The 288,358-nt window shown below is 41.2% G+C and overlaps 8 protein-coding genes and 1 pseudogene across 18 annotated transcripts in view; 1 reads left to right on the forward strand and 8 right to left on the reverse strand.

Annotated features, from left to right (window-relative positions):
• The window catches only part of MEP1B (meprin A subunit beta), an 18,329-nt gene extending 6,322 nt beyond the window's left edge, over positions 1-12,007 (reverse strand). Inside the window, exons 1-10 of the mRNA XM_077352517.1 lie at positions 11,870-12,007; positions 11,585-11,603; positions 11,231-11,281; positions 11,085-11,128; positions 9,840-9,912; positions 9,201-9,318; positions 4,810-4,988; positions 3,860-4,078; positions 1,929-2,081; positions 657-872 (exon numbers count right to left, since the gene is read on the reverse strand). Of these exons, the coding sequence (XP_077208632.1) occupies positions 657-872; positions 1,929-2,081; positions 3,860-4,078; positions 4,810-4,988; positions 9,201-9,318; positions 9,840-9,912; positions 11,085-11,128; positions 11,231-11,281; positions 11,585-11,603; positions 11,870-11,932 (1,135 nt within the window). The 5' untranslated portion in view covers positions 11,933-12,007. The remainder of the gene's footprint in view (positions 1-656; positions 873-1,928; positions 2,082-3,859; positions 4,079-4,809; positions 4,989-9,200; positions 9,319-9,839; positions 9,913-11,084; positions 11,129-11,230; positions 11,282-11,584; positions 11,604-11,869) is intronic.
• Positions 12,008-20,771: 8,764 nt separating this feature from the next.
• RNF138 (ring finger protein 138) lies at positions 20,772-39,162 on the reverse strand. 4 transcript variants are annotated; one of them, XM_077352533.1, is made up of 8 exons: positions 39,003-39,162; positions 37,046-37,181; positions 34,834-34,999; positions 32,619-32,734; positions 30,294-30,365; positions 26,946-27,051; positions 23,407-23,514; positions 20,772-21,817 (listed from the first exon to the last, which is right to left on the reverse strand). In XM_077352533.1, the coding sequence occupies exons 2-8, from the start codon at positions 37,150-37,152 to the stop codon at positions 21,749-21,751; spliced, it is 744 nt and encodes a 247-aa protein (XP_077208648.1). In that variant the 5' UTR covers positions 37,153-37,181; positions 39,003-39,162; the 3' UTR covers positions 20,772-21,748. The 4 variants fall into 4 exon arrangements, with proteins under 4 accessions (XP_077208648.1, XP_077208647.1, XP_077208646.1 ...); XM_077352532.1 differs by lacking the exon at positions 39,003-39,162 and adding an exon at positions 38,525-38,696; XM_077352531.1 differs by lacking the exon at positions 39,003-39,162 and adding an exon at positions 38,225-38,395.
• A 3,655-nt stretch (positions 39,163-42,817) lies between these two features.
• RNF125 (ring finger protein 125) lies at positions 42,818-56,646 on the reverse strand. The gene is made up of 6 exons (XM_077352535.1): positions 56,269-56,646; positions 47,151-47,304; positions 45,610-45,704; positions 44,661-44,751; positions 43,840-43,950; positions 42,818-42,991 (listed from the first exon to the last, which is right to left on the reverse strand). Exons 1-6 carry the CDS (start codon positions 56,421-56,423, stop codon positions 42,878-42,880), a joined length of 720 nt encoding a protein of 239 aa, XP_077208650.1. The 5' UTR covers positions 56,424-56,646; the 3' UTR covers positions 42,818-42,877.
• Positions 56,647-63,847: 7,201 nt separating this feature from the next.
• TRAPPC8 (trafficking protein particle complex subunit 8) lies at positions 63,848-125,202 on the forward strand. 8 transcript variants are annotated; one of them, XM_077352528.1, is made up of 32 exons: positions 63,849-64,242; positions 68,243-68,437; positions 73,703-73,786; positions 78,326-78,415; positions 79,083-79,257; positions 80,844-80,997; positions 82,956-83,046; positions 85,330-85,586; positions 88,566-88,681; positions 93,041-93,191; positions 93,549-93,649; positions 94,748-94,853; positions 95,684-95,704; positions 96,509-96,640; positions 99,124-99,348; positions 100,371-100,479; positions 102,223-102,417; positions 102,588-102,718; positions 105,077-105,151; positions 106,719-106,845; positions 108,959-109,116; positions 110,002-110,441; positions 111,442-111,589; positions 113,412-113,508; positions 115,129-115,197; positions 115,285-115,325; positions 116,315-116,500; positions 117,586-117,687; positions 120,632-120,679; positions 121,426-121,571; positions 122,879-122,968; positions 124,199-125,202. In XM_077352528.1, the coding sequence occupies exons 1-32, from the start codon at positions 64,086-64,088 to the stop codon at positions 124,431-124,433; spliced, it is 4,452 nt and encodes a 1,483-aa protein (XP_077208643.1). In that variant the 5' UTR covers positions 63,849-64,085; the 3' UTR covers positions 124,434-125,202. The 8 variants fall into 8 exon arrangements, with proteins under 8 accessions (XP_077208639.1, XP_077208643.1, XP_077208638.1 ...); XM_077352524.1 differs by having other exon boundaries at positions 63,848-64,242; positions 85,333-85,586; positions 115,129-115,325; XM_077352523.1 differs by having other exon boundaries at positions 115,129-115,325.
• Positions 125,203-130,538: 5,336 nt separating this feature from the next.
• LOC143844237 (cation channel sperm-associated auxiliary subunit delta pseudogene) lies at positions 130,539-133,195 on the reverse strand (annotated as a pseudogene).
• Positions 133,196-138,336: 5,141 nt separating this feature from the next.
• On the reverse strand, positions 138,337-141,729 carry LOC143844822 (cation channel sperm-associated auxiliary subunit delta-like). The gene has a single exon (XM_077352518.1). The coding sequence runs from the start codon at positions 141,047-141,049 to the stop codon at positions 138,668-138,670; it is 2,382 nt and encodes a 793-aa protein (XP_077208633.1). The 5' UTR covers positions 141,050-141,729; the 3' UTR covers positions 138,337-138,667.
• Positions 141,730-145,534: 3,805 nt separating this feature from the next.
• Positions 145,535-150,329, reverse strand: TTR (transthyretin). Its single transcript, XM_077352519.1, has 4 exons — positions 150,078-150,329; positions 148,786-148,925; positions 146,264-146,399; positions 145,535-145,800 (listed from the first exon to the last, which is right to left on the reverse strand). The coding sequence occupies exons 1-4, from the start codon at positions 150,144-150,146 to the stop codon at positions 145,693-145,695; spliced, it is 453 nt and encodes a 150-aa protein (XP_077208634.1). The 5' UTR covers positions 150,147-150,329; the 3' UTR covers positions 145,535-145,692.
• A 19,453-nt stretch (positions 150,330-169,782) lies between these two features.
• LOC143844825 (desmoglein-2-like) lies at positions 169,783-202,687 on the reverse strand. The gene is made up of 15 exons (XM_077352522.1): positions 202,393-202,687; positions 191,440-191,475; positions 190,685-190,813; positions 187,729-187,890; positions 187,414-187,558; positions 185,237-185,403; positions 183,142-183,276; positions 182,833-183,018; positions 180,924-181,186; positions 180,006-180,148; positions 178,968-179,195; positions 176,827-177,057; positions 175,154-175,281; positions 173,833-174,201; positions 169,783-172,576 (listed from the first exon to the last, which is right to left on the reverse strand). The coding sequence occupies exons 1-15, from the start codon at positions 202,435-202,437 to the stop codon at positions 171,641-171,643; spliced, it is 3,303 nt and encodes a 1,100-aa protein (XP_077208637.1). The 5' UTR covers positions 202,438-202,687; the 3' UTR covers positions 169,783-171,640.
• Positions 202,688-217,516: 14,829 nt separating this feature from the next.
• Positions 217,517-262,474, reverse strand: LOC143844824 (desmoglein-4-like). The gene is made up of 16 exons (XM_077352521.1): positions 262,221-262,474; positions 243,935-243,970; positions 243,227-243,355; positions 241,083-241,238; positions 240,782-240,929; positions 239,434-239,597; positions 238,478-238,612; positions 237,938-238,123; positions 236,241-236,503; positions 234,925-235,067; positions 234,037-234,258; positions 232,745-233,443; positions 230,120-230,271; positions 227,893-227,956; positions 224,750-224,958; positions 217,517-221,624 (listed from the first exon to the last, which is right to left on the reverse strand). Exons 1-16 carry the CDS (start codon positions 262,266-262,268, stop codon positions 220,635-220,637), a joined length of 3,744 nt encoding a protein of 1,247 aa, XP_077208636.1. The 5' UTR covers positions 262,269-262,474; the 3' UTR covers positions 217,517-220,634.
• Positions 262,475-288,358: the final 25,884 nt, after the last annotated feature.

Below are 288,358 nucleotides of genomic sequence, written 5' to 3' on the forward strand. Positions count from 1 at the left end.
TACCTTGCTGATTAACTCAGGCCTGCTACTGATCAACAGCAACTACCACACAAAAACCAGTGTGGTGGAGTGGTTAGTATTTCAGAATAGGGCTGTGAGATCCAGGTCTGAACCACCACTTTGCTATGGAAGCTCGCTGGGTAAAGAGCCATGGAAAATATAGTGCAGAATCATGGTTGAAGAATATCTAGTCTTGTATAGCACTTTTGGTTAAACAAAGAAATATTATTGGTTTATGTCTTCTTTTGTAAGAAGACATTTTGGTCCATCCATAAAATTAATACTGCAGGCTTGCACAGTGTCAGTTTGCCTGCGGCCATGCTGGAAAGGGAGAGGAGATTTAACCCCCCAACCACAACTCAGTTTTAATATTTGAAACCAGATCTTCTGTGTTCTTATTGGTCTTTTAAAAAGACAGATACTTGCCTTTAAAGGACACAAGTTTATCTCTAGATACCATATGGATCAGGGTAGCCCATTTTAAGTAGTAAAGCTGAGTAGTGGCTGAAGAGTTAAAATCTCCCCGTCCATCTGTGTACACAAATGCACACACACACACACTCCACGCCAACAGGCATGATCTTTGCCTCATCTGTCTGGGCCCCCAGGAATTACTAGGTCTAGAACACACACACAGAGTAACTTGCTTTTCATACCTTGAATTGTTTTCACGGGTCTTAAAGTACCATTGGGGTTTGCTTCACTGTACTCCTTAACTAAGACATTCAGCTGATCACTTTCACTCCCACTGTTGTAATAATAGAACTGCAGGCACTGGAATCCTCTTTTCGGATACAGAAATCGGCTCTCCAAAATGGCTCGATCTCCTGAGACTCCACCACTAGTGTTAAAATGCACCAAGAAGCCAGTTTCTAATGAAGGCACAGAAAGAGGGAGAGAAATACCTCCCAATTAGAATTTAATACACAGGACATTAATTTCATGAATGAAAAGATGCTCAGTTTCTGGAATGAGATAGTCACCATTGCTTCCTATTTCCTTTATCTTTGTTGTTTCTACTCCAAAGCATTGTTTGTAATCATGTGATGGTGAAACCTAGAGAAATTGATGCATTTTATGCCTAGATCACCTGATATAGGAAATAAATTTCTATGATCAAGATATGATTTTGGGATCCAGCTCAAAGGCTTTCCATCCAGCAAGACCAAGACAGAAATGAGGAATAGCAGGACCTTACTAAGGGCAGTCCAATATCTCTGGAATAAGCTCCTCTAAGAAGGCCCTCCTGGGACAGATTGGTGGGAACAGCACTGCAAAAGGGTCTCAGTCCTAATCTACCTTGGCCTCCCTACAAAAGAGGGAAGGAGAGCCTGCTTAGCCAGCCCCAAGCCAGGAGTGCCCAGCTAAACTGAAGTGAGGTGAGAACAAGTGGGCATGTCCCTTCCCTTGCCCCCAGATATGGGGACTACCTCTCAAAGTACGGTGGTCCCAGTAGGTGGAGTGGGTAGCCTTAATGGCTAATCTGTCCTTGTGCTTCTTGTTAATCATAATGTGTACAAAATATTTTAACTGTGACACTTTTGGAGCTTAAGCAATAGTTTTAGATAAATTCTAGCTGCTTTGTTGGGACTAAGTTGTGCCAGTTAGTGGTTAATTAATCAGCAATATCTATTTTGTAACAACGAACACAAAATAAGATGCTGGTACTGTTAACAGATATTTGTGTATTCTGTAAAATGAGTCGAAGTGATAGAATTTGCATAAACTTTTAAGAATTCAGGTTACATCAGAAGGGGTCAGTGTCTTAATAATTCTGACCTCTAAAGATTTTTAAAATTCTCCTATTTCATAGGTTTTAAAATGCAGTAGACATTTATCAGCAAGTTAGTTTAATAAGATCAAAGATCACACTAATGTACTTAAAAGAGTTACTTCTTTAAAAGATAACAAGTATTGCCTCATATTACCCTGACAGTTTCCAGCATAGGTATGATCAGTTATTGGTCCCCCAGGAACTCCAGTTAGACGCTGCCAGTCAGCATTATCTTCTGAACTCTGAATCATGCCACACACGTTTTCAAATTCAAAAGTGCACGTTTCCATAAAGCTTAAGGAGGTGGCTACAAAATTAAACAAACAAAACATTTATACATGGTAGATTCCATGTTTGCAAAACTGAGTAAATGCACTCAACTGGATCAGAATATAATGGAGTTTAATGTAATAGTTTTTAGGGTTGATACCAACATAGCCATTGCGTCATGAATTAATAGCATCAGCGGATTTATAAATCGGTTAGATCATGGACATTGACTTCAGTTTAAAATCAACAAAGTTCAAGCTCTTTGTCTTGTTTTGTGAATTAGGATGTACCTATTATCTATTTGTAGTGGAATCAAAAAGCACCGTTCAAGATTAGACTTTACAGATTAGGAGAAAACAACCCTAATATAGTTTGGAATCGACTACCACCATAAAGGTGTCCCCATGCAATTTGTTTTCCTTTGCATAACTTTACTTGAGGATGAGTTCTGTGAAACACAGAAGCTCCCATAATGCATTGTAAATCACAGTTAGCAATACTAGAAGTATGTTGTGGTTTCTGCTTAAGACTGAGGATGATTGGTTTGTTCTGTGTAGTTTCACAGTTATGCAATACAACAACAAAGTGATACCAGTGTGTGACTGGATAGAAATAATCAGGAAGATCAATACTGACTCACAAAATGAAATTACTTAGTATAAAATAGCTCTGTAAATAACTCCATTAAAGTTACTAACTCAGTAAAACACTTCACTAGCCTACAACAAGTGGATAAAAAAACCCTTTAGCCTAGAAGCAATTCTTTTCTCCTCATTGATTAAAGGGAACAGGCATAAATAAATATTCTTAAATGAAGACATTAATAAAAGGAGTAAAAATAGTTCACATGTATAATCTATGGTACCTTCAAGGTCATTTTCTCTTTCCTCTCCATAAAGGCCAAGGCCAAAAATAACATCTTGGTACTTATAATCAAGAGTTAGGTTTGAGTCCAGTAGCACCACAGAGACTAACCAGATTTTTTGGGAATAAGCTGTCTTGTCTCTGATGGAGCTTGACTCTGGATGATGCTACTGGACTCAAATATAGCTCTTTTTTGCAGACCTACACAGCTGCTCTCCTGGAACTATCTTCATATGATCAAGCTGACTTAAAAAATAAACAGTGGCTATATTTAGACAAGGTCTGAGAGCCTTGAGTGACAGGGATGTGATGGGCAGCACAGAAAATGGGTTTCTAAGTGCTGAAGCACCAGCAACAGGGAGGGGAGAGTTAGAACTCCTCACTAGGCAGAGAAGAGCCCGGGCTACAGGCTGCTCTGAGCCCTGTGATTGGCTAGCCACAGCTGAGAGGGAGGTACAAGCATATAGGTAAACTGCAGTTAGCTTCCTCCTGCTAGCCAGGAACCTTAATCAGGTTTTATATTCTAGTGAGTAGGTTACTCTGTGCATTCATATGTTATGAACAGCCAGAGCAGAACCATAGTATGTAAAACAAAGGAGGTAGCTGCAGGCACAAAAATGAGCCCAGTCATTTGTAGATGGGTGTCATGAAATAAAATTCAATCCGCACTGGATTTCTTTAAAAGTATCAGACACACAATGAAGACAGATTCCAAAAGGAATATTCTTAAGCAGTCATGGTCCCCGGAAGTGTGCTTATACACATCCCAAGCAAACTGTCCGAGTAGCAATCTAAAAGCCAGTCTGTGAAGCTCAAAAACTTTTATAGCACTTTTCAGGCAAAGTGAAACACTATTACTGTGCCAGCATATGAAGAGTAGTGGGGAAATCAAAACCAAGAAAGAAAATAATAAGTTGCAGGAAATCAATATGAAAGAGCCTTAATACTTACTGCAGTTATACAGACGACTCAGTTTCTGGATATCATATTCACTGAAATCCATCCGTTGTCCAATCACATCAATGAAGGCTGGTATGTTAGTGACTATTGTTGGTTCTGTGCCATTCATGAAGGCAGTTTTACTATAGTGCATCACAGAGGTGTAGTCATAAGGGACATTAAGGAAGTCTGATATTTCGTCACTGTATTTATTGAAGTTCCCTTCTTTGCCTAACCAGGAGAAGAAAATAATGTTCCATACTATGCTTTCAACTGTTATGAGTGAGCACAGTCCAGCCAAACAGTTCTGAGAGTCTTTGACTTCAACATTTTCCTAAATGTCTTTCACAGAAGTTTGGCAGGATTCCATATTTGAATAAATGAATTTCAAAGGATGCCATAGATGAATTTACTACTGCCTGATCCCCTGATGATGTGTCAGAAGATGACTAAAATGTTATTAAATGATCTTTTGTTTTATGTTAATTGACAGAGGATAATCCGGCCAGTATGAATCCTATGGTTTTATTATTTTCAAAGAAAATTTCAGCATTTTTTAATTTATCACTTCTAAGTAAACAGGACTTAATGTTTCAATGTTGGCTGGATCATACTCCATTTTACTGAAATGAATATATGTATATATGAAATGTATATAGTACAATGTTTTTATTGATCTGGCAATTCCCTAAATCTTTAAAGATACTTTTCACAGAGTAAACCTTTTTTAACAGTGAAAAGGAACAAAATTTAGTCATAACTAAGGCCAATTGATGTCGATAGGATTTAAATAAGCCCCATGCAGCTGTTTCCAATATGATTTTGTGCGGCTAATCTTTGTTGTGTTTATCATACATGCATTTTTGTATATATTATCAACCTAGAATGCTTCAAACCAGATTGTATGAGAGAAACTTTGTAGATGAATGCAACAAAGGATTAGATGAAGGGAAATGAATTACCTGCCTGAATTCTGTCTCGCATTATTGTGACATAATCATCCCTGTCGGATCGTGATTGCTCATGCCAGAATCCCAGTGCATGAAGGAACTCATGCTCGACAGTCCCCATCCTATCACAGTTGGTTCCTATGGAGAGTTCTTGCTTCCCAGTTCGGCGGTTTCCTATAAAGGACCAGCAACTAATAAGACACGTAAAAGAGATACAAAATATGTGGTGGTTATATGATTAGTCATCAAAAAGAAGGCCCTCCCAAGAAGAAACATTTTTCATGTCACCCTGGTAAAACAAGGAAGAGCTTGCTATATCAGTTACTGTAGTTCCAGTTAAAGTGGTCATGCATTTGCACCTGGACGGAAGATATCAAATGCATCATCTAAGACACTGACTGTTTCCGCACTATTGATACTGTTCAGATTTGCATTTTTAAAGGATAGACTTTTTTGTCAGCTTCCGCACTAACATCTGCTTCTTCAGGCACAGTCCCAAATTGCACCCTCACTTGTCCCACAGCAAAAGAATCCCCAGAAAACTGAATTTCATATTTTCAAGCGGGGTCTAATGGGGTCTAATTTGGGGTTGCCCAATGGAGAAATGAATGCAATTGTTTTTTTTTTTGCCACACCTGCCATTTAAGTAATTTGAGAACACCCTTTTCCTCATCATTAACCTCCCTCACCCCTCCCTTCCTGCCCCTCTTCTTTTGATAGATCTGCATTTTTTAAAAAAAAGGGATGAACACATTATGAAGTTGTTTATAAGTTTTATAAAAAAGCAGTCTTGCAGTTTTACACAACAGCATTATAATATTATAACATTATGTTATAATAGTTAAAAAAATTCAGGACACTTTGAGAGGAAGAGGAGAGGGGATCAAGGGCACGGAATGATGGGATAAAGGCAGTGGTCCCCGTGAAGGCCTCGGCGCTGGGCCGCGGCTCCCTCTTCCCGCCCCCCCACAGCGAGAAGCTCGCCAGGCCCAGCAAGCTTCTTGCTTTGGGAGGGGGCGGGAAGAGAAGCCTGCCGGGCCGCAAGCTAATCAGCCGCTTCGGCGGCCGATTTCCTTGCGGCCTGGAAGGGTGAGGAGCGGGAGCCGCGGCCGCCGGCATGCCGGCGGCACAAACGCGCATGCGCAGACTTGCCGCGCATGTGCATTTGCGTCTGGCGGGGGGCGCAAACACGCACGCATGGCAAGTCCGCGCATGCGCGTTTGCGCCGGGGCTGCTGCCCACGTGCGGGGCCCCAGGTCGCCCTCTCCCCGCACCCCGGCGCAGCGGTCCGCAGCCTGGCAAAGGTTGCGGACCACTGGATTAAGGGACACAACAGTAACAAAGGTGCAAGCAGGCATCTTTTTGCAAAGAACATTTTTTTTAAAGGACAAAGGAGCAAAGCATGATGGAAGGTTGCCTCCATCGGACGCAGTGCGGAAAGCATGTTGCGAATTTCAGACTGAGAAATAAGGGGAGGAAAACTCACCTGTGGAAATACTAGGGTGTTTTCGCACAAGGACCAATGTTGCCAATTGGTCCCACAAAGCAGAAACGCTATTTTTAAAAGTGCAATCTTGGCGTTATGCATACCTGCTATTTTAGTGGAATCCAGTAGCGTTTCATTCGTTTCCCACAGGTTTCCGGTCTTGCAAAAATTGCTAGACAGGAAGCGATTTTTTCTGTGCTTTGTCCCGCCCCTGGCTGTTAATCAAACGTACAGCCAATGGGTGGTTGTTATCATGCCCTGGGAAAGCCCCTTTCCCTTTAAGAACAGGTTTAAAAACACACACACACACGTTGCAACAAATATGCCTTGATTCGTTGCAACGGAGAGACCCATCTAGCTGGCAGCTAGCGTGCGAGCTGTTGATTCATCATTACCATGCTCCCCCGAGTGAAAAGAAAAATCCCCCCCACCTGAACGAGCGCGATTTTTGGCCAAAAATAAAGGGAACTTGCAAACAGGGCTGTGTTGTGCTTGGTGACTTAGGGGAGGTTTAAAGCACTTCTGTGGAGGGACTGTAGCCGGAGAAGCCTCACTGGGTGAATGAAGGCTCACTGGTTCATTGCTTTCTGCTCACTCCGAGAAAAAAAATGGCGATTGCTTCGCCGGAAGTTCGGAGGAGAGAGCCAAGGGGAGGGACTTTGTTGGAACTGCAACAATGGGAATGCATAGGTCTTTTTCGCTACTGTTGCAGATTGTTTGCAAGAGTGTAGTGCTTTTTGAAGAGTGAATCCACTTTTCCCGATTTCCCTTTAAGCACTACAACAAATCGCTTTTTGCAGGACTGTTTCAGGAGTGTGGCAGATTGTGTGTGTCGTTTTGCGGAACTGCAAATTAGTAGCGTTTACAATTTGCAGGTCTTCTGCTACATTAAAGTCATGTGGAATGGCCCCTACAGTTGACTTACAGCATCCAAAGGAAATCCAAAGCACAGCTAAAACAAGGAAATTATTGTGGAAATTAGCTGCAAAGCCCATTTTGGAAAAATGGGCTTTGAAAGGGGAGAAGGGGTAAGGGGAGGAGAAGGAGAACCTCCCCCGCTGCCTACCTGATCCTGGCATCCATTGAAAGGAGCAGCGGAGAGGGCCCCTCCCTGCAGGTGGCGCTAGCAGAGAGCTGTCCAGGGGCAGCTGAGAGGCCCCGCTCCCACCTGGCGAGCTAGTGGAGAGCTGCCCCTAGGGCCAGGAAGGGCTTTCATCGCATTGCTGATGCAGAGAGAGTCCTTCCCGGGGCCAGGGGCAGCGGAGAGGTCCCATCCCCGCTGGCTGAGCTGGCGGACAGCTGCCCCTGGGTCCAGGAAGGCCTTCTGCCACATCGCAGGTGTAGCAAAAGGTCTTCTCAGCCCCAGGGGCAGTGCGGGTGGGCGCTGTCCAGGGTGGCCAATCACCTGATTAGCCCTATTCCACCTCGGACAGCTGGACTGGCTCCACTCCAGGGCCAGTTTCGCTTCTATTTATAAGCAACCATGGATAAGGATGGTCAGGAATTCTTATGCAAGAGATCCCCAGGTTTCTGGCAGCCTGATCAAAATTTAGTTCTGATCGTCTGATGTGTTCCTGCTCGTAATTGGCCTGCTATGTGAACCAGCCAGTACTGGAGAAAATTCAGTGAGCCAGGGAAAGGGGAAAATAGTATTTGGACCATAAATATTGCCTAAAGCTCCACCTACTACTCTTTCAACTCTCAGTGTTATTTCCAGAATGCTTATGACAGATTCATAAACTTTTATCTCAGCGGATTCAGTTCTCAGAATCTGAGAGGTTCTGAACTTTATAATCGTCCCAGCCTGGGTCATTTAAACCAGACAACTGTTTAAATTGGAAAAGAAAGTCATCTAAAATATTCAAAATGTCTGAAGGACAGACCAAACACTTGCAAAATCTCATATTGATTTTTCAGATAGTGTAAAGACATTGTTAACAGTGACTGCAAAACAATTTCATTTCATGCAACCATTTCATGCAACATTTCATGCAACCATTCCTGCAGGAAGCTATAAAATTTATCAGCAGCTATAAAAATAGGAATATATTGCAATATTCAGAGGTTAGGCACTGTTTATAGATTGTTTACAGCAATAGGTACCTTCATGTAAAAGCCAAGACAAAATCCAACAGACTAGATGAATGGGGGGGGGGGGGTTGGTTATATGATTATTACAGTTGTAAGAGAAAAAACAAGCATTATCCTGAGAATAATTCCTAGCAGAGTTCGGCTGTTCTCACTCATACAAGATTTGCTACTGAAATTAGAAATGTTTTCACTGACATACAGCCCAATTTTAAAATTTGCTGAACTAGTAAATAAATGTTAAAATGGTATGTACAAAAGAGTGTATCAGCACAATGCCAAATAACCTTATCTCTCACCGGCATTCAGGCCAAGGCCCTGGAACAGTGGCCGGAGGGGCAAAGATCTCTGTTGAGGGCTTGCAGTTAATGGAGGCATATAATCAGGATCAGAATTTAGTCACACATAAGAATAACTGAATTCTGAACAACATGCAGCTTGGATACAACAGAGTAGTTCTGTGGATAGAAGGGTTTCTGTCCATAGAAGTGCTCTCTTGGATCCAACTCACTGTCTCCTGTAGATAACACCATATTTACAGGTCCCAAGCTTATAATTTCACATACTCAGCTGACACAGATCCTAATTTACAGTGCCACTATAAACAGTTACACCTTTCTACATCCACTGAACTCAAAGGGCGTTGAATTGTGTCTACTAATGTGCCTCTTCGAACTGTACGATCCTGACTGAAACCCATATACAGAGGAAGATATGCTGCTCTTGGAGAGACTTCGGTACAGGGTTTGCTTTGTGTATATCACCCTGGCATATAAATTAGCTCCAATGGTTGCATCAGCAAAACATAATAAATTATGATTCTTCTTACCCACTGCCTCTGAACACTGAGAGATAATTTGCTTCGCCTTCCCAGGGTTTGAAATCAATACAGGTTTTTAGGCGGTATTGTTCAAAGGCTTTAAGAATAAGTCCTTTGGCATTCATTTCTGGGGAAAAAATAAGAAGTCAGTTACTGACGTATATGTCTGTTAACTCAGGTAACATTCTCACCATAAATGGAGAATACTGCTGGTAGCACTGAGTATAAATCTGATACATTGATGCAGAAATTATATTAGCCTATTGAATATGTTAGGTGTTCTATATAAAATTGATTATTATACCTAGCTTAGTAATTAGTCATTTTTTTATTGTTTGCACCTTATTTATTTACTTAACTTATAGTGTTCTTTTCTTACAGAGACTCATGGTAGAAAAGTATTACAAATATTCACACTAAAAATATATTTAAATTAAACATTTCCACCTTTTATTGATTTTGTCTATGTTTTTGTCTGTTTTGCACAATAGAGATATTTTCATCAGTAATATTTTTAATCCTATATAGTCTCATGAACTTTGTCCTCATGTTTATTCCATCCTGGCAAATAACTTCAGAAACGAACATTAAATGTTCATAGGGAAGACTGCTTTTCAAAGAGCAATATTAATGAATGCACTGTAATACCCAGGCTGTCCTCCAGGACATATGGAATGGTGTGGGGCCATCGATACTCATCACCAATAATGGAGCTTCGTTTCTAGAAAGGAAGGTAAATACAAAGAAATCAGGGGAGTAAAGCACAAAAGTTGATATGTCCTCTGCCTTTGCATATAACTCCAGTGACTCTACTACAGGGCATGTCTGTTTCTCATTGCTTATGGCACACTGTCATGTGACTGACTGGAGATAATCCATTAGTGTTTCAACTGGACTGTGCAAGGTCATGTATTGTGATACAATATCACCTATTTTAATTTATTTTATTTATTTATTATATTTGTATACCGTCCTCCCCGAAGGTTCAGGGAGGTTCACATGAAACAAAACAGAAACAGTACAGATAACTTAGATTAACAGTGATGAATGAAATGAAACAACAAGCAACATGGAACCATAGAAAAATTAAACATTTAAGTAATTCATACTGATAGCCCAGTGGATTGGGCGGAACTACAGTGGGAGAACATAGGAGAAGATTGGTGTATTTCGTGTGAGCAGCAGGTTCATTAGCAATGAATGCCAGAACACACCCAAGCAAATATACTGCTAAAATTAATTTTCCACTGAGATCCAATGAAAATATAGTATGTCATAAGCATGATATCCATTTCTTTCAGGAGATACCAGCTTCTTTGGAAAGTACTGACCAATACCATTTTAAACACAATGGCCTGACTGCAGCCCAGGAAACTATTAGCAATGACTCCAGGTATAGAGAGAAAGCATGCAAATGGAGTAGTTCACAAGCTAGATTATAAGCCAATAAAGCTTTGGTCTGCTTATAAGGAAAAGCACTGTGAATAGTGTGCCAGCATACCAACTAAACAGTAATTTAATGGCTGATTCTATGGCATGCTTCTGTATCTTTACCTGTCTCACTCCCTCTTTTATTCTCTCAGATATTCTCTGCACATTCCTCTCTAGTTGTTTTAAACTATTGCTTCATATAGGAATCGTTTATAGCTAACAAAGGGAGTTAATAGCTCTTTATTATGGCAGAATTCTTGTATTTTTAGAAACTCTGTTGATGGTGAAATTTCTGACCCCAAATAGAAATGTGAGCAAATCATATTAATTCTGTAATAAAGGAAAGGATCTTTATCCTCCTCATTAAACCCTTAAAATATCTCAGATTAGAGGGTAAATGTATGGAACTTGTCATTTCCAGATTGGCCACAATTTATACTGACGCTTGCCTCTGGAACTCACCCCATCAAGTTTGATATCACCTTCGAACAGGTCTAGTCCTAAAGCTAAAAAAAGAGAAAACCCAGTACAGTTCAGTGCATTTTCATTATCTCCCATTATCACAATAAGCAAAAGGATGAAAAAAATTAAAATTCAGACTTAAAAACCTTCATTGATATCGAAGATATCTTGATCCATTCCATTGTCTTCACTTATTTCTGGAAAAATGGCAGAGAAACAATATATTCAGCATAGAACTGTATACAATTGTATATTTTATTTGGTTGTGGGTCAATTTATGTAGGAAAAGTTGATACAACTGCATTCAATAATCATACTACACATTTATGAATTATAACAATCCTGCTGGAATTCTGAACTCAACAGCACATTTCCAATTAAACAATTTTAGGATTGAAGTGTCAATTTAACAGTAATTTTCAATCTATATTTGTCCCTACTGGGTTCACAGACTGATCCTGTGGTCTATATTTTAAACAAATTAACAAATTACAACTTACCCAATGGTTCATGAACAGGCTGGAATAAAATAAAGACATTCAGTAAACTGCACAATGCTCTTTTAATAATTTGCATCTAGATTTATTTTTTAAATGTTCATACATAGGATTTTTCTTTGCTGTTTAGCTGATAGCTTTATTTATGTAGTTCTAGTCTATGTTCTGTTTATAGTCAAGGAGGAAAGCACAGGGTGTCATTATTCAGAAGAAGCTCTTTTTAAAATATATATATCAATCCCTGTCCTAATGTCTAAGCACAAAAAGAATATTTTCTTTCTTGCTTACCAGACTGAAAACAATCTGTAGAAGAACCCAGCTTAGGATCACAGAAACTGGCCACCAATCCATTGCACTGTACAATCTTTGTATCGACAATGCACTATGAATGGACTATAGACTCTTAAACGTTTGTCATTTTATGAATTTAATTTGCTATTATAAACTAGAACCTTTGCTCTTATATTGCAGACATGAGATATGAATCTTGATTATGCTAAATCAGCTCTTATGGCCCATTAATTGTGATAATGCTCTGATTTGAATTAGTTCAGGCTAGACCAATCTTATTGACTCTTGGAAGTGAAATAGGGTTGACTCTGATTAGTGTTTGGATGGGAGACCCCCAACGATGCCCAAAGTTGCTATGCAATGGCAGGCAATGTTGGCCCAAGTCAGCTGCAACAAGATGGCAAAATTGGCAAAATGAAACAACCCTTCTGATAGATGGGAGGTTTTCTACTTGCATGTTTCTTAACATGAACAGGATGCAGTGAAAAATCAAATATTGCACTTTAGTGAAAGTACGATTTATGCAGCCCTGGGCATGTAATCTGATTTGTTTAGCAATATTCAATGGTTTAGCACCTCAGCCTAGAACAGTCTTCAGCCTGAGGGTTAGGAGTTCAGGTGCATTGCAGTCACACTTACATGAGTTGCCATATTTGTTCTGTGTTTTTGAGTAGGCCCTTTTGCTAGCATGCATGTGTAAACAGCAAGGGTGCCACTGCTCCTGCCTCCCTTTGCACATGAAGAGGAGCACTAGGTCAGCTGTCACTCAGTAGGGGAAAGTTTTCCTCAATGGCACTGATTCTTGTCTTGTTTCTTACTATACACCTCTTAGTACTGATCTCGTGTTTTCATTCCTAGCTATCTCAATATACTGCCTAATGTTCTAGCCTTGACACCAGTGAAGTAATAACTCTAGGAGGTCCTGGCTCTAAAAGGGTTAAAAACACTGACCTAGAAATCACAGCAAATTGTTTTCATCCTTTAATCATCTCTACATAGCACTTAGGTCGTTTCAGTCATTTTGATTAGACCCAATGCAAAAAGTGGTTCTTGTTTACCTAATTTGTGATTTGGGAGCTATTGTGTGGCACCTCACAGGGGTCTATTGTTAGAAGTCAGACCCCCTCCTCCCACAGAAGGACAGTTTATAACATAGAGGCAGAAACACCTCCCTAAACATGACCCCAATATCTTAGTGCAGAGCACTGCTTGGACCATAATGGACCAAGATGGATGCCAGAAGTCTGGGAAAACAATTTCAAGGCATGAGTTAGAGTGGTTGGCTGGCTACTACCCCCCTCCTTGCCTGAGAGAGATGCATGACTTTAGAACAATGGTCACCCAGGATATATTGATTCACTCAGCATAATCCCATCAACACCCAAACATCACTTCCCCTCACCCATTACCCCTTGATTAAGCAGCAATCAATCAACATTTAAGTCTCAGTTGCCCTTCCTATCAAGTATTTGTGGAGCCATCAAGTCTCTCATACCTCTTTGTCTCCCTATGGTAAAGCTATTACATCATTGTTTTCTGACAAGCACGTCATCCCTGGTATAGGATATGTTTTGCCCTATAACTGTGGAATCCTGCTGCTCAGCATTGTGTGATCCCTCCTCACCCCCCAACTTGCCTGCGGGTCTACTCTTTCGCTTCCTAAAACACTGGCTGTTTTGATCTTCAGCAGCTACTTCTGCACACCTTTTCAAGATTATATGGTTGAACTTACCTATGTTCATCGCTTGTAGTCAAGCTTGGCGAAGCTGGAAGAATGTCTGGCCAGCTACCTTCCTGACCTGGGCCTCCATGGTTAGGAGGCATCAATGATCACACCCAAATTCCTGGCCTGAGGGCACGGTCATAAGTTGCGTCCCTGCCAGGATGGATGTGCCCTTCCTGGCCTGACCCCCTAACCCCTAGCCACAGGACCTCCATCTTGGAGGGGTTGAGTTTCAGGCGACTCTGCTCAAGCCATTCAGTCACTGCTTCCAAACATCTGGCAAATGGATCGGGGGGGGGGGGGAGTCCAGGCAGCCATCCATAAGGAGATAGAGCTGGAGGCCATCTGCATATTGATGACATCCCAGCCCGAAACTCTGCACCAGCTGGGCCAGAGGGTGCATAGAGATGTTAAATAGCATGGGGGAGAGGAGTGCATCCTGGGGGACCCCACATGGGAGTTGGTAGGAGTGCAACAACTCTTCCCCCATGGCAACCCTCTGGGTCCGGTTATGGAGAAAGGAGCATATCCAGCTAAGAGCTGTGCCCTGTATCCCCGTCCCAGCGAGGCAGTGGACCAGCAGTTCATATAACCTGGTCATCTTCTATGCAGGCACATATGGGACTGCTTCAGAGCAGGCCTGTCATGGAGAGTTTTCTAAAAGTTGAGTGCTTCTCTCCCTTTTGGCCCAGCAGAACTTCAAACTCTGTTCCCGCCCAAATGGTCAGGGGTGGAGAGAGCACTCTTCTCTCAGTCCTCTTTCTGCCAGGGTGAAGATTGAGAAAGAGATGTACAGTTTACAGTGGGGAAGGAGGGAGGCATGAATGCTTGTACAGAAGACACTCAGGGAACATCAGCTACAGGTAATTGCAACCCTGTTGTTCATTTTTTTAATCCTCTGGGTAGTTTCACATGAGGGATAACAATCTCACTTACCATGAGATTGGATGTGGACCAGTTAATGAAACAGAATCCATAACACAACTTTTCCAACAGCTGTTTCTCTCCTGGAATTTACATTAATGAAGTCGTGCTTGATCATTGTCAATGGAGAGGACCAAGGTGCTGCTCTGCAGATCTCCCTGAGGTAGAGGTTGCATGGAAAGGCTACTGAAGAAGCTTGAGCCCTTCAGGAGAAATGGGCATTCTAAACCTGCTCTAGTGTATGACATCTATATTGCAGTCATCACCCATCTAGATAGTGTTTGCAATGATACTGCTTTCCCTTTGTTTGGGTCTTTAAAGCAGACATTGGTGAGAATTGTGAGAATTGGTTCTTGCATAAGTTGTATGTAAAACATTTGCCATCACTCTCCCCTGGACTTTGCGCCTTGTGCTTGCTTCCCACTTCTTGCTGGCTCTAAAATTGCAATGAGCAACTGTGGTCCTCTCCCCAGCAGCAGGGAATGTTAGACGTGACTGGTGACTTCTGGCAAGGGTAGCACTGGCAAGGATGGGCCAAGCAGGAAGACAGATTGAGTGAGACATGTGGCTCAGCAGCAGTGAAGGAAGAATCAGGGAGGGAGGGAGGAAAGAAGGTTGGGAGGTGGGAAGCAAACCATGGGGAAAGAAATGAAGGACTAAGGAAAGAGGCAGGGAGGGCAGAGGGTTCCAGGAACGGCCTACAGGAGACAGAGGCCATTTGCGAGGTAGGGTGGAGTCACTAGGCCAAGAGAACAAGCCAGCTGCCACTGCTCCCCCAGCCCATCATTGCTCCCACTACCCACCATCATGGCTGGTCAAGCCATCCACCACTGCTGCTCCCCTGACCCCCTGCCATCACTCTAGTGGATTCTCCCAGCTGGTTCTAAGGAAAGCAGCAGGAGGGCAGCAGACTGGGCCGTGCTCGCTCTCTTGTTAGCCTTTCTGTTCCCTCACCCAGCCTCAGAATGAGACCTCTCTAGGCCACTCCTGAAGACCTCTGCCTTCCCTACTTCATCCCTCACTAACCCTAAGCCTCCTGTTCCCCCGACCAACTTCCCTTCCCTTCAGAATGTCACCATTCCTCCTCCCCACCTTCCCTGAACATACCAGTTCACTTCCACACTGAACTTCCATTGTATTTCCCCCCTAGGATGCTATATAAGATGTTTTCATATTAAAAAGTTATTATTTCTCTTTAGTGTTGATGTTCTCCTGACATCTCTGTATGTAGTGTTGGTTCTCATGGAGGCTGAAGACTAGGGAAGAACACTGGTAGGACTGTGTCCTGGGACAAGTTAAACTGGGAACCACTTTGGGAGCAAAGTCAAGACTGGTTCTCAAAATGACCTTATCCTTCTGGCATCTAGTAAACATTGGGTTGAACCTGGGTGCTGTAATCTCCCTCACCCTTTATGCTGAAGTTATTGCCACTAAGAATGCCTTCTTACAAGACAAGAAAGAAAAGGTCACATTAAGCCGAGGGCTCAAATGGTTTATATATTAACTGGGATGAGATGATACAAGAGACAAACTCCATCGGGAACTAGGAGATTTACAGGTAGGTATAGCCTGATAGTCAACATGGTGTAATGGTTAAAGAACAGCAGACACTAATCTAGAGAATTGGATTTGATTCCCCACTCCTCCACATGCAGCCAGCTGGGGTGACCATGGGCTAGTCTCAGTTCTCTTAGAGCTGTTCTTGTAGAGCAGTTCTCTTAGAGCACTCTCAGCCCCACCTACCTCACAGGGTGTCTGTTGTGAGGCTGGGAAGATATTTGTAAGCCTCTTTGGGACTCCATCTGGTAGTGAAATGCAAAATGTAAAAAACAAGCTCTTCTTCATTAAACTCTTAAGGAATCACTTGCATAGAGTGTTTGAGAACATGTTTAGCATCCACTCCAATGTGAAAGGCTGATACAACCATTAAGTGAACTTAGATTAAAGAAGTAGATATACCTGAATCTATCAGAGACAGGTGGCATGCAAATATTTCTGAAAAGTGGCAGAACTCTAGTCTGATCCTTTTATCTAATGCCCACTCCGATGATTTCCTCTTTGGGGACGAGTGACATGAAATACAAGCTATTACTCAGAGTATACACTATAGAAATTTTATGTAAGAAAATCTGTAGAGTTAGACAATATTTCCTATGTATAATGTAGCCATGGGGTTTTAGCATCAATTCTACTAGTTTCTTGTTAAATGATCCAGCACAGAACATGACCACCAGCACTGTCTAGTGGTTAGACTGCTGTTCTAAGTTCTGGGAGGCCCAGGTTTTGAATTCCCACTTGGCTAGCTGACCTTGAGCCAATCCCACACTGTCATTCTAATGTACCTCACAGGATTGTTGTGACAATAAAACAGATGATAGAAGATGATGTTGAACATCTTTGAGTCTCAACTAGGGAGGAAAGATGGGATATAAGTGGCTTAAATTAACCTGAATTCATGAAACAGACCAGGTGTATTTTGTGATGGCATTTCTATCACAAAATAAGGGAGCTAACAATTTTAAAAAGCAGCACACTATTTTTAATCATTTATTGCAACCAAGATGATCAGCTACTGTCCAGATGTTTCCAGAGGTACCAATAAACATATAGATCAATGCAGTAAATAGTCCTCTAATTAAGAAATAGCTAAAAAAAGTTACAGTTGCCTAACAGTCATCATGACTCTAATTTATAATTTACTAGATTTATTGTACCTTTACCTTATGTCCCAAAGCATGAGTTCTTTGTTCTATCCTACAGCTCTGAAATACGTTCAGCAGTAATATTGACCTACTTAAGCCCTCCTACATCATCTGTACTCGTAAAAATGAAGAAAATGGCTGCTTTGCGGGATGAACTCTATGGTGGTCTAGTCTGCTGGGGTCCCTGCCCTGCTCCCACTCCACTCTCTTCCAGGTGTTTCTAGTGATATATGAGGGGAGGTGGTGCAAGAAGTCATTTGGGCAGTGTATTTTGCGGGGGGACAGGCATGGGGGGAGATGCAGGCACACACCCTATTAGTAGTGTGTGCACTCTTTGTTGCTGTCTTTCCCAGAGTCAGAAAGACCCAGAATCACTAAGGTCAGGACCCCCAAGGCTGCCTATGAAGTCATGCATTCACAATTTCAATAAAATTTTCAATGTATTTCATAAACAGTGTTTTAGGGAGTTTGGTTTTTAAAAATGTGCTGCACATTAAAAAGTCCCCTCCTGAGCCCCCATCCTCAGCTGACATGCTCATCTAAAAGAAAACTTACCAGACACTTTCACCAGAATAAAATTGTTCCAAAGTTATCTTTAAAATGTATTTTCAAAGACATCTCTTTAAAAGACACTGTTGCCCTCTAGTGGTAAAAAGGCATTAAAACTACTACATCTAGTTCATGAGAGTCATGGGAAGAGGTCACTATAACCGAATTGGCTGGAATCAACTTTCAGAGGTAAGGTTTTCCAGTGCGCTGGTCTATGATACCACTTGCAGAGGAATATTAACCCAAAACACTCACATGGAAACATAAACGTTCTCTTTGGCTGAATCTTAGCAACATGCTTATTATTAATTTATTTATTAAATAGAATCATAGAATTGGAAGGGACCTTATGGGTCATCTAGTCCAACCCCCTGCACTATGCAGGACACTCACAACCCTATTGCTCATCTACTGTAACCTGCCACCCCTTTGCCTTCACAGAATCAGCCTTTCTGTCAGATGGCTATCTAGCCTCTGCTTAAAAATTTCCAAAGATGGAGAACCCACCTCCTCCCGAAGAAGCCTGTTCCACTGAGATACTTAGATTTCTATATCGCCGTTCCCAATTGGGCTCACAGCGGTTTACAATAAAATAAAGATAAAACACAATACCCCCCCATAATTCCCCTAATTACATACTATTACTGCTAAAAGGCGGCAGGCAAAAAACCACTAACTGCTCAACTTCTTGTCCAGCCAGGGAGCCAATGTCCTTGTTGACTTACTAGAGGGAGTGAGGAGCCAGATCAATCAGTGTGCAATAACAAAATAACCAGATAGACATGGGGGGATCCCAGCTCAAATAAAATATTGGGACCCAGCCCTGGCCTCAACTATATGCCTGGTGGAAGAGCTCCGTCTTACAGGCCCTGTGGAAAGTTAATAACTCCGGCAGGCCCCTTAGGTCTTCTGGGAGCTCATTCCACCAGGTTGGGGCCAGGACCGAAAAGGCCCTAACCGGGGTGGAGGCCAGGCAAGCGTCCCGAGGGCCCAGGACTACCAGTAGGTTCATACCCGCAAAGAGCCCTGCGGGGGGCATAAACAACCAGGCGGTCCCACATGTAGACAGGATCCAGACCGCGCATAGCCTTGAAGATCAATACCAAAACCTTGAACTTGACCCAGAAACAAACTGGTAACCCACGCAGATGACAAAGCACCGGCTGAATATGGGCCTTCCATGATGTCCTAGTGAAGACCCTGGCAGCTGCATTCTGTACCAGTTGTAACTTCCGGATCAAAGACAAGGGCAAGCCCATGTAAAGCGAGTTACAGTAGTCTAGTCTGGAAGTGACCGTTGCATGGATCACTATGGCCAAGTGGTCTGAGGACAGGTAGGGCACTAACCACTAAGTCACAGTACTAAGTGGTGAGTAAATTCTACCTCTGGCATTTACCACTTTCTAGGGCCCAGTCTTCTGACTTTAAGGGAAATCTGAAGTTTATTTATTTATTTGTTCCAGGCCCATGTACAAACTTTTATTTTCCTATCCAGTAAGTACACAAATTTAAAATCTTTGTTTAAAAGTAATCTGACTAAATCTCATAAAATATGAATCAAAGATGTAAAATGTGAATCTAACCATACTGACATAAGTAAAAGCTAGTAAAAATAAATAAGTATATATGGTATTCCTATTCTATCTTAATTAAATGTAAGAATGAAACCAAATTAAAAGTTTGCACAGAAAAGGTCCCCCCCCAAAAAAATGAAATTTGAGAAATTCATGTCGCAAGGCACTGATATGTGTGGAATGAAAAAAAAAACATGCTGAATTGCCTATTTCATGATGTTCCTCTGAGCATACAAATGCTACTAAAGGATAAATATAGATGCTTAAGAGGAACTTCCAATTATAGTATCAGTGTTCTGTTCCCTTGGTTTTATGCTGGCAGACAAATGACTATTCATAAAGAGTTACTTCATAACTGATGGGTGCTAGAGGAATAAACTTCTCAAGGACACTGTGCATCAGAACAATGGAATTGAAAAATGCTTCTTTGATTTGTTACAGGCAGTCATAAGCAGCTTCAATGAGCCATTACTAATGCCAGCAAACTAATGAAGCAAAGCCTATAAAAACACATTCTACATACCATACATGATTTAAATTCCACAACGCAGGGGATAAAGGAAATCACAAAAGTCAACAAACCACTCAGTTCCTTAGTATTGTCTTTATTGAATAACCATATTTGATTTTAAAGTGACCCACCCCAGAATGGGTTTTCTGGTGAGCCTTGTTACCTTACTGAAGAAGCTGAATTTTGTGAGCATGGGTAACTCTTGCCATACAGCTGGGATTCCGGAATCCAATCACACAACAGAAGCTGCTTGGGGTCTCTGGTTAGGAGATAGGGGGACTGCCTCAATGGCTTCCATTCGCTCCCCCCAGTCTGCAACACTGCTTGCCCGTAAGCCAAACACTTGCTCCGTAAGGCTAGTATGCATACTTCACATTTTTGTGACCCAGATGAAGAACTTTGCACTCAGCCATATTGAGTTGCATCTTCTTCTCTTAAAATATTCTTTTAAAATATTTTCCTCTCATGCCGTTTGCCTACTGAAAACACCATCCTGGAGCCATTTTTAAAATTCCAAAGAGCATCCCCAGAAGTTGCATTTGGAAAAGGTAAAAAAAGTCTTTAAAAATATTTTGGAAGTTAAATGTAGCATTAAGCTCAGGTATAAAATATGCAGATTTGTTATGAGGCCTGAAATAAAATCTAAATCCATGATCCTCTCTATCAGAACCCACCAATTAAATGATAGGGTTATTTTGTATACCCCCCCTCTCCCATATGATAGAGCTGGATCAATTTAGTAGTTAATGCTTCTGCTTTTAATGTTTCAAAACGTAGTTTAATTCAATTTAAATTATTGTTTTTGTATTTGCATTTTATATATGTAATTTTATTCTTCTTGTCATCTGACCTGAGTTTTTGGAGAGAGGGCAGGAAATAAATATAAATAGAACGGTAATAATAAAAAACAACAATGTTAATGAACAGAGCACTTTTAGTTGAAGTTGTAATTAATCAACACCACATACACATCCCTAACTTTCTTACCTAAAACAAGGACGTAATATCCTGTCTAGGATAACACAGAGAAGAAAAGTAATTCACTTTACTATTTAACACAGTAGACTGGATGAAGTGGTCCCCAGAAATAAAATATCTTAAATATTCATTTATTTACATTTTTATGCTGCCTCTTACATTTTTACAGTTGGGGTGTGTGAAATATGCTGCTACTTTTGTTACATACTTGTCAATCCAAACCAACCTTAACATCTAAAATTTATTTAAACAATATTGGATCTAATATAGTAATGACATTATAATGATTTTTATCTTTCAAACAGCTGATATTTCTTCAGTTCCAGCTTACATACTGTAAGTAGAGATTTCTAATTATTAGAAAGCCTACCTGCTCTTCTAAAATCAGAATAAATTCTTATTGAACTAAAGCATTAATATGGACAACACAGGCATTAAGAAATGAAGTAGAATAAAAGCAATTATATTCCAAAAAATACAAATTACTTTCCCCCATTCCTGCCCAATGCAATTGTACGAAGAAGGTACAAAGCAGACACTTTCTCTCATTCTCTGCATTTGAATACCAATTTCATCTCACTCCAATATAACTAAAAATATTACCTAGAGTATACTACATTAAAGCTTTAAAAGATAAAGAAAAAAACCTTCTAAACAGGTTGATTATCAAAGGCTCTCCCACAATATTTGCCCTATTTCTACCATTACACAAAGGGGAAAAATTCCATTCTAAAATATAACATTACAATGCCCTTGTTGTGTTTGCTAAAATACAAATCATTTTTAAATGCATTCAAGTTGCAAAAAAATAATAGCCACTGTCCAGTGAGATACAGAGTTCCCTTTTATTCACACTGAGACGAATGAAGCAGCCCCCCCTCCAAAAGACAGCAGTGATGCGAGCAACTTGGAACTTCAAAGGTTCACCTGACAAGATTCTTCAACAGCATTTTGGAACAGAGTGTCCTCGTCCAGCTGAAGAGTCTAAACATAACAAAATATTTTCTTAGAAATAATATTATCCAAATTAAATCACTGGCTTAATGTATTTTTAGCAATGTTAAATAAATGAACTCTATTGTAATAATTTACATTCAAAGACTTGGCTCTTCTGTAAATCAATTTTCATGCCAAGCAAATTCTCTTCTATGTCAATTTCTTTTGAAATCTTTCCCTTGGGCCCCAATCTTTGACGTATTCCTCAGTACTCATTTGCTTCCTTGTATTCTAACCCAGTGGTTCCCAACCTATATGTCAGGACCCACAAGTGGATCATGAAGATTCTGAAAATGGGTTTCAGGTCAGCCCACCTTAATGGAACCTCCTGCCATTTTCATCTTTCTCTTTCCTCTTTTGTCAACTTCTCACATCCGACAATGAGTGTGTGTGTGGGGAGAACCTAACTGGCAACTAGTAGCTTCACAGCAATAGCTGAAAGAAAGAGAAAGGTTGGAGAATAGGTGGGAGATGAATAGCATGCCATGAAAAACAGCAGAGGATTGATGCACATGGGTTCTGTTTTAGTGCTGTTCCTTCAGCAGCCCAATCTCTTGCCCACCCCACTTCAGTATCTCACTGGCATTCACCTGCTGTGGGAGATGTACTACACTGAGGCCCTTGGCCCAACCTTTTCAACAGCATCTGCCATCTTTGCCTATCTCCTCAATCCAGCACCCCTCCTTGTGTACTGCCTCAGACTCTAGCCCAGCTGGCAGAGGAGGAGGAGATGAACTTCCATTTGCTTGGGGTTCATAGTGAGGTCAGCTGCATACTTTGTGTGATGCTTGTTAGTTTCTTAAAAACATTTAGTTGGGCATTACAGAAAATGGAATGCAGGAATAGATGTGTGACAGTTACATAGTTTGCCTAGGGCACCAAAAAACCTTGGACCAACCCTGAATGGGTCACTGTACAAAATAAATTTGGACTTGTGGGTCATCACAGCAAAAGTTGGGAGGTACTATTTCAGCACCTTTTCAATTAGATGCCGCTTCCTTACTTCTGTTGCTGCCTGCTATAAAACATTATGATGTAAGCATCCTCCTAAAAAGTGGAAGTGGGGATGTGTTTGCCTACTGGGTGGGATGTTATACATAAGCAACTGGCAGAATGAAGGAAATGCAGGATTCAAACAGACCCTGGACACAAGCTCCAACCATGCAAAGATTTCAAGAGTAGAACGTTTTAAGTATATTATTTATTTATTATTTATTTATTTATTTAGATTTATATACCGCCCTCCCCGAAGGCTCAGGGCGGTTTACATTAAAACTAATCAACGATACATGAAACAGTAAGTATATGCATGTTTAGAATGGAAGGTGATGTGATGTGAAAGAGGGATTGGTGTTTGCTGCAGCATTATTGTAAAAACCTGTTACTAGAGGACATTGGGATCAAAGAAATGCATGTGGGGGAACAATAACTCTTCAGCTGTTGCTTACTGCTTTTAACTGTGGGAAGAACTACTCTATCTCCGAAATTAACCTGGGAGAAAGAGAGGTCAAGTTCAGTTTTGCAAAGAAAAAATTACAATAATTTAATTCAAAAGGCAAACACAGAATGTTGCTTACTGTAAAATCCTCATAGTCAACTTGATGCCTTTGATTTAAATGACTAACAAAATCTCTTGTGACCTCAGTAGGATCTCCCCATGGTAGAGACACACAAATAGGACAGATCTAAAATAAGAGAAAATCAGATTCAACAGATGCAAGCGACATGAAATCCTGATCAGACCCTTATTCAGTATTATCGAGTAATAGAGATGATTTCTTATACAAGTTACAAAACAATTCAATAGTGTGTCAGTGTTAAAGTTTCTCAGAAAACAAGTTTTGTTTTTAGGGGAATTTATTGGGGTTTTAAATGTTGTAACCTGCCAAGAGCCTTTTGGGAGTGGTGGGCTAAAAATCAAATAAATAAATTTAAAAACAAAAAGTCTGAGTGGCTAATGGAAGACATTTACAAAGAAACACACACACACACCACATCAAACTTTCCCTACACAAGCTTAAATTCTCACTAATGCTTCTGAAAGCACAAGTTCTTGCACCCAGCATATATGTTATATATATATTTTATATTTATATGATGATTGTATTGCCTCCTCACTTCCAGGATGGCCTAAAATGCTCCCCCAAATCCAGTTCTTGAGAATCCCTTGTCTCCAAACTAATAAGATTTCAGGATTATTTTGGCTGCCACAAGAAGGGGGGAGGTAGAATTGCACTCTGTTGGGTACAAGGATTTGTGCTACTGAAAACACTAATGTGGATCCAAGCTATGCTTTATAAACATTGCATTTATTATTTCAGTTTTTAATACTAGCTGTTTCACTGCCCTATGTGAACAGTCTTTTAGACAAAAAGTAAAAACAAAAGGAGTTTTTCTCCATGAACTTTCCAGCAGAATAGGATATCACTTGTATAACAAAGGGCACCTCTTGGTCAAGGCTCCAGAGAACAGGGTTGAACAGGGTTCTCTGGAGCCAAATGCTCCAGTGAACAGGGTTGCATTTACCTGTAACTGCCGTTTGTCAAGTCCACATGCAAGCCTGCCATGGAGAGTTTTTGGAAGCTCAAAAATGCCTACTAGCACTCCATCCCCTCTCCTATGCTGATTTCCCACCCTTCACAGTGTGATAAAGTGAGGACTAAGTACACTTCCCTCAGTTCCTTTTTGCTGCCACCAGAGTGAGGTAAGTTGTTGAAATTGTCTAAGAACTCACAACAAGGGAGGAGGGAGGGCTGTGTGACTGCACAGATAATCCTTCAGTGAACAATTACAGGCAAGTGCCCCCTTCTTTCATCATTATAGTACCTATGCAGTCCTACTTGGGAGAGCAGCAAGCTGAAGCAGTCTGAGGAAGGCAGGTGTGAGCTCTCAGCTGATCTACAAACCCTTATATATAACCTATCACTAAATGAAGCTGCTGGAGAGTAGCAAATGTTACACCAATTTTTAAAAAGGGGTCCAGAGGAAAACCAAGAAATTACAGGCCAGATGACTAACATCTGTCCTAGACAATTTACTAGAAACTGTAATCAAGGAGAACTGTCCATTTATTCCTATTCTTTGCTTCCTGTCATTTAAGCAATTTTCAATCAGTAAGAACACCCATCCTCTTATTTCATCACTGCTAAATTTACTCAGGGGTCTTTGGTAAGGCACTTTGCCAAAAACCTTTTGAAAGTCCAAGTTTCTAGCTTTACTGAGTCACCGTTGTTTACATCCTTTTTCATTTTCTCAAAGAACTCCAAAAGACTGGTGAGGCAGGACTTCCCTTCCCTCTATGTGCATAATAATTCTCACAATAGAGGAAAGTAAACAGTGGGATCCCATGAGGAGCCAGCATTATTTAAAATGATCTGCAACTAGGAATGAATAGTATAGTGGCCAAGTTTGCAGATGACGCAACATTATTCAAGATGGTAAATGCCCACTGTGAAGAGCTCCATAAATTGGGTGAATGGACAACAATGAGGTAAATGAATTTCAATGTTGGTAAGTGTAAGGCAATGCATATTGTGGCACATGAACAATGAGAGGGTTTTTTTGTCAAAACCTCCAAGCTCTTAGGAGTGGAACCAGCCTTTCCAGCTGCTCCCTTCAACAGTACTTGTCATTTTTTTTCCTGTCCCATTTGACTGTGCAATTAAAGGGGAGATGGAATTTATGCCATTTATTATTAGAAAATCTTACTCTTTATTTAAGTACTTGCTTCGAGTTTTGAAAATTTCAAAGCTGATGCTGCCTTCAGCTGTGGGTGGCTGCTTCAATTCTACAATTGTCACTTCTATACATTCAGATGATATAAAGTAGTGATCCCCAACCTGTGGGCTACGGACCACATGTGGTCCTTCGACTAATTGGAGGTGGGCCCTGAAGGATGCCTTCTCCCCCCCCCCCTGGCCCTTTACTTCATCCCCCCCCAGCCCTTTACAACACACTTCAGGTGTCATTGTCTCCCATTACTCCCAGATGAGACTATCTCGTTGCAGAGAAACAAGCTCAGGGTTCCCATTGATTTGTCATTGTCATGAGTTAAAATTTCCATGAAAATAAAATGTTCCTTATATTCATTGTTGTGGCGTGTCTGTCTTATTTTGAAGGGATGTTTAAACATTACCATAGCGATCAGAGAGCATTAGGGCAGTGGTTGAGAGTAGAGGAGTAAACTACCCCCACATACAGACTGGGCCTCAGTAAAAGGCGTTGAGTGGTCCCCGGCGTTGAGTGGTCCCCGGTGATAAAAAGGTTGGGGACCACTGATATAAATGATGAGAATAACTGAGCCAAAATCACCCATCACCAGATAATTGAAATGTCATTATTTGCTCTGTTATCAAAAACACATTATTTGCCCTGTTATCAAAAACAGGATACAGGAGTTAGTGACACCATCCTGAAGAGGTCTGTTAAACAGAGACTGCTTGGGACAACACAGAAGCTTGGGAAAAGAGCCCTCCTTGCTACTTCTCCCAATACTTAAGGGGGTGTAACTAACTATGCCTGAGGGTATTCACCCCTATTCTGTCAGCAGCACAGCAACACCCCCTACAAATGTCCTTCTGATCAAGCAGGGAAAATTAAGATTTTAAGATTTGGGCTGATCCTGCGTTGAGCAGGGGGTTGGACTAGATGGCCTGTTTGGCCCCTTCCAACTCTATGACTCTATGATTCTATACATGGTGACCTCGTTCTCATTGTAGGTATGAGGACATTTGGACCATCCAATGAGGTATATTAGGCTCTATTTCTATATTTAAATATCGATGTATGGCCTTTTGCTGTCCATCTTTCAACAAAGTTAAATTGATTACCATATGAGCCACTACTTCTGTTTGCAGTAACAGCTTCAGAGCTTGGAAATTGAATGAACAAAGTCCTGCCTTCCAGGAAGAGGCTCTTAGCCCTGCCTTCCCAACCCCAGAAGAGAGACCTAACCCAATTAAGAATGTGATATGACAACAGAACTTCATCAGGAAAGAGCTTTTTTCCCCTCTCAACGTATTTGAATGAAGACAGTTTTAAAAAGCAGGCTCATGTAGTAGAAAGATGCTATAATAAAACATTTATACATACTGAAGTTGTACAAACATATACTCACTACTGCATCTATTTGATAAAGGTGGCTGTTGTTGCAATGATCCAATAAGCGCTGTCTTGTGAGATTACTTTCTTGACACAAAGGGCATTTGAATGTGGAGTGTCCACTGGCAGGGGGGATATTAAAAAAAGAATCACATGGATGAAAAATGAGGCACTGAACTTATGTCGTATTGAAAACAAACTTTACTGAAGAGTTGTTTACAAATCCACTGACAGAAATTGAAAAAAAAAAGGTTGCCACCTTCCATGCTCTATGAACAGTTCTAGACTTGGAACCAGTAATGAACAAACAGAAGCATAAATAGACTTTGCTCAGTTTCCCTTGCACAAGAGCTCTTTCATCACTTATTCTACTGCGTTCATCCCTATATATTATGGTGCCCGGAAATTTGCTTTAGAAGATCTTGCTGAAGTGGAAAAGCAAGAGAGGATACTATACAAGTGACTCAGTACAAAGGCATAATCACAGCCTTTTCCTTGCATTTCTGCTTACTGAGAGCCCTAGCACAAGCACAAGTTTTATACAAACCTGTAGCCTCTGATACATTGTGCACATGGGCATCATGAGTTTGGTGCATTTACATGTCCGTTGTTAGATGTTTTCACCCATTTACTCTTAATCTGGTCTTTCTGTATTTTGACACAAAACTAATTCCATTATTCACTATTTGCAGAGCTTTCTTGAGTACACTTTGTTATAGATGAGGAAAGATCATTTTCTTTTAGGGTGGGCTGACATTTATAGAGATGAACAGGTTTTGATAGAAACACCAGGCTGGGGAAAACACATGACTCCCAGACCAAGGTCTTTTTGAATCCTGTAGGGAAAAATAATCACTCTGATATGCACAGCAACTTTCCATTGGATGCCATTTTCATGCAGGCCCCAGCAGTCAAGAAACTGGTGAAATGAGTGAGTTTTCAGGAGGTGAGGATGTCTACCAAAGTTTTCAGGAGGTGGGGATGGCTACTTGGAAATTCTCCAGGGAGTCGGAAAGCTGTGAGGGGATCCCACAGGGAAGTCTGGGTTTCTTTGGACAAAACAAATGCCCCCACAGTCTCTGGCCAGTGTTGCTTTGCTGGCTGGTTGCACAAGCCAGGAGCACTACCTAACAGACGCAGGGAGGGGGAGTTACATTCTTTACATTCTTCCATTTAAAAGATGGTGAGCTAGTACAGTCTGCCTTTAACATTTATGTGGGGAAAGCAGTTGCTCAAATATATCATGCATCTGAAGTCTGAGGATTAGGTATCTAAGGTTTGAGGATTGGCTAGCCTGATCTCATCAGATCTCAGAAGCTAAGTCAGCCCTGGCTAGTAGATGAATGGGAGACCTCCAAGGAATACCAAGGTCATGACTAGGACGCAAGCAAAGGCAGACCACCTCTGAAGATCTCTTGCCTGGAAAACCCTACAGGTCTACCAACAATGTTGCTACATCAGAGTCCCTGAAAAAACATCTCTTTTAAAAGGCACAAATCCTGGAATTGCTGCAGCTATTTGAGGACTGAGATATGTCTCTCCTCTATTGAATTTAGATTTAGTACTAGTGCAGTTTACATTGTATTTTGGATTCTAGATTACCAAAGAAATGCTGGTACGAGTGACTGGAGGGGCGGGACTAAACCCAGATTTGCGAAGATAAAATGAATCAATAACCAGTATCTTCTCAAGAGGCATTGACTTATGGATTTCAATGAAGTCTTTATACACAGTATTATACATTTTTAATCCTTGGAGAGAGAGAAATAATATTAACTGGTATTCTTATTGGTATGCCATTAAGAAAAGATCATTCTAGTTTCAGTCATTGACAGAATCTTCTATAAATGTAAGGAAAACATTCATACAACTGAGACTCAAACAGATCCCTACAGCACATCTGTAGGTCAGGTGTCTGCACATCTGTATTAAAGACAGACTGTGTATAGATCAAAATGGTTGTTGAAGATAAAGCCCTTTACTTACTCTCTTACCCGGTGTATGATTCCCTAAGAAGGATCCTTTTGCCTTTTTATCTTTCTCAGTGTATTGGTTGGTCATCACAGGATATAATTGTTAACTGCTGTCTGATAAAGTTAGAAGTATGTCTTATAAGGTTGCAGTATTTGAAACTGCATCACAGAGAATTCAAGTAAGATGAGGGAAAACAGATCTAAAAAGATGTTTTTATTTTAATATATCTATGACTAATGTTTATTATTGAATTTTATTTTACTTTATTAATGGATTTAACTTGCTTGGATGTGTACTTGTTTATACTGTCCTACCTGCAAAAGGAAATAATTGAAGTTAAGGAAGTAAATCAAAGTCCAGTAGCAGGGAACCTAAGCTTTAAGCAAACAAAATGTTGGACTGTGTTCTGTACTGTCATGGTGGCCTTAATCACTGTTTCCTTGCTTTTGGAGCATGACTGGATTGGGTTCCTGGAAATGAAAGTCTTTGAGTTACATCAATTCTCTGTACTGAGGAAATGGATTTTTAAATACCTTTTCTTGCCTTTCCAGAAAAAAAAGCAAAACACACACAACAGTACTGCTGTGAAACATATACACCAATCCATTGAAAATGTTTTTGGAATATGTGACACTTCTAAGCTAGGCTTAGAAGCATTTTGGATACTAAAATCAATGTTTTTTGTTTCTGAAATATAAAGTAATACGAGAAAGAATTGCACAGAGATGAAGCCAGTCACCCAGAGAGCAGGATGAGGGAGGAATGAAAGAAAGGACTCTGTTCACAAGAGATTTCTTACCTATATAGAGGAAAAAAATCCTCAGTGCTGAATTATTTATTTAATTTCTTAGATTTTTATACTGCCCTACCACATGGTTCATAGAGCCTCTTGTGGCGCAGGGTGGTAAGGTGGCAGAAATGCTGTCTGAAGCTATCTGCCCATGAGGCTGGGAGTTCAATCTCAGCAGCCGGCTCAGCCTTCCATCCTTCCGAGTTCGGTAAAATGAGAACCCACATTGCTGGGGGGTAAACAGTAATGACTGGGGAAGGCACTGGCAAACCACCGTGTATTGAGTCTGCCATGAAAACGAAAGAGGGCGTCACCCCAAGGGTCAGACATGACCCGGTGCTTGCACAGGGGATACCTTTGCCTTTACCTTTACCTTTTTACCACATGGTTCAGGATCTGAATGAAGAAGGATCTGCCCATTCACAACTGTGTATGTACATATCAAAGGTTCTGAACATACATCAGAGCCACGGGACCATTTATATTTTCAAATCTGTTTTACTGCAGTTAAATACTTTTCACACTCCATTATTCCTCCTCCACCTAATCACAGCACCAATATCTCAATCCAAATAATTATAACTTCAAAGATGACTTTACCTTGTATCTTCTTCAGGAACTTGTAGATTGGAATTTTCTCCAATTCCCGAAATAGAAGACTCACTTCTAAAACTTCACATAAAAGTTACATATTTATTTATACAGAAAGTGCTACACTCTTAAGATATGCTACTAAAACTAAGTCCCAGTGAATCTTGTGGGATGCACTTTCAAATACATAGTTAGGATAGGGAGTTATATGAATCTGTTAAACAAAAACAGTTCAAAAGCCCTGCATTAAAACATTTCAGTAAGAACTACAAACTGTTTGCAATTCTTGTGTTACAGGGAATTAGGGCACCAGTTGATTCTGGCAGATTGTTTCCAAAATGTCCTGGGCCTGTGATTGAAGAAAGGAAAAGAACTGTAAAAGTGGCCACGCCTGGATACAGCTGGCAGCAACTGCTGCAATCTCAGAAGCCTTCTTTCAAACGCTATAACTTCAAGAGTCTATAGCATTGCACCATCCCATTCACATTTTCATTTCTCCGTGTGCAACCATAGGATGAGGCTGCTTAAATGGATGGGGAGGTATTTATATAAAGTCACAAAAATATGAAATACCTGAAACACGTGACAAGCAAAACAAAAATACTTTTATATCGTATAAAATATTAATTATCTTAGATGACTCCCAGACTGCTATATCTGCTTTTAGACATCTCTCTGCTTCTGGACAGAGAGACTGTTGTGAAGGGAATGCCCTAAGTTTGGGTGTGTGACCCATACTTTGCCAGGGGTGAGAGCCTTTCCAAACTCAAACAAGAGTACTTCCTCTTGAAGCCATTTACTCACTTCTAGGCATGTTAAGTTATTAATAAGCTTGCAGAACTGTGCCACTGTGGAGCAGTTAAACCAAAGCTGGCAGATAGAAAAAGGAAAGATCAACTGATATAATTTTAATTTCAAAACCAAAGATGAGCACAACTTATCTCCTAAGACCCTGAATCTGCTGAGCCTAATCTTAGAGCATGCTGTAGTGTAAAGGGTAGAGTGTTTTACTCAGACCAAGGAAATCTGGGTTCAAATCCCTACTCAACTTCATAGCTTGTTGATGTCCTTAGACTAAGCTTTATTTACCTCTCAGCCTAACTTATCTTCCAGAGTGACTGCAATGAGAAGTAGGAGAGGAATGCTATCCTGAGCTCTTTGGAGAAGGACAAGATAAAAATAAAAGTGTAAGATTCCATCTCCTTTACAATGTTATTTCTGACCATTCAAGTCTCTGTAGAAAAAGCCTAATATCTTTGGAGGTAGGATTTTTTTGGAAGAGGTGACTACAGATTTGAAATCACCAGTTACAAATTTAGTTTTGGAGCCAACCCTTTCAGGTGTTGTGTACATTACTGAAAGCAAATGGGAAGGAATTATCTGTAAGGAGACAGATCTTCTGTAACATTGACCACTTAAGTAGACATGTATTAGTCTGATAAGAACTGCATGGTAAGTGAAGATACAATGGCTGGTACAACTCCAAAATACTGCTATTATTTACCAGAACTTAACTGGCCAGTACAATTATCCTCCATGAAAAATTCAAAGTCTTTATTTTCTAGCTATCTGGGGTAAACTGTAATAAAAAAGAATTATCCATCACAATTTCAAAGCAAAGACAGAAACTGAGACAGTAACTGGCCCAAAACATATACTGAGATCCAGACAAAGTGGCAAATACATCTGTGTTGTTCAGATTTGAGTCTAATTATATGTATGTCCATGCCAAATAAATTTACTCAAAAGTAAGCTAAGAGCTGTAAACCTTCACATATATACTTTGAAGTAAATCTCATAGAACTCTGTGGGACTTCTGAGTAAAGATAAATAGGATATAAGCATTTTAAAACTAAGTTCATATAGTCATTTAACATTTTTATAATCACAACTGAGTTCCATAGTTTAGACAGGTAGACTAAGAACTTGCTCTCTATAGCGAGATCACAATTGGGAGATCCTCAGGTTTGCAGAATATTGTGAATAAAAATGAAGACAGGTTTAAATCCACCCCCACCCCACCCTAGAAAGGAAAGCTGCCTGCATTTGTACAATTGATGTAAGGGAACCTCCTCTTTGGAGTGGCTGTGGGGTAGGCAGAGGAGGAGCAGGAGTTGGGAGCAGAAGCTGCTGCATGTGTCAGGCAGGTGACCTAACCATAACATTACATGAGCCAAACAGCCATTGGTGGCAGTTCAGCAGACATGCAGGCAGGCTAGAGAGTAGATGGTCCAGCAAGTAAATGGGGGGAAGGGGATTCCACTTATATATATAAGTCTGGGATTTTTAAAAAAATGACACAGATTGATGAAGATACTTGCAAATATAACTTACCTGTTTCCTGATGAATCTTGTGATATCTCTAAGTTTGGAATTGAAGAAGGAACACCATATTCATCTTGATATTTCTTACACGATTTATAATGCTGTCTCATACGAGAGAATCTAATCTGTAAGTAAAGTTATTTCTTAATGAAAATTTAATAGGCAAATAGGAGAGGCCACAATTCTGTATCTGAAGTTAAAAGACTTCAGGTAGCAGCTGTTAAAGACTTTTCTGTGCTTAAGACCCTGAAGAGCTCCATGATTGTTTATCATTTTTTTGCTACCAGTTCTAACAATTTGGTATGTTAAATAAATACAATAAATAGATAAACCAATAATGTGACAGTATAAAAGTTCATATTTTAGTCTGGAATGAAACTCTTCCATGAACAAAAGAAAATAGACACGACTTGTATCATGCCAATACCCAACTCATCAGAAACTGCCAAACACAAATCAACTAGACCCAAAGTAACCTAGCAAGAAACCAGGGCACAAGAAGCCTAGAAAATAAACAACCCAAGGGAGACCAAAGCAAGCAGAAACATAACACCAGACATGGATGGCCCTCAACCATCAGGCATAATTAAGGGTAAAGTAGCAATAGGGAACCCAAGAGATCCTAATAATATGGGGAAGAGACAAAGACAGCGGTGGGAGGATGCTGGACAAAAAAGGGACTTGAGATAAGATCATGTTCAGACCCCTTCTAACTTCTGCCCCATCACTCGGGCCACTAGGGTGGAAGCAAAGGTGAACAACCCACCTCCCACACTGATGCTGTGTAATGCCAGGTTGATTAACAACAAAACTTCCACTTTGCAAGTCTGTTTTTCAGAGCAGGGAGTAGACCTGGCATGTGTGATGGAAACCTGGACCAGGTGAAACACAGTCACCCGTAGTGCTTCTGGGGAAGCTGGTTGAAAGGGCTGCCATGAACCAAATATCAGCATTCCTGAAGGAAACTTCAGCCCTTGACCCATCCCAGTTGGGCTTCTGACCTGGTCATGGGGTAGAGGCAGTGCTAGTCGCCCTGATGGATGATCAGAATCGCACCTGCAGAGTAAAGAACCCTGTGGGGGGCATAAGGAAATAAGCGGTCCCTCAGATAGGCAGGGCCCAAGCTGCGGACGCCCTTAAAGGTTAATACCAAAACCTTAAATCTGATCTGAGCCACAACTGGCAACCAATGCAGCTGCTTCAGATCAGGCTGAATATGGGCCCTCCAAGATGTACCAGTGAGGACCCTAGCAGCTGCATTCTGTACCAGCTGTAATTTCTGGGTCAAAGACAAGGTTAGGCCCGCATAGAGCGAGTTACAGAAATCTAATCTGGAGGTGATCATTGCATGGATCACTGTAACCAGACAGTCCAAGGACAGGTAGGGTGCTAATAGCCTCACCTAGCAAAGATGGTAAAATGCCACATGGGCTACAACCGTGACCTGGGACTCCATTAAAAGGAAGGTATCCAGAATCACACCCAAATTTCTGGTTGAGGGCCTTTGTTAAAGTTGTTGTTCAATCAAACCTGTTGTAATATTCTATTAATTTTAGAATCACTGCTGGATTTGCTGTTGATGTGTTAGGATTGTGACATTTGTCTATGAAGTTTTGTGTAATACCCAACAACGTTACATGTAAACTGCCCTCAGCCGTATGGGAGGGCGGTATAGAAATCCAAAAAAATAAATAAGTAAACAAACAAACAAACATACATACATTATGCCACTATGCCACCTCCTGGCTAGGAAGTAGCACACAACTTGCTTTCATGGTTCTTAATCGTTTTTGCTAAAAGTGCAGACTGAATGAATAAAAATATGGTGTTTTATGGCTTGACCTTTGCCCAACACAAAGGAGGACAGATAAAATTAAAGTATTTAAGATCAGGTTGCTGTCTATATAATGCTTGGTCACTTATACTGTAGACAAAATGTGTAATGGAAAAATAGATCTGAAAAAATGACAGCTGAACCATTTCAGGCCCAAACTAATAGTTTCAATTTGCACAAATTCTCCCAAAAGACATGCATTCAAAAAAACACACCGTACGAAGGTATTATCTTGATACTTATACATAAAACAGTTTTTGATAGGTAGAGACAGTTTGCTGTCTCCCAAGATCTTCATAAGGTAAAAACACTGATTGCATAGTGACACAATACCATCGGTCTGCTGAGAAAGATTATTTTTGTGTACTTAAAACTATTCAGCCACTCCACCTGTTTGTCACAGCATCTACAGCTCCCCACCAATTTCTTCATATTGTTTTCAACATCTAAGGCTCTGTTGGGACGTGCTTTTTCTTTTCTGGTGACAATTCCTCGACATAATGGGCAGTGCGTTCCACCTTCTTTCATAGCCATTAAGAAACATTTCCTGCAAAACCTGAACCAAAATATAAATCAGTATACCAAAAAAGTTCAATACTTTATCAACAAATAGCTATTCTATTCCTGGAATAATAGTGCATTTCAGGTATGCCATCCTATCACCGTATAATCATGTACATCTAAAATGACTCACGATACAATAATCACTTGACAAATAATTGACCAGTTTCTCGGTAAACAATTCTCACTTTCTTACACTAAATGTCAAATACAATTAGGGCCAGTAAAGCTGCTATAACTTAAATGTTGCACAACATAAATATAGTATCTTAAAAAATATCCAGAATTTATTACATTAATTTACCAGAACCGGAGCCTCTTAAAATAAATATACATACTGTGTGTATATATACATAGAAAGAGCTGGAAGGGACCTCAGGGGGCATCTAATCCAAACTCCTGCACAAAAAACAGAAATTCACAACTACCTTCCATCTCCATTCTCCTAGTAACCTTGCTTTAAACCTTCCTGGAGGATTGTGAGTGACATCAGGGGCAATACTGTGATTTTTAGGCAAAACTCTATAGCAAGAAGCTAATTGTACCATAGTTTTACTCCAAAACCAAGTATCACCCTCAACATCCCTACGCTACTTCTGAGAGACACAGAAACATTGCATTTCTTTCAGGCTTCTTTGCTCCCTACAGCTGGTAAGTTCCCCCCATCCCCTGCCAGCTGGTTTGTTAGACCTGGCAATCCTAGACAAAAGTCATCCCATAAGGCCTGGTAACTTCAAAGACATGAGATAGAAGATGCATTCTATCCCCTTAGCACCTGAGACCATGGGTGGAAGAAAAGGGTTTCTTCATTTGAATTCAATGCAGCTGCAGAATGTCTGGTTCATTGACAGGTAATCTCCTTAGCAATAGATCTGAGGAGTTAAATCACATTATTTGCCATACATATGATTGGCTAATTAGAATCAGGCCAATACCCATCTGGAACATAATGTTTTACATTCTAGTTTGTTGCTGATAATAAGGAGAGATGCAAGCCAGGGTTACAGGTCAAAAGCATTGGGCTAGTAGGATACCAGCTAGGATAGCAGTCCCCAACTTTTTTAGGGTTGCGGACTGCCTTCGGGGATGGGCAAGGGCTGGTGGCCAGAGTGCCGCGCATGCGCATTAGCGCCTCCTGGTGGTGAAACATGCATGCACGGAGCTGCCGCAAATGTGCGGAGCTGCCGTGCATGCACATTTTTACCACCAAAGGGCGCTAACGCACATGCGCGTCAGCTCTGTAGATGCACGTTTGTGTCTGCCGGCGTGCCGGCGGCCGCGCCTGCCTCTTCCCCCTCCCCTTCACAGCAAAAAGCTAGCTGCACCATGAACGAAGTGGCTGCTTTGGCGGCTGCTTCTCTCGTGGCCTGGTGAGCTTCTAGCTGCAAGGGAGTGGGGAGAGGCAGGCGTGGCGGCCTGTCACTGAGGCTTTTGCGACCCGGTAGCGGGCCGCTGGCCGGGGGTTGATGACCCCCGAGTTAGGAGACCGGAGAAGGAGTTGGTTCTTATATGCTGCTTTTTTCTATCCAGAGGAATCTCTAAGTGGCTTAGAGTGGCCTTCCCTTTCCTCTCCCCACAACAGATACCCTGTGAAGTAGGTGAGGCTGAGAGCGCCCTGATATTACTGCTCGGTATGGTATGATATGGTTAGAACAGCTTTATCAGTGCTGTGGTGAGCCCAAGGTCACCCAGCTGGCTGCATGGTGGGGGGGGGGGAACGCAGAATCAACCCCGGCTCACCAGATTAGAAGTCAGCGCTCCTAACCACTACACCAAACTTGCAGCTTCAGACCAACACAGCTACCCAAATTAATCTATCTTGTATCAGTATTGTTCACATATACGAATGAACATGCCCTCATAGGTTTTCAATTAGGTTTTCATGAACAGCTTCATTTTGCAAACTTCACATGATTTTCATATCACTGGAAATAAAACAAAAAAAATCCTCCTGCAAATCCTTATTAAAGATGAGAAGAAGAGAGTGCAACATTTTCAAAAGAGGAAAGACTGAGAAGTGGGTGATGAGGTAGACACCTACACATGCTGACAAATGGAAATTCTCACTGGAGTTTTAAACACATCTTGGCAGACAGGGCAGTAATAATCGTCTTCATTGAAACAAATTGTGGCAGGTTCCTCATTCATGGCAGCAAATAACAGTCTTTCTGAAAGAACTGTGGGAGAAAAATACATGATAAGATAAGTGCTAGAGATAAAAGCACATGGCTAGTGCTTCCATTAGTCATTGTTGAAATGTTTCCCTTTTTGCCTTTCTTTTTTATTATCACTTAGGCCTCAGGAGCTCCAAGAAATATTTTTGCATCATTATGATATGGAAGAGATTTTAAAAGTATGAATATGAATTTGGGACACACTGGTCTTATTCTTTGGAAAACTGCAGTTTCCTCACGATTTTACTTATGGAGAATGATAATTCTAGGAATAAAATTAAAATAGCTGGAAGTAGCAGAGTAAATTTAATTAATACATTATTTCAAAATGGGGTGCTGACTGTCTTTCCCCATGTGTTCCCACATCCCATGTGCACAGGACTTGTTTCTCTGTTGACACTAACTCTGGAAAACCCTCTGCACGAAAATAATGAGTAATTTTAGCATAAGATTTATGGGACACACCAATGCTATGAAGATAAGTTAACAGGACTACCCCTTTGCAATTACCTGGCCATAAGAAACAAACCTGTCCCCTTCTTAATCTATTATTTTGAAGTTTTTTGCTCTTTAACCTCGTAGGCAAGGCATTTTTCAGGTGGATTTCCTGTTACCTGAATTTGCATTTCATGTATTTCAATTTTCACATATTTCAGATTTTTATCACTTTGTTTTTTTCTAAACTGAAACGGGCCTACAGGAATAAATACAATCCCATTGGAATATTCGCAGGACAGCAGTGTCGTGACCAGTGCTGGGGAAGGCAGAGAAAGCACACCTCAGCTTTTAAACCCGTTGAAGTCAATGGTCTGGTGTAACATCGCCTTCTGAGGGGCACTGAGGGAGTGTGTATATGCACACCCAAGCTCACACCGTGAATAAAACACTGCTGGTCTTGAAGGTGCCACCTGAAATCTACCTTCCAAAGGCAGATTCAATCTCCCCGCCCCATTCGCCCAGCGGCTTCGCGTGAGGGCGCCCCGCCCAGACAGGCTCTGAGAAGGCTCTGCCTTTTACCTGGAGGTGCCGCTAGGGGGCATAGCTACCTGTGGAAAGAAAGGGGGGGTCGCCGGCAAGTGGGCCGAGATCTTCCGAGCTCTCCCTGGTGGGGCTGGGCAAGCCCCCACCATCCTCCATGCGGCTCTCGGGCCGCCGCCACGGCGGCTTCCCTCGGGCGGTGCGGGCAGGTCGCCGGGGCAACAGCACTTCGCCTCGGCGGGAATTGTTAGTGAACAAGAGCGACGCCCCCTCCCCGAAGCCGCCTCTGGCCGGCCCTCCCTCCCTCTTTCTCTCTCTCTCGCTGCGATAAGGCGCTGCGGGCTGGACCCCGCGAATCCAGTACTTACTTCTGGGTAGGGCCAGGGTTGTTGGACGCCGCTTTTGTTTTGCGGGAAACTTTCACCACCCCCCTGCCAGCATTTCGTGGGCGGAATGGCCCCTGCCCTGTGCCCTGTGCCCTGCAGTCAGTTGCCCCCCGGAGCGAAGGAGAAGGAGCGAGAGACAATGGTTCCGACGCCGGGCACTCCCGAATTAGGCACGGAGCTTACACGGAAGCCCCGCGGCGCTCAGAGCCTGTAGGGCGCTTTCCCTCTTCACGCCTTGTTTTCACGGGCCTGCCTGGTAGCCAATGAAGGCGTCTGTTCGCCACTCCTGAAGGCTGTTGTTTTTAAGTCTTAGTATATTTAAAGCAGCCCCACGGGACTGGGAGTTTTGAGGACGCGACACCCACACTCGGGGGGCGGGAATCCCGTTCATGTCCTTGTCCTTTTTGTCCCTCAGCTCACATAATTCACATGAGCAAGTCGCTTTCCTCCCAGCGTTTACCTCGGGGTTTTGTTCTTGGGCAGCTCTACATCAGTGTCAAAGGCGAGGCTGTGCTTAGCAGGAGCGAGACCGGTGTTCTGAAAAACCAGGTATGCTGCTGGGAACCAAGTCCTCCCCCCCTCCCCCTTGTAGTTTCTGAATGTGGCGTGGAGCATTGTGACTGCCCTCTAATGGCTGCTTGCATGACACAACCACCTGTAAACTCGCAAAACGAGGCGGCACAAACCGTGGAGGAAGCTGGGAGGCTCTTAAAGCGATGCATTCTTGAGCGGAGCTCGACTGCTCAATCGAGCTTCAAAGAATACACACGCTTCCTTCAGGGCACTGATAGCGATATTTGCTTCCGACAAAGCACAGGAGATAAAACAGTCTGAAGAAAAGTGATTACAATTCTAAGTTTTGTGGTTAGTTAGGTTAGAGTTTAGAAAAGCAGCAGCAGTCTCTTAGACGCTGTGACAGACTGTTTCCGTCGAGGGGACCCCGAAAGCTTTCTATGATTTGGGGGGGGGGAGAGCTAGGTTTATTTTAAACTATAAACCTTCCCCTTCTAAAGTATCTAGGCTTTTGGGTCACTGCTGTGAGTTAACTTTTGATGCACAAGTAGAATAGAGAGGTCAGTTGGGAAATTCCTGCAGATTTGGGAGTGGTGCCTGTGGGAAGGCAGTTTGGGGAAGGAGCTCAGTGCAGATGTAATACCATACAATCTTCTCCACATTTTCAATTTTTTTCTAAAACGAACCTAATTCTGGAACAACAGAAAGCCCACCAGGAGGCTAGCAGTCTACCCACAATCCTCTGTGACACAGTAGCCACAATGGGATATATATTTAGCTGTCTGTTCACCTGCATATGCTAACGAAACTCAAACTCTACAAATCAAACTTTTTTTTGCTACCTGAAATGTTCCTCCCTCATCTAAGAATGAAAAGGTTATGGAAGCACCACATCCTAGCATTCCATTGATGGAACTGGCTTGTTTGGTGCAAGAATTAGCCTGTATGAAACTTCCAAGAACCATGTACTGAATTCTAGTTTGCAGACTTTTCTAGTTATGTCTTAGGTCCACATACTGACATAATCTGGAAGGTTTGGAAGTATTGTGAATATTTGCCTTTTCATACCATACATTTTAGAAGACAGACTTTAAAATGTCTTGATGTTGACTTGCGTCAGAAACCTATTGATTCAAATATCTTACCGTATTTGCTGGCGTATAAGACGACTGGGCGTATAAGACGACCCCCCCCCCCCCAACATTTCCACTCAAAATATAGTTTGTTACATTACATTACAGCACTATGGGCCACTATGAGCAGCTATGTCTATCCCAACTGAAGTGCACCCGGCGTATAGGACGACCCCCCCACTTGGAGGCATGTTTTTCAGGGGGAAAAAGTAGTCTTATACGCCAGCAAATACTGTACCTATGTTGGGGGAAGAAAAACACAGATTGCTTACCTGTAACCGTTGTATTTCGAATGGCCATCTGTTCTTTCACAGTGATAGATTTCTCAAAACTATAGAATTTTGCTATGAGCTGACTCATAAGCACTCCCACAGATGCTCAAAAGCTTTTCCACCAGGGCAATGACTATTTCATCAGCTTTCATTATAGGAGGTCTGCTCCTGGAACTATGCAGGAGCACTTATCTTTGTTAGGCATTATATGATCTATGAACTAGAACCAATACATAATTGGTGGCAAGGCAGAGCTACTCCCTCCCAGGGACATAGCATCCTATTGCAGAGAAGGTAGCTGGGTCATGTGAATGCAGACTGTGTGTGTGTGTGTGTGGGGGGAATTAGTTAAAAGCAAGCAATTTTTAAAAAAAACCTTTTCTTTCCATTCATCACACTGATGAATATAGATTAGCAAGCTGATGTACCTGGAGGCGGAAAGCTTTTTTGTTATTGTTTTAGAGTGAAGAACAGCAAGTCCGAAAGTAAATAACTGGGCTGAAGTAGCCACACAGCATAAGTCAGGAAGCAGAATTCCTTTATTACAGACCAATAAAGTGGTCACTGCTCCTGTGGAATGAGCTTAGAGCCTCCGCAGAGATTCATGCCAATCCAGCAGTGCATGACTTAGGCAAATTGTAAGTGGGTGGGCAGAAGGGATTGTGGTTCAGTTTGGCTCTTGTGGCCTTTCTTGCATGGCCAGGGAAATGTTGATCACCACTTTGTGGTTAGAAGGCAAATTTCCTCCAGGCCAGACTGGTCAGGGATTCGGGGGGGGGGGGGGCACAATCATCTGGGCATGGAACTGGGGTCACTGTGGATTGGCAGGTAATTGTGAATTTCCTGCATTCTTCAGGGGGTTGGACTAGATGACCCTGGAGATCCCTTCCAAGTCCACAATTCTATGAAAAATGGCCTCTATTACCACTAGGATAACATTTAAAAGGCACCGACAACATCTCAATTATGTGCAACTGCCATAACCAATTCGTACCCTCAGATGTGAATGAGTCAGCCAGTCATGCTCAAGCATCTTATAAAATGATATGTATTTTCAAGCTTTTACCATTTCAGGCATCTGTATAAAAATGTGAACTTATTCTTACAAAATATATTTACAGTCAATAGTATTTTGAAAAACAGTAAAAAATAATCCATATAAGTCTACTGCCCTATGATGATGTAGCACTATGGTAAGTTTTAGAGTATATCAGTATTTGAGATACGCAGATTCAAATCCCATTTATCCATGAAGCTCTTTAGGCGGCATTAGGCCAGTTACTCTCACATGCTTAATCTTTGAAACAGGTTTGTAAAGACAAAAGGAGGAAAGAGAACAATATCTGCCCTTTTAAAGTTCTAATAGAAAATGTTCTAAGTAACATTTAGTTAATATTGAACAAGGTGAGAAGATACTGTCAGCATCATGCTTGCTGATATGGCTATAATTTTAACTGCTTAAATGGTTTTTCCTTACTGACAATATAGACCAGATTTTCCAAATGCTACCAGCATAAAATACGAAACAGTAAATTATTTTACTGATGTCACCAAGTCTATACAATTATTGTGTTCCCTCCCACCCAAATTCTGGTCAGGGAGATCATATTTAAAAAAGTAAACAGTTGCTTGTTCTCTGTCTGGTATTGTAAATGTAGGGCTTGTTTAGTAGCTTTTACTTCCAAAGAAAACCATTAGAGTTATTTTTCAGAATGGTTTCAGGGAATTTCTTTCAAAATATTCATCAGGCAAAACAAAATTCACTTTTAATTTTGACTAGCTTGGACTAAGATAAATCTTTCCGCTGATGAATGTGGCAGCTGTTGTGGAGCATTTCAGAATAGATTAGTTTTATAATGACAAATAGAGGATATTTGTAAACTGTTGGTAACTAAAACATCAAATGTCAAAATAGGCAGTATACTTGTACCTGCCTTTTTACAGAATTGATGTAACATTGGTATCATTAGTTACTGCGGTAACCAATCCTCAATAAGAGTTTGTTCATTTTAGCCTTTGCTTAGACATCAGGTCAGAGTGCTGAAATTCCAACTAAAATCTTTTGCTTTTTAATAACAAATATTATCCAGGAATGAAATGACTTCATGGCTGGATACACCTGGATAATCTTGATTCAGTGATATCTCAATAGTTGTAGAGAATTTTTGTCACTTGCTTTCTCTCTGGAAACAGGTACATCACTGTGGGAAGCACTCTTGGAGGTGTGTAACCTCACCATGTCAAGATCCTATCAGGAATACCTCTAACATGGTTATGAATAAGAAAAAATGAATTATGCCGTGCCTAAATATAATCTGCTATTACAGAAACTGAAGTACACTTCTAAAGGACAGTAGTATTGAACCACCAGGATTTTAATTCACAATGTAATCCATTTGGCACATCTTCCAATCCTTTCACTGGGCTTCTGCTGTATTTGGATTGTCCACGTATTCATACTCGTCTTCATACTCCGAAAAGGATTCGTCTACAACTCTTTCAATGAGGGCTTCTTCTACTATATCTATATGCTGAAACACAAAGAAAATAAGTCAGACTAGTAAAAATAATCAAAATTCTGTTAAAGATGTAAAAAGTAGTCCTATAGTAACAGTAGTCCTTATTACTTAGTAGTACACAATGCTCCACGAACATCAGTCTCCAATTTTTAAGGTTGATCCTTAACAACCGGAAGAGGAACATCAATTGGAGACATCACTAATTGCTGGTATCTTAATTTGTTTTAAATTATTTACTTTGAATGAATTGTATTTATTATATGTTGTGCACTGCCCTGAGACAGCAATAATTAAGGTTTATTAACCTTAATAATAATTTATATACCGCCTGGGGAGGGTGTATATCATCATAATCATCATCAATAATAGGTCTTCCTCCATGGTTTTTATAGAGAAAAGCAAGTCATATCAGGGCCTGTTTATAAAAAGAAGCAGGATGCTATAGACATGCTTTCTCCTACACTCTAGAACTCTAATATCTCTTGAATGAGTGCAAGAAAGACCTGATATAGTGATGATGGACGAGGAAAAAGCACTATTCCCTGGGACTTCGTACTGCACTGTACTTTTTTGAATTGTACTGCAACTTGTGCAAAGCAGCTATGCATAGGCACAGTAATCACAGGAGTTACAGAAAGTTGGCAGTTATAGTTAAAAAAAGATGAAAAACTTCGGCAAAATTGTACATGACAAACTTTTTGCTTCTCCAGCCTCCTGTTTAAATTGGGTCTTAGTTGGAGTAATGAGCAATCTTTTTCAGGTTCTTAATTTGCTGAGAGATTTGTATTATTGCAGGAGATACAGAGATAAAAAAGAGTCTTAGCAGCAGCTTAAGAAAAGCAAAGGTACAATTTACTCACAATATAGTCTTCTTCATTATAAAAGGTGTGTCTGAGCTCAAGGTGCCTTATAAAACTACTGATGTAGTAACTTTGGCCACCATCTGGTGGTAAACGACAAACTGGACAGTACTGTAAGCAGGAAGAAAACATGCTAAATAAATGTTTACTATTAAGATAGAAAAAATGATTAGAGTTAAAGAGAAATGTGAAATATTTGGGGCAATTCTAACTAAAATACATTTATCATGTTATCTATACTGTTTTTTTCTCTCCACTTCCATGTAAACCACCCTGAGCCTCAGGGGAGGGCAGTATATAAATATAATAAATGAATAATACATTATTTGAGTGACTTGATACATTTGCTACCAGTACAATGTCCCCAACCTTTTTATCACTGGGGACCGGTCAATGCTTGACAATTTTACTGAGGCCCGAGGAGTAGTCTTTTGCCGTGGGATGTCGCTGCCGCGGCCTGAGCCCCTGCTCCACTTGCTTTCCGGCTGGCGCCCCTGTATTCCTGCCGCCCGCTGGGGGGCACTGCCAGCAGCAGCTGCGCAGTGCCACGCAGAGGGCGAGCCCTGGCCATGGAGGCCGCTGGAGAACACCAAAGGTGAGCCGGTGGCAGAGTGGCAGGGCAGTCCCCGAGGCAGCAGCCGGGGAGGAGGATGAGGAGGCCCAGTACCAACTGATCCACAGACCAGTACCAGTCCCCGGACAGGGTTAGGGTCCACTGACTTATACCATTTTACAGCTTAATCTGCAAAACAAATTGCTTATTGTGAGTGATGTAAACAACAAAATGCATGCATGCATAGACCTTTGATTAAGATAATTACCACTGATCTCCTTTCATATCTGTGATGAGTGAGATAATGGTCCAGGAGTTCATTTTCATCCAATTCATGCTGACAGGAAGGACAATGATATCTAAAAGCAAGAGATTTTATTACATTTTTTGCTTTGTCTGATGTTTACTACTCACTTCATTGGACAGTTAGAACGTACAGTGAGTCAGTCTACTACTAATTATAATTACTTTCTGCACCCATTCTCACTACAGAGTGTAGTGACAGAAGTATGAGTGTAGAGGCACAGAAAGGGATAGCGGGAGTGGAGGCTGTTGTGCCCATTGTCTTCCTCTTACCCATACTAGTCTAGCAGGTATAATACAAATGTTAACTGCAACACTTTTGGTTTCATAATGACGTGTTCCAATGGTTTCTTCAAACACAGTACGAAGCATACAACATAGCAATAATGTTTTTAACCTATATTTCAAAAGACATCCTTATACGGTCTTCCTTCCCTGCAACTCCAAATCGCCACCATTAGGTTATGTTCCTGTAACAAGCTATACACACAGATATATTTGATGACTATTCAGAGGGTTGAATTGCTGGCCCTGCTTCTAAATGGGACAGGACAGCAGCACATTATAGCAGTAATCCTGCCCTTAACCGACCCTCTCTTTCTGGGTTTAATTAAAGGTAATTTTCTTACTCTTAACATCTTAGGCCAAGAGAAGATGTTTTTAAAAATTATATTCTTCTCGCTGTAGTTCTTTCTTGCCCTTGAGACATGCCTATGGACCAAAGTCTGCACATCTGACCAAACTGTTGTAAAACTTTTCTGAGCTGGTGTTCTGTGCCTGACTTTAACATAGTGAGTCTATACCTTGGTTATAAATTATGTCCGTATGCACCCCAAGTCATTGGGACAGAGCAAAATAAAAAATGTACATACACACATTAGGCTGAGAGTAGATTTTACTGAGGCATACTTTACCTTTTTAAGGGGACTTGAACCTCTTGTAATGGTCCATATTTCTCTATATATTGGATACATGTCCTGAGATGGGCTCTCATTTCACTGAGACACACCTAGGTAATGTTAAGTATCTTGTTAGCCTTTTGTTGAGAGTTCTATACAAAATACATGTTATATACAAAAGTCCTGTTCATTAAACCTGTGAATGGTTTCAGGTCAGGGTACGAAGGATACTGTCCAGCCCACCAGTGAAGATTGTCTTCTGAAGTTCTGTTCTCCGTGACCCATCGTTCAAAGGCAAGGCTGAACATATTTCTTGCTAGTCATGCTTCATTTTAGGCAGCTCAATGTGTGTTTTATACTGTTATACCTTGGCTTGTTTTAACTGCATATGCTTTTTAAGTTGCTTGTTTTAATGGCTTTGTTTTTAATGGTTATGTTTTATCATCTTAGTTGCAAGCCATCTCAAGCAAATCTCTGCAGAAGTGGCATATAAACAAAGCAACAATGCACTGATTCTAAAACATCATTCCAAATTGTCTATTAGAGGGCAGGGTTCCCCGCCCCATTCAAATTGATCCCCTTGCTTGCTACGCCCCCAAAATGGGCTGCCCCATGGTGGTCTAATGGGCCATCCTAGAGCAGAAGGGATATGGCCCAACAGCAGCCAAAAGCTGTTACCTTTCCTACAACTTAGTTGACCAAAGAAAGTTTGATTGAAATGTGCAGTTACGTCAATCATAGTTCAACAGCTAGCTGGCCAGCTTGAATGCACAGACAGGACCTAATGAGAGACCAAACCAACCAGACAGAGCCTACCAGGAAGCTAATTGACCAAGAGGGATCAAGGGAGCAGGGTCTCAGAGGAAAGGAGAAGAAATCTCTAAGGGCTGATTGGCCCAAGCAGAGTAGGGAGTAAAGTATGTAAAGACTCAAGACAAGGATGTGGTTGCAGCTGTTGCTATTGCAGAGCTGGTCCAGAAGGGGGGCCAGAAAAGGGGTAGGGTTGGCAATAATCACGATGGCACCTCTTAGGTGAGAACAAACCCCTTTTGCCCATGTCTGGGGCACCTGGAGGCCCAGTTTCAGCTCTTCCTTCCAGCAAGCTCCTCACTTCCCTGCTCCAGCACACCTCTCCTTCTCAGCCATGCCTTGCCACATTTCTATGGCTGCCCTTTCTGGGGCAGTCTAGCACAGTCCAAGCCTCTCACAAAAATGAAGTCACATTTACTAATACCCCAGTCCCTGCAAGTGTGCCTATTATTTTACCTTAAATTGTATTCCATGGGAAATGTGAAATGTAAAACTTTAATACTTACTGATTAAAGGAAAATTACAGTTGCTAGTCTTCATAAATAAATGACACAAATACAATATATGATCAGTCCCCATACCTGAGGTGTAGTGTACTTGGACTTCACTTATTGACTCATAGGTAATAGGTAATGCTGAATGTGTTTAATGGGGGTTACTTCTAAGAAAGCATGCATAGGATTGGTACTAACTTTCAGAATGCTCCAGCCTCCAAAAAACAGTAAATAATATCTGTGGTTACTTGCCTCTGTATCACATTCTGTACAGTTTTGGTACATATTTTCCATCTTCTTAATAATATCGGTTGCTGGAATTCCTTCAGAATGAAGATAAGCCCGGCAATAAGGACATGTCCATCTATTATTCCTTAAACTTGTAGCAATACAGGGGCGACAGAATCTGATAAAGGAATGAAAATAAATAGCATGATTTCTCCATATAACTACACTTCAAATAAAGTAATTTGAAATTTGACACAGTTATGGTCACTAGTATGACCTGAAATGATAGGTTCCTAGGACAGCTCTCATCTGTTAATTCTTTTGTTTTGCTTGGGCAAGCAAACTATAGGACCACTGATAACTGAGGTTACAGAACACAGTGTGTTTTCTTATGGGCTATCTATGCATTAGCAAAAGTTACTCATTACCATCCTGGTACCTACCTACTTTTTGGCAGGAAGTGCCAAAGCAGGATTACCGCTGAACATGAAGATGACAAAAGGAAGGACCACTGAGGAATTACACAACTTTAAGGAGATGAAGAAATTGAAATTGTAAAAAATGTTCTATTGCTTGGTTCACTAATCAACCAAAAGTGAAACTGCAGCCAAGAAATCAGAAGGAGATTGAGACAGGGAAGGGCAGGAAAGACCTCAAATGTAAGGATGTGTTGCTGGTGACCAAGATCTACGGAATACTACACAATTCCCATTACTATGTATGGGTGTGAAAGTTGGATGGTGAAGAAAGTTAAGAGCATGAATGGGGGTTCATTTGAAATGCAGTGTTGGAGGAGAGTTTTATGGATATTGTGGAATGCCAAAAAAGACAAATAAGTGGAACTTATTAAATCAAGTCTGAACTCTCCCTAGAAGCTAAAATGATTAAATTGAGGCTCTTCCTTTGGTGACATTATGAGAAGGCAAGACATACTGGAAAGGACAGAAATGCTAGGGAAAAATGAAGGCAGCAGGAAAGATGGAAGACCCAACAGTAGATGGATTGACTCAATCAAGGCAGCCACAGGCCGCAGTTTGCAAGACCTATTGAGCAAGGCTATTAAGTATTCACAGGGTTGCTATAAGTCACAAATGACTTAACAGCAGTTAACATCACCCATCCACTTATTCCATATGAACCGTATTCAGGCATTGCAAGTATACATACCTCACTTTTATATCCTATGTATATATTTTCCATGTATTTATGTATTGAAATGGTTTAGCTCACCATTCAAAAGAATCTTCAGAGTGGCTGGTATGCATGTGTTAATCTTTTATGTATTCACCAGCAAACATGGGGTTGGATTGTTCCAGGTTTCCTAAAAACAGATCCTTGTACCCCCAGAAAAGTGGATGCTGCAGTGGCGTCGTGCACAATCAGGGATTAGACCCGTTGCCCTGCCACCATCACCCCGGACTACCCACCCTGTGCATAATCGGTCTTTGAGATATCAAGTGTTGCAAACTGAACACAAAGTATGACCCTAGCAAAGTTAAGCCCTTTCATTTCTCCTACAGTGCGGGAAGTCATTAAACTGGCTAGGTCATGCCTCTTCTTGCTCCAGGCAGGGCTATGCATATTGGTTCAGAGTGAGGTTGACCCTCCATTCTTCACTCCAGTTTTGAAAGAAAATGCAAAATTAGCTGTACCTCGAGTACTAATCCCCAACCAGTCATAAAGAATTCGTGCAAATGAAGCCCAACGACTGAAAGTAGGAACTTATTTCTGAAATTATGCAGCATTTGACAAGATGACAAGGTCTTGTGGCTATCATCACATTGTGATGCTTCTAGCACCAGCAACATATGAACTAGTATGCCAGATGCCCTTATGCTTAACAAAGCGCAAACTGCCAGAGACAGTGTCCACATGGCCCTGGAGATAATGCTAGGAGTATGATGAAAGCTTTTGTTGATGTTCTGTCTAAGCCAGCTGCAATGAAAGCTGAAGCAATAAACCCACACTCATTTTGAAACTAAATTTTTTTTTCATGGTCATTCCCACCCACTTGCAAATTAAACATTTAACAGTGCTGCTCGGAAATTGCCTTCTCTGTCAAACAATGCAGTTTCTGAAGAGCTGATCTGAAAGCTCTTTAGTATCAGTGAACAAAGGACCTCTTAGCAGTTTTCGATATACTGTTCTTACAAGTAATATTTTAATGAAGGATGGAACTAGTTATACTAACCTACATATATTATCCTACATTCCATGAAAGAATAAAATCAGAACATAGTAGCGATGTCACAATGGCATATTTATAAGTAGATAAATACAGAAGTTTCAAGTTTGAAAACCAGTAGCATCAGTCAGTTTGTATTATCTTAAAAACTGCGTATAAGGAGGAATAGGCTAGTTACATCTAGTTTTTATTTATCTTCTAAGGAATAAAGAGACAGGAAAATTGGCTATGTACACAATTGAAACAAACATTCTAGTTGTTCTATTCTCGTATATGTCTTTTAAGGAAAAATTATACAGTCTCCAGGTTTAAGTTAACATGTGTGAGAGCCTGTGTCTTTAAATCTCAAAGAATAGGCCAAGAAAGCCCTTTGTCCCTCTAGCTGTCAACAAAGGAAGTATACAGTGTAAAGAAGGACCCGAAAACAAATGAAATAAACATAGGCGAGACACAATCCAGAGAAATTTAAGCAAGCTTAAAGTCACCTTTGGATTTCTATGCATACACACAGGCACACAATTTTAGTTGCATTGATTTCAACAGCTCTTATACCTGTACTAAACAGAAATGTATACCTACAGCAATTGTTGTTGTTAGGTGCGAAGTCGTGTCCGACCCATCACGACCCCATGGACAATGATCCTCCAGGCCTTCCTGTCCTCTACCCTTCCCCGGAGTCCATTTAAGTTTGCACCTACTGCTTCAGTTACTCCATCCAGCTACCTCATTCTCTGTCGTCCCCTTCTTCTTTTGCCCTCGATCGCTCCCAGCATTAGGCTCTTCTCCAGGGAGTCCTTCCTTCTCATGAGGTGGCCAAAGTATTTGAGTTTCATCTTCAGGATCTGGCCTTCTAAAGGAGCAGTCCGGGCTGATCTCCTCTAGGACTGACTGGTTTGTTCGCCTTGCAGTCCAAGGGACTCGCAAGAGTCTTCTCCAGCAACAGAGATCAAAAGCCTTAATTCTTTGACGCTCGGCCTTCCTTATGGTCCAACTTTCGCAGCCATACATTGCAACTGGGAAGACCATAGCCTTGACTAAACACACTTTTGTTGGCAGGGTGATGTCCCTGCTTTTTAGGATGCTGTCTAGATTTGCCATAGCTTTCCTCCCCAGGAGCAAGCCTCTTTTAATTTCTTTGCTGCAATCCCCATCTGCAGTGATCTTGGAGCCCAGGAAAATAAAATCTGTCACTATCTCCATTTCTTCCCCATCTATTTGCCAGGAATTGAGAGGGCCGGATGCCATGATCTTTGTTTTCTTGATGTTGAGTTTCAAGCCAACTTTTGCACTCTCCTCCTTCACCCGCATCAACAGGCTCTTTAGTTCCTCTTCACTTTCTGCCATTAGAGTGGTATCATCTGCATATCTGAGGTTGTTGATATTTCTCCCTGCAGTCTTGATCCCAATTTGTGACTCCTCTAATCCTGCATTTCTCATGATGTGCTCTGCATACAAGTTAAATAGGCAAGGCGACAGTATACAGCCTTGCCGAACTCCTTTCTCAATTTTGAACCAATCAGTAATTCCATGTTCAGTTCTCACTGTTGCTTCTTGACCTGCATATAAGTTTCTCAAGAGACCTACAGCAATAGGTTATTACTAATCAGTAATCTACAAAACAAGAGTAAGCTTAAATTCAAAACCTGCATTTAACCAAATTAATCTTTGTCTATTTACACCGGTCTATTAAAGACAAGATAAGATTTTTAAAAATTCGATTTAACTGCATAGTCCAGGATGAGTTCTGACAATCTGGCAGATTTCACATGGTATAGTAAAGCACCTGAGCTTACACACTTGTGAGTAAACGCTGTTAAGTTTAACAGGTTAACTGTTAAGTAGACAGATTCAAGTGGGTAGCCATGTTGATTTGAAGCAGCAGAACAAATTTAGAGTCCAGTAGCACTTGTAAGACATTTTTATTCAAAGTATGAGCTGTTAACCGTTTTCATTATGCTGTGTCTTAATTTAGTCTCACACTCTACCTATAAATTTGAACTGGTTACTTTCATTCAGTGACATTTTATCTGAGGAAGTGTACATGCACACAAAAGTTCATGACTTGAATAAAAATGTGTTGGTCTTAAAGGTGCCACTGGACTCTAAATTTGTTCTATTAAGTAGACATAAACACTGTCATACTATGATTCTCAAAAGCACAGGAAATTAACATGACCATAAGTGATAGTTTATGGCTGCAATTTTATGCACATCAGAAACTAGTCCAGCATCCTATTTTACTCAGTGGCAAACAAGTTTGTTTGAAGATTGAACAAACAAGGTATAAAGGCCAACGCCACTCAGCCATCAGAGAGATCGTATCAGAGCTGGTTTATCCATGTAGCACATTACAGGCCCTGCACTTCCAGGGACTCCACAAGGTGCCCCACCCCCTAGATCAGGGCCATAACATCTATCCTCCCTCTCCAGGGAGGCGTGGGGGCCGGCATGCCACTGGGCGCCCCCCCCCCCCGCAGCGTGGTGCTCGCAGTGCCGGGAGCGATTAAGCCTAGGGAAAAAGGGAGGTCTGGGGACCTGGGGGGGGGGGAGAGGGAGAGCAGCGCTCACCACGCTGGCAGACGCAAACGTGCAGGTGTAGAGCTGCCATGCCCGCGCCTCTCCCTCGCACTGCAGCGCTCGCTGGCAGGCACGTTTGCACCCACTGGTGAGCACCACTCTCCCTCTTCCCTGCACTCCACCTAAGGTCAGGTGTATCTGAAAATCCTTGTCCTCCTGTCTGTCCCTTGCCTTATCAGTCAGTCATCTTCCCTTTGTCTCACCAGATGATAGGCCCAGCTACCTTTAGAATGCAGCAACCAACCCCTAATTATCAGGATACATGGTTCTTTCCAAGGATAGCAGAGTCTTTCCAATGATGGATGGGGAAAAGGAGGGGGCAAGAAAAAGGGATTTTAAAATGGAAAACCTTAATTACTAGACTACCCTGAATCCTTGTGGCACTGGGCTGTGTGTGTGTGCTGGGGAGGGGGGGGAGCCTCTTCCCATCCTGGTTGCAACCATTGGGTTCAGATCCCTTTGCAAGAACAGACAAAACAAGCAGGAGAGACCCTGATTTCACACTTGCCACTGCCCAGAAGACAGGAGGAGGCCTCCAGCCCTTGCCACCATCATGCCACCTGTCTTCTCATTTTCCCTTCCCCAGCAGCCAGAAATACTACCCTGGCTGAGAGCGAGTTTAATCACTAAGCCACATTAGTATTGTGGGATGGCTGTGACCAGGCCTGGTTGAGTCAACCAAGTCACTGAGAGACTGCTGCCCAGTTTGTCCCCAATAAATCCTCCTGCAAAAGTAAAACTTCCCCTCTGCCCTTTACTAACAGAAACCACTTGATGGCTGGCAATATTGTTGTGGTAGCCTAACAATGGCCACTAAGGACACTCATTCTTATGACTGCAGGCTAGATTTCAAAATTTCCCATAAATCTTGGGCATTTTTCCGGATTGTAGAAAGATCTGTGTTGTCTACTCATGGCTCCAATTTCTGGATTTAAGTACTGACCACATAGTGAAGGAAATATCTTGACAAACAGTAGACTTGCAAGGGTTCCTGTGGGTGGGGGGAATTTCATTTCCCTCACTACTTACCTCTTTCTTTCCTGAAAGCAAACAGCCTCTCACCTTTTCCCGCTTCCTTCCTTCTCTCCTTCCCGCCCATTAACCAACCTATCTAACCTTTTATCTAGTCCGCCCATCTTCAGCAATGTTTGTTGTTTACTTACTTCATTTATACCTCAGCTTTGTCAACAGTGGGCACCCAAAGCACTTCACATTATTCTATTCACCTCCACTTTATCATCACAACTCTGTGAGGTAGATTAGGCTGGGAGTATATAACAGCCTCAAAGAGCTTCTGTGGAAGAGTGGAAATTTGAACCTGGTTTCCCACATACTAGTCTGAAATTAACCACAATGCCATGGTGGCTTTTGTGTGGAAGCTGCGTTGAACTGTAAATCAAGTGTTTAGAAGCTGTCTGCTAGTTGCTGTTGGGCCAAGTCCTGATTACTCATCCCTTAAAGGCCAAAACAGGAAAGGCCCTTGCCTTGTACAGATAGAAACCAAAGCTTGAAGATCTGTAATCTTATTGTAGTTGCCAAGCAAAGGCCACTGAGAACATTTTTTCTTCTTAAGTCCAGCATTCCATTTCACACAGTGGCCAACAAATCCCTTTGGATGGCCAACAACAGGGCATAGAGGCCTTGGTCTTCCCCTGGTTCTGGGATTCAGAAGCTTAGTGCTTCTGAATGTGGAATTCCCCTCAGACACAATGGCTAATGGCCACTGATACGTATTCTCCCTGAATCTAAGGTAAAGGTATCCCCTGTGCAAGCACCGGGTCATGGCAGAGTCAATGGTTTGCCAGTGCCTTCCCCAGTCATTACCGTTTACCCCCCAGCAAGCTAGGTAATCTAATCCCCCTTTAAAGATGTTTATTCCTGTAGCAATCACTACCTCTTCTGCCAGCCAATTGGACATTTTAATCACGCTCTGTATAAATTAGTATTTCCTTTTGTCCATCTTGAATCTACTGCTCATCAGCTCCATTGGATGTCCTTAAATGTTAGCATTTTGGAAAAGGGAGAAAAGGCTCTTATATTCCAACAGTGAAGTTGGGAAATCTTTGATACTTAAATTTAGTGACTGAAGCTGTGAACAGGCAAGACAGATCTTTCTACAAACTTTAAAAGGATTTAAAAGTTTGCAGAAAAATGTGATTAAAAAACAAAACTTTGGTAGCTGCTGGTAGACAACAGTGTTCCAGGCTGGGTTTCAGTGATAAAAGGCAGGGGGAAGAGGCCTATTTTGGTTTTTAAGGGAGGATCTCTTGGGGGCAAACTTAACTACAGTTGCCAGTTCCAGGTTGGGAAATTCCTGGAGATTTTGTAGTGTAGAGTCTAGAGATGGCAGGGTTTGAGGGGGAGAGAAACCTCTGCCAGATATAATGCCATAGAGTCCTCTCTCCAAAGCAGCCACTTTCCCCAAAGGGATAGGTCTTTGTTGTCCAGAGTTCAGATGTGATTCTGGGAAATCTGGCGTAGCTCATTCATTTCATGTCTCACCTGGAGGCGGCAACACTGAATGACTTGTTACCATTTGACTTGCATACCTCACCTAGATCTGGCTACTTGCTACTGATCAAAAGCAGCTACCCTATGAAAGCCAATGTCCTATGGCAACCAAGAGTTTCAGAGCAGGGTCTGGGAGACCTAGGTTTGAATTTCCATCTTCCTGTGGAAGCTCACTGGGTGATTTTGGACAGATCAAATACTTTCAGCCTAGTCTACCTCACATGGTACTTGTGTGGATAAAAAGAAGAGAATAATGTAAGCTGCTAAGGTCTCCACTATGGATATCTTTTGACATACCTATAGATTTCCAGCCCCCACATGGAGGTTGGCAACCAAGAAGGAGAGAAGAAGGGAAAGGGGAAGACCTGTGGAAGCTTTCAGGAAAGCCAAAGAGGAAACTTTTGTGTTTGTGTGGATAGCAGGGAATGTGATGTTTCCATCAAAAACTGAGTCCAGTAGCACCTTTAAGACCAACAAAGATTTATTCAAGGAGTGAGCTTTCGTGCACGTGCACACTTCCTCAGACAAAATGGAACAAGGACCATGAAAGTACAGATATATAGAAATCTTAAAGGTGCTACTAGACTCAATTTTTATTGCAGTACTTCAGACCAACATGGCTACCTACTTGAATAGGTCTCCATCAAGTCCTTGCAGGTTTCCACTTGTACTAACCCAAATAGTTTATCTGAACTTTGTTTCAATTCTTGTCTCTATTCATAGTAAACTGCAAGTGTAATCTGAAAAGTTCTCAAGCAGCTAAATACTGAAAACAAATTAATAATGGCTCCTAATGAATGACTGAAGCCTCTGAGCCTTCCCTATGGGAGGCATGGGGCTCTTTTATATCTATAAATAACTGCTCTGTGCTGACATATGGATGGATGCATTTAACTGCTAACCAAGACAGCCTATCCATATCATGTACCCAGGTAACAAATGGAACAAGAATATTTGCATTTTCCATTCTGAATGGGATAACTCCTCCCCAACAGACAAGGTTCAGATTTGCATTTAAGCTTTGCATTCTGTGATAATGAAATCACGACCACTGAATACAAACAAGGTGTGTGGGGTGGGAGGGTGTCCCAGACTAGGGAAATTCCTGCCCCAAATATTGAATTCTGTTGCAAAGGATTTTGCAAGATATTTACACTAAAGTTTTTCAAACATACAAAAATATTATTTCAGAACTGTGAAAAACTTCCTCCACAAAAGCTTAAGCATTTACTTTCAAGTAACAAAGGCAAATTAATTAGCATATAACACACACAAACATTCAATTTAAAGCATATCAATGCATCAGAAACAATATGCAGTCAGTATATGACAGAAATCTAACAACCTCGGAACCAACAAGTCCCACTTCCTTTAAAATTTGATTCTACGAAAACACTGCAGAGAATAAAAAGCAAGAGGAACTAAATTAAAAGATATACTTTTTTTTTTTTGCAAGCGTCCGAATCGAACGGACCGACGCTTTCCTGGGCTCCGTTCCCGACCCGAATCATAACCCTCAAGTTAAAATTGCTTATACTTGGTTTATACGTTTACATACGAAGAGTTTTGCTTGGGGGGGGGGGGAACCTTGTTCCTTGCCCATAGCTTTGGCATTGATGACAAAACGGCACTTGAGTTTCCCGAATCCAACCGCGCTACTTAAAGTTCGCCTGTTCCAAAACACCGGCATTAGAGACAATGTTTCTAACTCTCTCTCGAGGGAAGCAGCAAACCCCTTCGAGTGTACCAGCGCCGTTTTGGGACGGACCGAGACCGCTGACTGTATCCAGGTAGCCTTTCCCCCTTCCCCGGAGAAACCGCGGTGGCGGCCAGAAGCCCCCTTTTGCGGGCGGGGGCGGGGGTACTTACACGTGGCCACATCGGGTCCTAACGGGCTGGTGGAGCACTTCCAAGCAAATGGCGCAATCGAACGACAGGATCGGCAGCGGGGTCCCCTCTTGCGGGCCGCCGGCATCTGCGCTGCTCTCCGCCTCCCGGCCTTCGCTGCCCCAGGCGGCGCCCATCGTCGGAAGGCGATAGCCGAGTCTGGCGGAGATCCGCGCCCGCAGAGGGTCACTCACCCCTCGGCCCTCGCTCCTCCCCGTGTGGGCGGGCCTCCGGCAGACCACGCCGCCCTGCTGCCCCGTCCGGGGAAGGGTGATTGGGTGGGCCGCGGCAGTCCGAGCCAACCGGAGACCTCCTCCTGGTCGACCGTTTCGGAGGGTCCGCAGCAGAGGAAGCAAAGCGAGCCCGGTCCGGTTGCACCTTCCAGCCCAAGATTTTATCCCCCCCAAATCTTGTTGGTATCTAAGGCGTCCCTGAATTTAGCTGTTGTCTTCAGCGGCACCGAGGAGGGGTCGGGGGGTGGGGGAAGGGGGCAGCTGGAACTTTTTCTTTCCCTCCGGGGCGAAGTCCCATTGGCGCCTCTAAAATGGCCAGGCAAGGAAAGTCGGTCTTACTAGCGAGCGCGCACATTTCTTTCACCCTCATTTGGAAACGGTAGAACACAAAGAGGAGCTTCCCAGCCGTTCCGTAAACCTCAAAAGTTCCCGCCTATAAAAGGAGAATGTCACCGAGGCTACACCAGAGAGTGATAATGGAGAGAAATGGAAAACCTTTGGCATCTGCGTGGAATACAATCCTTGCTTAAAAATACCACTGTTGTAAAGCACTTTGCATACAAAGTGAAATATGATCACTAACTGAGGCTCCGGGGCCGCGTTTTCCACTGTCCTGTTATTTGCAAAGACAGTAGAGAAGCCACAGTATTTTCCTCCTTGGGAATTTTGATATTTGCACAAATTTCAGAAATGGGAGGAGGGGCTACAAAATAAACAAAATCTGGAGGTGCTGAAGGTAACGTGCCAATCATTTGGCCATGGGAGCATTTAAAACACGTCTGTGCATGGGGGAGGTTTTCCCAACTTCTCCCCCAGATGAATGGGGGCAGCATTTCCCCGCCATGAATTCACAATTCCTTGAACTCAGAGGAAGGGAATATAGCCTCTACTCCTCTGTCTCAGGCAAAACCAGACTTCCAAATAAAGCATGGAAAAGCAATAGTTAGTTTACACAGTCTTTTTAGAGGGCAGCTGTGTTGGTCTGCAGTAGAACAGCATCATAGAGATCCACAAGGTTCTGAACTTTCAAGAATCAAAGCTCCCTGCATCATGCAGGGGTAGTTAACCTGTGGTCCTCCAGATGTTCATGTTCATTTGCTGGTAGGGGCTCATGGGAATTGTAGTCCATGAACATCTGGAGGACCACAGGTTGACTACCCCTGAAATACCAGAAAATCTAGTTGGTCTCTATGCCAGGACTCATATCTCACTGGTTTACAAAGTCTTGCTATTCTGCATTCCTTGTCTGGAGGAGGACCAGTTTTGCTGTTTTTGTGACTGGCATAAGGATGAGTTGCTGTGTGATTAGATCTCGTGCTAGAGCTTTGTAATGTTGATTTATTAAAATGAAGTGTTGTTCATTTAGAATCAAGGGATTGGAAGGGTCATCTAGTTCAACACACACCCCCCTGCACAATGCAGCAACTCACAACTACCTGCCTACCCACAGTGACCCCAATTTCATCCCCCACTAAAAATCTTCAGAATTCAGCCTGGCCTGGAGGGAATTCACCTACCCCACAATTGAACACTGCCCTTTTGTTACTGATAGTGTATCAGTTTGATAAGTGCTATCAAACTCACAGGAAGGTGGAGCTAAATTGCAAAACTTATCACCTAAATGTAATCAGAAAGCAGCTTGAATTGAAAGACTGTTCTGAAGAAGGGAAGCAAGGCTAGCAGGAAATTTTGGCAATTCTATAACTATTACTTTGGCCGAGAGTTATCATGTGGCTGTGTTTGGATGCTGTGACACAGTTTACTAATGTAACAGGATTAACTTTTGCTTATATATTCCTACTGTTATGATGATCTTAGTCTGACGAAGAGGGCTTGCACTCAAAAGCTCACACCTTGAATAAATCTTTGTTGGTCTTAAAGGTGCTACTGGACTCTGATTTTATTGTATTACTTTCCCTGTCTTTCTGTCCTGCTGGAATTTTTGAAGAACGTGAACTGCTCTTATGCCACACTAATCTCAACTGCAAAAGCAATATTCATAATACATCTTTTAGAAAAACAAACCACTCCTACCCTTCTTCATGTATATAAATTGCAAACATATGTTTGGATGCAGTGCTAAGGTTACCAGCTCCAGGAGCAGAGCCCAAGGAGTGTTGGGTTTGGGGAGAGGAGGGACTTCAGTGGTGCATAATGCCATAGAGCCCACCTTCCCAAGTGGCCATTTTCTCCAGGTGAACTGACCTCTATCCTCTGGAGAGCGGTTGTAATTCCAGGAGATCCTAGGGATGCCAGACATCCCAGTGGTGGCAGGGATCCCTGCTCCTGCACCCCACCTCTCCCCTGTTGATCATTTGGCAAGTGGGGGACTTACACCCGGCATTTTAGCCATGTGTCTACATAATTCAATGTGACTCAGAAGTGACGGCACATCAGGGACATCAAAGCAATGCTCTGGTTTGGGGGTAAAAACTCTACAGTAGAAGCTAATTCAACCAAAAATGAGAGAGTAGCTCAGACATGCCTATGTCAGTTCTGGATCATGTTGGAAATCATGTGAGCACATCATTAAATTATTGGGTGAGGCTCCCTACCCAGGTAAACCCTCTCCTCATCTCCAGCCACCTGGAGGCTAACAGCTTTAGGGTGCACATCCATCCTGATGGTCATGGGGACTCCAGTGACCTGGCCAAGTGCCTCTTGATAAAGATGGGGCTATATGCATCCATCAGCTAGATGGCAATCATTGTTTGGGCAAAAGCCCTATATTCTGAATTCTGTATTTCAGGTCTTCTGCAGTCCTATTTTCTGTGTTCTGGATTGCAGCTCTTCCACCACAAGAAGACTTTATTCCTTTCCAGAAGTTTCCTGCTCCTTTAAAAAGGACAGTGAAATGTATATTATCCAGTACTGCTTAGTCCAAAGAACTGCTGCTGGAGCAGGTATTTAGCTTTGTAAAGAGGATAAATGGAATATTCAATGCAGTGCAAATCACTACAAGGTTTCCATGACTATTCAGTTGGAGACTGTGCCATATTTCAAAGAATTACTTTGATCTCATTTTAAAGCGTTTGTGCTTTACCCATAGCAAAATCCAAACAACAAACAAAAAACAAGCAACATAATTCTTTTTTATTAAGACCTACTGAAATAACCCTACACTGCAAAAGTTTTCAAATTATTCAGAACTCTTCATCATTTTCAAACCCACCCACCCCTAATCTTCCTGATCATTGCCAAGCAAAAGCTGGCAATCCTATCTGAACTAGACATGACATTTGACATGAATTTGGGGTCTTCTAACTAGGGTTGCCAGTTCCTCCCAGCAAGGAACGGGAGATGGTAGGGTTGCCAGATCCAGGTTGGGAAACTCTTGGAGATCTGGGAATAAAACCTGTGAAGGACAGGGACTCCTGTGGGGGTACAATGCCATGTAGCCTACCCTTCAAGGCATCAATTTTCTCCAGGGGAACTGATTTCTGCAATATATAAAAAGGTAAAGGTAAAGGTATCCTCTGTGCAAGCACCGAGTCATGCCTGACCCTTGGGGTGATGCCCTCTAGCTTTTTCATGGTAGACTCAATACGGGGTGGTTTGCCAGTGCCTTCCCCAGTCATTACCGTTTATATTGTTTACCCATTACATTGTTTACCCATGCCAAAATGGTCTCTGAGGGGCTTTTGCTCCATGCAGCTCCACAACAGGACAAATAGGGCATCCGTGATGTTTAAGCTCAGGAAAATGGTGCATGGGGAGAGGGGAGGGATGCTGAAGCTTCCTTTCTCCCATTGCCTCAGCTGTGATCTGAACTGGACTCTGCTGGACTTGCACATTTTTCTTAACATTTGGCTGTCACCCCTCAAGGTTTGGCTTGAGGGACACACAGCCCAAACACATGCCAAATGTCATGTCTAATTTGGCTCTGAAATGGAAGGCAAATGCAGAGATAAAAGGAGAGGGAAGATAAGTGGGGAAGAGACCAATGGCAGATGCAGATCTCTGGGGTTTTCCTGTGAAGATGTACACAGGCTGAAAAAACTGCTGCAAAATTCTGGTGTTTGGAGGAACATATTTATACAGAGAAAATGCTAAGCATGAGACATTTAAGGTACTCCAAGGCTGGGATTGTGCTGGAGCCAAAAGGCTTTTATTCTGTTAATTTGGATTTAACTGCTAAACAGTAAACTACTGGTACAAAAGTGATACAACAAAGAAATGGTGACTGAAAGAGAGGGCTAAATGACAGGAATGAATGGGTCACTTGCTGTTGTGGAGGGTGGACAAAGGGCTAGGAGTGTGCTGATAGTTGTGGGTGGGGGAAAATAATAGGCTTAAGATAGAAAGACTTGCTGGCTAGATCTTTCTATTCATTAAGGGTGTGTTAACATCAATTGTTGAGAAATCGCCTGAATTTAAAGTAGGGAAGGGACTGATTTGATTACTTTCCAGTAGACCCATTCAGGCTGCTTCCATTTTTGTCATTCTTGGAAATGTCTTCAGGCTGGGTGGAATTTTACTGGAAACCCTTCTGTATCTTGCATGTCATAAATGAACCTGAGGGGAGTCTCAAATAAGAAATAGACATCAATCTTAATATGGGGGTCTCCATAGCAAGATATGTCCCAAAATGCTAGGATTGTCAGCTCTGGGTTGGGATCAGTCGTATGGCCTGTGTATAGTATAGCTAGGCTTGTCTGGCAACCAGTCAAGAGATGTTTGAACATTGTTTGTCATTGCTTGCATCCGTGTCATGACCCTAGTGTTCCTTGGAGGTCTCCCACCCAAATACTACCCTGTGTCAACTCTGCCTCGCTTCCAAGATCTGATGAGATTGGGTATCACTGCCTGGAATTCTCATGTAGATACCATTTAATATTTATCCACTGTGCTAGATCTTGTGCAAAGTCATAGTTCCCAATCAAATGACAATCTACATTTCTGGGTCACTCCTTCATAAAGTTGTCAAATCCCTCTAGCCACCAGCATCAGGTGCCCATATTTGGTTGGAAACTCCTGAAGATTTTGGGACAGAGCCTGGGAAGGACAGGGACCTCCATGGGGTTAAATTCCATAAGGAAAATCTGTAGTGTGCATGATTACATGGGGCATTGGAGGAGATGTGTAGTTAGCATATTTATATCAGAAACTTCCTGGTATTTTTCAGATAATCAACTCTTCTGATTGACTCAGTTGAAGACCTCCTGCTTCTTTGAGTATACTTCCTCTGTTAACTTTTAGATGAAGGAGAGTTGGTCAGTTAGACTGTCAGAACTATATATCTCTCCTCTCTCTTTATAAAGTTGCTTCTCTTCACAATAAAGCTATTTATTCTTGAAGCAGCTGGTGCTTTCTGCCTTTGCATATTTAAACTTGGCCAACAAAGTCAACCCAAGCATATATTCTTCAGGGTAACTGATTTCTGCAGTCTGAACATAAGCTGTAATTATCAGGGAACCCAAATACCACCAGGAGGGTTGGCATCCTGACTCTTTCATAAGCAACTTTCTGCCATTTTAGCCATCTTAAATTTTAGATTGGATTCTTTGTCTCTACTATAAATTGAATGTATCTATTCAGGTTTCAGCTGGGTAGCTGTTTATGTTGCAGCAAAAATAAATCATAGAATTATAGAGCTGGAAGGGGCTGTACAGGCCATGTAGTTCAGCCCCCTGTTCATTGCAGGATCAGATTTAATCATCCATGATTAAGGCTACTGCTTAAAGATTGCCAGTGAGGGGAGCTCACCACCTCCTTAGATAACCTATTCCACTGCTGAACTACCCCCCCCCCCCCCCCATGATATCTAGCTGGTATAATTCTAAACATAGTTTAAAATCATTACTGCGGGTCCTATCCTCTGCTGCCAACAGGAACCACTCCCTTTCAAATACTTAATGAGAACCATCATGTCCACAAAAACTTATGCCACACTGAAGGCAGCCTAGTGCGTTGTATTGAATAGTTTGAACTTTTTTTTTTACAAGACTTTTAAGTGCCATCTTGTGGTGAACAATGTGACCTTGCTGGTGAATCATTGGGATTATAGGTATGTTTAACCAGTGTCTTTAGCCTTCCCCCCGATTAGCAGAGCATTCATTCATTTTTAATAGTATCGTATCTCGATGTACCTCCCCCCATCTTTACCTGCCTTCTACAGAGCTAGAACATTGGTCCATGGAGCCCAGAAGTATCATCTTGGTAGACATGCTCAACACATATTTGATGTAGGCTCATGTATCTGGCAAACTGGGACTGGCTTCTGTGTGATCGTGATGTATAGAAATTGTGCATAAGGTGACCAGATTGTCCCACTATTGGAGCAACATCTGGGGGTACCTGGCAAATTGTACTTATGTTGAAATTAAAAAAAACATACAATACTATTTTTGCATTCTATGTGTTCTATGAAACTTTTTATTGCTCCATATAGACCAAATTTTTAACCAAGAACCCCCCCCCCCTGGTCAATGGTGTCCCACTTTACCAATGTTAATATCTGGTCACCTTAATATACCTCTGCTTTGAAAGAGAAAATATAGTACAGTGTATTGCCCCCCCCCCCCCACATAGGAAACAATAGCAAGTGTTTATTTATTTAGAAAATTCAAGAGTTCTGAAGGTTGAAAGAGTAGGACTTTCTATTTTTCTTTTAAGGGTGGGGGATGTGGTGTTTGTTTGGGACGATTTGCAGCTTCTAAGTGCAATTGTGATAAAATTTCTGAACTTCTCCATTGCTTAACTGTGAATGCTGCCACTTTTCACTCCTTGAGCAGGAAACAAAATATATGCTGTTAAAGGGGAGTTGCCAACTCTGGTTTTGGAATATTCTGAGCGATTTAGGAGCAGAATGTGGTGCTACCTGTAAATCTCCAAGTTATCTCCCGACGACAGAGATCACTTCCACTGAAGGAAATACTGCCTTTGGAGGGTGAACTCTGTGTCATTTTCTGCTAATAAACCCCGCTTTCCAACCCAGAGTTAGCCGTCCTAAAGAGCCTGGGAAGCATGGAGTTTGGACGGGGAGGGAAATGCCGAGTCCGCCCTACGCAGCGCCATTTCCTCCAGGAGAACCGAAGTGTGTAGTCTAAAAGCTGGTATACTCTATTGCCAACAGTTTAGGCTATCCCTGGAGGGAATGTGAGGGAGTTCAGTGGGGATGCCGAGCCACGGAAGGCAGCTGAACTCTGTGGAACAGCTGCAGTTCCAGGTCCGTCCCTGGAGGGCGGAAGTCCAGTCCCAAACGAACCCGGATGCGGCTTCTCAAAGGTGGAAGGCCTGCCGCTCTAGCACGGCATCATCGTCTATGATTCCCGGAAACCAATCTTTTCCTGGCGTCACGTGACTGGCAGCAAGGGCTGCCGGGATCGGGTTCACCCGGTTCTCTGGGTTCTTCAGGCTCAACATGGCGGTCCTGGGCGGGCGCTGAGAGGCCGGCGGCGGGCGGGGTGGCCGTTGGGAGGGCGGTTGGCTGCGCCGAGGCTCCGAGCCCGCGGTCCTGGGCAGGGATTCGGCTCCAGCCCTGAGGAAGGCGGCGGGAGGAGCGGGCCGGGCCAGGCGGCCCCTCGCTTGAGCTCGGCGGGTTGGGCCGCTCGGTTGGCCGGAGCGATGGCCCAGCGAGTGCAGTCGGTGCAGGAGTTCCTCCAGGACTCGTTCGTGCCTTTGGTGGCCGCGCTGTGCAGCGAGGAGGCGGAGAGGCTCACGCGCAAGAACAACCTGGGCTTCTGCGAGCTGGTGAAGCCCTTCTGCCGCCTCACTTCCGAAGGTCGGTGTCAGCCGGCGGGAGCGGAGCGGACGGGCTGGTTGGCGGGCGGGCGGGCGGGGTGAGCATCCGCCCTCGGCAGCCCCGGCGAGTGTGGGCGCTGGTGGAGACGCGAAGGGAGGAGGACATCCGCGTTTGCCCTCGGCTGAAGGCCGGCAGACGCTGCCTGTCGGGGTTGCCTGCCAAGCGCTACCTTCTGGGAAAGCCGGGTGACTGGCTCACGTGAGCAACGCGATCTTGTTTACTGCGGAGGCGAATGCCATCTTCCTTGGTCACCGAAGACGATTCTCTAATCAGCTTTTGAGCACTGGTTTCAAAAAACAAAAACACACTCCCCTGGCTGCCAAGTGTGTATAGCACTACGGGCAGCGTAGCCAGTCAGGGTAGAACCATTTGACAGTAATGGGCTCAGTTGTTTTGTTCGATTTGACAGGCCAGCTTTCATCAGTCTGAGTGCAAAATGCAACCCAGTTTAGAATATGAAGTGTGTTGGAAGCGTTGTTCTTTTCTGACTTTGGCACTTGCAGGGCATAAAATGATAGAATGTTTTGCAAGCACTGGGCCAAGTTTAAATATTTTAATGTGAGAAATGTGTCTGATCTTATGAATGGTGATTATAAATAGCAACCTTAATATTGCCAGTGAGTAACTGCTAGCATATGCAGATGAGCCTACTTTAACTGCTTTGCTGAAGAATTCCAATATTTTGTAGTTCTTTCAAAGCTTTAGGCTAGTACGTATATATGTAATCACCGATAAATGTATTTTGCATAGGTAAAATTCTAAGGCACTATAAGTGGATGGTTTCTGGTTGATGCATCCTTGCATTAAGGTCATGCTTTCCAATTGGGAATCAATTACAAATTTCAAACAAATATTGACTTATTTGCAGCTTGCTTCATTATAGCAATCATAAAACATTGTAGTTTGGTTCTCCAAAGCTATACTGCAATCCTAAACACACTTTCTAATAGATTTTAAAGGATGTGATTCTGTATATTACTGTTATTGAACAGACGTCTGTTTTGTCATTATGAAATATAGGCTTTTTCCAGATACCTGTGAAACTTAATGATATGTATCATGTAAACAAGCACATACTTCCTAGCAGAGAACTTGTGTGTTATTTAAAGTTGCTCCAGGTAAATATATTTGGATTAATAGTTTAACTGCAAATATTCTTTGCAGTGTGTAAATGTGTATTTCTGCACACACAGATTTTCATCAAAAAACAAACACGTCCAGTTCCCATATCACTCTGAGAATGTAAGTTCTCCTGGTAATTTTTTAATATTCCACACCTGCTTTTAAAAATTTTGTATTGGGCTTCACCAGTAAAAAGGCCTCTGTTAATGTCAGACTTGAATATGTGTGTTTTACATTACATTATAACTTTTTCTACCAATGAGGGCTTATGACTGGGGAAGGCACTGGCAAACCACCCCGTATTGAGTCTGCCATGAAAACGCTGGAGGGCGTCACCCCAAGGGTCAGGCATGACTCGGTGCTTGCACAGGGGATACCTTTACCAATGAGGGCTTAGGGTAGGCAAGGATTAAGACGACCTTTCTCAACTTTATTACTGTTGAGAATCCCCTGAAACATTCTTCAGGCTTCAAAAACCCCCAGAAGTGACACAATCATGCAGAATATGATTGGGAAGCATAGCTGTGTACATGCCCACCTGTGGACCCTCCTCTTTCCACCCTCCCCAGGCCTATCATCAGCCATTTTGGAAGGGGGAGCAGGTCAACATGACTATAGATGATCATATCATTCAATATATGTTTAACAAATTTTAAAAATGTATATATTTAAAATTAACTAATTCCTACCCATTTTGGAACCCCCAGGTCTTTCAAGAAACACCAGGCTTTCATGAAACCCTGGTGAAGAAAGCCTGAACTAAGATGATTAATATCTGTAAACTAAATATTAATAAAATAAAGAAAAAATCTGCTTAAGCAGTATAATTTAATTTAATGATTTAGTCCCCACATCATATACATATAACAGTAAGTATCTTACTGTTTTTGCTGAGTGAACTACCCTTTTGCTGATGAAGGAGGGGGTGGATTTCTGCTGTCTTCACCATCACATGCATGTGCACATCAACCCCCATTTTGCTTCCCCATCCCCATTTGTAGTTCTCCTGAATCCTAGGTTCTTAGTGGGCTGGGGTTAAAAGGGGGAAGTTCCCATTCTGAACTCTGCCTCACTTATGGTTTGTTGGATGCAAGCCATCAAGTGCAAAAGATTGTGTTGGCCCCCTATAGATTTATTCCTTTAAATAGATTTATTCCTTTAATTGTGATACATTCTTCCAGTGAAAGGAGCCTTCCATTGACATGAGAGGCTCTTCAACATCAGAAAAATACTGTGCCTGCGTGTGTGCGCCAGCCGGCGCGCCGGTGCCCGCACCTCCCTCCCTTGCGCCATGGCGCTGACCGCTTTGGGTGCGAACAGCTGCTTTGGACGCTGAAGCATCCAACCCTAAGGCCAAGTTTCTGTAACTATGACAAGAGATAAAGGGATATTGGATGGAGAGCTAAGCAAATATGAAGCTTGCCTGTTTGTGTAGGAGAAACTATTTGGAAACGTATTTTTGTACATTGCTGAATTCCATTATTAAAGAAAGGGAAGGTATTTAATGAAGATCTTCAGGGAGAGGAGATGATATATATATATATGTGTGTGTGTGTGTGTGTGTATGTATATATAGTAGGTAGGTCAATATGAGAGAGGTCAGTGGTGAGGTCTTTTAATAAAGAGAAGAAAACAGGGTAGTAGTGAGAGTGGGAGAATAAGCACTTTTAAGGTAATACTGAATATATGTTTATGACCAGGCACTTTTATGAAACTTTAATGTGTACAGATAAAGTTAGTCTAGAAAGAAACAAAACAGTCCTCAGTTACCTATATAAAGCAGATATTTGAAATTAAAAGTCGAAAATTTAAGGAATAAAATGTTTGAATTGAAGATGTCTCAGATTTTCTATTTAACCAGATCTTGAAGTCTAACAGTGTGTCAAAAGACAAGTTGTTGTTATATGCTGTTATATGTAAATTTAAAAAAAATTAGGAGCACCATTGTTAATTCCCTTAGAAATAATGGACTTGTTAATATTCATAGGTGAGATGTAGTAAGACTTCTGTCTGATTAGACCTGTGAAGCTGCATTGAGACCCAGGTCTTGTGTCAGGAAGATAGTGCCCCCTCCTCGAAACAGCCAGAACATTGGCCACCCCCACTTACATAAGTACCCCATAGTGTACTTATGCAAAAGGGCCTGCAAAAGGGAGCTCCTCCACCAGGCATTTGCCTGAGACCGTCAACAGGTCCCCCCTTAGACATCCCTCCATGGCCTGAACCGGTTTCTCCTCTCAGGGGCCTTGGCTGGGTTTCGTTCCTGTTGTACTGTTTGTGATCACTGAAATTGTGTTATTGGATTGTTGTTTTTGTTGTATTTGTTTATGTTATATACTAATTCATTCCATGTATCCCCCATGTTGTATGTAAACCACCCTGAGCCTTATGGAAGGGCGGTATAGAAAACAAACAAACAAACAAACAAACAAATAAATAAATAGTGCCAAATGCTGGAGGTCTGTTGAGTGGGGATGGGAGGGAGATGGTATTTTCTTTACTGCCACAGTTTGTTTTATGATTGTAAATTATTTTGTCAGGTTTTATAGTGGGGTTTTTAGTCTGTAACTCGTCACAAGCCAGTTGTCTTGGAGCAGTGGGTAACAAATCCAATTAATTAATTAATTTCTGTGAAATTTTCTTCCATCTTTGACTGCCCTATATTTTATTCCAGGTCCAAAGTACCTAGTAGTTTTCTATAACTGAGAACACTTAATTCTTACTTTGAATGTTTAATTTGCAGTGGTCTTTTCAATATTTTTAAAAAATATATCTACTGGAAGGCATTGCATTTCAAAAATGGTTAAAAAGTTATTTCAGAAGGTACTAATCTAACATAACTTTGTTTTCATTATAGTGCACATGAGGGATCCCAACAATCAACTTCACATAATCAAAAACTTGAAAATTGCTGTCAACAACATTATTACTCAGCCTCCTCAACCAGGAGCCATTCGGAAGCTTCTCAATGATGTTGTGACTGTTAGTCAGCCTGCCGAAGGATTAGTAGCTAATGTGATTACTGCAGGAGATTACGATCTCAACATTAGTGGTATGTAACCAGACCTACTGAAAAGTGTTAAAGCCAACAAAGTTAATTTTAAATAGATGCTGATCATATGATTCACTTGTAGGTGACAAAGCTTACTGCTTGAAATTTTTATGTTGAATATTGCATATTATTGGTGTATATGATATGATAAACAGCCAAGTATACAACAAAATCTTAGCATACTGCTTTTTCTGTAACAATCTCTACTATGTTATATACATTTTTATACACTTTTTAATTTTCCCCACAACAGATCACTGCTTGTTCACAATATTGTAATTCTCATGTTTTTAAAGACAGAGCTACATATTAAAGGAGACACAGGGGCTGCTGTTGGAAGTGGCAGCCTATTGAACCTTATCTCCCCAAAGCCTGTAAGGTGTTTAAAAAATGATTTGTATTGTGTCCTGAGGGATACAGTGACTTGCACTACCCCCTCCTTCTGCTGGTTCTTGGCCAGTCTCTGTCCATCAGAAGGCAAGTGAGCATGTGGCAGAGGAGAGGAGCTGCTGCGGCTGTATGGTTACTTCTTTCACACTCTGTCCCTAATGTTGGACAAGGGGATTGGATTCCATCTAGGGCCAGTCCTCATTTTCCTCAAAGATGGTGAGCATCTCCTTGCATGGACTATTGCTTCTTCTCTTCTTCTACTGCCTCATTGTTGCTGAGGAAGTAGTTTCCCCATCTGCCTTTTGTTCTGGTGCTGTGAAGGATATTGGCAAAAGATCCTTAGATCTATATTTCTATAGTACAAAAATCCTCTTATATTCTAATTTTGCTTTGATTTTCAAGACTTTATGTTCTTCTTTACTCTCTAGATTAAGAGATAGCATCAGTACAGTTTATGTGGAATGGGAACATCTGTAGAAATACAACTCTCTCTACTGACTTTTTGTAATATGTAAATAGAAATGTGCTATCTGTATACTGAAGAAGTGAATTCTGTGCATATTACATTTGTTGAACTTGTGGAATAGCTATGGCTATCAACTATTGGATGTTCCCCACACTGCCTTTATTTTTCATCACTAAAGTGAAACCAGTTTATGCAAGTGGTGTTAGCTTGAGTGGAATAATCCTGTGTACGCAGGTATAAATCATGAACTGTTGCTTGCTGGATAATGAGTGTTTTAGTACTTAAAAATCAATTAAAAGATGGACATCCCCACAGCTGTTCCTAATTATGTAGGCCCAAGATTTCATAGTCCCATTGAAGTTATTACTGCCTGATCTTAAACATGTTCAATTAAAAGTAAAATCTGTTAATTTCAGTGAGATTATAGTTGGGCAGTCTGTAAATCATTGAAACAGTAAATTGTATTTTGTTCAAGCAGAGAATGAAACATACTAATGGTGGTAGTCAGTAGAAAAATGCTATGGCTCAACCTTTAATTATGGATTCTCTGCAATAAAACCTAGAACACTCACGGAACTTCCTTATATTGTATTTGTATCAATTTGTGATTTTCCTGGAATATGCTGACTACAGTTGCTGTTCCTGTGGTATTTCTCAAGATAGTGTCAACCTATTTTCCTCCTCCATAGATGGGCAATATTTTAAGCATCTCAATGTACAGAAAGTCATATGATGAAAAAAGCTCAAAATCTGGGAGAAAATTAAAATGGTCTAAGCTAGTGATTTTAACAGTTTTTGAAGTGGTACCACTTTGAAACTTGCTGAAGGTTTATGACCAATTTGCAGAGTAACTTCTTGCTCTCCAAGATAAAACAATACAATTTCACATCTTCTATATACATAAGATTGTGACTATACACTCTGATAAATGCTGACGGTTCCAAAGCTGCCTATTGGTGGAATCTCCTCCCCTCAGGGCCAATTGCTGCTCTTGCTCAGGATTCCGCACACATCCCCCCCTTTCAGGCCTGCTATGAAGGGAGCCTCTAACAGCCTCTGACTGAGGCAAGGGATGTATTTTCAAGAGCAACGCAGGGACACCTATGGACTTATGTGGGCATTCCTTTTGAGAGGGCACGCATGAGGGGGAAAGCTTTCCTCTTCCGTCTTATGGTTGGCTGACAGGGAGGCCAGAGAAAAGCCTCCCCTCTCTTAAAATACTGCTGTGGCTGGCCTTGCCGCTGGAGGGAAGATGCAGCCATGAGTATCTTCACCACTCTCTGAACATTTGAGGCCTACCATACAAGGTTGCTGTGGAGATGAAACATGTGAGGCCTATTGCACAGGGTTGTTGTGCAAATGAAACTGTTTCACATTGGTTTTTGCCTCCTTTTTCATCTGCACAACAACCCTGTGCAGTAGGCATCAAGTGTTTCATCTCCACAGCAACCTGTGTGGTTACCCCCAAAGCAGCCAATTCTGCCTGATTTTTATAGTCTGGAGATGAGCTGTAATTCCAGGATATCTCCAGGCCCCACCTGGAGATTGGATACCTCTGGGTTGAAATATTCTTTGAGGTTTAAAAGTTGGGCCTCAAAAAGTCACTCAATCAGCCACATAGCACCCGTGATCTACTTCATGTCAAGAAACATTGTAGAGAGGAGGTAACGTTGCCTGATAGGTATAGGTTTATGTTCTGGAATTCTGCATTTCCTAGGTATGCTTGAACCTGACTTGGCTCAGAACTGTTGTGCACAGAGAGACCTCCTCATAGGGTTGCTAGCTTCCAAGTGAGGCATAAAACCCACACCAAACCATGAGCTAGCGCCCATTGTATCACAGCACACAACAGGCTTTACTACAAGGCAGTTAATAATGAACAAGTTTAGCATTTCTCTTGTTAACTTTCTACAATGTCGAGCACTGTTGAGTATCAACCTGTGTTTCATTGGCATGTCATTATGGAGACAAAAACCCAAATTTGCCTTTTGAGCTGTCTAGAGACTCTTCTTCCAATTCATCCCCCCCCTCCTGTAGCATCTTAACCCACAGGTTGAAAACCATTAGAGTTCCTGAAACATCAGCTTCATAAATAGTGTGTATAATCTATGCTAGAAGAGGAAATTTCAATATACAGATTAAATTTAGCAGCCTTGCTGATAGTCTTCCAATTCTTTTAAATGTTGCACTTTCTGTTAAACCAGTTGCACACCTCTGCAACTTAGACTGTCTTGTTCCACAAAGTATTAAATTAAGATTCCCCCCCCCCCCAGCTTTCTCATAATTCTAGGGAAAGTATTAGTCTTGGTGTTTCTTTTAGACTGAAATTGTCTCAACCATTATGGCAGGGGTAGTCAAACTGCAGCCCTCCAGATGTCAATGGATTACAGTTCCCATGAGTTCTCATGGGAATTGTAGTCCATATACATCTGGAGGGCTGCAGTTTAACTACCCCTGCATTTTGGGTTGATGTTAAAGAGCTTTGCACTGAGCTTTGTTCTTGTGGCATCCTTGATTCTTAGGCCACTCAAACGTGATTCATGGGCCACCCTGAAACTGCAAATGACTTTGAAAATGGTGTCTAATCAAGTCATGTAAAGTTTTTAAATTCCAGTAATTCCAACGGAAGCTTGTCTCTTTCTCCTCTTAACTTTGGCTGGATTTGTATTTATTTAACTTGTTTTGAGAGCCTCTTGTGGCGCAGAGTGGTAAGGCAGCCGTCTGAAAACTTTGCTCATGAGGCTGGGAGTTCAATCCCAGCAGCCGGCTCAAGGTTGACTCAGCCTTCCATCCTTCCGAGGTCGGTAAAATGAGTACCCAGCTTGCTGGGGGGTAAACGGTCATGACTGGGGAAGGCACTGGCAAACCACCCCGTATTGAGTCTGCCAAGAAAACGCTGGAGGGCGTCACCCCAAGGGTCAGACATGACTCGGTGCTTGCACAGGGGATACCTTTACCTTTACCTTTAACTTGTTTTGAAGACTGCATGTTGGGGGAACGGTATATAATGAGAGACTATGAGCACATAAACTTTGTGTGCAGTTTTAAAGGAACAATGGGTCTGCAGGTTATAAAACCACAATGCTGCTAACAATGTTCAGTTTTGCATCTTACTCTTCTCAATTAAAGTGGCGTTCATGGCATTATCTAGTTTGTTAGACTTGGAAATACTGACTTGCTCAAGCCACCCATTTAACGGTATGACTGATGATGGATATGAACTTTAGCCACTATATCATCACTGTCATAGTTTGATAGCACAGGTTAGCCCGATCTTGTTGGATCTTGGAAACTAAGCAGTTTGTATGTGGATGGGAGATCTTCAAGATAAACCATGGTGGTGATGTGGAGGTAGGTAATGGCAAACCACCTCTGAATGTCTCTTGCTTTGAAATACCCATGGGTTTGCCATTAGTCACTGAGACTGGATGGCACTTTCCACCACCACCATCTCAGATATAACATTAAGTGCAGTTGATTTGAATGTAAGACTTGCATTAAAAGTAACTGGTGGTAACAATCATTGACTAAAACCAGAATGTTGACGTATTAATTTCTTAGGAGAAAAGAACCTACTGAACATTAATAACACATTAAGAATGCAGTCCTAAACAGAGCCTTGTAACTACTAGATACAGGTGAAGAAAATTGTTGATTTTAATTTTTTTCTCACTAGTAAAGGTTTGATAGCTTTGAATATGCTGGTGCTTCCTTGGAACTCGCTGTGATAATGTACAACTTCCTCCCAGCTTTTTTGTTTGGGAACTGCTTCTGGTCTAAAACAAAAGATTTCTGATCAAATATGAATGGTCATAAGTTTTCTTTGGGAAAAGCAAATAAATGAAAGAAAACACACTACTGTATCTTCTGAAGTGAATGGTTTTAGGATGTAATAAAATTGCTACTCATTAACAGCATAAAATGTAAAACATTAGAGCAATCCTAAACAAGGTTATATTATTTTAAGCTCACTAATGTCAGTGGACTTAGAAGGTTGTAAATCTGTTTAGGATTGTATTGTTAGTGGTTTAAGGCTGTATATGTTTTGGGGAAGGTGAAGTGAAATATCTACTGCCTGCAATAAATATTTAAAAATAGGTAATGTTACTGAAAAAATTTACCATGCACCCCAGCTGTTTTAGGGGCTTTAAGAATAACAGAACAGTAATTTAGATGAGAATTGGCAAAACGCAGTATAGATTTGTTACAAATTGAGCTGCTTTCCATTTGTTCATGTTTGGTTCTGAAAAAGTCTAATTTCTAGAGAGGTCACAGAGAATTTGAGCAGGTATCTTAAAATTCTCATCTCAAGTATATTTCATGAGCATGAGACAGGTTACCAAAATCTGAAAGATGAATTATATGTAGTTTACCTCCTTAGTTTAATAATTCCATGTTTTCTCTGTCAGATCGCTCAGTTAAGGCTAGTGTTCCTTGGTACAGTAGTTGGAAAGACACACTGATGGGACTGAACACATCCACGTTTTATTCAGGTATTCTTTGTTGTGTGACTGGTGTGGGTTTCCTAAATTGCCCTCAACTATTCCTTTTTTTTCATGTGACCCATCCACTTTCCCTTATAATCCTACTACAATGTAGCACTTTCTTTGAAATAGTTTTTTTCTGGAAATAAATATTAGTGGTGACTGTATGATTTGTCTTTTGTTATTCACATATTTCTACTCTTGATGTTAATTTAAATCCTATTGTGAGCATTTCTTTTGTTAAAACACAGAAAATACAATTACATCCTTAATGCAAGGTGATTTACTTGGTGAACACTTTGAATTTTATTTTTTGTCTTTCAGAAATAACTTCATTTCTTTTCCTTGTTTTAAAGAAGTATTAGAAAATTGTGGTATTTGGGTGACATAAAATTTCCTTAACTTTTTTGTTTTGTTCTAACAGGGATGATTTAAAATCTCAAGTTGTTTCATTTAACACATTGTTGCTTTTTTAAAGGGTCTTTCATTTCACATAATAGCAAATGCACTGTTGTTACCTATTTGTTGCATGAAATCCAAACAACTTTAATCAAGAAAGCATGTTGGTGTATTCCATTTTCCTAGCAGAAGCTACCATATTATTGCTTAGGAATGGCTTGTAGCAAAAGGCCATTGTACTGTTTTGTTTTGTTTATTTCTTGAATGTGTCAGTATTAAAGGTACTGGCTAGGTGTAATATTAGTGATATCTCTGGTAATGGTAATTCTTTCTTGCCCTTCCTCTCCATTTGTGTGGTACTCAGCCTGCAAAAGTAGACTTTCATATAGTGCCTAACTCCTGTGGGCTCCATAATTGACTCTTCTGTAGTTAAATCCTGCAAAGTGCTTTTTGCATAAGCAGCCAGTCCAAGGATTAAAGCCGAGTTTGGAGATTGTATGCCAGGAGTGAAACTAATGAGTTGGTTTCAGCATCCATGCATGCAGCATTTTGAAAGGTTATTTAAGTATATGTCTTCAAATATTTCCTTGAAAATTCAGCCTACCTTTGTGGTTAAGGACATATGTATGACTAGGAAAAGAGCCCATTGTAACCCAAATACAATGGGCGCTAGAATGGGAAGGACAGGGCAGCAGGCAGTAAGGGAGCTAACCTTACAGGATCCGTCGTTGAGGGCGGGTGGCGGGGGGCAGCGGCGGCGGCGGCGAGGCATCCTCGGCTGCGAAGCGGTCCCGTCGGCGGTCCCTCGGCGGCCATTTTCGAAGTTCGGTCGTAATAAGGGACGGGAGTCCCCGGCAGCCGCACACAGGGCGGCTGCTGGGGGCTCCCTGGGCGCCGGCCTGATGCGGCGAGAGGCCCTTCCTCTCCACAGATATTTTACAAGATGTTCACACTGTACAAATGAGCCAGCATAACCTCTGTGTTGTAGAGAAGATTCAAAGTAATGCCATGATCTAACGTTAAGCAACCATGATCTAACGTTAAGCAACCTTACATATTTATACTACAGTAGCTATGAAACTGGGGTTGAAGCATATGTTGAATCAAATAGCAGCAGTTACTCATATATTGTAAGCATTTATTGTGTGTTATAATTTGTTCTGCAGTTACCTGCACTAGCATGCTATTCCCAATTTCTGTACTTCATATTGATTGGAGTCACAATATTTGGCTTATTCAATAAGAATAAGAAGCATTTCCTTTCATTCTGATTGGATACCTGGGAGAATGGTAAAAGGAAAGAGCATAGTACTACAGAATTATTATTTCATTTTTGAGAATGCTTCCCCTCTTTCCATTCTCCATGTTGCTCCCTTGTTTGGTTCTTCTATGAGTTTGTTGTTTATATCTAAGAATTTAATGTTGTATCTTTAAAATAGATATTATTAACTTGACAAATATTAGCTTTATAGAATTGTGACATGGATAAAGCAAGCCCTCAACCATCAGTTCTCCAGATCCCTTTCTTAAAGCAGCCATTGGGCTTTTGTTGCAGGCATTTGTTTATGTAGTTCTACTCTTGACATGTTCCATTTTTGTGGCCCTAGCCTTGTGGATGTATTCTGTTATAGATGGCGGAAAAGGGAGAAGTGTAATCTGCCATTGCTTATTTGTACAACCATAAAAGCAAGCATAAATGTGGCTGAATTATGTTTTGGGACAGTGCAACTTAATTTGTGTTCTTGAGAAATACTAGGATGTGGGTGCAGTCCATTTATATGTTCATAACAATATTTCTTCCAGGTTCTCATCAACATGTATAGATTCTTCAAAGCCCACAATTTCAAATATCTGCCAGTTTAACTCACATCCTAGATGTCAGTGACAATCAATCAGCCGGTTAATTGTTGGACAGTTTGATGGTTCACAACATGCTCATGTCTGTTTTCAGGAACAGGCTACTTGCAGCCAGATCTTGACCCTTTGTTGGGGAAGTTTTCTCTGTACCAAGCAGAGGTATTTAGGGAGTTAGCTGAAAGTAAGATTCTTCTAGTTTCCCATTCTAGAAATATTGCTGTAAAAAGGAAGATGAGGAAGATGTTTTCCACAGCCTAAGCTCTCAGTTTGGGATGAATGTGTGAAACAAATAAACCAACAGCTTTAGGCTGCAGAGAAAAAGAGAGAAACAATCTTATTCCTGTTTCTTTTGCACTGAGGACCTCAGAAGCATTATATCTGTTTTCCCCTCCCGAATCGAGAGAGTAAGGAAGACTAACAATCTCTTTTTCCTCTCTTTCCCCCCCCCCCCCCAGTTTTGGGAATCTGTTTCTTTTCTCCTCTTTGCAATTGTGTAGCAATTTTAGGAAGTCCATTCCCAATTTATCCCCCATCAGCTGTGAGTTCTCTTATGATCTTCCCTTCTCCCCACCAAAAAACCTTTTCTGTGCCCCAGCACAAGGCTAGGATGCAGGGACATCCTGGGAGATCAGAACCTGATTCCTAATCGGCTGGAAGCCGGTTTCTGACCAGCAGTCAGTTGTAAACTTGTATGTCAGACTGCCAAATAGTTTTAATATGGAATTTGTATGAATCTAATTTGGTTAAAGTTAGTGTCTAACAAACTTTTGTGTTAGTGAAAATGTAGATATTGCATATGACAGGTAGTTGAGCAATAAAGAACTTGGCACTTAGTGTTGCTTGTTTGCTGGATCTGTCATTGTCCTAGTGCTTCATTACATCTGCACATTCTCTGCAGCAGTCATTCAATTTGCATAAACTAAAAATATATAGATTTGCCAAATATTGATGTTTTGTTCTATGTTGGTTTGTAAACAGCAAGTGAAAAAAGAGTCGGACTAAGATCCTGGGATGGCCAGATTACTCCATTTTCTACCTTGCAAGAAAATGGTGGATGGTGGTTCTAAACTCCTTTAAGTCCCAACTGGGGAGAAAAGTGGGATACAAAAATAAATGAAAATGAATGTAACTACTTTGTGTAATGAGTATGAGGAGTAATAAAGACATGCCAGAACTTCTTTCTTAATGACTACTGCTTCACAAATATGTAGTCAAGAGCTTGTTCTCAGTGAATATGATATATGCCACATTCTCTGCTTCTCTTGAACTTACAGAATGCAGCTCCTCATGCTTAATACATGTTTGGTGTTTTTTTTCTGATCACTTGGATCTTCTGGTTTGCACACAGTGATGTATTGAACATGAACATTATGGCCAATATTGTAATGTCCTTGTAAAGATCTATGGTGTGGAGTCACATGTTTTCTATATCTCAAAATGGATATTGCAAATCTAGAAGTGCAAAAGAAGGTGACCAAAATGATTACGGGGAACCTTTAAAGAGTCTGGGACTTTTCATTGTTGGAGAAAAAATTACTAAGGTGGGGACATGACAGAGGTTTATAAATCATGCATGGGGCAGACAGAACTTTACCCACCCCTCCAAAAGAAAAAGAAAAAGAAAAAGAGAGAAAGAAATGGAATTAAATTGTTGGACAGTGAATTTAGGATGGTTATTCACCCAACAAGTAATTGTAATGTAGAATCCACTGTCTGTAGATGTAGTAGTAGCCATGGACATTAATAGCTTTAAAGGAAGATTAGCCAAACAGATCTTCAAGTGGCTACTAGCCATGGTGATTAAAGGGAGGCTCCACATTCAGAGGCAGTAAACCACCGAGTATCAGTGCCAGGAAGTAGGAGGCAGCACCAGTTAAAGAATTTGGTCCCTGTGCTTTGTTGTTGGTTCTCCAGGATAACTTCTTGGCCACTGTGTGAGATGGGATGTTGGGCTTGGTTTACCACTGGATTGATATTTCGCATAAGATTGCCTATGAGAAATGCTCTACCCTGCTCAAAATTCTGCAGTATGCTAAATTTCTCACACTATGATAAAAAATTCCATTCTTATATTTCTTGATATATTTGTTTATATACAGCTATATTTCTAGTTTATGAATTGCACATGTATTAGCTTTACATTAGACTGGATAATGCTGCAAAATTGTGTTGTAGTAACTGATATTATTGTTAGGTGTAATAATTTTTCAGTACTTCTCAGCAGTTTACCAATAACATTGCTTGTTTTTTTAATCTTAAGACTTCCCATAATATTTATTGAACTTATTTCAGCTACAACTCCATGGTTTGAGGCTTATCGAGAGAGCTTTCTTCAATCTATGCCAGCATCGGATCATGAATTTTTAAACCACTATGTAGCCTGTATCCTTTGAAACTGAAAGTGTTTAGGATCTTAATATAAGATGCAAACTGAATCTCTTTCTAGCAGAGTTTTGATAGGTAGCTTGTGAAAATGCCAAGAGGCTGCAAAAATATTCTATTTATGGTATTAATCAGGAATAAGGCAGTGCTGTAATTCTTCAGGTTGTTTTGTAATCTCTGTGGCTATTTGCTGCATATTACTGATCATGTGTTTTTTAATAGCTACTTGATTAGACAACTTAATTCCAGTTTTATAATTAAAGTTGTTGCTAAGTATTGTAGAGAAATTAGCATAATCTTCTGATTTGAAATGGCATTCCTTTTGTGAGAACTCTAGAGTAAATACCTTGTAGGTTGTTTCATGTAAAGCTAACATAGCAGTTTAACTATGATGTGAGCTCATATGGCTTTCACAGCATCAGTGTTCGCAGTATTCAACCTGGGTTAGCTGCCATCTATTCTCAAGCTGTTTACTAGAGATAGAGTGCAGTTACATGGTAGCACCCTGTACTTCATGAACAGCTTTTAGCTATTACTTAGAGGTAAGTCTACCAGTTTTTGAAACAAATGTTATTATTATTCTTGTAGTATCATCAAAGGGACCCAGTGCACACATTAGTCTTTAGTTAACTTGTACATTTGTGGCTCATCCTTAATGTCAATTCAGGTATGCTTGTTGTGTCATCTAGTGAACCAGAACCTGTGGAACAGTTTCTAAAATTATCACAAGAACAACATCGAATTCAACATAGTAATGAATATTGTTATCCCAAATGGTTTATTCCGAACACACTCAAATATTATGTGTTGTTGCATGATGTGAGTGCAGGGGAGGAACAAAGGTGAGTATGGTTAATTCTGAATTTGCTGCTATGGAGGTTGAATCCCAAGGTGGTTTCCAGCCAGGGGAAGAGGGGAAGCTAATTTTCACTGAATCCTTTCCCATTGCAGACCTCCAGTTTCTGTCTGCACTGTTTCTAATTGTTCTCTGCTCCCCTACCTTGAACACCCTTTTGATACCCCCCCCCCCTTTTCAGTTGTGGAAAGTACTGGAGTTATGGCTGAAGAAAGTCTTGGAGTCAACCTACTGTTTGTGCGTACAGATTAACATGATTTTATGGAATCGAATTAGACTGGCAATGTAGATGAAGCTCTTTTATGCCTTAAATGAGTTTTGTCATAATAGAAATCATCAATGGTAGGACTTTGCTACCATAAACAGCCTGAAGGAGAAAGCAGATGGGTTTGTCAGTGGCTTAAATTTAAATTGGACAGCTTGGACTTTGAATGAATGAAAAGCTCTGCCTCCTATTAAGAACCTCCTTAGTGGGGGAGAGGTTAATACCACTACTTTTTCCAGAGTATGAATCCAGATATGTCTTTGAGGTCCTTAATTTTAGTAATCAGAGTATAAATGTGATTTATTATACATGGGCTGCATTCAGGCACACAAGCAAATTTGTTGCTGTGCTTATATTTGCTGGCTCCACTGGAAAAAATATCGCTATCTCTTTCTTTGGTTATGGGGTGCTTTTTCTTTTAGATGTTCATTGGAACTTCTTTATACTTAAGTGTTCAATATTCTTATTCATGTTTTCCTGGTGATATATTATCTTTCTCCGTTTGTCATTGTTAACCCCTTCTTTTTTCTCTTATCCTGTTCTCTTTTCTTCATTTAAAGCTTATAATAATATCTTAATTTTCTGTAAGTGAACTTTTCCATGTGTGCAGTACATTTCTTAATTACCTAACTTTGTTTTGACATCTGGTTCAGGACAATGGGAATGATTGTTTATGCTCCAAGTTTTAAATCAATAATTTCATATTTATGTATCCTGAGCTCTCATCTTGCTTTCAGCCAAGTTTCTGTTCATTCCGTGTTACTTGTGTTTCATTATTTAATCTTGTTACCATAGTGAAATCCAGGAATGGACAAAAGGTAGACAAATGATAAGTGACCATTGGCCATTTTCTGATGGACCATCTAATTCATAGTTAGGTTTCCTGTAAAAAATGTTGGCTAAATCTTTATTTGATGCAGCAGTAAGCTTATGGTCTTAAACAAGAGTGCATAGTCAAGTTCATGATGTGTGAGTGATTTCTTAACATTAGAGAGACTCTGAGTATGCATTGTTGCTTTGTAATGCAAAATGCATTGGTATACCTTAGCTGTTCCAGTTTTTTAAAAAGGAATAAATATTCAGGATTGAAATCAGCTCACATCAATACGAGTAGTAGTTACTAATTTTATGTATCACTGGCTGCTGTCCAGTCTATTTACTGTAGTACTTTTGAGAAGGGAGTTTTCTTTGAAACTTTGCTCTGTTAGCTGTCAATAATGAATATAATGTATATATATTAAGATGTTCTTTAAAAGTTGAAGCAGAATTTCACAGATATGTACATATGCCATATTTAACATTTTTAGGGCTGATTCAATTTATGAAGAAATGAAGCAAAGATATGGGACTCAGGGATGCTACTTACTTAAGATAAATTCTCGGGGGTCAAACAGAGGAGCAGATGAACAGATTCCTGATCCTTGGAGTCAGTATCTTCAAAAAAGCAATATTCAAATCCAGGTATATTTTTTGTATCATGTTAAAATTCTTTTCTCACTTGTTATATATTTTTCCTCACTTTGTTTTCTTTAGTAGATTATTTTGCCCTGGTGCTGGTGGTATGAAATTCCTCTTCTATTACTGCTATCTACTGCTGGTTGTTTTTAGATGCCTGATTGGGAAAGCAGTTCTACCTATAACTAATAAAGTCACATGTTTTAGTTCTCTTCATTTGACTTTTAAATAACATGATTAATGGCAGCTGATATCTTTGAAAAGTGGAGCTGCTAAAGTGATCCTTCATTCTGCTAAGCCACTTCTTCTGTAACTTCTCTAGATTCCATCAAGGGCCAAACAAATGGGGCATACAGGCCAAGTCTCTCTCTCTTGCTGCTGCTGTCCCACACTATTACTCAGATGTTTGCTGCTTCTGTAGGAGGAGACTTCCTTCAGTCACTGTGGCTAGTAGCCATTGGTGGATCTTTCCTTCATGAATCTGTCAATCCCCCTTCTAAAACTATTTCTGCTCATTTCTAAGCCCTAGTAGCTCCCTCAGGGCCAGCAACTGAACGCCAAATGCTGGTCCAGAGGAGTTTGAGGACTCAAAGCCGTAGAATGACTAAATTCTGGATCCTGGACAGACCAAGAGCATTAAAGTTTGTGGAAGGTAGGAAATGCTGATCCGGAGCTTGGGAAGACTGCACACTTCAACTATCTTTTTGAGGATCAAAGGCCAGCAAACGCAAAACTGGATTGTCCCATGTTTGAACAGGAAGTAGACTGTAAGATGAAAATGCTGCTAAAAATGTAACATCAAATGTAATATCTAAACATTACTGTGGCAGCTATTTCAGCTACAACTCTTAATTTGTGTTGAGGTTCATAGTAGCAATCTCAGGTATTTGGTGACTGCTACAGCACTTGTGTGAATATGATGCAGTGTGTGAAAACTGTATCTGTGGGATGATCTAGTTGCAGCATTTATGTAAAGCAGTACAGCCCCAAATCACATTCCAATACTGGTGGCAGCATCTTAACACAGCCCGCGGTGCCGTGGGGGCCGCGGACTACATAAAGCCGTAAGGGCTTAGGTGGAGGAGTTAGGGCGGGCTCTGTCCGGGATGAGGAAGGGTGCCGATTCCCGCCCTGCTGACAAGGGAGCAACTGCGCGGCTCGCAGTTGCTCCCTTGCCGGCGGCCAAGGGAGCCCCCGCCAGCCGCACTGCGCGCGACTGCCGGGGGCTCTCTTGCCTAGCGCCCGCTGTATTTTTATGACAGCGGGCTTGATTACTAATATGGACATCATTTCAATCCTTTGCCTCTGTGTGCTTTCAGAATAATGCCATATTTTCACAGATAAGTTATAAACTATGCCAGGTGGGAAGTCATATCTGTTGCAGAAGTGCACCAGCTTCCACTAGAAATTCTTTTCCCATTCCTGCTGGACAGCTGTATTGCTAAAGGTTTAGATGAAAGGTTCAGCTAGATTGATCTTTGTTTTTATCAAATTTGTCCTGTCTTTACAGGCACATCACGTGTTTTCAGCCGAGCTAAAGGCTATTTTTCTTCCTTTTATCATTCAGAACTTACTTGGGTTATGTTGGTTTCATTCTTTCCATTAACTTCTGGATGCTTTAAAAAGAAGCATGGCCTTGGGTACCTTTCTTAAGAAGATCTCTAGTTGACTATTCAACATAGACTTTTTATTCCTCTTTCTTATCCATGCTTAAGAATGTACAGAGTACTAGCTCCTTGGGCAGGATGCATGATGCCTACTATCTATCTAAATTTCAAATACGTAGAATTTTACGTTTTTCATGAAATAGATTTAGAATATATTCAGTAGGATATATGGAATGTTTAAAGTTACAAAATACATAAAATATTATAATTGGGGAACAATTCCTTTGGAAAGACATTAACACTTCAAATATTTTAGGAGGCTGAAGTTCTGTTTCTTGTTGTTTTTTATCCTGACAGGAATCTTGTGAGGATGGCCCTTATACAGTAATTTCAAATAAGAATACAGATCACTTTATACCACTGGATGAGTTAGGAAATGATTCCAAAGGTATACATTTTTAATAACAATTCAGCTTTTAAAGTCAAATAATCATTTGAATGCCACATCCTTAATCTTGCTATGACTTCATCAAGTTATAACTGTAACTGGCTTAGTATGTGAATAAAGTTTGAACTGTGAGCTAGAAGTCATTGATTTCTACTTTGTTTGGCTACAGCCTCATTATATGGCCTCTGTATCTCAGCATCAGGCCCCCAAAGTAATATGGCTTTAAATAGTGTAAATTCTGGCTTGTTTTACATGGCTGTTGGCCTGGATCTTTTGTCTCTTCCCGTATAAGTGAAAAAGCTGCCTTCTGTCATAGTAGGCCTTCTTTCACTTGAACAAGCTCCTCACTTAGTGGAAGGCAGCTGTAGGATCCAGTTCATTGTAGGGATTACTGAGGGGGTATATATGAAATACTTTGAGCTTTTAGAAAAATAGTAATTATTCATTGTTGTATGGCTGACTTCATACGAAATTACTGAAGATCTTCAAAAGAGCTTTTTATTTAGCTTTTGCTTCCCTCTGAAATTGTCTTCTGAGGTCAAGAGTTGCAGTATTGCTGTGATCAGCTAATAAGGGTCCTTCCAGCTCATGTGATGCCCAGGTTATGTGTTCTGATCTGCCTTTTGCCTTCTATCATGATTATACTCTTTCAAATAAGATGCAAAATGAGGCTGTGTGCTTTATAAAAATACAAAACGTTTAGCAAAAATTGAAGAAATACAGACATTGGAAGAATTTTCAAATTTAATGTGACTATGGGAAGAAGTTGCTGCCCTTGTAAGCTGGATCAAAACATATAGTCACTGTTAGTCATCTGGCAATTTCTAGATATAAAGCCAAAACATCAAAGTATAATGGCTTATTATAGCAATGGAGCATAATATTCCTTTCATAGAAACAAATATGCAAATACTGTGATCTTAAACTTCAGAATTATGTTTAATTATAAATGTTAGTAATTTTAGAGAATAAGCTGAGTTCTTACAATTGCCATTACTTACCATTCTACTCACAAATTATTCTGTATTATGGGTTTTATTGTGCACCACTTTGAGCTAGCAGATCTGGGATTGGCGGTTAATGCATTAAAAATAATAACAATAACAACAACAATAATAATATCTTGAATGTATTATTCTGCTAATTTTCTCATTACCATCTCCTAACTGAGAGTCCTGTCGAGTATCTTGACAGTTGATAGTCTCTGTTGTCAGATAAACTTGACAAGTTCCAACATGAATAGTTAATGTGCAAGTTTGCTTTAGATGGGCAGAGTTTCAGTACATTGAAGCTGTAGTGATAAAATAGTGACCAAGTAGGCTAGGGAGAAGCTGGAAACCTGACAGGTAGTGGCAACTGGCTGAGTTATCTTGTTGGTTCAATTGTATCCATTTTACAATGTTAGTGGCTGTAATTGGGTTGTAGTTTTATATACAAGTTTAGATATTTAATAGCACTCTCGTAGCTACAAAAGTATCCCAAATGATGCAGGCATAGAGAAGGGAAATCTAAACTGCTCTATAGATAAGGAAATGTTTTCTTTTTCAGTTTGGTATACGTTTTTTAATAGTATGAATTAGAGGGGAGTGATAGGAATACAATATGTTATATACAAGATAACAAATTTCTGTTGTAGAATAACCTGGGATCCAAAGAGCTGTGAGTTCTTCTGGCCTCCTCATATGTACAAACAAACAAACAGGTCTTGAAGGTCAGGGGTCTTTTGGGAAGGGTATGGGTTGTGGTGTAGTGAACTAAGTCCCAAGTGCACAAGTCATGAAAATAGTGGTTTGGTTCTTCTGTGAAAAAAGCAAGAGTACAGCAGCACCTTAAAGACGAACAAAGAAAGACTGGACTCTCTGCCCCAAACACCAATCGGCTCAGAATATCAGCTAAACTATCGTCCCTCCTATCACCCATGTTTGCACCACCTTTCTCAGCAGAGAGCTTTTGTTTAATTGAATTATTGTTGTTTAAGTTACTCATCCTGAGCCTTCAGGGAAGGGCAGCTTATCAATAAAATTTTATTATTTTACAATTTGTGGCAAGGTATGAGCTTTCATGAATTAGTATCTGAATTAGTGAGCAGTGACTCAGCAAGGTTCATACTCCACCACATTTTTTTTTGTTCTTTAAGGTGCTACTGGATTCTTGCTCTTTTGTACTGCTACAGATAGACTATCTTGATCATTGAGTGGGTGGAAGAACATCTTTGGATGCAAACTAATTCTTGTTTTCAATGTTTAATTCAATGTGTAATGGATTGCATAATTTGTTTTTCAGTAGATGGTTTATCAAATAACTTTAAGACTCACCCACTCCAGTTGGATCATACTAGTGACAGTGGCTGCTTTGATGGCACTGATTATCTAAAATCAAACGCATCACTGCATGAATCAAAGAAGTTAAATACTGGGATACCACATGGCATGTGTTTGACACTCACAGATCATGATCGAATTCGACAGTTCATTCAGGAATTCACATTTAGGGGACTTTTGCCACATATAGAGAAAACAATAAGGCAGCTTAATGACCAGGTAAGTCTTTCTCCCTCTAAACTTGAGAGTTACCTTATATGTCATCAGTGCAAAAGAGATTCAGGAGCAGATCTCAATATCTATAATACCCATTCTTATTTGCTTTGATGCAATGCCCACTGAGTTGAAGTCTTACTGTTTCAGATACTAAGGTTTCAGATACTAAGCAGGTTCAGCTCTGGTCAGTATTTGGAGGGGAAGACCACAATAGAAGTCTTGATGCAGAGCCAGGCAGTGGCTAATCACCTCTGAACATCTTTTCCTGGAAACCCCCATGGGGTTGCTATAAGTCGGCTGTGACTTGATGGCAACAAAAGTGTAGTATTCAAGACCATAATAACGATACTGCCATTTTGTGCTGGAATCAGATGGCAGTATATGTTGTGCCATGTGTGCAATGGGGCTTTCTGAGAGTACATAGGATCTCAGCCCTTGCCATGCTTATGTCTCATGGGTTAAAATTCTGCTATCTCTCATTACAAAAACCGTCATAAAACAAAATATTCTTCTGCACATCTTTGAACTGAAATCATGTTGTTTAATTACATTGTGGGGGGAATCCTGCTGTAAGCCACTTGTGCATCATCATAATCATCAACCCATATAAAAAGCTTACCATCCTTCCGACGATGTGTCAGCCCTCTGATTAACCCTCAGTGGGATGGCACTCCTCCACTGAGGGCCAATCAGATGCTCTTCTCCCCCTGCATCCTCCTCCCCTGTGCCATTTCACAAACAGCTGGCAGGAGGTGAGCCACAGAGCTGGGGAAGGATGAGCTGGGGGAAAATGAAGGAGGCTGGCTTCTCATCCTCCTGGCTGCCAGATGGTTACAGAGGGCCACCCTCCTGGGCTCCTGGTGTAGCCCTTCCCGCCTTTCTGGCTGGCCACAGTCTGCCACACTGGCCCGGATGGCTCACCTTGTTAGCTGGGCTGCCCTGCCTTTCTTTGACCTGTTTTTTAAAAGGGTGTTGCCCCTAGTAGAATTAATAAAACATGCCTGCAATTGTTCAAGATTAGTTACTGTATAACAATTGAAGCTTTATTTAGCATCACGTTTACTAATTAACTCATTTGTAGTAGAAGACTAAACTGTGATGAAAAGTAAAACAGATTCTAAATTTCATTTTAACATTTTAAGATATCTAGTTCACTTGCTATAACTTAATAGAAACGACAGAATTCTTTGCAGTTCTGTCAGTCCTAGTAGTGCTTTTTATTTTGTTGTCATGGTATGTTCATTATATGGAGAGACATACAGCTCAGAATTCAACTAATGAACAAATAAACTCACTGCCTTTTAAGAGCCGCAATAAATCCTCCAATTCTTTCTGGTATATTTGGAGGAGGAGATTTTTTTTGGGGGGGGTGGAGGTGTTTTACACATTTCTGTAATAGAGAAATCCTGGAATTGAGACTGCTGGATTAGCAGCTTGGGTTTATAAATGACGATTTTAATATTGCCATTCTAAATATTATTTATTGTGGGCCCAATTTCGAGTGAAGTAATACAGAGATAGGATTCATCCAAGGAATTTACTTCTGTTAATGAGCTTTATCAGAGATGCTGTGGTCATTTCCAACAGAGTCATTTTCCCCCACCCTTTTTCACCAAGACCCATTATGCACGGGGGTTTTAGCGCACATTCGGGGTGGAATGGCGGCGACTAAAATCACCGATAACGCACGGAGCCGGCTGCAACCGGCCGCAGCTTCGGTGCATGCCGCCGAAAAAGCCGCGTCAGTGAAACGCGGAAGAAAGCGCAGCTTCCGGGTGAAAGGGGCGCAACCAGAAGCGGCGCCCGGATCGCCGCGTGCATAATCGGTTACTCTGGGTTTTGCCACCGTCGCGCCCCGCCCCGTACATAACCGGTATGCGTCGCGTCTTCCCCCTCCGCGTTTTCCATGTGACCCGAAATCGCTGTTTCGGCGGCCGTGCATAATGGGCCCATGTGATCTTCCTCAGAGGTTGGGTTTTTTTTTTAAATGTAGGGAAGCTTAAGACAGGTGATGCTGGTTGGTAAAGCAGAGAAGTTAGTAGTGCCTTTGCTTCTTGGAGAGGGATATAGGGCTGCTTTGTGCTTTCATGAATAGTAGAATGACTACAAGCAGGCATTAGATAGATAGATTGATAGATTGAGCTGATTTTTCCTCCCTTAATTGTCTGGTTTTAAATTTGAATTATTTACTATCACTGAAGTCATTAGAGTCGAGACATCTCAGTGCTGCCACTATAGCACTGAAATGCTATATTGGCTTAACACTATAACACTAAATTTGGAACATAAAAAAAAGGTCTGCAGAAGATCATGCAGCAAAAAAGGGGGGAAAGAGCACACCACAGCAATTCAGATGTACAACGAAGGGTTAGAAAACAGAAGAAGGCAGTTTCCCTCAAAAGCGGCTCAGCCACACTTTGCTAATTTGAAGCAAGCTGGTTTGTATGAACAGGTAAATTCTGCTAGCAGCCAGTTACTAAAATTGGTCTGTCTGAAATGACAGCAAAAAATCCATTAGCAACCAGTCACTAAACCAGAAGGCCAATATCTGCTGTGCCTGCTTCTCCTCGTTTCCTCATCTGAACGCTGCTTCTAGCTAGTTTTTTCTACTTAAACTGATTCAGATAGTTTGTTCTTCTCTAAAGAAATTCAGTTTTCTAAATTTCAAATACTAAGGGAAAACTGGCATAAAATGTTCTTTAGGTGGCATATTCCCTACTTATTAAACCCAAAGTCATAGCAAAAGCACATAAAGACTATAAAGGGAAGTGCTAGAAATGTTAGAATACAAATAACATTTTATTTTATGTGGTGGACATGAAATGATGTAAGATAATATTGGTTAGAGATACATGAAGAAATGCAAAAGAGATTTAAACTTGTTTGTGATGGATCTGAAAAATATGCTATTAAATATCTTACCAAGCAATATTGCAAAACCAATTTGGCAATACTGTAATTTTGCATTTTATTATTTTTCAGTTAATATCCAGGAAAGGTCTGAGTCGGTCATTGTTTTCAGCAACCAAAAAATGGTTTAGTGGCGGTAAAGTTCCAGAGAAAAGTATAAATGAATTGAAAAGTACTTCTGGTTTGTTGTAAGTAAATCTAAAAATATACAACCTATTCGACTTTTATTAGATTTTGTTTTTTAAATGTGTGCTTTCTTGTGAGGACTTCAGTTACTTGTTTTTAATTCATTCTAGCTTTTTTGAAGAAAGGCTGTTTACTCCCTCCTAGTTTTAATCATGTTTTGTTGTTATGCTGCCTTTTCTTTATGAAGCACACTAGCATTAATATTTATCTGTCCTCCCAATAATGCTGTTACACTAAGAGAGAAATTTGATCCTAAGTCTCCCCAGTCCTAATCTGACACATTACCAATTACACTATATTAATCTATTACTATTACTATTATTATTAAATTTATTTCCTGCCACTCCCAAGACCGACTCATTGCGGGTTACGAAGTGTCTGATAAAAACCCCATGAAAAACAGGACAAATCATAGAACAAAACAAACCATAGAACAAAACCTCTAGTGAGGGGTGGAAAGAGGGGCAAGAATGACTAACACCAGTGGGGACCCCAACCCAATCTTCCACACTGTCCTGGCCTCAACCATAGACCTAATGGAAGAGCTGTGTTTTGCAGGCCCTGTGGGATGCCAGAAGCTCCCGCAGGGTCCACAACTCTTCTGGGAGCTCATTCCATCAGGTAGGGGCCAGGACCGAGAAGGTGAGGACCCTCGCAGCTGCATTTTTTACCAGCTGCATATTTGATCAAATCCACAATGGAAATTATTTCATTATAGTTGCAAAATTGGTAGTCATATTGTGTTGGATCCTATAGATCCATTCCACAAAAGAAATATATATTTCTTTGATGGGAGAAGCATTCCACAGATGTAAAAAGAGCAAAAATTAAGGACTCCTTCTGCCAGAGCATCATTAATGGAATGAGTCTGCTGGATTCAACCTATTGTGCAAAAATAATGAAGAATTCCCTTCTATAGAAAATGGGTGGTGGTAATTCTACAGTGTGTTTAGTCTATTTGCCAGAGCGGGTATTAACTGTAAATTCATCTAATATCTCTGCTGCTGTTATTTTTCTTAAATGGACTTTCTTTGTATAATGCCAATAAAGGTTTATGTGCTTGGGTGGTAGTAATCACATTTTAAAGTTAATAGGCAGGTGGCAAAGCACATTTTGGATCAAATGTTTGTTAAGAGTCTAAAGCCAAATGGAGATCTGTTATTGGGTATCAGATCTGTGTATGTAAGCAGACCTCTGATTAAAAGATAGTGGGTTACAAACTGGGATAGCGCTTGTGTGATGGTTGTCAGGGGGAACACCTTTGGTTATTGTTCTAGTACAGTGGCAATTTGAAATAATAGCTTAATCATAAAAAGTCTTGCCCACAGTCTAACAGTAAGCTCCCAATATACAGCAAAAGTGATCTAACAAGTGATGTCTAGAAATAGTTCCCAAAAAGTTACCTCATCCAGGCAGGTGTCTGTTCCTTTACCTAAGTTCATTTGCTTTGAGTTATTAACATTTGCTAGAAGTGAATTATTAAAATCAATTATTCTTTTGGCTGATATGAAATCTGCAGGTGAAAGCTAAGCCTTCACCTCCCAACCATAGTGTTTCATAAAAAAAATATCTGCCAATAAAGTTGGTCTTTCCAAAAGAGCTATTTAATTTATTTATTTAGCAGTTTTTAAATGTCACCTCTCCGGACAACATGCCTAAAGTGGTTTACAAAATAAAACATTTGTTTTGCTCATGTTTGATTTTTATTAATTAAAATCCAGCATTAAGATCCAAGCCACAGGCTAAAAACATAGACTACTCAGCAGTTTAAGCTAACAGTTTTTTGCCAGTGGTTTTGGTATAAGAAAGAATTTGCTATCCAATATCAGATTCCTGCTCAGATCTAAGCTAGAATGTTAAACTAGGCTTTGGGAGACTCAAATGCATATCTCTGCTTGCCTTGAAACTCACTGGGAGATCTTGGGCCAGTAATTCCCCCATCCTAATTTATCCAGATTTTTATGAGGAGGAAAAGGCAAGAACCACTTGGAGGAAGGAAAAGTATATGTTAAATAAATATTTACACATCCGAAAAAAATGAGTGCTTCTAGTGTTTATTTTTACTTCATGGATTTGTTGACATCAAAAGGCCATTTATACCATGCATACTTGCCTATATTTAGAAGTTTATTTTACATACTTATTGTTTGTATTCAGCAGCCTACATTCCTTGATTTGTTTTGTTTTGTTTCTTTGTGTATGCCATTAATAGCATTTTACTTAGCTGGTTTGAAATGGCAGGTTTCAACCCTCCCTCTTCTCCCAACTTGCCACTGTGGAATATGTGGAATATTTTTGATTTTAAAAGAATATATGTAGAGCAGGATTGGAAGAACCCAAAGAACTGCTCAGACATTTTTTGAAGGGTGTATGATGTTCCCTCTTTTAGAGGCAAGATTGTCTCTCCATTTTTCTTTCCCTTTACTCACTGACCTGCCGTAGTGATGTGTTTTCTTCTTTGCTGAAGAAATTTGGTTCTTCGATCCTGTCACATCAGAATATTTTGGCCGTTGACTCAGCTCAGGAACCTGAGGGGGAAGGATCAGGACCTTGCTTCAACTTAAATGGCACTAGAGGTGTTTTAAAATTCAAACATAAGAAAATATTTTATTATACATAGAGGGGACATCAAGAGTTGAAATTTCTGAGGTGAAACCAGTACAGATAACTTTGTATTGATTTTACTTTAATCACAGATATCAGTTCTTATGTTTCTAATTAGAGTTTCTTAAGCTGTTAACAATTAAGTCTTTATGTTAAGTCTTTATGTTCCAGTGTTTTCTCCAAACACTACAACACACTTTCTTTGAGTAGTCTCTAATTTTTTCAGTGTCTAGAAGGTTGCTATGCTCTTTTCAGTTCCCTTCTCTTGAAATACCAGTACTCATTTTGAGTTTTTAACTGATGCTCTCTAAAGGCAGTTTCTAACTACACCAGACTGGAGATCTCTGTACTCTTCAGAGCAAACTCCCTGTTTAACTTGGTAGGGAATTTTCTTCCTTCTCTAGAAGATCTATCTCTTTTCCTTGGCCTAAATGGGAGTCTCCATTTAACTACCTACTCGTCCTTGCCAACTTTCCCCAGTTCTCCTATTTATGTTGAACTTCTTTTAATCAGGGCTGAATTCCAAAACTATCAGTATTCGACTGTTCTATGCTTGGGCTGAAATCAGACTGAATTCTTCTCAGCAGCCAGTCTTTCTCTGCTCAGCTGATGCTAATCAATCAGATTCTTGAAACATCCTGTCTTCTGTTTCTGTGAAGAATTAACCCTTCACAGCCCTTCAGCTGTTTGTACAGCACTTCGTACTTTTTAAAAAGTGCAATTTGTCATAGGGTACCTTTGCTATTGAGGGAAACTGAAACCATATACAGGTGGCTGGTGATAATATAAGCCCTGTTGTAGAGTAGAGCAGAGAAGTAAGAGGAGGAACCCAGAAAAATCCTGAATGAAAGGGAGATTTGACATTTTGTAACCATTTCCCCTGCTTCTCTCTCTCTGTGTGTGTGTGTGTATTTTTACAGAATTTTTATTTTATTTTCCAAAACTAAAGATAAAACAGTACGAATAGTATACATTATTAATACAGAAAAAGGTAGGTTATGCTCTTCATTTGATACACTTAATTCCCCATTTCAGTCCCCTTTTAAATTATTTTCTTAAGTAATTTAGATAAGGGCCCCATTGTTCTTGAAACGCCTCTTCTGTTTTTCCATTAACTATCAGTGTCAGTTTGGCCATCTTAGCAAAGTCCACTTGTTTGTTCAACCAGTCTTCTATCGAAGGTAGTTCCTGCGTTTTCCATTTCTTGACCAATACTAGTCTTGCTGCCGTAGTCGTGTAGAAGAATAAACTTTGTGTATGAGCTGGGAGGCACTGCGGAGGTATACTTAGTAACATAGATTCAGCTTTCATAGGAAATCTAAGACCCCATGCTTCTGTGTTTTAAGAGTAGTACAGGGATTCACAACCTTTTTGAGGGTGGAGGTGCAACAACAAAATGGCTGTCGGAGGAGGCAAAACCATACACGGGGAAAGAAGGTTAATTTAAAAAATACCCTAAGAAAATGGAATCAGAGAATAAAACTAGCGCTGTGGTGGTAGCTGCTGCTGAAACTATATTAATTTGCATAGCTAATGAGAAATGACCCTATCCACTGTCTGAAAACACTTGGTGGGCATCAAGTAAAGTCTTGGCAGGCACCTTGGTTCCAGTAGGCACAACAATTGGGGGCCTTGGACTGGTGGTTGTTGGAAGCAGAACATTAGTAGCTGAGCCAAAGTCTAGTGCTTATTAATAGAGGTGTAGAATTCCTCTCAAGGTATGCTTATATGTTAGTGTATATATGTTATATTAACAGGTATCCTCTGGAAGCACCAGAACTTCAGATCAGGAAAATGGCAGATTTATGTTTCCTGGTACAACACTATGAACTGGCATATAGTTGCTATCATACAGCAAAGAAAGACTTTTTGAATGATCAAGCCATGCTTTATGCAGCTGGAGCACTGGTTGGTATATCAGCATTATTTTTTAAAATGAATACAATTGCTGGGGGGGAAATTAATTATCATTGTAGATTATTGGAATTTTCTGACAAAATACTGATGTTGCATAAAACTATATATTATGTATAGTTTTATTATGCTTTTTGCATACAATTAGAGGACTTCTGGGTCTGTGAGGAAGACTGGAGTGGGTGGGAGGAGAGAGACAGTCTTAATTCTTTCCCTACAAAACAGCTTCTTGGGGGAAAAAATGCTCAATAGCACATATATTCTTCACAAAATTAGTTGACATAATAGTAATATGTGTGTGTGTGACCTGTGTAGCAAACATAATGTTGGTTGTAACTACTTATTTCATAGGAAATGGCAGCTGTATCTGCTTTCCTGCAGCCAGGAGCACCTAGGCCATACCCTGCTCATTACATGGATACTGCCATTCAAACCTACAGAGATATATGCAAGTAGGTGGTTATTTATGTTCAGTTCTTGCTGGCTGAGGCTTTGTTTTAACTTTTCATTGCATGGCTGGTAATATATGATCATGCTGTGTAATATTTGGCTATGTTTTGTTTAAACAATGATTCTAGCTACCTAGGCAAAAAAGTCTGTGTATTCCTCAGGGTAAGTAGTTACTTGTTAGCCTTCCAAACACCAAGGGCAAATATATATTCTAATCAGAGGTAGTCAATCTGTGGTCCTCCAGATGTTCATGGACTACAATTCCCATGAGCCCCTTCAGCCAAATGCTGGAAGGGACTCATGGGAATTGTAGTCCATGGACATCTGGAGAACCACAGGTTGACTACCCCTATTCTAAATGAACATAATTCTTTTTCACAATGAATTCTGTGTTGTACTTCTATAAAAGAAGAAATGCAGTTAAAGTACTTGATTATCCAGAATGTTGAGTTAACTTGCATCTCCCAAAAGGGGGGATCCCTTCATACCTACGGCTCTGCACCCTCCTCTGCATCCGGCCAGTTTGGTGCCTGCAGCACTTGCTGGGCTTCTGATGGCTGGCATGGACAGCTGACTGTTCTCAGGTGCTTCATTCCTAGTCTGCCTGCTCTGCTGGAAGGTCCTCCTGTACTGGTTGCCTGGGATGGCTCCGTGACTCAGGGTGGAGGGGGAAGGATCCTGCCAAGTTTGGGGGCTATTGCCATAGCATGCCCAATAAGAACAGGGTTTCTGTGCATCCCTCTCGGTAAGCAGTGGAGCAGAGCAATAAGATTTGGAACATTTGATTAACCAGCAATTCCCGTTCCCATGAATGCTGGATAATAATGCTTTTCATCTTAGTGGCTTCTACGCAGGCACACAATGTATGCATTTAGATTCATGTATCAGATTTGCATGGCTCTGTATAGCAAGACAGCAGCTAAGTTTGTATGATACAATGTTCATTCATTTTCTTCCCACCCAAATCCTAAAAACAATGGGGCCACTAAAAGTGTGCTATAGCAATGCCATTATGTAACTAAGGAGGACCAGTTCACATACTGATCACATACTGAAACATACAGAGAGGCGTAACTGGGCTTAAATTCCATGTCTTCTAGGAACATGATGCTGGCTGAGAGGTGTGTGCTGCTTAGTGCTGAAATATTAAAAAGCCAAAGCAAATACTCAGAGGCAGCTGCTCTCCTGATACGTTTAACCACTGAGGTACATCAGATACTATTATCTGTTTTCTGTTGAAAAAATAGTATTTAATTAAAAAAAACAAGTTTCTAGGTAGAAAAGTGGAATACTGTCTGGAAGAAAGGCTTATTGCATGTTTGGTACTAATTCTCAGGATTTCTGTATCTTTTTGTAGAAAGCTATGTATCTTTATGTACTTTCTCACTGGCTGCATTTTAAATATCACATATGTGTATTCTGGAAGAAATCTGTCAGCCTAAAGTATATTTTTTTAGCAAGATACAGTTAAGCATTTCTTGTTTGGGAGAGAGAACATATGCATATATAGTATGAAGGCAAGATATTCACAGTATAAGTACTGGGGGATCGGGAACGGGCCAACATAGGTTGAAGATTTGTTACCCTCACTGTTTCTCATTTATTTTAAAATCACCTCTAGTGTCAAATATTAACCAGATGTTCCAAAATGAAAAACAAATATCTATGTATATCAAGATATTCTTTCTGTTGCAGTTAAATAAAGTCAGATAATTCTTCAGGTAGCCTTGCAGTTGCAATTATTTGCATTGCAATCATATTACTTATGTGAGAGTATTATATGTAGGTCACAAAAATATCTTGGCCTTATATCAGAAGAATTTGACATACGTGCGAAAAGAATTATAATTTAGTGAGGTTGTATGATATATTGGAAAGATGTAGATCAGGTGTCCTTGGCAAATTCAGAATTATAGCTCAATATTAGTTTGTGATGTTCAGTCCTTGTTATTCTCCCATCTCTCTTTTTTTGTTCTTTAATTGAAATGTCTTGAAGCTTACTCTTGTTTTTTAATTTTTCTGTTGAAAAATGGCAGCAGAGCGCTTGGATGGGAATGGTGAGTGATAGAAATATCAGCTTAAATAGCTGGAAGGCTAGGTAGCGCTGAAACTTGTCACTCATGTGTATCAACTTACTTTGACACCATTTAAAGTAGAATATATACTCTGGATTTGTATGATTCTTTACTCTGGGCATCAAAATGTGTATGTATTTGAGAATAAACATCCTTTACTGAAAAATCGGTAAATGAAGCTCAGAAAGAACATTATTGCCTTTGCAATGTCTGATCACAGGTGTAACAGAAATTTCTTTGGAAGGCTGCTTTTTTGTCATTTTTGGCTTTGAACTAGGTTTTAATTGTTTCTGCAGTCATTTTCCATAGACAACAGATATAGCATACTTCCTGTGTTAACTCACATTATAACGTGGTGTTCAGAACAGTTCAAAATAAGTGAATCCCCTGCACTTTGTCATTTTTATTTTGAGAGGGTAACCGCTGAAAAAGGCAGACAGTGGCAAACCACCTCTGAATGTCTCTTGCCTTGAAAACCCTACAGCTGTGAGTTGATGCAAAAAAGCCATCACTGAGATAATTTCTGTAGTTCTGGTTTTGAACCAATACCTAGGTTACATATGAGGTTTGACCTTGGTGGTGAGTCCATTATAAATTCTTACAGGATAAATTAGATGTTCTAGCTGGTGAAGATTTCTAGAGAAGCTAGAATAACGGCATCAGTGACCGGAATCCTTCCATAGTTGTGGACTTTAGAGCTTTCTCTTATGATATTTTTGGGATTGTGAATATTACATGCTTCATTGCTGGTTTATTGGGCTTTTTATCACTCATTGTTTTCATTAGGATTCAGATCTTCGGAGTGCACTGTTGTTGGAGCAAGCTGCACATTGCTTTATAAATATGAAAAGTCCTATGGTTAGAAAATTTGCCTTTCATATGATACTGGCTGGACACCGGTATAGTAAAGCAGGACAGGTATGTCTTGATTGTGGGGTGGGGGGTGGGGGAAGGACCCACATTCTGTAATTTTCCATTTAGCTTGATTGCCTGCCTGAGGGGAGCAATTATAGAACTAACAGTTCATTCTCCTAATATGTTCAAAGAGATTATTTTAGCTCAGCCTTTGCTGTATGCTCAGTCCTACCAGTTTTCTATTTTTATTGCTACATCATCAATCTTACCTTGATTAATTTTTTAAAAATATATGTAAGTAGTTTGATACATTTCAGCAGTTACATTTATTTTTCCAGGATTTTTCAGTACTTGCTCTAGTTTTGGGAATGGCATACTTCATGCAGCTAAACAGTCAACTGAAGCTATTAAGGAAGCGGAAAAAACTCCTAAAATGATGTGACAGTTTGGCCCTGGTTAGTGAAGTGGATCAGGACTAAAGTGTTTTGCTGCTTTGAAGAATAAATGAAATTACATTCATTGTTTTACAGCAAGGCTAGCTAAATCTAATAGTAGGTTAAATCTATGTCCTAGTTGTAGGGTGATCCAGGGTGTAATTATTTCATTATTACTGTTTTAATTGGATTTTAGATAAAAATGTTTCATTAGTATAGAAGTACTAGTATTAAAGCCCATTTATAAAAATGGGCTGATGAAGGGCAGGGTAGAGGGATGGGCAAGCCGCGGCAGGTGCTTCCCGCGGGGCGGAGTTGTGGCGCGATGGGAGAACGGGGTGATGGAGGGAGAGCGGGTGTTACGGCGCAGGCGCGGAGGTCCAGGGCTGCGTTGTGGGGTCGGGTGGACAGCAGCCACTAGGACGCAGGCACGGAGATCCGCGCATGCGTGTAAGCGGCTGACATCGGGGCTGTAGCCACGGAGCCTTTGCAGGCCTCTGGGCTCGGGCCTGTATTTGAGTGGAGGAGATGGGCGTGGGAGCAGCGAAGGACCGTGAGTAGGGTCCAGGGAGAAGGCCGGGGGGGGGTTGGGAAAGGGGCGGGGGGTGGGAAAAGGGACGGCTGGGGTAACAGCAGGGGTGGGCAGTCTAGCTGCGCGCGGGCAGCTTAGGTGGTGTGGTGGGTGGCGGGGACAGGGGAGAGGCGACGGGCGGGGTGGGGAGTCGGCCGGGGAGGCTTGGGCGTTTTGGGGGGGGAAGTGTCGGGCGGTCTGTGTGCAGGATGTCCTTGGGGGCGGAGTGCGCGACGCTGGAGAGTATGCGGCGTCCCCCGGGAAGACTTGCTAGGGTGAAGGGTTCTTGGGGCTGGCACGGTGCGAGGCTCCGTCCGTGTTTGGGTGGCTTGGGGGTGTCTGGGGGGGAAAGGAGCAAGGCTTCCGCATCTTTGACGCGGCGTCCCTGCTCCTTTCCCCAGGGTGAAGAGCAGGCAAGGGCGAGGGAGGCCGCGTCTTTGATGCGGGCTGTGCCTAAGGGGAGGAGAATTCACCAGGAGGACTCACCACCTCAGAGGTCTTTTCCATCTGAGCGGCGACTCCCTTGGCGGGCGAGGTGAGGCCGGGCCAAGCGGCCAATGGGGAGCCGCGCAGAGCTTAGCCTCTTGAGTGCCACTCAGAGGGACCAATCAGGAGCTACGCGGCTCCTGATTGTTTTTTTTATCACGGACAGGGCCCGCCTTAACTCCTCCCCATTAGCCCTTAGGGCTTTATTTTATCCACTCCGCAGAAGTGGTTAAAGATAAGAAGGGGAATGTTGTAGGTCTAGAAAACTTAACAGGTTTACTAAAACATCAGTTTACGTGGGGTTCAAGCTATCAGATGCACTGGCCCACTAAATGTATTCTTCAGATCATCTGTTAGTGCATAACTTGCTGGAAAACTTTATTTGCTCTTCTGCTGCAACAGGCAAAACAGCTCCTACTGTAATTATATAGATTTCAACTTATGCCATATTTTAGCATATTAGAATGAAGTTACTTTCATTGAAATAGCAACTAGTTAATATTGTAAACATTGCACCCCCCACCCCAAGTTTTGAAGTTGTGTCACTTTCTTGTGGCATTCCATCCCTCCCCCCCCCCCCCCATCAATAATTTCAACTCCTTCTGAGATGCTGTAGGTTCACAGTGAGTACAGGAGTGATGAAGCTAGTGTAGAAATCCTATTCCCCAATCTTCCCCTCTAGGATTCTCTAGCTCTCAGCTATGATTAGCTGATTTCTTTCTTCTACCTGCCACATTTTTGTCAGTTGCTTTTCTGACAGGAATGTTTAGATTTGTTTGTTGTCAAATTATGCATGCTTGCAAAATCCCTTGTGTAGGTAGAGAGTTCTAGATTGCTTTTCGGTGCTTCCATTGTGTGACCTTTATTTATTTGTTTGTTTGTATTTTTATACCGCCCATTCTTTACAGCTTTGTCATCCACTCAGCCAACCACTTTACTGTTTGTTAGTGACCGTAACACAAAACATCTCCTTTGTATTGGAATTTTAATCTAAAGCTTTAACTACAGTGTTCTGTGGAATGATCTGTGATAGTATGTTTGAATTTATTTTACAGAAGAAGCACGCGTTGCGATGTTACTGCCAAGCCATGCAAGTTTATAAAGGAAAAGGATGGTCACTTGCGGAGGATCATATAAACTTCACTATTGGCCGCCAGTCTTTTACACTTCGACAACTTGAGAATGCTGTCTCGGCTTTCAGGCATATTTTGATCAATGATAGCAAACAAACTGCTTCTCAGCAAGGGGCCTTCCTTCGGGAATATCTTTATGTTTATAGGGTAAGATGCCAGTTTATCATCTCTAGAATTTTAACCTGTGAGTTAACTCTTTAATAAGTGTTCTGTAATATAGTCTTTGGAGCCTTGCTTGCATAGCTTTATTGATAAAATGAAATATCCTGTCTTTAAAAGTACAACTAGAATGCTGTAGTATTGGTTGCAGCATTTGTTATGAATGCTTATTCAGGTGCAGTTCAAAATGCTTTGATATCTACAGTGAGAAATCTCAATGGCACTTCATTCCCAATAATTAATATGAGCACAATCTGGGAGGAAGCTCTTTTTAGTAAGCATAATCCACTTCAGTAAAACTTGCACAGGAAAACGTTCAGTTGAATTGTGCCCCATGGGTAAAATCTGTCTGCTATGCTTATGTTAACTGAGAACCTCCTCTTGGAAATTGGCTGCTACAAGAAAGAAGAATTAAATTATATACTGGCAATTGTCATTCTCCTATCAGAGGCAGAATTGCACCTAACACTTTCCTGCTTGGCTCTCAAGTGCTAAATATGTACTCAGCAATGGGGACTGATATTCTGGGAAGGAAGATTTGTAAGCTACTTTGAGGACTTTATAGTAAAAAAAAAACATAACCCCAACCATGCCAGGATGTAAATCAAATACATAAAGTAGTTGTCCTCTTGTACTACTTCTGCAGGATAAGCAGAAGTGTCCTTCAGTGAAACTTTTATTTGAATTTAAAGAAGACTACAAATATACTGAAATTCTAATTTTACCTTTCTGTTCCAAAAGTTATAGGCTTATGTGAACACACCAAAAGCTGTGGTTAGGATAAAAAAATCACATTTATATGGCTAGGAATAGGCTTATCACTGCTGTGGGTGAATGCCTTTACATGTTACTTTGAAATATCTATGATGTATGCTTCTCTGCATTTCTTTTTAAAAGAACTTCAGTAGTTCATTGATGTTCCTGTATCTCTGCTCCCTATACTGCAAGATCAGGTTTTCTGTCATTCAATGCCAACTATTTGTTCTTAAGAAGTCTTTTCTTTACTCCAGAATGTTAGTCAGCTGTCATCTGATGAGCCATTACCACAGCTTCCTTTACCCTACATTAATAGCTCTGCAACGCGAGTTTTCTTTGGACATGATAGGCGGCCAGCTGAAGGTTAGTGTATATTTGGATTATTTTATTTAAGGTAATCAGTTAAATAAAATAGCATATAATAAACATAGTTCTGTATTCTCAGAGTGAATAAAACTTGAACTATATGAATCAGAACTTTTCCTTTCCATCAAAGTAAACTTTTACATCTCTGAAGCCTTGTTAATGAGTATGACATTTATTTATTTATTATTTATATACCGCCCTCCCCAAAGGCTCAGGGCCGTTTACATCAAACAGGAACAGTACTCATAACTCAGTTTATAGTAATACGGTAATAATAGCAACATTATGAACAATAGACATTGGGGAGAACAATAAGTAAACTCTTACTGATGGCCCAGTGGGATGGGTGAGTCTGCAGTGATGATTGCAGAAGGGAGGCTTGGGGGGCTGATTGGAAGTGGTGGTTCTGATTGAACTCAACCAAATGCCTTGTAGAGGAGGTCCCTTTTGCAGGCCCTGAGGAACTGTTCAAGTTCCATCAGGGCCCTGATCTCCTGCACCCTGATTGGCCCTATTCCAACTTGGACAGCCAGACATGTTCTACCCCCAGGTTGTTTCACAAATATATAGAAGAACCATGGATAAGGATGTGACAGTTTGAGCCTGGACATACAAATGCTTGCATATGTTATATAAAGTGAAATGTGATGATGTTGGTGTAGACGCAGATTTACAACCTGTGTCCATGGGATCACAGTGGGTCGGACATGACATCGCAACGAACAACAACAACAATCCTTAAGGAACAATTAAGGCATATGTGGAGGTTAAATTTCTGTGGCTTTAAATCTGTATAAATGTAGTTATATTTCTTCATTCTTATGCTCTTACTTAAATATTTAGCATTTTTTAGTCAGGTAAGTTGCTGAAATGTCTTTGAGTAGAAATCTTAATTTCTTTAAACATTCCTTTTTCTGGTCAAGTTTTTGTATGAAGCTGTTTAGAATATTATTTCCTGACTTTTTTGAAAAATGGTTAATGCATTGACTTTATTTTTAAAATTTAATGTTGGATAGGATTTGTAGTGTCATGCATGGTTTTCATCTAATGTGTTTTCATAGCATCTTCTCAAAGGTATAGCATTTTCTGAAGCAGTACCTGATGAGACACATGGGGCTATCACTAGAAGGCCAAATTATACATACACACAAACCCGTGCAGGCTCTTTGGATCCTGATCATTAAACTTGTGTCAAATCCCAATATGTGAAATTAACTCCTATAGTTATCTCCTTCGTCTCAGTAACCTGTTAATTCTCTGGCTTAGACTTTTGCTTTTCTGAAGTTCCTACTACTCTGTTTCTGCCAGTAATATAGTCTTTGTTCAGATACAGTGGCGACTTATGTTTGTTTCTATATTAATATATCAGTCAGCTGTGTGTTGTGGATTGTGGTTTACAGGTTCCTTTCAAACCAGGACTGAGACAGAGTTTGGAATCCCAATATGAGGAGTTTGCCATTTGCCACAAAAGTATATAATTAGGTTGCCATGGATGTGAAAATATGAAATATGAGAGCTTCAGTAGCCCCAAAGTTAGTTGGTTTTTTGTGATGCTGTTATGCCTAAATCATGCTGTAGCCTCTCCTAAAATGGGCACATCTAAGAATATGACAATCATGTTCCAATTTAAATGGTTATCAATTTTAATTTAGACATGATATAAGCAAGGATATAGAAACTGAACCTGTTTTTGTTTGGCATTCTGTAAGTGATTTTGTCTTTTTATATATTCATGACTAGGTGAAAAACAGGCAGCAACACACATAAGCCTTGACCAAGAATATGATTCTGAATATTCACAACAGTGGAAAGAGCTTGAAGAGCAAGTTGTGGCTGTAGCTAATAAAAGTGTCGCACTGTCAAATTTTCAGCCAACACAGTACTGTCTGAACAAATACTCAGATAATTCTAGATTTCCGCTTGGTGTGGTTGAAGGTAAAATTTGAATATACATTTGGAAAAGCAATCCATGGTATAGACATTGCTGAAATAAAGTTGCTATATAGAATATATCTGTAATTATAAAGTTCAGTTATGAATGACTTTTTTCACATCTTGTAAAAATGGTGCCTATAAGTGTATATGATGTCTTTTCTTTGTCATAGAACCAATAACTGTGGAAGTAGCTTTTAGAAATCCACTGAAAGTTCCACTTCTGTTAACTGACTTATCGCTACTTTGGAAATTCCAACCAAAGGATTTCAGTTTAAACAGTAATGGAGAAACAAAGGAACTAGTAAGTAATCCTATAGCAATATTTTGTACAGTGTCAAGTTATTACTTTGTTCTTACTATTGAACAAATCAATTGCATATGCCTTCATTATTTGATTTCTTTAATACTTATTAGAATATGCATGTTTTACAGCTATATCCCAGCTTTTTTTTTTCTAGGGATGACTAGCTTGTGCATTTTCTGAAGGAAACTTCTAGCAACATTAGTTGTTATTTTCTTTCTTACAAAATGCAAATATCTGGACAATTATACTTAAGGGACTGAGAATTAAGAATCCTCTACAATCCACTTATCCTATGAACTATGCAGAAACATTTCAGATGTGAAATTTCTGTATGCCAAAACCCCACAGAAAGATGGATTACAAGCCATAAGAAATATAATTCCTGACACTACAGCTGACTTTGCCACCAAACTCTGCCATTTTGTTCTAACCTATATCCACTTCACATTCCTTCATATTAGTGGTACAGCCATGGACTCCCGTATGGCCCCACAGATACCAACATCTTTATGGCTGACTGGAACATTTCTTCCTAAATTCCCACCCATTCACACCTCTATTATATCATCAATACATTAATGACATTTTTATTGTCTGGACACAACTTTCACCTTCCCATCAACCTGACAGTGAATCAATTTATGCAAGAAATATATATTTTTGGACATTACTGTAAAAAAAAATCCCACAATGGGCACAATGACACCATCTTATATCAGAAACCTACTGACTGACAAACATACCTGCATGCATTCAGCTACCATCCTAAACATTCCATTGTATACAGCCAGGCTCTGTGCTACAGCTGCATCTGCTCCAATCCTGCAGAGAGATTCTCACTTGAGGAATCTATAACAAACCTTTTTGGAACTGAAGTACCTATCTGATGAAGTCTGGAAATAGATTAACAAAACCAGAATGGTACCCAAAGAAAAACTATTGAAGACAGATCCAAAAGAGATAATAACAGAGCACCACTAGTGGTGACATACAGCACTCAACTCAAAACAGTCCAGCGCATCATCAGTGACTTAAAACCTCTACATGATAATGACAGTTCTTTTTCACAAGTATTGGGTTACACGGGCAGACCCCTAGCCTCAAACAACTCCTTACCCACAATAATCCAGTTTACAGTGTGAACAAGAACACTGGTACCAGAATTTTCAGTAAACCCAGATGTCAACTTCACTAGATTTAACAATATCAGCTACCTCATCTCAGGCTTAATAACATGCTCATCTTTTAACATTGTATATGCCATTAAATGCCAAGAATACCCTTTAATTCTCTGCATAGGGCAAACAGGTGAAACCCACTGCCAAAGGATAAATGGACATGGATCTGATACCAAGAATCGCAATACTGAGAAACCTGTAGGAAAACATTTCAGTCTTCTAGAACTTAAAATGAGTGACCTCAAAGTAGCTGTTTTATTACTCTCTTCAGGAACATGCTGGAAAGGAAATCATTGAGTTGCAAATTATTGCAATATAGAAAAACAGTGGAATCTCCAAAACTTCAAAGGGATATTGGTTTCTTATCTCACAACATATGCCAACCTCATTCAGCCCTCACATCTGCATTTTGACATTTGTTTCCCTTATTGTGTCTCCCCTCAGAATTAAACCCACACAACTGGTATCCTTATAAACTAAGCTTGTTTTTCTTGTTTGATCCTTGAATCTGTTTAACATCATTATACTGTACACTAATTTATTGTTTCCTTTATTTGTATGCCAATGACAATTTACTACTATTCACATGTTTTACCACATGTATAATTCCAATCTTAGATGTATTTATTGCTCAGTTATTTATGCATCTTGACTCTAATTAGCCCTTCATGGCAACTCCCTATCTATATGCAATGTTTGATGAAATCTGTTTCAGTGTAGCTGAAGGAGTTTGTATCTACACATGCTAAGTCTCTCTGTTCTTGCTTCTACCTTGAATTGAACTTTGTTGATCTTGGAGTTGCCACTGGAACCAAACTTTGTTCTCGCATCTGTTTGTTAACCCCTTGTATTTGTTTGCTAAATTATTGCCATTCTCATATCTTAGCAATTGCATTAATCCAATATCAGCTATAATCGTTCAGTTACTTATGCATCTTGGCTTTAAAGAGTTCTTCCTAGCAACTGATCCCATTCTATATGTAACGGTTGAAGAAATTCTGTTTCACTGTACCTGGAGAAGTGCACTTGCACATAAAAGCTTATCTATCTTGAATAAAACTTAGTTGGCCTTAAAGGTGTCACTGGATTCAAACCTTGTTCTATTTGCAGCAGCTTAGTATTGACAAACAGTGGTGTATTTAATGGAAATGTTTTTCAGGTTATTTTTTCTTTTTAGATAACTTGTGGAAAAGATGTGATTGGAGCTGAAGTAATATCAGAATTTTTGATTAACAGTGAAGAAACAAAAATGGTATGTAGCAAGATGAAATGTATGCATATTGATAACATAATTGAAGTATACATCTCCCCCATTCTCTATAACCTTGGCAGGTGTGAGTAGATTGTGATTGGCTGCCGCCATGTTATGATTTTAAATGTCTTTTAATGGGGTTTTAATTGGGATTTTTAAGACAACTGTTACCTGCCACGAGCTTACCCAGGGAGTGGCGGGAAATAAATCAAATAAATCAAATAATAATAATAATAATAATAATAATAATAATAATAATAATAATAATAAGCCAGATGTAAACTGTGAAAGTTATATTTCTAAAGTACTATTAGTACTTTGTTGGAAATAGTACATTTGCAACGGAGGTGGGGTTCACTCTGTTCAATTGAGTGTTTATAATTTATTCTTTTATCACCATGAGTCAGTTCAGACTTAATGTAAAGCCATGTAATGTAAACTAACCTAGTTAACTGTCTGAATGTGGGTCACTACAATACTACAGTTAAGGATGATGGAACCAGGAGCTGAAACCAGGATATGAATTAGTCTTTATAATGATTTTGTATTATGAACAAACATCATCCTGTCTTATTCCTGACTTGCTTACTGTGAATACTGTGTGCCTGAGTCACTTACAAAGTCTCCTGGCAAGTGCAGCTCAAAAGTGACACTGAATTTGACTCCAACTCTCCAGTGGGTTACTTTCCCTGCCCTCAGTTTTTAATTTGCCTGGCAATAGACTCCTCTCTCTACTTCCACCCTCTGAAAGACTTGGTAACTGAGCACACTCTTTCCATTTATAATGAGGGGGAAAAGCACCACCAGTAGAACACTAGCTATCTTAGTAGCTTGCAGTGTGCGATGGCTTTGTTCTGTGTTGGCCACCATGAAGCAGCCTGGGAGATCAGCCGGGTCTGTGCTGTGGAGGTGAGGAAAATATCTATAGCACTGTGATTAGAAATTGGTGAGACAAGCCAGGATCCATTGAACATTTGTGGGCTCATGCTGGGTTTCACAAACTATCCACAGTTGAAATAAGCTTTGGGTATTGTTTCATTTTTATAAAAATAAATATTTTATGCTCATCACAAAACAAAAATATAAAAGTTAACTCTTTAACATCATCATTTGAAGCCATTGCAAACATTGATAATTTCTTGATATATATGATTGCAATTAACATTTTCCTCAAAACATTTAAATTCTTACGTTGCTTTAGACCAATTATGGTTTCCAAATTTTGAATTTTAGGAGGCTCTTCTTGTGATTTCTAATAGGAAGAAAAATGTTGTACTGCTGTTAAACTAATCGTTACTCCCCTTTATGTAGCCAAGAGACCTGATTTTAGATAGCAAAGAAGCATATGGTTTAATGTTTCTGAATCAACCATGTGTGCTGAATAGTGCCACCAATTCTTAAGCACCCCTGTAGAAATCATACATTTATCAAAATAGATGTAATTTCAGGGATGAACTATTAATAACAGCAAATGTAGCTGTTTGAGATTGTATGACTAAAATGGCGCATAAATGTAAAATAAGTGATCTGTATACTAGCAACAACAAAATTTAACGTATCTCCACAGGCAAGACTAAAGCTCTTTCCCCATCAAACAGGGGAGCTACACATTCTGGGAGTCGTTTACAATCTTGGCACTATTCAGGGCACTACAGTCCTAGATGGAATGGACTCTTCAGTTGGATTGCAAGCAGGTAAGTGGTATATTTATTGAAACATGGACTGCTAAGGGCAAGATCAGATACCTAAACTGCTGGATTTATTTTATTTTTATTACATCCCACATTTATATCCCACCTTTCCTCTTGGTTCAACATAGCTTACAACACAATACAAAAATTACAACTAAAAAAAAAAATTGCAAGAATCAGATTGTCATTAATTATATGGAAACATCAAAGTGTTTGAGAAGTTTCTGCCAGGTCAGCTGAAAGAAAAGAAGGAAAGAGGAAGGGAGAATGAGAGGAAGGAGAGAAGGGAAGTGGGGGGGGGATAGATTCACTCTGCATATGTGTGTGTGAGGGGGAGAAGAAGGAAAGGAGAAAGGAATAATACGGAAACTAAAACATAAAGCTTAGCAGAACATCAGTTTAATCCAGGTGAAAATGCTAGCGTGGTACCCTGACTGGGGGTGTCTTAAAACATCAATTGAAAATAGTCTTTGGCTGCTGCAGTACAGAAGCAACATCCCCCCCCCACTCACACACACAAACACCACTTTTTGACTGCTGAGTTTCCAGACAGTACACATAGACTGTCACCTCCCCCCACTTTAGCGTTAGGATGGCAGGTGCCTACCGCAACACTCAAATGTTTTTGTCACAACACACTGACCGCAAATTGTGTTAAGGCTGTAGAGCCGCCCTTCATTGGCCAGTTGAAGAGGGAGAGTGAGCAAGGAGCATGGCAGCTGGTGGAAGCCCAGGCACTGAGTGGAGGACTGAGAATCCCACAGGGAGTGCAGAGGACGAGCTGAGAGGAGGAAAGCAATCCTCCTCTTAGCTCCAGGATCTGGCCCAGGCAGTTGGGAGCAGAAGAGCAGGGGTCTCATAAGCTGGAGAGGGGGTATGCATGGAAGATCTGAAACTGGGGAGGGAGCAAGGGCTCCAGCAGGAGGGGAGCACAGGCATTTTCCCCCTTCTTCCCTCTTCCGGCTCAGCTGGGACTGCCAAGGCCTCTACTGCAGCATTCACTTCTTTCCCTCTTCTCCCTTGTAGCTTTTGGGCTCTCCTGCAGCAGTGTCTACTCCCGTGTTCAGCTCCATGGAGAGTGTGCCTTGTTCATGCACTTAGTGCAGATGGGGTTGGTGGGGGAGAATGCTGGGAACCTCCTCTGGCTCTGACGTAGCACTTTCCCCTCGCCGTTTTGTTCAGGAAGGCCTGCTTGTCTTGCTCTGCAACACTGCCCACAGCAGAATGGGGGGAAACACATGTGAGCAGCCATACTCCAGCTCTTCTCACCACCGCCAGCAGGCCAGTTGCTGATGCCTCCTCTGCCAGTGTCCACCTGCTCCAATGCTGGCTCTGCTCTGTCCTGCCCCACCCTGCTGGAAGGAAGAGGCCAGCCTGTGTACTTCAAAGTGCACGCCAATGCCTCTGATCACCGACTGCCTGCTCCAAGGGCAGCTCTTCTGTGTTCCTTCCTGCAGAGGGAAAATGGCCTCGCCTTGCTTCACCTCTGTAGGCAGGTGACATACATTAGAATATATTCAGAGATGGCTTTTTTTTGTTGGAATGAATTCCTGGATAATGTCACAGGTGCCCTCTTGCTACTATTCTTCTGGGACTTGGAAAGTGGAATTACTTAAGAAAGCATTGTCTGTTTTAGTTTGGTCATTGTTTGCAGTATTGTTATATTTATTTCAGTGTTTTTAGTGATGGTGTAATAATTATATATAGTTCGATTTATCTAGTTTGTAACCTGTCTTGAGTCTTTTAGCCTAGAAGTAAGTAAATAAAAGCATCCCCAGATCATATCGAACTATTTCACATGAGGATATGTGATTCAGTCTTAATTTCCATATTACATATCACAAGCTTTTTAGGTATTTAGGTCTATCAAATAGGGCTATTTCCTCATTAGCCCTTTTGTTCAGAGAATATTTCCTCCGCTAATGTAGACAGGCATTATAAATAGCAGCAAGATAACTTCATAAACTTTACAGAAGCAAGATAACTTCATAAACTTTACATAAGTTGGCATCATTTTATCATTATTTATAATATTAATAGCAACTTTAAGAAAGGAAATAAGAGAAGTTGTTTATTCATTGTTCTTCAGGATTATATGTGCTTGTTTTGTTTTCAGGAAAATATATTCCTAATGGAACATCCGTTCGAGGCCGACAAGATTTGGAAATCCAGGGCCCTCGCCTAAATAACACAAAGGAAGAGAAAACATCAATTAAATATGGACCAGATCGACGTTTAGATCCTATAATTACAGAGGAAATGCCTTTGCTAGAGGTAAAACTGATAATTAACAATAGTATTAAAGATGGAACCGCTGTTTTTAAATATGTTATTTTCTCTGGTGCCTTAGTTTAAATCTAAATTTGCTGGATTCCAATTTATTTATTTATTAGTTGGATTTATAGGCTGCCATTCTTGGCCCAGCCAGTTCACGGTGCCTAACAACATAAAAATAATACAATATTTAAAATATAGCAAAGGGAGTTAGGCAGAGCTAGAGAATTAGACGAGCTAAGAATAGTAGGATTTAATTCCTGCATTAATGAAAGACACCTTGTTTGTAAACTTGCATTAGATGTACCTTCCCTCCTCTCAAAATATATTACTAAAATATATAGGTAAAGGTAAAGGTACCTCCTGTGCAAGCACTGGGTCATGTCTGACCCTTGGGGTGATGCCCTCTAGCGTTTTCATGGCAGACTCAATACGGGGTGGTTTGCCAGTGCCTTCCCCAGTCATTACCGTTTACCCCCCAGCAAGCTGGGTACTCATTTTACTGACCTCGGAAGGATGGAAGGCTGAGTCAACCTTAAGCCGGCTGCTGGGATCAAACTCCCAGGCTCATGGTCAGAGCTTCAGACAGCATGTCACTGCCTTACCACTCTGCGCCACAAGAGGCTCTTACTAAAATATATATTTTTGCTAATATTGCCAGAAAAGTATGTCTAAAACCAAGAGGGTTCTGTCATTCTAATTTCCAGTATTTTTTCTGAGCACCTATTTTTCACCTATTTTGTTATTAAAAATGGCAAGTACAAGTAAGCTAAAAGCTATATTTATTTCAGTTATTTTATTGCTAAATATGGTCAAAATTAATACTGCTTTTGTCAGTGTTCATAGATAGTTATAACATATTAATATTTCTTTGTTCCAATGCAGGTATTCTTTATTAATTTTCCAACTGGGCTCCTTTGTGGAGAAATCCGAAAGACTTATGTAGAGTTTATGAACGTAAGCAAATGCCCTCTGACGAGACTGAAAGTTGTATCTAAACGACCGGAATGTTTTACCTTTGGTGGCAGCAGTACCATTTTAACACCATTAAGTCCATCAACATCAGAACACTGCAGTGCTTACAAGACCGTTTTGAAACATTCTACCTCTGTATGTTCACTGATGTCTTCAGCTTCTTCTGTAGACTTTGGGGCTGGAATAGGAAATCAGACGGAAGTGATAGATGTCCCACTTCCTGACTCTGTTCTCCTCCCTGGAGCTTCAGTACAGCTACCCATGTGGATACGTGGGCCAGATGAAGAAGGCGTTCATGAAATACATTTTTTATTTTACTATGAAAGTATTAAAAAACACTCAAAAATGTGGTAAGACTCTTAAAGCTTTTTTTTTTGTATTTTTAGGTTTTGAGTTCATTTCATTTAAAATACATTAACTGGGTTAATATCAGCAGATCTGTAAACAGATTCAAGCTCAGAGCCATGTTGGTCTGAGTCCAGTAGCACCTTTAAGACCAACAAAGTTTTATTCAAGGTATGAGCTTTTGTGTGCAAGCACCCTTCCTCAGATACAATGTCCAAACTTTGTTGGTCTTAAAGGTGCTATTGGACTCAAAATTTGTACAGATCAGTAAGAAAGAGCATGTGCAAGAGGAAACCTTTGTGATGAAAGGGGGGTGTTTACTACTGGGAGGAGGGGGTTCAGTGAGGAGAGGGCATTGGGCTAAATTATCCTGGCTTGCTCTTGTAGAAATTATGGAACTGGGCATATGTGATAGGATGATGGTTGTCTCTGAAAGTTTTTTTCTGTACATTTGTAATGGTCAGATATACAGTAGAAGTTGTTGAATAGGAGTATGCACTGATGCACAATTGTGAGGGAAATGACTGCACATTATTAAGTTTATATTTGTCAGAGTCTGTGTGCTGGCAACTACACAATGTATCAAACATATAGAGTTAACTGGCACAAGCTGTGAGTGATCCTGAAGCCCCGCCTCACATTGAGTTGACCTAGGTTTGTGCCTTGTGAGAATATTTAGGCATATTGAAATGCTGCTTATTTCTAGTGCTGTTATTTGTCTAAAGGTGAAGCTATATTTACAAAAATGCATTCTTTATAAGCATTTTGAACAACAGCTATAGTTTATTGTATTTTGTTTTTATACTTTATAATTTGTTTCCTGTCTTTGGAGTGTATGAGGAAGCCTAATACGTACATGAGTTAATGGAGTAATTCATTTTAATATTGGTATCCTTAATGGTTAGTGACCACATATTTTATTTTTTATTTTATAAATGCAGTGATTTGTATGACACTACTGCTGAATTGTACATGAAGGAAAGTGAAGTTATTTACTCTTTTTAGTCACAGAGTATTGAGACACACGGCAGTTATTTGTACCAGTCGATCGCTGACAGTTCGAGCTACTGCATATCGAAGTAATGCTCTTGAGAATGAAAAAGGTGAAGGTGACAATATGCTAGTGTTTGTGGATGTGGAAAATATCAATACTGTAAGTCTGCTCAGAACTGGGGTAACATTACTTGTAGGTTTGGGTTGTTTTGTTTTGTTTTTAAATCAGGGTTTTTTGTCATTACAACAAATGCCTGCATGATTTCTAGAATTATATAGAGTGCTAACTTTGAAGTCACTTAAGCTAAATTTGTATTAAAGGAAAATGAAATTCTGTTTGAAGAGATCTCAGTACAAACAAGCTCCAGCATGATTCTTGGCCCCAGCCTGCTCAACTTTTACTTGTGCTACAATGATGTGTGAGATAAATGTTATTTGAGGCCCAGATTGGGCATTATTTGTAGCACTTGACTTGATTGCCACAGGGACTTACAGCCAGGAGTCATCTGCAAGCTCCTCATAGGAATTTAATTCTGAAGTGCCACAGGGACATGATTCAGATGAGGATCTCAGTGTTCAACAGTGTGCCCCATTGGAGGATGGGTGGACATGTATTGAATGCGTGCACATGTAGCTCTGCCATGGGGCCATTTTGGATCAGAAAAACAATGCAAGAGGAAAGCTGAAGCCCCTGCTCCCCTGCACAGTGGTCCCAAACCTAATCAGGACCCTGCAGAACTTCAGACTTTTTTCACCAGGAAACTCTCAACTGTTGTTCTTCAAGACCATGTGGTGAGCGCATATTATGCATCAGAATTATAGATTTCTCTACATGGCCCATCTATATATACTAAATCCAAACATCTTTCTATAAAACTGAGAAAAGCTCCTGGTTTACAGAAAAATATGAAATTAAAAAAATTAAATAAATAATAAAATAATAAATGAAGTACCTCTGCCTTTGCCCTCTGAGATCTTCATGCCTATTGTAGTGGTTGCTAGGTTACCACAACAGTATTAACCACCGCCAAACCTTTGTTTCTGCCATTTAAAGGCTGTGTGGAGGACCCTTTCCAGTCAGTCCCTGCTCCCCTTCCTGCTCTTGAGAAAGGAATGCTACCATTCAATTTATGCAACTTACCCAAGTGTGCCAATGGCTGCTGGACAGCTTGATTTCTCACATATTGCTCAGTGCCAGCCTCCACACAGCTTGCATGACTTGTTCAGGCCTGGTAGTGGCCACCTAAGTGATATACTGTGACTCTAGTTTTGTGACTTGGCCAGACTTTTTCCAGGGAGAGGGAGGCAAGGAGGAAAAGCTGAGAGAAAATGTGGTGGTTAGAAGGTCAGACTAGGATCTGGGAGATCCAAATGCAAAGCCCTACTTTGCCATGGACACTTTATGGGTGACCTTTGGACTAAAAGGCTGAGGCAGGAACACCTGAGCATGACATTGGATTGCAGTGCCAGCTGGCAGAAGGCCAGCAACAGCTAGAGGTATCAAGCTGGCCAACTACAGTGATAGGATTGGGGCGTCCCTGTGCCTGAAGATACAGGGATATAGTGGCTGATGAGGATGGGTGTCCTCTGGGCAATCCCAGTTAACTGAGCATGCTGGATAATAAAGTTTTTAAAAGCCTGGAAGTTAAAATATTTCAAATGGGTAGTGACCACTTTAGTTAACTGACAAATGATTGCTGAGATCTAGAAAAGAGCTCCAGATTGTAAAAAGCCCAGGTCAAAAGTTACTACTTCTAACAAGGCATTTATGTATTGAGCAAATGCACATGTAATAAACCAAGACCATAACATCATGCAAAATATAACTTCTTACTTGTTTTTACTGTTTTGTGCTGTTTTAAGCTTCTTTAAAAGGACAGAAATAAAAACTATCATGTATTCTTTATCATAAGAAATGACTAGCTTATATAGTGAAAACCTGATCCTTGAAGCCAGCTGCTTATATCTTTCTCTCTTCTTAGAGTGAAGCTGGTGTAAAAGAATTTCACATAGTACAAGTATCTAGTAACAGTAAAAACTGGAAGCTTCAGGAATCCATAAATCTCTCTGAAGACAAAGGTTTGTGAATTTTCCAGATACATCTATTTAAATGTATTTTATACATTTATGTGAATGACAACAAAAGAAAGGCAAGTACATGAGCATCTTGTTCCCTGGGAATATGTGGTTTAGTTTCTTAAATTAAAATGTCCTTTGTTTGTAATAAATATCAGACAGTATTTTTAATGTACATTTTTTTTGTGTTCAGGGTGAAAAATCTGTCTTCCTTGAATTTTTTTTGAGGGGGGTGTCAGTAAATTATTCTAGCACAAGGGTGCCCTTGGGACCTATAGTGCCAACAATACCTTTCTTAGCTCTCACCAAGTATTTTTTTAGAAAGTGGGTGGGGCCTCAACCCAGCAGGGCTTCTTAGTGGCGATCTGGTTGGCTGTACAGGTTAAATAATGTTTTGGTGGCAGCTGTCAGCATACTGTTGATTTTATTCTCTCTTCACTCTTCTTTCCCAGTGTATTTTTAAAAAACGTACTCCTCTTATACCCTGCATTTATTTGTTAGTGTGTGACCCCTACCTATTGTGATGGATTCCTCATTCTGTGGCAGCTGCTCTGTGGTTGGACCCACCACCCATTTTCAAAACTCCAAAAGTGTCCACAGGCTCAAAGAACTTGGTAGATCCCCGTTCTAATTCATTAGACCCAATGGGAACAAAGTTGCATCATATTACTTTGTAGTTTTAAAATTATTTCTTCCTTTCAAACACAAAAAAGGGAAAGCTTCAAAGTTCAACAATTAATAAAAAAGGAATTTATATATATAAAATAAAAACACAAATACAACAACAGTGGTAGAAGATCTACACATTTCTATAAAAGGTTTCCAAATATTTTAAAATAAGCCCAAACACATTTGTTCTCTATATACCATGCATTCAAATGTTGATAAAGATGTAATATCCTTAATCCATTGATTATCTCTCCAATGCTGTAATATGAGTCTTTTAGCTGTAGGAAGGGCATAAACGGTCTAGCCTCTAAAGAAGGACCAGTAGTTTAATTACATAAGAGTCCTCAAAAATGAATGAACTTTCTAGTGCAATGTTGATATGAATTATAACTTCCTCTACAGTTGCAGCACTAAGACCGTTTATGCACTGGAGGTTTCATGCTGGGCTGCAGACTGGAGTTTTAGTCATGGCAGGTTGCCCCACCTCTTCCTGCACCCACACAGGGGAGCATTTGGCCCAGTGCACCTCATCTGCCCACGATTTGTGCTCCTGCACGAGAGCCAGGGCAGTGAAGTGCTCAGTGCATAAATGGTCAAACAGACACTTTACTGAATCCTTTGCTCCCAAGTCACTGTAGTGTCCACAGTAACCTTAACATATTTTTGCTAAATAATTTGCCATTGAAGATCCATAGGAACCGCAGAAATTTTAAGACCACATCTCATTGCTGTGGCAAAACAGGGCACTCTAGCTCCTTGCTCCATCCATTCCTGAGACCTTGTGTATTGTATTTATTAATCAGTATCAAATACTTATAAAGAAATATTGTACATTTCATTTTCTGCATTGATTCAGTTAGAGTTTCCAAGAATGAAGGGGGCTCCAAGTCACTGGATTAGTAGTAGGAATCATGTATATACTTATAACAGATATTTAATCATTTCTTCTATCAGATATTAAGCTGGCTAACAGAGAGAAAGGAAAGCTGTGCTTGAAAGCAGTAAGGTGCAAAGATTTACTAGGTATGCATTTGACTTTTTGGAATAATTTTTCTACAATTAAATATCGATTTCATTTTGAGGGACTGAAACTTTCTTTTCTCTTCTCAGATAATTATACATTTGCAGATATCATTTTTGGAAATGAACAGGTATGAGTTGTCATTTTGTCAGTGGTGTAGAAGAGCTTTTGTTCCTTAATAAGATCTGGGGGGTAAATGCCTACTAAATCTATGTAGTGCAAGTAATTCTTTTTAAAAATCCAATAACAGGTGTGTCTTGTATAATTTGTTTACTAAGTTGATGTTTGGGGACTTCTTAAAACTCTTATTAGTACACAATGGTCTCTTTTCTGCACTGTAGACATATTCTGAAAATGAGAATATTCTGGCCCTATTCATAATGAAATTAGCCTCCAAAGTCCTTCTGATTCCTCCCCTCCCCCTTCTTCACACATGGGTGTAGTATGGAGACTTCCTGGCTTGATATAAAACACAGATTTTTGGGATGTCTGAGGCAAAATGACAAATTATGGTATATTTCTTGCTTAAAACTGGAATTCTTAATGCAGTTGAGTTGTGGTGTAGGATGTAGGTTTGAGGCCAGGAAATTCTGAAGCAGTTTGCCATTTTGCTGGGTCTGGGTATCACAACTTAGAAAGTCCTTATATCAAACTAAGAAACCCTCAGTGTGCATGCCATGTATGATGGAAGGAAGGAGTGGCAGGAAAGTTGCTCATTCCAAGCCAAGGTATATTCATCGTGACTGAATGCCGCCTCTGGATTCACATATGAATCGCAGTTTGTGTCTGAACCCCTCCCCCTCCCCCATTAAACTAAAGCTCAGTCTTTAGGAGGTTGATTGCATGAGCACTTGTTAGGAGTCTGTTTTTACATCTAAGAGAAGGGGTGGTGGCTGGACTGGATCATCCTCTGTGGTCTCTTCCTGCTCCTTTTGATTCTGATTCAGTAACTTAAAAAAGGAATTTGCCTTTTGAATAGTGGTTTTTGAGTGAAAAGATGACATATGAAAGAATGAGAATAGAATCCATGAAATGCTCAGAATTGCAGTTTTTTTCCATATTACAAATACCTTACTAGGTTTTCAAAAAGGCAAAGTATAACGTACTGCTTTTTTATAGATTATCAGTTCCACCAGTCCATGCGCAGATTTCTTCTTCCGAAGCTTGTCATCTGAATTTAAAAGGCCTCAGACACAGCACATTATGCATACTTCACAAGGAACTGCACAGCAGTCTCTTGACAATGCTGTCAGATTGATACAGAAATGTAGTGAAGTGGATTTGAATATCATTGTACTTTGGAAGGTATGTATGAGAATGTTACATCTGAAGTTTGTAAAGAGTTTGCGACAAGTTTATGTAAATCCTAAATAAGGAGAGTATACATCTAAGTATGTAACATGTTTCCACATAAAAGATTGGATTGTATGTATCTATTCTGCTAGCCGTTTGGTTCTTCCTCTTAGGTCAAGGGTGGAAAAGGCCTCTTGGGAGTAATGGAAGTTGAAACTAGCACCTGTATAAAAGCAAAGCAGATGGCTAGAGAGAGAGAGGAGAGATTGGCTATGAATTCCCAATCTTGGCATCCCCACATAGTGCTACTCCTTGCATCTTGCTGTGTCTGTGCAGGGACAATTTTGCAGAGGGCTAGGAAGAACACTGTGTGGATCAGTTAGAAATTTAATTCCCTTGTTGCATCGCTATCCACCTGCAATAAATAGCATAACCTAATGACAGGGAGCCACGATGTTTTTGCAGGGCTGGGAATGGATGGGCAATAAGATATACCCTTGCCCCCAGTGGTCCCTGCACCTTGTCTCTATGTGACTTAAAAATAACCGTAATAACTTTAATTTAAATTTACTAGTTTTAATTTTTTCACCTGAAAGTTATAGCCTAACTTTTCTTGAGGCAGTCTATAAATAAAACACAATTAGAATGGTTTCATAGTGCTGGATAAGTTTCTTTAAAAGGTTGGAGAAGTTCGGTTTTTGCTAATAACATGCAGATGAAAGCAAGAATTTTAAGGCTGTCTTTCTCTAGAACAGTTGACCTTCAAAAAAAATGAAATTTGGTCATCTTAAATATTTTCATAATCGAACCCAGAGGGTTGAATTCAAGGGATTCCTGCCAAGTTCATATATGAACAGAAGGAGATCCTTGGATCTATCATGTTGTTCTTGAACTGTTGGGATTCTTCATCCATCTTGCAACCTATGAGTACATTAGGTTTTGAGGATATGATTGGCTCAAGGTCACCCAGTGGGCTTAATGGTGGAGTGATGATTGAATCTGGCTCTTCTTGATTGTAGACTGTAACTCTAACTGTCCTGGCTCTTAGTTATAACTTATGCCTCACATGATTTTTATTTCATTCTTGTCATATGCAGGCTTATGTTATAGAAGATAACAAGCAACTGATACTGGAAGGGCAGCATCATGTCGTACTCCATACAGTAGGAAAGGAGGCATTTTCTTTCCCACAAAAGCAGGTATTATGGAACAATTCTTGCTTTTTACTTTTTAATAAACATTTGCTTTTCAAAATATTGATGGCATTTAGTTGTAATATTTTATCTCAACTTTTGTACATGTAATCCAACAGATAAAATACTCTTACTTCATATGGGTATAGCACAGCCAGGTATTGAAATAAAATTAACTACATAATATACTCTCTCCATATCTAAATAAATTTAATGTTTTCATACAAAATGTTTTAGATCAATGAACCAAAATATATATTTAATAAAAAATGCAGTCTGCCATGGATAAAAGAAAAACATAATGGAACAATTATTTTGAGTGCTGGTGGGATATAGTGAGATTCCATGCTACCTATGGGTACAGTACAAATTTCTCACCTTGCAGCCCAAGTGTTGTTATCTGTTGCCATTCAAATTATGATTGGGGATTGCAGTATTCAAATAAATGGGGATATAATTGTTTTGGAGGTAAAACTTGTTCCTATTCAGGGACTACGTGCTGCTGTGCAGTAGTCCCCTCACCCTCTTTTGTCATCAAAGGAGAAGGTTGTCTCTTTTGGGATCTCCATTTTTTCACATTGGTGAGAACTTGTTTCCCTAGTTTGCTGGGATTGTTCTGGCTTCTGAGTTTGTACAATAGCTCAGAAAGCCCTTTAAAGAAAATACATCCATTGTGAGGCAAAGATGACTCAAACTGATGAACATGACCCATGTCTGTTTTGTTTGGGTGAAGGGTACAACATTCCCACATGTAAGGCCTACCAACGCTTTATCCTGAAAGCTTGCTGGGATAGGGTGTCAAAACTTAAAGAAGCAAGGAGAGAAAGTAGTGGGAGAAAGCCCTCAAAGTCTTGGAATTGTCATTGAAGTCACCCCTGGAAAAATGGTCCATTGCCATGTACTTGGAATTGATGTGGTCAACACCACCTCCTGGATCCAAGTCTGATCGAAGTCAGGGTTTCTTCGAGGCCACCAACTAAGAGGGCAAAGACCAAATCAAAGGATAAGGAAAAATGCAAATCTGCATCTCAAGAATGTGCTCCTGTCCACACTCCTGAGCCTAGGACTCTGTCCCCTGGTTTTGATTTCAGATGGGGAAGTAGAAATGGGCCTACCAGCAGGGTCAAGTTCTGTGTGTCTCTGAACTGCAGCAAATGGCAACAGTTCCATGGTCTCAGCCTCAACTGCCTATGCAATGGTCATCACACATGTACATGATGTCTCTAGGTTATCTGGTAGTGTGGGGTGATAACTTTGCTCATCCCAGGGTTATGATTTTTTATCTCTAGCCTCATTGGGCTTCCTCATATCTGCCGTTGTCCAATATATTTCTTTTTTCCAGTTCCCCAGTTCTTACCCCTGTGAACCCCTTGCCACTTGTTCGATGACAGAACTCTCTAAGATAGTCTGTTTTGTAGTGGCTGTTTTAATTTTTGGGATGATGTCTAGGTGTGCCCTTCACTTGGCTTCTACCCCTGAGACAGCCCATGACCCACTGCACTTACATGGTCTGGTGGGAGAAGAGCCTTCTTGTTGAGAGCTGGGGATGGAGTTCTGCCAAGGCTATTCCTTGCTGTTGGGTCCCTTGCCAGGAGATGGTCCTCACAACTTCAGTTGGCAGCAAAGAGCCAGTAGCCTATTTATATCACAACAAGAAATCCCTTGGAATCTGGCCAGAACTCTTAATTAAAGATGATAACAGGTGCCGGAACAAGTTTAAAAGAGAAAGGACCCTTCCCAGGTCAGATTAAAGGCCCAGGCTCAAGAGGGGGATAGAGTACAGGCCAAGGAAAGAGAATAAAAGGCTTCCAATATCATGCTGGGAAAGAATGAGGAGATGCTGAGTCTGGTGTTAAGGCTGAACTCTCAAGGAAGAGGGCTGAGTGCAACAGTCCTTGCCCATACTCTGATTCTGAGTCTAGGGAACCTCTGTAGGTAGAGCACCATAGCGGAGAATGGTGGAGGCTAACAGATGAGCACTATAATACCTAGCTCTCCGCCTTCCAGCATTGTATTTTTTAAATTATCACTGTGGAACTGTATTCATTGTGCACTGTCTTAAGATTTTTTCAGAAGGGCCTATTATGCACAGCCGCTGAAACGGCGGTATGGAGAACGCGGAGGAGGAAGAAGCAAAGTAATTCGCAAACGCACGGGACGGATTGCAACGGCGGCAAAACCCAGAGCAGCCGATTATGCACGTGGCCAATCCGGAGCCACTTCTGGTTGCGCCCTGGTAGCCCGGGAAGCTCCACTTCCTTCCGCATTCTGCTAACACAGCTTTTCTGGCGGCATACGTTGACTCTGCGCCCGGTTGCCGCCTGCGGCGTGCATAATTGGTGATTTTAGCCACCACCATTCCACCCCGAATGTGGACCTTCCACTCCGTGCATAATAGGCCAAGAAGGTTTGGCTGGAATGTTTGGTTGTGGAGAGGATAATCAGCATCATCAAATCAACATGTATATTGAGATAATGAAAGTCTTTCCTGTGTTTTTTCCTCCTAGTTGTACAACTGAATGAAAATAATATACTGCAAATAACTTTTTGTAGTTACCTTTCTAGTTCTTGTCAACCAAATAGATATTTTTTTTGCTTGCTCTAAAAGGGCTTCACTCATATTCTAAATTACTTCAAAAAGTCAGGGTTGATCCCTGGATAGCTTTCAAGGCATTTTCTTGTAGCTTTTTTTAGCCTTGAATGTGGACTGTTGCTGTACTGCTTGATGCACATAAGTGCTCTTCCTTTAATTCTCCCCCCCCCCCCAATGCCCAGTAATTGCATTCTGTCTGATATACCCCCGGTAACAGATTTTATTGATTGCTCTACCCTCCACACATTTTGCTTTCATTAGCATAGCACACTCATTTAATGTTTTCATTAACCCTACTTTGCATGACCCCCAAGATCTTTCTTCAATGGTCACTTACCTTGAAACTTTTTTTTACAGGGTTTTAAAAAAATACTTGGGAATTCTGACTGGGAAGACTTGGAGCAGGTAATGGAATCTAGGGGGAATGTCTATTTCTGAAGTATTATATCCTATTCAATTTGAGTGAAGTAATCTTTATTAAGACAAGACATAAACTATGGGGAAACGTCAGATTTGGACACTTTTGCTGAAGCAGGTAGCAATGCTTCTCGACCATGTGTTCCGCAAGTTTGAGAAGTTTGAGAAGCTACAAGTAGATACAGGAGCTAACTAGACCACAGATCTAACTAGATCACAGACCTCAGGTTCCCAACATTTCCCCTCTACCTGCTTTGATGACAAATGCTGGACACATAAATTCAGGATTAGTATTAACTGATCAGAGTGTAGTGCCATAGTGATGGCATACTTGGGATACCAGAGCTATCTAAGGGAATAAGGCAATGTTAATCAATGTAGACAAAGCATATTTATGCTGACACAGAGGCATAAGTTATGGAGGCATAAGTTATTCAAATAAAAATGTGCGTAGCTTTCAAACAGTTATTATATCAGTTATATATTACACTATTAATAATGATGAAGCAGCAGCACAGCCATACCTGTTCTGGGAGCTAAGGGGAAGTCCCTCTCCTGTTGCTGCTCTGTTGTGAGACCTTGTCTGCAACCAACAGAAGGTAACATCCTGTCTCAGAAGATTGCAGAAATATTGAAAATGAAATCCTGGTAAATGCTACACTTTCTTTCTCATATGAATGATAATTAGTTCTTGTCGTTCTTAAAGGAATTGCTTGAATACTTTTATATTTCAGGAGTCTCCAGAGATGGTTCTCTTCAACTTTTTTCGACCAGAATCCTCATCAGTACCAGCAAGGCCATCTCCAGATCACCTGTCTAACCTTATTAAGACTAGTCTTCATTATCCAGAAACATATAATCACTCATTTCATCAGAAAAGGTCTGAATATCTTTGGGTTTTAATTTTATTTATAAAATTTCTGATACCCCTGTCTAGCTGGGCCTGCACATAAAACCAGCAGCAAAATTTGAAGTTAGATCCAAACCATGGGGTTTTAATTTTTTTAAATGCAACCACAAAATGTTACGCTACATAATAACTGCAACTATGCCAGACGTTTTCAGGAAGATGTGATTCTTACAACGTGTACATAATTAAAGTTTATATAAAGTATGCAACAAATCATGAGTATATATAAATTCTAAGGAAGAATATTATTTATTTATTTATTTATTTATTTCTTTGCTTATTTGCTTATTTGCTTATTTGCTTATTTAATGTATTTGATTCATAGCCCACCACTCCCAGCTAAGCTGTCTCGTGGCGGGTTACCTTTTTAAAACCTCTCAATAAAACCCCAATAAAATAATTATCCCTCCCTAACAGCAAAAATAACCTCCCTCCTTCTCTACTTCACAATTTCCCCAAAAAACCCTGCCTCAGGGGATACATGACAACAAATGGTAATCAAGGAGTAACAGATGTTCTAGCCAGCTTGGTGTAGTGGTTAGGAGTCCGGATTTCTAATCTGGCGAGCTGGGTTTGATTCTGCACCCCCTCCCCGCATGCAACCAGCGGGGTGACCTTGGGCTCGCCACAGTACTGATAAAGCTGTTCTGACTGAGCTGTAATATCAGGGTGTCTGTTGTGGGGAGAGGAAAGGGAAGGAGGATTGTATGCCGTTTTGAAACTCCTTCGGGTAGAGAAAAGCGGCATATAAGAACCAACTCTTCTTCTTCCTGTTTGGGCACTAGAGGCTGGGTCTAATCGCCATGGCCTTGCCCAAAGACCTGGTGGAAGAGCTCCGTCTTGCAGGTCCCGCAGAACTGGGAAAGCTCCAACAGGGCCCTTAGCTCTCCCGGAAGTTCATTTCACCAGGTGGGGGCCAGGACCAAAAAGGCGCTGGCCCAGGTCGAGGCCAGTCATATCTCTCGTGGGCCGGGGATCACCAACAAATTTTCACCCAAAGAACCCGGTGTGCGGGGAGGGAATCGGAGGGTAAAGGTCCTTCACATATGTGGGGCCCAGAAGCAGGAATGGCCTTAAAGGTCAATGCAGAATTATAACCTGTTAATATGAAAACTGGCATCTGTTTACTAAATGCTGGAACAAAGTTTGTAATGTATTGGATATAAATCATTTTACTTTCTTATATATATGCGTGTAAAATAAAAAGGTGAATATTTACTCTGCTGCTGAGTCAGTTGAAGTATTCCAGAGTTACTAACCCCGTTTTTCTTTTGCAGCCTTTGTGTAGTCCCAGTCATTCTTCTACTTTCAAATTGTTCTCAGGCTGATGTCGATGTGATCATAGATTTGCGACATAAAACAACAAGGTAACAAAGTTTTAGTTTAACAAAGGACTCCTGAAAGCTTATACTTTGGAATTCTTGTTGGTCCTTAAGACGTAACTGGCCTTGAACCTAACATTTCTTGCAACACAGTCTCTCCCTGTGTATTAACAAGTGTCCAGAAATTTGCTGGTCCACTTGCCACTGCCAGCTGCTTGTTTTAGTGTGGCAAGAGCATAGCATCAGTGAGAAGTTCCTCTTCCTTTTTCTGAACTCATGGAAATGGGGAGCCACATGTGCCTCTTTGGCATGTTCCCTGTGGCTCTTCTACGTACCATTCCCCAATGCAGTGCCTGCCATATGTTTCAGAAAATTGTGCCAAGCTGTTGCTCCATGAGGGTTGTGGTTGACAGGTGGTTATAGAATCATAGAATCATAGAGTTGGAAGGGGCCACACAGGCCACCTAGTCCAACCCCCTGCTCAACACAGGATCAGCCCTAAGCATCCTAAAGCACCCAAGAAAAGTGTGTATCCAACCTTTGCTTGAAGACTGCCAGTGAGGGGGAGCTCACCACCTCCTTAGGCAGCCTATTCCACTGCTGAACTACTCTGACTGTGAAAATTTTTTTCCTGATATCTAGCCTATATCATTGTAGTTTAAACCCATTACTGTGCGTCCTTTCCTGTGCAGCCAACGGAAACAGCATCCTGCCCTCCTCTAAGTGACAACCTTTCAAATACTTAAAGAGAGCTATCCCCTCACAACCTCCTTTTCTCCAGGCTGAATATTCCCAAGTCCTTCAACCTATCTTCATAGGGCTTGGTCCCTTCATAGGGCTTGGTTCCCATAGCAGAAAGAGGTTCTAGAGTTCAACTTGATGAGTACTTTTGACATCACAAAAAAATTATCTTTTGGTATCTAATCTACTAAATAGTTCTGGAGAACTTGAAAGCTTGCACCCTGCTTTGGGCCGTAAATCTTATTTTCAAGCCTTTTCTCCCATTCCAAATATTCAGTGGCTGGCTTAGGTACAGCAGGGATAGGGAAAGATAAACCTGCATTCTTAGAGGTACTCTACTCATGTAAAAGGTTGTAGTTAATAGGTTAAATATTTAATGTAGTTGTGTGTGTGTGTGTGTGTGTGTGTGTGTGTGTGTGTGCGTGCGCAAGTATGGTTGCATGAAGTTCTTGGGGCACAGTCACTTGGCTGGATCCCTTGCTTGTACTAATGTTCTGAGGCATAAGCATATGACTTTTCCCCTCTGTTTTTCAGTCCAGAAACACTTGAAATACATGGCTCATTTACCTGGCTTGGGCAAACCCAATACAAACTTCAGCTGAAAAGCCTGGAGGTCTCTAGTCTGCAGTTAAAAGCATGTTTTGTTCATACAGGAGTTTATAACCTTGGAACCCCACGAGTATTTGCCAAGCTTTCGGACCAAGTTACTTTGTTTGAAACAAGTCAACAGAACTCAATGCCAGCACTGATTATCATTAACAGCATTTGAGTTGCTGCAGGATTATCCCAAAAACCAAAAAAAGAAGAAAATTCTGTTATTTACTGCATTTTTTTGAACTTTGCAAACCATGATATCTGACTTGTGTAAAAGATGTAGATAAAATACCAACGTTCTAAGACTGCTTGTCTACTTCTGTTTCATAATGCCGGGTACGTTGAATTTAAAGTTGATACCCTTTTTCAAGTATTTCATATGTTAAACAGAAATACTACAACTTTGGCTCTTCATAACCGAATTGGGAAATCCTTGTATACCATCAACCATCAAAATGCAGCTTTACTGCTGTTGAAACAGTACAGCATGTGTTAATATTTGTGGCTGTATTAGGCAACTTTAGGACAAAGACCTTTGTTGGCATTTTTGCTCTAAAGCCATCTTGGTAATTCCATTGTTTCTGTGAAGTCCACTAGGATATAAAATATGAAGCCTATCCAGTTTTTTGTTTTGTTTTTTTAATTTAAAAAATTAAGTTGGGTTTTTTTCCATGTTCTGATAGCTGGTTCTTATAACTTGCACATAATTCCAACTCAATATTTTCAAATAATTTTGAAACCAGTGAATATCTTCATCTCAGTATAAAATGCACTATTTCACAACTATGAAATGTTTGTCATTTAAACTTATTCACTTTATTATGTAACTAAAACAATTCAGTTGATCTGTTTAAAAAAGTGCTCATTAATTAAGCTTTTCAAAAATGTATTATATTTATAACATGTGCTGTAAATAGAATAAATTGTGCACCATATTTATTGTACTGGTTTCTTTCATGATGTTTTAAAAGGGGCAAGAAATTAAGGTAGGAGCCTGTTAATAGTGGGTTGTGATACTGCTGGTGTATGTAGCACTACTGTCATTCTATCTTTCAAGGTCATTGGATGAATGAATTACAACATATAGTGCTTTGCATTATAATTTATTTCATTTATAGTCCACCATTGCACTGACACTCAAGATGGATTACACAATTAAAAACAGAAAAGAGCAAGAGTCCAGTAGTACCTTAAAGACTAACAAAATTTGGGGGCAGGGTATGAGCTTTCATGAGTAAGTACTTACTTCTTCAGATAGCACTAAAATGTGAGTCCATCTATCTTAATTATTGGGAAGTGGAGTGATTTTGGATATCAAGTAACAGGTAAATGACAATAGCAGGCTTGATTAGATTAGCTGTGATATGCAGAAGGGTAGTAGGCATGGAGAAATCAGTACTGGCAATGAGACAGAAAACCTAGGTCTGGATTAATTCCAACTGGATGCATTGTTTTGAGCTGCATTATGAGTAACAATTCAGCAGTCCTCTTATCGTCCTTTGAAATTCCTTTGTGATGCAATAAGGAGAGTCTGGTACAATAAAACATTACAACATGATTTACATAAACTGTTGTTTCTAAAGTTAAGAATAGCATACTCCAACAGTGCTTCATATTTGGGACACTGATGATTTCTTCAGGTAGGCGATTCCCCAAGGCCGGGTGCTCTGACAAAGAAAGTTCTCCTATGAGAAGCTGTTGATGCTACCTGTTTGCAAGGCGGCATTTTTAAAAGGCCTTTCTCATATGAACAAAGGTGCTGCCATGAATCAAACTGTGAGAGACAGTCCTACAGATATATGTGCAACCTAGACCACTAAGGGCTTTGCAGGTGAGAACCAATACTTTAAATTGAACCCATAACCAATGTAATGAATGCAGAATAAGTGTAATATCCTATTTTTTGTGTGGAATCACTGCAAGATCAATAGATTCCCCTGATAAAACCTGTTGGCAAAACACATGTAGAATTTTGGGGGTTTTGATTAATAAAATGCATATTTTATTTTGTACTATCAGCCTTAGTCTTATTATTTTTACTCTCTTAGACCATTTATGCAATGAAGGTTTCATGCCAGGCTGCAGGCTGGAATTTTAGTTGTGGCAGGTTGCCCCACCTCTTCCTGCACCCACATGGGGGAGCATTTGGCCCAGTGTGTCTCATCTGCCCCTGATTTTTGCTCCTTCACAAGATCTGGGGCAGTGAAGTTCCCAGTGCATAAGCGGTCTAAGGGATTGGTGCAGCCTTTTCAGTTTAAGGTAATATAAATCGATCAGGTAAGGGATAGAGAGAGGAAGCCTGAGCTTAAATTGAGATGAAAGAAAGCAATTTTGGTCACTGAATTAACTTGTTTCTCAACAACAATGCAGGGTCTGGTGTAACTCATAACAAAATCTGCAAGGGTTAGCTGAACCATATCAAATGTGGGGGGCACAAATGCCCCCCAAAGACTTCAGTTTTCCCTACCAATATCAACTTTGTGCTGTCAGTATTCAGTTTCAAATTGTTAACTCTTGGTGTTTAACTACAGTGGTCAAGCACTGCCTTCTGAGTTCTACAACATGCCGGGTAGTCTGGACAAAGAGAAAGAGAGAGTCTATTTAGACACTAAAGCCACAAATGATCTCTCCACAGGCTTGGGATCCTATAGCATAGGCTACACAGGTAGCAAGTAGTCATCAACAGCAAGGCTCTGAATCTAATCCTTAAAAGAACGATTTAGGCCTGTTCAAAGCCCAATCCTTGGTAACTACTGTCTGCAGACATCTCAGCAAGATGGCATAGTTCACTATAACAAAGGTGACTGATAAATCTGATAACAGCTACAGAAAGGCACAGCCCTTGATTACATTCAAATGATCAACAAAGGCTACCAGTGCCATCTGTCTTGTCCTATGAAAAGGATCTAGAGTTCCAAAGTTCCTGAAAACTTGATTTGTGCCATAAAACTAATTTGCAAGCCTTGTTTCCCATTTCAAATACCAAGTGGCTGGCTGAGGTTCAGCAGGGATAGAGAAGGATAAATCTGTAGGCTTACAGGTCCTCAGGTAAGTTTAAAAGTTATAGTTAAAATGTATTTAATATTAATAGTCATATTAGTGTGTGAGTGCATGCAAGTTTGAGGTGGTTCACAGTACGTACAGTTAGTTATTTTTATTCAGGGACTAATCTAAATACACCTATGTGATTCAGAGGCTAAAGATGAGGTTGCTAGTTTTTAAAAATAAATGCTAAATAACAAATTCAACTTACACTGAAATAGTTATGAAACAAAGACTAGTTGTTTCTTGGGCAATCAAGGGGTTGTCTGGTGCTGTCCAATATATAGTCTGTTTTTCTATGAAATTTACGAGGTGACCTTGGGCCATTTATTCTCTCTCAGCCTAACCTATGTCACAGACTTTTTGTGACAATACAGATGGGAAGAGACTTATGTAGTACTTGGAAGACTTTAACTACTATGTTCTCATTTCATTTATGTTGCCCAGATGCAGCATATTACTGAATGGTAATTAGCCACATAATTATTCTCTTGGGAATGTTTTTAATATAATGAATTGATATTAAGTGCTAAATATCTGTATCATTGTCAAGAGGGGTAAGGTGAGGGCATGCTAGTGGATCCCCAAAACTAGATTTGTACAGATTTATACACAAAACTGCCCAGCCATGCTTGTTCTGATCAATTTCCCTTCCAATCCATCTTCCAGAGGCCCTCTTTTCGCACTTAATGTTAAGTATTTTATCAGCAGAGTCTTTGTCATCATGTATTCCCATAGCTTGTGTTTCCTATTTTTCATAAAGAATCTGACAAGTCTCTCAAAGTAAATCAAAGGCCAATGGAGTCTACAAACTGGCACCTTTGCCTGCATTGCAAACCCACTCCATCATGGTACTGAAGTTGCACATGTATATATAGCCTGGTAAAGATAGGTATGCACAAGTATGTTTATGTGCATATAATGGCAGTTTGTGGATGACATGGAGGGATTTTACTGTTTTGGGGCTGAACACCTTGTCCAGTAATTTAATGCATACCAACACAGTTTGCCAGTAAGCAGCATACCACTAACAGTCTGCAGTCAACTAAAGTGTCTGGAATATGTGAAGCATCCCCTAGAGACACTCTGCCCAGAGAGAATAATTGAGGCCTCCTTCCCCTCCCAGGATCTCCTTACTACAGGAGTTGTTTGGAACCTATACAAGGGCTTAGATGGAGGTCAAAGAGTGGTAGTGGTGATACTGGAGCACTGTGCCCACATATTCTCAGTTTGTTTGCCCTGCAGACCCAATTTTTCTTTTTCTTTCCTAAGAAATCTTGCGGATTCTACCATCTCCACAGAGCCATGACAAAGGCTGTGAACAAATTTCCCCGCCATCAATAACCCATCTTGATTGCCATTTCAGCAAAAATTACTTATTGTTAGCATTTTCAATTGTTTAACCAAAAGCTATCCCCATGTTTGGGACTAACCATTTCCATTTCCAGTCAATTAAATCTATCCAGTCTTGCCAAAACAATACTACACCACTAGGGCCATTAAGGGTCAGATCATGAGGACAAGAAGTTCTCCATACACCAAGGAACTCTTGTCTCTTGAACCTACTGATTGCCTTACAACTGGGAAAGATGTTATCCCTAAAACTCATTTCCCTGCCTTGCTTGAGCTTCTGACACATGGCATCTTAAAGGCAATTTTTTTATTCCCAGTTCAACAAGACTATGGATTATTTTTTGCTGTAGCTGACAAACAGGGACACCTCTGTGGAATTATCCTAGGATCAGTAGCTCTCTTTCTCCTGTCTTCTCCTCCCTATCCTGATGCTGTTATATCTGAGAGCACTATACAAAGTAAAATGAGCAGTCCAGGTTCTTCTAGAACCTGAAATCTACATTTCATTGTTCCTTGAGAAAAGACTCTTCTTTCTCCACAGAATATTAACAAAGACAGTCAGCAAAATTCCTTATTTATAATTTTTTCTGTGATGTAAGGAATATGTTTGCAAGATCTGAGCAAGGCTGTTAACGATAGGATGTTATGGTTGTCACCATAAGTTGAAGGTTACTTGATGGCACAACACATACAAATGGAATATGTAATGGATTAGTATTTAAGAGTTGGCTTCCTGTCAGTTCCAGCAGGATCTGACATAATCTGTGTTCTAAAAGAGAGATGAACTTGGGGTTGGAAACCCTCTTATATGTGTTTATCCATTTGGTGTTTTTCAGAGGGTTTAAAAAAAATAACCCTTGCTCCAAATAACGCCTTAGTGCAGTCAGATCCCCAGTTCTGAGAATTTTTTTGTCAACTTTACGTTAACTTTTTAATGATAGGAAATGTACCAATAAGCAATAATTTATATATGCAAAGAAGAAGAGTCGGTTCTTATGTGCCACTTTTTTCTACCCAAAGGAGTCTCAGTGGCTTACAGTCACCTTCCCTTTCCTCTCCCCACAACAGACACCCTGGGAGGTAGGTGAGGCTGAGAGAGTCCTGATATTACTGCTTAATCAGAACAGGTTTATCAGTGCTGTGGCAAGTCCAAGGTCACCCAGCTGTCTGCATGGGTGACCTTGGAGCGGTGAATCAAACCTGGCTCACCAGATTAGAAGTCCACACTCCTAACCACTACACCAATCACATGGTTCCAAATTATCTGTGATCTTGTGTATGAAATTCTACATTCCATGTGCCTGATCCAGTATGCTTTCATTTAAGAGCAGAAACATAATGGGAACTGATAATACAGTAAAGTGAAAGAACATATAGAAACAATACACAATATTTACACTAAGTAATACTCTATGTCAGGGGTAGTCAAACTGCGGCCCTCCAGCATTCACTGGCAGGGGCTCGTGGGAATTGTAGTCCATGGGCATCTGGAGGGCCGCAGTTTGACTACCCCTGTTCTATGTTCACAGTGCTTTGGGACATGTAAAACAGATGATATAGATTCTATAACTGGAAAATAAGTTTTGGGACTGTGTTTAGCAGACTCTTTCTGGTTACATTTAAAAATGTGTTTGCATTTCAATCTCTCCCCCTCCCCGAATTTATCTGATGTTAAGAAGGACCAGAATTATCTTTCAAGAAAGCTAAGTCAGCAGAAAATTAAGTTATAATACATGCTTTTCTCAGAATATGAAATTTGTTTACTGATACAATTATGAAATGAAACTGATGAGAAAAGATGCAAAACAAAACATCCAAATATTTTGTACAATCATTTATAATTAAAAGACCAAATAGCAAAACAGTTCCTCTTAGCATCTTATCTTTAAGATCACATAAATTTAAAAATAATAGATATTGTTAAGATTAGTTTGCAAAACAGGAATGTTTTTACTTCTGTGCTTTTCTGTTAATATGAGATTGGTTACCTCTCCTAAATCTGCTTTTTTTTTTTAGCATGGAACTTCAGATCTGGATTATTAGGTCGACAAGGATTTCAATTCTGGATTTTCTCTTAAATGTAGTAATTTAGGAAAGAAGTATCCCATCAAAATTGAACCTAATATGAGAATCAGAACACCAGTCAGCATACTTAAAGGGTTTATCTGAGATTTTGGGAGGGCACCAAGCACATAGACACTGAATATGGTTGACAGTTCACAGTAACTATATACTGTATCTACAACAATCACTTTGAACATATATATACCATTGTACTGTGAAAATATTACTCTGTTCTCTTCATTAAGGTTTAGAACTTGGTATTTTAAAGAAGATGAAACTAAAGGTCCTTCTTCATTGGTCACTTTACAATTTCTATAGCTAATTCTGCTCCATGAAGTGTGTGGATTTGGGAAAGGTTGCACTTGAAAAGTACTGGTCCAGTTCTGTGGCTGCGAGATACATTTAGCTTCCGATGCAGTCAGGAGATAATCATAATTATGCATGCCATTTATTTCAAACAGTACAAAGTCAGCAGAAACATATTCCACGAATGTATCATCTTCCCATAGTTCAAGAATTGGAAGCCATGGGTTATCATAATACCAGAGAATTGGGCATCCAAAAAGTTTATAAGAATAGGAAACATTAAGGTCACCTTGATCTAAGTGCTCTCTACCAAGGAATGCTGGATCATATACATCCCGATGAATTATATAATGGAAATTGTCCTGCAGTTTGGATTCATGGAAGAGCCCTTTGCTGCATACTGTTGTATTTCTAAAGATTCTTATATGTTTAGTAGGTGGACAGTCCATTGCAATAAGAGCTGTCAATGGATGCATGTCAATGCAGAATATGCCTTTGTTGTAGATGTCCACTGTGAGGGTAGATACCTTCTCATGGAAAAGGTCATCTTCAAAGTTACCAGCAGCCATGCCTGTGAATTGCTGTTGTAGGGCTATAATGTGTAGGCGATATTTTGTATTTCCATCATAGGTGTAGCCATCTTGCAAAAGTTTTGCCTTGAATCCCAGCACATGTGGATTGCTCACAGTGACATAAGGGAAGGCCCCAGTGCCTGGTTTGGGCACAAAAGTGATGTTAAAATGAAGTTCCTTCTTCATATCTATATAGTACATTTTGTTATGGAAATCACCACTGAGGATCTCAACAGGACAGGGCTGTAGGTGTGGCCGCACAGTCATGAGACTGTCCTGTAAATTGATGGAACATTTGTGAAAATTATAAAATCCAGATTCATTGCTGGGAACAGGACTGAAGATGGTAAGCATTCCAGTGCTATCAAACATTAACACCTCACAATGTGTTGTATGTTCACTACTGTTTTTCTCTGCAATGAGCACCATTTTTGTGGAGACTATATCCAGGGTTCCGTAGAAAAGCTTCTGATTCTTAGTGAGAGCTGCAACCTCATTAGAGGTGACAGCCACATTACAAATGCCTGCTTCGTATTTAGGAAGTGAATAATTAACATATTTCTCTGTGGGATGGACAGTGATGGGTTCTGTAGTCAGGCCATTGTTGAAGGAGAACACTAAATCATGTTTAGTCCAAAGCATGATAAAACCTCTCATACCAGGAGGTGTTATGCTCAAAACGCTCTCATTTTTGTAGGCTCTCAGAGAGAAGACAACACCGTTGCGGTTGTTCATATAGCTTGTACCAGTATATGTGAAATAAGCAGATCCATTAACATTACTCCCAGTTTGATTGAAAAGTGCTCCAACTTGTGCTAATGAAACAAAGTTGTAGATTGCAATAAGAAAGCCTTCGGTCTGCGTGTTAATGTAGAATGTAGCAAATGTGTAACCTCCATCCTCTGAGTAGAAGATGTTAGCGTCCTCAGCTGTATTCCCAACATCATAAGCCAGCACAAAATTACTGATTTCTTTACAGATAGGGTCACTTGAAGAGTAGCAGCAATGCATGTTTGTAATCTTAGTAACAGGCTTATGAATTCCTTCTGTCGTTAACCAGCCATCCCATATATAGTAATAAATATAGACTTTTCCATTTATTACTATGAGCACTCGAGAATTTTGCACGAATGTAGCGTCACTGACCAAAGCAGGTGGAGTCAAGAGTGTATGAAAAATGGACAGTGGCAAAAGACTACTTTCAAATCCATCCAAGCTGATGAATACCTTTTCTCCAAGGTATAGGGCTGGAGAAATACCTTCAGAGAAATATTCTCCACATGGGTGCTGTATCAGAATGGGGTCAGATAAATTGTAAGAGAGATAACTACCTGCTAATACCATCCTTGAACGGACAAAGTCACTCGAATAAACCAGTCGTTCTTCACTGCATTGCCATGAGCTACCATTTACTCTAGATGCCAACAGCAAGAGCTCTACTAGTAGCATAATGTGGGTGCCTGACTTCCATGGTGCTGGTTTTTTATTCATTCTTTGTAGTCAGTGATAACATAATTTTCTTCTTAATTGTCCTGCTTCGAGTTTTTTTCTCTCAGATCCACTCTAACTGTTCCTTCTAACAGCAAGATCTGAGAGTCAGTTGGCAGAATTAGATGGGGGAGGGGTAGTGAAGGGATTGTCACGTGATGTTCTAGGTGGCTTCTCTGTTGTCTTCTTTGCTAGCTCTGTTGAGGCAGACCAGATTATTTCTGCTCTAGTACTATCATATTACTTGTGTTAAAAAGTCCTCCTGGATAAGTAGTTTTGTATAGTTTTTGGAAAGCCAGAATTGTTGGATCCATACACTAAGGAACAGCTGTTAAGCTTAATTAAAACTGGAAAGCATGGACATATATGGTTCTTCACTAAAACAGAATTAACTCAGTAATGCTCCAGTAAAAACCAGGCAGCATTCTACTGCAATAAATTAGTTAAATAGCTCTACAGGTTCCTCATCTAGTGTATTAAGGTCTGCACATAGTGTGGATTGCTTCTCAGTTGCTTCAATGCACATAAAATAATTTTCCTTAGCTCTCAGCTGGGTATGGAATCTCCAGTTTTTGCTCTTGCTGCATATGTCTATTCTAGACACAAGTCTATATGAAGGTGGTCTTGCTTCTTAAACAGATACTGTATTCTTAAAACAAGCCTTGAGACTTTTCTGTAATGTAATGAAATGACTTCTCTTTCACAGCCCCTTTCACTGGCTGCAGCGACCTGTCCTGGATATATAGTACTTGTGCTTCCCCGGAGTCAATAACCTTAAATCAGCAATTAGAATAACAAATGTTTATTACATTTATTTATTTAATTCACTTATACCTCACTCCTTTCACCAATGGGGATCCAAAATGACTAACATCGCTTAACTTTATTAAATGAGAATCACACACAGGATCAAGGAAAGAGAATTAGTAAAATGGGTGACAACATGATTTGAAACATCAGTATTTTGAGTAATGCATCCAACTCAAAAAAATACAAGAGAGTAAAGGGAATGCACAGGAAAGAAGAGGCAGCGGTCTAGAGCTAGTGATCCTGGGGTTCTAATGACAGTCCAACTCCAATGCTGGGATTAAGGTGACTGGGCACCAAGACATCCAAGTTTCCCAAAGTGGGAAAAAGCAGGATTATGCTTATGTATCAGATGAGGATTGAAGAAGAAGAGTTGGTTGTTATATGCCGCTTTTCTCTACCCAAAGGAGGCTCAAAGTGGCTTACAGTCGCCTTCCCTTCCCTCTCCCCACAACAGACACCCTGTGAGGTGGGTGAGGCTGAGAGAGCCCTGATATCACTGCTTGGTCAGAACAGCTTTATCAGTGCTGTGGAGAGCCCAAGATCACCCAGCTGGCTGAATGTAGGGGAGTGCAGAATTGAACACGGCATGCCAGACTAGAAGTCCGCATTTCTAACTACTACACCAAATATCTCCGAAGTCTGAGGGGAAGCACAATCTCATTTTGGGGGAAAGATTCTGCCCCTCATTGCAGAGCACAACGAGATAAGATTAATTTTTTTCTGAGTTATGAATCAAGGATGAGCAGAAACTAGGCATGTGCCTGAACTGTGCTTATAGGATACAATTGGATTGACTCCAGAAAGGGAGGAGGCCAGATACACATGCAAACAGTTGGAAACAGTGTTTGGCTGGCCAAAACACGGTGTGTTTCTGGGTGAGGCCTGTTACCAGAAATGGTCATATAAACTCTGTCCACACATGCATTAGATTCCTTCGTTAAGGTACTGTCTGTGCTTGAAATGAGCAAAAGCTCAGGCAATACCTCAGAGAGGGGCTTAGACTGGCAGACAGTGGTGGAGACAATACCCAAGTTGTAACCTTAATTGAATATATAAAATTAACAAAAAGGAAAATAGAAAAACGTGAGTAGATTGAAAAAGCAACACAAAATACCGTCTGGGAAATTCCTAAACTGAAAATAACTAGATTGAACATACTACACATACCAGTGTATATGAAACCAGCAACACAAAGCAAATCAGAAGATTCCCAATGGAAGTTGTCCTAATTCTTAGTTATTCCTCCCTAAAACTAGTCCAGAAAGTGAGAATACATCCTCAGAGTATTTACGAGTATAAGGTATACCTAGACAGTGGGTGGAAAGATGATTGATACTCTCTGAGCAGAGCTTCAGTGAAGGGACGGGATTTAGGAAGGAAAAGTCCGTTTTAGAGCAGCAGAGGAGAAATATTCAAATGCTGCCTAGAGGAGAAATCTTAATACAGTTGCAGGAATTCCCAGTAAAGGGACCAGTACAGATAGAGTCCTTATCTAGTGATTTCAGCATTGGAAAAACAGTCTTGGGGATCAATTTGAGCCTAGTTTTTCACTTGCTGGAGTGCTATATTTATTCTGTTTTTCCTTGGGCATCTAATATGGGGGCCATATCTCATTAGTGGCATTTTGGGTCTTTTGTTAAGACGATATGAGGAGGGAAATACATTACTCTAACCTGCATTGCTATCCCAGTAATGAGGAAAGCTCCTCAAAATCTACCCTTCTTTTGAAGAGTCACTAGCAGCATCTCACTCAGGATCTCATATGGCAGAAATGAATGAACATGGAAAAAGGCAGGATAACATCTGGTCAATATCAGAGGTGAAGTGAAAAACTTCCTTTTGCTTTACATCTCAATGATTGTAAGTATTCTTAGTAATAAACAGCATCCTCAGCAGGTAAGTCAATTTGACACCTGGAATACAACCGGAAGACCACAGCACAGCACAATACAGCCCCCTTTTACCCTTTGTCTTATATATATTCCCTAGGTATGCAATATAAAATAATCAAAATTACTTTTATATCTCACTTGCTGTTATTTATCAGGAAGGCCCATGTGTTCATCTCCTGAGTAACATCAATCTATTAAGCCAATGCTTTGCATCTGCCTCAGGAAAGTCTTCTCACAGAAATGGTGTAGTGGTTAATAGTTTTGGAAAAGTACCTGGAAAAGTCAGGTTCAAATTCCTGCTCATGCTATGGAAACCCAGTAGGTGACCTTGGGCCAGTCACTCTCTCTCAGTCTAACAGGGTAGCTGTGAGAATAAAATGGAGGAGAGGAGAATGGGCTCCCATTGGGGATAAAGATTGGTATAAACAAACAAACAATAAATAACAAATACTCATGTACCCTTGTATCACAGATCAGCCCAGTCAGTCTACCTTGTTCCTGACTTCTACATCAATAACATATCAGATCCTCACTTGCTTTCATCAGAGTACTCTTGGTCCAAATAGGGCTACAACAACTAGTTTTGTGCTCAATTTGACCAAAGGCCTGGCGAGCTTCTCGCTTCAGGGGGGGGCGGGAAGAGGGAGCTGCGGCCCGGCACCAAGGCCTTTGCGGCCCGGCACCAAGCCGCGGCCCGCAGGTTGGGGACCACTGCCCTAGAACATGCTGGAATGGGCATTAAACAAACCATAGTACCTCAAAAAACAATGGGAAATATTAAATGCACTCCTGAACAATATTTTGGAAATCAAAACACAGAACTATTGTCCATAGATCAAACCTTCCCAGGACAAAATATCTCCAGAATGGAGGGCTGGGGGAGAAGTATTCCACAGTTGTGGCTGCATTCCAAACTGTGTAGAGGTTTCCGGAGAGGTGCTGGGTAGTTGTTGCTCATGGGTTCAGGAATGGGCAGAACAAGACCTGGGGCAGCTAGAGGCTTCGATTTTGCAACCCGTCTCTAAAAAATGCAAAGTTTCACAAAACATGCTGGGCACATAAGCAGGCATCCTGGGGACAGGAACCACAAGTAAGTGTATGCTATGTCTGTGTTTAGAGTTCCAAAATATTGTTCTGAAGTGCCTTCCCACTGTTTTTTTTTTTTTTTGTGATACTATTATTTGTTTAAAGCCCATTCCAACCTGTTCCAGGGCATTCCAGAGACATTTTGGCCTGGAACCGGTTAATAAAAGGGCAAAGGTTCCAATGTTTCATTTCTAAAATATTGTTCTCCACATGTAAGTCGGGGGGGCGGGGGAATAATAGAGGGCAGGAGAATTCTGAGCTCAGGATCATAGATCTCATTTTCATACAGAAGTAAAGCATCACAACTCACCAGAATTCATATTCACTGTCTAAGGAATATGAACTTTGATATAGTATACATAAAATATTTTTTAGCTAAATAAACTAAAATCTGAATAAGTAGTATGAGATCTCAGATAATGAGTTACAATTGTGGTAAATCCTGGGACATCTGGTGATTTCCAAAATGGTATTTTTCTGTAAACTGTTCCAACTAGATGCTTACAAATATGCTTTAATTTAGCATTCTCTTGATTATTAAATAAAAAATTTGCTATAGTTAACTTGTGTAATCCTGCCATTCTACTGTAGATGACATGGTGAAGAGAACATGAAGAAAAGTAGGTGGGCAAGCTATGCTGCTCTGCCCATTTTCCTGGAAGTTTCCTTGTCCTTAAGGAAAATAGGCATATCCCCTGGACCAGTGGTCCCCAACCTGCGGGCCGCGGCCCGGCGCCGGGCCGCAAAGGCCATGGCGCCGGGCCGCGGCTCCCACTCCCCGCCCCCCCCCGCCCGCCCCCGCAGTAAAAAACTTCCCAGGTTGCAAGCTTGCGGCCCGGGAAGCTACTTACTGCGGGAGGGCGGGGAGAGGGAATCAGGGCCGGGCCGCGCCCGTGCAGGCCGCGCCCGCTCGGCCCGATCCGCGGGTGCGGCTCGCGGGCGCGGCCCGAAGCATGGGCATGGCCCGCGCGGGCGCGGTCCCTGCGGGCGCGACCCAATGCCCTGCCGGTCCCCAGCCTAATAAAGGTTGGGGACCACTGCCCTGGACTATTCAGATAGCATTGAGAGTATCAGTTCTGTTATGCTAACAGCTAAACTCACTTCTAATCCAAGGCATGAAATTCAGCATTCCATGTGCCTGACCCAGTATGCTTTCATTTGGGATCGTAATAGGAAAGGATCATACATTCTTTCATTTTTGGACTATTGAACAAGAAGATGGAAAATTGCATAGAGGTATCCCTTAGTATTTACCTAGAGACTAAGAAATACAGTATGCTCATTGTGTCTTGGAGACATGTTATATAACTAGAAAATAAGATTTCAAACTAAGTTTAGCTGAAAGTTTTGGATCACATATAGAAATATGCCTGCATTATATTTATATATATATGTGTGTGTGTGTGTATTTTCTTTCTCTATATATAAACAATTCATATAGTCTTGAAAATAGGAGAGGCTGGCATCCAGAATTTTATTTTTAGAGTCCTACAGCAGTTGAAAATTTAGTTGTAATTCACATGAGTTTCTCAGAATATGAGATTTCACAGCAACAATAATAGTTTTAATTTTAGTTAACAATTCCCCAAATAAGTCTTTCAACAAGTAGTAAAGAAGATAATAATTAAAGGCAGAGGGGAAAAAACATTGTCAGTTATTTTTGCCATCTTTTGTGTAATATTTTGCATTTGTTTAAAAACAAAGCTAACTGTACAGAGTAGTTCCTAACAGATTGCCCCCTTCAGTACTTAGTTTAACAGAACATGGCATTTTCAGTCTCAAACAAAATCCCTCCTCTAAAGGGATTTCATTTTTGCATTTCCACTCAAAAATGGTAATTTAGGAAAGAAGTAGCCCATCAAAATAGAACCCAGTATGAGAATCAGAAAACCAATTAGCATACCTGCAACATTTATCTGAGATTTTGGGAAGGCACCATATACATAGACACTGAAAATGGTTGATAGTTCACAGTAACTATATATTGTATCTACAACTATAACTTTGAAGACATATATGCCATTGTACTGTGAAAATACTACCCTATTCTTTTCATTGAGGTTTAGAATTTGATATTTTATAGTTGGTGATTCTAACGGTCGTGTCTGACTGGGCACTTTGCAGCTCTCATAGTTTGTTCTGGACCATGCAGTATGTGGGTCTGGATGAAGTTGCCATTCATACATAGTGCTCCAGTTTTGAGGCTGTGAGATACATTCAGCTTCTGATGCAGTCAAGAGATAATCATAATTATGCATTCCATTTATTTCAAACAGTACAAAGTCAGCAGAAACATATTCCACAAATTTATCATCTTCCCATAGTTCAAGTGTTGGAAGCCATGGACTATCATAATACAAGAGGATTGGACATCCAAGTTGTTCATAAGGATAAGAAGCATTGAGGTCATCCTGATCTAGATGTTGTCTCCCAAGGAATCCTGGATCGTATACATCCTGTTTAATTATGTAACTGTAATTTGCCTGCATCCTTGTTTGATTAAAGAGTCCTTTGTTGCACACTGTTGTGTTTTTAAAAGCTTTTATATGTTTAGTAGGTGGACAGTCCATTGCGATAAGAGCTGTCAATGGATGCATGTCAATGCAGAATATGCCTTTGTTGTAGATATCCACAGTGAGGGTAGACATTCCAGCTGAGACAACCTTATCATGAAACTCGACCTCAGCCATGCCTGAATTACGTTGTTGTAGCAATACAATCTGCAAGGTAAATTTAATGTTTCCATCATAGGTAAAGCCATCCTGTATAAGCTGTGCTCGAAATCCCAATGCATGAGGATTGCTCACTGTCACATATGGGAAAGACCCAGTGCCTGGTTTGGGTACAAAAGTGACATTAAAATGAAGCTGTTTCTTCATATCTATATAGTACATCTTATTATGGAAATCACCACTTAAGATCTCTACAGGACAGGGTGGCAGGAGAGGCTGTACATTCATGAGCCTGTTCTGTAGATTGATGATGCATTTGTGAAAATTATAAAACCCAGATTCATTGCTAGGGACAGGGTCTAAGATGGTAAGCATTCCAGTTGTATCAAACATCAATACATCACAATGTGTGGAAATCTCGCTACTATTTTTGTCACCAATGAGCACCATTTTTGAAAAGACTATATCCAGACTTCCATAGAACAGCTTCTGATTCTTGGTGAGGGCTGCAATCTCACTACTGGTGGCAGCCACATTGCAAATGCCTTGGTCATGCAAAGGGAGGGAGATATTTGGATAGTCTTTTGTAGGCCAAACAGCAATGTTTTCTGTAGTCAGTCCATTGTTAGAAGATAATAAAAACCTATTTTTCGTCCAAAGAATGATAAAACCTCTCAGACCCGGGGGAATTGTAATCATAAGTTCTTCATTCTTATCTATGTCAAAGGTTGTTCCTTTGTGGCTGTATATATCATATAAGAGATGGTATATAAAATGAGCAGCTGTCACATTATTCTCAGTTTCACTGACAAGAATTCCAAGTCGTGAAAAGGAAACAAAATTGTAGACATTAATTAGCTTGCCCTCCAGTAATGGGCTCACAGGCAAAGGATTAAATACGTTGCCTCCGTCTTCTGAGAAGTAAATGTGGCTATTAGCGATCAACTTGTCTTCGTCATATGCCAAAACAAAACTACTGATTTCGTCACAGTTAGGATCAACTGGATCATAGCAGCATATAGTGTTTGTGATCTCAGTAACTGGAGTATTAATTCCTTTTGATTGTTTCCATGAATAAAATGGCTCATAAAAATAAATAAAGACTTGCCCATTTATTGCCAAGACAACCTGAACTTCCTGTACAAACGCTGCAGCACTGACCAAGGCAGGTGCTGTAGTTAGAACTGCTGGAATGGTTATGGGCAGAAGGCTACTCTCAAATCCATCAAAACTGAGAAAAACCTTTTCCCCAAGGTAAATAGCTGGAGAAATGCCATCAGCAAAATTTTTTCCACATGGGTGTTGTAGCATAATAGGGTGAGTACCCCTGTAACTGAGCTGCCTTCCTTCTACTGCTATCTGTGAATAGAAGCTGTGGCTTGAAAAAACCAGTCGCTCACGGCTGCATGGCCAAGAACCATTATTCACCCCAGCCAAACACCGCAACAGTCTCACTAATATGACCAGGCAGGTGCCAGACTTCCATAGTCCTGTGGTCTGAATCATTCCCTTTGGCCAGTAATAATAGGTGGATGGATTAAAGTACTTGAAGCTGTGGCATCTCTCAGAATTCTCCTCTCAACGGTTATTCTGGCAGAAGATTCTGAGGCAGTTGGCTGTATTAAAGCAAGATGGGGGCAGGGCATGAAAGGAGCAAATGGATGATACTCTGGCTGTGTTTGTGAGGGCTGTTTACTGTGCACGTGTTCCGTACTTCTCCAGGATTTGCAGCTGACTAGCATGGCTAACAAGAAGAGGAATGGAGGACAAATGACCAGAGGCCTGGCAAATGGGCAGGTTGTGTGTTTTTTTCATATGCTGTTTACCTTGTTCTGAGTAGTGTATTTGTTTTTTTTTTGTTGTTTCTGTGGTTGTGATGGTACTCTGCCATCCCTGCTGACTAGGGGTATACAGACAATCAAGCAAAAAAGAAACCCACAATAAAACATCAACCCAGTATTATTTGGAATTTAGAAAGATTGGATTGGGGGTCCAATTCTATGGGCCCCCAAAGAAGGAACCACCATGCTCCATTGTTTCCAGAGTTTCATTATTAAAAGGGATTTAATATTTAAACAGAACAAGTTACCTGTAAAATTTAAATGCCATTTGCAAACTGCAGTGGCAGCATGAGTGAACTCTGAAGTCATATAAAGAGCTCATGGTCCCTTTAAATGCCTTGCCAAAGCTGAGAATTCACTCCAAAGGCATATAAAGGGACTGAAAGCCTTTTCAGTGTTTTTCAACCGCTGTTGTCCAACAAACCTGAAAAATACTGAATGTTTTTGGAATTTTTCAGGCTCAGCCATTTCAGTTAGATATAAAATAGCAAAAAATAAAATAAAATAAAATAATAATAATAATAGTAATCCAGCTGAATTAATATTTTGGGGTGTTTTTTTTGTTTTTGATTTTTTGCTTAGATTAGCCAAATGCACAGTTATACTACTGATCAGGCACAACAATTTCTCCATGTCCTACAGATAACAGAATGGAACACAAGTAGTTTCCTCCTGATGTTATAATACTTCAGAAAATGAAATACTTCTTCCAAAGTCAATTGCTTTCATTAGAATGTTCCCTTGGTGTGGCTTCTGCATAATTTCTTTTTGGTACATTATAACTGATGGCAGATGAGGTGGTTCAGGCTAAGCACATTGTCTCACCATATGTAGACAATAGCACCCAATATTTTGTGTCAGGAATAATTACCATATTTATGATTCAGTCACTGGGAGTATGACTGGAAATGGAAATGGATTCATGCATACCTAAGCTGTATGAGGCCCAGTTCACATAAAATGGCAATTATGCATATTGACAGTGTTGCATGTAGTGCTTTTTCATTAAGCATAGTTAGAATGCCAAAAGAAAGTGAAAACAGGGATGGAAAGCTTCCATGGAATGTAGTCAATGCTCAGTGAAAAGGCAGAAACAGTTTACTGGGATACAGAAAAATTCAGAGGAGGGACTGGGCTGGAATAAGTAGTAGGAGAAGAAGAGTTGGTTCTTATATGCCGCTTTTCTCTACCTGAAGGAGTCTCAAAGCGGCTTACAGTCACCTTCCCATTCCTCTCTCCACAACAGACACCTGTGAGGTAGGTGAGGCTGAGAGAGTCCTGATATTACTGCTCAGTCAGAACAGCTTTATCAGTGCCGTGGCGAGCCCAAGGTCACCCAGCTGGCTGCATGTGGGGGAGTGCAGAATCGAACCCGGCATGCCAGATTAGAAGTCTGCACTCCTAACCACTACACCAGATCTAATTAGTACAGATCTAATTAGGACCTCTAAAATGATAAAGGCAAAATCCACAAATGCAAAAAGGATGTAAAAGCACATCAGTTAAATGGATACATTCCCAAGCAATCCAAAAGAGCTTGCACTGGTGATAGACCCATTTGGTGTTCTCACTGTTTCAGCATAGATAGCTCAGAACAGCACAGGAGCAAGTCAGGCTGGAGTCTGCTGAACAAGATAACACAAGTCAAAGAACAAAGACTGGGGACTCTTTTTATACCTGATTTAATATGTAGCTCCTAATTATTGCAGTGGCTTAATTCTAGTGTGAAACTGGGGGAAACTTTCCCCCTCATGTAGTCAGGTGGAGATTCAAGATTTTTTTTTTTTTGCTAGCCTTGAGTTATTCAGAATCATCAGATATTGGGCCATCTTTGTCCATCTTCCTGGAGGTGATATTTGTTGGAAGAGTTTTAATGTGTAAAGGAGCAGAGCACTAAGTGCTTTAAAAATAAAATAATTTTATTTATTAAGGGAAAACCATGTATGGAAAGAGGAGAGAAAGGACCTAACTGTTTTGTTGTCTGCTCTCATTCTTCTGTTGTTCAGCTGCTGTTCTGGAGGCAAACAGGAAGCCTTCCATTAAACTAATCAGGACACTGGAGATTATTTGAAAATCATCAGGAAATTCCTATTCTAGAGGCCATATTGCCTTTGCCTTCTCCATTAGTAGGGCCCTTGAGCGGATAGCCTTGTTTTTTCCTGCTTGGTAGGTTTAACCATCACTCATATTTGAGGTTGTCTTAAGGAGTATTTTCAGGAAGAATGTCGCTGTTCAGGAAAGTGCTGCAAGCCCCCAATCCCTTCTGGAGTTCATCTTCTCCTTATCTTGTCTCTACTTCATATGTGTAGCTTTTGGAATAGGTGAGGAGCTGTCTTCACTTTTTTTTTTTCCCCAAGGGTGGTGGGTGCAATGAAGAGATACCTCTCCCTCTGCTTGGGAGTTTTAGGGTTGACTGGGAGATAGGAAAATGCTGGAGATTTGTGGGGAAGAGGAGGGGAGAATGGAGACAGTGGAGCTTGGGGACTGGAGGGAACGCCAATGCTGCCTTTTTCTCTAGCAAAACTGATCCCCCCAATTAGAAAATAATTTGTAACTCCAAGAGAATCATAGGGTTGTAAGGGGCTCATGTAGTCCAACCCCCTGCTCAATGCAAGATCAGCCTAATGTAGTGGTTCCCAACCTTTTTTCAGGCTCCTGCCCCCTTGGCTCCCAGGCCACATCCCTAATGCCCTCCCACACATACACACAAGAACACACACCTTTTTCCTGGTGTTATGTCTACTGCAAACTCAAAACACTATATTGTCTAGACTTCTTTATTGGTTATTGTACAGTGGCTGTATTTTAGTCTGGAAAAATATAGAAGTTCTTTGTAAAATCCTTTGTAAAAGCCACTTTGGATCCCCATTGGAGAGAGAGAGAAGCAAGCAATGGAAAATCCCATGTCCAGGAGCAAGCAGAAGATTTTTCCAGCCTTCCAAAGATGGATACTTTGGGGAAAGGGATCCTATTCTAGCTCTTTAACCACTACACTACACTAGATGAAATTTATACTGAATTAGGTTTGTAAGTCACTGCCCTACAAATGCAGGAGAAATTTTTGTTATAGGCTCCCTCACTAGTGATGAAATTCCTTGCTACACACAGCTAGTTATCTTCAAATTCTTTGAGGTGTTATAGGCTGCCTGTTCTGCAAAGACTACTGCTAGATTAAGCAATGATTTTGAATGGGCCATCAGTATAATATGAAAAGTGGCTTTGGTATTTTAATATTTTGAATAATTTAAGATAAAGATTAGGTGAAAGTACTACTTCAGATCTTGTTTGAGCAAGGGAATTTAAGAGCACAATCTGTTATTTTATGTATATAAAGGTAAAGGTATCCCCTGTGCAAGCACCGAGTCATGTCTGACCCTTGGGGAGATGCCCTCTAGCATTTTCATGGCAGACTCAATACGGGGTGGTTTGCCAGTGCCTTCCCCAGTCATTACCGTTTACTGGGTACTCATTTTAGCGACCTCGGAAGGATGGAAGGCTGAGTCAACCTTGAGCCAGCTGCTGGGATCGAACTCATGGACAGACAGCTTCAGACAGCATGTCACTGCCTTACCACTCTGCGCCACAAGAGGATCTTTTTATGTATATAATAATGTGCAATTCATAGAGGTGAGATGGTATCTCCATAGATCACTTCTTTCACTTCTCTCCCAGGAGTGGTTCTGCTTTGCTTCAGGACCCACATGCATTAGCAGTCTATATCCAATTTCTCTGTGTAGGACCTCAACATGTGGGTAGGGTCAGTGGGCTTGAGCATGCTAGTTTTCCCTCTGCACAATTGCTTGGATATCTGCATGGTGCAAATGTGTAGAGGAAGTATCCACACATATGCTTTCCTCCCTTTGATCAGGGATGGTTCTTTTTGAATGTTGCTGGTCCCAAAAAGAGATCATGCATGTGGACACATCCTCTTTGCATAGGCAGCATGCTCATGGCCTGGCAATCATGAGGAGGCTGAGCCAATGTACTTCTGCCCACTGACCCTCTGTTTGCAATCAGTCAATACGTATGTACAGGGCCACTGGTTATATGTTATGGGATGAGATATACAAATGGAAATGGAAATTTCAGAGCTGGTGAACATTAGTTGTATTAATTAATGTTGAGTATCAAATCTGTACATAGACCCTAAAACAGTTTAGAGAATATTTATTGATACATTACAAAAAAAGTCAGAGGGATGCTACTTTATCAAACAAGGCATTGATTAAACAAGTTACAAGAATCCTTTAAAAATAATCCTACAAAAAAGGAACACTAGAGAAACTTTGTAAGAATGCTGCGGGTTCCTTATTCCTTTGGATCACTGACAACAGCTGTGGTTGAATAGGAAAAGGGACTGAGAAGTGCAGCAATGGTGTAATGACGGTGACCAGAATCGTTAGCAATAAAGACCACCTACAAAAGAAAAACATTTTAAGGTTGGAGTACACTGTTCAACTAGGGGTCCACAATTACAGACTTGATTTTCATCAGTGGGGAGGAACTGGTTGATGAGGTGAAAGCAGTGGGCACACTTTGTAGTGATTTTGGAATTTGCATTCTTGGAGAAGAGAAAAACTGTACATAGTCAGTCATATAGGCTGGACTCCAGGAAAGCTGATTTTAACAAACCTAAAGTTATGATGGATAGAATCCAATGGTCAGAAAAACATGAGATGGGAGTTCAAGAGGAATGGGAGTTTCTTAAGAATGAAATACTGAAGGCACAAGAACAAACAATTCCCTTGAGAAGGAAAAATGGGAGGAGCCTAAAGAAGCTAGGGTAGCTCCATAAACAGCTTTCAAAAGATTTGAGTCATAAAGAAGTCATTTAGGAAATGGAAGGAGGGCCTTGTAATCCTCCCCTCCAAATACTCACATCAGCAAATTCATGGAATGGAGAAATACCAAGTGCTTTCCAGTAAGAGCTTGTGTCAAACTGCACCTTGTACAAGCCTTCTACAAATTGTTCATCTGTTGTAAGCTCATGAATTTCTCCAAATTCATTGGTTTTTCTAAAATTAAACAATATATAAAATAGAATGATGTCTGAGCACAAAAAGCATATTAGACCTATTACAAGAATTTCATGTGTACAGAAGCTTTTGGTATATACCGTATATACAGGTGCCAGCGTTTTCCTGCTTTTTGGCTGTACCCACACATATGCACATTTCTTGCAACATCCCTTTGTTTATGTAGTATTGTGTGTTCTGTCCAAATTAAGATAAAATAAATCCATATATAACTAATTCATTATGCACATTGTAATTCTCATCGGCATAAGATTTGGAATACAGATCCTGTTTTTCAAGTGTAGTAGCTCCTTTCCTACATATTATGGGGATAGAAAAATACTGGACATGATCAAGAAAAAGTCTGTTTCATACAATAATTGGTGGTAGGCTGTAATGAACATTTTAGTTAAAGATCTTTGTTCTGCTTGCTTTCTTAAAAGCAAGCCCTCTTATTCCCAGGAAGCCTGCTTCTATAGATCCACTTTGATTTGCCAGTCACATGGCATGCAAAGAATAACATGATGTTACTCCCCTGCCCACACTTTTATTGGACAAGAGTACACCAGCATATTAAAATTGGATTCTTAACTCTCAAATGTAGTCATACTATGCTTGTTCTGGACAGTGTAGGTGATGTAAGATTAGGCCATTATTCTGTTGCAGGCAATTTGACTAGCATTGATTTGTGCTAGTTTAAAAAGGAACCCGATGGGAAAACAGGTGGCCAAAAATGTATGGTTTCCCTCATAGCTATAAATGCAGACTGAAGATCTCTGATTAAAGGTTAGTAATCTATAAAATGCATGGATTATGTTTGTTTGTTTTTTCTTTTAAGGGAAATATTTTTACTAGCAGAAATATGATGTGTGTGTCATGTTTAAAGGTGTGTTAAAATATTTCAAGATTAAGCTGTTCTGTGTCTTATTTTCAGGTTCATATTTGGTCAGTCGTAGGGGTTCTAAAAGGAAGGCTGAGTTTTGTTTGAATTACTGAAAAGGGCAAGATAAGAAAAATGACAGACAACTTTTGTATATGAAATGCACACAGTATTATCCTTAGTATTGATTGATGTTGTATCTAAACAATAACAGAACCTTGTTCCCTTTTGTTCAAAAAGTTTGAATGTCCCTGCTTATAGCCTGTTTACCTCTTCTTTATGGATTACATTGGAAAGATCAATCTCGTCACAATCTGGCATATAACTTCAGATAAACTCTAGAAAGCTTTTGGGGACATCTGTCATGCCAGTACTTGTAGCTATGGAAAAGTTTAATACCAAATTATCTATCTGTTTACTATTGCCTGATTAGTCTGACAACTTTGAGGTAGGTAGTAGACAGTTTGCAGGCTATACATAGTTGTCAAGAGTTTTGCAAGAATGTTGAGAATATCCAGTCTGATTTGTTGTTGTTGTTGTTTTTACTTATTAGTCCTTATGAATACATAGAGGTTTGATGATATTGATCATAAGATTTCTAAAGGGGATTTTGTTTCTAATCCTGCTGCTTAAATGACAGCCTGTGGTAGTCATATAGTAGTACTACCCTCATAGGTAAATGTATGTGCACATTCTAGCACATGTATGTGTTCTTGTTACTGGATTGGACAGTACTGCAATAAAACTAAAGGCAGAAAATGAGTTGGATCCCATGAAAGGATCCTTGTGTACAAGTAGAAGCCATTTTTGCCAGTGTTCCCTCCCTCTATAGCCCTTCTGCAACCCATTCATGCTGTTTCTGGAGATTCCTGGTCCCTGAGGAACAGCATTTCAAAGATGTACTTGGGACTGCAGCAGGAGGGAAGCATGTTTGTGAGCCTGAGATTTTATGCAGGATCCAACTCACTGTTCCCATGAGATCCCATCAATTAAAGATAAGTTTGAGACTTGGAGGTTCAAGAATTAGGCAAGTGTATTGGAAAGGTAAAGGTAAAGGTAAAGGTAAAGGTAAAGGTAAAGGTAAAGGTAAAGGTAAAGGTAAAGGTAAAGGTAAAGGTAAAGGTAAAGGTAAAGGTAAAGGTATCTCCTGTGCAAGCACCGAGTCATGTCTGACCCTTGGGATGACGCCCTCTAGCGTTTTCATGGCAGACTCAATACGGGGTGGTTTGCCATTCCCTTCCCCAGTCATTACCGTTTACCCCCCAGCAAGCTGGGTACTCATTTTACCGTCCTTGGGAGGATGGAAGGCTGAGTCAACCTTGAACTGGCTGCTGGGATTGAACTCCCAGCCTCATGGACAGACAGCTTCAGACAGCATTTCTGCTGCCTTACCACTCTGCGCCACAAGAGGCTCAATAAGTTTATTGCAGGTTTATACAAATTTGAAGTCAGTCCTAAGCAGTACTGCCTTTGTTCTTGAAATCTTTTGTATGCTGTACAACTTACCCATTAGCAAAATCTTTCCAGCTGCCATCTTCTGCTTTCTTGAATACTCTTACTGTTATGCTGGTGGCTGGGCTTCCTCTGACTGCATCCAGGACTTTTACCATAAGAGGGCACTTAGAGTCGATGGAACCATGGGAAACCTTGTTAACAATAACAATAACAAAAACCCTATCAATCTGTGGTCTAGAACCTGTTTTCTGGATGTAGAAGAGCTTTTTATAAATGCTAAGTTATTCAGCTACCTTTTTAAACTTATAAAAACTTTAAGTTCGGAAATTATTTAGCTAGCTTTTTCCCCACATGAGAAACGTTAAGGGGTTCTTGCATTCATGTAAATATAGACAAAGACAATGAATGCAGAAGCTGTGGCTCCGAATGAGACAGTTTCATGTGACATTATACATAATGCTAAGGAACAACATACTAAAGATATTTAAAATCTACCAAGATGTAGCTTTGCACTTAACAAAAATCTTTAGAACCAACCCCACTCCCCCAAAACACAACTTCTTGATTGTACACTGAACTGAAGGCTGCCTGTCCTTCAATGCAACTAGCAATACTAATTAATGTTCATCAAAACATATAGCACTTGACTAAATGTTATTTTTTAGCTTTGTGACACAAATATTTTTTGCCTTTTGTCAGAGCACTGAATCACTCTCTGTAACCGAAATAAAATGTACCTCTACAGAGTTAGAAGACAAGTTGTTAATGGTTCTTTCTCCACAGACACTATATTCATATTCTTGAAATCTAGCATTTGCTCAAAAATCAAATGTTGAAAAAGTAGTTGCAGTTTAGGGTTTTTCATGATTCTACCCATTTTAACTCATGCTTAGGCTATGTCTTTTAAGTGGTCTTAAAACAATAGTGAATTAGAGGCAATAGCTATATACAGACATTTGGAGATCTCATAGAAGATTCTTTGTAGTACAATAAAAAGCCTTGAGATTTATGACAAACTTCCAAATTATTGCTAATCTGATGTAAAGGAAAAACACACAGTAGATAGCACATAATACACATGACGTACATATGTTCTTATTCCTGACAAAATTTCAATTAAAAAGAATTACCAGCAATCAGCATTTCTATTTATATAATTTTACAAATGATACGTCCGAATCCGCCTAGTACAAAAGTGATGAAAGTAATACATAAATATAATATCTTAATGGTGTAGACATCAAAGATGCAGGCTATCTACAGGAAGGATTTAATGTTATGTAGCTGGAAAGATTTTACTTTTAAATTCTAAGTAGTCACCAAACAACTAATGCCACACTTACCAGTGGAGCAGCTCCAGCAAAATACACCACTCCCGCTAAACAGATGAGAAGCAGAGAGGAAGACGCCATTGTGTGTACAGTCTGTGAGCCTCTGTAAGCAACTAGAAGCTGGGGGGGAGATTTTATACTCTGTCCTACTACAAAACAGGCTACTTATCAGGGGCCCATATGACCCTAAACCTGCTGATTCTGATTATTTACTTAGTAAGTAGTCCAGCTGTGCAGTTCTTCCATTCCTTGGTCTCTCACAGAAATCCATGGGATTATTGCATGTGGAAGGAAAGGCCACACAGGCATAGGGAGTAAGAGAATCAGTAACCCACACAACCATGAACCTTGCCTGCAGGGATTATGTTGTTAAAACACCAAATGTGAAAAAAAAGGACAGCAGTTGTTTCTTGCATATTACTGACCATAGAATTACCTATAATAAATTGACAGCAAGCACACCACGGGTGTCCTGCTCTTTTTGTGTGGCAACCCAGAGTTTTGCTTAAATCTTACATGTATTCTTTTATGATCATTGATGACTTCAACCGGTACACTGGCTGTGATGGTAGTTGGTTTGCAATGCATCAGGTATAAACATGATTCTTCACATTCTTTTCAGCAATAAAATTTTATGATTTTCTTCAGACCTTGCCCATATAGACTATTTATGACAGCGTGTTTACTGGCTGTTATATACTTTCTTGTTCATATTCTCCTGGTTAAGAAATGTGCATCAAGAATTTATTCTTGCTTATTTTGGTATGCATTATTCTTTAATAATTTTGTTTTCTTCTTGGTTTTTGGATGTGTGTAGTTTCTTGTATATTCTGTTTGCATTGGCTTCAGTGGGAATCACTTCTTATTGTACAATTTTGGTTGTTACCCAATTAGGATGTACCCTGCAGGGATTGTGCTGCTAAGATAGATAACAGGAAGGATCTGTTTTATGGACAGTCAAAGGCACAGTTCACTTCCATTTTCATTTTCCTTCTAGCCAGTTATAATAATTAAAAATTTAATATGTAGGTCAAAGAACACAGGCATGCACCTGGAGACCCCAGAAAGAAGCAGTAGTATAGATAAGTAAATATACAGTCTAGAAAAAAATTACTCAATAGGGAGGTGACTCTTGTTTCTGCTTCCGAAAAACGTTCCCTGACAATGTGATAGTTGAAAAAGTAGTGCATGGAAATTCATCAGTGCAGTAGTGACATTGCTATACTCTTCTGGTTAATCAACATGCCATTCTTATCAAGTGGGTAGCCATGTTGGTCTGAAGCAGAACAAACAGAGTCCAGTGGCAACCTTTAAGACTAACAAAACTTTATTCAAGGTATGAGCTTTTGTGTGCATGCACACTTCCTCTGTAACTACATTGTATCAGAAGAAGTGTGCATGCACATGAAAGCTCATATCTTGAATAAAACTTGGTTGGTCTTAAAGGTGCCACTGGACTATCAATTTGTTATGCCATTCTTATATTGACTTGCTCTCTTCTCTTTCATGTTCTCACTGCCTAGGTCCTTCTGATCAAGCTGAAGTAGTAAAAGGTAAAAGACACTAGACCTTCCCTGGATATTTCTAAACATAGTTAATGTTGGAGGTTGGTATAACAGTCCTATTAAAAAAGAAGGATATATTCAGTTTGGGTTTAATTACTGTGTGGCCGCACATCCCTATAATAGTGGTAAGAAGAAGAGTTGTTTCTTATATGCCGCTTTTCTCTACCTGAAAGAGGCTCAAAGTGGCTTACAGTTGTTCCTTTCTCTGTTGTCAGATTCCCTATTATTATTTATATCAGGAAATAATAGCTGTGAAATAAATGACTATTGCAGGGGGCTAAATTAATATGGTGATGTCCTCATGGTCCTCACAAGAATAGCACGGTTATTTCTCCCCTGCCTTTTTGTCACCCATCAGAAGTTACTCCCCTGCCCACACTGAGGTTGTCCCACCCACTCTGTACTTCTGTCCTCCCCTCCTCCCTGTTTCATCAGTGTACAAGCTCCATGGATTAGTTCCCCTCCTTGTTGTTTTACATTTTTAATTTCTTTGATGAGTGGTGGGAGTCTTGTGATATGAGACTATCGCTAATCTCGAAATGCTGAATAAAAAACCCTAAAATGACAATGAGGGAGTTTAAAAGGAGCTGTGCAAGATTTAGTTGCCTGCTGATATTTTGAAAGGTTTGGAGAAGAGACAAATGGCAACAAACCCCATGGGAAGTAAAAGGATTTTGGTGCTGCATCCAAACAAAATAAAGGTGGGTGGGATAGTCAGTGCAGAATGAAATTGACAAGAGATGTAAAGAAAGAAAGACACTGGGATGGGAACCCTATTCTTTGAAAACATTTTGCCTTTAATAATTTATTGAACAAAGTTTTTGAGAATCATTTAACATCACTTCATTTGGAGGGAAGAATGCAATTGGCATAGGAGAAAAATCTACCCAGCTGATCCAGAGCTAGTTTAAATTGGTGCACTTGGGATGAAAAGAGCTCAGATGAGGGATAAGGATTAATGTGAGGGCAAGGGGGTGGCCCAGCATGGTGTTTATGGAAACATGGATTAAGCCACAAATATTTAAACACCTAGTGGATTAGCTGGATTCCAAAGTACTTGAAGTCCACCTGCTGCTAGTTAGAAAGCAAATATCAAATGATAGGACCTCCTTGGAAGTCAGCATTGTTCTTAGCTTTTCTGCTAAGCCTCTTATTAGCATCAACGTTGTTTTCCAGTTGCCATGCAGTTTTGTTCACACATTCACAACCACACAGTAGTACTATCTACTGTCCTATTTCATAAGTTAATATTTTTGCATGCAAAATATTTGGAGGAACAGTAGTAAGATGTTTGTCACCTAATAACCCAGGTTGGGTTTGAGATCCAGGGCACTTCTGCACATGAAAAAATGTAACCAACTGTTTTTATTTTCTTTATATATTAAAAAAATTAAGAGATAAGTTTTTAAAAAAGAGAAAAAATAGTGTTATACCAGCATAATGGCGAAGCGCGAAATATTATTGCGCCTCCAGCCATTCCTTGCCTTCTTGCCATCTCACTGTAGTCTGCCACCTTTTTGCACTTCTTACACTCCACAAGTGCTGCTGGAAATTGTGGAAGAGAGCAACACGGTTTATACGCGACTCTCTTCTGCCTGTCAATCAAACCAGGCAGCTAATCCCCTTTCTCCTTTTTTAAAGGTCCTGTGATGCCTTAAAAAAAAAAAAAACAATAGTTCTCTGTTGAAATGCCTTTTTATAACACCACCCCTTATGGAATCATGAGTCTTGAATCGTTTAAAAATTAATCTCGATCCTGATTTTTTTGGGGGTGGGGACTATAGAGAGGCATGCTTTGTGTGACAACTTTGGGGGGAAATGCCTTTTGGCTTTGCCTGTACATTTGTATGCTTATTCGTTGCTCCAGCTCATTTGCTTTAAAAAAAAACTCGTCCCCGGGAGAAAGGAGATCGAGGCGGGTGCGAGGCTGGGACATTGGAGATGGAGATATCGCTTCTTCTCCACCATACATTTATTTAGTGTATAGAGTGCTGGTTGTCCACTGGGGGGAAGCATCTTTAGTTTGGGGAATCCACTTTATGTGATTCCCCAACTAGCCCTTTAAAATGGAGGATGTAGCCAGCCAGTTGCTGCTTGGACACTGGATGTTGGCGATATCATGCAGAGTGGCCAGAATATAATGACTACTTAAGGTAAGCATTTCACTATATTTAACAGGTGTGGAAAGGCCCCCGTGTAGTGGTTAGTCTGGAGAGATCCAGATTCTATGTTTTATTCTATTGTCATCCTTCCTGAGTCTCACAAAATAGGGTAGTTAATAAATATAATAATTTGTTGGGGAAATAATATAGAAGAGGAAAGAAATATGTATGCTGCCCTGAACTCTTTTGTCAGATATAATTAGAATACATAGCCAAACATTCATGGAATAAAGATTTAATATTAATATCTAATTTAGAAGAATTGGTTCTTATATGCTGCTTTTCTCTCCCAGAAGGAGTTTCAAAGTGGCTTATATTTGCCTTCTCTTTCCTCTCCCCACAACAGATACCCTGTGAGGTGGGTGAGGCTGAGAGAGCCTTGATATTACTACTAGGTCAGAAAAACTTTATCAGTGCTGTGGTCAGCCCATGGTCACCCCGCTGGCTGCATGTGGGGGAGTACGGAATCAAACCCAGATCACCATATTAGAAGTCAGCCCTCCTAACCACTACACCAAGCTGGCTCTCAATGAATACTTAATGAATATATACACACAGAGATACACCTTGTAAACTATAACAGGTGGCAACTTTTCCCAGTGAATTCCTTATCCTCCAAGTGCAGGTCCTCTTTGCTCTCTAACAGCCTGTCAATCCTGATACTGTAAAGACTCCACTCCAGGAACATTGTTTGCTGCTGTGTGATTAGGAAAGTGTTCTGTCTCTCTAAAGCTGTCAAGGGCTCCTTCCTTCTTCTTCACTCCATTGGTTTAAGAGAACCTACTGGAGACTTCCAACTCCTGCCAGAATGAGCAGCCTGGCCATGGCGGAAAATATTCTTGCTTCCTCTTTTGGGTCTGTTTCTTAACCCAGCTGCTCAGCTGGGTCTTCCACCTGTGTGAGGCCTGATTCCTCCTTGTCTGAAGAGTTGCCTGCTCATGACAGTAGGCTGACCCTGGCTTGTATCACCAAGACCCTGTTTGATGAGTTGGATGGAATTAGCTTGTTTCCACAATGTTCAGCCATATTCTCAGTGCATAAGCTTTGTGGCTGAGATGGTAGTGTTACTATAGTTTTCTATAAAAATTATTTTCTGTGTGGCAGAGGTAAAGATTTGCGTGGAGGCTGTGCTACATTACTGAACCATCTACTTTTATATCCTCCCCATCTTATTAGGTGGTTTTTGATACTGTGTTGAGGAGTATGAGGCCCTAGGAAAATTGGCATCCAAGTTTAGGCATTGTTGACTGTGTTGTTTGAAATTTCATGACTGCCATGATATCCAGAAATCTATGCTAGAAACTCATGGTTCCTATTAATACAAATTAACATACTTAGGTTTTGTTGTTCTGTGCCAGACAAGTGGTAATCTGGAAACTCTTCTTGCTGTCTGGTGAAATATAAACTATCAGCATCTTTGCTAAAGTGTGTGAGGGCGTGTGGTTGACCAACTTGCCCTCATATCCTTGCCCACCCCAACTAGCTCCAGCACTGACCAGCCTTGTTGCAGGCTGGCAAGGCCTTAGTGGGGCTGCCCAGGTGTGTGTGGGGGAGGCGGGGAGTGCCTGCCAGAGCTTGCCCCCATCCTGACCAGCCTTGCTGTGGCCTGGTGAGGCTTTGCTGGGGCTGCTGAGGGGGGAGGCTAGAGCCCAGTGTACTTTTTATAGAATAGGCTTTTCTGCTAGTCTTCTATAATGCTTCAGCAGTTTGAAAAAGGCCACATTGAATATAGTTTGGTGTGGGAAGTTGCTGTAAGGCAGTTTTGACATTTTCAGCCCAATAGAAACAGTATGATTTTGTGCCTATTTGAAGAAGAGTTGGTTTCTATACCTCACTTTCCATTACCTGAAGGAGTGTCAAAGTGGCTTCCCTTCCCACAACAGGCACCCTGTGTGGTAGGCGAGGCTGAGAGAGCTGTGACAGGACTGCTCTGTGAGAACAGCTCTGACAGGATTGTGACAAGCACAAGATCACCCAGCTAGTTGCATGTGGAGAAGCAGAGAATCAAACCCGGCTCACTAGATGAGAGGCTGCTACTCTTAACCACTACACCAGCTTGGTGATCTTGTGCTTGCCACAATCCTGGTGTAGTGTAATGCTTCCATAACCAAAATGGGTGTAGGAACTCAGCCTTAAGGATTCCTGGAAGATTATCTAGTTTATACTTCCATGGAATGCCTTCCCAACTTTTGTTACTTAATACAGTTGTGCAGTATTGGATTGCTGTCACCTTTATGGGCTGCCTGATGAATTACTGGTGGTAATTTGGGCCTGGGTGCTGTGGCTTGCACTTTGCTTATTTGCTTTGCTCACAAAGATTGTTAACTGCTTAGTCAGCACATCTGTTGTGGGCACTTCATTTTGGTGCTTAATACAACTACAAATAGCCACGTGGAAGTGGCTGATTTGTTTGTTTGTGCTAGAGTCTAGTTTTGTAGCTTATCTGGCTGTTTCATCAGACCTTGTAAAAATAGAGTGGTCAGGTTGATATGTGCTGAACTATACCAAAACTCATGGGCACTTCTGTTTAATCAAGAGAAGTTCTTGGTGAATGCATCCCATGGTTGTGATCTTTTGAAACAGCCATGGATAGTGTGGCCAGGTGGCACATAGTGTTTGCAGGGAGGTGCCCAGAATTGCAAGGGCAGAGGGAGGAAATATGGCATATGTTGGCAGGCCCATAGTGTGGGTCTGACTGGAAGGTCACTGCCTAATTGGTTATTGGGAGCTGGAGCAGTCTTATCAGGGGAGGGTGTTTCCCTGGGATGAAGGTGACACCAAGGACCGTGTAGGCTGGGCCCCCTCACACAACAAGTTAGAAGTGGAATCAAGGATAGCTGCAGTGAAGAGCTGGGAGGAGGACCCTGGACACTAAGAAGGGCAAGGATCTTGGGAGCACACAGAGAGGTAAGGGAACCAAGCAGCCGGACTCAAGAGAGCGAAGGAACTACCCTGCGTGGGACTACTCCTGTGAGTTCAACTGTGAATACATATTCTTGCAATGTCCCCTAACCTTCTTACTGATTACTGTCTGTGAATATGAAACGTTGAGACCTCCCCTGTTTGCTGAAAACTTCTGCCTTGGTGGTTCCATGTTGTGGACAGGGCCAAAATGGGAGTCAGTAAACAGTCACATCTTAGTCTCAGTATAATTTCCTAATATGTATACATGAAGCTCTTCACTGAGAGCAGAAGATTAGTTTGCCAATTATATGGGTATCAGGAAATGCTTTAAATAGCTTTTTAGTGCAAGATTTTGCATATGTTTTATTATGTATGTGCATTCCTACACTATTGCTTGGGAATTCTAGTGTGAGTGTGAGGGAAGGCTGCATTGTACCTAGGCAACTTTGCATTACTCTTTTTTCCTACCATGTCCATTATATATCACTATGATTCCTTAGCATAGGTTTTCTGCTTGTACATATTCAACATTTACCAGCATGGATCTCCCCACCCCCCAGGGCAACATGTGTTGGTTTTAGCAGAATTTCCAATTACATTTACAAAGAAGAAGAAGATTTGATTCTCTACCCGAAGGAGGCTCAAACCACCGTTCTCTACCCGAAAGAGGCTCAAAGCAGCTTACAGTCGCCTTCCCTTTCCTCTCCCCACAACAGACACCCTGTGAGGTAGGTGAGGCTGAGAAAGCCCTGATATTATTATTATTATTATTATTATTATTATTATTATTATTATTATTATTATTATTATTATTATTATTATTATTATTATTATTATTATTATTTCCCATAGGCTCATGGCAGGTAACAATAGTCTTTGTCCCCATTAAAATACCCATTAAAAGACTTTAAAACAATGTCAACATGGCTGAAAAAACACCCAGAAAAAACACCCTATCCTATCAGAGCGGCAGGGAGGATGGGGAGAAGATATAACCTATTAGACCCAAGGGGGGGGGATGTTGGCTCTCATTCGCTGACCCCGGCCTCAATCATAAACCTGGTGGAAGAGCTCCATTTTGCAGGCCCTGCGGAAAGCTGGTAAATCTCGCAGGGTCCGCAGCTCACCTGGGAGCTCATTCCACCAGGTAGGGGCCAGGACTGAAAAGGCCCTGGACCTGGTCGAGGCCAGGCATGCTTCCCTAGGGCCAGGAACTACCAGGAAGTTCTCTCCCGTGGAGCGTAAAGCCCTGCGGGGGGGCATAGGGCGACAGGCGGTCCCTCAGGTATGTGGGTCCCAACCGGCATAAGGCCTTGAAGATCAAAACCAGAACCTTGAATCTGATCCGGACAGCAATAGGCAACCAGTGCAGCTGCCTCAGTACAGGCTGGATGTAGGCCCTCAAAGGTGTGCCAGTAAGGACCCTAGCAGCCGCGTTTTGCACTAGCTGAAGTTTCTGGATCAAGGACAAGGGAAGTCCAGCGTAGAGCGAGTTACAGAAATCTAATCTGGAGGTGACTGTTGAATGGATCACTGTGCTCGGTCAGAACAGTTTTATCAGTGCCATGGTGAGCCCAGGGTCACCCAGGTGGCTGCATGTGGGAGAGTGCAGAATCGAACCTGGCTCACCAGATTAGAAATCCACACTCCTAATCTCTACACCAAACTGGCTCTCAAGAGCTCAAATCAATTTCAAAAGTCAGAGTAACTTCATCAATCATGGAAGGGTGGTATAAAAATCTAACAAACGGGCCTTGACTGTCCATCTCACTTCCCATTTGGCAATTGGCTGGTTTCTTGGATCAAAAATGTGAGCCAACTCAAGACTCAAGTGTTTTATCCATAGTTCATCAAGACTGAGCTCTAAAGTTTAGAAGCAAGCCAAATTTTGTTCTTCTTATAGTACTTTTGTCAAACTCAGGCCACTACAGAATTGGTTTGTGATAGTTTTTCTCTCCTCCAGCACAGCCCCGCCCACAATTGTCTATTCTCAGAATAGTTCCCTTTGTGGTATCACCAGACAAATCTCCCTGCTTGATAGTACATTGGGGTTTATTCCTGTATATATCTCTCTGGTCACTAATGCCTGTAGAGCTTACTTTGTGGGCACTCAGCTAAATGGTTTGTAGTCCCCACTTGAAAGTGCTCTTCATGGTAACATTCTTTTTATGCCAATAAAGGTACTCTGAATCTGAGTCTGGCAACATTCTTGAATTCAGAGCATTCAATACTGCCCCATCAGCTTATTTGCCCCAGGGGCAAAATGCATAAGGTGGGTATTTCACTATATTTATTGGGTAGAGAATGGCCCAATGCTTCACTGAGCCAGCAAGTTTTGAAACCTTACTTGCATGCTATTATATTGCTGGTTTCTCTTCTCCTGACTTGATTGAAAGCCATTTCTTATTGGTTTCTTCTGTGCCAGGTTCTACAAGTACTTATTGTTTCTTCCCAAATCTTTTATTTGGCTTGAAAACATTAAACCCTCAAGAACTGGTCAAACAAGCTCAGTTGCAGAAGGCAACATGGCTTGTGAATATTAAAAAAGGATTATAGGATGTGAGAGGATTTTTTAAAACAAAAATTAAATTAACCAAGAAGGGTCTACTGGTAGAAGGCTTAAGGCATGAAGACTCAGGAAATGAAAAGGTGATATGGAAAAATGAAATCTGTTTATAACTATCAGTCCCTTCAACCTCCGCTGTTGTGTTCCTTTGTATATTGTTGTATTCATGCATCCCTACCCCCAAGTCATTTCCTTAACAATATATTGGTCCACAATGAGTATGTAGCACTCAGAGCACTCATATTAGAATCCACAATTAATGAGGACAACAACAACAAAATCTTTAATGTTCTTTTAGTGGGTAGTAGGTTTGCCAGCTACCATAGAGAAAAATGTCCTATCCCTTTAACAGAGGTCTAATGTATAGAAATGCCCTGAGCTGGGTAGTCCAGGTTAGCCCAGTCCATTAGATCTAAGAAGCTAAGCAGAGTCAGTCCTGCCCACTCTTTTGATGGGAGACCCCCATGGAATACCAGGGCCATGGTGTGGAGGCAGGTAATGGCACACAACCTCTGAACATCTCTTGCCTTGAAAGCCCTACAGGTTTCCATAAGTCATCTGTGACTTGACCACACTTTCCATTATCAATGTGTGGAAATGGGCAGCTGACGTTTTTCATGGAGTGAACTTAAATAACATCACCTGATAAATAACATCCTTTAATCTTCTAGGAATAGTACACTTTTCTCCAGGCAGCTGGCTACCATCATGGCCAGTCATATGGAATTGGGTTCACATCAAGGTGTACATTGATTCACCTTATAATATTGAATTAGCAGCCGATTGTACTTGGATTTGCGGGATTCTTGAGGCTGCATTGACTTAACCTTGCCGCATCTGTCTTGTAGTCATTTGTATCAAGTGATATGATGGATAAACAGCTAGGTACCTTGCAACTTCCAATGAACATGGCCTTCACAACTAAATACATATGAGTTATCAAGTTTGATCATATTAACAACAAACAATTAACACCTCACATGGCTTTGTAATACTTTCAAGTTACTTCTTAGCTATTAACACATTAGAAGTTTTTAAAAATTATATTAATATTATGTATTTGTTTTATACCCTGCCACTCCCAGCTGAGTTGGCTCATGGTGGATTACAGATTTAAAACCCACAATAATACTGACCAACAGGCAAGAGTTGGTGGATGAGGTGAAGGAGGTGGGGACCCTAGGGGGAAGTGACCATGTCCTCATAGAATTCCTTTTGAGATGGGGAGCCAAGGAAGCTTGTAGCCAGACGCGGATGTTGGATTTTCGTAGGGCAAACTTTAATAAACTCAGAGACATGATGAGTGTCATACCATGGACGAGAATGCTGGAAGGGAAGGGAGCATGTGAAGGGTGGGCGCTACTCAAACAGGAGCTATTGCATGCTCAATCAATGACTATCCCAGAAAGACGAAAACACTGCAGGAGCTCTAGGAAGCCTATTTGGATGAACAGAGAACTTCAAGAGGAACTAAGAAAGAAAAGGAAAATGTTCAGGAAATGGAGGGAAGGACAGAGCTCTAAAGAAGAGTACCTACAGGTTACTAGGCACTGTAGATCAATCATAAGAAAGGCCAAAGCTGAGAGTGAGCTAAGATTGGCCAGGGAAGCCCATTGTAACAAGAAAATATTTTTCAGTTATGTGAGGAGCAAACGTAAAGTAAAGGAGGCAATAGGCCCACTGTTGGGTGCGGATGGACAAACTCTAACGGAAGATGCAGAGAAAGCAGAAAGGCTTAGTGCCTATTTTACATCTGTTTTTTCCCACAGGTCAAAGTGTTTAGGCACATCTAGAGATGGCCATAGCCAAAGGCCAGTGTCTGGGTGGCAGGTTAACATGGATATCAATCAATCAATATTTATTCACGGTCATTCAGACCAAAACCCAAATACATGCAGTTAAAACCAAGACAATTCAAAAAGCAGGAAAACTGCCAATACTATAAAAATGTTAAAAGTCTGACATCATAGTCAGTATTTAAAACATACTTTAAATTACCAGTTAAAAAAAAAAAAAAGAAATGGCTTTGTACTTATAAGGTTGGATCATAAATAATTTTTTGATCCATATACCGAGTACGCAATTTCATGGCGGCGGTGCAAAATTTAGCTGTGCAGAGAGTTGTTTGCTTATCTGCGTCTTGAAGCAGTACCTTGATTTTCTCCTTTGTGGAAGATCTCAGGTAAGTGTTCAGAATTGGCTGGATAAAGGTGCGTCTGATAGTGTCATAAATGGGGCAGAACAGAAACACATGTTCATCTGACTCTATCCATCCGGTGGCACAAGGACAGAGTCTCTGAGCAAGGGGTTTCTTTTGGTAGCGCCCCTCCAGCACGGCAGTGGGTAGAGTTGAGCATCTTGCTTGGGCGAAGGCCCTTCTACGGGTGATAAGTTCTAGGTCTGACAGGTATGGAGCTGGAACAAGCGTGTATCGGATCCTATCTGGACACAGAAATTCTGGTGTTTTGGCTAGATCCCTTTGCCGGCTGATGTCCTTGACCCTTTGTTTAATTATGGATTTAGCTTGATCTTGCTGTATGAAGGCTAGCTGTTGTTCCATAAAGCCAAGCTGTGATAATTTGCATTTCACAGTTTTTAGCCAAATTGGCTGAAAGTTGTCTCTTAAGATCAAGGCAGACAATCGCTTTGGGTCATAGGTTAGCTTCTGCCAATATAGGATCGATGACACATATATCTTATCTTCCACACTTTGCATACCTGTTTCCAATCTCACTCTAGCATTTGATACGCACTTAGGGAGCTGGATGATCTTCCTTAGAAATATTGACTGCACCCTTTCCAGTAACATAACACTAGATGTTGGGATTCCTGAGAAGGAGCCATAAAGCAGCTGAGAAAGTGTCTTGGCTTTGTAGAGCTCTAGGGCAGCTGGTACAAAGTATTTACCCTTGGTTCGATAGAATTTGAGAATGTTGTTAGCCAATCTTTGGGCTTGCTCAGCAGCATATTGACAGTGTGCAGTCCTAGCACATGAAGATTGTACTACAATTCCCAGGTACTTGAATCTGTGAACTTCTTCAATTTTACAGTTGTCTAGTTTCCAAATTTTTGGTTTGGTCCTCTTGCCGAAAATCATGACCTTTGTTTTTTTGTAGTTTACTTGTAGTTGTTCTTCTTTACAGTAACTGCTAAGCCTCCTTAGCATTCTTTTGAGTCCTACTGCAGTTCTGGAAAGTAAAACTACATCATCAGCATAAAGGAGAATAGGAATTGGATGATGGGCTAAACTAGGGGGTGAAATTCCTTGTCCTGGAATGAGTTAATTATACCATTAATGTAAATATTAAACAAAGTAGGAGCTAAGATGCAGCCTTGTCTAACTCCTTTAGTAACATTAATGGGATTGGTAAGGTGGCCTTGGTTACTGCATCTGACCCTTATTGTTGTACCCTGGTATAATAATTTAATAAGGGCAAGAAGCCGTCGGTCAATAGAGGTGTTCTCCAATTTCTTCCAGAGGCGAGATCTAGAGATGGAATCAAAGGCCGCTTTCAAATCAACAAATACAGCGTAGAGAGCAGATTTTGCAGAGGTGTATTTTTCTGCTAAGTGTTGGATAGTCAAGCAGTGATCGATAGTGGAGGCACCTTCTCTGAAGCCAGCTTGTTCGGGCCCTATCAGCCCTTCCTGCTCGCTCCAACTCGAGAGTTTCTCTAGTAGGTGTTTGGCATATAATTTACTGGGAATACTCAATAAGCTGATAGGGCGATAGTTTGCTGGGTCACTTCGTTTGCCAGTCTTATATAAATGTATATATATATATATGTGAGGAGCAAACGTAAAGTAAAGGAGGCAATAGGCCCACTGTTGGGTGCGGATGGACAAACTCTAACGGAAGATGCAGAGAAAGCAGAAAGGCTTAGTGCCTATTTTACATCTGTTTTTTCCCACAGGTCAAAGTGTTTAGGCACATCTAGAGATGGCCATAGCCAAAGGCCAGTGTCTGGGTGGCAGGTTAACATGGATAGAGAGGTTGTCGAGAGGCATTTAGCTGCACTGGATGAGTTCAAATCCCCTGGTCCGGATGAAATGCACCCGAGAGTACTCAAAGAACTTTCCAGAGAACTTGCACAGCCCTTGTCCATCATCTTCGGAACCTCTTTAAGGACTGGAGATGTCCCGGAGGACTGGAAGAGAGCAAATGTTATTCTGATCTTCAAAAAAGGGAGGAAGGATGACCCGGGAAACTACAGACCAGTGAGTCTGACCTCTGTTGTGGGGAAGATAATGGAGCAGATATTAAAGGGAGCGATCTGCAAACATCTGGAGGACAATTTGGTGATCCAAGGAAGTCAGCATGGATTTGTCTCCAACAGGTCCTGCCAGACCAACCTGGTTTCCTTTTTTGACGAAGTAACAGGTTTGCTGGATCGGGGAAATTCGGTTGATGTCATTTACTTGGATTTTAGTAAAGCTTTTGACAAGGTTCCCCATGATGTTCTGATGGATAAATTGAAGGACTGCAATCTGGATTTTCAGATAGTCAGGTGGATAGGGAATTGGTTAGAGAACCGCACTCAAAGAGTTGTTGTCAATGGTGTTTCATCAGACTGGAGAGAGGTGAGTAGCGGGGTACCTCAGGGCTCGGTGCTCGGCCCGGTACTTTTTAACATATTTATTAATGATCTAGATGAGGGGGTGGAGGGACTACTCATCAAGTTTGCAGATGACACCAAATTGGGAGGACTGGCAAATACTCCGGAAGATAGAGTCAGAGTTCAACGAGATCTGAACACAATGGAAAAATGGGCAAACGAGAACAAGATGCAATTTAATAAAGATAAGTGTAAAGTTCTGCATCTGGGTCAGAAAAATGAAAAGCATGCCTACTGGATGGGGGATACGCTTCTAGGTAGCACTGTGTGTGAACGAGACCTTGGGGTACTTGTGGATTGTAAACTAAACATGAGCAGGCAGTGTGATGCAGCGGTAAAAAAGGCAAATGCCATTTTGGGCTGTATCAACAGAGGCATCACATCAAAATCACAAGATGTCATAGTCCCATTGTATACGGCACTGGTCAGACCACACCTGGAGTACTGTGTGCAGTTCTGGAGGCCTCACTTCAAGAAGGACGTAGATAAAATTGAAAGGGTACAGAGGAGAGCGACGAAGATGATCTGGGGCCAAGATAGGTTGAGGGACTTGGGAATGTTCAGCCTGGAGAAAAGGAGGTTGAAAGGGGACATGATAGCCCTCTTTAAGTATTTGAAAGGTTGTCACATGGAGGAGGGCAGGATGCTGTTTCTGCTGGCTGCAGAGGAGAGGACACGCAGTAATGGGTTTAAACTTCAAGTACAATGATTTAGGCTAGATATCAGGAAAAGTTTTTCACAGTCAGAGTAGTTCAGCAGTGGAATAGGCTGCCTAAGGAGGTGGTGAGCTCCCCCTCACTGGAAGTCTTCAAGCAAAGGTTGGATACACACTTTTCTTGGATGCTTTAGGATGCTTAGGGCTAATCCTGCGTTGAGCAGGGGGTTGGACTAGATGGCCTGTATGGCCCCTTCCAACTCTATGATTCTATAAAAAAACCCAATAAAATGCTCGATCCCACCCTGGCAACGAAGAAGAACCACCCTCCCCCACTCCACAACTTCACAACTCACTGCCTCAGGGGAGGGATGGTAACAGATGGTAATCTGGGAGTGGCTGCTGTTCTAGAAAATTCAGAGGAGGGTTAGGTCTAATAACCTGGCCCTCACCCAAAGACCTGGACGAAGAGCTCCAGATTACAGGCCCTGCAGAACTGAGAGAGTTCCGACAGGGCCCTCAGTTTACCCAGGAGCTCATTCCACCATGTTGGGGCCAGGACTGAAAAGGCCCTGGCCCGGGTTTAAGACAGGCGTACCTCTCATTGGCCAGGGATCACCAACAAATTTTCATCTGCAGAGTGAAGAGCCCAGCAGGGGGCATAGGAGGGTAGGCAGTCCTTCAGATATGTGGGGCCCATACCGCAAATGGCCTTAAAGGTCAATACCAAAACCTTGAACCTCATCCAGGCCGCAACTGGCAGCCAATGCAGCTGCCTCAGCACTGGCTGGATATGAGGTTTGAGGACCCTAGCAGCTGCAATTTGCACCAGCTGCAATTTCCAGGTCAAGGCCAAGGGAAGGCCAGCATAGAGCGAGTTACAGAAGTCAATCCTGGAGGTGACCGTTGCACAGATCACTATGGCCAAGTGACCTGAGAACAGATGTTTATAAAACGTCGTTAAGACCTGTTCAGGCATTCTTCTTCTTGTGGTGCTGCATGGAAGAATATCTCATGTGTAAAATACCCTATGTAATCAGGTCAACTGTGCATTCATCCCTACACTTTGCGTCCCTCCCTTTATCTACATCAGATGAATTAAATCCCTAAGCATGATTGTAGAGTGTTGTGCATTTATTGGTATTTGTGTGAGTAAGTAAATGGAACCTTTACTCCCATGCCCAACAATGAGAAATGTGTGAATCAGTCGTTAGAGTTGTAAAATGTTGCAGTGGTGCCTCCTTCATATGAACTGGACCAGGTATAGATCTAAATAAATAAATCTGTCTTCAATTAATTCTGTTGCTAAGTGGTAACCAAAGAAGCTTAACAGATCATAAGTTGAATTAGACTGGCAGTCAGTACCCCTCTGTAATTATAAATTTCATTTGCTATGTGCAATTCTCCCTCTCTAACATAAATCTTATACTTTCCCACTGGGACAGATCATGCTTTTTGGCAGTCAGCTTGAGTTTTTTTCCCCCTATTCATTGTTGCAAGACTATTATATAAAATGAATTTTCTTTTCGAACAAGAAGTCCAGACTGTCTTTAGAGCACCAAGCTTGTTGCTGTACTCCTTGCTGTCTGGGGCCTGGTGGGATAAGATGGGCTGACTGTTGAACAGGCTTGTTGAGCAACGCTGTTTACAAACCAAGTAACTTGCAGTGCAATCTTATGCAGAGTTCCTCCACTCTAAGCCCAGTGATTTCAACAGCCTGGAGTAACTCTGCAGAAGACTTGCTGTTGGTATCCTAACAGTAGTGTGATGCATAGTGGAAGCCTGAAAAAGTTTGGGAACCACTGCAGTTTGTGCCAAAAGTCACAGAAATGCAACTTTGTGTCTGATAGAACTCTTATAGGAGAAGTCTTTGTCACCCTCAGTTTAAGCACCCAGCAGATTAGGAGAAACTCCCCTGGATTCTTTTAGTAAATTCAGAAATATGAGTTCCTGTGTTGGAAATGACAGGCTGGTTGCCTCCAGGGGGGGTGGTACCTTTCATTCCCTGGAGCCTTTCAGAACCACCACCAAAAAGTCAAAATGTAAGTTTAAATGCAAATCTAAGAAGGGAGGCTCACCAGTTCAAATGGCAATAACTTCAGTCCCACCCTCCAGCAACTGCTTTTAATAAGTATTAATGAAAATTATGTATTTCATTGCTTTAATGCATTGGAACTGTTGTTATATACTAAAATGTTGTACACTGCTTTGCATGTTACCATATGCTTCATAGGAGTCCCATGCCTATTGCCGGTTTCTGCACATTTTACCAGTGGCCTTCTGACAGTTGCAGAGTGTCCAATGGTCATAGGCCTCCAGCTTCAGTTTAGGAGTGAAACAGCAGGTGGGAGAGTGGACTTCCATAGTCTCTTGACCTGACAGCTCCACACTTGCCTACTGGGTAAGTGAGCTTGCAAATAGCCCAATGTTGGATTGCACAGAGAATATAGGGGGGAAAGCAAGGTTGAACTTTACCATAACTGTTTTCATTAAGAGGCCTCACTTCCCTCTAACCTGCTATGGGTTCCCTTCTTTATGCTTCCTCAGAACTCCTGGGCAGTGAAGGCAGAGCTAACAGAAGGAGCATTCCTCGTCTCCCAGTCACATGATGCTCGGGCAGGAAACTCCAGCACAACCAGAGGACAGGGAAGCACTCTTTACACTACTGGAAACCCTAGAAAGCTTTAGAACATGGCTGGCTTTTGCAGTCCCAGTGTGTCCCTGCAATAGATGATTGTTCAATGACCTTGCTGGTTTCCCCAAGCCCTCAGGGTATAGATAAATGTTTAAATATGAATGTTTAACCTTTGTTCTGTTGCTTCAGACCAACACGGCAACCCACCTGAATCAGACCCTCTGTCCAGCAGTGAGGATTGTCCACTCAGACAAGCAGCCGCTCTCCAGTATCTCAGGTGCAGGGATTACCTGTTACCTTCACCTGATCCTTATATAAATGTTTAAATAAGTACAAATAAAGGCTTTCCTTGCTACAGAGACATTATTCGCTTTGAGGGACAGCTCCATTCCAAACTAGCCTGACCTGGATAGTTCAGCCAAGCTTGATCCCATCAGATCTCGAAAGCTAAGCAGCGTCAGCTCTGGCTCCAAGGAATCCCAGGGTTGTGGTGTATGGACGGGTAATGACAAGACACCTCTGAACATCTCTTGCCTGGCAGCCAGACAATCCCAAGATCTCTTGGTTATATTACACACGTACTGTAAGATAAACAGAGAAGTCCTTTGCAACCTAGCATGGCCCTATCGATTTTGGGGGGAAAAAACATTGTTAGGTATTATAAACACACTTAAACACAAACCTGAATCTGAGGATACTTTTAATCATTTCTTTGTCAAATGTAATGATTATGCCACCTAGTGGCACAAAGGAGAAAGTATTTTTTTGAGATTTAAAATGGAACTGAAATTTAAAAACCCTACTTAGGGGCCTTCAAATAGCATCCTAAAACCTTGGGCTGATTTGCTTTCCACCTAGTCAATATAAATCCTAAGAGCTGGAAGCTGCTGCTCTATTATTTCTCATTCACGAAGCCTCTGGAACCAAGTTATTCTAGCTGATAAGAGTCTAAGGAATTCTTTGGACACTTGTAGTTTATAAAAAGCACAAAAAGCAGTATGAAATTACTATACAAAATACTATAGTTATGCTAAAACCACCACAGAAGGCCTTTTAAAAAGGTGGCAAATATATGGAAGAATAACGTTTTTACTAGGCCATAAAGTCAAAACCTTGGTGCTAAGTAGATAGTTATGGGGGAAGGCGTTCCAAGGGGTTAATTCTTCTCCTTGGCCAACTGGGTATTTCCAACCAGAAGGGTCCTGTGAATGTCAAGGGTATTGACTCAGGATTCTTGATATGCACAAGTTGCATGCAGTTACTCTAAGTAGTGTTAGTATGAAGCTTTTCCCCCTTTAAATATACAACTCTTACACTTCTTTCTTTAGAAATGTTTGTACCAGCCACAACACAGTGAACTGCACTTGAGTTCCAGGGAAAATGAATGGGGCTGAGCATTCATGTTGAATCACAGCTTGGGTGGACACAGTAGTCTTTTAATTACTTCTTTCCACAACCAGGAAAGCCTCTGCCATTAATCATTAACCTTAACTGTTTTATTTTCCCCATGTATTTGTGAACGACAGCTGAACTCAAAGGACAGCTTTTGTTATTCTAGAAAGGAACTATCCAATATTCATTGTCATGCTGCATATTTGTTGTAATGCTGTTTACTAACTGAGCCTCAGGGGAGAGTGGTATATAAATACAACAAATAAATAACTTCTAATTTATTCTCTCCTTATATCTGAACTCGTATGATTTTTGTTCCATTGCCTGAGGAAGTGTCCATGCACATAAAAGCTCACACCCTGAATAAAACTTTGTTGATCTTAAAGCTGCCACTGGAGTCACATTTTGTTCTGCTACCAGTCCACAGCTACCCATCTGAATCCACAGTGAATAAATGTACTATAGGAACGGTATCCACACAATTTAGACACAGCTGCAGTGAGATATTACTACGACTGAAGAAATCAAGCTTCAATTCTCACGAGAGTTCTCTTGGATCCAAAGTGCAGGTGGAGGGCTAACATAATTGAATGCATACTAGGAGATCTCTACATTAAAAGGAAAACTTAGTGTGCCTGGTTGGACAGTTTATAATAAGGTGATTAGATTGTCCCACTTTTGGAGGGACATCTGGGGGCACCTGGCAAATTGTACTTATGTTGAAATTAAATATATATTACAATACTATTTTTGCGTTCTATGCGTTCTACAAAACTTTTTGTTGTTCCATATAGACCAAATTTTAAATCAAGAACCCCCCCCTGTCAATGGTGTCCCACTTTACCAATGTTAAAATCTGGTCACCTTAGGTTAGAACCCTTTCCCCTGACATTTTATCCTCTGTGGGAAAATTATTTCATATGAAAAAACAGTCATATATACCCCCGCATTAATCTGAAGTTTAAATCACACAGGTTTCCTACCTTAGTGAGAACTGAGGCTCTATTTTAACACATTCACCCACCATTAATTAAATGATTAACATGAGCAATCATTATCCCAATGTACTCCCAAAGTAATTATGCACAGAATAAGACTGTATATTCCTTTGCATGGTTTTCCATCTGCTATTGGTATGGGGGTGTGCCCTATCATTCTGACGTGTTCTGCATTTTTAGGTGGCTGCATTTTCTGAAAAAGAAATAAGCAAACTCATACTATATTTTTAATTTCCCTTTATTTCAAATTTTACAAAAAGTATAGTACAGCCCTGACCCATGTATGACAATAGCACAAAACCAAGTTCAGTTATATAAAAATATTACAAAGCTGGATATTTATTTTATTTATTTTATTTTATTTATTCATATACAGAAATCCATGCCTGAGAAGAAGAAGCAGGCAATGTAAAATACTTGCTTATTCTGGATGGGTAGGAAAACAGGGAATATATTATTCCCTGATCGATGACTAACCCCAGTGCAGCATTTATTAGATGAAAACATGTATTAAAAACAATAACCTGGGGGGTATGTCTTATTAAAAAAATATTCAAAAGCATGTATTTTATCATGTTTACCATGATCAACACTTTCATCTTTTTTTCAATCATCCCTGCATACTTATATAAAGAGAGCAACTGACTAAGGGTGCCCAACACATTTTGGTGGCTGAATTGGAATCCAAAGTCAGGTTTCCCTGGTCCATATCCAATACTGCATCCCTTCTATCAGGGTCTAGATCCTATGTTGCATCTGCTGTGTTATCTCCCTGAAAAAAATTGGCACCTGCATAACTGTGTCGTTATCTAAAAGCGGTCCATTTTATTTCAGAGCTGTGTGTCCACTTACAAGTGGGGTTTGTTTGTTTTATGCATGGAATGAAGGATGCTGATACAGTTGCACAAATATGCATACCCAGATCAGCTGTCTTTGTGGAAATGACTGGGGCATTCTTTGCAATCAGAGCTATTCTCTGGATGTATCAGAGCTCATATGGAGTTTTAAAATCAGGGATCATTATTAGTGGTTTTCATAATGAAATATGAACATTCATGGTTCCCAACAGAATACCAGACCTACATCTTACAGAAAGAACACGGTATCTGTTATTTATAAAAAGCTTGCTTATTCTTTCCTAGATAAACCATGCTTGGAAATGAATAATCATTATTCTTTGCAATGGTTTCTGAGATGTGCACCAACGACCATCAATCCCTCCACCTTCACTGGCCAAATCTGTCTGCACAGAACATAACCCAACCCTCCATTTGCTAACTTGGAGGCAAAGTAGATGGATGTATGGAAGGTGTGACGTACAGGCGGGGTACTTCACTTCCTGGTAGAAAATAATCTCTGCTGTGGTCTATCATGTTTCATCCTCAAAGTTATCCATCTGCAAAACTAGAGGACACACATTAACTGATGGCTCTGGGAATGTCTGCAAAATACTAGGGCTTGTCTTAGTGATTGGTAATAGTCTGTGGGAACAAGACTGAACCAAATTCTTTTTCAGACCGCCTATTTTTGCCACCTGCTCCTAATGTGTAAAAATGTAGCCAAGAATAGTGATACTCTAGATATTCGAGCAGATACTCATACTTCTCATTGCTATCAAGCAGCCTGATCAAGACCCCAGTTAAGCCAGATTGTTTTGACAGTTAAGACTTTGAAGGCAATATGCCTGTTGAATTAAAATTCAAGTACTTTGGCAACAGCAAAAGTAATCTTAAATATACTATGAAATAAATCATATAAACTAATTGTAACATAATTCTGAGTTGACATTTTTAGGATCACACTACAAATGAGAAACAGCTATTTAAAGTCTGCTTAATCCGAATGGGCTTGCCTGTTGATCCTGAAATATATACAGCTATGCATCTACATTAAGAGGCATGTCTTGTTTTTATTAATACAATTATTTTCATGTGTGCAACATGAGTAGCTACTTACAGCAGTTCTTGATATGCTCTTTTTGAGAAAGTACCATGAGAAGACTAAAGCAACCTATTCAGGCCTTGAGATAAACTACTACTCTTAGCAATGTCTACTGTAAGTGATGGATGAAAAGTACAGCATTTAGGACCGTGTATATTGCACAGAGCTGTATTTTGTGAGCCTTGAGGACTTGCTCAAAGAAGAACCTGGGGGGAGGACTTCCTCTGTGCTGACTTGGTGAAAACCTGGATCTGAGATCAAGACATGTTCTTGTCTATCACTGCCAGAAAATACGGTTGGGTCTGTTATGTTTCGCATGCCTGCAGCCTGCAACCCAGTGGAGGATGAAATCATACTTTCAGTTACTCCTGCATTTTGCCCTTCTGATAAATTGGGGATGCTTAAGGAGGCATGTAGGTTAGAACTAGGCACAAGGACCCTCTCTCTTTCTCTCACAACAACATACTTTGAATCTGGGAGATCCTGAAAGACTCCATGGGGCATTTCTAACACTTCCTGCAAGCTGGAAGCAGGAGCAAGCACCCTCTCTGTCACAACAACATTTTCCTTTAACTGAGGGTCTAGGATCACTGTGGAGGGCGTTGCCCCATAAGATGTTTCTGTCACAACAACAGTGCTGCTTACCATGGGGTCAGGGATAGGCTTAGCTGGCTGGAGGCCAGACCTCGATGCATAAGCTGTCTCAGTTACTAACTCTTCTGTTACAAAGTCTGCACCAAAGTCTTTTGTGTTTTCAGGTAGTTGGTAGCTGGATCCTGAAGAAAAGTTGTGCTGTGAACTCAAACCATGAACATTCATCTCATCTACTGTGTCTTTCAGGACTTGAGAACTGTGCTGCTTGGCTACCGTTTCTATGCGTTTGCCCACACAGATTTCAGCTAGAGTCTTAAATTTATCTCCTAAGTCATCCAGGAACTGGTCATCAAAGTCGTCTTGAATAAAGCTGCAGCAGCCAACAGAGCCATGGGCAGATCCGCCTTCCTCCTCCTGAGAGTAAACTAACAGACAGTCTTTTGCAAGCTGACCTTCATCTTCATCAGCAAAAGCAACATATTTCTAAGAGGGAAAACAACCATTAATGGTGAAAATCCACATTATGGAGATTACAAGCATCAATGTTGCATACATGTTTTAAATGTATATTACTGTTACAACTGACATCTTAGGATCCAGTCCTCTAATTCTAATTCTGAAATCATCCTGGAGCATGGTTTTGTCTTAGATTTCAGTTCACGGATCACAATTTGGCATCAGGATTCCTGTGCAATACATCCCAAACTCATGGCCATACTCCAGCTTCCTGTTCATTAGCAACCTGTTTGTCACTTAGTCCTCATTAGTTCATACTTTGCTTAAATCTTGACAAACAGAAAAAATATCTTAACATTATTCAGATTTGAATCCCCATAGATTGAGTGTTTATTATCTGTAAATCCTTAAATGTCATCCTGGCCAACAAAGAACAGCCATGAAACTGAGGAAGCCATTTGAGTTTGCTTCCTTGTGAAAGTAATGAACCACTTTTAAAAAGGGTCTTAGGGAACTGGACAAACTCCTGGCTGATGGGCCTGTAAGGATCTACCAGAGATTATCATTGCTGGATGGAACACCCATGTTCAGAGACAGTGAGCCTCTGATTAAGGAATGGCCAGCATCTTCCTCTCCACTGATAGTGTCCCTTAGCTTCATCCAGCAAGGTATTTATTATTTATTTAACACATTTCTGAGTCACCTTTCCACTCAGATAGGGTTCCCAAAGTGGCACACATCAAAACGTTAAAACAATTTAAAATAAAGTATATATTAAATAATTTAATAAAACATAAACACACATATTTAACATGATAAGTGAGGAGGGCCAATAACAATTACTTCAGGCATCCAAAAAAAAAAAAGTCTTCACTGGTGGCAGACAATGATAGAGGGAGATAGAGTAATCTTACTGAGAAAATTCCAAAGTTTAGATGTAATGACTGAGAAAGATCTTTCTTGGATTATGAACTACCTATCCGCAAATGGTGGGAGCACCCAAAGCAGAGCCTCTGAAGATGATCAGAGTAGATAGGCATGTACTGGAGAAGGTACCCTTAAAGTATGCAGGTCCCAAGCCATAAAGGGCTGAAAGGTCAATACCAGCACCTTGAATTGGACTCAGAAGAAAATTGGGAGCCATTGTAGATAGAGTGGGACTGGACTAATAGGATCCCTGCAACCAACTTCAGTCAACAGGTAACTGTTCTATCACTTAGTCTTACAACAAACAAAAGAAGAAAAAAGACAAGACAGTGAGATTCTACAAGCAGGAATCTTACATCATTGAAGTAACTCCTTAAGAACTCTTCATTCACAGCTCCTCCCGTATCCATGGTCATAGTCCCTCCAGCACCCATAGTTCCTCCAGAGCCCATTACCATGGTACCTCTGGCTGCCATGCTTCCTCCAGCTGCCATGGCTGATGCACCCCCTGATTCCATGCCTCCGTAACCGGCTCCAGACAGAAGAGCTCTTTGCTCTTCCCATCGTCCATTGGTCACTTTGACGGTGTTGTAATGCTCTTTCATCACAGAAGAGGAGCCACCACCCAGAGTCGCTGCTGCTCCTGCACCCCCAGCTGCTGCTCCAACTCCCATATTTGCGGCAAAGTTGTCTGATGCAGGGGGGGTGATGAGGTTCACGTATGCCTAACATCACAGACAGCAATTAAACCATAAACAGAATTCAGTTCAGTTACTAAATAGCACAGCAGACTGGACTAGGTGGAAGCAACTGGTGGTTAACCTGACTCACTATATGAGATTGTTTTAGGTGCTATGAACTGGGAGAAAAGTCAGAACAGCTTTGTCATAAAAATCAATGAGAAGGTATGTAATAGTAGAACTAAGGTCAAATGGTTCAGTTACATGTTCTGTTCCCAAGGTCTTTTCAGAATGACTCCGAGCCCAGTTGCTTCCCAGGACTGCTAGGTGAGCACAGCTTTTATGCAGCCTTTCTTCCCAAACCCTTTAGTTTATAGCTGCACTGGGAAAATTAAAAAATAGTTATCCTATTGCCTGATCCTGTTTCTTTGGAAATAAGGTCATTTTCAATGAACAACATATGCGTCGGGGGTGGTGGGAATTCTATCTGGACTGTGCCACTTGACACTGAAAGTAGGGGGCTTCTGTGATGGAAAGCTGTCATGTGTAATATATTTCTATACATACAATCAACTGAAGAAAAGGTGTAGAACATTTCTATAAAAAATTTACTGCATGGAAGAATGTGTGTAAAGCAACATTCAGCCATGTGTGTCTAATCTGCAGTCTGAAGTGGGACAGCCCAGATGCAGGTTGCCCACCTCAGGTAGTGGTTGGAAGGCTATAGTCCCACTTATTTAAATGGTCTTACTTCCAAGTAACCGTGTTTAAGATAACAGGTCTATCCATAACACTTCCATGTCTCTATTAGACCAACGATTTCATCCAATTTTCCTTTCTTTTACCAGAAAGCATAGAGAAGTGACTTACACCTTGAGTGCTAAAACTGACAGACGTAGGACAATAGCACTTGTATAGTATTATAAGTACCTTGGCCTCTAGCTAACTATCAAAATCCCAAGGAACCAAATACAAAATGAAGATATAACAAAGAAACCTTGTTTTCAGGAGCTGCCCCTTCACTGTTCCAGTTACGCAACATTTCTTCGCTGTTATCGGGTATTGCTGCAAAGCCTTTCTTTGCCCCTGACCCAGCACGACACAGCAACAATAAGAGAGGCAACACTGTAAAAGGACATAAGCATGTCTATGAACCACCACCAACAAACAAGAACAAAGGCACAAAAATATGACAATTTGTAAAAGCAACATCTGTATCCATCTATTTTAGGCAATCAAATACTCACTCTACAGATCAACACCAGAATTGAAAATGTCACAATTGATCAAGATCAAATATGTTTATGCTCATTAAGGCCAAAATTAAATGCCACAGTTTTTAAGAACCAACCAACCAATAGTAGTTGATAATATTTGGAAAACTTTGGATCTGACCTAAAATCTGGTTTAGAGTTAAGGGGGAGCGGTGGGGAGTTTCACATCATTTGTGAAAAGGATGTCCCTCCACAGACTGGGAGAGAGGACAAGTTGCCCCAGATGTTGGGCAGCATCTGCTGTCTTCTCTCAGACTGAGGGCCAAACCAGATGGGATGCAAAACATCTCTGATAAGGAGATGAGATCACCACATCTTTCATTTTTCATTCAGTTGTCTGGGGTAATTTCAATATCCAAAGTGCTCAGGCAGGAGAGGCCTTAGTTGATTCCCCCATGCGATTTCCCTGATGCATATTCTCCCCACAGCTCCTATTAAGCCTAAAAGGTAAATAAGACAGGCACATTCCTTTAGCGAAACTAAGAGCTAAAGCAAACATGATGGCTGAGCTGTACATTTTCAAGTGATCATCTCTTCATATCTTTGGGAAAGGGTCTAATAGTAAGCATAATACTATGGCCATTTTGGTTAACTTAGTGGTGTTGGTTTACAGAGTTTGTGCACTAGTCAGTGTGTTGGACTAGGATTGGATTAGGGCACAAATTCATAATCAGCAATGAAGTTTATTGGGGCTAGTTACTTTTTTCTTGGCCTAACCCACCGCAAAGAATTGTCTAGAAAATGTGTGTGTGGGGATATGTATGAGCCCTGAACAATTTAGGTAAAATATGTAAGAAGAAAGTAGTATCAATATGAGTAAAAACCTCTGGCTTTAGTCATACGGGCTCAGCATGATTTCCAGAAGTCAGAGTAATAGTGGCATAATTGTGCAAAAAAAAAAAATCCCTCTTCATCTACAAAAGTCATAAAAAGCTGCTGAATTCAGTTCTGCTTGGTAAAGACTTGAACATCTAGCTGCTCAATATAAAGGCCTGCTTCTGTGAGTCAGCATCTTCATTACTGCAAGAGCATTTTTGTTGATTATCCCAGAGGGAGGAACTTCCAATGGAATTAGAGAACTCTTTGCCCATATTCATTAAGACTATATTATTTCAGAGGGTTTTTTTTTTTTTTGCTGACTATATTTTACATAAATTATGGGGCTGGCTTGGCTGCTGTCTTATGATTTTGTTGTATAGTACTGTGTATCACTCTGGGCCTAATGGGTTCAACAGGCAGAAATATATATTAAATAACACTATTATGCTGTCTTGATTTAAATGGAAAAAAGGCTAAGAAGGAACTTCACTCTGATTCATTTGGGTTCATTTTGCTTATAATGTACAAAGTTATAAACTCCTCAATAGAGAAACTGTTTCAGTGTCTTGTTACTTACACAGCAACAACAAGAGTGCCAAAATTATCAATGCAACTGCAGCAGGTCCCAGCACAACCGATGAGCCAACAATTCTCTCTCCTATGCAAATTCCATCCTTCCCACAAGTACAAACAGAGACGCGAACCATTTGCTGGTCAGGACAGCTGAAACCCTGGTTATCTCTTACTAAAATTGGAACATCATATGAACCAAGATGCACATCCATTGGTACAAGCTGTGCTCTAGATCCTTCAACAGAAAATAAAATAAAACATAGTATATCAAAAACAAAGCAGTGGAATATAAAGTTAAAAGTCTCTTTTCGATTCACCCAAATTATCACTACAGCTGCAATCAAACAGTGTTACAATTTCATACGATAGACAAGTCAAGTAATCCAGTTTACAGGTTAGCTGTTGCTAAATATTTTTCAAAAAACCCAAGTGCACCAGTTTAACAAACTGTAATTATTAATCTAAATAATAGACATTTCTAAATAGAGACAAGGCACATCCCTGACATTGAGGAAATTCCAGAGTTAACCAGGACATCCCAACTAGGCATTAAAGAATTTGAACAACAACTGGGATATTTTTGGTACATCCAGCTGTATGCTAGCAAGAAGTAGCAAATAGTGGCAAAAAGACAGAGGAATGCAAAAAGTAACTATCACATTGCACAGAATCTGGACAGCAAGGGGATCTTGGTTCTGTATGAATAAGGGTGTAGAAGCAAAAGCTTCCCTCCACCCCCACTTGAAAGTCACAGGAAATGCCTCTATATGCATAATCCTAATTGTGGGTATAGAATTATGGGCTGGCAGTTACATGCTACTCCTCTCATGGCAGGACTTGCCATGGGACTCAATAAACTGTGGAGTCTGGTACTACATACAGTATGTCAATTCACTTCCAGACATGGCTCCATTGAGGCCCTTCCTACTCCTTCCCCAAATACAGAGGTCCAAACATACCTAAAGCTTTAGGACAGGGCACATTTGCCAACTCAGAGGTAAGTCATAATTAATATAACAACTGACAAGCTGTATTTGAGGGAGGTAATAAACTGGATGTGGGGGAAGAAGGTGAAAATAATGCACAGAAGATGGAAGGTTATCTTGGTGGTGCTTAAGCTGAGCTGGAGTGTGAGTCGAAAAACTTTCTTAGGATGGGTTGCACTTTCCTGGGCAATCAGGGATTGCTCATGGATCTGTCACTACACCTCGGTGTTCAGATTGTACTGGTGGCAAGTAGTATCTTTCACAGGCTGATGCACAATCAGTTATTCATATACACAGAACTGCTCTAATATTCTAGGAGGTGGCCTGCAGCTGGGTGGTTTCACTGTCTTCTCCACATATTAATTCATTATGAATGCTTTCTTAGCTCATATTTCAGCCTCACAAACTGCCCCCAAACCAAGGTTGCTTGCACCCTTACTGAGTGGTGTTTCTCACACAGCACCCCCTCGGGGGTCTGACCATTGGTCAAAATCAGTACTGTCTACTTAGACTGGCAGCAGCAGCAGAAGAAAAATTAGTTCTTATATGCTGCTTTTCTCTACCAAGAGTCTCCTCAAAGTGGCTTACAGTTGCCTTCCCTTCCCTTTCCTGACAACAGACACACTGTCAGGTAGGTGAGGCTGAGAGAGCCCTGATATTCCTGCTTGGTCAGAACACCTTTATCAGTGCTGTGGCGAGCTCAAGGTCACCCAGCTGGCTGCATGTGGGGGAGTGCAGAATCAAACCCAGCTCGCCAGATTAGAAGTTGGCATTCCTAACCACTACACCAAGCTGTAACAGTTCACCAGGGACTCAGATCTTTAATATCCCCTACTACCTAAAAGAAGAAGGGGACGACAGAGAATGAGGTGGTTGGATGGAGTCACTGAAGCAGTTGGCGCAAACTTAAATGGACTCCGGGGAATGGTAGAGGACAGGAAGGCCTGGAGGATCATTATCCATGGGGTCGTGATGGGTCGGACACAACTTCGCACCTAACAACAACAACTACCTAATCGTTTTAACTAGAAATGCTGGGACCTGAAGCGGGGAACTTCTGCATGCAAAACCAACACTCTACCACTGAGCTACAGCTCCTTCTCTAGAGGGAGATCAATGTAAAACAACAACAAAATATATTAAACTGATTTTTACTTACCATCTACTTGACCAATTACCCATTTGTCTGACATTCTTTCAGGCTCATTGATAACACTGAAAGTGAAAGGACCACCATTTGGATGAGCATCATGATCTTCAACTGTGATATTGGCAAACTTTGCATCAGCACAGATTGTTGTTGCTCGTGTTGTGATGGTTGGACAATGGAAATTAACATTCTGTACTTGAATAGCAATTGTACCTGTAGCAGTTTTTGAAGGATAGTCTGCAAAATATATAGGGCAAAAAATTATATTTCACTGCATAAAAATGCATTTTTTTTTACTGTTTAGGAGTTAATTAGCTTTCCTGAATATATAGGAACTTTTAATGTGAATTTAATGATTTATTTTAGAAGATCTGCAATGCATTTTTAACTAAAGATTGGGACTTGTTACTTAAGGAAACAGACAATCGGCCAAAATGAGTGAACAGCAGACATGCTTGTTTAGTGAGTTTGAATTAGTGGTTCTTATAAAACTAACAGAGCATTTACATTTGTGAGTAATCACATTTTCTTGTCATACTGGAAGTGTGATAGCTTCATCAGGTCTTTATTACTCCAGTTACATCTGCTCAGTGCCACCCGTGCATAAGGTACTCCCCCAAACAGCCAATATGGTCCCTTGTAGACATCCAAAAATGCAGTCAGGGGCCAGGATGCTGAGAAGCACAGAGATCCCCTCCTTGGAGGTCTGCTGTGCTAAGACCTGGAGACAGTAAGGAACCTCAGAGCAGCAGGGAGGAATCCTGTTGCCTTTTGTTTTTCTATAACCTAGCTCAAATGAGAACAACCCCCCACATCCCTAAGCCTTCTAAACCTGTCAGAAGACTATGATGAGGCCCACCAACTATTTATAATCAGTCACACCTACAAATATCAGCTTAGCAAATGAAACAAAGAATGTCTAGACTGTTTCCTAGTCTGGCCAGACATGGCTGCTGTTTCCAAAGGTAGTTTTAGGCTTTAAACAATGGACAAATTGGAATTTGTATGAAATCATTCTTTGGGAAGAAGGACAAGAGCCATCCTTACCTTCAGTTATAGCCAAAATTGTTGCAATGTAACTACCATTGACAAGAGAAGATGAGTCAAATCTAGGTATTTTAATCAGCTTGATTTCAGCAGTCTTAGAATCTATTGTAAACCAATTTTCAGTATCACGATCTTTGGCATACCTGTATAGATTTTTAAACAAATGTTAACTGTTCAAGGTAATGCAAAATTCTAGATTGGTATTAACAGCCTGTACAATAAATGATGAATTCACATTATGTGACTTGCACACATGTCTACTCAGTGGACTGTACTCCCTATAAATTGCTCTGAGGATGGCAATGAATGGAACTGACATTTGTTTATCTAGCAGCAAGTCTTCAATCCAGAGGTAATGGAATCACAAAGCACTGGCATAAACTACAAAGCAATTTCAAGACCTTCACATGGAATTCCCATCCGATATTAACTACTACACAGTGACTTGACTTCAGGTGCATTCGCACATCACAAACAAATCACAAGTTTGTTTCTGATGAAAACAAACAACAATTCTTGGCTTGGCACACTTCCTCCCTGTGCTTGCATACTTTGCTGGAACTGCCAGGAAGTCTTCAACTGGTGGCTTCAACAAACTGCAGTTTGTTCCCAGCTCACAGTTCTACCTCACAATGTTGCTGTCAAGTTTAAACGGAGGAGGGGAGAACAATGTACATTAGCCTGAGATTTATGGTGGAAAGGAGGTATAAAAATATTAAGTAAATACTGCACCTAAGGGCAGAAAAGAGGAAGGAGGAAGTGTTCAGATCTGACGTTTCTGGATTGCTCTCATCAGAAACTGAGATTATTATTTATTTATATGGTCATCCAGGACAGAAACTAAGATTTGTCTATGACATTTGGCTGCAGCTATAACACACTCTAAGCAATATTTCTGGTAAAAGTAAGGAATCCTACCTGATGCGTTCTGCTATTTTTCCAGTGTCTTCATCAAAAGCTCGAAAGCTTCCAATAACCTGGTTCACTCTCATGGTTCTATTTGCTTTAATTACCAGTGTTCGGGGCTTAAATATAGGACCTTCCTTCACATCTATCACATTAATTTTAATTGGAATTGGTTGTGCTTGGTAACCACGGCTAATAATTGATTTGTGATATGCTGCTTTGTTCGATACAACAATATTTAAGTTCATTGTCTGTAGTTCTTCATAATTAACTTCCTGCAAAGAGAAGAGCCCAGGTCATCACAGGTCTAAACTCTAGATCTATGCATGAAATATACACCCATTCAACTTCTGAGAACTGAAAATCAACTCTTTCTTGGGGTACTTTTGACTGCCCTCTCAAATGATTAGACACTTGGAAGCAGCTTCCAAAGGCTCTAGTTGGAACATTATTTTAAAAACTGGGGTTTTTCATCATGGTTCATAATTGTGTCTTCTATACAGTGCCACATGGGAACATGCACAGGCCAGCAGCAGACATTTGGAGGCACTTGACAGTGCAAGCCAGTCTCCTGCCCCTTAGGCATGGTTTCCCAGCCAATGCACCTACGAAAGGGAGGAGAAAGTCTCTCTCCTTCAATTCACTGAAGGAGGCCACTTATCTTCGTTTATCATCTCCAGTCTATCTTCCTCAGCCTTGTGACTTCAAGAGCCCTTTAAAGAAGAGTTCTTGCTGAAGATGGACTTGCACAACTCTGGACAACATTGCCTCAGCAAGAGACATGACACCATGAGGTACAAAACAGTCAGCTCTCTTCATTAAAAGATCCAAGAAGTCAGCATTCTGATGGCTAAAACATGCCAAACTTCTGCCTGTACCTGTGCTTATAATGAGTCCCTTTGTAATCTGGGTGTATGTTGGGGGGAGCTGTTTTTATATGCAATAAGCATATAATAAAACATATATGAAACCATATCACGCAACAATCTCCTTCAGTGTGTACCTTCACAACAGTGTTGCATGCTGAATCAGGACCAGTATAGTAAATTTCAAGTATCTCCACAACAGGCACTAACTAAACAGGAAATCCTGCCAATATTAAGTGATGTGTGTCAGAGACTCTGAAACTTGAGCTGAGAACTTCAGAATCTGAGGATGGGAGCTACTCCAGAGAGATCCTGTTAGCAAAACAGTGTTTATAGTGTGCTTCAGATCCCATGACTATTAAACTTCATAATCCCAGATTGCCAAGTGTGGCCTTCTCTGGCCACCTGAGCAGTCTTTTTGCTTGTAGAACTTTGGGTCCAGCTTCCAACTCAAGCCACTGACTTCAGGAATTTTACCATCATGTCTGAACTGGAAAAGTGTTACATACACAAAAGTGTTGCATTTGGCACAGAATCACTCTCAACAGAACCTAAAAAGATTATGTGGAAATAAAACCCATGATGTCATTGAGGCTTACTGTGGAATATTTAGAAACGCAGCCATCAGATTTCTGATAACTGATAGAAGAGCTAGATTCCTAAAAACTAGAAAGGAATATAACTGAATACGGAGAAGTTGTCCCTGTATTAAATGGTTACTACAGAGGCAGATATGATGACGGAAGCTGTACAGAAGCTGCTAACATGAACTGTTCTGATTCACACTGGCATCATGCCAGTCTTCTCTGCCGTTGGGGAAGAAAAGGGGGCAAGTCCTGCGTTGCTTTCTGTGCACAGACATGACTAAAATGGCAACACAATTCGGCTAAACCAGTATCTTTTTCCAAATGGGCTGCTCTACATGCAACAAACATATATGAAATCATATCTGTGCAATGATCTCCCTCAGAGTGTTTATGTCACAACAGTGCTGCACACTAAATCAGTCAGGACCTGTATAGTAAACTTCATGTATCTCCACAACAGCGACTAACCTTAACAAGAGTCAAAATTCCTTCATTGGTTTGAGAATCTGTTTCTATATGGAAATAGCCTCCTTCATTGCCAGACACAATTGTGAACTGTGCCAGCCAGTTGTCAGTGAACTCCTCATCTCTGTCGAAGACCTTCAGTCGCATGATTTCCATGTTTGCCATGTTTTCCTTAACGCTTCCTTCATACTGCAAACAAATAAACCTTTTAATCTCTCTTCTGTCTTCTTAAAGCAATCGCTAACAATTCATGGCAAAGCATCATTTTAACATGTCTACTGGGAGTCAAAGCTTTTCAGTCAAATTACTTACTGTGGCTTTCTCAAGAACCGGAACATTGTCATTGACATCTAAAATTTTGATCTGTACAGTGGTTTCTTTCCCTAACCCAATTTCAGCTCCATCTCGGTCTTTTGCCTCCACAATTAAGGAGTAGCTGCTGAGTTCCTGCATGAAAGCCAAACAGGTAAGATATAAGTGAGGTATAAAAACTGAAACAGTGAAATCTAAATTAGAAACTTGATGCTGTTTCTTGCACATGAAAAGATCATAGCCCTGGAGCTGGGCACAGCAACTGCAGGAAGTGCTCCTCATGCTTGCCTTTCCTCTCAGGAAGAGGCATGCTGAGATGAGCCTTACTGCTAGCTGACTGGGTCCTGGAAGTGCTCTGAAGTAGATGGCAGTGAAAGCTGAAGGAGATTGAAAGGCTGGAGAAGGAGGAATGTATACAAGAGCTTTCCCTACCTATAAGGGACTTTACGGTAGCATTTTGCCTTAGATCGACAAACAAAAACAATGTAACATTTTTTTAAATCCACAAAGTAACAAAGAATAGCAAAAAAGTAGAAAGCCACAGCCCAGACAAGGTTTAGAAGCAGCCCTAGATTCAAGTCTACTAGAGCCTCAAAGACCAATTGGATTTTCAAAGTGTTTGAAAGTCATATCTATCTGTCTGTCTGATGATTAAGGGAGCCTTTGACTCTCAAAAGCTGACACCCTGAAAATCTCACTGGTCTCCAACGAACATGGTTACCCTATTGAACTAAGGTTTAGTAGTGTTTCTGGACAATGCTCTTGCTGTCCTGACTCCTGAGCCTGTCACGCAGGACATCCACTCTGAAGACTGTATGGACAGTGTCAGCTCAGAGACAGAATAAGAGTTGTCCTCAGATCTTAGAGACTGCAACAGGGCATGGGGAGGAGGCAGTCTCTGCTAGGAGTGTACAAGACCCCCCTTTTTTCAAGTTTGGGCATACTGAACCTGAAAAATATTGGTATTTCCTGGTAGCTGGTAAATAATAGGGAATGGTGATTTATTTCAGCTCCATGATCCTGAGGCATTTAAATGGACCAAGAACCCTTTAACTGCCTGAACTCAAGACTTTACTCAAAACTGGGAAGTCATACAGTTTGGAGTGAGCTGAGCTGACTTCAAGATAGTTAAAGGGATCTCATCCCCTTTAACTGCCTGGGACTCACCACTAGCTCATTACCAGCTGGGCTGGTGGGGCTGTCAGCTCTGGTGGACCCTGGGCTGGCTCCTCTTACTTGCAACTCAGTAACAGGTGCCAGCCCCATATGAACTGGCAGGGTGTGGAACTGTCAGCTCTCACTTGCTGGTCAATCCTGGGTTGGTTCCTCTTACTTGCATCTTGGTTTCCCGAGCTGCAAGTGAGAGGAGTCAGCCCCGGGTGAACCAGTGGGGCATGGAGTTTTCAGGTCCTGATCCCCGGCTAAGCCAGCAGGATGTGGAGCTGTTGACTGCTGGGCATTAGAAGCCATATCCAGGATCTGCAAGGGGCTGGGAGACATCTCCTCACCACCCCTAGTCCAGACTTGAAATACGTCTGCTGCCCAGTGGTTTAAACCGCGGTACAGCAGAAGCTGCCCCGGATCTGTGGGGGCTGGGAGAAATCTGTCTCTGCTACATGCAGACCTGAGAGGATAACTTGGAGCTACAGAACCTGAGAGCTCCCACCACCCCAGCTGATCAGTATAGCTGAATATCCCAGAATACAAAGTTGGGAAAAAACCCAGCTTTTATTCAGATCAGCTATACTGATCAGCTGAAACTGATTCTACTTACAAAATATCCCCCCCCCAAAAAAAAAGCCCTTATAAGGGTTTTTGGGGGTATTTTTTGCCTTAGTTTAGTTGATTGCCCACCCCTAGTCTCTGCAAGATGCAGCATCCAAGCCATTTGTTCATTTAAAAGGAACAACACGCATACTAAACAGTGCTAAGAAATCCATGGACAGTCAGCACAGATGTTGGAGCACTGTGTAGGACACTGGGGGTATGGGAACAGGGCATCAAAGGCTCAGGTTGTCAGAATCTCAGTTTTGCATAGGTAATTAGAAAAAAATCTGCCAGATTCATGGTTAACAGATATTAAAAAAGAGTTGACCTCTCTGTCAATCTGGAAACTTGCAGTCTGAACCACTCCTGTTGCTTTGTTAATCACGAATGCAGGAGGCTCACTGGGCTCTTGAGATACAATCCTGAAGGCAATTTTGGAATTGAGGGTATTTGGCTCATCTGCATCTGTTGCATCTATCTTCATCACAACAGTACCTAAGAATTAAAAAGAATGTAATGTTATGTGGTGCCACTTGCCAAGCTGTGGTAAATAAATAAATAAATAAATCTAATATCCTGGGTATTGCATTACTATATGTTGTCAGGCACTTACCAAGACAGTGGTTTGTAAATTCTGGGATGAGAACCAGAAATGGGCTCTGGCTGTCTCACAAGTGGCTGGAGGAGGACCAGAGTGACCAGAGAAAGGCTGGATGGCAAATTTGGGCTGGTCTTTGCAAAATGGGCACAATGGCCATGGAATACAGCCCACTGCTCAATAACGCATGAAACATATCCCCCTGTCCTGAAAGAGCTATACTGGTTGCCCATTTGTTTCTGGACAAAATTTAAGTGCTGGTTTTTACCTTTAAGGCCCTAAAATGCTCGGGAAGAGAGTACTTGAGGGACTGTTTCCTCCAGTACTGTCCAGCCCACCAGTTAAGATTTTCTCCTATCTCCTGCTCTCTGAACTCTCCATCTATTAAGGTGAGGGTGATGGTGAACAGAAACAAGACATTTTTTGTGGTGACACTTTGTCTTTGGAATGCCTTCCCCCTTGGGGCTCACCTGGCACCTGCATTTCTGTCTTCTGGGCCAGGGCCAAGCATACCTTTTCAACATGCTGTTTAAGTATTCCATCTTTTAAAGCTGTTTCTACGGTCTGCTTGTGGCCTGTCTTATCAATATAATTTCGGGCAGCTGAATGTTGTTTCTTCCAATTTTATGCTATTTTTAAATTTTTACTATTGATTATTTTTGAGGAAAGGGAAACCATGTACACTGCCCTGAACTCCTTGGAGGAAAAGAAAGATAAAAATGTACTTGACAAATGTAATCTAGCTGCATCTTGGTTATTAAGAATGAGTTATCCTGATGTTGCTTTTTAAAACAACTGAGATGTTAACATTGGACAGATGAAGACATTACATCACAAAAGTTGTATTTGTTTATCCTTGGCTGGGCACAAAATTCATGTAGCACCACACTTTCCCATCTGATAGAGATATAAAAAGAGCTGCAAAGCATTTTCCTGATCCAAAGTACTGAGCCATTAGTATTATCACTTAGTTGATGTTCCTAACCTATGTAAATAATGATTCTGCAAACATGTATGAAATCTCATTGAAATCAGTGACACTTTCACAAATGTAAATAAGAAGATAAGGGGTTAGAAGAGCTTAGAAAATAATTTCACTTCAAAACAGCTACCCAGAGAACACAGTGGTCTACTTAGAACCAATACATCAAAGTTTGTTCTTAGGGAAATTAGACTGCTTGAATTTGTCTCTCATTTCCTCATTTGTGGCTAAAAGATTTTCTGATTTACTACAAGCTATGGTTGTCTGAGCCTCTTGTGGCGCAAAGTGGTAAGGCAGCAGACATGCAGTCTGAAAGCTCTGCCCATGAGGCTGGGAGTTCAATCCCAGCAGCCGGCTCAAGGTTGAGTCAGCCTTCCATCCTTCCAAGGTTGTTAAAATGAGTACCCAGCTTGCTTGCTGGGGGGTAAATGGTAATAACTGGGGAAGGCACTGGCACCCCGTATTGGGTCTGACATGAAAACGCTAGAGGGCATCACACCAAGGGTCAGACATGACCCAGTGCTTGCACAGGGGATACCTTTATGGTTGTCCACCCCATAATGAAAAACTCTGAAATGTAATAGGCAAGAGAGCAAACCATAGCTTTTCATTTTGCCTAGATTGGATGTCACAGCATGCCACAGCTTGTTGCAAAGAGTAAGGAGAAGGAGAGCAGGCAAATCCTAGAACTACCAAGGCACAGGCCATTCCCATATTATCAGAACATAAATAGTATTTTAGAATCATAGATTTGGAAGGGTCCATACAGGTGATCTAGTCCAATCACCTGCTCAGTGCAGGATTGGTCTAAAGTATCCATGACCAGTATCTGTCTAGCCCTAGTATAAAAACAGTGAGGTATATTTTGTCTGAATGCACCATATATAAACCAGGATGAAAATGTAAACAGAAATTTAAAACTTACCTACATCACATAACTCTTCAACAGAGCCTACAAAAACTTCCTCTGAAAACACTGGGCTATTATCATTTATGTCCAAAACTTTTATTCTCAGGTCTAATGGTTTTTCCATGTAAGTACCATTCCAGTTGATGGCCAAACCTTGCAGCTGGAATAATAACAGAAAAAATAAGCAATAGGAAAATAAACAGAGCTTTTGTAGCTGAATTGCAGGTTGTAGCTAGCTTATAGTGGATACATGGCAAATTAGGAAAGAAGTAAATGAGTCAGTGCTGACATGAATTTAACAAGAAAAGCAACACCAGTTGTTTAACTTACTTTGAGCATGGGTGTTTGTTCCCGATCAACCTTTCCTGTAATGTTCAGTTCTCCTGTTTTCCCATTCATAATGAAGAGTCCATATGGTGGTTCTGTGACCCCTTGGCCTGAAATGGTGTATGTGATGATTACTCCTGGCATATCCTGAAGATCAGATCGTATCTGCAAAGAACATGAGACCAATATTCTGGAAATTAAATATCTCTGAAAATAATACAGTAAAGCTTTTATTAACAAAAAAGACTAAGGCTGCACTCCAGAGGACACTTTTCTAAGAGTAAGCCTCACTGAATGAAGTGGGACCTGGTTAGGATTAGGACCTGGTTAGGATTGCTCCCTGAACCCAGGGGACTATAGCTGTGTAGTTTCTAAGTAAGTCACTATAAGGCAAGACACTTTACCCATACCTCTACTGCATAATTTTACAAAGCACTATCAAAATTTCTGATAATCATCTCTCTCTTTAGAGGATTTCAAAATAAAGTAGACTGGTCGTCAAATTAAGGACACAGTCCATCACTCCATATGTGCACCTATGTGTAGAGGATACCCATGCACCACTGTGTGCTCACACCTGGTTGAGAATGAGGGGTAAGAAGGGAACCATCCTACATATGCAGATGTACATGAGAGGATAAATTGGGCCCTAATTTACATGATCTTGATAGAACTGGAATTCTATATTTACATATTTAGTGAAGACAGCACTTTTAGTAAAAGTAAAATATAGTCCACAACAGAGAATCAGGCTAACCATGCTTGTGAAATAGATTCAGGTGGGTAGACATATTGGTCTGAAGCAATACAACAAAATCTGAGTTCCACAGTACCTTTAAGACAAAGCTTTATTCAATATATAAACTTTCATGCTCAAGCACTTCTTCAGAAGTGCACACAAAAGCTTGTATATCTTGAATAAACCTTTGTTGGTCTTAAAGGTGCTACTGGACTCAACCTTTGTTCTCATGATTATGAGAGCACTCCTAAGCCGGTCTACCTAGAACCCTACTCAGGTCTATATTTTATAGGACTTACTCTTAGGATTGCAATCTACATCATTGTTCTGAAGCCAAAGATCGTCCAAGTACATGAGACTTAGTTCTCAACTAAAGAGAAATTTATTTTGGATTTTTAAAATGTATTCCTTCAATAGAAAAAAATTCAGCACTATTTCTAAAGCTCTGGGGAATGGCTACTATCGATCCTTTCTACCTGTGGGGAGTATTGTGTGGATGCTTCAGACAATGGCCCATTATGCACGGAGTGGAAGGTCCGCATTTGGGGTGGAATAGCGGCGGCTAAAATCACCAATTATGCATGCTGCAGGCGGCAACCGGGCGCAGAGTCAACGTATGCCGCCGAAAAAGCCGCGTTAGTGAGATGCGGAAGAAAGTGGAGCTTCCCGGGACCAGGGCACAACCAGAAGCGGCTTCGGAGTAGCTGCGTGCATAATTGGATACTCTGGATTTTTCCGCCGTATCGTTCCGTCCCATGCGTAAGCGGTTTGCTTCGCTTCCTCCTCCTCCGTGTTCTCCATGCCGCCGTTTCAGCGGCCGTGCTTTATAGACCAACTAGTAATCAAGCCCACTGCAGCTAAATGCAGCGGGCGCTAGACCACGGAGCCTCCGCAGCCGTGCGGAGCGCGGCTGCCGGGGCTCCGTGTGTCAGGGGGCTGACGCTGCGAGAGGCGCTTCGCTCCTCTCGCAGCATCAGCCCACCGGGCAGGGAGCCCCCGGCAGCCGCGCTCTGCGCGGCTGCCAGGGGTCCCCTTTGCGGGAGGGCAGAAGCAGCGAGAGGCGCTTCGTGCCTCTCGCCACTTCAGCCCGCCGGGCAGGGAGCCCCCGGCATGATGCGTCGGAGGCGCTTTGCGCCTCCCGACGCGTCAGGCCGCCCTCAAGGAAGCAACTGCGAGCCGTGCTTCGCGCGGCTCGCAGTTGCTTCCTTCAGCAGCCTAGGAATTGGCCGGGCCAATCGGCAGGCGCTTTGCGCCTGCCAATTGGCCCGGCCGATGGTCTGTCAGGAGGAAGGGGCCAATTAGGCCCCTTCCTCATCACGGACAAAGCCCTCCGCCTGAGGGCTTAACGAATTATTTAGTGCCGCGGGCATGTTAAGGATGAGAAGCAGGCAATAAACAAAGGAACACGTCCAGGAAGATAACAAAGATCCACAATTGTAAAGTGCAGTCTGAACAGCAGGAAATGAGGGTGGGAAGCAGCCATGGCAGGCCCATCCTATTCCTTTTTAGGCTTCCCCAGAGTTTGTCACTCATGGCTCAAAGGTGGAAGGGAGGAGCTGTTAAAGAGAGCAAAGGAACTGAACAGTTGGAGGACCTTCATATGGTAGAACTTGGGAAACAAAGACCACAGCCATTGTATATGAAGTGAGGGCAGGATTTAGAAAACAAGGCCAAGGTGTTGTGCATGATGCAACTTCACTATGGCCCATTATGTACGGCCGCCAAAACGGCAATTTCGGGTCACATGGAAAACGCGGAGGGGGAAGACGCGAAGCACACTGGTTATGCACGGGACGGGGCGCGATGGTGGCAAAACCCAGAGTAACTGATTATGCACGCGGCGACCCTGGTGCCGCTTCTGGTTGCGCCCCATTCACCCGGAAGCTGCGCTTTCTTCCGCGTTTCACTAACGTGGCTTTTTTGGCGGCATGCACCAAAGCTGCGGCCGGTTGCAGCCGGCTCCGTGCGTTATCGGTGATTTTAGTCGCCGCCATTCCCCCCGTGCATAATGGGTCTATGAGAACAAAGCATGGCTTATGATTTGCAATTAACATATTCATAAATTGACTAAAAGCCACTGTCATCCTAGTCCAAATATTTTTTCAATTCAAAAAGCTCTGTGGAAGGAGGGGAAATATGACAATGTCACAGAGATGTATGTTTCCAAATGCTACCTCCTCCGTACACAGCAGGCTTTCATTCATTTGGTATCTGCCTTACTCTAGCAATTGGATTCCTCCTGGAGTTGTCCTGCTCTTCCGTGATGACTGCAGGTGGGACAATCCATTCTCGCTTCTGTCTTATTAGGCTGTCTGTATTAGACAGTTGGTCACTTTTGCCACCAAGAATCTGCCAAAGGAAAAAGTTTCAATTGCAATACTTTGGGCATCCTGTGATTTTTAAAAAATGGCTTGGTTGTCAAATCAAAACTTACAGGCTGACAGTCTGTACATTTAATAATAAAGATCATTTCAGAAATAAACACAGAAGATGTATTGCATAATTTAAGGTTTATTTGCTTATACTTTAACCTATGCATTTTAAAAGGAAAATATTCTAAACCTGTAAATTCAAACACATGCCAAGCAGATTACAGCAGTCTAGTCTACAAGAGATAACCAAATTGTGTTTAGAAACATAATTCCTTCCTCGGACTTACCTGTTCAGGTATTTGGCACTACACTGCTTTGTTCAACTTGCTTGTCAGCAAGAATAAATGTACAGACGTTAATTTTTATGTTGTTTTTAGACTGGATGAAAATTATAAATTGGCATATGTATGGTATATACATTTCAGAAATACTGGGAATGACAGTGCTTTGTAGGAGGTCATAAGTGTTTTCTCAGTACAGAGAACCAGCAAGCCTCCAGGTCTTGCTTCCCTGCCCAGTCATCACTATTCAATTATCTGAGTTGCTTGGTCATCCTTGGTGCCCCTCATTGACATTCTTTATATTGTGATTTCAGACTCCTACCTGTACATGAAGCCCATTTCCAAGAATCATGCAACTCTGTAAAAAAGAAGGAAAAAACCTTCAAAACATACACAAATAGGCAACATCCTGTCTATCTACTTAGTGGAAATGAAAATGAGTGGGTTGGATGCAGTCCATCTATTTACTCAGTCTCACTGAATTCCTCTTTTTACCTCCAATCCGTTTTACATGGCTTTTGACCATGAAGGTCCCATAAGCCATAGCACAGCTTCTTGGTGTCAAAGAAAATTATAAATTGGCATATGCATGGTATATACATTTCAGAAATACTGGGAATGACAGTGCTTTGTAGGAGGTCATAAGTGTTTTCTCAGTACAGAGAACCAGCAAGCCTCCAGGTCTTGCTTCCCTGCCCAGTCATCACTCTTTCCTTTTTTAAAACAACTGAAAAGTTGGTGAGATCCATCCCTGTAACTGCTTTTCGCCCCTTCCTCCACCAAGTGTTATTAAAAATAAAAAACCAGAATGGACTGTTGTCTTATTTGAAATTCAAATCAAACTTTGATTTTGACACTGTTCCACTGGTTTCTTATCAGTATGAATAAATGACCTCTGAAATGTCAACCTTTGAATTTAGGCTGAGATAGTATGTCATAATAAATACAGGAATGCTCCTAGGTTGAGTTTCTTTCTTCCTCACTGCTACAACTCACAAAGTGCCCTGATGTCATCATGCTGAGCTATTTACAGCCAATTTTGCTGAGCAGACACTTAGTGAAATACTGTCAGGGCATCAGAATGTAAGGAAAGTTCCAAAATATATGATGGAGGGGGAATCAGTCTGGAGGCTACCATTTTTTTTTAAAGATTAGCCCCATGTTTCTTAAACTAGGGTTGCCAACTCCAGGTTCGGAAATTCCCAGATATTTTGTGGATGGAGCCTGAAGAAAAGTGTGGCTTGAAGGAGGGCAGGTCCTCAGTGAGGCACAGTGCTCGACAGCACCCTTAAAAGCAGCTGTTTTCTTGAGAAAAACTTATCTCTATCATCAGGCTATAAACTGTAATTCCAGGAGACCTCTAGGTTCCATCAGGACATTGGCAACCCTATTAATAGCATACAGTTTCATCCTCAGTAAACACCAAAAAAATCATCAGTTCTGTGCTACTGATAATTAGTTAGTGTTTCAATTCTGCACACTAACAAATTTATAAATAGACATTCTCATTCAAAGGAGACAAACAAAAAAATGTTCAATGTGAGAAATGGAATTCCTCACATTTTATTAACATCTATGCAGTCATGGGCCTAATCTCATTTTCTAATGATAGTTAAAAATTAAATTATATGAGCCTCTGATAATATAGCAATGCAGCAGATTTTATTAAACCATTATTTTACATAAGGGGGTTCTGTCTTTTCCTAGTTTTGCTGCTATAGGTATCTTGGCAATAGTGAACTGAAAACTATCTCCATATTGGAGGCATTTGTACAGTCTTTCAAGTATCCTAGGAGTATTATTCTACCTTGAAGGGGTATGATGATACCTAGCATGTCACCAACAAACTAGTCTACAGTTCTCCAAAACATCTGAACCTTATAGCATGTCCAAAATATATGAAATATATTATCAAACGATGACCCATATCTCTAACATTTATCCTGCAATTAATTATTCACTGAGGGCTGTGGGGAGTCAGGTAGAATGAAAAAGTATTTTATAAAAAAACATTTTCAAGACAGGTCAAAATCTTGAGCCAACACTTCTGTAGATCCAACCCATTTTCCTATTCTAACATTCATATGTAAATTCTTCTCCCATAATTGTAAATCTCTCTTTTTTGTCACTGATTTTCCTAATTTACCTTGACAGAAGGAGCTGCTCTACACACAACAGTAAATTTCCAAATAATAACGCTTGCTCAACTGCACCATCAGACATTCTCTCAGCAATCTTTACAACATCTTTGCAAAGAAGATACTGGTTATCCCATTTTACTACTAAAAAAAATGCCAGCACTCTACAGATACTTTTCTTTTTGTACTGGAGCTAACAGATGTGGTGATATTAAGGAAACAACACAATAGAAAAGGGCTAACTGTCTTCTGAAAGCCAGAATGATTTGAAAGTACTTATTCCATAGTAAATGGGTTTAGGAATGCACAGTATGGAAACAAAAGCTTCCATGGGCAAGAGCCTATTTTATTAGAGGCATTTTCTCCACTGGAATTAGGCTTCTAAATATGCCATGGGAAAAGAAGGCTTGTATCTACATTTAAAATATTTTCAACTGCTGATAGTTATGCTTTGCATTTATGATTTCAGCATGGGAAAGTACATAGCCCTATGTGACTGTAAATATCGTTTTAAGGAAATGGACAGTATTTCTTTAGGCGTCTCCCTATCCTTAGTACAAAGATCAGTGTGTCTGTAGTAAAACATTGTTTCTCAAGTCCCAGCAGGTTTCAAAGATGCATTTCTAGCCCAAGGGAGGTTCCTGTTCCAGGGTGGATTTCTTTGTTCTGGGTGAGAAATACATTTCCTTTGTCTCATGTCAAATCCTACCCTGCCCTTAAATTACAAATAATCCTGTCATATTCTCCAGCACAGTTCAATCTTATTCATGTCTTTTTCTCAGAACTGTACAGGTAAAGGTAAAGGTAAAGGTATCCCCTGTGCAAGCACTGAGTCATGTCTGACCCTTGGGGTGACGCCCTCCAGCGTTTTCATGGCAGACTCAATACGGGGTGGTTTGCCAGTGCCTTCCCCAGTCATTACCGTTTACCCCCCAGCAAGCTGGGTACTCATTTTACCGACCTCGGAAGGATGGAAGGCTGAGTCAACCTTATGGAAGGCTGAGTCAACCTTTAACTGTACAGGTATAGACCAGCAAAAATACCTTAAAGAACCCTTGGCTCAAAGTGAAGGTGCTTTATCCAAAATCTCTCGCACATGCAAAACGTTTTGTATCCATTCCTATACACTTATTTATGTTATGATAAAATATAATTGACTTGATTTGGGATTTGAATCTCAAGAACAAGAAAATTATATCACACAGATTCAACAAAACTCAACAATTCATTTAACAATACGGTAATCAAAGTACATTTGCACATAATTGCTTCCCTGAGCTGGACTGAGGTATTAATGGGAAGCAGTCTACAGTCTCCTCTAATCACTGTTGAAGCAGAAACAATTTGATCCCATCCCTGTTAGACAAATGAGATCTCTACTGATTATTGTATTTGTAACAATACTTGTTCCTGTCATCAAGCTTAAAAAAAAACAAAAAACAACCCCCCCCCCACAGCAAAACAGAATGCTGAATTACTTAGGTTAGTATTATTAAAATGGGACACCAGCCAGAACATTATACAACTAAACGAAGTGGGGCAAGATCAGAGATCATGGCAACAGTTGAGCCATGGGATCACCAAGAGTTGGACTTGACTGTATGGCTAGCATCACATCACATCATCAGTATTGTGCTAGGAGTCTGAAACAGGAAGCCCCTGGATCAAAGCCTCTGGGTAGTTTTGGAGCACAGTGTCATCAATACACTGATAACACCTAGCCCTGTCTTTCTTTGCCCATACCACAGGATGTTGCTGTGCCTGGGCTGAGCCAAGGCCTGGTTCTTGTGGTTAAATGGCTAAGAGTGAATACATGAAGCTGTCCTATCTCACAGATTTGTGGATCCATACCATGATTACCTCAAGGCTAGGCTATTGTAATGCACTCTATATGAGTTTGCCTGCAATGACAATTCAGAAACTCCAGCAAATTCAGAACTGGCAGATCATGAATATTACAGGTATTCTCCGGTTACTTCATGAATTCAACCCAGGTGCAAGGTGTTACCTCTCTCTATATGCTGTGTTGGAACAACTGCATCATCTGAGCAAAGCCCTCTAAAAGTGCCACCATGTGAAAGGGTAAGAACAGCAGTTGGCTGTACCTAAGTCAGACTTTCTCAAACAGGGTTTTGTTAAACCCTGTAGTTTCTTGATAGCCCTGGAAGGGTTTTTTGAATGGGTGGGAGTTAATTTTAATTTTTTTTTTAAATTGTTAAACATTTATCAAATGATTTTGCCATATATGGTTATGCCCAAGGCCTTTGTAGGTGACAACCAGAACCTCCAACTGAACATAGTAACTGATCAATAATTAAAGAACTGTCTGCAGAATGGGTGTTAAAGGCATGTTACACCTAGCACCTGACAGTAGTTAGGTGGCCAATAACTCTACACCAACTAGAGGTCCATCTACATGAAGTTGGTAGAGTCTTTTGCAGAGGCATTAACTGGCTTCTTCAGTAATAGTGCTGGATCCACTATAACTCCAGAGCTCTTAACTGAGTCAGTGAGCATTAGGAGGGCTCCAATAAAGGTGGAGATCACATTGTCCTTCAAGATCTCTGCCTTCCCAATCAGAATTGCCTCCATTTTGTAAGGATTCAGTTTCAACTTGTTCTTTCTTGTTCATTTTTGAACTACAGCAGTAAGGCACTGGGGTTCAAGATCTGAGAGCCAGTTTGGTGTAGTGGTTAGGAGTGCGGACTTCTAATCTGGCATGCCAGGTTCGATTCTGCGCTCCCCCACATGCAACCAGCTGGGTGACCTTGGGCTCGCCACGGCACTGATAAAACTGTTCTGACCGAGCAGGAATATCAGCCTCGCCTACCCCACAGGGTGTCTGTTGTGGGGAGAGTATTGGGAAGGCGACTGTAAGCCGCTTTGAGCCTCCTTCGGGTAGGGAAAAGAGGCATATAAGAACCAACTCCTCTTCCTCTTCCTCTTCCTCTTCCTCCTCCTCCTCCTTCTTCTTCTTTACAGCAGCATCAGGCAATTTGGATAAAATAATATAGATCTTGGGGGGAAGGGTCACCAGCATGTGGATAACAATCGAATCTAAAAGTACAATTGAGTTACATAGAGACTAAAAAGAATGTGAAATTATTTTATATGTATATGAAAAGAATCGCACACACTGTTTTAGTAACATTGTTTTTCCCCTTTGGCTAATGGGTATCTCAAAATTCTTCCAAAGATTCCTATGTGCTTTATTTAAAGGTTTATTTATTTATTATATTTCTATGCTGCTGTTCTCAGCACAGCTTGCGACAGTTCATAATGCATAAAAGATAAAACATCTTAACACCGCCCGCGGCGCCGTGGACTAAATAATGCGATAAGGATACGGGGGGAGGAGTTAGGGCGGGCTCTGTCCGGGATGAGGAAGGGTGCCGATTGGCCCCTTCCTCCGGACTGACAATGGGAGGGCTCAATTGGTAGGTGCTTTGCGCCTGCCGATTGGGCTCTCCGATTGCCGCCCTGCCGCCAAGGGAGCAATTGCAAGCCGCGCACAGCGCGGCTCGCAGTTGCTCCCTTGCCAGCAGCCTGACGTGTCGGGAGGCGCAAAGTGCCTCCAATGCATCAGGCCACCGCCACGCCGGCAATTGCGGCCTGCCGACTCGGGGGCCGCATGCGGCCCTGCTAGCGCCCGCTGTATTCCAGGTACAGCGGGCTTGATTATTAGTCCATCCATAAAACATTAATCCAGATCTTGAAAATACATTCATATTACAACAACAACTCCCCAAAACACATAAAATCAAAACGGTGGTTAAAAATACAAAACTCCTCCCCCAACATCTCAAGCAGTTGGAGCCAGGATGTAATCAATGACAGGTGATGGAAGAAAACCCAGAGGTGGATCACTCAGAGGTTCCAGGCAAGTCTAATACCTAATTCTGGAACGGGAAGGGGAGGGGAGGGGGGAGACCTGCTGTCAATCCCCGGTACTAGCAACAGCTGGCCTCAACAAAATGCCTGGAAGAACAGCTCCATCTTGCAGGCCTTGCAGAACCCAGAGAACTCCGTCAAGGCCCGTAGCTCTTCTGGGAGCTCATTCCACCAGGTAGGGGCCAGGACTGAAAATGCCCTGGCCCTGGTTGAAGCTAGGCCTGCTTCCTGGGGTTCTGGGACCATCAACAGATTCATACCTGCAGAGCAAATTGCCCTGCAAGGGGCATAAGGAGTTCTGGCATATGTCATACTTTAGGTTCAAGGAATTTTCACCCATTCAATACTTAGCTTTATTGCATATGTATTTTGAATGGGGAATACAGTTTTTAAGGCATATCTCTGTGGAAATAAGCTCCACTGAAATCACACACACAATTCCCAGGAAATACAGCAAACATCAGAATTTCGGATTCCATGGTTTTTTCCTACTTCTTCTCTAAATCCAAATAATCTTGGTAGGCTGCACCTCTCTAGAAAAAGGGCAGGCAGGGAGAGGCTGCTTTTGCTTTTCCCCTCCCCCCACATTTTAAAGCTTAAAATCATTTTCCTCAACTTGTTTCTAGTCACAGCAAGGAAGGGAAGGAATGAGGTGGAGACTCATATTATTGTTTTAATTTTAACAGAGCACTTAAAAGAATGATCTTTCTAAATAGGTATGCAGGACTGAGTTTCTATTTTTATTGAGCTCACATAAGGGCTTGGCAGGATTAAGTGAACTTTGCACATCATACGTCCTAATGATTTTGGAGCAACTAAAAATATTTGAATGTGCTCCTTTGATTCAATATCCTATCTTGAAGATTCCCCATACACATTATTAGACTAAAACATGGTGGTGGAGCGGTTAAGAGTGATAGCTTCTAATCTGGCAAACCGGGTTTGATTCCCTGCTCCTCCACATGCAGCCAGCTAGACGGCCTTGGGCTTAGTACAGTCCTGATACTGTTGTTCTGATCAAGCAGTCCTGTCAGAGCTCTTTCAGTCCCCCCTACCTCACAGGGTGTCTGTGGTGGGGAGAGGAAGCAAAGGCGATTGTAAGCTGCTTTTAGACTCCTTTGGGCAGTGAAAAATGGGGTCTAAAGACCAAGACTTCTTTTTTTTCCCTATTTTCTAGGATCCACAAACAATTTAAAAATGGATTCTCAGGGTGCCTGAACCTAGTGCACTTTAACTAGGCCTAATAGGCACAAGTCTCAACTAATAAGCACAAGTCTCAACTACTAATAGGAAGCTTCTAGAGGAAGGCTTTCTGTGATCTGTAGTGCTTTTGTGGGCATGCCAGATACCTGAAGACTTGATAGTTACTATGGGTTACTTGAAGACTTGATAGTTACTATGGGTATTCCTATGCTGATACTAGTTCAGGCATATGACTAGGATCACTGTTGTGGAAATAATTGCATGCACAGCCTGTGGGAGTTGGTCCAGCTCCCCTCCTAGGTGATAGCTGTTCTATTTCCAGGTGTGATGCTACCATTGGTGATGAAATCAGACTGTAAGCATCCTGGAATGACTTCATCCTTATATAAACTCACTGTTCCCTCAGGTTTTGATCTCAGTGCGCATATACTTGGTTAAGCTTCAGTCTGAAAGTGAACTATGCTGGCCGTGTAACAACATTTAATAAGCTACAATTTGCTTCAAGGGCCACATGTTCAAACATCAGATCTCAGCAATGTCTCTCCACTGAGTCAAACTTGCTGGCTACAAAAGGTCTAAACCACAAAACTACCAGGAAGCTGATGAAAATGTAAACAGAGAAATCAGCAAGTTGCTCTGGAGATAACCATAATTCCTTCTATTATGTAGCATGTTAACAAGCTCTCTGCTCTGAAGTTTAGGTTGTCTTATGAAATGTAACTTAAGTACTGAAACCAATAGGATTAATGTTTCAAAATGTTACTACAACTTTGCAATTGCCGAGGTGCTCTCAGCACCGTGGTCATGGAAAAAACTGTGACACCCTGATGTACATGTTGCATCTCCTGCTGGAATAAGCACCTAAAGTACCCATTCTATAACAGGTGTATATTTCAATGGCAGTATTTCAATGTTAGATCAAGTACAGTTATTATTGGGAGAATGAGAAGTACTTCCAAGCATCCTAGGAAATCGTAACACCTATTCTTGAGCAAAGAGTAGGTAGTTCTCTTGCTTAAGAGAAATTGCCTGGCTCATCCACATAAAATCCTGCACTCTTTTTATTCATTGTAAGAAACTATGTGGTGCCTATTCTCAGGTTGGTGATGCAAGTGGAAATGAAGTGGACTACTAGAAACAAAAGCAAAATTGTTCCTACTGGAATATAATCATGTGCTAGTTTTCCCTCCCCCACTGCGGGAGGGTCTTGTAAAGTAAACAAGCAAAATGTGTGTTAAGTTCAGACTCCTGTATTTTCACTTGGTAGCTGGTCCAGTCACAGCCTTCATACAGTTAGCTCACTTCTTTCCTTCTCTGCAGTGCCCATGGAAATGTATGAAGCAATACCTCAACCACAGCAGGCTGTCAAGTAGCATGATATCCTGGGCAAATCACCCTAGAACAGCCAACATAAGCTTCCGTTTCTGTTTCAAAAAGCAGAAATTCTGTTGCTGTGATTGCTTGCCTTCAACAAAATATGACAACCACCAAGAGTTTCTTTATTATCACACCAGGCACTGAAGGGTTACAACTGGGGCTTAAACAATTGCTGTCTTATTTAATACGCCTTGATTCCACTCCTTCAAGTCATAAGTATTCTGAAGAGGTTTCTGGAAAGTGAAGTCTATTGTATAACAGATCTACCCACAAAAAACCAAGAGCCAAGGTGGAAAAGATAAAGCGAGTCTTGACAGCCACCACTCAGTAGAATTAGGCACACATCAATCAAGGATAAGAAACGTTAGTAGCACTGTGAGTTCCACTAGCTGACTGGAAGTTTCTCCACAAGTCTTTGACCATATATGGTCACTCTATACCAGGGGTGGCCAGACTGAGGCTCTTCTGACGTCCATGGACTACAATTACAATGAGTCCCTGTCAGCATGCAGGGGGCCCCCTTCCTACCCCCTACCCATACCCCCTACCCATGTCTCACTACCTGCCTATGTATCCCTCCCTCTCCTGCTCACAGGCCCTCTCATTGCCCATCCTTGCAGCCATCTGCACTGCTAGGTGGTGCGCACAACTGGATGCACAGGTGGCAAAGCACTCACAAGTGAACAGGCAGGGAAGTGGCATATGGGAAGGGGGGATGGGCAGCAGCAGTGGGCCCCACCAGAAGCCCTGAGCCCTGGTAGCTGCCTTGCCTGAGACTATACTAATGCTTGCCCTGCCTAGAGTTGAAGTGTCCAGATTTCCTGCAGTGTTAAAATCAGTTTCAGTGTGAAGAAATATTCCACACTTACCACGCCAATGGGACTGGTGTGAGGCAGATTGGTAGCAATTCAAGACATCCTCTATGTGTGCTCAGAGATTCCCTCTACTTTATTAGTACTTCATATGTTCAAAGGCTGAGCCTTGACATAATTAACACTAAGGAAAGTTCCCTGTATATACCTGGGGGTGGGTGGGGAGAGGGTGTCTAATCCAATGACAATAGCTGCCATAATCAATTTCTATAACATTGCAAGGAAATCCAGATATGATGGAACCCACATGGTCTGTGATTCCTAAAGGTTCCCTCATGCTCTGATGTATGCCAAGAAATGTCTTGTTGCAACTTTGCCAGGAAGAAGGCTGTCAAATTACACCCTCAGGTGGTATCGTTAATCAGAAAAATCAGGGCACTAATCCAGGAAATAAATCTATCTAGAACTGACGGGAAACTGTGCTTTACTTTCTTTGGAAAGCGCAACCCAATTCTCACACATTAATTCTGCATTAAGGATTAATAAGTAATTTGAATTTCAGATTAATAACTCAATGGAACTTCCAACAGATTTTCTGATTACTATTTGGTTTTTTTAAAAACAAAAATCAATAAAATAAAAACACTGGGAACCGTTATTCTCATAGGGAAAGATACAATTATCTGCACAAGAGGGAAAAAAAACTTTCTTGGACATCATATGCAAGAAAATGTCTACAGTTACTTTTACAACTAACAACTACCAATTCATCATAGCTCTTTATGTTTTATAGTCTAGCAGCCCATCCCTTCCTATTTCCACACATTTAGGGAACTTAGTACTGGTAACAGTATGAAGCACCTCTTCATAGAAGGGCTAGTTTCGAGGCCAATAGTGCCTCAGAGATCAACAAGCTTTTCATGGAATATGTTTCCTTGGATGACAGGAGCTCAGACTCTCAAAAGCTTCTGTCCAGAAAATTGTGTTGGTCTTAAAGGTGGTCTCCAGTCCAGCTCTTCTACAGCAGTCCAACTCCGCTACTCTTCTGAAACCACTAACAAAAGGCCACCTTGCTTGATTCCCTGGAGGTGACTCAGACTTCCCAGAGACCAGACAACTGTCCTGTTTCTAAATCAAAAAGGCTTTTGTAGACTCTGGGTAATGCCTGGGGAAGGCACTGGCAAACCCCCCGGTATTGAGTCTGCCATGAAAACGCTAGAGGGCGTCACCCCAAGGGTCAGACATGACTCGGTGCTTGCACAGGGGATACCTTTACCTTTTAGACTCTGGAGACCCTCGAATTATTAACAATGTCCAGGTGTTTTTTTTTTTAAGACATCAGAGCACAACCCAGTTCTTATACGTCAATCTGGCTACCACGTTCTTTCAAATCAAGGGATTTTAAAAAATTCAAATAATATCCGTCCTCCGAAAGAACTCCTGTCAGGTTGTAGATAGTCATCTGGAGGCGCACTCCCAGTTCCGCCGAACGCACTGTCCCGCCTGTTTTAGCACAACGCTGCCAGCCTTCCCCGTTCTCGCCCCGTCTGGCAGTCTGCAGGCACGGAGCCATCACCTTTCCCGTTGCAGGTTACAATGCCTACCTGCCTGCCTGCCTGCCTGCAGGGCGTGGCGCCGCTGCAGGGCTCAGAAAGCAGTCGGGCGGCCAGCAAGCCCCGCTCGGCCCGGAGTTGGCCTTTTGTTTTTTTGGCTCTCCTCATTTCACAGCCCATAATTGTCTGCGGACGGGCGGGCTGCCAGGGGAAGCTCTCCCCGCGGCGCTAGTTCAACTCGACGGGCTCGTTTCTCGAGGGCTGCTCAGCCGCAAGACCCCCAGCAGCAGGACAAACTCACCCAAAGGAGCCAAAGCTCAAGTCCCGCGCCCAGAGGCCTCGCCATGGCCAAGCTTCCGTCTCCTCCTCGGCTTCTGGCGTTGCTCTCGGGGCCCAAAGCTGGCGCCTGAGCCTCCCCTCGGCCTTTGGCTGCTAAGAAAATGGGTCCGGCCGGCCGTGTGCGGGAGAAGGAGGACGACGGCGGGGCGGAGTGTGTCGCGCTGGGAGGGCTCACCTGGTGGGGGAGGCCCCGCCCGCCTGGCGCGTCAGGCCCCGGGAGGGGACTCCTCGCCCGCTCTTTGCCCTCTGCCGTCGAAGGGCGTCGTCGGTGGGCTGGGGCCGCAGCGCCGCTCGCAAACTACATGCGCCGCGAGGCAGCGCGGTAATCCGAGCCCTGCAGCCAAGCCAAACGGGTTCTTCATGCAAATCCGGACGCAAACCTCTGCCCTTCATTCCAGAGGCAAGGGGAAGTTCGGCGGGAAGCAAGAGGGGAAAGAAAACGCCGCAGCGTTTTGAAACCCGACTCGCAGCGCATTGAAACCCGACAAAGTCTGTCTGCCTTCCTTGTCCCATGATCCGAGGAAGCGTGCGCGTTGTCGAAAGCCCACACCTTGGAGAATTCCTTGTTGGGCTTAACGGGTGCTATTGGACTCAAACTTCGTTAGATTCAAATGGGTGTTGGTCTGAAGTAGCACAATAAAATCAGAGTCCAGTGGCACCTTTAAGACCAACAAAGATTTATTCAGGGCATGAGCTTTCGAGTGCAAGCACCCGTCGTCAGATCATTCTCGAGGCATGAGTGGGGAGGATAGCAGCCTCCTGTTGCTCGTCCCCAGACCTAGTACACGGCCGCTGGGCGTGGAGGACTAGCCACATGGAGTGGGCGGCACAGGATCGGCCACTTCAGCAGGGGAAGCTGCTGGGCGCTAGTGAGCGGTGTCTGGAGACAGACGAATTTGCCGGTTGTGCCATAAAATTCCCTCTCTCAAAGTGCCATTATTTCCCGGAAACTAAATGCTGTAGTTTGAAAGCAGATTACTTATAATCTCAAGAAAACTCCAGGATCTACCTGGAGGATAGTAACCCTTAGCTAGGCTTGTTAACTCCATTTTGGGAAAGGAATTTAGTGTGATGTCATACTGTGTGACTTCTAAGGCTGTCATTTTGCTCAGAGGAATTTAGGTAGTTTGGAGACTGATTGTCATTAGAAGAAGAAGAAGAAGAAGAAGAAGAAGAAGAAGAAGAAGAGTTGGTTCTTATATGCGGCTTTTCCCTACCCAAGGGAGGCTCAAAGCAGCTTACAATCGCCTTCCCTTTCCTCTCCCCACAACAGACACCCTGTGGGGTGGGTGAGGCTGAGAGAGCCCTGATATTACTGCTCAGTCAAAACAGTTTTATCAGTGGCGTGGCGAGCCCAAGGTCACCCGGCTGGTTGCATGTGGGGGAGCGCAGAATCGAACCCGGCATGCCAGATTAGAAGTCCACACTCCTAACCACTACACCAAAGGAGAACCTCTTGCCCCACCCAGCGTTTGACAAACTGCTAGAAACGGAAGAATAGGCAAGAGGAGATAGCTGAGCACCACACCCTAGTCGTGTGTTTCTAGGATCTGGAGACTATTCTAAGCAGCCTGCCATAGAGGGGCGTGTGGTGCAATGTGGTCTAAAGGAGGCAATGTGGACAATGTGGTCTAAAGGAGAGTTACCCTTAACATTCCAGGGGGTTGTGCTGCAAACAGAAGAATAAGAAATTGGAGGTTAACTGAACCTTGAAATAATCTCTGGGCCTTCCCATGTCATTTATCACCTTCCTCAGGATGCGGTGTCCTTCAAGATAACATCCCAAGACAGGTTTTTGCATAAAGGGATTTTTGGCTTATTTTGGGGTACATCAGCCTCTAGTTGCCTGTACTTAGCAATGTAGATTTATAGGATTCCTATGTCTACCTTGCATTGGAGCACTTTGTGCAAAATCCAGGATTTAGATTAGATACCAGTGTATGCAGAGTGCAATTGTCTCAACAACCACTAATACACTGGTCAGAATCCCACAAAAATGCTTCCACATATCAGCTCCCACCTCAACAAATGTTGGTGTGACTACACAGCTGGAAAATAACTATTTATTTATGCTTTGATTGATATCCCACCCCTCCTAGCATTGCCAGCTGGGGCCAGTTTCCAGCATAACATAATACAATAAATTATAAGCAATTGGTAAAAATTATTAAAAACAATTATCCTCTCCATCCTCAGTTCAAATAGCTCCCATCCTGTGCATCATGGGAATAATCTATGGGTGCCAGCGATCCACTACCAGATGATGATCTAACCTGGAGGGGCCCATCTGATCTCCTGTACCCTGACCTCAACGAAAGACCTGGCAGAAGAGCTCCATCTTGCAGGCCCTGCAGAATGCAGAGACCTCCTGCAGGGCCCTCAGCTCTTCCAGGAGATCATTCCACCAGGTTGGGGCCAGGACTGAAAAAGCCCTGGCCATGGTTGAGACTAGGCAAACTTCCCAGAGGGCCAGGTATCACCAACAAGTTACTGCCTGCAGAGTGCAAAGCTGTGTGTGTGTGTGTGTGGGGGGGATAAGATGGCAGGTGGTCCCTCAGATATGTGGGTCCCAGACCACAAATGGCCTTAAAGGTCAAAACCTTGAACCTGATCTGGGCCGCAACTGGCAACCAATGCAATTGCCTCAGTACAGGATGGATGTGAGCCCTTCAAGGTGTTCCTGTGGGGACTCTAGCAGCTGCATTCTGTACTAGCTGCAATTTCCGGGTCAAATAGGTGATAAAATGTCTGGCGGGCTACCCGCATGATCTGTACCTTCATAGAAAGCGAGGCATTTCCTGGTCAGGGGTGTGATGTTAAGTTGTGTCCCTTCCTGGGTGTATAGATGCGCTTCCTGATATCCTCTTCCTTCCAAACCATAGGACCTCCATCTTGGAGGGGTTGAGTTTCAGGTGACTGTGCTCAAGCCACCCAGCTACGGCTTCCAAACATCTGGTGAATGGTTCTGAGAGGGAGTCCAGGCGGCCATCCATGAGGAGATAGAGCTGGGTGTCAGGTGTTCCCAAGTGTCCTCAGACAGATCTCAGACATCTTACCCTCTTCCCCATTTTCCAATATCCTACTTCACACAGGGACCTTTTTGGTAAAAAATAACTAAAATCAGCTAAAGTTAGCGTAAAAACTTGAGCTGTGCACTCTTAAAATGGCATTAGTTTTATCAAGTTAACTAGCTTGTCTCTCTGTGTATGACCAGACATAGAAACTGTACTCATATAGTATTCACCTTGGATCAGGAAGACCTGAAAGTGAATACCGCATTAAGCTTTGAAGTTTATTAGGCATTCTTGGGTGATTCATACTCTCTCAACCTAATCTAATATAAGGGTAAAATTGGATAATCCCATGTATTCTGAGATGGTAGAGTGGGATACAAATGCAGTGAATAATATATAATAGGAAAAGGTGGAGATCAGATTGTGACAGTGATTGGAGAAGGCGTGTTAGACCAGTGGTTCAAAGAACATGGAAGCACTGAATTCATTCAGCTCTTTATTGTGATTCAGCTCATGGTATAAGCAGTACTGGAAAAACCCCAAACAACCCACCCCCCCTCCAAATATATATATTTAGATTGGAAGAAAGGAACTACCTGCAGTTGCAGGCTATTGGTTAACAGCAGCTTGATTTAATGCGATTGGATCCAATCCAGGTGCAGCAAACACTTTTTGTATCCACTGGCTCCTGCGGGGAGACCAGCCATGCATGAGTCAATCAGTGGTTTGGGATTACAATCCTGCCTCATCTCAAGCTTGGTCTTCGGCAGATCCACATACACAAGCAAGGCAGAAGCTATAGAGACAGATCTGTGACTAAGAGACAAAGAGAAGAATATAGGAGGGGCAGAGAGGAAATGGTAGAGTCTGGCTTTGTATCACACAGTTTTTGTAAATACAACAGAGGTGCCCCACCTATATACCATTATTTTGTATGCAGTCGGGCTTATTATATAAGCAGCAGTAACATCCTCAGTAGAGTTGTATCTTTCTAAGCCAGCGGTTCCCAAACATGTTTTTTTTTTTTGCTGCCGTCCCCTTGACTCCCAGGCCATATCCTTAGTGCCTCCCCCAACACACATATGGACACATATCTCTTTCTTAGTGTTAGGTCTACTGCAAATTCAAATCATGTTATATTGCCTATACTTCTCTGTTTTGGTTATTGTACAGTGGTCATATTTTAGTCTGGAAAATATAAGTTCTTTGTAGAAACCATTTGTAAAAGCCATCTTGGGTCCTCACTGGGGAGAAATACAGAGAGAGACTGAGACAGAGACAGTGTTAGAGAGGCAAGCAATGGAAAACCCCATGGCCAGGAGCAAGTAGGAGAAGGCTTTTCCAGCCTCTCAAAGATGGTAACTTTTGGGGAAGTCTTTGGGGCCAACCCTGGGATGAGAAATTCCTGGAGATCTGCGATGGAGCCTGGGAAGGACAGAGTCTGAGGGGAAGGACCTCAGCAAGAATATAATCCTATCCATTCCACCTGCTGAAGCTGCCATTTTCTTCAGGAAGCTAAGCAGGGCTGGCCCTGGTCAGCACTGGGATGGGAGACCACCAAGGAAATCCAGGGTTGCCACTAACCAGAGGCAGGCAATGGCAAGCCACCTTGGAGCGTCTCTCGCTAGGAAAACACAGCCGCAGCATCAAGAGTCAGACTGCTGCCCCTCTACTGCCTCTAGAAGTCCCCACATGTCCCCCCAAACTTTCTCTTAAGGGTCCTGGACCCTCCTGGATAAAAGGCCCTGTGGAACTAGAGGTACTAATGAAGGGGAATATTGGTCTTGGGCAAGTACAGCAAATGTATGCAGGTTTGTTGTACTTGTCTAAGATCACTATTCCTTTTCTTTAGCAACCCTCATTCTGTGAGGGGAGGGGTTCTGGAGAGTATCAGAAAGCACCATGTTGCATCAACCCCTTTTCCTCATGCAAAGTTATTGTCACCTATTATCAAAATTTGGGATAGGAGACACTGCATAATTAAATATAAAGGTAAAGGTATCCCCTGTGCAAGCACTGAGTCATGTCTGACCCTTGGGGTGACACCCTCCAGCGTTTTCATGGCAAACTCAATACGGGGTGGTTTGCCAGTGCCTTCCCCAGTCATTACTGTTTACCCTCCAGTAAGCTGGGTACTCATTTTACCGACCTCGGAAGGATAGAAGGCTGAGTCAACCTTGATTTACTTGATTGAAATGCGATTTAAAGGTAAAGGTATCCCCTGTGCAAGCACCAGGTCATGTCTGACCCTTGGGGTGACGCCCTCTAGCGTTTTCATGGCAGACTCAATACGGGGTGGTTTGCCAGTGCCTTCCCCAGTCATTACCGTTTACCCCCCAGAAAGCTGGGTACTCATTTTACCGACCTCGGAAGGATGGAAGGCTGAGTCAACCTTGATTTACTTGATTGAAATGCGATTTAAAGGTAAAGGTATCCCCTGTGCAAGCACCAGGTCATGTCTGACCCTTGGGGTGACGCCCTCTAGCGTTTTCATGGCAGACTCAATACGGGGTGGTTTGCCAGTGCCTTCCCCAGTCATTACTGTTTATCCCCCAGCAAGCTGGGTACTCATTTTACCGACCTCGGAAGGATGGAAGGCTGAGTCAACCTTGTGCCGGCTGCTGGGATTGAACTCCCAGCCTCATGGACAGACAGCTTTAGACAGCATTTCTGCTGCTTACCACTCTGCGCCACAAGAGGCTCTAATTAAATATATACCAGTCATTAAAAATGCCCTCATGTTACAGTTATATAGCTTTTTATCCTCACCATAACAATCTGTTGTTAGATTTATTATTGAGCATATTTAACATCACAAGCTGCTTATACTGAGGATTCAGGATGAAGCTAGCAGCTTTTATTGGGCCAGGTGATCTCCTTTCATTCCTGACCCTAAGTCTTGCTTGGTACTTGCCAATCACTTGGTACTTGCTATGGTGGCTCTGGAGTGCAGGAAATGGTCTGCCGGGCCTTAGCTTTTCTCTGAAGATTTCCCTGCGACAAAAAGAGCGTAACTCAGGGGTTCCCAACCATGTTAAGCCTGGAGGCACTTTGGGAATTCTGACAAAGGGTGCCAGGCCTGCACAAGTACATAATGGCTGCACAGGAGGTGAAGCCAGTGATAAAATGGCAGCTTCAGGAAGTAGAGCCACACACAGGAATGGAAGTCCAAGGCAGGGGGCTGATTTAAAAAATAAACTAGGAAGAGGAATGAGAGAAAAGAAAACCAATACTGTGGTGATAATAGCAGCAGAAACAATGTTATTTTATTGTTTCTGCACAGAGAAATCTTCATAGGCCAATCAGAAGCCATGCTGGGCAAGAACCTCACAAGACTCCACCCACATTCTGAAAACATGCGATGGACACCAGGAAAGGTATCAAAGGGCCCCCTGGCAGTCAAGTCTGGAGACCCCTGGAGTAGGGCATCTGGGTCCCGTTAATACTGAAAAAAGACTTGTCTCCTGAATGTTGGATGAATTCTAAGAGAGCATGGAGTGAGAGAGAATGTGAGATCTCCATCTATGAATACCAGGGTGTCCCCCACTAGAAAATTTGGTCAGAGATTAAATTTGAAATAAAACACATGGATCTTTATTGAAAATGTTTTTAAAGCCCTAACACACTAGCACACAATTTAAACTAACACAAAAACACAAGAGGGAAAAAAAAGAGTTTAGATAGTGCAAGAGGGGCAATAAGATGTGGGTTGGAGAAAGAATAATAGCCACCTTCTGCAATGTGAAGATGTCCAGAAAGAGACAGCAAGATGTCCTGTGTGTGTTTTGGGTGCATGGTTTGGATCCAGGAACAACACACACATGGCTATGGCCAAGTGTCTCCGTTTACATACCTTATTTCATGACTGGAGGCTAAGGCTGGGCAGCTAGCCCCTAAAACAAAGGAGTTAATATGTTTGCTGGGATGAGGCATGAAAATGGAGAACAGATAATGGCTCTGTTATTGTTGAGAGTTACCAGCTGCTCCCAGGTCAGGGAGGACAAAGAGGAATGCATCAGGGTGGACCCTAAGAGGTTTTCCGAGTGAAGATGAAAGAGTGACTCATAAGGATGTCTAGGTGTTTCACTCTGGTCATTAAGGAAAGAAGATGGCTGAGTAGGAATTAATGAATTAAGGGAAAATATGGCTGCAGGTGTGAGGAAAGTACTTCAGGCTAATCAAGGAAAAGAACAAGCTCTCAGGTGCCATTATCCTATCAATAAACCTCATTAATATAGTGTGAAGGAAAGGTCAGGGGAAGAGGCATCTCATGGAAACAAAAATGTTGCTTCACATACTCCAGAGTCCTCCTGGGGGGATGTGGCTTCCAGGTTAAGAATGCCTATTACATTTAGTGTTGTGAGTGGGAACATGGCTGCATCAGCTTCCTGCATGAAACTGACAAGACTTGGTACATTTCTGGCCAAGTGATGTTTTGCTAATGGAATGTGGGATCACAGTCCCAAGGGTGCACAGTTGGTCTTAAAGGTGCTACTGGACTCTGATTTTATTGTGCTACTTCAGACCAACATGGCTACTCATGTGAATCAGTCCCAAGGGTGGTTGTAATCTAACTCCCCCTTTGCCCATAGGGGTCTGGACCTAATACCATTGGCAAATCTCCAGTTTCAACCATTTATAAGGTCTTGCAAATGTTACTGTAAAGACATTAACAACCCATCGACACTGTACACTTGATTTTTCTTTGTGCGTTGAGTGATTCTTTGTAGTACATTCACTGCATGCACTGCTGAACATAAAATGTCAGCTCCATATTTATATAGGTTCTGGTTTTATGTTTAAAGGAAATGTGTTTTGGCCCAAACAAATATGCATGGATACAAGTAGGATGTTCAGTGTAATCTGTGAACAGGGCTGCCTATGATATCCTTTTCCATTGTTCCTCTTAATATTTGTGAAACAGCCCTGGAGGTGGAGACCTGGCTGCCCGAGTTGGAATAGGGCCAATCAGGGTGCAGCTGGCAAAGCTGGCTGCACCTTGATTAGTCCTGCACCTACAGCTCCCACACTCCCTCCCTGGACACTAGCCACTTTGCTCTCAGACGTTCTGCTTCACATGCAGGCACACACCTGCCTCCTCTCTTCAGCTGTGAAACAAATTCCTAACCCAAGGCCCATCAAGGTTATCCCTACAATAGTTAAGATTATTATTTTGGCATAGCCTCTGGATTCCTTGAAGCATGTCAGTGCAAGCCAAGCTCGAAGAATAGAACCATCTAATGCAGGCTTTCTCAACACAGGTTTCCTGAAACCCTGGGGTTTCTTGATGGCCCAGGAAAGGTTTTCCAAATGGGTGGGAGTTAATTATTTTGTTATATTTTAATTTTAAAAAATCCTGATAAGGTGTTATGACCATATGTGGTTATATTGACCTGCCCCCCCACTCCCCAAAGGCTTATGATGGTCCTGGAGGAAAGGGTAGGGGCCCTAGTCATAAAAATCCTTGCTGGCCAAGGCTCATCACACAAAATAGTTGAGAGAGGTAAATACTCTCATTTTAACTTAATTGCACTGGGGCGGGTGGCAGGGGGTGACTTGAATGGCAGATGCCTGTGCCAGGCCTGTCCTCAGCCCAGTGAAGTAAGCAGCTGGCCTGCTCCTGACATTGTGGAAGGGGGCAGGATGGAGTGTGTTATCACATCCATTGGGAGTGTCTGCATGATGTCACATCTGTAACCTCAGACTTCACTTCCAGAGTTTCTCAAAGCATGAAGAATGTTTCAGGGGTTTCTTGATAGTAAAAAGGTTGAAAAAGGCTGATATAAGTGTAAATTCACAACGATATAATGGATAGCATTTGCTTCTGACCATAATAGCCATGAGTCCTCTCCCCTTTGATCCCATACCATCAAACAATTCAGAATTTTTAAAGCATAAAATCAAATCCACTTCTGGACACTCTCTTTCTAAGCAGGTCTATTTGTACTGGATGATTCCATTGGTTACCATGATTGAATAAGAAAATCAAATGCAAAAAAATATTTTACCATGAGAAGAGGCCCTGCTTTCTACTTTCTGTTCCGCCCCAGATCGAAACATGTCAAGGTATCGCTTTTAATGATCTCATCTTGAAGTGCTGTGACTGAATATTAAAAAAAATAGATTTTTATTCTCAGCGAAACTTTCTCAAGCTGTCATTCACAAATGCCACACCCATCTCAGGTTGAGTCAGCAAAAGCAAAGACACTGGCCTGCACGTAGCTGTGATTAATTCATTCTTTCAAAGCTGGAGAAGGCAGAGTGAAGGAGTTCCTTAGGCTGACTCACTCAGTGTCTGATACTGCTTAGTTTGTAGTTAGGGTGAATCCAGTATAAATCCACAAAAGATTGAAATCAGAGTTTGATTGGATATATTATGGTAGAGTAAATGTCTACAGTCAGGAGGATGTTGACAATCATATGGAAATATTGACAGCTGAGTCAATGGTTTGATGGTTTGAACACTTCAATATACCAAGAGAGCATTTTTCATTTAGGAGGAGTGAATATCCCCAGACATTTCACCTATTTAACTAGGTACAGACCCAGGGCAAAAATCAGGGGAAAGTTACAGAAGAGTTTCAGAAGAGTTTCAGATAGCTTTCCCCAATAAAGCAAACCATGTATTACCTCTTTCAGGGGAATTGATTGGATGTGAGAAGTCTTAGGGACATTGCCTGCCCCTCCCATAGGGACAGGGGAAACTCTGGAGAGAACTGAACTGATAGCAGATTTCTCAGAGGCAGAACAAGTTCTGTTTCCCCCCATTCTTGCTTCCCCCTGGCACATATTGCTCCTCCTCACTATCCTTCAAGACAGGGTTTGCTTTTTAAAACCTTGTTTTCCCACATGCCTAGCATATTTATCCATCGGAGCATGTACTTAGCAACATTTTTACAAAAGCTGCACCTCCAAAACTTGAAACACTGTCTGGGGTGGTTGCAGTGTCTTCGTGACAGACCCAAGGTGCTGTTAAAGAGTGCAATAGCATTGTGTCTCCAATGCATTTCCATTTCCCCTGTTAAATATCTCCATTAGAGACAGTCCCAGGAGATAGTGCTCATTATGATTGTCTTGCCAAGTCAAAGCGGCAAATGGTTCTTTTATTAGGATTTGGAGGCAATAAGCACACTGGTGTAGAGGTAGATGAGTTGTGATTTATTTGTTATAATTAGCAGGCAATTGCAACACAGATTTTCACAATTACATCAATCAATATCAAATCCAATCCCCCCCTTTCATACTCAACTAATAAGCAGTCTCTAATTTCTAATCAGCCACTGGGAGCCCGGTCAGCAGCAGAAATTGTGACCACTGGCCAGGGATGTGCAGCACCTGGGCCCAACCTACCCAGAGTTCCCAGTGTTCAGCTAACAACTAATTTTTAAACTACAACTCAAAGCCCCAAACAGGGGAGGGGGTCTCTTACTTCCCAATACATCATATTAGGAGTATTTTTCATAAGGAAAACAGAGGCCTGTGATGTCTCCCAATTATACCGGGCCACCTGTTGTTAACGAGCTGAGTTCATGTGAATCTTCACCCAGCTTCCTGTGTCCAGGTTCAAGAGGTTGAGATAAGCATGTTTACATAAGAGCATTGCTTGCTGCTTACAGCTGCGTTTTAGCAAGAAAACGAAAAGCCAGGCCTGCTTCTAGATCCATACAAAATGGAAGGAACAAAGCTATGTGATGTGAGAAAGGACAAAGGCCCATCACTAACTCCTCGTAACAATATCTTTCGCGTGATTTCCCATACAATGATCAACACACATTGTTGCATCCTGTTGGAATTCTCAGGATGGGCAAATGTGTTTCATCTTACAAAGCACTTTCACACCCTTCTGGTTACTTGAGTTTCCAGGAAGCAAAGAGTTGCACAAGTGACACTGCTTTCCATTCATGCAGAGCATGACGTGAAGACGTGGAAGCCATGCCAGCTGATGTGACTGCATTTTCTCCATCTCCCCATGAGTTCAAGCTTGAGTCTAGACACTCGGGATGTTGGCACACAGCCTTTCACGGACTTCCTTGAATATAGATAAAACTGGAAATCCTGCTGACTGGTTTAAGTGTGTGTGTGTGAAATACCTTCGAGCCGTCACCAATTTATGGTGACATCATGGGGTTTTCAAGGCAAGTGATTAAGCAAAGGTGGGTTGTCATTGCCTTCCTCTGAAAAGTCTTTCTTCATAGTCACCCATTGAAATACTGACCCAGTTTAATTGCCAAGATCCGATGAGATTAGGCTGGACTGTACCATTCCACATCCCCACCTAGTTAAAGTGGTTGACTGGTAAAAGTGGTTCTCACACATTCTTTCTGTGTTCTGTGATATTATAATCTAAGGGTCTACTCTTGTATGTTTTTAGACGCTGAAGGCAAAGAAATATGATTAGATTATAAGATTGACGGTGCAATCCTAAAAAGATCTATACCCTTCTATGTCTGTTGTAGTCAGTGGGTTTAGAAGGGTGTTATTCTGTATAGGATTGCACTGTTAAGCATTAAACTCAACCGCATAATATTAGGGATGTATATTGCATAATAATGAATCAAAATATGTCCCCAATCATGCCCATTTTAGTATTGATAATATAATTAATGCAACTTCAATAATTTTTGACATTTAGCAATGATAGGAAACCCAGCTTTAATCATTCTTCTGACACCTCACCTTCGGCTATCAGTTTGCTGGGCGGCAGGAGGGACGGAGGGAAGATCGAGTGACTTAGTGGCTATATAAATTATATGATCATTGCCTACTTTGTGAATGTCTCTGTCAAGCAGGATCATCCCAGCTGTATTTCTAGACACAGCTTTCCCACCAATCACATTTCAGGCTTTGGGAGGAATTTCTGCTGCTGTTCTTTGTATGTGGTCTCTTTCATTATTTGAAGGCAAAACAGCCAGCCTGGATGGGAGAAAGAAAGGGATATTCAGATGGAAGGCATAGAACCCCTGTGATAGGCAGCTCACCTGCTTTGCGGAATGGGAGGGGGGGAAATAGAAACATAAGTTTAGGCTTTGCCAACAGCTGTCCTAAACCAGAGGGATGCAAGAAATCAATGATGAAGAAAGATCAGATCTCTTTGTGTGAGAAAGAATTGATTCAGGATCTGAGAATTCTCATCATATTTACTTTCATGTTAAAATAGCCTTATCTTTTGTTATCAAAAATCATGTGTAGCAAGTTGCGAAGCTCTGATAGGGAAAAAAAGCAGGTTCACATGAAATGAAAGTAACAGAAGGGGAGATCTATTTTAAAACCAAAGTACATCACATAGGTGCATTCATATTTGTATCTGAAACTCCATCCACTCCCCACTTTAGACCAGGTCAGCTGGGATGGAGGAAAATGCTGAAATCAGCCAAATTCAGTGAGGTTAGGTAAGGAAGAGCAGGGTTTAGTTTCCCTTTCTTGAACATTCAATATTGGTTTAAAATATATTCCACTGCTTCAGCCTTCTGTTTGTGGATGCCAAGAAAAGAAAGAAATTTTACCCATTTAGGGTAAATTTACCATTTTTTTATGCCTCCTGCTGCCCACTATATAAATGAGAATTTTGATTGCCTTTAAAATGAGAATGATTTCTGTATGACATTTGACAGTGAGGATCCTTTGGTAAAAGAGGCACAATTGCACAGAATTGCATTCCAGTTGGGTGTAAAACAAAAAACATTAAAAAACATAAACCAATTTCATATTGAAGCCAGGACCAAAGCAAGTTGTTCCTTCTCCAGTGTACATATATTGTGATGAATGCTTCATTAGGACTGGAAACTATCGAAGGTTACAGTGCTCCCTTAATCCAAATGTCATTAAAGTTAGATATTAAAGAAACACCATGATATTCCACACAAAAACAGATAGCACAGAAAATTGTAGGACTTCACTGAAACTGGAAAGCATTTGAACTTGTCTAATGATGCTCCATGAATCTAATGGGTGTTCCATTAAAAATCTGGGCAGAATTGAATATTTATTCTATTTATTTATATTTAGATTTGGATTTCTGGCACAGCTGGCTCATGGCAAGTTACAGTCAAATTAAGTACACATTTCAGTTAAAAGCATAAAACTATAACTCCCCCCCCCCAAATTACCCAGTGCCCTACAAGATTGCAGGGAGGAATAAGCACATTTCCCCTCTGACTCCACAACCTCCCTTGGTGGCAGGTCCTGTGCAGCTGCATTAGGGAAGTAAAGCAGGGCTTCTCTTAGGGCCATTCCGTATGCCATAAATTTAGCATAATACTTACCCCCCCCCCCAGTCGCTATATTCCGGGCATTCTGCATGACTTCACCAACTTCCCACATCCAGCCATTTTAAAGCGCTAGTTGGTGAATTCCAAAAACTGGATTCACCAACATATGTAGCGCTACCTACCGGAGAGCAACCAGCAGGCCACCAGCCCCCCCACAAAAAAGGTATGGAGGCGAAGAAGTGCTATCTCCTCCTCCAATATCCTGCCCTCATATCCGCCTCTCTCTCCCTTCATCCTGGGAGTTTTTTTTAAAGTGAACTGCCTGGAGCAATGAACAGGTGTTCAATTGTTCAGGCAAGGGCAAAAAAAAAAAATCCCCCAGAGTTGTAGCACAAAGCATGTCTTTCTAAGCTTCCCCCCCCAATCAGGAATGAGATTTATTTTTAAAAGAAGCAAGACTCGTGATTCCATAAGTGGTGGCTATAAAGAAGCACTATGCATCTATGATTAATGCATAGGCGTTTCAATGGAGAACTATTGATTTTAAAAAATGGCCATTGTGGGCCCTTTAAAGCATTGTCAAAGGGGATTTCTTGTCTGGCTTGATTGACAGGCAGAAGAGAGACACATATAAATCGCGTTGCTCTCTTCCGCCATTTCCAGCAGCCCTTGTGGAGGGGGAGAAGTGCAAAATGGCGGCAGAGAAAAGCGAGACAGCAAAAAAGGTGAGGAGGGGCTGGGAGGTGAGATAATATGTAGCGTTATACCACTCAGCTGGTATCACACTATTTTTAACAATGTGTGGAAATGCCCACATTCTCTCTTCTCTAGCTCCTATGGACTAATAAAACCATCCCATGATCTCTGCCTTTCCTTTTTGTTAAGTCCTGCTTGCCATTCCCCACATTATTTAGTACGTTTTCCATGCTAAAACTACAAAACTGACCAGCCTTAGACAGAGCATATTTTTAAACATTTCCTGCCACTTTGGTCTCCTATACAGGACAGTCTTAGGCAAAAGATTGTGGAAACAAATTTGATTAAACATTTGATTTTCCTTTTTTGAATATGTTGGAGGTGAAACCTCAAGAAATGAAGCATAACAATTAATGGTGATGATTGAGCTATGTCTTGAAGAGGAAAGAAACATGGACCCTGAGTGGATAGAGTTTTTTCAACTTTTGGAGGGAAGGCAAATGAAAATCAGTTCAGTGGAATAAGAGATGATACATTAGATGGGTGGCGTACATTATTTGGATGCAGAAATCTTGTAAGCAGATGAATTTAGTGGAAGTTAACTGAAGGGAAAACAAATGGTTGTGGACCGTGAAAAAAAATCAGTGTTTTAGAAGAAAACTAAATGCATGTTCATTGTTTTGAAGAAGGATCATGGAGATCAATTAATTTGATGTGAAAGTAATTGAAGGGGAAATGCTCTGGAATGCTCACAGCAACTACTTCTGCCTTGTTTTGAGTATATGCCCTTGGCCAAGTCTTGCTTCTGGTTTGAATCTAAAATATAATGGTGGTTTCCCTCAGCTCCCCCACCACCTGCAGAGAACCCCATGTCATTCCTTTGGGTCTCCTATCCTCTATGAGCAGCAGTTAACGCTGTGGGAGGGTCAAGTTGGACATTCCATTCCACTGATGGCGATCCAGTCCCCTGTCTCCATGGTTGCCAACAGTGGCCAGCTTAATGCCTCTAGGAAGCTTATGGCCAGGGCCTGAAGGAAACAGCACTCCCTGTTGTTTATACCCTCCTCTTGGCATCACTTTTTGCAATTAACAATCTGTAATGACAAAGAAACCTAGAAAGACTGTGCAGCCAGAAATATTTTATTAACCCAAATAATTCTTTGACAACTTCAAATGTAACGTTTGCCAATTTATTATAACCCCTGAACTTTAATAGTTCACTCAACAAACAGAACAGTACAAAAAATCACATCAGAAAAAACAGCAATGGGAGTTAATACTCAGAAATGCTTTGGGCAGGCAACCTGAAAGACAGAGTTGTTCCTGGCTGTTAAGCATCATAGTAAGCATGTAGGTAAGCAAGCAAGTATTAAAGCAAGCCTAATTTTGCTAAATATTTGCTAAGCAAATAAGTATGTTTCTTTGTTAAGTGTACTGGCAAAACCTATTATTAATAAAGACAGTCAGTGACTAGACCTAAAACATTTAATTATATTTCTGCATTGGGGTTGTTTCAACTCTCGGAAACAAACTAAAATTAAAAAATCATTTTCATAATACAGCAAATGACAGAGAAAGTTATTTCAGCTATGTCACACTGTAAATACACTGTCAATACAATAGCTTTGTTTGGCATAAAAGGCCTTGTGTAACCATATCATGTCAAATTGAACAGTTAAAAATGTGCCTATAGATGGTCATTTTGCTAACATGTTACAATAAGTAAGCACATGGAAAGGAAACTTGGCATTTGAATTTAACTTGCAAATAACACTTTCCCTCCCTTTCCTCAAATTTGCAGCAGCTATCATTTGTACCAGTCAAGACTTTCCCAGGAGAACAATGAAATGCTATTCCATTTGAATGAAGGATGTGAATAATGACTATTCAATAGGAATCCTTAAGATTTATAACAATATCAAAATCTGAATAAATAACCAAATAAAAATTTTAAAATATACTTTAATTCTAATACTATGGGATTATCCTTTACAGGTGAAATATGCAAAAGTGGAAAAGCAACCTTGGCAATTCAGTAGGCATTGTTGCATACATATAGAACATATAAGGCATATCTACATCATACAACTGAAGAGCATTCTGCCTTTCCACGAATCCCTAGGTTTTGTAGTTGGAAGTAAGGGATCTCTAACAGAGATGTTTCGGAATCTTCATAAAACTACAGTTCCAGGCCTCTTGGGAAGAAGTCAATGTAAACTGGTCTAAAACTGATTAAAGTTTTTAGTGTAGATAAGCCTTGAAAGAATTTCAGACACAAGCCTCTAAATATGAACCGATCCAAAGAAATCTAAACAAATAGAATTCTGTTTCCATCATTAGAACTTATGCAGGGAAATAACCAGACATCTTTGTAGCATCAAAAAAGGTAAACTGTAAGTACCTGATAAGAATGCAGTACCTAGACAATGACTTTGTATTCATAGCTGATAGAAACACCTATCCTTTTTTTTTTTGACTCCCATCAACGCACATTTTAGAAACACAGGAAGTGAAATGGAACATATGTCTACCCAAATAACAACAATCACCAAAAGAATAGAGAATAGATTAGTATAGCCTAAAGAAAACTTGTGAAGCCCTATTGTATTTACACTATTGGTGTGCGGTGTCTACTTTAGATTACATATGGTACATAACTAAAACATGAAGGCCAGATCCCAAAGAATTATGCAGCCACTTCTGCATGCTCAAGGAGGCTTTGGCCGTGTGTACCTCAAACAGCTATACCTCATACCATGTGAGGTATCATGCCATTTTGAAATGGATGAAAGAACATCTCCAATAATGTTGTAATGAACAATGGAACCAATAGGCTGCTTTCTGATTCTGTGCTAATATATGCCTTGTTTAGTGATCTGTGACATACTGTTGGAGACTGCTGTTCAAAGAAACAAGCCATTAAGAATACCTAAAGTAGCTCCTAGCCAATATATTCTATATTTTTAGTATTTTATTTTTAAGCTATCCACGAAAGCAGTAAACAACATAGAAAAGATCTGTGCATTGTAATCCTATCATGTTTATTTAAAAATTAATGTCCCCTGATTTCAATGGGGCTTTGTGTAAGGGTACATAGGATTAGTGTTTTGCAGCAGCATGTAAAACATTTATAGTGCATTATTAGTAGGGCAACAGTAAATAACTAAATTATTATGGGAATACTTGTTTGGCAGAACATATTTAATAAACCCAGTTTTACATTCAAACTGTACCTTTTGAACGTAATACCTTTTCTATACTTTTTATATTATCTGCTTCATTTTTTATTTGATAGCAAAAACTCATTATCCCAATAAAAGTTTTTGTTTTGCCAATATGTCATGATCCATAGTAAATTAAGAAGGCTACTGTGCAGGAAGCTGTTTTGTACAAGTTGAGAAATGGAAAATATAGCCTGATATGGCTAATTGTTTCAGGTTCAGGCCTGGCTGTAGCGGTATGTAGAAGAGTGTGTGTTCAGATCAAAGCAAATTTTAAAGAGTTGAGGTGGTATTTTATGATGGTACTTAAATGTGTACCCTTTTCATTTATAGATTGTCATGGCCTACAGTATTGCCTTCGAATTGGAAACTACCTGGAATTTGCTAGAGGCATGCATGATCACTATGAAACTCTGCGGCATTGACAATCTGTAATATCTCAAAGGATCTCAGTAAGTCATCTGAATTAAATGTATGGAATTTGTTTCCTTCTGACCACATTTTGATATTTAGCTGCTTCATATTTACCCACCAGAGAGTGTTAAGAATGGACTGAACTACCTGTTGCACCTGGAGTTATTATTAAGAACAGATTCTACACAAGCACTATAAAATTAGGGGAACACATTTAAGAATGGAATGAAGTAGCTCAGTAAATATTCCAAGCTGTTCCTAAAATCCAGCTTGAGTCCAGTCCCATTTCTTTAACTTGGTGGCAAAAAGTAGTAAAAGAAAATACTATGGTAGGCAAATACAGGGCACTTTGACTGAAGGACTATATGGAGATGGGGTGATGGGTTAACAATGCTCTTCAACAGTAAGTATATACAAAAAGCTATGGAAATGGCTTCTTTAATGTTTGAAAAAAATTAATCCATGCTTAATGTACCCATGCTTCCCCTATATGTATTTCTCATTGGAACTGGATATGCTTGTCTTTCCTAGATACTACATTTTCCCCTTGGTGCGATTTGCTATGTATAAATAATAAACGTGTCATGTTGTGGCAAATTTAAAAACATTGCAAATGTTGAATTTTGTAATACTACAAAACTGTTTATATTCTTACTGATTAGAATACTGTATTGTGCTGTACTTCGTTACTCTTCTCCGAGATGTACCAGGGGAAGCAGATCCAATCGCCTGGCTAAAGCGAGTATCGGGACTGAGCATTTGGCCTGTGAAGCCACCTATCCCCCCCATGCCACTCACACCACCCATTCCTGCCCCAGACACCACTCTTTCTGTAACAACCACATTACGTGCACCTGATAATTCAGCAGGAATGCCTAAATTGCCTTGCATGGTATTGCTGGGGCGAATCACTCTTTCTGTCACAACTACATTAGATCCCTCAGGTAGATCAGGAATGCTCATAGAAGTGGGGATCCTTGAATTTGGTGCAATAACCCTTTCAGTGACCACCACATTTGATCCGTCTGGTATATCTGGGATATCTATCATGCCATGGAAATCAGCGACTGAGGCAGGACCAAGCACTCTTTCTGTGACTACAACATTTGATCCGCACAACGGATCAACACTAATTGTGGGAGGTTTCATAGCTGGTCCAGATGTATATGTCTCAGTTACCACAACATTACCATGGAGTACTGGGTCAGGTAAAGGCCTTGGTGGAGGTTGGACAGTAGAAGTAGTTGTATAGGTGTTTTCAGTAACAACTGTTGTACCACCAACAGCAGTAGGCAGTGGTGAAGACATTGGTGGAGGTACTGGTGGAGGCATAGATGAAGATGTGTTAACAACAATGGTTGTTCCTGGTGGTGGAAGATTCATATCTATTTCAGGATTGGGAACAGATAGCCAAGGTGAGTTGGGATCTGGAAAAGGCTCAATTTCAATACCCAAGCAGATTTCTGCAAGTGTCTTAAACTTTGGTCCCAATGTATCTAGATAGGTGTCATCTAGGTCCTCTCCAATAAAACTACAACAGCCAATGGAACCAACAGGAGTTCCTATACCCTCATGGTCATATATCAGTAGACAGTCATTGGCAGGTCTGCCTTCATCTTCATCTGCATAAGCAAACGCTTTCTAAAAAAGAGAGAGAGGGAAGACAGAATTAGACCATTCTTATTTTCTTGTCATTTACATGGTGAGGAGAATTAAAATTACCACCAAAAAATAACACGGATTAAGATTGAAAAGCAGAGAAAATATGTTGAATGTCAATGGCAAAAGTGGATGCAACAGTTACATCTATTGAAGTAACTTTCTTCTGTTGTAAGCCGAAGGCTGGACGTACATAGGGATGATATATTTCAAATTATATAATGACTTGAGAGGAAGTGTTTTTGTATGAATTTTGTGCCCAGTGACCTTAGAAATGGCTAATTCTCTTCAATTTTCCATACCTAGACTGTTCAACTTTTTGATGAGTTCTGTGTTTAAGAAATCCAAATTATTCATTAAGAAAAGTCAAATCCTAACATCAGTCTAAAGTATCAACATGTTGGTAATTTCTCCAGTGCATACAGTATATGCAGTACAATTTATTTTGGCATTGTGGTCATAGAAAGTAGTCAGGAACAAAAGACTCACTTCCACCCAATGAAAATGTTTTGTTACTTTTCTAGCTTCTAAGATTCTTCTAGATATTACATACTTTCAAGCATATTTTTGAAACGTAGCTATTAGAAGCTTACTTTAAAAAATGAAAGCTGAGATTCAGTGCCCCAAACCACACCCTCTATATTTTCTGTAATTCCAAGAAATCACAACATATCTGCCCCATGCAAGTATATTAAATCCTTCTCTTAGCACAGAGGATTGATGTTCACAACACAAGTAGACTTGGTTGGATATTATTGTCCCTTTCAGTTAAAAGAAGAGCCTTGTTCCATCAAAGAAGACTGCATTGACATCTGAATAGCTGTGATGTAGATCATAGATCATTAAACTCAGTTACAACTAGGGATGGGCATCAATCAGCTCAGGAACTAAAGTTCATGGTAAATTTGAGCTGGTTCAGTCAAATGGCATGAACTTTCCAGCAGTTAATGAAGGTTCATGCTGGTTTATGAATGGATACATTTCCAGGCATACTCACTCTACTCAAACAAAGCATTTACCAAACTTCAAAGCAATAGGTGGGGTGAAATTCTCCAGCCTTGGAAAAACTATTGTTAGTTTCAAACTAGTCATGTCTGTTTCCCTACCCTTTGCCAACATTCATTTGAGTTCACTCCCTATTTTCCTGCACAGTTTGTAAATCCCCCCAATTTGTGATACTGTGCTTTGAGAACAGACTTTTAAAGCTTGCAGTGCCAATGCCACTGGGTTCTGCTGGGCACTCTGTTTTGCTAGCCTTGCAAAAATGCCTGCCCTGCTGGGATTGTGATTAAGCAGGCATTACCACATTAGCATTTGATTCTGCTAGGCACCAGTACATTGCACAGGTTCTGCTGGGCTTGTATTCTCTTGCTTGGATTGTGATTCTGTGCTTGACATCAGTCCTGTTGAACTGGCATTGTCACATTGGCACTGGTACTGTTAGGCACTCTGTATATTGTACTGGTTCTTCTGGGCTTGCAAAAATATCTTTCTTGCTTGGATTGTGATTGAGCTGGCATTGTTAGATTGGCACTGGGTTTGCTAGGTATTGGTACAAAGGAACAGGTAGGCTTGCAAATCTCCTTGTCTGGCAGGTGATTCTGTGCTAGACATCACTCCTGTTGAGCTGGCATTGTCACAATAACACTTTGTTCTTCTTGGCACTTATACATTTCTGATGGACTTGCAAAAATGCCCCCACTTTCAGTTTCTACTGCAGAGATTCATTGCAATGTGCCCAGCAGAACCAGTACCAGTTTGAGTTCAGTTCTGTTGGGTTTGCACTGCCACAGTGGCACTAGTTTTGCAGGTCCTGCAAAAATGCCCCCCTCCCATACCTTTAATCTCTATTGCTGAGATTCCTAGGACTTTGATAACATTATACTGTTGTTTGCTATCCCCACTCCCATTGGAATCAATGGAGGATGGGGCACCATCTTTGGGGGCTGCAACTTGGATCTTGTAAATCCAATCCTCACCACACAGAGGGCAGATAGAGGAGAGTCAGCTGGAGATCCCTTGCGAGTTTGAGTGTCTCTAGCATGCTAGAGGGGGCTATTCCATTGCATTATGAAACTCACAAACTGGTTTGGCTCTTCATATATTTCTTCTTGTTATTCCATAGCTTACCATTTCATAATAGCCTTTAGTTGCTCCTAACTCCACAGTTGTTCTATAACCTAGTTTGTGCTTCTAGTTAATGATGGTTTGTGGCTCATGAACTGGGCATGCCATGGAGTGAAACAAACTACATTTTCCAGGTTCATGCCCATCCCTAATTATGAATGCACATGGTCCTGATTCAAATTGGAGGCATGCAGGGATGAGAGAAGTACTTTAGGCCTTTCATCCCTGCATGGCTTCACTAACTGGAACTGCTCTCCATGCAGTTCATAATAATCTAAAGGGGGAACAAAGACAGATACATATTTCGTTGCATTTTTAAAAGCAGCTTGGGGAACCTGACTTCAGTTTACAAAATTGTGTTGTAGAAATGGTTAAAAGCTTCCTCTGCCCTCTCTGCATAGCTCTGATCCAAGTTAGTGCTATGCATGGAAGAAACTGAATGTACAGGTGGAAGATCTTATCACTGTTTTGACCTTGATATTAACATAGCCTGTCCTGTGAATTTCTGTGTTCTCATATCTGTGTCTCAAACCGACATGGAGTTGCTTTTTGCAGTAACTGTTCAGACTGAATCAGAAGAGTGACCACTCAGTGCTGAGATCTGAAAGCACAATCTGGAAAACATGGAATTTCTCAATTTAAGTAATTTCTCAATTACTTAATTTCTCAAGTAAAATGATTTGCTCAACTCACAATCTAGCTGTAATAGAGAATTAACAGCATGATACTAATTAATAAAAATGTAGTTTAATATTTCTTTACTTTCTGTTGATGATGTATTAACTTTATTTCAAACAATTACATGTTTGTTTAACTGCTAGAAAGACATACCAGGTTTATTTCTATCATGCTGTTATCTGTATTACAGTATTTCTCACATCTTCAGTGTTTTCCTGTTTACCTGAGATTAAAAATTATTCTTCCAACTAGCGACATAATGTTATGAAGACAGTATGGACTGAAAAATGAACATGTGTTACCTCAGAAAAATAACTGTCTAAGAATGCCATGTTCACTCCACTCTCTCTGTATTCTTTCATTGTCCCTCCATATATTTCTTTTCTTCCTGTAGTTCCATAGCCTGTAGTACCATAATCCAGAGTTGTTCCATAACCTTTAGCTGCTCCTAGTGCTGTAGTTTCTTCCGAATTTACCACTCCTCCATCTCCATACTTTGTTGTATAAATATCTGGAAATGAAAAAAAAATCACAAGATGTTATGCAATCCTCACATATTGCAGACTATCAACCCAAATTTGGTGTTGTGGTTAGGACTGCAGACTTCTAATCTGGCATGCTGGGTTTGATTCTGCACTCCCCCCCCTATGCAGGCAGATGGGTGACCTTGGACTTGCCACGGCACTGATAAAACTGTTCTGACCGAGCAGTGGTATCAGGGCTCTCTCAGCCTCACCCACCTCACAGGGTGTCTGTTGTGGGGAGAGGAATGGGAAGGCAACTGTAAGCCACTTTGAGCCTCCTTAAGGTAGAGAAAAGCGGCATATAAGAACCAACTCTTCTTCTTCTTCTGATTCAGTTTCAGACTCAATTCATTTCAATGAGCCACTTTCAATGCAAGCTGACTGCGAACATTGCTAATCACATACAAATGCTTTCATTTGGGGGGGATAAGTGCTAGTGAAAACACAATGGCTCTATGTGGTCAGTGTAGCAATAGAATGTACAATCTAGTGACATTCCTTTAAATCCTATAGCAGAGGTCTGAAACTTTTTCGAGCCTTTGGGCACTTCTAGACTTCTGATACAGCATGGTGGGTGCAACCACAAGATGGCTGCCACAAAATAGCTGTTGCAGGAAGTAGAGCAGCCACAAAGTAGCTGCGGCGGCTTACCTTCAGCCACACCGTGAAAATCCAAAGCAATGTTTTTTAAAAATATGGATGGCCAATCTAACCTCCAATGGCCAGACAGAAGCCTTGCTGGGAAAAGGTCTGCATGGCCCTGCCAACTTTCTAAACACACTCAAAGGACAACAGGAAAGGCCTTGGCAGGCACCATGGCATCCATGCCACAATATTAAGCATTGTTAAATGTGGATCTGCCCTGAAATCACATGACCTTCATTTGTTCTAAAACATGGCTTAAATATTGATGTTTTATTCACTATCTGTACTGAAGTTGTTTCAAGCCTCGCTGTGTACATGCCCACCCAGGGACCCTCCCCTTCCTACCCCCTCCAGGCCTATTATTGGACATTTGGGGGGGGTAGATTGACATGACCATATATGGTCATATCACCCAATAAATGTTTAACACATTAAAATATATATTAAAATAAATTAATTCCCACCCATTTGGGAGATCCTTCCAGGGCCATCAAGAAACCCTAGGGTTTCACAAAACACTGGTTGAGAAACCCTCTAATCAAAAGGACTCTTCACTTTGTAGGTTGAAGTATCTGCCATGAAGCCTCTACTACAGATACGTAGGTTACTGCCACATGTTAATTCATTATGAAGTAATTTCCAATAGTGTTAATAAAGTCAATGATGCTACAACTCAGGATCCAGCCATTTCTCTTAAAGTAGCTTTTTTGTAGTAGGAAAGTCATATTTTTTTCATCATTTAAAACCATCATTTTTGATGTGTCTCTCTAGAAAATTATGACAACATATGAAAATGATTAAGCTTGTGTTCCTAAAAATACTGAATACTGTGATAGCTCCTATGGTTTTGCTGACGTTAAACAGTCACTTCCAGGCCACATCAGAGGTGATGTAGACATTGCACAACAATGTTGATTGAGCCTTCTCTGGTACTTGAGCAAAACTCTATGGTAGAAGCCAAATTTACCACTGAGTTTTTGCCCAAATACCACAACATTGCCTAACACTGCTGCATGAAGACATCACTTCTTGGTCACATCATAAATGCTATCATCATGCAACACTGTCAACTGGGCCTCCCTCATGTTCCCAGTAAATCTCCCAATCCCATGCTGGTTGCCTGGAGAGAACTGGCAACTCTAGTTATGAGCATTCCTGCCTTTTCCAGGGCCTGCGATAGGGATGGAGGTTTGAGGTACAGTCTCCAAACTTTCAGGGAAGCTCCGGGAGGCTCTTCCATGACTCCCCTTAAAATTTCAAAATGATTGCTCCAAGAGGTCCACATCTAGGTGCTGCCAAAGAGGGTGCCCTCATCACTCCATTCTATCTGATGGAGAGTCCGTCTCATAGGATATAATGGAGCAGATGGGGGCATCCTCTTTGGGAACCCCTAGATGTGGACCCTGTGGACCAATCATTTTGAGATTCAAAGGGGAGTCAGGGAAGAGCCTCCCAGAAAGTTTGGAGGCTGTACCTCAAACCCCCACTCCCCAAGGCCCTGGGAAAGGCAAGAATGCAGAAATTCCCATTATAGTCTATGGTGTGATTGACTTTCATGGGTGCCGAAGCCAAGGCGGCTGAGTCCTTTGATAAATGAGTAAATTAATATCGTTCTTGAATTTGGGTGAGTGGGGGGAGAAACTGTTGAGAGACAGGCTTTGTTGAATGATATATTTTTTAAATTTCAGGCATCACCTATACATGTGTCTGCCTATTCGCTGCTCCAGGAAGTTAGCCATTAAAAAAAAATAATTCTCCTCCCTGGGAACAAGGGATAGGGAAGCGGGAGCAAGGGCAGGATGCTGCAGATGACTTTAGAGCATTTGAGCCTCCATACCTTTCTTCTGCTGGTTGCCTGCTGGTTGCTCTCCATAAGCTAGTGCTTTTTATGGTGGTGAATCTACTTTTTGGGATTCCCAGAGAAGTGCTTTAAAATGGAGGATGTAGTGAGCAGTTTGCTGCCCAGACGTGGGATGTGGGCGACATAATATAGACGGGCTGGAATATAGCGTCTTCATTAGGTCAGCATTAAGCTACATTCATGGTGTGCAGAAATGCCCTCAACTTTGGCAGGACTAACAAGATTTAAATCCAAGCATTTAACAGAATAATAGAATTTGGGGACTACCTAAAGCAGTCTTGGATATCAAAGTATTATTTACAGGAAAATAAATGAAGAATATTTTATTATTAAATGTCTATACTAAAACATGTATATCCTGTCTTTGGGTTATTTACTAAAGTCACAGTTACAGAGAAGTTGTGTCTTTACTTGCCTGAGGAGTCAGCAAATTCACCTTTAGTTGCCCCTTTTACTGGCACACACATATTTGAAACATCCTAAAAACAACAACAAGAATACATTTCACTTCACACTTTTGCCATGATTCAGAGAACTGTGAACAGAAGAGAAAGCTGTGTGTAGACAGGACTTTATTTAAGGAGACAATGGCTAATGCTCGAAGATTCGGCAGACTAGCTATTGGATGTGTGTACGAATGCTTGTGTCCACACAGTGTGGTGCAATGGGGGAAACTGTTTCCCAGTGAGGACTGCAAGTATTTTTAAATTAAAGGGCCTGAAAATTGTTAGCTCTTCCATTTACACTGCATTGAAACCAACAAAGGATTGTGCCTTATGCCACTGGATAGTAACTTTGTTGTTGTTTAAGGGATTTTACATTCCTTTCTTCTTTTTGACACAGAAGTTATTTGTCCATTAATACCTGAGCAATATAGCTTGCAAGATCTATAGAACAACGTAAGTCTTTTAAAAAGACTAGCCAAATAATGTTAATTTGTCCAGGAAGAAAAAATCATTTATTCATGTCCAGAAGTCTTTTTTCCTATATGCCAAAAATCTTTGGCTGCTTCTACATTAGAACTCTTTTGTGCTTCTCAGTATTTCCTTTTCTGTGTTGAGCTGCTAGCATAATTGAAACTGGGGCCTCCACAAGGCACTTAATATAGTGCCACATTCCTCATTAAAAATCTAGCAATGCCTCTCTTTATGGACGAGATCTTTTGAGGAAAAGTGCCATGACAAGGAATACAAATGACTGCTAAAACTGTCTGCATCTGGTGTAAGATACATTTAATGTAAGTTGTGTTGGAGAAAACTACATTCTAACTCATATTTAACACGTGGCCCAAAACTCTTCTTAATGACAGTGTGTATTTGTGTGGGGGAAAATTGGTTCCCAAGCATACCAGTTGATGAGAGGAGCTTTGTCATTTCCTCCCTTCCATCCACGTGCTTTCACTAGCAGAAAACGGCTATGGGAGGCAAGTTGCTTGTCTTGCTGTCGCTCCCAAATGTTTGTCTTGGGCTGAGTCTGCACCCACATGTTTTTTGGGGGCTCGGTCCTGCTGATTTCTGTTTGAATCAGACTTGGATCTTGTCAGAGATCTACAACAATCATACCCACCCTGGACTGGAAAGAGCATTAACCCACCTGCTGTAATCTGCACCCAAATAGACTCTTCTCCTGGAAACTGGAAAAACCTGATTGCCAAATCTTTTTTCTCCCCCTCCCATGGTTTGATTGATCTGTTGATTGGTCTCTGTTGATTGGCTGTTGCAGCCTCTTTAACTTCTGGTGGTTTCATTGGAGTACTTCCCCCTTAAGTGAACTGATAAGCATTACTATCAAAAGTAAAGATGAGCTGTTTATTCCTTCGGAGGGAGGGGGGAATGCTCCCCAAGGCCGTCCTCTTGCTGGTATTTTTTTTTAAAAGTAAAGGGGACATTTTACACTGGGATTTCTTAGTTAAAAAAAAACAACTGTGTGGAGGGACAGATAGCCAGCTCCAAGATAGCTCAGTTAGTAAGCTATTTGCCTTGCAACTGCAACTTAATGTATTCATGGCTGGGTATGGGTCTTTTTTCCCTACACAGGAGTTTTATTTTGCTTTTTTACTTTTGAAAATCACATGTTTTAAAAATTGTGTATTTTTAAAACATAAGATGTTTAAAATCAAAATAAATACAATTTGTGTGGGGGGAAAAGACCTGCAGCCTGCCTTGAACTTGTAAAGCTTTAGAATAGAGTGCCATGGGCTCGCATTTCTCTGATGAAGTGGAGAAAACCCACTCTTGGATATACTGGGGAATAAGTAGTTTGACTTCAGGGTCAATATTCAACTGTTCAGATGCAGCGGGGGAATCCAGACTGCAAATCAGTATCAAGTGTAGAAGGCTTTTTTAAAAATCTGAACCCAGCTAGTTTTAAAGCCCAGTGCAGATAAGCCCCTGGAGACATACGGAATTGACAGTGAGACAAACGGCCTGCCTCCCACAGCCCTTTTCTGCTAGTGAAAGCAGATGATTAAGGTTCTCTCACTGCCATGCATACCTGGGAGTCAATCCCCACAAACACACATTATTTTAAAGGTGAGCACTGGGTCACACATCAAATGCAAGTTGGGATGTCTATAGACCATGTGTCTTCATTTTAGACATTCTACATTTGTTATACAGTAGGCTACAGGTTTCTGAACCAACCCGGTCTTCAGGCTGTGCTCCCTCAATTCCCCATGAATGAATTGCTCCTTCTGTACAATCAGGCACAGGTTCAAATCCAGCTCCAACTCCACCAGAAGGGCCACCCCTACAATAGCCACAGCAGTCGCTCTGGGACATCAGAATGGGAACCACTGGTGGAAATAGAAGAAAGAAAAAAAAGGTAATTAAAAAATTAAGCTGAATGTTTAACCCAGAATACAAATTAAACAATGTATGACTAATTATGCTCATAACTGGTAAGTACTTTGTCTCAAATATTAAGACAATAGGAATAAGTAAGTGGAAAACTCACAAGAACTTGTGTAGGGTACATCACATTTCCCCCTCCCTCACTATTTTATCTTTCACTTTCCGGGAAATGCCTACAGCCTTTCCTCTTTTCTTTCTTTCTTTCTTTCTTTCTTTCTTTCTTTCTTTCTTTCTTTCTTTCTTTCTTTCTTTCTTTCTTTCTTTCTTTCTTTCTTTCTTTCTTTCTTTCTTTCTTTCTTTCTTTCTTTCTTTCTTTCTTTCTTTCTTTCTTTCTTTCTTTCTTTCTTTCTTTCTTTCTTTCTTTCTTTCTTCCTTCCTTCCTTCCTTCCTTCCTTCCTTCCTTCCTTCCTTCCTTCCTATCCACCAGCCAAACTACCTTTATTTGTTCCCTTGTCTTTCCCTCCTTCTGCCAGCCTCTTCCTGAGAAAACTCTGGCCCCTGGGCTGGGCCAAGCCTCATTGCATAGTGCTGGTGAGAGTTGTTAAGCTCCCACAGGGGTGGGAGATTCCGCCCTCTCTGGAGCCAATCCCAAGTACCAATCAGCTGGCCAGTGAAGGAATTAGTGATAACAAAAGCAGGCGTGGCCTGTGTTGTCACCAATGCAACCATGTCACTTTTAGGGTGCAGCAGAAATGATGTCATCTCATCACCAATGATGCAGGGATGCAGGGATACTTTAGTATTAGGGCAAAAACTCCATTGTAAAAATGACTGTAGAGTTTTTGCCCAAATACCAGAGAATCCCCACATTACTGCCAATGTGATGATATTACTTCCATAGGAAATGATGTCACTATGTTGCTGGCAACACTGGCCTTGACTTCTCCTTGCTCCCAGTGAGCCCCTCACACCCAATAGTTGACAGGGTGTACTTGGAATTCTAGTGCTGGCTGTCAGGGCAAGCCCAGCTTTGTGGTGGGAGCCCACATCAACTTGTTAAGCACCTCACAGAACCCTGTATTCTTTTCTGGACACTATTTCCTCTTCCCCTTCCTCCTGGCAACCCTCATATCTTTAGTTGGAGCCCTGAAAAGACAAGGCAGGGCTTTCTGTATATCTGGAAATAATCCAGGTTTGTAGATCATCTGAAATCAAATACTAAAAACAAAAACAAAACAAAACCACCCCTCCAAATCAACAGACACAGCAGTTTTCTCTTTAAGCAATGATTGCCCTCACTGGCCATTGTTATGCAACCATACATTATTCAACCATTTGTTTCTATCAGTGAAACCTGGGGAAGGGGCCAGGGCCCCCTCTAGGGTTGATTTGGCCTTTGAGGAAAGACTCATCAGAACTAGGCCTGGCAGCAACCATCAGGTGGCTTGCTGCCATATGACTAAAATGACTCATCAAGGACTGTTCAACAGCAACCACTGTACAAAAAACAGTGAAATGTAGTTAATAGAGTTTCTGTCTAGGATCTGTCACAGAAGCTCGGTGGGAAACTGGCTGGCCCTGTATGACTGGACTCTGTTTTTTTCTGAGCACAAGGAGGAAACCTGAAGACAAGTGGGCAGACCACGATAAGTTAGGGGATGGTGGGAAAGAGAGAAGGAAGGAGAAAAGGAGCAAGTCTCTAGCCTTTCCTCTGCACATGCCAAAACTGGTCTAGTTGCCATTCTTGACTGTCTCAAAACTTCTCTAGCCAATCACTCTTAAACAACCCCTTTCTATTGGACTTTCACATGCCTCATGTAAACATTTTTGCTTTTATTGGCATGGATCCAGGAACATGGCTATATTAGTCTGAACTCTTTTATGTGTACTATGAACAACATCTTCTTCATTACATTTCTTTGCATGAAAAAGCAACGGACATACCAAGCACATCAAATCAGATACCAGGATGTTACTCTTGGGCAAGGAAGTATGTACAAAATCCTATCAGTGCCTAAATCAAATCTGATCATGCTCCTATCCCTGGCACAACAACTGCCCCAGCTGCCGTTTATATGGCATATCCGTGGATATAAGTTCATCCTCACTAAGTACAATGGATATAAGTTGCAGAGACTCAATGTTGCACCCAGAAATGTCTGTGTATGAGGCACCTTAGCTTTCAGGAGTGAGAAAAAAAACAGCTCTGTGGTCATTCTGCTTTCTGAATTAGCTATGATATTACAAATGCATCACTAGAAACAGCCATCAAGGCTTGGTTATAAGTAAACATGTGCACATAAGCATAGTGTTAATGATCTGCAGACTCACATTATTTAAAGCTCATGCTAATTTCAAGGGAAGATGCATAAAGCACTTGTTTCAGGAAAGGGCTACCTGAAAAGAGGCGCTATATTTGAAAAAGTACAAACTATAAAACTAGAAATGGCAAATTTATTTCAAAGAAATACTTACACACAAATATTAATGCTCCGAGAAACATCAGACCAACAGCAGCAGCACTAACTGTCATATTTCCTCCCTGCTGTCTTGTGCCATATTGATTATTATAATTATCACTGCCATCAGCACCACCAGCAGCCATACCGGTGCCGCCGCCACCGCCACCGCCACCACCATCACCATAGTCACCATGAATCACCCCTCCACCTGTACCTATACCACCAGCACCATAATCTCCACCATCAACACCTGCTCCCCCAGCTGCACCCCCTGCACCAAAGTCTCCTTTTCCACCACCTGTACCCCCTGCCCCGCCAGCTGCCCCTCCTGTTCCCCAACCAAAGCCTGTTCCGCCACCAGCAGCACCACCTGCTCCACCTGCTCCTGCTCCACCGCCACCAGCACCGCCTGCTCCACCGCCACCAGCACCACCCATTCCACCGCCAGCAGCACCACCCATTCCTCCACTGGCACCACCCATTCCACCACCAGCAGCACCACCCATTCCTCCACCGGCAGCACCACTACTAACAATGACAGTGATTCTTTGTGTAGCACCAGCAGTACACCTTCCATACTGATCACAACGACAAGCTTGCAAAGGAACCAGCTGTGGTCTTTCACAACTTCTGCCTTTGTTATCCATCACGTTAACATAGACTTCGTGAATCTCAAAATTCATTCTCACTGTGGACAGTTCTGCAGAGGTATCTGTTAGGGAGCAAGGAAAGAATTTTTTTCAGTTAGATGAAAAATTCTATTTTGGGAGTTTTACTCGGGGATCCTTTGAGAAGGATTGAATTGCGTGATCAGGTGAGATGATTGAATAAAGTCAAGTACTTCCACTGAATCTTTGACATAACATGGCCTTAGTTTTCTAGCTGATGCAAACTGAAGTATGTGTGTTATTTCTTATAGAAATTAAAGAAATCCTGAGAACTTAATCTATGATTCTATGATTCTAAATCCTGAGAACTTAAATGGCAGGTGGGGCTGAAATTATTTATGGCCCATCTCTGAGGCTGTTTGAAAGCCCACCTAGGTACAAAGTAAATCAGCATCCATTTATGTTTATTTCCTATACCACATTACATCTATGTTGCTTTTTTGTCTACTTCCTTTCCTGTCCTGAGAACTCATTCAGATGCCTGTGTATCAGAAGTACCTGAAAAATGGCCCTCAGTTGACAGAAGCAAGTACCAGACATGAGTACCAGTTAGTTGGCACTGGAATGAGAAGGAAGGGGGCACTAGGAGGAAGTGCAAATTTGGGAGAATTCAAGTACTACAAATAATATTACTCACCATTCACTATCCTGATAGTCCATGAACTTTCTGGAGGCTGTGCTATTATGGTGTATTGAAAAGGCTGAGCATTCGGATAATCATCTAGATCTGTTGCTGTGATGGTGACTGTTGGGCTGGACATGCAAACTTTTCTCATTTCACTGCTCACAACTGGGCAGTTATCATTGATATCGTCAATCGTAAGCAGAATGGTACCAGTGGCTGTTGTGAAAGGGCTTTCTGTAATAGAATTTATTTAAAATATTTATAACCCATCTTATGTTCATGGATTCAAGTTGCAAGGATGTAGAGCATAAAAGACTGTTAGCAGATTTAAAAACACAGAGAGATTAAAAACACATGAGATGTGTTCATAGGAGGGAAAAAACCCCAACAAATTAAATTAAAATTAATTAAAATATTATGGAAGAACATTTAACTTATATAAGCAGGTGACTGAATTACAGCCAATAACATTTAATGTGTGTAAATCAGAGACCTCCAGAAGATAAATGAGAGTTATGTGGGTCTACTGATGAATGACAATTTAAGCAATCATTAAACACTCAATTGCTGATAAGCAAAATTTTACAAATTATAGCAGAAGACGCTGAGGACTCAGGTGCTTCTAGGGTAAAGAGATGAAGAAGAAGGAGGGAAAGTAAGCAAATGGACTTGCAAGAACCAAACAGATCTTTAGCTGCAAATATGTTCACATATTTATTCAATGAACTTTAACACACATTTAAAGTAGCTTACAGTAAATTACAAATATCAGGAGTAGCTTACTTCTGCAATGAATTAAATGAAATCTGTATCTGAGTAAAAGTACTCTTGAATGTTGTGGATACCAGTTTCAGAATTCAGAGTAATTTCAAGGAAGGCTGAGAAAATCTGTTTTCTTACCTGTACTAATAGCTAGTACCTCTGCACTGTAAGTCCCTTTATATACATAAATTGATTCCCGATCTATCTGTTTCTTAACAGTGATTACTGCTGATCTTGGGTTGATATTAAACCAAGCAGCTGGATCTTGTCCCATCTGATAGCTGTTTTTGATTAACAAAAATGAATAGAGTTAATTATAAACTGTTAACACACTTGCATTGCTAGTGCAAAGCAGAAATGTTTAGAAACATAAGAACATAGAGATGAAAGGAATCACAAGGGTCATCTAGATCAGCCTTCTGCACAAAGCAGCCCACTTCCCCAGTGACCTCTGCTGTATGCCCAGAGGAAAGCAACCTTCCAGAATTCCTTGAGCAATCTGGCCTGGAGGAAAATTTCTTCCTGACCCCAATGTGGTGATCAGCTTTACCTTGGGCCATTCCACACCCCTAAAAACAATGTTAAGCAACCACAATTGCTTAATGCTATAAAAATCATGCCCCCCGCCATTTCTCACATACCCAATCTCTCAGATTCTTCTCCTGCTTTCTGATGCTTCCTGGCACTCTGCACGGCTGATTAAAATGGTGGATGAGAGGGACTCGCTATACCCATGAGTCTTCCAACCTGCCTGTCAATCATGGCAGCCAGCCAATCACCTTTCTCCCAGCTTTAAAGGGCAAGTGATATGTTTTTTTTAATGAAACTTTTCCATTGCTATGCCTAATCATAGATGCATAGTGTGTAGTTTAATGCCACCCTGTTTTGGGATTATGTTACTTGAAGATCAACAAACGTAATTCCCTCCCCATTTTTTTGGGGGGGGGGGTATTGAGAGGCATGCTTTGTGTGACATCTGGTGGGTGGGATTTTTTTTTTTGTTCTGCCCCTATTGAGCAATGTGTATTCATTGCTCCAGGCAGCTTGCTCCCCCCCCAAAAAAGCCCTGTTCCAGGGAGAAGGGAAAGGGAGATAGGCAAGAGGGTGGGCGCTGCAGACAGAGATCATGCTACTTCTGGCCATGTAGTTATGCATGGCTATTTTACTGCTGGTTGCTCTCCTCCCACACACACAACATAGTTGGGGGAATCTAGTTTTGTGGATTCCCCAACTAGCACGTTAAAATGGAGGATGTAGCTGCCTGATTGCTGCTGGGATGCTGGATACAGGCATAGTTATTTAAAACGCCAAAAATATGGCGTCTGAGGAGGGTAAGTGTCTCACTTTATTTTCTGGGTGTGAAATGGCCTTATATGTTGTTGGCACACATGATTCAGATGTGATTCAGGTGCCCAACTACAAAAGATGCTCAATGTAAATAAAATATGCCTTACCGGACATTAGTAGCAGGTCTTCCTGTTTCCTGATCTATAGCTTGGAATGTTCCAACTGCGTAGGAGGTTGTGCTTGCACCTTCTGATATAGTAAATGTTACTGAGGAAGGAGAGAATGTTGGTCCTTCCCTAATGTTTATGACTTCTACAGAAAACGGGGTGCCCGTAGTTTGATACTGATTAGCGACTGAATAGTGGAAAGGAGCGACATTTCGTACACCAATGCTTAATTGAATGTTTGAAGACTGTTCGTAATCAAGTTCCTAAATGAAAGAAATACCATGGATTCAGTGTCAACCCACTCAAGGGTATCATACTCATGTATTAAATATCAGTATATCATTTACCCCTCAAAGTTAATTTTAAAAGATCATATGTTTTTATACCCCTCCCCCTCCCCCCCCCCCCAAAAAAAAGTTAAATGCAGTGGAACTGTGAGGCAGCAGATCAAAGTCAGGATTTCCCCCCACATTGCAAGTACCTGGTGATGTTGTTGGCAACATCATGTATGCTAATAACATGTATGCTAGTGAAATCCAGTTTCCCAGTGGCTACTAGTCAAGCTAACCAAAAGTCCATGTTTAAAGTCCGTATGGCATGTTCATATGCTACTGAGAGGCCAGTGTTACCACTTCTGTTGCTTTGCCAATCAACACAATGCTGAACAATTGGTCTAAACAGCATGGCAAAGTTTATATGTTTATGCTTAATCTCCCTGAAGCACGGTGCACACCTACCAAGGGTTGCCAGCTTTTAACCCAGTCCCTCTAGCAGTCCCTTAATGTGGATCTGTGGGAAATTCCAGGTGATGGCATTGACCTCCATGCCACAGAAAGCTCCAACTGTCCACTTCCACAGTGAAAGTTCCCTTCTTGCTAATGTTGCTAGGGTGTTTTGTAGCTCTCTTCTTGCATCCTAAATTATAATAGCTCTCACTGCTGATGAACAAATGTGCAGCAGCACAACAATCACACCACCACTGAGGTTTGCCAAGGGGAAAATACCCTGCTCCTCTATTAAAAGGGGCAGGGTATTTACTCCATGGCAAACCTAGGTGTTGGTGTGTACTGTCAAGATTGCCCACTCAGACTAGCAGCAGCTCTCCAGGATCTCAGGTTGAGATCTTTGCAACAGGAGAGATGCTGGGTATTGCATTTAGGTCTTCTGTATGCCAAGCAGATGCTCTACCCGTTGTTACCCATTAACTCTCCTGCAGTTAATTGAACTTGCTGTTGGCTGAATGCTCTACTTCCCAATACATTCTCTTTGGAAGACAGGAGGTGAAATGAGACATTACGTTGTGCAAGTTCAAAGAAAAATAAATGTTTTACTTTAAAGAAAGAAAATATTGCTTTCAAAATGTGACAGCTGAGAATTTTGGCAACAATGCCTTATGTTAACCAGTTGACTATACAAGCCATTTCCCCCTTCTATAGACAAGACATAAAGCAAATGTACAAACATACCCATATTTTCTGGAAAGGAAGACAGCCCTGGATAAGACAACCTCTTAGAAACATTACACACCTGTGCACATATACAAAAATGTGGGGTTTTGGACATAACTTTCACTTGTACACAAATGCAAGATGGCCATCCTCTTTTTTGATGGAATGGAAAGTTACATTTGAGAAAATACTGTAATATCAGATTGTCATCTTCAATAGCAATAGTTAAAGAATATTTTAAATGTATACCTTTATCACCATTAGCGTAGCTTCATTTGTCATTGGATCTATTGTTATAGCAAAGTTGTTGTTTTCATTTCCAGAGATAAAGTAACAGTCTGCTTTCCAGTTATCTGAATGCATTTGATCCAGATCAGTAATCTGTATCCTTATCAGATCATTACTTAGTGTATTTTCTGAAATTTGTATTGAATACTAGAAAAGAAAAGAAAAAACAGCTGTTGTTGACACCTGACACTTTTAGATGAACTAAAGTTTAATACAGACAAGTCAGCTGTGATGCTAATTGGGAAGGCAGAGTGTTTGTTGGTGTAACTTGATCAGCCTTGCATGGGGTTAAGCTTTCATTGATAGATTGTTCAGAGCCTGGGGATGGTCTTGGTCCCAGCCCAGTTGATGATTAAGCAGGCTGGTACCACAATTTTCAGATGGGCCTACAGTAATGAGGTTTATCTGGGGTTGCCTGTGTAGATGTCTCAGAAACTCTGATTGTGTTTTGAATGTTGGCAGGGAAATGTTGATGATGCTCGTGATTTCAGGAAGGCTTACCGAGCTCTGTGAAAATGTTGGAAAGTTGTCATTTACATCTTCCACATTGACATTACAGGTGCATTCAGATGATATTCCATCAGGGCCTCCATTCCTGTCTGTGGCTTTCACTACCAAGGAGTAGCTACTATGTTCCTAAATGAAAAGAAGAGAGCAGAATTGTTAAAAATGTCACATTAGAAATAAAATACTGTTTTTAATATACTTTTCTCAACATAAATTGTTTTGTATATGACTTCTTGAAAAGCCTGAGTGGTTTTGAATATCCCCTTCCATTGTAACTACTTGTCTGGGTTGCAGGCACAGACATTCAGCCAGCAAGAGATTGAAAGGGTGGATATGAGGGGTGGCTGTTGCTGACAGTGTGATGTCACTTCTGGCTTTTCCCTGGAAGTGACATCATGCTTTTGTCCCAACAGCCATGTTTTAAAAAAAGAAAAACATCAGTCCTAGCAGTAGGGAAATGCCAATGCGTACCACTAATTACAATAATATTTACTTCCAAGTAGATCTGTATGGGATTGCAGCCTTAGCCCTTTTGGCTTCTATTTTTTTTTCTGTCCCTTTTGGAGAGTGAAAACAGATGAGACTTTGGGAAATACATGGTTAGATCCACTCAGCATTATTGAGTGCTAATTAAACAGTGCAGGGCTCTCTTTCTGATTTGGTTGTGGGGGTTAATTCTCCCACCATGATTTTTTGCTGATCAAGACTGCCCACCAAGCTTGCGTATCCCACAATGGAAAAAGTCAGATAAAGGACTGAATGTTTTTGATTGAGAAACTGCAACTTAATTTAATCCCTTCCCACACACGTATAAAAGAGGATAGTCATTTTTTCACTCCAAATGCACAGCTGTTATTCCACTATTCTAAATTCAGAAGGAAGCAGCTACATTACAAGGCTTTTCCTTCTAGTACTCATAAGGCAATATTTTCCAATGAGGATTCTTTTACCTCTCTGTCAAGAATATTTGCAATGTGAAGTTCCCCGGTGTCTTTGTTCATAATAAACTTAAATGGACCTCCAGGAGTCTGACTCTCAATCTTGTAAGCAATTTTGGAATTCAGGGTATTGGGCTCATCTGCATCCATAGCTGTTATTTTCATCACCAGTGTGTCTGGAAATAAAAGAAAGACAAACAGAAGTCTGAAGAGCTTACTTGAGTTTATTAAGGGAAGGGGCAGATAGAGAAGAAAAAACAGCAAAGGAGAATGAAGCTTGACTAGCATCTCCTTTGCAGTACATGGCTTAATCCTTTGCCTCCTTCCCCTCCTGTAGAGGGGCTGGGCTATATCCAGCTAAGGAGACACTGACCCAGCTAAACGATACAAGGTTTGGCCATGTGTCTCCTTCCCTGCTCAGCCTAAGGCTTTGTGGGGTTGTGTATTGTAAAGTAGCGATCCCCAACCTGTGGGCCGCGGACCACATGTGGTCCTTCGACTAATTGGAGGTGGGCCCCGAAGGACACCTTCTCCTCCCCCGTCATGAGTTAAACTGTCAGTTTAACTGTCATGAGTTAGAATTTCAATGAAAATAAAATGTTCCTTATGTTCATTGTTGTGGCATGTCTGTATCTTATTTTGAAGGGATGTTTAAACATTACCATAGCGACCAGAGAGCGTTAGGGCAGTGGTTGAGAGCCCCCCCCCCACCAGGCCTCAGTAAAAGGCGTTGAGTGGTCCCCGGTGAGTGGTCCCCGGCGTTGAGTGGTCCCCGGTGCTAAAAAGGTTGGGGACCACTGTTGTAAAGGAGAGACTAGCCTGCTCAGTGTGAAGGCTTAGCTATAAGCCTCCATTCCCCCTGAGCCCTGGTGGGCAAAGGTCATCATTTTGCAGCAGCAGTGCCCCCACATTTATGGCTTAAGTGGCTTCAGCTAGGGTGGCATCAGCCTACCAGGACTTTTTTTCTGTGGGCTTAATGGCCAGTCTACCCCTGATAAAGGTTGACATATTATGTGATTTATTTAAGGCCAGAAAAGGCTACATTTCAAAATATTATGTAGATATCTAACAAACGCCTCAGTCTCTAAAGGTATTCTGTTGCAAAGTAATTGTGAGCTCCTTATGAAAAGCAAGGGGTATGCAAACAGGCAGTTCTAAAAAGACGGCAACATGCATATTGTTTTCTTTGAATGTCTCTGAACTTGTGCCTGGGTTTCAAAGAGCTGTGGCAAAATTAGGAACTAGGCAACATGGTGAATGTTGAAAAATTCATGCCACCAAACATTTGTAGAACACAGCAAACATTTTGTGCCTGTACTCTTGAATGTACATAGCTGCATTACATTTATAGCATACTTACTCTCCATGCTGCTTTCACTAATTGACCCATCGAAGACGGCTTGTGTAAATACTGGTGCATTGTCATTTACATCTAGAACCCGAACTCGAAGCTGAAGCGGAGTTTCCACTGACTGCTGTGTCATTGAATTTATAGCATAACAGTCTATCTGGATTAAGAATTTAAAATGAGAAATGAATTCACAATGGTGCATGTCATTCCAGGTCCTTAGTAAAGTATTTGGTCCTTAGTAAAGCAACTTCTAATTTATAAGTTGTGTAAAAAATAATAAAGTAAGAAATTCTGAAAACTTAGTACTTACAATAAAAAATGGATTTGTCTCTCGATCTACTAGTTTTGTTATATTGATTTCACCAGTCCTCTGATTGATGATAAATACGCCAAATGGATGACTATCAATCCCTTTCCCTGAGATTCTGTATGTAATTGGTTGATTTTCTTCACAATCTGATCGTATCTACAAGGGTAGAGGGGGAAAATGGTTTCTCATTGTCTAGGCAGATACTTTAGTCAACTTTAAATGGTCCCCCAAGGCTTCCTGATAATAGTATATATTATTTATTTATTTTACTTTTATATACCACCCTCCCCTGAGGCTCAGGGCGGTTTACATAGAAAGTAGAACAGGAACAATACAGAAAAACAGTGGCTATAAATAACAATAATAGCAAACAGTAGATAACTATATAACAGTAATATAGTAGAACAATAGAACAGTAGTGAACAGTAATTGAACTGCAGCATACTGACGGCACTGTGATTGGACGGTTCAGGTGATGATTTACATGGGAGGCAGGCTCAGGGCCCCAGAGAAAAGTGATGGTTCTGATAGAGCTTAACCAAATGCCTGGTGGAGGAGTTTCCTTTTGCAGGCCCTGCGGAATTGTTCTAGTTGTATGTGATGTTCTAATTGTATGTGATGGATATCATGGGAAAGACATAATCTGTTTATTTATTCACTTAAAAATATATATGCTTCCTCACCAAAGATCTAGAAAGCTTACAAATAAAAAAAATAAACTAATAAAACAACAACATATCAATGTGAACAAGCCATTAAAATAGCACAAAACTAAACCGAACAACTTAAAATGATATCTATAAAACAGACCTCAGACCATATAAACAGCTTAAAATGACAAAACCACTTAAAAACTTGAGTAATGAGAAACATTTTGGTCTGGTACCTAAGAGACAGCAAGGCTGGTGCCAGGTAAGGCTCAAGGGGGAGAGCATGGCAAAAAAATATGGTGCCACCACTATAAAAACCTTCTCTGTAGTTGCTACCTGACTTGCCTTTGCAGGTGGAGGCGGACAGCAAAGTCTGGGAAGTGCTTTTGCAGCACCAGAGCACTATGGATCAGGCCCAGAAGACTATAGAATCACAATACTTCTGCCACTGCCAAACACCTGCTGAGCCAACAACACAATCAACATTTGCATGAAGGGACCGACATACATCTCATTGCTCTGCTGTGAGGCTGCTAACTTTCTTGTATCAGTCTAGCCCCTGGATCCATTCAAGCTGTTCAGACAGTTATTTTTCTGGCACAATCATCCCATTCATGGGCAAGCAGTTATTGGGACAGATGTACTTATGACTCTGTCAACGTGACCTCTAAAGGGTATTACTAGAATTGGGCCATTACTAGAATGAAGTAGTAAGCAACCCTATCCACCTGATGAGGCTCCAGTTTTTCTGAGCTGCTCTCTCCTTGGTTGAGGTTCTACACATTGGGCTCCTTTCCCATGCCCCCTAGTCACTTCTTCTCCCAGTTGTCTTCAACAAGTCCTAGGATGAAGCTGATAACAGAAGTAGATATCTCTATGCTTTAAGTAGATAACTCTATGCTTTTGCAAGGAGGAGAAGAAGGAAGTCCTCCAGGTTGTACAATTCCTCACATCATTGCTGGTATCCGATAAACCAAGCGACTTGTGTAAGGAGGGCAGGCAGGGATTTGCACTGTTTGTGTGGAAAAACCCCAAGGCAGAGTACTCAGAAAGCAAGGTGCCCAGATACCTTAAAAGCAGCAGAGGGTCAGCCAAATCCCTCAGTTGCTGCAAAATACTTTCATCTTTCACAAAATTGAATGACAAGAACTGGAAAACTATCTGCAACAACAGATGACGCAGTAGGGCATAATTTCTCAAAAGCAAGGTTCTCTGGCCGCCGGGTTCAGACATGAGAGAGAAAGACAGTGCTTGCTTGGGAACCCTTACCCCTTGATTCTGAGAAGCTGGGGACAGGGCACTCTGGATGTATTTAACACACTTTATTGCCACCTTGTTTTTTCAGAACCCAACCCTAGCACAGAAAGCAGATTCCAGTTCTAAGGCTTGTTACTAACAGAACAGACCAAAATAAAGTGTTCTGGAAGGAGCACTCGTTAATTTAGTAATTTCAGATGGTTGAACAGTATTGATTCTAATGTGCTTGGAACGTACCTTGGCAATGGGATTTCTCTTTGAATTATCTTCCCCTTCCCTAATGGCAGCAGCAAATTTAATCCATTCTCGTTTTTGCCTCCGAGATGTTTTCCACCTCTCCACACCGTTTTTATCCCATTCTTTCACCTGAAGTAAAAAACATGCCAGAATTACTCTAACTGTTCTGAATTCTGATAAAAAGTAAAATCTCCATCCAAGCTATTGGTTGAATTGATACAATATCATGGTCACACATATTTTACCTCCTGTGAGCGAAAGTCAGCCGTGGACTGCTGTGAACCTTGGCTGCTATTTTGAAGGAAATGGAGGGTTAAAGATGAGAGATGGTATACCACAGCAAGATTGTAGGATAGAGATTTGGATTGTACTAAGGATACTGGAGGCTATGGAGCCAAGCAGGCATAGATAGGAGGAGGGGCTTCATATGCTTTAAGGGTAGCCATGCAGTACACCACTACTGAGGAGGTCTTAGTCAGAGATCTGAAGGAGGCAGGTGGGCTGTAGGGAAAAACTTCAGGCTGCGTACACATGCAAGAAAGGCCATGAACTCTAAATAAGGGATACAGAGTTGAAGAAGACAGATTTTCACACATTGGTTCAAACTATATAGCCTGTCAGCAAGTTTTCAATTCATTTATAACAGCGAAGATTTGTAGAAAATACTAACAAATAACAATAGTAATTAAATTTCAGCAATTAAATTACCTCAACATGAAAGCTAGTGCTGAATTCCAGGAGCACCTGTGAATGGAACAAGAAGAAAAGAGTTAAGTACAAGGGACTTCGGGGTAAATTTCCAGTGATAAGGTGCATAATGTGCTAAACAAACCAACCCTCCTTCAAACTTCTACCTTATATGCATTATAGAAATAAACTCCATTTTAGTGTTACCAGATCTCTCATTATAGCAGGAGACCGCCTGGAAACCTGGGTCCATTCTGCATGGCTTTAATTTTGCTGAAGTCTTACCATTGTGTAATGCTATTTTTTTAACATTACGCATAACGTTGTACACAATCTGCAACACTCCTGCAAAACTCCCGCAAAAATCGCTTCATTGTAGTGCTTTTCGGGAAATCCACAAAAGTGGATTCCCCCTAAAAAAACCCGCTTGACTACTGAGAACAACCGGCAACACATCCGAAAAAGACATGTGCATTCTCAGTATAGTGGTGGCAAGCATGTCCCTCCCTAAGCTCTCACACCCGAGCTTCCAGCATCGCAATCACCATTTCCCCCCCCCCCCTTAAACCAGCAAAAGCAATGAATAAGCGATTCTTCTTTGGCTGAAATCCCTCCACAAGCAATTCAGAAGTGCTTAACAGTATAACAAAGCTCCCTTCCGCAATTGTCTTTAAAGTTTCTGAGCAAAATACAGCCCCTTGTTTGACACTGCCTGTAATTTTGGCCAGAAATTGTACCCATGGGGGAGGGATTTTTTTTTAACTTTAACAGTGTGTAAACGATTAAGCGCCAGCACCTTCGCCAGTGAAAAAGGTCTTTCTGATACATGGAATGAACAAATATGTGTTGCTACTGGTGTTTTGGGGTTTTAAAAAAGAGTTTTTAAAGGGAAGCACGAACACAGCCGTTCATTGGCTGTTCTGTTTGATTGAAGGCCAGGGGTGGGAGGAAGCGTGAAAAAATATCGCCTCCTTTGTTGCGATTCCGGCGAGACTAGAAAATTGTGCTTTACGAGAACAGCGCTAGTGGGAGAGACTTTTTCCCGATAGAAATGGCTGTGTGTGTTACCAAGACCTGCCACTATTAATTGCAGCGCTTTACGATAGTGCTCAGATTTAGCTACATAGGCGGTTGTGCGAAATGGCCCCTGATGTTTTTCAGGTGCTGGAAGAAAAAAATGGGGAAGTTGACTGGATACACTGATATAATATCCAATAAACAACATAAGTGACTTGATGGCTATTCTAAGATTTACATCAGAACTCCTGGCCAGTCTGGCTTGGAAGAAATTCACTTCCTGATCCTAAAGTGGCAATTGGTATTTCCCTGGGCATGCCAGAAAGGGCCACAAGAGCCAAGTTATTTCTACCCAGCTACTCACAATCTGCTTAAGTTCGCAGAATCAAATTTCTCTCAGATGACTATATGGCCTCTGCTTAAAAACTTCCAAATAAGAACCCACCATCTCACAAGGAAGCTTGTTCCATTAAGGAACTGCTCTGTCAGGAACTTCTTCTGGATGTTTAGCCTAAAGTTCTTTTGAATTAACTCCAACCATCTGGTTCTGGTCTGACCCTCTGAGGCAACAGAAAACAACTCTGCTCCATCCTCCATATCAACTTTCACTCATCTTCTCTCCAACCTAAACAGGCCAAGGTCCCTCAATCTTTCCTCGGTCTCCAAACTTCTCACCATCTTCTTGCCCATCTCTGGACACACTCCAGTTTGTTTAAGTGAGGTCTAACCAGAATAGAGTAAAGCAGCACCATCACCTCATATAATCTGGACACTATACTTCTTTTGATACAGCCCAGAATTCCATTTGCCTTTTAAGCCACCAAGTCACGCTGCTGACTCATGTTCAGTGTTTGCTCTACTAAGACCCCTAGATACTTTTTGTATATCCTACTGTAAAGACAAGTCCCCCCATCTTATAATGATGCATCTGATTTTTCCTACTTAAATATAGAACTTTACATTTTGCATCATTAATAGTCTCATTGTCTATATTGGTGATGGCGCTGACGTGCTTGTTTATAATTATTGGAATAAAATCTAAATGACCATACATAGAACAGAACAAAATGGAGTCTCTACTTGGTCTCTGCTAGCATTGAGCTGAAATCACCCTGGGTAGGAAGCTCATAACAACTTGCCTTCAGTGTGATGATGCATACAAATTTTCTCTTCTGTGCCTGATTTTGGTCATCTTTCCCTCAGCCATATAGAGAGCAGACCTTTTAATTCCTTGAAAATGAAAACCACACAATATATCTTTCCCAAAGTGAGAAGTTAGTCCTTTCTTGAGATTCCTTGGAATGTAACGTGCTATTTTTACTGTAGGGCCCATTCTGCACATGTTAGATAATGCACTTTAGAAGTAGATTTTCCTTCTGGTTTGTACAGGAAAATCCAGTTGTAAAAGTACATTGAAAGTGCATTAGCCAACATTTATGGAATGGGCCCAGGATGCTAATTTCCATGTGGGGCCTGGATATCTTGCAAAATTACAGCTATTATTACAGCTTACAGGGATCAGATTCCCTAGACAAAAGGCTTATTTGGAGGGTGGATTATATGGCGTTATATCCTGTTGAGGTCACTCCCCTAATCAAATCTGCCTTCTTCAGAGTCTATCCCAAATTTACCAATGAAGAGATGACAACCCTAAATGAGGGATGTTTAGTTTGACAATGTTTTGTGAAACCAGCTAATATGTTATGATTTGCCCCATATCTCATGGCATTCAACTTCTGACTGGCATCCCCTCAGCAGCCATTTTGTGAGGGTGCCCATTGTTTTTTCTTAAAATTCTAAAAAATGCTCAAAGGTTTAGGATTATGATGGAGAGTAAAAAAGACAGAGTGGATGTGTGGGATCCTGCCCCAGACTGCCACCATATAAGCCCACACCAGCTGCAATATCTTTTCTTTCTTTGGACAACTTTCCTCCTTTGTGTCACTTCCCTCTGTCATTAACAGAACTAACACCTTTCCCTATAAATGTGACTTTTTCACACTGAATAGATTACATGAATAAATAAAATAACTATCTACCTGTTAGTGAATCAAGTTACAGTAAATGTATGTACAAGTGTTCCCTTAATTTCGCTTTATATGCATCTTCAGTAATTCTCATTTTATATTCAACACATATGCTGCTGAGGATCTGATTTAAACCCCACATTAACCCAGGAACTGGTACTTGGTTTCATTTCTCAAGTGAATGTTGGCTAGAAATGACACAATGTCTAGTTAACTAGATAACCAGAGAGCACTAAGATCATATAACCAAATTTTGCTAAGGGTCCCTGGCTGCAAGGAAATAAATCTGACTTAGACCAGGGCCATGGCTTTGAGCCTTGGTCCCAACTTGGTGGAATGCTCTGCCTAATGAAATCAGGGCCCTCTTAGATTTTAAACAATTCCAGAAGGCCTGTATGAGAGAGTGGTTCTACCAGGCCTACAGTTGAGGCCAGGAAATTAACACCAGCAAATGCTGGCCTCTCTATCTGCAATAGAGTACCATCTTAAAGAAATTGGCCAAACACTGACCAAGCCCTCCACCCTGAGACTTTTAACTATAATGAAGAGATGGCTTTTAAACCAAATTTAATTTTAAAACTCAGAATTCATTTATTTAATTGATATTATTGCTATAATTTATCTAAATGTATTGTTAATTTTGATGTTACCCGCCCTGAGCCTATGGGAAATAGTGGGCTATAGGAGTATAATTATAATAATATCATTATATTATTGCTATAATAAAATAAAATAAAATAACTATTAAATAAAAACTAGAAACAAGCCAAAGCTCACAGAAACAAATTTACATCAAAAGGTATAACTCATCCTTATTAAGGAAAAGCTTTATTCTGATTCCACAATATAGATTTCCTTTTTGATAAAGACTAGTGTGATAAGATGATCTCAGTTTGAAGCTTTGCTAGCAGCATCAGTTTGTTTTGCTTGACTTGCAGGGGGACACTATCCATACCTCAATAAGGATACTGGCAACCATCTTGTTGGCATAAACTTGGCGAAAAGTTTATTAATCACAGAGCATTTGCGCAGCATGGGGAACCAGGATCCAGCTCTCTTGTGGCAAGTCAGCCACAAGGCAGCCTCTTACACCAGCCTCTTACACCAGCCATAGATCCCTCTGGCAAGTCTGCCTGGATCCCTGGGCCCCCAATGGTCTGCTGAGGCCCTTGAGAGGTGGCTGAAGGTAGGGAACCCACTGGGCATTAGCCTCTGTTGAGTTCCCTGGCCACCCAGAAATGTGGTCCATCTGTCACGGCTCCCTCCTCTGTGAGTGGAAGCCACCTGGCTCTGTTTGCACATAGCCTCTTATGGAGTAACCCTCAAACGAGTAGGCCAGTTTGTGTGCTAGGCCTACTCCAGCAATGGATCCACCCCATGCTCAGAACTCGCAAGCTGTGGCAGTATAAACACCTCCCCCCCTTGGTAAAACAGAACAAACATAACAAGAGGATGGGCTGGGTAGGAAGCCTCATGGTGGGGAGAGGTACAGAGGCTGAATGCCTCTGGGCAGGCCCTTATATAGGTACTTGGCCCATCCCTCTATGTTCACCATCTCCTGCTCTGTGCATTTGTGCTTGCACCACCCCAGGGGATTCCAGGGTTGGGGGTCCACAGTCTCCTTTCCTGCTAGACCCCTGTGTGGCATGGGGTCCCTCGCTGTGGCAAACAGCGACCAGGGGATTAGTCCCATCCGCAGTTGTTCACCAAACAGTGTTCCACAGTCTTGAGGAAAAGAAACCTGCTTTTAGAAAGTGAATGGAGGTTCTTAGGAGGCTAAATAGTATTAAAGGTGTCTAGTCTTATGCTTTCTTAATGAACTAGCAGATGAATAGATACTGGGGCTATGATATTGTTTCAGACAAATATTCTAGTCTTGTTTCTACTGAACTCAATCATAATTCTGTCCAGGATCCAAAGGACCACACACACACACCAGAGCCAAGCTTTAGCTGCTCCACTTTCTGACAACAGGTCTCTACTTGATTGACCATGTTTTTGGGAGCAGCCTGAAAGAAAGCACGAGGAGATGTGAGTTTGTGCTTGCAGAAGCTTGCTTCTAAAAACATTTTAAACTTGGTGGTAAATCGTCTAAAATTATTTGTGATGGCCCTTGGTATTATTATGCATTTAATTCTGAGCACTAAATCCTCCTGCCAGAAAATCTTAGTTAGGTCTCCTTTTCATTACATTTCTGTTAGCACAACGAAGCTGTTTGTTTTGTCAAGCTGAACATCTAGTCTGTTTTAAGAGCTGCTTGACATGTTCTGGCATCTCCCAGTATTAACTCCAAATCAGCTCCTTCAAATATTTACTTTTATTTATTTATTTATAAAATTTATATTCTGCTGTTATGCCTTTAGAAGGTTCACCAAGAAGGTTCACTAACAATTTAAGGCACAAGTGATAAAAATCACATTTTAAAATCATTAAAATGGCCCTCTCTAAAATACACACAAGTTAAAAAAAAGAGTTAAGGTACACCTCTGTTGTGATGGGAATGCAGAAAGTCTAGAACATGTCAACTTTGATTGTAAAATCTACATGAGGATTTGTGAGGATTTCATCATTCCTATAACTCAAGGCTCCCCTGGGAGACAGAGAATGCATCACCACTCTCGGACCCATTATGCACAGCAGCAGCCACGGTGGGTTGCTGCCGGGCATTGCATCGGGGCAGCATGCCCTGGTGCTTTCCATGTGTGCATGGGGGAGGGAATCCCCCAGCATATGCAGACTGCCCTAGCGTTTTGCGCATGTGCACAAAACATTGGGGCTGGAAATCCCAAGATGTTGCGTGATGGTGGCAGCAGCAGGGGGCATGGGGCCCCCACGGCACAATGGCGGGGAGCGGCATGCTGCTCTCCTACCAAGGTGGGGTGAGGGGACGCCCTGTTCAGCTCCACGGCTCCGATTATGCATGAGGCTGGCCTGGCCTAGCCCTCGCCATCACCTGCAGCATCTCTGGAAACACAGAAGAATCCGCATTCCCTTACCATGAACCTTCTGAGGGCCTGGGTCGGGCCAGGGCTCAGCGGCACCCAGGATGGCAGCGTCAGCCATAATTGGGGATTTGCCCTGAAGCCCTGTCGCCGCAAGCTTGGGCAGTCTGCCCTATGCATAATCGGTCTAGGATGCTATTAGGTAGGAATAAAGAATTAATTTTTAAAGTGGCCAAGTTTGGATGGCTGGCTCTAGACTCAGAAGCTAAATGAGGAAGAAATGATTTTATTCTGTAGTTTATGTACTTTATGCTGTTGTATACTATTTTTTGTATGCCACTTTTGATATTTCAGTACCGCGGAATATGTATTCTGAAATCCATTTTTGTTGGCTGGTCTAGGATTGTAATAATAAATCAATAGTAATAGAATTAAAGTGCAAATACATAAAAACAGCAATTAAAACATTGAGCAGAAAGCAGGAATCACCAAGGGAATGCCAAATGAAATGAAAATGTCCAGAGTTGCTGGTAGGAGATGGTAATAGAAGGGGACAGGTGAGTATCTCTGGGTAGAGAGATCTAGGACATTGGTGGCATGACTGAGAAGGTCCTCGATGGGGTTGCCACATGCCCATCTTGGAAGAAAGCAGGGCCTCCAATGATGTCTATGCAGGTATTACTGAACACATGTAAGGATTAATGAAAACGTGCAGAAAACATGGTAAGGTAGTGGACTATCAGCTACTTTCCCAGAGAAGTGGATAGAAAAACACTTTACATCCTCCCATGATAGAGAACTTTCAGAAGCAACTTTTCCTCTTATTTTAAGGGTTATGCTGTAAGTTCTTTCCTTCATTATTTAATTGCAAACATAGTTTGGTTGAATTTAACTCATTACGTCTTCCAAAAGAATGGAGGTTCCATGTTTGTGGTTTTGAGCTCCTGGAAGGAAAGGGAGCAAAAATGGATGAATTAATGAATCTTTGGGAGGACACTATTGATTGGTTTCATGAGAGAAATGTTTGAAAAAAATTATTTATACATTCATGCATTATTTATTTTGCTTATTTTGTTTTTGGCTGCTTCTCCAGAACACCTCTTGAAGGGTTTTGCAGCAAATTTATTTAAAATGTATAATATAAAACAAGAAAAAGCCAATTAATAATTTAAAATTGTTAAAACAGCAACACTAAACCATACAGTCCAAACCAATATTTAAAACATATGAAAAAAGAAGAGTTAGTTTTTATACCCCTTTTCCCCCCACCTGAAGGAGTCTCAAAATGGCTTACAACCACCTTCCCTTCCTCTCCTGAGACATCCTGTGAGGTAGGTGGGGCTGAGAGAGCTGACAGAACTGATCTGTGAGAACAGCTTCTAACAAGACTGCGATGAGCCCTTGGTCACCCATCTGGTTGCATGCAGAGATGTGGGAAATCAAGCCTGGCTCGTCGAGAGCAGAAGCCACTGCTCTTAACCAGTACATCAAGCCACGAAAAAGAAAATTATTATAGGCATTTTGTTAGCTAAGTGATTTTTTCCAGATTTAAAATCAGAAGTTATGCATCTTGCAATAGAAAGCACTGCACAAATTAAAAATCATCCACTAAACTTGAGCCAAAATAAAAGGACTTTCTCACGGGATGACAAGTCAAAGCTCAACACTGACTTTAAATAGGCCCATGCTTGTTGTTTGTAGTCCACACCCATCTTTATAGACAAAGTAGCTGTTCCTTTGTTATTTTGTTTCTAATAAGATATACCTGTTTAAATACAGTTCTTTAGTGACAATGGGTGTTAAGCTAGTTTATACACAATTTTAATATAAGGCTTTAACAGATTGATGACTATCCTAAATTGCTACCTCTAATCTTTCACACTCTCTTATATGCTTCCCTGACCCACAATCCAGTGCTTGGATGTAGTTTTCCCTGTGGTTTTTAATGACCCCAGCATCCATAATTTTTTTCAGGTTTTGAGCAGTCCATAAAAAACAAAAGTTACTAGGGGGTATTAATTTCAGTAGGGTTTTAATTAGTTTGTCAATCAATTTGCTTGTATAAAGTGTTATCCAATATCTCAGATTATACTTGGCCATGGATAGAGCTATTTTCTTGTTTCACTCAGTGGAAATACAAGTAAACTTTTTGGCATCAATACTATTATCAAGAGTGTGTGCAGCTGTTCAGAAAAATAGTGCCCCCAACTTTCAGACCGTTGATTTAATGGCTTGGTTTTGGTAATGTATTATTTTGATTATAAACTACGCAGGGCTCTGAAGAGGTAGCATAAAGCTCTCCTAAATGAAAAAAGGTTGTGATATTGATGTCGTATTTAAAAGAACACTGAATCCAGAAAGCTGTTGTTTCAAGCAGAAGAGTTGTGCACATTTTTGTAAAGCTTCTTCTTGAATGTTGCAAACAGCTTCAATGCTTGGCCTACTTAATTCAGAAACTTTATTCAACAGAGGCATTCTTTAATATCTTGAGTAGAAAATACCAATTCTAATCTAGTGTTCCTAAAATGAACAAATGTTGGCTTGAATCCACCAGAATATTTCTGGAGACAGATGGGATTTTTCCCCCTGAAGAAGAAGTGTCTGGAAAAGTCCCTCTAGGAAACTCCTTTTGTAGTCTGTAGTTCCTCTGAGAAAGTCCTTCTGTATTCTAAATCCAAAATGCATGAGAGGAGAGTCAGAGTGAGTAGGAGTCAGTCACAGCAAAGGAGATTAGCAAGAATGGTTCCCCTTTTGCACACAGAAATTCTCCAGCAGATTCAAAAGTAGGGTTGCCAGTCCTCAGGTGGATCTTGGAGATTTCCCAGCACTACACCAGACCTCAAGATCACAGAGATTGGTTCCCCTGGAGAAAAATCTTGTTTGGAGGGTGGTCTCTAGGTTATTATACCTCCCTGAGGCCCCTCCTCAAATGCTACCCTCTCAGGATGCGCTCTCAGATCTCCAGAAAATTTCCAACCTGGAGTTGGTTACCATAGATCTAAGCCTTTATGTTGAAATGAGCTACTCATATCAGATTTCTGTGGACAGCTAGTTCAATTGATTTGTTTTCAAAACAATGTTGTGATATAGCCCACTGTTTCATTTATATAGAGAAAAGAGATTGGGAGACAGTTACTTCTCTAAGGGGGGATCTGCAGCAATAGGGCTTGATCCCAAGTCTCCGAGGAGGGAATTCAGTTGCCTCGCTGGACTACTCTGATTGCCAGTTTGGCATAGTGGTTAGGAGTGTGGACTTGTAATCTGGCATGCCAGGTTCGATTCTGCGCTCCCCCACATGCAGCCAGCTGGGTGACCTTGGGCTCGCCACGGCGCTGATAAAACTGTTCTGACCGGGCAGTGATATCAGAGCTCTCTCAGCCTCACCCACCCCACAGGGTGTCTGTTGTGGGGAGAGGAATGGGAAGGCAACTGTAAGCCGCTTTGAGCCTCCTTCGGGTAGGGAAAAGCGGCATATAAGAACCAACTCTTCTTCTTCTTCTTCTTCTAATGAAGAATAATGTCAAAGCTTGCTCATTTTGTTATCAGCTCTACTTAGCAATGTTATAATGCACTAATACTGTACCAAGTCTTCAAAGACTGCTTATAGTAATGTAAAAAGGTAATCATGCTGAAATCAGGGTGTGGCAGTGGGAACCATCTAAGTGGAAGGAATTTCTCCTGCAACCGCTGAAGGGAGTGGAAGTAGATGTGAAATGGGCAAACTTCTGTACGTGTGACCTACCTATGTTCCACATGCACAATCATACCAAGGTACAGTCTCAGACTCACTACATATTCATTAATGGATTCTATTAGGACAACAAGGGAATTGGTTTCTTAAAAGCCTGGTGTTTACTTCAGCACAGCCATCCGGAAATACTGGCAGCTGTAGCGAAGAAGACACCAGGCTTTTAAGCAATCAATCCCCTTGTTATCCTGACAAAATCCATATGTTCTGATCTTTTGGCTGCCATTAGGTTCCTCACATTTCCCCACTGCCATACAGATATGAGAAGACCTTGAAAAATTCTGGAGAAAAATGAGGCAAAAATGTTTTCTAAGAGGACCCCCCCCCAAAAAAATTTTTCCAATCAAATAACCAAACACCAATAAAGTATTTTCTCATTTAAGTGCAGTGCTTTTAAAGAGGACTGAAAATGGGCTGTATGAAAAGGTCTGAGGACTTTTTCAATTATTACAGAAGAAATTTTGAGAAATACTGGGGAGGGGAACCTCTTGTGAAATATAGTTTGTTTCTGAGTGACAAAACCCTTACCTTACAAGCATTTCACTTATTCTAAATGTGTGTGTGTGTGTTTGGGGGGGGGGTAAAGTGACATCAAGTAGCAGCTGACTTAGGGTGACTCCACAGGGTTTTCAAGGTAAGTGATTAAGCAGAAGTGGTTTGCCACTGCCTTCCCATACAAAATCTTCCTTAGTAGTCTCCCATCCAAGTACTGTTCCAGCTTTGTTTCTGAGACTGGGTTATACTACACCATTCCACATCCTCATTCCAAATGTACAGCATGAAAAATTTGGTCTGGGGAAAAATGGACATTTGGGGTAACACTGGAGGGAAAAAGTATTCATAGACATTCAGTAACATTTTCAAGAATACATTTGTTTTAACTGTGAATAATTTTGGCAACAATTAATATGCTCTAATGTTTTAATAATATATAGTTAAATACATTAGAGCAGACTTGTCCAACCTTTTGATCATGGAGGAGCCCCTGAAATATTTTTCAGGTTTTGAGGAGCCTGGGAACCAGGCCAGAAGTGATGTCAGCTGGCTATGCCTTCCTGCCACACCCAAGCAGGACTGGAAGGGAGAGAAAGGAGGCGGTTTGAGGCAAGAGTAGGCATCCAGACTCTGCCTTCTTTCCAGGTGTAGTAACCCTGTCAGTGGAAGTGGTTGTTCCCTGCTTTTACAGCAATACTGGGAATTGCTTGTGGCTCAATCCATTATGGCAGAATATAGGAGAAAGAATGGGGAGCCCTAGGGCTTCAGAGAGCCCAGGCCTTTTTCTGCATGGGGCTTTTTATCCCCTGTGACCCCAAATTAAAAAAAAAACCTCATCTACACCTTATTCAATTTCCATTTTAATATTTAGCACTTTAAATTTTCCCTCTGCAATGTCTATGATTGATCTACGGTGACACTACCTTTCCAATGCTATATCCAGGAGTGGATATAATACACTACATCTGAGAAAAGTGCACCAAGAGCCTCAGTATTTCAAGTCTAGATGTCAGCATTTTGCCAGATGAACTTCCTTTCTCTTCTCTACGCCTCCACCACTGACATAGCACAGAAGTCAGTAACTGATAGGTCAGGGCATAAATTCAAAGACTGCAGGAAAACTGGTTCCTGGTAGCCAAGATTTATTTTTGCCTTCATTTTTAAGCGCCTGTGCTTCAAAAACCCACCCTTCTATGTGTTGAGATTTGACTTTTGGATTGTCTTTCCCCCCTTGTTCTCCCCACCCCACTTGCTCAGGAAAAGAAAAATAAACAAGCAGCCTCAAGCTCCATCCCCCCCCCCCCCCACACACACATTTGTTTTGGCTGTAGAGGAGACAAAAGGCAAGAAATAACCCTCTCTCCAGTCTTTTGCTCCTTCAGTGCCGGCTGGAGCTTCACACAACCACCGTTCCCCTCCCACCCTAGCTTCCCCAATCAAGTGGGAAGGAGAGAACAGCCAGACAATTAAGTGTAGAAGGCAAAAACTGTTTCAATTCAGGAAAAAGAAGGCAGAAGATCTGGGTTCAGTATATTAAATGATGGGAAATTTCTTTGGACTTTGAGAAAAGATGGGAGATATACCACAAGCCAGTGATCATTAATGTGCTCCAGCACTTTAATATGCACATTAAATTCTGATGCCTGTAAAGATTTCTCATTCTTTTCAATGAAGGAATGCAATTCCAGCAACATAAGTATTTCCTCTGTTTGTGCTGCTGACCACCCATTATTAAATTGTTTCTGTGTACTGTACAAAAAGGAGTTATATGAACATATTAAGGTGTATATAGAACTTGGGGCTGGGGTGCTGGTATGGATCTCAAAGGAAGGAAGGTCATGGGTGTATTATCTACTGTTACATTGCTTCCAATTTCCGATGGCCTTATCAATTATTAGGAAGCCATAAACATTGACAGAGTGAGACCAATGGGCAAAAGATCCCAAACATTATTTATTTGAATAATTATAGGTGTTTGAACTGAAATCTCCAAATTCTGAACAGTTATTCTACATTTGCTCAGCTGCAGGTGAGAATAGCTTTAGTCTCTTTGCCTTACTATCACTGCTCTGCAATTTTGACTTCAAAGCTATTTTACAAACATGAATTAATTAACCATTATCAGAGTGCCAGACATTATGTGTTATTATGGAAAACTCCCTGCTCCACCTACTTGCATTCAAATGACTGAACATGCCCTTAATTCCTGATTTATTCTCTTTCCCACAGCTGTTCATTTTAGGGGTTGAGCCTGCTCCCTTTGAAGTAAAGCCTTAGTACTGCTGTGAACAGGGCTGAGTATTCAAGCACATTACATTATTAGTCATCTATGTGCCATTTTAGCATGCGGTTGTGTCAGCACTTTGGGCTGTGCATTTAATCCCTGAGCCAAAACTCCCACTGAGCAAGATAAGATCTTTCTTTTTATTAAATTTACTTCTTGAGTTCTGTAACTCTGTCATCAAAATCCTGCTTGATGGCGTCTCCAAGCCTCTACAGTATTATATGGCTAGGATTCCAAATGAAATCAACCACAACTTAGTGGAACATGTTTGTCACTTAAATGAGTTTATGATTAGGGCCTAACTATCTAGATACCTGTGCTTAAGTAATTTTAGGCAAGAACTAAGAACACTATTTAAACAAAAGCTTTGTTTCACTGTTACACAAAATTCATTTACATTTTTGTATTTTATGATTCTTGAACTTGATGCTTACATGCTCTAAGTCTAGTATCGGTGGTATACTTGTGGAAACAGGCTTCTGCACATATTTGTGATAGAATATTTGGATCTGGATATATCTGGATATGTGTCATAGAATACCCAAATATAATCTTCTTTTCGAGCCACAGTGTTCATTGGAATCCTACTTAACCAACTAGATGCATCTTTTGATATGGTTGGGGGTGTTTATCCTCCTCCACATTCATCACCTGTGCACATCTCATTGACTCCATAGCAGAACTGCATCAGGGCCTCTATTATTACTGTATAGAACCATTGGATGTCATGATGAAACTCAGCCTGGAATTTGCTTCTGTTCATTCATTGTCAGTGTATTGTGCTTCACGAACCAAATATGGGCCAAATCTTGCATTCTAAAAAATAAGTTCAAGAGGTCTCATAGTTAATACTTTTTTGTTATTTCAAACTACCCATTCAGAACAGATTCAAATGGGTAGCCATGTTGGTCTGAAGTAGCGCAACAAAATCAGTCCAGTAGCACCTTTAAGACCAACAAAGATTTATTCAAGGTGTGAGATTTTGAGTGCAAGCACTCTTCCTCAGACTCATAAGCTCACACCTTGGTCTTAAAGGTGCTACTGGACTCTGATTTTGTCATTCAGAACAGAGTTTAAATGATGCAAGACTGGTTTCTAATGACTTTGAAAACTTGCCACTTTCCTTCGGGTGAATGGGTGGTTCCCATATTCATCTTGGGAAATTAAGGATATTCTTATTCAAAATGATGTAAGCTGCCCCGATACCACTCGGAGAGGGGCAGCCTATAAGTTTAAAAATAAATAAAAATCAATGAATGTGTGCCTTCTATATGTTCTAGTCAGACATACGTTGCAGTTTTCTCGGGATGCAGTGAATGGAAATGCCCTGAAGTTTTCTACAGTCATTTAACCTTATAATTTAGATATGTGGCAAGTTGGCTGATTGCTCATGAGCCCAGATTGCAATTTGGCATGACAGATGTTAATCCACATTGGAAAGGTTTGCAGCAGTGAGGCATTTTGTGCCTTGCAGTTGTGGCCAGCTTTTTAAACTGACCCAGTCACTAGATGTTGCAAACCAGACAGGAAAAGCATCTATTTAGATTTCAAAGATCTTCCTCTGATCACAATATTTTGTGAAAGACATCATCATGGAAAAGATGGTTTATTCATTTTAAAGATTTTGGAATATATACACACACTCATATGTAATTATTCAGGCCTACTGAAATCGAACGCTTTAAACTTGAGTAACTTTGCATAGGACTGCACTACACTGAATCTACAAGCATGTTTCAGCAAAGTTGAGATTATAATAAGGCAGGTGGTACAAGAAAGTTACGCTGGATAAATCAAATTGCTTTCATAAAGCAAGCCAGTACACGCATCACAAGCACAGCCCAAACATGTAATTCAGTTTCTTACAAGGAGTATTTTTGGATCAGGCAAGTGTTGAGTAATACGGCCAGGTGGACTACCTCCCTCATAAACAAAGAGTATCATTCACCTCATATAAAGTTGCTGGCTCTGAATAAACTCCCAAGGAGATAGGCTTTTTAAAAAGTTAATTTGCCTGGCTGGGATACGTTGACCAGAAGATTACCAATCAATCAAATATTGACCATTCACAGTCAGAGTAGTTCATCAGTGGAATAGGCTGCCTAAGGAGGTGGTGAGCTCCCCCTCACTGGCAGTCTTCAAGCAAAGGTTGGATACACACTTTTCTTGGATGCTTTAGGATGCTTAGGGCTGATCCTGTGTAGAGCAGGGGGTTGGACTAGATGGCCTGTATGACCCCTTCCAACTCTATGATTCTATGATTCTATGAGCAGTGGAATAGGCTGCCTAAGGAGGTGGTGAGCTCCCCCTCACTGGCAGTCTTCAAGCAAAGGTTGGATACACACTTTTCTTGGATGCTTTAGGATGCTTAGGGCTGATCCTGTGTAGAGCAGGGGGTTGGACTAGATGGCCTGTATGACCCCTTCCAACTCTATGATTCTATGATTCTATGATTCTATGAGCAGTGGAATAGGCTGCCTAAGGAGGTGGTGAGCTCCCCCTCACTGGCAGTCTTCAAGCAAAGGTTGGATACACACTTTTCTTGGATGCTTTAGGATGCTTTGGGCTGATCCTGCATTGAGCAGGGGGTTGGACTAGATGGCCTGTATGGCCCCTTCCAACTCTATTTATTTTATTTATTTATTATATTTATATTATATTTATTGATTCTATGATTCTATGATTCTATGACCATGATTAACAAAACAAAATACACATTCTTGTATGTTTCAATTTATGGCAGAATATTCCATAACATTAAGAAGATACGTGTTTCAACTATGCTTGTGAGCATAGTCCTAGAGTTGGAAGTAGTATAATAGGACATCTAGCTTAACCCTTAACCCAACAGTACCTTAGTTCTTCTGACAGCTTTTCTGGTTGATAATAATGTGTGACTCTTATTTATTTATATCCCATTGTTCTTCCCTCCTCCATCTTATCCTCACAACAACCACCTTGTGATGGGTCCAAGATCACCTGGTGAGTTTCCATGGAAAACAGGGATTCAATTTAGGGTGTCCCAGATCTGACCCCAACACTATGTTGCCTTTCTCTTCTGTGCCTAGGATCTAAACAGCTGTTTTAGATCCATCCAAGGGATTGTTCATTCCCACTGGATTACTGACTGTTCCCCTTTGAACATAAATTACTTTTCCTATCCATGTCATATTACAAATATCTTTGGAAGAGGACTGCATTTAGAAAACAGAAGTCCTAACTGCTCTTAGCCAATGGAACAGATAGCATGGTCCTTTAGATCCAGGCCTGCATACGTGACACACTGCTTCCTTGAGAAATTGTTAAAAATTGGACCAGCACTTGTGCTAAAAGAAAGAATCTCCTCAAACAGTGCTCAATGAATGGATGTTAATATACCATTTTTCAGTTTTCTATAGTTTCTATGTTTCACATATTGAATGGATGGATAAACACGTGTGTGTTTGTGTGTGCGTGTGTGTGGGGAAAACATTTGGAATTCTATTCTCTGTCTCCTCTGCAAACTTATGAATTTAAGGCTATTAAGAGTCACCACAAGCCCCCAGATGAAGATTTCCTCTGAGCCCCTCTTTTACATTCAGAAGGGCACCCACATGGTCCTTTGTTAGAACAGATTGGCTACTACTATCCCCCAGTGTTACTAGTGTGACTCATGGCCCAGGAATTTTGCACCTCTAGTCTTCTACTCCTAGAGACCTTCATACATTCAGCAAAAAAAATATGAGTAGCCTTCATACATACAAAGTCTACATACATGAGCTATCTCGGCATCATCAGAAAAAGACAGAGGGTTTACATGTATGCACTATACACTAGCAAGCTTCATTGACCTCTTTAGGGGAGGTTGGTGGGCAGGGCCTACAGGTGTGATCCCATCCCTCTCTCCATGTGTTCACTTTGTGAAAGTGTGTCTTGTAAATAGGGCTAATGATAATATTGCACAAATGGCCTAATGTTATTTTTAATAGCAAGCAACATTCCAGATTTGAAGAGATCTAAATGTCATACTTATTTTCTTGGGCTCCAAGATCACTGCAGATGGGGACTGCAGCAAAGAAATTAAAAGACGCTTGCTCCTGGGGAGGAAAGCTATGGCAAATTTAGACAGCATCCTAAAAAGCAGAGACATCACCCTGCCAACAAAAGTGCGTCTAGTCAAGGCTATGGTATTCCCAGTTGCAATGTATGGCTGTGAAATTTGGACCATAAGGAAGGCCGAGCGTCAAAGAATTGAGGCTTTTGAAGTCTGGTGCTGGAGAAGACTCTTGCAAGTCCCTTGGACTGCAAGGCGAACAAACCGGTCAGTCCTAGAGGAGATCAGCCCTGACTGCTCCTTAGAAGGCCAGATCCTGAAGATGAAACTCAAATACTTTGGTCACCTCATGAGAAGGAAGGACTCCCTGGAGAAGAGCCTAATTCTGGGAGCGATTGAGGGCAAAAGAAGAAGGGGATGACAGAGAATGAGGTGGCTGGATGGAGTCACTGAAGCAATAGGTGCAAACTTAAATGGACTCCGAGAATGGTAGAGGGCAGGAAGGCCTGGAGGATCATTGTCCATGGGGTCACGATGGGTCGGACATGACTTAGCACCTAACAACAACAACAAATGTCATACTAATGGACTCCAGGGAATGGTAGAGGGCAGGAAAGCCTGGAGGATCATTGTCCATAGGGTCGCAATGGGTCGGACATGACTTTGCAACTAACAACAACAAAATGTCATACCAGACATACTGGTATTCAGCCGATTCATGGCTTTCCTGTTTGCCAAGAGTTTAATTATTCACACAGCAATTACCTCTCTATATTGGTTTTACTTTATTGAATACAGAATAGTTTAGCTTGCTTTACTTGATATCTTTAAGCGATGAATTGTGGGATTTTATTCTGAGGTATCATCTCACAACACTTTGACATATTGCAGCTAGCTGAGAGTAAATGCGCTCACATTTAGAGGAAGCAGTTGTATAAAAGAAGTAAAGGATTTTACATTAAGAACATGCATTGATTCTGGATTCTAGAAAAGCAACATAAACAACGAACAATGAAATTAAATGGAAATGGACCATGATAAAAAAAAAACAGAGGTCTATAATTTTCTACAGTCTCACAACTCTTGTTCTCAGCATCATGAATGCACATTCCACAACTGCCATTTCTTACTGCCTAGACACAGATTCACTGCTTGTATAAGAGAAATATTGACACCTAAAGCTGCTGACTATAGATGCACCCCACTAATTCTTCTGTATGTACATGCTTCTAGAAGTCCATACACACTATTGGCTCTCAATGCCACTTAGACTGGAGAAGTTTATCTTCAAGATTTGATGATCTCAGCCATAATCTGCTTTTTGCTTAATTGCATCAGGCCCCAATTACGGTGACATAAAATAAATAGCAAACAATGGAACCTGTCTGCAGCACACCTGCTCTTCTACCGTGATTCTGAAAATCTGTCTGATGCAGGAGCACTAGATTTAATTCAGCTTTTCCACTTCAGGGTAAATCAGTAAAACAGTTTGATTGTGATAAAATATCAGGGATTTCTCAGTGTCAAACAAAACCCTCAAGAAATGAGTGCGAACACATGCAATGTAGGTAGCATTTTTTGTACCCTTTCCCCCCACGTTTCTTCACCTGAGAGAAGATTAATTTACAACGTACAGTTTTAAAGAATTGCTACAAACTGCCTGAGTCGCCAACATCAACTTAAATCAAAAAGAGCATCAAATGGAACTCAGCTCAGAAGAAATGATAGAGTTTGAAAACTTTACTTTAAAATCATTCTTACCATGAAAATGAACAGGACAGCACCAGTCCTACACGGAGACCAATCCATTGCATCTGAGATGTGTTAAGTCCAAAGCAGGGGCTATAGCACTCCAGGGGCACTCTTTGCCCCTTATGGGCAGTGCCTGTCAAAAGACACTCCGTAGATGTTCTTTAACTCAAGCTTCTTTAGGTATTACCTCTGACTTCCTCAATAGGGAGCACAGAAGATGCTGTATAACAGAGTGTGCTTCCCCACCCAAACTTCTGGGCAGGTCTCACTTGAAAAACTTGACAACATCATTATTGCTCCAAGGGAAAAGCTTCAGACACACCTTGATAGTTATTGCAATGAAACACTTTGTCGGGCACCTAAGAGAACAAGCTAGGGAGAGAATTTGCTGGGAAACTATCAAATGAAATCTGAATTATACATCATACAGAAAGTTAATACTGTAATTTGATATCATGATTCACAATAGAATTGTCAGTCTTCTCCTTATTTCCTGTTTTAAGAATATATGAAATGCATACAGTGAAGAAACTACCCCCTTCCTTTTGAGTTTTCTGATACAAACTCACACCTGCCAGGCATACCTATTGCCTATTAATTTTAGTAGCCATGAAGCTCCTAAACACATACTAGTGAATGAATGAATCTGGCCTGCTGCTGAAGTGAATGGAACTCCTCTGGCTTGTGGAGAAGCATCACAGCGAATTACTGAATCGGCGTGGCTTTTTCAAGGCAAATGTAGTTTTTAAAAAACATAAAAGCTCCAAACCATGATTATAGAATAAAATAAATAACTAAATAAATTATTTCCATAGTAAGTTTTAAAAAATCCTCTGAAATGTACATTCATCTAAAGTAAAAGAAAGAAGCAAACAGATGTATTTAGCAGAAAAGTTATCCTTGGCAAGTTGGACAGGAAGCAACAAGTTTTCTTTCTAACCGATGTCTCATTGTGCATCAATGAAGACATACTGTGAAAATCACTTTAGGCTAGGTGGTGGATGAGTTCAGTAGGCTTAAAAGGGTGTAACTCAATGCACTGTTTAAATGTGAAGGAAGACTCAATGAATTTCTCATTGCCTTTATTCAAGTGACAGTGTTCCTGAGTGCAGAGGTTGATTTATTTACTGATATGTATTTATTTACTGACTTCACGTGCCATAGCACAATGAGCAATAATAAGGACAGAAAATCTGTGCTTACACTGCTGTATCCAGTAACCAAGCAGAATATGCCCTGCTTTCTTCCTTGTTGGTGCTGGGACCCTTGTTGGAGGGTGAGGCTGTAGGGGAGGGGCTGTGGCTCAGCCCCTCCCCTACAGCCTCACCCTCCAACAAAGGTCCCCAGCATCTTCAAGTAAATGGATCAGACAGTAGGTGATGGGAAAGATCTCTGCCTGAGACCCTGGAGGCCCACTGCCAATCTGAATAGAGTCTAGACCATACCAACATTGATGGATTGATGCTCTGATTCAGTATAATAAATGGAAAGAAGGGAATACATAGTATATGGAACAACAAAAAAAGGAGGCAGAGCCACTATGTATGAATATAACCATCAACAATGATATTCAGAAAATCAATGAGTACATTAAATATATACAGAAAGAAGGCAATTCAATAACAATATACAAATATGCATAAACCGCACACACATCCCCAAATCCACAATAAATGAAACACTATTACATTAATGAATACATAACAAACTTATAACAGATACAATCATGTATTCTGAGAAGAAAAGTTAAGGAAAAATTAAAGAGCCAAAACAGGCTTTCTCAACCAATGTTTTATGAAACCCTGAGGTTTCTTGATGGCCCTGGAAGGGTTTCCTGAATGGGTGGGAGTTAATTAATGTTTAATATACATTTAGTTTTTTTATCGGATGATATGACTATATATGGTCATGTTGACCCATTTTCCCCTCCCAAAATGACCAATGATGGCCCTGGAGGGGGTGGGAAGGAAAGGGATTTTAGGTGGGTGCATACACAGCTATGCTTTCCAACCGTATTCTGCATTATCATGCCACTTCTATGGTTTCTAGAAGCCTGAAAAATGTTTTAGGGGTCTCTCAATGGTTAAAAAGTTGAGAAAGGCTGAGCCAAAAGAACTGAGACATCAGTAGAGCATCCTGAGAGTCACTGTATTGGGCATATCAGTTAGTGTCCTGGAAATAAACTGTCCATAAGGAAAATTATGAAGTAAATGTTGGGGATGATGAGATTTAAAATGTAAGAAAGAATTTTATTTAGTATGAAGTTGAACATCCAGACAGGATTGTAAGTCTTGACGGTGTCCAAAAATGGACCCTGTAGCAGAGACCATATGTGGAATTATTGAGTTGTCTATGGACTTCAGAAATATAGTCAGTAGTGTTAAAAACAATAGTAGCTCGTCTTTTAATGATGATATCTGGATCTGAAGAAAGATTCTCCAGAATATGATTTTCCTTAAGATAAATATTGTTTTATTTATACTGCTATTTCGATGTCTCTGATGACATAGTCTTGTTCAGGTGTTAATATTCTAGAAGAAAGGTTAACAACTAAGATTTTAACTGTAAAAAATAAGTCATATGGGCTCACTTTCCCAGTTCCTCTGACTATGAATTTTTAGCAGACTCCACTTCTTCAGTGGGTTCTAATACAAACAGAGGTTCTACCTCCACCAAAAACCTTCTTGATAGAAATAGGAATAAGCCCTCTTAATTTCAACCGGAAAAGCACAGAAACAACAACAAAACTTAGTTGTTAATCTTTCTTCCAGAGTATTAATGCTTGAAGAAGAACAGGTTCTTAATTTAGGATTAGAGTTTGTTCCCATTCCTAGATATAACTCTTTTCAAACTAGGATTGACCTGTTCAAATTTATTATTCATATAAAATATAATTGTATAGATTTTTCTACTACCAATTTGTTGACTTCTTCTACCTTTCAATTTCCCTTCAAACCTAAATATTCTTTTGTCCCTGATGTGGATTCTCTTGAACTCTTCATTTATTCAGACTGTGTACTCAGAGAGACCGTTTATGCACTGGAGATTTCATGCCGGGCTGCAGGCTGGAGTTTTAGTCATAGCAGGCAGCCCCACCTCTTCCTGCACCCACACAGGGAACATTTGGCTCGGTGCTCCTCATCTGCCCCTGATGTTTGCTCCTGCACGGGAGCTGGGGCAGTGAAGTTCCCAGTGCATAAACGATCAGACTGAGTCCCCTGATTGTGTCTTGCCTTGAAAACCCTATGGTGTTGCCATAAGTCAGCTGCAAATTGATGACAAAAATTGAAGAATATGTTAAATATTTGCAGTTTTATTTATTTATTTATTTTAAAATGACAGGAAAAAAAGACCATGGAGAAAATCAAAATCCAGCAACTAAGTAGTTTAAAAAAAAAAGAAGAGAAAGGGAAACCTAAAATAGAGACAAAAATATCACAACAGTGGGGATAGATCTACACATATTTTTATAAAAGGTTTCCAAATCTCTAAAAATAAGTCTATATATTATTGCCATCTACATGCCATGCATTCAAACACAGAGTTCTGAGATGCTCAACCCATTTATTTTGTACAAGTCATTGTACAAAAAATACAATGGGCTCTAGGCCTTCTGCATTCCCTTTCAATACTCCTCCCAGCCAACAAAGGTAGGAGGGAGTATTATACAAGGGACCATGGGCCACCTAACAGTTGATCATGATATCATGGGGCTATCATAATCAGTTGAAGTGTGGGGAGCAGTTCCTTGAAATGCTCCTCACCAACCTGCCTAAGGCAGATAGGGAGTGTTTAAACTGAGTGGGGCCCCCACGTTACAGCTGATCATGACAGTCCAACTGGGCTATCTTAAACAACTATAATGTGAGCAATAGTTCCTTTAAATGCTCCACACCAGCCTGCCAAGGCAGGTGAGGAATGTTTAGAGGGAGGAGCCCCTGTGTTAGTGCTGTTCATGATGGTTCCATGGTTGTCATGATCAGCAGTGCATATCCTTTAAATACCTCCACCTTTGCAGGCAAAGCTTTGCCTGGGAAGGTGGGGAGGTATGCATCTTGGATGTTCCAAAGCAGGGTAGGGCTCTGCCTGGAGGCTTTGGAATGTTCATTGATGGAAGTACACATACTCAAATTGTATAGATATGCATTTATCTGTCCAGTGTTGTAATATGAGTCATTTAGCTGTAATAAGAGCATGGAAGGTCCATTTTTATGGACTATTGTTAGCCTCCAAGAGATGGATAGACAATTCAAAAGTACATACATACCTTCAAAAATCAACAAACATTTAAATTAAAATTTATATAATAACTTCTTCCGAGAAAAACCAAATGACTGGATATGTCCAAAGCATATGTTTAAGGGATGCATCCTGAGATACAACACCAGTAGTTAGATACTTTACCCAGTCCTTTGATAAAGACTTACTCTGCTGTCCAGTATACCCTAATCATAATTTTTTTCCTGCTCAATAAGTCTTACTCACAACATAGGATCAATGGAGAAAGTACACACTTAAAGGCTATATACTATTGCTTGGCAAAATCAGATCATCTAGCTCCTTTCTCCCTTCTTTTAAGAGACTCTGCATATTTACCAATCATTATCAAATATTTATACACAAATTTTGGAGTTTTTATTTTCTGCATAGATTCAATTAGAGTTTCCAGGAACAACATGTACTCACTGCTGAGATCACCAATACAGTTCATTTATCCAGTAGCCTCGTGTTATTCCCATGAACCCACATATTTAACAGAACCTCCATGGTAGAATGGAGATTTGAATCTGAGTCTCCCAGATCCCAGTGTGAAACTCTAACCACTACACCACACTGGCTTTTGTGGGGTGGCTACTGTTCAACAGTAGCAAGCAGCCAGGCCTGGGTAAGTCATACAAGCTGCAAGCCACCCCATGGTTGCTGCTGGACCTGGCCTCATGGGTCTCTTTCAAAGGCCAAAAAAAGCTCTGGAAGGGGCCCTGCCACCTCTTCCTGCCTTTTACTGATTGACACCTGAGGCTGGAAGCCTGGCAATACTGTTGTGGCTGCCTAAGAACTGCCACTGAGGGCATTTATTTCTTAAGGCAACAAGTAGAGCTTCTATTATTGGGTATACTAAGGGAGAAAGCCCATTGCATGTATGGATACAATGGGCACTAGCATCTCCCTATGTGGAAAGGGATGGAGGAAGAAGGGAGGGAGGGAGGGAGGGTGTTTGGGAAGGGGAATGGAGGGAGGAGAGAAGGAATGGAGGTGGGAAGAATGGCTGAAGGAAGGAGGAGGAAAGAAGGGGTGGAGGCATGGAGTTTTGAGGGAGAAGAAGGCAGTGGAAGGGTGGCAGGGATTAGGCATTGGCTCCCGGTGGCATCTCAGCATTTGGGGGGGAAGGAACCTTGGAGGAGAGCAGAGGTGCAGCAGGAAGAAGGCAGCGGAGGACAGTGAAGAGGTGCCTGGATGGGCCTGCAGGTGGCAAGCTGGGTGTGTTCTGATGCACACCATAAAGGGCCATGGAGGATTGAAGAGCAGCTGTGGGGAAGCGGCATGTCCCCCCTGGCCAGCCATCTCCAAGACCGCGAGCTTGGAAGCAGGGAGGTGCAGGAGCGGGATGGAAGGCTCGGAGCTGGCTAATCCGAGGGAGGGACGGCATGTGCTCTATTGTCCCCTGAGCTGGGCGTTAAAGGCTGGGGGATGAGTAGGGAGGCGGGGAGCGGGGGGGAGGGGTCCACAGCTCTCCCCTTATGAGCCATCTTCAAGGTTTCCAGACAGGGTGGGCACCTTGCTTTGGCAAAGGCTTCAGTGCAGGAGATAGCCTCCCTTGAGGCAGGCATTGAATCTGCAGGGAGAGGCAGAGCTGTCGGAGGTGCAGCATCGCTGGGGGAAGGAGTTTTGCAGGCAAGCCTGGGAATGGTGGCGGGGAGGCAGAGCATGTGTGGGGGCTAAGGGCCAGCATCCTAACAGATCGTCATGGTCACAGCTGGGGCAATGGCCCCACAGGCAGGTGGCTGAGTCAAGAAGCAGGGCAGCACCAGAGCACCCTGCATGGTGGCCAGGCAGCATGTGGTAGTGAGGCCATGTGAGCTGCTTGCCGCCTGCCTGTAGAGGAGGGCGCTCCAGGGGCTGGCTCAATTCAGGCACATCCAGCATGGCCGGATTGGCCTGTGGAACTGGAAGCTATGTCCAGGCACCTGGAAGTGCACCAGACAGATCCCAGACACTGCTCCCATAGAGGCTCTTCACAAATATATAGAGCCACTATGTGTAACCCCATACACATGCATACGCAAGCATTAATTCTAATTGTTCTGCAAATCTGGGGCCTTTTCAGGTTTGTCTAAAGATCCTACTTATCTATTCATGTTTCCAGTCTCTGGATATAAGTATCCACAGATGGTGCCACATTGAGGATTAGATATATAGATGATTATGTGATCAGAGACTTTCTTCATAGGATGCTAGGTTTTAAGTTTCAGATATTGCACTGAATGCAGCAAAGGTTCTTATAACAATAGTCCCCTCTCCCTACAGCTTACTTCCCATCTCACAACTTGTATTTAATAACTGAATCCTGAGTAGAGAATACACTAACATAATTTGTTTGGGGGAAACACACACAAAATACACATGATCGAAAGCCTAATCCATTTCTAGTCATGCATGTTTTTGATCCAAATCCCACAATTCTCAGATATGAATGCCATTTATGTCTCCATGTCAGTTCCTGAGTATAAATGTAATAATATGGTAACAACCAAGTACAACCATAGAAACCCTTTATAAACATCTGCTTCATGTGTTTTATTTGTTATTTATTTTTGTTATTTATTTTTAAAATTTATGAACTATTTTACAATGAGATAATATTGTGAAAGTGTACCATTTAGAAATGACTGATGTAGATATTGTGAATCTTCTGTAGAATCACATTAAAAGTTCACTTGAACAATATATAAAGTTTGATGTTTGTATTCAGTGGAAAGCTCATGAAAGAAGTTAGTGGAACTCAATATTCTGTATATCTCCATTCCCTAAATAGCCTTATGTTTATCTCCAAAAGCTCCTCTGAGGACTGGAAAAGCCTTACAAAGTATAGCATTTTATGAGGAACTATAGCAACAAAGAGAAATGAGGAGAAATCTCCTTCTTTGTCTCCTTGTATCAGTGGAGGAGAGAAAAGTGTGTAACAAGTGAGAAAAAAGCCCCCCTGAACAGCCATTCAGAAAAGACCCACAAATTACTTGTGCCAAAAATCCTATATGGCTAAAGAAAAAGAGTGGGAGGGTGGGGCAGCTCCAAATAGCAGGTTAATCTGCAAGCCAGGTAGGCCAAGAATGACAAAAAGAATTTCCATACACAGTATGGTGGCAACTGAACTTTTCACTTCCTACTGCTCACCCCCACACCACACTCAGATCTGTGCCTCGGCTAGGGGTAACAAGTCCTTGAGAAATTTTGTTTTGTGGGTGCAGTATTTGATCAGAAGAGGGAGGGGAGAAAGTTCCATATCTCTTGTGTTCAGCTCAGCTCAAGCTCACAGTTACAACTTCCCAGCATGATTATGACCAGTGTTGTTCCATTTCTATTTAAGCCCTTTCCCCTTAGCTGCCATTTTGTTCCTCATGCTGCTTCTATTTGTGAGTCTTCTGTACACTTGACTAATACAACCTTCCCCAATTTTTCCTTCCTGTGAACTCTTTATATGTATCTATGACACCCTCAGGCAAGATTTTCTTTCCTTTTGACTATCAGGCGGCGACTAATAAGGAAGACGCTACTCCTGCTGGCATTAAAATGGCCGCAGCCTTCATTGCTACCTCCCCTCAACGGAGGGTTGGCCCCACACGACCAGGAAGGGAAACCTGAATACCATCCAGCCGTCCGGCTGTTCAGATCACATATTCCTTGTGACGCTCGGGGTCCCCGCCTCACTCCCAGCCGGGAGGGCGGGTCACGCTACGTCACAAGGTATTCCCCCTGAGAAGCAACCTTTAGGAGACCAAAGGGCGTCCGCCTCCATTGGCCTCCCCAGCTGCCTGGCCACAGGCTCCTAACCTCCCAGCCGGGTAGGCGGCGCCCTCTGAGTGGCCGGTCTCTGTAAGGAGACCCCCTTTTGCTGGGAGTCCCGTGCGCAGACGGGACCCCCTACCAACAGGTTCCCTACTGGTCGGATACCGCAGCTGCGACAAGAATATAACAACTTTTACATACAATTAATCATAACACAGGGCGGGAGGGAGGGTTGCTGTCTGAATGCTGCGACGCGGAGAGGCCGGGACGCTTCGGCTTTGGCCTTAAATAGCCTACGCCCGGCCTCTCCACGTGACCAGGGCCCCGAAGCCCGCCAGCAGGAGGCCGCCGCTTCCTCGCGCCGCCGCAGCGTCAAAAGGCGGCCGCGGTAAGTCTCGTCCTTTCATTCTGACTGAGGTGCCCTTAGTACTTGTTTTCTTCTTTCCTGAAGAATGCTGTCTTACTCTGTCACAACATATTTTGGCTGCTGGCTCAGCCAAGAAACCAGAGAGAAGGAGTGAGAGACCCCTTAAACTTAAATGGCACTCACACTGTTTTGAAATTCCATATTAACAAAATATTTTATTCAACATAGAAGGAAAATGTTATTTGAAATCAGGGGTAAAATTTCTGAGGAAACTCAATATAGAACTATGAAGTAAGTTAGTATATGCACAAACTTTAGATCATATGTTTCACAAATTTTCCCCATGACTTAGGATCTTTAAGATCCTATTGTTTCGTGTTTCCCAAACACTTCAGTGCACTTTCTTTGAACATTCACTGATTCTTTTGGTTTCTAGAAGGTGGATAAAAGCAAACCTCTTCTCTAAACACATCTGTACTCTTCTTTAGCTTTAACTGACTTTTAAGATTTCACAAGGCAGTTTCTAACCACATCAGACAATGGTTCTCTCCACTTTTCAGAGCTATCTCTGTTTTGACTGGGTAAGGAAATTTCTCTCTCTAGAAGATCTATTCCCTTTTCTTGGCCCAAATGGGAGTCCTTTCCTAACTACCAGTTTTCCGTCAGTGTTAAATTACTCTCAGGCAGGGCTAAATTCAGACTGAATTCTCCTCAGCATCCAGTGCAGAAGTATTCTCTGCTTAACTAATGCTAATCAATTGGATTCCTTGGAACAGCAGGTCATTCAAGGCTCTTAGCTCTGTGAAGAATTAACTCTTTACAGTCCTTTCTAAGCTTTTAAAAAGTGTAATCCATCCCATTTCATTTTGATTCCACTTCATGCACTGAATGCTGCCTAAAATTTCTGCTTGTGCATGGAGAGCAATTTTAGCTGATTCCTACCTCCCATGGCAGACATCTGATTTCCTCATGTCAGAACTCCCCCATCCCCCAGAAGTGGCATTCCAGAGGATATTCTAGTCTGCAGTGGTAGGGGGGAGGTAGGGAAGTAATTATTCTATTATGAGAAATCCTTTTGCCCACAGACATTGTAGATACAATCTAAACCTTAATATCCAGATGTGACAATCCATTTCAAAGCCTCTTAAGGAAATTGCCACTTGGCACTTTTCTCAGTGGGTCTAGTGGAATTTTTATGAATTTGGCATACAACTTCAGTTCATTCATACATCTTCCAGTTCTATGACTTCTTATGTCAAACCAAACAATTTCTTCACTTGTCTCTCTCGAGCCTATGCCATGTGTTTTGCATTTTTCCTGCAAATGGTTTTCCTTTCCCTTCTCTTCCAGTCTATTTTATCCCAAGGTCTAGACTTATTCTTCAGACTTGAGATAAGTAAGCATAGTGTCTCCAGTCCAGCAAAATTTGCTATGACTAAGCAGGTGAAGAAGTTGAAATGAGTTCTTCCCTATTATCACTGTGACCTCCTTTCCTTTACCTATTATGAGGATAATTTGTCTTGCGAAAGTGCTTTGACCACACCCTCAAAACTCCTTCTTTCCATTCACAGTCTCTCCTTCCCTTTCACATTCTGCATAAACTTTGCATCCTCAGCTATGTGTTTCTTCATGGAGGCATGCTCTCACCACCTTTCTTTCATCTGACTCTCTTGGTTGCATTCTTTAGACCATAGAATCATAGAATCATAGAGTTGGAAGGGGCCATACAGGCCATCTAGTCCAACCCTCTGCTCAACGCAGGATCAGCCCTAATCACAGCTCCTCTTAACTGGCATTTCCTTTTCATAATAGTTTTTTAGACTTCTTTGCAACACACACTATAATTTTTGTTTGTCTCATGGTCTAAATATTGTTTTCTTGATTAAGTCATCACCCTGGAACTGCCAAGCAGTCCATGAGGTATCTGTATGGTACCTGAGGGAATCTCCTTGGAAAGTAGTTAGCAGTTCCATGGGGAGGACAACTCGCAATAGACAACTTGCAGAACCTATTGCAGTTGCTGTTATATCTCAGATCTCATGGAGTCCATATAGATGAGAACACATTTTATTATACAATTGTTCCTGTTACATGATGAATGCATTCTTACTACATGAACATAAAAATTTTCAAGCTCTCCTGGGGTAAGAGAACTTACACCCATATAGTTTGTTCATTTATAGCCTCATAGTATCTTCTTCCAGAAGCTCTTCAGGACTCCTCCCCCCCCCTCACCTTCAATAGCATTCCTATACTTCTGGCCTGGAGCAGAATAGCCTGCTAGAGTTGTAAACTGGGTTAATTCACTGCACAAGGGAAGTCAGAATTCCTTAGCAAAGGTTTCACTTAGTGGACTTTGTGTCTAGCGAGCTTCTTTGCAGCTAGATCCAAGCTTATCAGTAATGTGGGCGGTTAGGAATACAATGCCCTCAATGTTAGTATGAGAGAATGAAAAGGATTGCTGGGCAAGACATCTGAAGTCTGAGTCACACTGAGAAGCTGTTTGACTGGCTTTAGAACTAGGGAGTGGCATGTGTATGTTACAACATCTCCATAGCAACCTCCAGCAGGAGCCAGAAAATGAGGTGGCTACTTGTATGGAAGCAAAAAGGCCAAGCTACTGAAGACAGGTTTCATTAGTAGGGCAGAGAGATTTCAGTAGAAGACATTTATAGTAAAAGTTTCCACAGTAAGGGTCAAAGGCTTGCTCTTGGATGTAGCCAAATAGTGTGTTTTGAGAGCACTTGCTAGCTTTAATACTTGTACTGCTGAACTGCCAGAGATACGTACTTCCTACATATGTACTTCCTACATTGGGTTTGTGCTTCCTAGAAAGGGTTATGGGTTTGAAAGATGGAGGATGGGCTATCTTCTGCCCTACTTCATTGGTTCCATGACAGAAATACAGATTCAAGAGCCATTTCTACAGACCTCATAAAGTTGGATAGTTATATCTGGCCAGGCAGTGCAACCCCTCCCCCCAATAAATATAGTCAAATTAGATAAGGGGCTGGGTTGCCATGTTACTGGGCAGTGATGGTGGTGCAACATCATGTCCTGCAAAAATCCAGAAATTACATAATACCTTTTTAAACCATTCTATTTCTAATGATTCTTAGAGTACCAATGGAAAGCAGGAGTTGAGGGTGGGGAATTACCTGCCACCATCTAGAGGCTGGCAACATTGCTAGGGTTGTCAACAGCTGGAAACCATCCCCTTGCAGAGCAACAGGAACATAAGAACATAAGGAGAATTTGCTGTGTCAGATCAGTGTTCCATCTAGTCCAACATACTGTTTCAAGGAGTGGCCAACCAATTACTCTGGAGAGCTGATAAACAAGGCATAGAAGCTGAAATTCTTCCCTGTGGCTACATCCCAGTGCTGGTATTCAGATATTTGCTCCCTGAGTAGGTGGAAGATCCCTTCAATCACCTCTCCTTCATTAATTTGTCCAGCCCCCTTTTAAAACTGTCTATGCTTAAGGCCATCACTATCTCCACTGGCAATGAATTCCACAGTTTAAGAGAAACGTTCCTTTTGTCTATTCCCAACAATTTCATCTTTCCACCCAGTTCAGGGTCCCAAAAGGCAGGAGAGGGAGGGCTGGGATGCAGAGAAGAGAAGAATGAAAAGGGTAGCTCAATCACATTCTGAGAGTTTAAATAAACTCTTCACTGAATTAGATGATTGTCAAAAAATAAGTTCATGTTCAAGCAATAACCTTACTAGAAAACACTGAACAAATATTGGAAATGGGTTTTCTCACGGAAGTGTTGTTCTAGCAGGTATACGACTTGTAGAGAAACCATTAATAAGTGAAAAGGAAAAAAATGAGTCTTTACATTAACTATATTTTAAAAATTATATTAAAGAGAAAAAAGAGAAAAAGAAAAAGAAAAGAAGGAAGAAACAAATACATATATGTAATTTAGTCTGTCGGCTCTTAAGGTCTAATAGTAATCTATTGTATTTCAATCAGAAAAAAAAAAAAACAACAAAGGAGGGGGACTTTCCCAGCAGCTGTCATTTTGCAATCAGTTATCAAACAGGACACTATATCCAAATCACCCCCCCCCGATTAACCTTCCTGTATGTTGAATCTCCAAACTGTACTTCTTTTTTCCTTGCTGTATCACAGTGGAGCTGAAGTCTCAGTTTTTTCACGCAAGGCAAGCAGAACACCCCCACAGAATAAAAAAGGGGGAGGGGGTGGAATGGCACCCATTTGCCAATACACTGAAATAATATTCCACAATATAAATTAACTGTAAGGCTGATCTCCGCAGCAGCATAAATCACTCTATAGCTCACTGTCCATAAATGTTCTGAGACTCTCTGACCAGAAAAGTCAGATGCTTCTAGGTCTAGTCCTCCAGAATCAATTATATTTCCAAAATGGGTCTTTAGAAATAAGCCAGCAGTTTGCAGATTTTATAAAATAAAAAAGAAAAGAAAAGATAAAGGAAAGAAAAATACTCATAGGTTATGGAGAGGTTGACTTTGTCAGCAATTTAAGCCATCATACTTGACTGACTTGGTTGTTATCAGAACCCAGTGGAATCTGAGTAGTTTGGATTCCCACCATATATTCACCTAGTATCATAGAGCTGGAAGGGACCTCCAGGGCCATGTAGTCCAACCCTCTGCATAATGCAGGAACTCACAACTACCTGCCCACCCACAGGGACCCCAATTTCATCCCCAAGTGATCCTTTCACCAAAAATCTCCAGAATCCACCCTGGCCTGGAGGAAATTCACCACCCCACAGTTGCAATTAGCAATTCCCTGGGTATGTAAGGAACGGCCACAAGAGACAAACATCCCTAACTGCCCATCCACTCACAATGTGCCTAAATTCATAACATCAGCATTTCAGATGGAACTTCCCTAAGTGGGGAGATGTTGGGATGGAGAAATAAATCTCAATCCTGGTGTTTATATAACTTCAGCAAGATAAGGCTGGAGTTATTTTAAAAAGCTCTCATTCAAGACACCATTTCCCTAGAAGATAAAATACATTGAATGATCTGAAGCCACTTTCAAGTGCTGTTTGGTCACAGTTAGTCCTGTTCTATATTTATAATTTGATTATGCTGAAAAATAGTCTTTGCATCTAGGTAGGTTTCAATTTAATAAATTCCTGGTACTTATGTTAAAAAAGGCTTCTCATGATTTTAAGGAAAATTGGGATTATTCATAAGGAGAAACTTTCATTTGCATGACTTTAATTAAAAGGATTGCAGGACTAAACATAACTGGTTGATCACAGTTATTATCTGCCATTATTAAATCTACATATATATAATGTATAATGTAATATATGGAACATAAATTGTATACATTTGGCAACTTCCTTTGCCTCTAAGCCCCTTTTGCTCTTTCTGGGACTAGTCTTAACAATTTCCCTCAAACATTTATTAATGACTGGGTAGTTAAGAATAGGTAGGCCAAGAGTACATGAAAACAACTTCTGCACAATTTTTATTTTAAAAAGGAAGCTCTATTGTTTGCCCATTAATTTTATGTCTCTTGTTTAATTGATTGATTGATTGATTAATTACATTTTTATACTGCCTACCCCTGAGGCTTTATTTTGTTTTTATTGGCCTGGCATTGGGAAGAAGCTGTAAAAACCTGGTAAAAATTTCTTTCACAGCTCTTACACAAGTAGATTTGCCCTCCTGCTGTGGAAATGGTTTTGGATTCTACCAAATAAAAAGTGATAATTCAGATGCAATTGTCTATCAGTGTAATGGCGATAGGCTTCTTTTATAAGGCTTTAACAATCTGTAATGTATGATGTTCTTAGACAGAAATGATTTAGAAAGGAGGAGTACATTAAATTGGGTATTTTACTGGCATCACAGACTGCCCCTTACAGTGCGTATGTCCTTAAAAAGAAATTAATTTATCGTAGCTATCATTTGACTGATGCTACTGGATCAAATTCAGGACTGTTGACATTAAGAGATATTTCCTTATTTGTTATATTAATTCACATCTTGTTGGCATTCATTCATATTTATACCATGTTCAGTCCCTTTATAACAGTTTCAGTTATAAAGCAAAGTTATGGGACGTAATGGTGATGGTGGTGAAATTAGTGTTTAATCATCTGCCAAATATGTATTTAAACTAAAAGGACTATGTCTTGTATTGAAAAGCACAACAAAAAGCATACATTTGAAGTGATCTAATGTTCTGCTAGGTCAAACAGCAAAAACTAAATAAATCAGAAAGTACTGACGTTTCCTGTAGAAGGGCAGTACTTTATTATGGTCAACTATGAGGGAAGACTGGGACAACTCTCTGCCTCTTCCTTTTGCTTCCTTATATTTCAAGTTTTCAGTTGCCCTTGTTGCACCCTGGTGAGCTGTCTATGAATGTATGTAGACAGATCTTCTCACTTGGTCATTGAGATGGGTGGGGATTCTTTATGATGTGGCCCACAGGTTCCAGGGACAAGCCTTGCCTTGATGAATACCTCAACTGGAATGGGTTACTATTGCAAGCCCAATTATCAGGATGCAATTACTGGGATTAAGTGTGAAAATTCAGAACCTGTAGAAGCATCTAGTATGTTTGGTACCAGTGACACATTTATTCCTTTATAAACAAAACTCAAACTAGCATTTGCATTGTCTGCATCATAATATCTATACATATTTTTCATTCATATTGACCTGATGCAGACTAGTTATGCATGAAACTTTCTGTTTCAATTAACATTCTTGCTACTCATAAGCAGAAACCGATTGTTCAAATGAGCTGTTTAGAAGCATTTGAGTGAATTTGGATGTGTGTGAGTGCATGATTAAACATAAAAACTTTCTCCTGGATCAAATCAGTGGTCCATCTAGCCCAGCATCCAGTGGAAAACCAGTTCCTCTGGTGGTCCAACAACAGGGCATAGAGGCTGAGTCCCTTTCTTGATATTGCCTCCTAGCACTGGTGTTCAGAGTCCTACTGCTACTGAAGGTGCAGGTTTGCTTTAGTCACCATGGCTAATAGCCATTGATAAACCTATCCTCCATGAATCTGTCCAATCCCAATTTAAAGCTATCCATGCCTGTTGGCACATAGAACATTGTATGGGTAAGGGAGGTGGTGCAGGATCACGGATTGTGGCAGCAGCTGTGCCATGGGATTGCCAAGAGTTGGACACGACTGAATGGCTGACAACAAGATCCCTGTGGACATCACTACATCCTTTGGCAGCAAATGCCACATTTCAATCACTCATTGCATAAAGAAATATTTCCTTTTGTGCATGCTGAATCTACTGCCCATCAGCTGCAACCTATCTTCTTACATGATTAGAAGGCTTACGCACACCAACCATGATCTCCCACTTGGTTGATTCTAATGCTTCATATTTTAAAAGGTGCATAATAAAAATGAAAACAAGCATAGTTTGAGGCTTTTGAGTTGAGATTTGCTATTAGGAATATTGTTGTCTACTTATATACCCAACTATCAAGTTCTTGCAATCACCTCACAGACTGATGGCATTGATGGCAAGAGCAAAAAGCAGGCAATGTACACTGTACAATGTCATCCCATTAAAGGATGCTTCTGACTTCACAAGCACAGAGAAGGAGGTGAACTGCAAATAATTCTGCCAATCTAATGATCTGAATGTCTATCATCCTGGAAGACTGCCCCTTCTTGAGTAACTTGAGGTAATTTAGTTCATGTACTGGGCAAAAAGAAATCACAAGCTACAACGACCAATTGTAAAACTGCATTAGATGCTGCTATGTCTGAGACTCGCTGTACCACAGAACATCAAAGCAATCTGATCAAGCATGTTTATCTGTGTAAAGTTCTCAGCATGCCTAATGTAGACAAAATGCTAAAGATCTCTTCGTTTTTAATTTTTTTAAAATTTATTAATTCCATGTTTATACCGCCACTCCCAGCATAGCTGGCTCGTGGCGGTTTCCATTCAATAAAACACTTAGGAGATGAAGTGTGGGCCAAAGGATGATGTACTTCTAGGGCTACTGACAGGTGGGGATGAGGAGCCAATTTTTTTTTCCTGGGGATTCCTGATGGCACTTGGCAACCTTATCCTACTTGAACAAATGTCCAGCTTTTGCTTTAACCATACTTAATGGCGATATTAGTAGTACAGTTAATCCTAAACAGACACCTTCTTAATCAGGATGGTCTAATTAGCCCAAACTCTGGATTAAAAAAACAAAACACCTTGATTAATGTTACATAATATAATCCACATATATTCCAGAAAGAAAAGAAGCTAGGAGAGGTAACAAATGATCCTATTCAGTCTTCGTTTATGTTTCTGAGTTATTTATTTATTTAATGAATTATATACCGCCCTCCTTGAAGGCTCAGGAGGCACTTGCATTGTTATGACTGCATGGGCTCAGGCTATTTGTTCATTGTTCTAATCTTTGTTGAGATTACCATATTTTAGCAGTCTATATAACAAATAGTCAAGAATTAACTTTTCTTCCATTGAAAGGAAAAACAAAATATATTATGTTATTTGGAAGTCTTTTGACTTCCGTAAAACCTACTTTCACATAACAAATTAGATTCTGTGATTATTTTCTGCAAACTGTGGAACTTTCCTCTAGTACAATGAGCCTTCCCATTAGATGGAAAGAGGCAACTCTGACATGTTCTGCAAGTCTAACAACACTTCCCTGGGAGTAAGCCCCATTGAATAACATCAGACTTGCTTATAAGGAGAGACCTGATTAGGATTCCTAAATCTTTCAGTTGTTAAAAGACTCTGTGGGAGACCACAAATTCTACCAGTACTGCAACTGTGTGCTTCACTCTGTGTATTGGCCTTTCTGCCTTACATTTCACTATTTGAATCTGTTGAAGTTTTAGGACAGTACCAGTTAACCTCATCAAACAGTCTCTATTTGCATTTGTACTCTGTTAATCTGGCAAGATCTCCCATATCATTATAATATTTGTAATTCTTAAAGTTGTATTTACAGACATCTGGAGCGTTTTTGTATTGTTATACTTCGGTTACACCTAGTTAGCCATAGAGATAAAATCTATGTGCCGACAAGAGGACTAATCTTTCTGTCAGAAACCTCATAAAGACTTCACTAAATTATTACCCAAGAAGTGTAAAGTAACATATTATTATCTGTTTGAGATAAGAAAGGATTTCCTGCCCTTAAAATCAAAGCAAACAAGTTAATGTTATTTTAACATTACTTTAAAAGTTATTTTTGTTATCCATTGTTCAAATATAATGCCTAAGAAAATAATAGCATCAATATAAACAATTGAAAAACTATTGTGGTGATTCAATTGAGTCCAAATGGAAATACTTTGGCTTAACTTGGGATGTTTCTGCCCTGGGTTTAATATTTTGGGGAAGTGAAAGTCTCCCCCCCCCCCCCCAACATCCTTCCCTACAATATCATAGTGCATTTGTGAACCTCTTGGGTTTCCCTGACTTTTCTCCGTTCTTTCTCATACTTGCTTTGCTTCAAAGCTTTGGGAATTATCACAGTTAAGCTTGTATATTCCCACCCACAAAAAAAGCTATTTGCATTGAAATTGTCCTTGCACCAGACACTTCCTCCTCTTTCACTGGGGCACTTATGTATTTATTTATTTTAATGGCACTAGAATATTATTATATGGATGTATTGCTGTAACAAGGTTCTGGGAATTCCCAGCTTTCATTTAACATAAGTCAAATCTTTAGTCGCCTCCCTTTCAGTGGTATAAAGGTATCATGTTGCAATAGAAGAGCCAAGGAACTTATTATTGTCACAATAATATATCAATATAATGAGAGTCCAAATATGATTTTTGAACAAACCTTGTAAAAGCCATGTAAAAGCATTGTAAAAACCACCTCTGTGTGTGTCTGTGGGGCAGTGCAGGGAAGCTGCAGAGAAACCTATCATGTGGAAGTCCTACTTAAACTGTGCTTTATCTATAGCCACCAGCAACAGGCAAACCACAGAAGCTCCTCCCTACCTTTGTCTGATTTTACCACTTGATGGCTTTTCATGAAATTCAACTAAATGAGAAAACAGAAAGCAACCTTGGTTATTACTAGAGATGTGGATGTTGGTTCAGTTTAGCCAAACAGCTCATACCACTGAGAGGCTCCTCTTCCCAGGATCATTGGACTGTTTGTTGGGCTGTGTGTGTGTGTGGGTGTGTGATTCAAACTGGCCCGCCTCGCACAGCCTAAACTGATACCACACGGCCCAAGACTTCTCTCTGCAGGATCAAGTGTTTGTTGTACTGTGAGGATAGTTTGAACTCACCCTCCCTGCACAGCTTAAGTTCATTCTGGGGAGAAAAGCCTCTCCGCAAGATCAGCTGTTTGTTGGGCTGAGCAGAGAGGGCTGGTTTGAATTGCTTCCCCAACAAACAGCTGATCTTGCAGAGAGGCTTCTTTACATGGATCAGCTATTTGTTGGGGGAGGGGGAGGCATTTATATGCCTGCGAGCCAAAAAATTTGGCTTTCCCAAATCTTGCTGATTTAAACACCAATACTAATATTGATATTTGGGTATATTGACATATACCAGTTTTTTTTCCCAGGACAAATGTACCCAAGCCTAAATTTTATTTTTTGTGCATCCCTAGTATTTACATCATGGGGACTACTTAATGATTGCTCGAGGAGTCCATGCAACTATGTTTCTGGCAATACCACACTGCCTTCTTTTCTCCACAATAAAATCAGAGTCCAGTAGCACCTTTAAGACCAACAAAGATTTATTCAAGGCATGAGCTTTTGAGTGCAAGCACTCTTAGTCAGACTATGAACTGACTATCATGACAGTGGGAATATATAAGCAAAAGGTAACCCTGTTATGTCAGTAAACTGTGTCACAGCATCCAAATACAGCCATATGATAATTCTTTGCTAAACCAGCCAATCAGACCTTTCGAATTCAGTTCTAGTTCACAAAAACATATGAGAAATAATACTGTCAATGCCAGTGATCCACGGCTTCTACCCCACCATTTACTGCTGGGCCCATTTGTCTCCATACTAGTGTGAAACATTCCTTCAAGTAGAAGCTGAGCTGGTAGCTATCTTGTCCTGGGACCAGAGAGTTGAATTCAAAATTACATTATATATTACTAATAGTCACATAATCCCAATTAAAATAAATTGTGAGGAACCTAGGATACACAAGTTAAACAAGGTTAGCATGCATAGTGAGATAAAAAAAAATCTTGTCCTTGTTGAGTCCAGGGTATGTCATAGTATTGAGTGTTGTAAAGGTAAAGGTATCCCCTGTGCAAGCACTGGGTCATGTCTGACCCCTGGGGTGACACCCTCTAGCATTTTCATGGCAGACTCAATACGGGGTGGTTTGCCAGTGTTGTAATAACTTGCATTTCTGTAATCTCCCTTTCTAGCCTGTTCTTAAAGTTCCTTTGCAATAAAACAGCTACTTTCAGGTCCCTTATCGAACAAGACAATGACATTTTCTAACCACACCAGATCAGGGATCTCTGCACTCTTCAGTGCTAACTCCGTGTTTGACTGGGCAGGGAGACTCTCCTCTCACCAGAAGATCTATCCCCTTTATTTGGCCCAAATGGGAGTCTCCATCTAACTATCTAGTCCTCTCTACCAACTTTCCCCAGTTCTCTTGTCAATGCTAAACTCCTCCCAGTCAGGGCTAAAATCCAAAACTGTCAGTAGTTGACTCTTCTCAGCTATGGCTGAAATCAGACTGAATTATCTTCAGCATCCAGTTCAGAATTCTTTCTCTGCTCGGTTGATGCTAACCAGTCAGATCTCTTGGAACAGCCTGTCACTCAAAGCTCTCTGTTTCCATGAAGAATTAACCCTTCACAGTCTGTTACCTCTTCTTACAGCACTTCTAATCTTTTAAAAGTGCAGTCCATCACAATTTCTAAAACAGATTCAAAATTGATTACACAAGTTTGCTTATTTGGAATTAAATGTGCATAGAATCAGGTTGTTAGCAAGATGCTTCTGGGCAATCATCCATAAGATCAGAAACTGGTACTAACACTTGAAAGGTCTTGCAATTAAAATTGTGAACTAAGTTTTACATTTTACATAATTTTACTTTAGGCTCTTGTAAGAGCCTCTTGTGGCGCAGAGTGGTAAGGCAGCCGTCTGAAAGCTTTGCCCATGAGGTTGGGAGTTCGATCCCAGCAGCCGGCTCAAGGTTGACTCAGCCTTCCATCCTTCTGAGGTCGGTAAAATGAGTACCCAGCTTGCTGGGGGGTAAACGGTAATGACTGGGGAAGGCACTGGCAAACCACCCCGCATTGAGTCTGCCATGAAAACGCTGGAGGGCGTCACCCCAAGGGTCAGACATGACTCGGTGCTTGCACAGGGGATACCTTTACCTTTACCTTTACCTTACTTTAGGCTAGACGAATAAACTAACAGGTGTTAAATTAAAAATCAACCATTGCTAGCAGGCACTAAATACCAATCATTGCCAGTGTGATACAGTGGTTAAGAGTGGCAGTTTCTAATCTGGTGAGCTGGTTTGGATTCCCCACTCCTCCAAATGCAGCCAGCTGGGTGACCTTGGGCTTGTTGCAGCCCTGATAATGCTGTTCTGACTGAGCAGTCCTGTCAGAAGCTCTCTCAGCCCCACCTACCTCACAGGGTGTCTGTTGTGAGGAGAGGAAAGAAGGTGATTGTAAACTGCTTTGAGATTCCTTTGGGCAGTGAAAATCAGGGTATAACAGCCAAGTCTTCTTCTTAATTTACAGGGCCCCAATCACCAGATGAGAAAGTATATGGTGAGAGCACTGAGCATTGGCCACTGACATTTGGCCAAGTAGATAAAGTGCCCCTATGTGGAGGATAAATGGCAACATTCCATAGAGAGGACATGAATGGTATCTTAATTGGAGCTGCTTTTCCTTCCTTGTGTCATTAAGCTTTTTATGTTCATTCATGTCCACATTTGGGGGCTTATTTTTATGTGCAGTAGTTGAATGCAACTCACCTCAGAATCTTGTGGGTACATTCATCTGAGAATGTCACAAGAGTATGATTCCTGAGTTAATTATGGCAGTTTCTTGCTCTCATTTCTGTAAGATTTATATTTTCTTACAGGAACTGAAGCTGCAATGCAGTTCATGGATCTACTCCACATTTTTAACATTTATGCCTTTGAACATCTAGGTCTACATTTGTGAGCAGCATAATGTATATAGATCTTTGCATCACAGCATCATTCTTGCCACTGGATGAAACAATAGCGGAGGGAAGGTTTGCTTCTCCTGCCATCTCATTATCTCAAGCCGTCCGGTTTGTAGCAGGTTCAGGCAGGGAAATCAAGAGTGACACTGGAAGTATTATAGTATGAATTTCATATTATAATTAAGTAAAGTGAAGTTGTATTAGTTTTAAGAATTCCTGGGAATGCTGTCATATTGTGAAGACTTGTCAGGTTCCATTTCTGTTTTCGTAAAGGTTGTATGGGATTTCTGTTTTTCATGTGGGGGAAATGTCAGATTTTCCCAAGTGAATCTTTTCACTAAATGGTATCAAAATCTCAGGTAACCGACATATATTCGACTAAAGAAACTGTCAGTTTTAAGTGAATTGGATAATGAGTTCCAACCCTTAAATAAGATACCGCCAGTTATCCTTTTCATCAGACTTTTTCAACCTTTTTACTGTGGAGGAGCCCCTGACATAATTTTTTAGGCTTTGAGGAGCCTCAGAAGTGATGTCAGCTGTCCACACCTCCCTGCTACACCCCATGGAAGTGACCTGTCACTGGAAGTTATATCATCACCTATATTAACAGACATTCTTAAGGAGAACTGAGGGGGGAGAGACAGGAGGGAGTTTAAGGCAGGAATAGGCATGCAGGCTCCAACCTCAATGAGGTGTAGAAACCATGAAAGAACTCACTCATGCTTGTGAGGTGGGGAGGATGAGCAATGGAAGCAGCTGGGTCCCTAACTTGTGGCTGAGTCCATTAAGACAGGACAGGAAAGGCTGTGGAACCATTCCGGAGCTCCTGTGAACCCCCAGAGGTTCATGGACCCCTGGTTGGGAATCCCTGCTCTATGTAGTGGAAAAAGGCATATCAATGACTATTGGTTTTCTGGAGGGATTTTTTTTTTACTGGAGTTAGTACATGTGAATAAAAGCAGGATGTCTGATTTACATAAGAATTAAACTTTTCAGCAACATAATTCAGACACATAGTTTTCCTGCATTGGAAATTAAATGCAGGTGTGTCATGCAAGTGTCTTCCTCCCTCCTCTTCTGCCTAGCTTTCCCAGGGATCGTCTCACAATGAGAACCCACCTAACCCATCCTACACACTGCATGGTTTTATTGAGCTTTCTTCTAATTTATTATACTGTAATGGCACCACCATTGCAGTATTAGTTGAATAAACTTGTTTTTCCCTTTAAAACTTGATATTTGGAATTATTAAAAGGTACCAAACAGTAAAGCTTATCTAATCTAAGAAAAAGAAAGGGGTTCTACTCAAACCTAAGCAATGAGACATGAAAAATGAGACAGTACACAAAATCAGTAATCCACACACACACACAAAAAGATAGACAGCAGGTAACCTTCTAACTGAGGAAACGAGAAAAGCTCATAAACCAAGAAAAACGAACGATGCTCCCCACTCAAACCATATAAAGCAGATCAGTAGGCCATGGGACAGAAGAGCAAAGGCAGAAGATCAAAACAAATCAAAGATTAATACACACAGAACCCAAAGGAACAAGTAAAACCATATTTCTCCCAAAACTACAGCAACTACATGTTCCCCCTCTCCACTGGGGAAAAAGCACAAAAAAAGTTAGCTGGTAATAATAAATTATTATTATTGTAGTTGTTGTTATTTAAATTTCTATACTACCCTCCCAATTTGGGTCATTGTAATGAATCAAACCAGTGTGTTGAGAAATGTCCAATGCCGTCCAAGGAGGATGTTTGGCCAAGCAAGACATGGTTAATCTCCCAAAACACCAAGGTAGCTCTCTTGAATGGTCCCAGGGCTCAGACCGGCTGGGAGAATACTGTTTCCTAACCAACAGGACTAAGGCAGGTAGGTTTGAGTCAATTCCTGAGAATTAATTCATGATGCAGATCCAGGAATCGTTTTGGGGAGCCTTTGACTGCCTCAGATATAGTCTTCCTGATGCTGGGTAAACTGAACAACTTTTGTTGTTGCTGTTGTTAGTTGCGAAGTCGTGTCCAACCCACCGCGACTCCATGGACAATGATCCTCCAGGCCTTCCTCTCCTCTACCATTCCCTGGAGTCCATTTAAGCTTGCATCAACTGCTTCAGTGACTTCATCCAGCTAACTCATTCTCTGCTGCCCCCTTCTTTAAGGTCAGCAATATCTGATTATACATCCTAAAGCAAGACTAGCACACTTTAGGACTTCGTTCCCAAACTGTTCACCATCACCACCCATGGGGTAGCAATTTCTGTCTCCCCTTGATCACTTTTCAGGCTTTGTACAACTTGAAAGATTAATTAGCTGATGCAATAAATGTGTTCATCTTGGGGAATTCTTCCAAGTTTGTATGTTATCATTGTCTTGAGGAACTTGATAGTGTTATATTATTCATGCTGGGTCCATAGCTGAAGCCACTTTGCGAAACGGGATACTACGGGATCCTCTTATGGACTTATTATTTTGTACTACATCAGCTGGACCTTTTTCCGTACTATGCCTATTGTATGGTTGTATACCAATCGATAAATTTACATGCTTATTGTTCAAATTTGTTTAATTATACTTTATAAATAATGTTTTTTTGCACTTTTGGAGGCATTATTTATTGTTTCTTAGAGGCAGTATTACACAACCTCCTGCTATGGCATAAGGCTTCCTGTCCTTGCCTGCTACAATTTCAAGCAGCAGTGAGAGATAACATTCTGTTTACCACTATATTAATTCCAGGGAAATCAAGGAAGTGATGTAGGGTACTTTAGGAATCACCAGAAACTCTATACACAGAATCCACAGTTTTACAAACATGTCTCTGCCACTGAACTTTCTGCTATTTGCCAGGCATGGCAACTCTACCGGACATCATGCTTGTATCCTAATTCATGTCCCTTTCCAAATTCTGGTAATAATTGTTTCTGCAAGAGTCAGGCAAAAGAAATGTCTGAAGCCTAAAGTCTTAACATGACCCTGGACTTAGATTGTTTTGGGTTTCCCTAGAAAAAAACAATTGTTCCTTGTTTTCTTTTTTGCTAATCTGAAGGAAGCCCAACTAAGGCAACCCAAATGGTAACACAAGAAAATATAATTCTGTAACATGTATAAACTTTGAAAAGTACACATTTGAAGCTTCTTATATGTGGTTGTTACATTCAGTATTTACTGAACTCCAGTTCACTTATTTTGGCCATGTCATGTGCTCCAACTCAGTAGAGAAAACAATTATGCTAGGATTGATCAGTGGAAAAAGGAAACCAGACTTACAAAGAGCGTGGTGGTTGGATGCAATCAGGATGGACACCGGCCAGAACATTGCATGGCTGAGGGAGGCGGTATGGGATCGGGGATTGTGGTGACGGCTGTGCCATGGGATCGCCAAGAGTCGGACATGACTGAATGGCTGACAACAAGAAGAAGTAATAGGGAATAAAGGAAGAGACAACAAGTTATGGAGAGTACTTATACCCAGTCCCATGGCCTACTGATCTGCTTTATATCTTCTGAGATTTTATTAGACAATGCACAAACTATCAAACTTACCCTAGAGAGCCAGTTTGGTGTAGTGGTTAGGAGTGCAGACTTCTAATCTGGCATGCCAGGTTCGATTCTGCACTCCACCACATCTAACCAGCTAGGTGACCTTGGGCTTGCCACTGCACTGATAAAACTGTTCTGACCGAGCAGTGATGTCAGGGCTCTCTCAGCCTCACCCACCCCACTGGGTGTCTGTTGTGGGGAGAGGAATGGGAAGGCAACTTTAAGCCACTTTGAGCCCCCTTTGGGTAGGGAAAAGCAGCATATAAGAACCAACTCCTCCTCCTCCTCCTCCTCCTCCTCCTCCTCCTCCTCCTCCTCCTCCTCCTTCTTCTTCTTCTACAGCCTAAACTTCTTCTACAGCCTTTGGGACACAATATATCCCTTGTCATGCACTCAGCTGGGCCCACATGAGGGGATATCTATAGGACTTAATAAAGACATTTAACTGGACAGCTAGCATAGTGTAGTAGTTTGGGTGTTGGAGAACCAGTTTAAAGTCCCTACACTGCCATGAAGAAGAGTTGTTTTTATGCCCTGCTTTCCTCTACCTTAATGAGGCTCAAAGCAATTTACAACAACCTTTCTTTCTTCTCCCAACAACAGGTACCCTATGAGATAGGTGTGGCTGAGAGAGTTCTGAGAGAACTGTACCTAGCCCAAGGTCATCTTTCAGGTGGTGGTGTGGGGAATTAAACTCAATTAGAGTCCACCATTGTTAACCATTATACCGTGCTGGCTCTCTTGCTGGCTCTCTTGGGCCAGTCACACACTCAACCTAACTTATCTCACAGCAATATATTTTCAGGTGGGTAGCCATATTGGTCTGCACTAGAAGAGCAAGACTTCAGTCCATTAGTACTTTAAAGACTCCAAAACTTCCAGGATATACGCTTTCAAGAGTCAAATCTCTGTGGTGCCTGATGAAGACTGCTTGGACTCTTGAAAGCCTATACTGTGGAAATCTTGTTGGTCTTTAAAAGTAATATTGTTGCTGTATCTCACAGGGTTCTTGTTGGGGTAAAATGGAGAGAATAATGTTGTAAACT

Source organism: Paroedura picta, chromosome 9 (assembly GCF_049243985.1).
Source record: "Paroedura picta isolate Pp20150507F chromosome 9, Ppicta_v3.0, whole genome shotgun sequence".
Lineage (NCBI taxonomy): Eukaryota > Metazoa > Chordata > Lepidosauria > Squamata > Gekkonidae > Paroedura > Paroedura picta.

Bases quoted from the DNA above. Each gene is read 5' to 3' on its own strand.
- RNF138 (XM_077352531.1), bottom strand. From the start codon at position 38,315: ATGGAGGATGGTGGGGGCTTGCCCAGCCCCACCAGGGAGAGCTCGGAA. The intron at 35,000-37,045 runs GTAGGTGTCTAC...ATTTTGGTTCAG, and splicing joins ATTTCCATTTGTCAGCATGT to GTTTTGCAGGAAATGTTTCT. The intron at 27,052-30,293 runs GTAAAGTCATCT...CCCCCCTGCCAG, and splicing joins GTTCCTGAAGAAGATACAAG to TGGACACTCCACATTCAAAT.
- RNF125 (XM_077352535.1), bottom strand. From the start codon at position 56,423: ATGGGCGCCGCCTGGGGCAGCGAAGGCCGGGAGGCGGAGAGCAGCGCA. The intron at 45,705-47,150 runs GCAAGTAACCAC...AACATTACCTAG, and splicing joins GTACAGAATGTGATACAGAG to GTGTGTCTCAGTGAAATGAG. The intron at 44,752-45,609 runs GTAAAGTATGCC...TCTTGCTTTTAG, and splicing joins GTTCAAGTCCCCTTAAAAAG to ATATCATTGTCCTTCCTGTC.
- TRAPPC8 (XM_077352523.1), top strand. From the start codon at position 64,086: ATGGCCCAGCGAGTGCAGTCGGTGCAGGAGTTCCTCCAGGACTCGTTC. The intron at 100,480-102,222 runs GTTAGTGTATAT...ATTCATGACTAG, and splicing joins TGATAGGCGGCCAGCTGAAG to GTGAAAAACAGGCAGCAACA. The intron at 109,117-110,001 runs GTAAAACTGATA...GTTCCAATGCAG, and splicing joins AGGAAATGCCTTTGCTAGAG to GTATTCTTTATTAATTTTCC.
- LOC143844822 (XM_077352518.1), bottom strand. From the start codon at position 141,049: ATGATTCAGACCACAGGACTATGGAAGTCTGGCACCTGCCTGGTCATA.
- TTR (XM_077352519.1), bottom strand. From the start codon at position 150,146: ATGGCGTCTTCCTCTCTGCTTCTCATCTGTTTAGCGGGAGTGGTGTAT. The intron at 148,926-150,077 runs GTAAGTGTGGCA...ATTGTTAACAAG, and splicing joins TTGCTGGAGCTGCTCCACTG to GTTTCCCATGGTTCCATCGA. The intron at 146,400-148,785 runs GTAAGTTGTACA...GTTTAATTTTAG, and splicing joins TGGAAAGATTTTGCTAATGG to AAAAACCAATGAATTTGGAG.
- LOC143844825 (XM_077352522.1), bottom strand. From the start codon at position 202,437: ATGGCGAGGCCTCTGGGCGCGGGACTTGAGCTTTGGCTCCTTTGG. The intron at 185,404-187,413 runs GTAAGTTTTAAA...TTTAATTCTTAG, and splicing joins TGAAGAGTTATGTGATGTAG to GTACTGTTGTGATGAAGATA. The intron at 172,577-173,832 runs GTAAGATTCCTG...TTTCCCTCTTAG, and splicing joins TAAGGAGTTACTTCAATGAT to AAATATGTTGCTTTTGCTGA.
- LOC143844824 (XM_077352521.1), bottom strand. From the start codon at position 262,268: ATGGATTGGTCTCCGTGTAGGACTGGTGCTGTCCTGTTCATTTTCATG. The intron at 233,444-234,036 runs GTGAGTAATATT...GCTCCCTAACAG, and splicing joins GACTATCAGGATAGTGAATG to ATACCTCTGCAGAACTGTCC. The intron at 227,957-230,119 runs GTTGGTTCAGAA...TGTTGTTTTTAG, and splicing joins GAGCACAGCCTGAAGACCGG to GATGTTTCAAATATGTGTGT.